The sequence below is a fragment of the Sarcophilus harrisii genome, chromosome 4, assembly GCF_902635505.1.
Source record: "Sarcophilus harrisii chromosome 4, mSarHar1.11, whole genome shotgun sequence".
NCBI lineage: Eukaryota > Metazoa > Chordata > Mammalia > Dasyuromorphia > Dasyuridae > Sarcophilus > Sarcophilus harrisii.
This window is the reverse complement of record NC_045429.1, coordinates 130606283-130894640: the sequence shown is the minus strand read 5'-3', so window position 1 is coordinate 130894640 and position 288358 is coordinate 130606283. Positions and strand designations below refer to the sequence as shown.

The 288358-nt window shown below is 34.7% G+C and overlaps 3 protein-coding genes across 3 annotated transcripts in view; 1 reads left to right on the top strand and 2 right to left on the bottom strand.

The window, feature by feature from the left end:
- The window catches only part of SLC22A2 (solute carrier family 22 member 2), a 39424-nt gene extending 36533 nt beyond the window's left edge, over positions 1 to 2891 (bottom strand). The window contains exons 1-2 of the mRNA XM_003769593.3: positions 2274 to 2891; positions 924 to 1027 (exon numbers count right to left, since the gene is read on the bottom strand). Of these exons, the coding sequence (XP_003769641.1) occupies positions 924 to 1027; positions 2274 to 2684 (515 nt within the window). The 5' untranslated portion in view covers positions 2685 to 2891. The remainder of the gene's footprint in view (positions 1 to 923; positions 1028 to 2273) is intronic.
- An 89123-nt stretch (positions 2892 to 92014) lies between these two features.
- On the top strand, positions 92015 to 211818 carry SLC22A3 (solute carrier family 22 member 3). Its single transcript, XM_003769594.3, has 11 exons — positions 92015 to 92529; positions 150687 to 150790; positions 152101 to 152255; positions 157305 to 157473; positions 158634 to 158751; positions 194669 to 194766; positions 194897 to 195111; positions 200419 to 200527; positions 206192 to 206304; positions 209779 to 209878; positions 211423 to 211818. The coding sequence occupies exons 1-11, from the start codon at positions 92080 to 92082 to the stop codon at positions 211481 to 211483; spliced, it is 1692 nt and encodes a 563-aa protein (XP_003769642.2). The 5' UTR covers positions 92015 to 92079; the 3' UTR covers positions 211484 to 211818.
- Positions 211819 to 215843: 4025 nt separating this feature from the next.
- PLG (plasminogen) lies at positions 215844 to 277180 on the bottom strand. The gene is made up of 19 exons (XM_031937529.1): positions 277057 to 277180; positions 266918 to 267053; positions 255736 to 255842; positions 253661 to 253775; positions 251976 to 252115; positions 251135 to 251255; positions 247855 to 247973; positions 241466 to 241628; positions 238675 to 238808; positions 236570 to 236729; positions 233885 to 234069; positions 230780 to 230928; positions 229479 to 229572; positions 228123 to 228246; positions 225727 to 225801; positions 224399 to 224539; positions 223165 to 223271; positions 217231 to 217376; positions 215844 to 216263 (listed from the first exon to the last, which is right to left on the bottom strand). Exons 1-19 carry the CDS (start codon positions 277103 to 277105, stop codon positions 216102 to 216104), a joined length of 2427 nt encoding a protein of 808 aa, XP_031793389.1. The 5' UTR covers positions 277106 to 277180; the 3' UTR covers positions 215844 to 216101.
- Between the last annotated feature and the right edge of the window lie 11178 nt (positions 277181 to 288358).

Genomic DNA, 288358 nt, shown 5'->3' with positions numbered 1-288358 from the left:
AAACACAACTCTCTTTGCTCCCTAAGGAAAATATCTAGATAGATCTCTAAAGCAACTAAGGGAAGATAACATGATAACTTTGCTTATACTAATTTACATTGATCTAGCACTTAAAAATTTATAAAATATTTATCTCACAATAACCTGGTAGGAAAAGTAGTACAGATGTTATAAATTCCACTTTATGGTTGCATAAAGATTTTAAGACTTTAATTGACCTCCCCAATGTTGAAACAGCCTTGTAGAAGAAGAAATAGGATTTGCCCTAAGTATTCCAAGTCAATGATCAAAGCTCTCCCCCTTAAACTTTGCCATGAAAGGAATGTATTAAACTCAGGAAAATGTGAAATGTTTTTACTTGGCCATGGTTTTGTAGTTAGACTATTAGATATTAGGAAACATGAAATTCAAGGAGTACAGATAAAGATAAAAATAAAATGCTTGGTATAGTGGATTTTTTTATGATCTTTTACTCTCTTGTCTTTATTTCCTCCTTCATAACCTAGTGAAGCTCTTGAAAATGCCAGAGAATCACACACACAATCACACACACACACACACACACACACACACACACACACACACACTAAAACCAAGAGAATTGTTAGTAAATAGAGAGTCACCCTTATTCAACATATATTGGGTTCAAGTCCTGTCTCTAATTCAGACACTGGCTGTGTGACCTTGGGCAAATCACTTAAACTCAGTGGTACAGATCATTCAATTGTATTTTTAGTCTTGTAATGTAAGATGATGAGTGTTAGAAGTGGCACTGATCTCATTGGTAGATGATTCTTTCTTTCCAAAGAATTCTCTATACCAGTGAAATCATAGATATAATTTCTCTAAAAGAATATAAATATCAATTTTTTGAGGTTGTATTTCATAATGTATATTTAAATCCTATGGTATTGAAGACATACCTGTCTGCTATGTAACCGATGCCCATAGAGCCAATAAAAAATCCAACATTCACAATCGATTGAAACAGGTCCAGTTTCCATGCATCAGCACATACTAGGTTAAACTTCAGAGACACATCATAAGTTAGAAGATAATGAAAAAGAAATTCCACCTCTAATATGAAAAAGACAGAGCATTTCATACAGAGTTGAGCTTATGGCAAATATATACTCAATATTTGTGAAATTGAATTTATATGGCTCAAAGGCAATAAACTAAAACTTTCTTCATACTTTTCTTCTTCTTTTTCTTTCTTGTTATTTTTTATTAAAGTTTTTTTATTTTCAAAACATATGCATGGATAATTTTTCAACATCAATCCTTGCAAAACTTGTGTTCCAATTCCCCCCTTCCTCCACCCCCTTCCTTAGTTGGCAAGTAGTCCAATATATGTTAAACACATACAATTCTTCTATATGTATTTCAACAATTATAAAGATAGAGCACTGGTCCTGGAGTCAGGAGGATCTTAATTCAAATTTGACCTCAAGACACTTAACCCACACTGACTGTGTAACTGTGGACAAGTCACTTAACCCCAATTTCTTTGCCAAAAGAAGAAGAAAATGAAGCAGATTTAAGGGGATTTGAAAATTAACTTTGAATATTTGAAGGGCTGGCATGCAAAAAAAAAAAAAAAGAATTAGACATATTCTGTTGGATCCCCTTGGGTAAAAGTAGAAACAATTGGTAGAAATTTCAAAGATATCAAAAAAAAATTCCTAACAATTAAAGCTGTCCCAAAGTGTTGAATTCTTAAAACAAATATATTTAGATGCATCAAAATTAGTTGTTAACCATTGGCCCTGAGATCAAATTTACCCTCAGACCAGCTATGTGATCTTGGGCAAGTTACTTAACTATCTTTCTCTCTCAAAAAAAAAAAAAAAAAACAAAAACAAAAAACAATGACCTGTTAGCTGTCATCTTAAGAAAACAAATCACCAGTTATTTGGTCCCATTTCTAGCGTTTCATTTAGATTTTAACTCTGTGACAGTTACTTTCAACTGGATACTTTGTTCCAGGGAGATGTGTATTCAGTGACTTGGAAATGCCCCAAACAAGCTAATTGGGCTGAATGTATTTGTGGAAATATCATTCACAACTACTTTGTTGCTACTTAATACAAGCACACCAAACAATTATTCCTCTGTATAACACAGGTGAATAATCTAAGCACATTCATATTTCCCAGATGCATTAGTTGAATTTCAATGATCTGAGTGTCCAGGAATTGAATATATTTATATCCAACAGACAGTTCATATGTTTTGTTTAGCAAGTTCTTGAGGAATTGGCCCGGACTTACCTCGGTAACAATGGAGGATCCTGGAGTGTCATATACCCAGCCATACTGACAGGTGGTAAGAGGGATGTGGCTCTTGTTGCTGGTAAAATTGGCTAATGGATCTGTGCAGCTGAGGGCTGTTTGGTTCCAGTCCACATCAAATCTCCGGCATTGGCTGATAAAAGTGTCTCCTGTTATGCCCAGGCCCGGCACTGTGTAATTCAGCTCCTCTTCCAAACTCCAGCCACATCGCTTGCTTAACTCTGAAACTCCGGGATTCAAGCAGCGGTGATCCGGAGTGAAGCCCAGGAAAACAATCCCCACATAGATAGAGGTGAAGGTAACAGAAAGCAGGGACAAAATAAAAAAGGTTTGTTTCTGGAATAAGTTAAATTCCCCAATATGCTCTAGAATGTCATCTACAGTGGGCATTATTCCTGGAGGCAGTGCTATTGCCTTTGTTCTTCTCAGCACTGCTTGAGAATTTTGCTGACAGACTGTTTAGAGTGCTGCAAAACTTTTGACCAAAAGTCAAAGGGTGACAGTTAATTTACTTTACAAATTGACCAGCCTTTCATCTAGACCTTTACTTTGTGAGAGCACTTCCAACCAGGCACTTTGTCCCAGGGAGATGTATGTTCAGTGAATCTTGAGAAGCCAATGGAACTGAATGTATTTGTTGTAATATTTGTAGCTTGCTTGTTGCTACTTAATACAAGCACACCAAACAATTAATCCTCTGTATAACACAGGTGAGTAATCTGAGCACCTTTGTAGAACCCAGATCTATTCCTTGTATCTCAGTGAAACTGAGTGCCCAGGAATCAAATATATTTATATCTAATATACACTTCATCTGTTCTTCTGTATGAGAAGATAAACTATATTTCTTTGACCTTACTATAGGGCAAAAGGTTAATATGTGATTCAGGGACAAATCTTTAACTCAATCCCAAAACCCTTTCTTAAGATCTCTCTGTGTTCTGATTGTACTGGATGCCTCTCATGTGGAACCATGATGCTAATTCACATTGTATTGGCAGGTAAGAATCTCCAATTTTGATTTTTGAGGTTTATTATTTTGCTAATGAAAAGTGGATGTTTGGGACCATAGGCTGGTATTCTTCTCTTATCCCCATAAAACACACTTACCTCTGACCTAAATATTTTTATAAAGACCTTACTGTCTCTGTGTTGGTTTAATACATTCATTCTGTTCCTACACGTCCTGTATGTTTTTGTCCATGTTAGCAATGAATGTTTAGGGATAGTGGCAAATGCATCTAAATTCAAGAGAAGTATGTCAGTCTTAGAAAAGAAAACAAGTAATCTGTCTGTCTATGCGGGTCGACAACAGAATCCTTAATGTTATTTTCAAGTTGCCAAAGAGAGTAGGTCGCCTATTGTTTCATCTGCATAATAAGTGCCAGAAATTTAATCCAGTTTTTTTTTGTACATTCCTCCCAAATGCCCCACTTCTACTTTCTCTTCTAAGGTAATAAAAGGTAGGATTGTCAAAATTAATAATGTATTTGCTGGGTCCTATAGCCAATAAACATTTATTATAAGTTTACTGTGTTTCAGACACTGTGCTAAGAGCCTAAGGATGGGATATAAATACAAGCATAAATTCTACCCTCAAGATACTTACATTCTAATATAGGAAGATAGTATATATAAAAAAAAAAACTAAAAAGGGGTGTGGAGAGAGAAGATACCTGTAGTGCAGGGGATGGTGGAATTTGGAGAAGCACAGGTAGGAGCAGAACGAAGCCTGGGACCATCCCCAAACTAGAAGCACCAGAAATAACTTCCAATATGAGAAAACAAGTTGATTTGGTGGCGGGATGTTCCAGTGTGAGAAGGCCCTAGAAGGTGAGGGAAGAATCAGTGTAGAAAGGCATCTGAGTTACGTTGGCAAAGTCTTAAGGGTCAAAACAGACTCTATAGATGGGATCATTCTTCCAGATGGTTCTTAGCCAACAAATATGTTGTCAACACTAACCCTATTTGGGTATCCCCAGGTGAGAAGATATGAACTGATGTTTCACAGGCCCAAAAAGTTTGGGGCCTTTCTATTTTTTTCTTTCTATTAATTGAGGACCTACTTTCAAAACTTCCTGGGATGAGTTGAATATGGTTTGATATATAGGTTCTATTCATGAAGGGGTTGGTCTAACCAAAAATAACATATAGCCTGTAAGACAATGAAATGCCCAGCTTTTGAATCACCTATGCTGTTGCAATATGGAGCTTTTGGTATAAAACACTGTGGTTTGTTTGCTACAGTGACCTAATTACTTACTAAAATCTCCCCAGAAGTGTTTTCCCTTATATCAGTTAAGCAGTGCCAATTCTTGAGTTTACATAGCTCTCTAAGTTCAGAGGTCTGTTTCATATTTTAAAATCAGCTTTTTAACCCACACAATAAAATTAAATGCAAAACAAAAACTGTAAAATAGCAAAATGGATTCTTTCAACCATAAACCAGTTTGCTTTACTTTGACTTATGGCAAAGGTCCAAAACATTATTAAAGGAAAGCTTTGTGAGCATTTACAAAGGGAAACTCATTATTGTCATTCTCTTTAGTGAAATTATTGATTGTTTCTATGATTTGTTCTTTAACCCACTCATTCTTTGACATTAGGTTATTTAATCTTATTAATTTTTACTTTGTGTTTCTGTGGTACCTTACTAAGTATAATTTTTTATTATACTTAATTTTATTATACTTAATTTTTATTGCATTGTGATCTGAAAAGGACAAGTTTAATATTTCTGCTTTTGTGCTTATAACTGTAAAATTTTTGTACTAATAAATGGTGAATCTTTGTAATGTACCATGAACTGTTGAGAAAAATATATTCCTTTTATATGCATATATTTGTTTTCTTTGACTTTGCAAATTTGTTACAGAGAATTTGGTTTCCCTGTCTCTCTTTACAATAGAATGGGGGAGAAAAAGATTTCTGTTCACTTTAAAAAATAATTGAAATAAAATTGAAATAAAAAGGTTGGGCTTCAAGGAGTGCTACAGATGCAGAATGTTGCGTACACTTTCAAATGAGGTCATTGTTTTCTTAAGGTATAGTTTTCTTGCCTGCTTTATTTTATTACGAGTCATCTCACAAAGTGGGAGTAGTCTGTAAATATTTGTAATGTAAAAGCAAAACACACCAATAAAACATTAAAAAAGAAAGTAAAAGGTATGTTTCTTTTCTATTTTACTATGTTGTAGAAATGCTTGTTTCATTTCTTAAGTTTAGAATAAAATAAATAAAAAAAGGGGAACTGTGATCACTAAGAGCAAGCAATACTTTGTCAAAAACAACTTTGGTCAAGTTAACTTCATTTCCTTTTTTAGAAAAGTTCCTTTTTCTTTTTAAGAGTATTTTATTTTTCCAATTACACATAAAAGCAATTTTCAGCATTCATTTTTTGAAAGATTTTGAGTTCCAAATTTTTCTCTTTCTCTCCCTCCCTCCCAATCTCAACAAGCAATCTGATATAGATTATACATATGCAATAATGTGAAACATGATTTGACATTAATCATGTTTTGAAAGAAGAAACAGAATAAAAAGAAAAAAACTACAAAATCAAAACAAATTCTAAAAGTGAAAATTGTATGCTTCGACCTGTATTTAGACTCCATCAGTTCTTTTCTGGATGTGGATAGCAATTTCCATCATGAGTCTTTTGGAACTGTCTTGCTGAGAAGAGCTAAGTTAATCATCATTGATCATAAAAATGTTACCGTTAACTGTGTACATGCTTTCTTGGTTCTACTTACTTCATTCAGCATCAGTTCATAGAAGTCTCCAGGTTTTTCTGAAATATGTCTGCTCATCATTTCTTACAGCACAATAATATTCTGTTACAGTCATATACCACAACTTGTTAACCATTCCTTGGCACCACAAAAAGCAGGATTTAGATTTTCTATTTTGTTGTTGTTGTTGTTGATGATGATTAAATAATTTATCCAAGGTCATACCATTAGTAAGTGTCAATTGTCTATGACCATATTTGAATTCAGGTACTCCTGACTCCAGGGTCAGTGCTCTATCCACTGTGCAACCTGGCCTAATAGCCTTAAAGGGTTTCTTAACAATTAGATCAGTAAAACATGAGCACAACAAAAGTAGATTTTAGGAAGGTGTTTGAAAATGTTTCTTTGTAATTGGAAAAATATGGGTTAGATGAAAGAAGAATCACCTATAGTTTGAATTAGTTCAATGAGCAAACCCAAAGAATAATAATTTTCTAAAAGAATGCTTCTAATAGAGTATCTTTGGGATCTATATAAATATCTAACAAAGAGTCTATTTGTTCTCTTGGTTGTTTGGCATTTTTTCACTGTTTTTATGAGATGACGTGTATGAAGGCATATATGACAAGCTTATTCAATTGGTTGATGGCACAAAGCTGGGAGGGAAAGCTGGATCATAATCAGAATTTTCTACAATTTGATTGACTAGAATTGAAGGTGAAACTTTTTAAAAAAATTTTAATAGCCTTTTATTTACAGGTTATATGTATAGCTAATTTTACAGCATTGACAATTGCCAAACCTCTTGTTCCAATTTTTCCCCTCCTTCCCTCCACCCCCTTCCCCAGATGGTAGGATGACCAGTAGATGTTAAATATATTAAAATATAAATTAGATACACAATAAGTATACATGACCAAACCATTATTTTGCTGTACAAAATGAATTGGACTCTGAAATATTGTACAATTAGCTTGTGAAGGAAATCAAAAATGCAGGTGGGCAAAAATATAGGGATTGGGAATTCAATGTAATGGTTCTTAGTCATCTCCCAGAGTTCTTTCTCTGGGCGTAGCTGGTTCAGTTCATTACTGCTCCATTGGAACTCATTTGATTCGTCTCATTGCTGAGGATGGCCAGGTCCATCAGAATTGGTCATCATATAGTATTGTTGTTGAAGTATATAATGATCTACCGGCGAAGGTGAAACTTAATAAGCATAAATGTAAAGTCCTACAATTAGGCTTAAAAATTTATTGCACAAGTCCAGGATGAAGAAGGTATGACTAGACAGCAATTCATAGAAAATTATTTAGGAAATTTAGCGCAATAGAACCATATCAGGGGACAATATGCAAGGCATCCCAAAGAGCCAATATTTTCATAGAAGATCAATTTAATCTTCATTCATAGAGTCATAAAATGCAGAGCTAGGGAGATGACCATTTCTTTTTACTCTTCCCACTTTCAGACACAGAAATATTGTCTTTAGTTCTGAATGGCACCAGAATTTCAGTCAGACTGCAGAGCAGAATGCTATAACATGTTTTGGGGCAAAGCTGAATTTAAACTGATAGGAGCAAAGCAAGCAGAACCACTAATCCCCCTTCCCTCTCCCCACATGTATAAAAATGATTTGAGTGTATATATACCTACCTACATATATATGTGTGTATATATATTATATATATATATATATATATATATATATATATATATAAAATGCCAAAAAACAAAGAAAAACTAAAGACTATAATTGTAATGACCAACTTTGGTTCCAGAGAAGAGATGAGAAAATACTCCATTCATTGGAGAGGTAGGAGAGTGTGGCCATGGAATGTTCCATATGATGTCAGATACAGACGGTAAGCTGACTTATTTTGGTCAATTTTTTCTTTTCTTTTCTCTTTCTTATTTTTTTTAACAAGAAAAGATTGTCTGATATGCGAAGAATGTGATATAGAAACAAAAGTTACCAATTAGCTTCATCTTTTTAATAAGCCATAATTTTTAGATAAATGCCTGGTGATTGATTTTTAAATTCATGCAAGTGTTGCTATTTATAATATATACTAAATTGATGATATATCATAGTTATAACATGATAATGTTATAAATATTACATTTTCTTAATGCTTTCTACGGCAGCTAGGTAGTTTAGTGAATAGAATGCCAATTTGTAGTCAAGAAAACTCATCTTCCTAAATTCAAAGCCTTATTAGTTTATTATTATTATTAATATTATTAACACTTATTAGCTGGGTAATCCTGGGCAAGTCATTTAACCCTGTTTGCCTCAGTTTCCTCATCTGTCAAATCAGTTAGAGAAGGAAATGGAAAATCACTCCAGTATGTTTGCCAAGAAAACCCCAAATGAAGTCATAGTTGGACATAATTGAAAAATTCCTGAATCACACACAAAAATCCTTCCTTTAACATGACTATCATTTTGTAATTACTATGCTAAATAAAACAAACACATCATCCATAACCATATCTATGTTATACTACCTTCCTTTCAAGAGGAAGAAGATATACTTTCTTGTCAATCACCCGACATCAACCGATCAGTTCATTGATTTAGTTTTCTTTTTAAAAATTTATTTAATATTTAATTTTCCCAGTTACATGTAAAAACAATTTTCAATATTCATTTAAAAGATTTTTAAGTTCCAAAATTTCTCTCTTCCTACCTCTCCTTCCCCTGCATTGAGAAGGCTAGAAATTAGACATATGTAGTCATAGAAAACATTTTTCCATATTAGTCATGTTGTGAAAAAAACACTTCAAGAAAAATAAAGTTTACTTTGATTTTCATTCAGACTCCATCAGTTTTTTTTTCTGGAAGTAAACAGAAATTTTCATCATGAATCTTTTGGGATTGTCTTTGATCATAGCATTGCTGAGAATAGCTAAACCATTTATAGTTGATTAGCAATATTTATGTTACTGTATAAAATGGTCTCTTGGTTCTGCTTACTTTATTTTGCATCAGGTCATGCAAGTCTTTTCAGATTTTCCTCAGAGCATTCTGCTCTGATTTCTTATAGCACAATAATATTCCATTATAAGTAGATACCATACCTCATTCAGCCATTCCCCAAATGGTGGGCACCCCTTCAATGTCCAATTCTTTGATGCTACAAAAAGACCTGCTATAAATATTGTTTCTTACATATAGATTCTTTTCATTTTATTTTTTATTTTTAATCTTTTGGGGATTCCATTAATGGTTTTCTTTTTTTTTTCTCATGTTCTAAGGTATTTATTTTTTATTAAAGATTTTGATATTCAAAAAAGTGTGTAAATAATTTTCAACATTCACCCCTGTGAAATCTTGTGTTCCAAACTTATTTTTCCTCTCTTCCCCCCACCCCTCCACTAGACAGCATGTAATCCAATACATGTTAAACATGTGCAATTCTTCTATACATATTTCCACAATTATTATGCCATACAAGAAAAATCAGATCAACAAGGGAAAAAATGAGAAAGAAAACAAAATGCAAGCAAACAAAAACAAAAGTGAAAATACTATGTTTTGATCCATACTCAGGCCCCACAGTCCTTTCTCTGGGTGCAGAAGGCTCTCTTCATCACAAGACCATTGGAATTAGTCTGAATCACTTTGCAGTTGAAAAAAGTCCTGTCTGTTAGAATTGATCATCATATAATCTTGCTATTGCTGTATATAATGATCTCCTGTTTCTATACACTTCACTTAACCATCAGTTCATGTAAGTCTCTCCAGGCTTCTCTGAAATCATCCTGCTGATCATTTATTATAAAACAATAATATTCCATAACATTACTTTTTCATTCTCCAACTGCTAGGCATCCACTCAGTTTCCAGTTTCTTATCACTACAAAAGGAGCTGTTACAAACATTTTTTGCACACATAGGTCCTTTCCCCCTTTTTTATGATCTCTTTGGGATACAGGTCCAGTAAGCATACTGCTGGATTAAAGGGTATGCACAGTTCAAAAGCCCTTTGAGCATAATTCCAAATCACTCTCCATTGATCTATTTTTTTCAATGTTATTTTCTACTAGATGATTTAGATCTCTAATTGAATTGCTCTCTTTACTCTGTTCTCTATAATTTTACAGCAGAGAACCATAAGTTTAAAATTCCAGAGCTTAGGAAGAGGCCATCTAATCTTACCCCTTTATTATACAGTTAAATTCAAGTCCCAGATTTTAAGTGACTTGTTCAGGGTCCCATGATAGTCAACATCAAAGGCTCTTACTCCAGACCCAACACCCATAGCTTTACAGATAAAGTCAGAAAGTTTCCCAGAAAACATTAATTTCAATTCCTTCATATTATAGGCAAGAAAACTATGGTGTAGGGAGATGAAGACTTGGGCAAGGGCATAAAGCTGGTAAGCATCTGAAACCAGTTCTTTCTGACTCCACTTCCTTCTAGCACTCTATCCACTATGTCATTACTAAGAATCAAACAATCCTTACCCTCAAGGAGGTTACTTCCTAATTATTGAAAAATATAGATCAGTTTTGTTATGAGGCTTTTAACCTCTACCATCCATGCTCTCTGTTCCCATGCTTGGGCTATGAAGTAATTGCTGGAAAAATTCTAAAAACCTTGCTTACTGAATCTATTGCAGATTCATGCTACTTAACCTCAAAATGCCCTTAATGCTGATAAAAATATTGTGCTTCTTTTTTGATGGTATTCTACCCCATCCCCTACTGCAGCTGTTACATGCTTTCCCCATTCCCTTCAACCTCCCAGCCCTCCTCCACTCCTACCCTCCTCATTCTTAAGATATGATCTTGCTTCTCATTTTAACACAAAGATTAAGCCCATCCAACTCAAGGTCCCATAGTTTCTCTTCCTTTCATCTCATTTTTTTCTGAATTTTTCATCTACTCTCCACTCCTTTTTCTGATGAAAAAGTGTCTCTCTTCCTTACTGAGGATCAGTATGTTCTTTATTCCTTCCTCTAATATATTTTTCTGATATTTCTCCCACACATCTTAATTTCTCTTCTTTGATTACTTCTCTATTTACAAAGGCCATTAAAATTATACTATTTTTATCATAAATTTTTTTCTACTCTGTTAGCTGCTAGAATGACTATCATCTCCTCTTCTCTTTATCATCAATTTTTTTGGAAAAATTCATATATATTCACAGCCTCTACATTATTCTATAATGTCACTATGTTGAAAGAAAAAAAACATTGAACTTGGATTTGAGTCCTGGCTCAGTGATTTTCTACTTGTATGGGATCTTGGATAATGTAAAACTTCTTTGAATACTTTTGTCCTCTATAAAATGGAAATAATTCTAACTGTCCTACTGACTTCACAGGGTTGTAAAGTCAACAATTCCACAAGCATTTGCTAAGTACTTACTGTAACTCAAGCAATGTGCTAAGTGCTGGGAATATAAAGAGAGGTAAAAATAATTTCTTCTGTCAAGGACCTCACCTTTTAATGGGGAAAGATAACATATAAATAACTATGTGCAAATAAGATAGTTACTTTTGTTCAGTCATCTTATTCTATGTTACCTCCTTTTATCAAGGCTCAACAACCTTAATTCATTCAAACTATTTTTTACATAGCATAAGTTCAAGGCCTTTACCATCTTGCTTGATCTAGATTTTCCTTAATCTTTTCTAAAATGTGGGGCCCCTCATTATCTTCAATATAATTTTTCTAATGTTTACTATGTGTCAAGTACTTTGCTAAGCACATAAAAAATTATTATCTTACTTAAACTTGAATACTGTCCTTCACTTGGTCTGACCTGAACAGGGGACTTAATAGTATCAGTTGTCTTGCTCTACTAATCTCAGACATAGATTGTTGTCTAAGAGAGAAATTTCAAAGTTCTGGATTTAGAAGTAGAGTTCTGAGAGGTAGTGAGGTCTGTGATGTGATCATGTACATGTGCATTTAAAGTAAGACAGAGAAAGATGAAGAAAGCTGAGGAGTTGATAAATGATGTTAAATACTAAAACCACAGAGAATGGTGGCAAAAAATAGGGTAGAGAGGAAGACTATGAACCAAATGTTAAATTTATTTTAAACAGTATGGTTCAATGGAAAGAGTGATTGAATTTAGGAGATAGCTGGGTTCAAATCTTCCCTCTGATACTAAGTAGTTGCGTGACTATGAATAAGTCATTTAACCTATCTTAGATTCCTCATTTATAAAACAGAGATAAAAATATCAAACTTACCCAGTCGAGTTATTGTGAAAAGATTCTTTTCTGTTGATGATGAACTTAAAGAATGAGCCATCCTTGGAAGACCTACCCGCTTGTTTTAAAGGCCCACTCTGTTGGCTTTTCACTGCTTTAAGGTTAATCTGTATGTACAATTTGTAGCAGAATGCCTATGAAAACATATTGAAACCACCAATATGGAATGAGGGGGGAAAATGAGGAGACAAACTCAACTAATTTCTTCAAGGTTGGTTACGAGCACGTTGTCCTCTAGAGCTATCCTGATCTAGTTACCCACTAGAACTATCCTGATTTAAGTTATATCAGACCTGAGTCCTCCAATGTCCATTTGACTAATAGCCAATACTAATGGGAATTACTGAAGAGAAAATATTTTTCATTTTGCTGTCCAGATTCAAACCTGCACCATTATATAATTAAGATCATTAATTCTTTTGCTGAGTGAAATTCCCAGTTTCATTTTTTTTTGCAAGAAAAAAAATCTTATGTTGAGTGGTTTATTTCTTATTTAGAGATGAATAAAAAGGATGCCCAGACGCAGAGAGACATTCTGATACACAGGGCAGCATCACAGGGGAACTGACCAATGAGATTGTTTTAGCAGTGTCATATTCTGGGATTTCTGTGCTAAATTCCATGAGATGGTGGGATGTTTCAAATCTTGAAGACAGTCATAGGATAGGCAATGGTTCTTTGATTTAACTGGTATAGGGAATTCCTGCATAAGGAAAGTTATTTTTGTAACATAGTCTTAGTTGTTTAGAACAGTGGTTCTCAAACTTTTGTTCTCTGTATCTTTATACTATTCATAATTATTGAGGATCTGTCCAAAGAGTTTTTGGTTTATGTGGGTTACCTTTATAGATATTTACCATATTGGAAATAAAAATTGATTTTGAATTTGCAGATCCTCTGAAAGGGTCTCTAGACCACACTTTGAGAACCACTGGTTTAGAGCACAAAAAGTGGTCCTTGCTCAGGGTCAAATAGTCAGTATATATCTTTCAGAGTTGGGACCTGAAGTCAAGCTTCCTGGTTATCCACAATACCATGCTGCTCTTTTTGAATAATCCAGTTGAAATCACTACCATGGAGGTAACCAAATAATTGCCAAGAAGAAGGGATGTCATTTCCCACCATTTCCCTTACATCAAACTGGATCCCATGCTATTTGTACTGCCCTCACCATATCTATTTCTCTGCTTTTCCTCATGCTCATTCATTTGCCTGGAATGATTCCACTCTTCCCCTCCACACACACCAAAACCCCATGGAAGTTCAGTGTAATTCACAATTATCTTCAAGACTCAGCTTGAATACTGTTTCTTCCAAGAAGTTTTTCCTAATTTCTCCCAGCAGAAATGATTTTTCTATTTTCTGAATTACAATAGCATCTTATGGATTTCTTATTGTATATGCACTTTTTATTTCAAGTATTCACATGTCTCCTTTCTCCTGTTGGTTGCCTGCTTGGTAAGTAGTTTAATGTAAATTGTATTATTCCTGAGGTAATTTAATGTAAATTGTAGCTAATCCAGAGGTTAAAGTGACTATTGGGGAAATATTGGAATGAGATTATAGGGATCCTTTCAGGGGATACAGTATCACTGCCTTGTCTTTATATACAAGTGATCATAGAGTTTGATGAAGGAAAAATGAAATATAGAGTGAATATGTATGGAGACATTGCCCTGTTCACCCTCAGAGAAAAGCTGTAGTGTAAACAGAAAATAGTTGGAAAGGAAAAAATACTTAGTCTTAGAAATTGGATCTATATTAATCTACACATATTTCCAGAGAAATGATAGAGACATCCTTTTCCCCTTCCTCCTTCCCACATTATATGTGTCAGAGGGGACCTTTCTCTTCTTTCCTTGACCTTTAGTGTGCCAAGTCAGAATCTGGTAGGAAGGATGGAACCACTGATGCGAAGAGGGGAGGAGATTTCTTGGGCTAACTACTTGAGGAGTTAGGGACTTTCCACTCTTAGAAATTTTTCCTGGGACCTCTGTACCAGGGTTTTTCCTTTCTCTGGCAAAGAAAAAACCCCAAATGGAGACACAAAGAGTTGGATATAACCAAACAAATGCAATAACAATAACAGAGATACCTTGAGGTTAAACAAGAGTTACACAGCTCTCATATATATGTATATATGTATACATATATACATATATACACACATATATACATATATGATAGAATTTGAATCCATGTCTTCTAGACCCTGAGTCTAGCTTTCTAGCCACTTCATAGAAGATATATGTAGACACACACACATATAATAATGTAAAACATATAAAGATACGTACATTTTGTCAAGCAGAAATGGTGTTGAAATGCATTGGAGACCAATCACAGTAAATGATAAGTCATAAATCATAATAAATTAAAGATAAATCATCAGATTGCTTTTGTATTTTAAATATTCTTGTTGGTAGTATGCTTGTTAAGTAGTTTAATGTAAACTCTAATTACATTATATTTCTCCAGTAGTTTAATGTAATCTATAGCTAATCCAGAATTTAAAATCACAATTGGGGAAATAGCTCCTATAATATTGGGGCAAGATATCTCTAGAGAGCCTTTAAGGCGGTACAGTATCACTGCTTTGTCATTATATGTGTTATATACAAGATTATCTTGGTCAATATTTCAAGATCTCATGCCAGTATTGATGTACTCTATCCCATTGTAGACCACCAGATTTTATTTGGATATATGGTGATAGACTTCATTTTCTTGCCATATATACAGGTAAGAAATAGTTAGAAGTAAGGTGAACTAGGAGGAAAGCAAAATTAGCCCTGAAGGAAACAAGATATCTTATTTAGATATTAACCTCAGTAAATTTTGAGGTTAGTTAAGAGACATGCTTACAAACACAAAAGCATTACTAGTTTGCTAATCTGATCCAGGTGGTTATTCATCCAAATAATCTGGTAATTCATTCTAATTAATATAGGAAGTATTTATCAACCATTTATTTGGGTTCATTCATAATATAAAATAAATATTTACACAAGGATGTGATCAGCTGCAATTCTGATTAAAAGTGTGAAGGCCTGAACTCAAAGGGATGAAGATAAGGTAGCTGCTCAATTTTCTTTTTTCCCCTATTCTTTTCTTTAAAAAAATTCCTTTGTCTCTGGAGGAAAGGGTTCAGCGAAAATGAATGATTTCCCATTTTAAGCCAATAATTACATTATGGAGGCAAGTCAGACATTTAAGACAAATGCTTAACAGTGTAAGTTAGTTTCTTGGATTTTGCCTCTTCCCGTTTCATGAAGAACTCACATTAATGCCCCCTTAATAATTCTTTCTGCAGCTATGAGGGTTTTTTCTCTAAATAAGGGATTTATGCTTGTTGTTGTTGTTGTTGTTGTTGTTGTTGTTGTTTAGCAGTCTGGTGAAACCTCAGAATGTTTAAAATGCATAATATAAAAATACATGAGATTACAAAGGACACAATTATAGTGAAATTACAATTATCAAAATATATTTTTTCAAAGTTCATGGATCCCATGTTAAGAATTCCTATTTTAGGTGATAAAATGATGAGTGATAAATGTGTCTTTAGTTTCAAATATTCTATATGTAAACAGCCAAGCATAGTGACTGTATACAAATTATAAATTGCCACATTCAATAGTTCCTTGCTGTTATTTCTTATACACTTTCATACTATTGACTATTATCTGATATCCTAGGTAGTTGAAAAGAAGTTTCCATCAGTGATATTTTCTATATCTCTTGAAAGATTTTGTAAGTGTAGAGCATATATCTGATACCTAAAATCAACCGCCAGTGGAAAATCCATTAGTAGATTAAACAAATGTCTTTTTCCTCATCTTACTCCAAAGTGAGGAGTCAATTTCATTTAAAATATAATTAAAAAAATAAAAGAATAAAAAGATACCTATAATCACTCTAAACCTGATCTTAATGCTTTCTCTAATACTATCTTTAATACAGATCCTAATCCTGATTCGATTAAAAAATACCATATTACTAGACCTATTCTTATCCTAAATCTTTCCATAACCCAATAGTCCTATCACTGTCTCTCAAGCTGAGGAATGGTGGCAAAGCAAGTAGCAATTGTTTTGTTTCTTAACTGATGGAAAAGGATCCAATTCCTTCATTTTGGTTTCACCTGGGATAAGTGATTCCCAAGACTTGGGACAGATTTTTCAGGCACTCTCTGCGGTGGGTTATCCCAGTTCTCTAAATTGTGGATTTGCCCCAAACAACTCCAACCTTGAGATTCAGGAGCTTATAGGCAAGAGAAGAGAAGCCATATCAAGTAGGAGATAAGTAGGCACAGAAAATACCATTATGAGCTGGAAAAGAGATTGGCAGATCAGAGAATTTTGCTAAGAATTGAGATGAATAAATGTGACCAACTTACTCAGTGCTGAACAAGAACAAGCCTGGAGGAAGAGAATAAATCCTCTTCTCTTCCTTTTTTTTTTTTTTTTTCTTCCATTTTCTCATACCAGGGAAAGTGAACCTCCCTGGAACCACTTGTTAATTTCTTCAAGTATCCTCCCCTTTGTCCTATTCTGCATTTTTGGAAAAAGTTTTTCTTGGAATTTGTAAGTGCTGGCCTTTCTTTTAATATTTATATTAATTTCTTCTTTGTTTTTTATGTGAATTTAAGGACCAAAAAACCCGAATATTTCCATATATAACATAGAACAGAATTTTTCTACATATATAGTAAACAGGAGATGGATCTTGCAAAATCACTTTTATATGTATCTCACTTTTTATTTAAAATATATAATAAATTGAACTGTAATTCTAAAATTGTCTTACTTGTTGGCATTCCTTTTAGTCTTCTTTCTGTTCTTTTCTGTGCATTTAAAAAAGGCTTCAATGACTCTCATTAATTTTCTTTTGTTCTCTTCCTTTTGGAGGGCAATTTTATCCTTAGTCCTCTTCCTCTTTTCATCTCATTTTTTCCAACAGGGAAAAGTAATAGAAAGGAATGCCTCATAGCAACCATGAATAGATAAGTAAAACAAATCACCACATTGTCTGGATCTGAAAATATCTGTCTCTGACCTTTCTCTCATGCTTCATCACCTGAATCACCTTCATCACCTTCATCATCTCAAATAATTGCATGGATTAAAGTTCCTTCCTTTCTTTTTTTTTTATTTAATATTTTCCCCAGTTACATTCACTTGTTTTTAAGATTTTTGAGTTCTGGATACTCTCCCTTATCGCCACCCACAATTAAGAAACCACATGCGAAGTTATGTAAAACATTTCTATAAAAGTCAAGTTGTAAAAGAAAACAGATCTCTCACCCTAATGAAAATAAAAACCCTCAAGAAAAATTAAGTCAAAAATAAAGAGAGAGATATATAGAGAGAAATAGAGAAAATTCCTTCCAAAGATATTTTTTTCTTTAATTAACATCTAATTACATAGACAAAAGCCTATGGAACAAATTTGTAAAATTTGACTCCAGTTTGTATAAATTTTGCACTTGTAAATATAAGAATAAAATAACTTGTCTTTATGCTGCCATTTAGAGAGCAAATACTTTCTAACAGTGGGCGAGGGGTAGGTGGGTTGAAGCACCATTCCAGCCCTAGGAAAGATTACTCTCTCAGTGACTCAGTGTGAACCTTCATGTTGCAAACATGCAAACAAACAAAGGGGTCAATCTCAGATGCGCATGAAAAATAATATTAATAAATGCAGCAAATGTATTCTTGAAAAAATATAATTAAGTAGAAATAAGTAGAGGTCAGACAGGGATTGTTCATTGTTTGTAGCTATTTTGGAGATTTCTTTTGTTTGTTTTTTCTTTTCAGAATTCTTTCAACCAGGGTGAACACACATAATAAGGAAACATAATCAAACATCATTTAGCCCTTTCTTATTATTTAAATGTAATCACCTTTCAAAGGTGTTTGTGTTTCAAAGATTTTCATCAAAATATTTCTTTTCAAGGAGTCATTTTCTTCTTTAAGATTCTGTATCTCTTTATTTTCTATTTAGTTGATTTTCTTTTGATAATCTTGTTTTTCTTGGATTGTTCTTATTTTTTAAAAAAAGTTTTCTTTTCAATCTCTTTCATTTGATTTTAAAAGGTTTTTTGAATTTTTCTATGATTTCATTTTGGGCAGGTGACTATTTGACATTACTCTTTAGGAGTAGGAGAGGTGTTTTATTTTGTTTTGTTTTTGCTTCGGTATCTTCCTCTGAAGATGAACCCTGCTTTTCCCTATTCCCATAGTAACTTTTCTTTCTCCTTTGTTTGTTCATTTTGTTGCAAATTTCTAGTGTAGTCACTTCTAGTCTAGGGATATGGAAGATGGTGCTTCTGGCCTTAGATCCTTTTTTCAGTTCTCCCTAAATCAATAATTTTACTCTCCTGTAAGTTCCTGCAGCCCACAGCATCCCTACCCCACTGCTTTTGCATTCAGTGGGCATATGTTGGTTTCTTCTTACTTCGACTATGTCTCAGCAGTTCAGCTGGACCTGGTGTCCCTTATTTGCAGAGGTTCCCTCAATCTTGAAGGCTCTGTCACCCAACTCTTCATACTATCTGGGAGGTTAGAGGACACTTTCCAAACCAGCTAACCCCAGCACTTGCAGCCTGCTGGTACAGTGGAACTATTCCAGATGTGTTTACACTTTACACTGAGTAAAATTTCTTCTAGATATCTTTCTTTAGATTTTCTCCAGTTGTCCTAGGAGGACACTTATTCTTCCTCAACGTGGCTCTTCATTTGACTCAAGGCTCAATTTTGTCTTTTTTTGTGTGGAAGAAATCTGGAGAGCTTGGAATTTTTTTTTTTTTTTTTTTTTAACCTTCTCTGGGATTGTTCCAGAGTCCTCTTCTCTCTCTTACTCTTAGAGAAGATAAGCGGTCCTGATTGGTTTTACTCCCTCTGCAGTCTGGATACTGCTGCTGTTTTTTAGCCAAATGGTTAAAACCTCTCCTCTCTGCTAGAATTTCTGGCTTCTGGATCTTTCTCTTGGTGATTTGATGCTAGTTTTTCCCCTTCCTATACCTAGCATTTCCATAACACTTTAAGCTTTGCAAATATTATAACATTTTATCTTCACAACTATCCTGGAAAGTAGGTACCATTATTATCACTATTTTATAGAGAAGAAAACTGAGAAAGTTGGATATTAAGTAGTCTACCCACACACATAGTTGTATGAATAGAAACTAAGTGGGAACTAGTTCTTCCTGATTTCAGGCCCAATGTTCTACTCACTACACCACCAAACTGCCTTCTTCTTCTACTACAGACTCTCCTGATTGGAGTCCTAACATACTCCAATCCAATGCCACAGATTATCCTGGTATTTGACTTCTTATAAGGTTTCTTGTCTCACTACATCTTCCCTTCCTTCCTAAACAGATTGGTTGGGTACAACATTTCTAAGTAATGGCTCAAATCTTTGATGACCCCCAAGCTATGTGGATTGCCTAAGTTACTGATCCTTACTCGTGTTATGATTCCAGTGAAGACTGCCAGCCACTGTAGTTATACTCTATTTTGTTATGGGTGTGGTATAGGGGTTTAGAATTCCTAGAAAGCCCCAAACCAGTGAACACTATCTGTCCATGTCTCCTGTGCAGTGAACTATGGGTATTAGTTCTATTCTTTGCACCTAAGAGAAGCCAGAGTTGGAATCCCATTGGCTTCAAATCCTAGTTTCTTATTCCCAGGGTTGGAATTCTATTACCTTCAGGTCCCACTTTCTTATTCTTCTGCTCTGTCTCAATTTAAAATGACTACAGGCCTCTAAAATTCTTCATGAATAGTTCTGGATTGACTGGAAGAGATTATTTTAAGCCTTTTTTTTGGTCATTCTTTACTCCTGATGAATTTTTAGAACTTTGTTGCAGTCTTAATGTTTTCATTTAAGCTGTTCTCTATGTTCTTCAGTTTTTGCAGCCAGTTTTTTTCTTCACTTTCAATGCTATTTTTTACAAGGTGGCCTGAGGAGGTCAGTTCATGTAACATTCCAATGTGTTTATGAGAAGCCTTCAGCGCTGCTCTGTTTGTATTTATGCATACATACCCACATGTGTTAGAACCCAAAGGAGCAACAGAACAACTGGTTTTAATTAATTGTAATTAAATAAATCAATTAAACGTTGTATAGATTTCAGAGATATGTGCATGAAGGGGAAGAATCCATATTTTAGCTCATTTTACAGATGAGAAAACTGAGACAGTGAGAGGTTAAGTGAGTTGCTCAGGAACACACATTTTGTAAGTATCCGAGGCCAAATTTGAAGATGAGTCTTTCTGACTGCAGGCCTGGAACTTTATTCATTGTGCCATCCAGCTGCCCATTTTTCCCAAATTTTATTATTTTTTTATTTTTATTTTTAAAAATTTTAATAGCCTTTTATTTACAGGTTATATGCATGGGCAACTTTACAGCATTGATGATTGCCAAACCTCTTGTTCCAATTTTTCCCCTCCTTCCCCCCACCCCCTCCCCCAGATGGCAGGATGACCAATAGATGTTAAATATATTAAAATGTAAATTAGATGCACAATAAGTATACATGACCAAACCATTATTTTACAAAAAGAATCAGACTCTGAAATATTGTACAATTAGCCTGTGAAGGAAATAAAAAATGCAGGTGGGCAAAAATATAGGGATTGGGAATTCAATGTAATGGTTTTTAGTCATCTCCCAGAGTTCTTTCGCTGGGTGTCCAGCTGCCCATTTTAGCTGTGTCATTTTACCTCCCACAATATTGCTTTAGAGAGAATTTTTCATATGACTATATGGAGCTTTGATTTCTTCTAAAAATTGCTTCTTTATATACTTTGACCATTTATCAATTAGTTAATGACATATTCTTGCAAATTTGACTCAGTTTTCTATATATTTGAGCTATAAGGACTTTATCTAAGAAATCAGCTATAAAAATTTCCCCCATAATTTTCTGTTTTTCTTCTAATCCTGGCTACATTGGCTTTATTTGTACAAAATTTTGTACATTTTTTTATTTAATATAATCAAAACAATCCATTTAATAGCCCACAGGGCTAATGATAGGATTCTAATTATTATCCTCAGCCCAAAACACACAGAAATCCTTAATCATCAAGAGATTCTAATTGTTGCCCCAAGCCCACAGAAATCATTTCTCATAGGCCTCACTAGAACAACAAGCAGTTCAGCCAAGCAAGACAAGGATTTTTATCTAGTAAATGGTGCTGACTACATTACAAGATATGCAAATCTCAGTAAATGCATTTACTTGATTTGGAGGAGACCAGAGTCCTAAATTCTTTCAGATGATACCACAAATCACTTGAACAGATCTTTCCACTATCTTTTGATAATTCACAAATTCTTCTCTTATCCATAAATCTTATGGATAATATTTGTGTTCTCAATTATTTATGAGATTTTCCTTTATGTCTAGGTCATATATCCATTTTGATATGATCTTGGTAAATAATGTAAGATATTGGTCTGACCTAGTTTCTGCTAGATTGCTTTCCAGTTTTCCCAGCAATTTTTACTGTATAACAAGTTTTTTGTCCCTAAAACTTGGATCTTTGCGTTTATTAAACAGGGAGTGACTTTTTATTTACTACTGTATATTGCATTGTAATGTGTTGAGTTCCCCTACTCACCAAGGGGAACTATAACTGGGTTCCTTACCATCCTCCAGGTCCTTGGACATCTCTGAAGCAGCTCCTTCCAGCTGCTCTCTTCCCCACAGAGCACGGGGATGTTACTAAGTGCTGCAAGCATTTATTAAGCACCCTACATCTTCTCTAACATCTCACAGTTACATTCCTTCATATATACCATCTCATTACATCATCTCATACTCAGCTTTCTTTGTCTTTACCCCGTCCCGGTACAGGCTACTCAATAACAAAATCATTAATCTTGGGGTAAACAACCTTTCACTACTGCCTTCCTGTTTTTCTCCTCTGCACACCTTGTTCCCCCTCTTCGGGTAATTTCCTGCTATACAGCTCCTTTTGCCACGTATATCTAAAATCATATAACAGTAGTGTATGGGGTATTCAAGAACTACTACCTCTAGTGGGAGGGCCCTTTTCAGGGCTGCTTATCCATCTTTGGTGTCCATTTCTAACCCAACTCTCATCTGTGGCTCCAAAAAACTGTAACACGCATAGCTGCCACACCCTGGTAAAATTGACTGGGCAGACTTTTGTTGTTCCAAATGAATTTTAAAATTACCTTTTCCTAGTTCAATAAATTTTTTTGGTAGTTTAATTGGAATAGCACTGAATAAGTAGATGGATTTAGGTAGAATTGTCATTTTTTATTATATTGTACTCATTTTAAATCTCATTGATGATGAGACTAGCCTCAACATTAAATTTAAGTGTTGCTTTTAGAAAAAGAGATGTGAGAGACAGTAAGATAAGGGGGAAAGAATACTAGACTTAGGGTAAGAAAACCTTATTTCAAATCCTGAAAAGATCACTCAACTGTGTGATTAGTAGCAAATCACTCAACCTCATTTCCTCCCCAACAAAATAAAGGTAATCACACCTATACCTACAAAGGTAGTACACATAATGTATCTTACAGAGAAAATATGAAAGAAGAACTTCAATTTCTATAGAAATGTGAATCATATTACTGTATTGAGGTGGCTTGAAGATTGATTTCACATCTACATATTTCTTTCATTCACATTTCTTGATCCTTCAGAATGTAGTTGTGACTTACCAAAAGTGCATTTTTTTTTCCCTCAGGAGATTTCTGGTGTGTCTGCTTTTGGTATTGAGCAAAACTACAAGAATAAAGACTTGAGGAGAGAGAAAATATGAAAAATATAGGGTTAGCTGAATCTTGTGAAGTGTCTAAAATATTTGGGTTTGGATAGCAGGAAAATGACCCACATTTATTCAATTTTCCTTGAGTCTTTTTGCCCAACTGTTTCCCAAAGGAAGAATTTTGAAAACAAAGCATGTATTTCCAAACCAATTCACTCTGTCAGCATATTCTAGAGTTCATTCACCATGTTAGAAGCAGCTGAGCTTTCCAGTGTCTTCTCTGCTGTTTTATCCCTTTCTAAGCACAGTGTCTAGCATATAATAGGTACTTAATAAATAATAGTTGACTGACTGACTCCTTGATGAGTTCATATCAAATTGTCTGGAAATGTGTGATTTTACAATTCCGAAATAATAAATCTACCATAAAGTGAGCAAAGAAAAGTAAGTGATACAGTTATGGGAGTTAGAAAATTGGAGGATATAGAAGAAATAATTCATAGTAATTATATTAAATTATATATTATGATAATATTCAATAATATTAATTAAAGGACTCAGCCTTCTACCCCTCAAACTAGAAATCAATAGTGTGATAATCAATATATGATCAAATTGATCTGGACCTTATAGATAAGTCAAAATTAGCACTTGGGTAGAAACTAGATGTAATAAATAATTCTATAGTACATTGTATGAAATTTTTATCTTAAGACTGACATGATCTTCAGTAATAACCTCAGTTTCCTGTACAGAATAAAACAAAAAAGGGTGGTAAGAGCTAATTGTTATCTGTCTTAAAGAGCCATCACTGAACCCCTATATTTTCCCCAAAATGGGGGTGAATTGTATTTACTGACCCTAATTGTGACAGTAGATATTAAATAGATGGTTCATTGACCTATAGGATTCAGTCTGGACCTGCTATCTCACCTCAATGATATGGTAAGGAATAGAATCAATTGTAATTAAAAGATCTTGTCACCTGGGTGGAAAGAGATTTGGGGAATAAGGGTGAAATTGCATCTTCTGCAAATATTTTCTCTCACCTGCTGATGGCCGAACTTTGATTATCCAAAAGAAGTCTACCTATAGTGGAGAGCAACCCATTTCATCCCTATGTCTCAACAAAAGTGTTTTGGCTCCAGAAAGAATGGAGAGGACCCATATTCCATCACTTTATACCAACAACCTCTAACTTTTCATCTGCAAGACATACTTTACCCTTTTTTCAGAATGTTACTTTATTCACAGAGCCAAATAAAAGTTTACAACATTGAATAAGGCTATGAGATTTCATTCTAAAAATAAGCATGTCCTTAGTGTAGGGCACCAAAGAAACTCTCCCACACATTTTCCTCCAGTGCTGTCTTTGATCAAGTAAGATTATTACCTAAGGATAATATAATTTTAAATAGACTAGTGAGAGTTATCAGAATAGGTTCTAATAAATTTGAATGTTGCAACATTAGAAGAGGTAGTTCTACCAGACTTCATAATTCTAGGCCATAAAAGGCATACTACCACTGTCATTAAGGCATTATATCCTTTGAAAATAGATATTCTTCTCTTCTATTTGCCAGAACAATTAGAAAAAAATAAAATTAAAACCAATCTTTATATCTCATGATTTTATGGGCCTTCTTCATATTTTGAGTTTTCCTTCTCTGAATGGTCTACTTTATCCATTGTTCTTCCTGAAAATGCAGTATCCAGAACTAAACACAATATCTCAGATGAAGTCTGACTGGGAGAGAGTACAATGGGATCACAATCTCTCCTGAAAATTATTCCTCTCTTAATATAGTTGTCACATTACCGTGCTAACTCATATTGAACTTGAAGGCAATTAAACTCCCAAATTCTTTTTCAAATAGCAGCATTTTACTCCCATCTTTGCCGTCTTGTACTTATAAAATTTTGATTTTTTTTGAAAAAATACAAATGTAGGACTTTCAGTTTATTCTGATTAACTTTTGCTTACTGATGGGAAATAGCAAAATTAAATCAATATCAAAGAGTTGGAATTAGTAAAAATTCATATTCCCTTTTTTTCTCTTCTTTACTGAATTCCCACCTATCCTTTAAAACTCAAATCAAATATAATCCTTTTAAGGAAGACTGTTCTGTTTTCTCCTCTCCCCCAGTAAGTAATGACACCCATATAATGATGTGTCCCTCTATAATGGGAGAAATCACTCTAAAATCCTTACAAGAAAACCCTAAATGGGATCACAAAGAGTCAGATATGAATGAAATAACTGAACAACAACAATGTATTTATCATGTTATATTATCTTCTAGTTAGATATCTGTGAATGGAGAGGCAGCCTTGAAGTGTTGTAATTGCCAGAGGCCCCAGTTGGAACCAGATAGGCTTGCATCCATATTCAGCCTTATATATTACCTCTGTAAACATAGACAAATCCCTCAACTTCTTGGAGCTTCAGGTAGGTTTCTAAAGCCCTAATTTATGCACAATTTGCAATTTACATCAGTAGAGATAATTTCCATATTACACAATAGTCTTCAATGTTGCAGTAAGATGAATATTTATGAGGGTCCCCCATCCCAAGCATTTTGGCCCAGTACTTTTCCTTAAAAGGGACTGAAACCATCTTTGAGACTTAATTGGTTCAGGCACTAAAGGCTCAGAATGTTGACATAGCTTCTTGATCAGCACAGTACCAAAAAGTTATGAGGAGATCCAGCTGGGCCCTGACACTTTTGGCTAGAAACCAAAGTCCTAATCAACCCCAGGATAGGAAAGTTATGTTCAAGTGAATCAAGACTTATCTCTGCTCTGACTATTATCCTATTAGATGAATCAGTAGACTATTTTTTATTAACTGCTAAATATTTCACAAGTATCCCATTCCTTTCCAATATTGAAGTACCAGCCTGGCTGGCCCATATAAGCCATGTCTGGCCTATCACAAACATATAGACATGATTGTATTTGTGTAATGTCCATATGCTCATAGAGCTAGAATCTCATAGAATGTTGACTACAACCTATTTCACAAATAAAGACCTTGTTCAAGGTCACACAGTTCAAGCATTAAGCACTCTGATGGTAGAGACCATCATGTCTTATCTAAACCTTCTATCTCTCTAATCCTTTAGGACCTGTGCTCTTTGAATCCAGGAAATATGAATCTTTTTTCTTCTTAATAATGTTCTCTTTTGGGACAGCTAGGTGGTACAGTGGATAGAGCACCAGGCCAAAAGTCAGAAGGACCTGAGTACAAAATCTGGCCTCAGACACTTACTTAACACTTTCTGGCTGTGTGATCTTGGGCAAGTCACTTAACCCCAATTGCCTCAGCAAAATAATAATAATAATAATAATGTTCTCTCCTCACTTTCCCTTATTTTATACTTCTTTGGGTACATGTTATATCTTTTCATGCTAGAATGTAAACTTCTTGAGGGTAAAGATTTTATCTATATATCCTTGACATTTAACCTAGTGCCTTAAGATTATCAAGAACCATTTGCTGACATTTGTGGCTGATGCTGATTGACAATTCTGTTGTTTTGGGTTGCAATTCTAGGACAGAGAGGAATGCTTGTGATTGGTCACAAGAGAACTAGAGCCCTGTTCACATTTCCAGGGCCAACAGAGCCCTTGTATTTATGGTTCCAGTAGGTCAGGGACCCTAGAGTGCAGGGGCAGGAAAACAATGAGTACATCTTTTCCTAGAATAAAACCACCTTGAAAGCACTAAAAACTTGCAGACTTCCAGAATTAGCTCTATAAACAGAAATATGGAAAAAGCCTAAAGTTTAACAGAGTGCCTCTCTACCCTAAGGTGATCAGGGGCCAACTTTAACATAAAGTTCAAAGTTAAGAAATAAATTGGAAAAATGAGCAAACAACAAAAAAGAACTTGACCATAAAAAGTTATTACAGTGGCATGGAAGACCAAGACATTAAACTGAGAAGAAAATAACAATATGAAAACAGCTACAATCAAACTTTAAAGAAAAATGCTAATTGGACTGAAGGCCATCAGGAAATCCTAGAAGAGTTAAAGAAAGAAATAAGAGTGGAAAAGGAAAAAATTGGGAAAAGAAATGAGAGTGGTGCAAATAAAAAAAAAAGGAAAGAAAATTAACAGTTTGGTAAATAAAAGAGGCACAAAAACTCTTTAAGACAATAATACCTTTAAAAGCAGAATTGGCAAAAGAAGTATAAATTTTTTACTTTCCTTTCCTTTCCTGTTCTTTTTCTTTTTCTTTTTTGAGTCAATCAAGGTTAAGGAACTTGCTGACAATCACAAAGCTAGTAAATGTTTGAGGCCAGATTTGAATTTAGGCTCTCATAATTCCAGAAACAATGCTCTATCCATTGTACCACTTAGCTGCCTAAGGTGAAATTTCACTGAAAAAAAAAAAAGAATTTTTCAAAAAGCAGAAAATAGGCCAAATGAAAAGAGAGATACAAAAGTTCACTGAAAAAAAATTCCTTAAAAATTAAAATTGGGCAAGTGAAAGCTAATGACCCCATGAGACATCAAGAAACAATAAAATAAATCAAAACAATGAAAAATTAGAAGAACATATGAAAATATGTCATTGGGAAAACAACTAACTTGGAAAACAGATCAAGGAGAGGTAATTTAAAAATTAGTCGACTACTGGAAAGTCATGAAAAAAAAGAGTCTAGTCATTATATTTTGAAAAACTACCCTAATATTTTAGCTCCAAAATACAGATTAAAAACTAAAATAATCCACCAATCAACTCCTGAAAGAAATCTTCAAATGAAAACCCCCAGGAATTTTATAACCAAATTCAAGAAATCCTAAGTCAAGGAGAAAATATTGCATGCACTGAGAAAAAAAATCAAGTCAGGATTACTCAAGATTTAACAGCTTCCACATTGAAAGAACAGAAGAGAGCATAAAATATAATATTCTGGAGGGCAAAAGAGCTAGGATTACAACCAAGATTAATTTTCAGGGAAAAAAGCAGACGTTTAGTAAAATAGAGCATTTTCAATTATTCCTGATGAAAAGAATGGAGCTTAATAAAAAATCTGACATTCAAACAGAAACATAAAAAGGTTTAATATGAAAGAGTAATCATAGGGGACTCAATGGAGTTAGCCTGTTTATAAATTTTCTCAGATTCAGGTTTAAGGAAGTGCCTTTATACTGAATCAGGAAATGGGGGTGGAGTGGGTGGACAATGCTTGAACTTCACTCTCATTAGAATTGGTTCAAAAAGGGAAGAATATATATGTATATTCAGTTGTGTATAGAAAGATAGGAAGGGAAGAGGGAAAGAGATATGGTGGGGACAATTATAAGAGACAGAGTGAATTGAGGGAGGGAGTTTTCAAAAATAAGACTTTTTTTTGATAAGCATGTTCATACCCACACTTGGGAAAGTGATTCTATCTGCTTGGCACATACACTTAAGAATGAAGTACAAGGTTTCTTGAGGACAGGCATTATTTTTTTTTCTTTTTGGCCTCAAGGTCAGAGCACCACAGTATATGTTTGCACATAGTAGGTGTTTAATAATTGCTTGTTAAATTGAACCGACTGAAATTCCATGTCACTCCCTGGAGTTATATGCAGAATTGCTGTTTGTTGTTCGGTTTTATGTGACTCTTTATGACCCCATTTGGAGTTTTCTTGACAAAGATACTGGAGTGTTTTATTATTTCTTCCTCCAGCTCATTTTACAAATAAGAAAACTGAAGCAAACAGGGTTCAGTAATTTGCCCAGGGTCACACGGCTAGAAGGAATCTGAAGCCAGATTTGAACTGAGGAAGATGAATTTTCCTGACTCCATGCATTGCACTACCTGGTTTCCTAGAAGGTTTTAGTATCCCATTTCTAAACCTGTTAGGTTAGGGCAAATGTCACAAAACAAAAGAAGGGAGGGAAGGTAAGAATCTCCTGCATAGATAGAGGAATGTAGTTTGTATTTGAGTATTTGTATTTGCCCCTTCCTCCACTCCCAATCGTGCCCATTGTTCTGTTAAAGACGGATCTTCTGGTTGTTTATGCATTTTTTTACTATGAAAAGGAAAAAGTGATGGGGAGAATGATGTGAGGGGAAACATTTGTTTTTCTTTTAGAAAACTGTCTGTTACCTCCCTTTGACCATCAATCAAAGCCCAGATATACTGGATGTTCTGACCCCAGATTCCAGGGTGCAAGAATATTCTGTGGACTCTATGTTTCTTTTCAGGCCCCTTACATCTTGCTCCCTAATCCCCAAACACCTTAAAAGTCCCTCCAAAAATTCATGCAAACTTCCAAAGTTCTTGAACTGCTATCAGGGCATAGCTTGTCCTGTAAAAGAATGTGGATGCTCACTTCTTGCCATTGTAAATATTTTTGAAGATGTGTGTGCACTTCAAGGGGTGATGAGGTTTCACTTTGGTTTCCTAATAAACAAATAAATGGCTAGTTTGTCATCTGCAAGTTTTCAGTCAGGAATCAACAAGAACGTTCATTTTGTGGGGAAGTAACTCAAGGGAGATTTCACCAAAAGGTCAACATTTCCTAGAATTTGTAATCTGTTTGGGAAAAAAAATAGATTGAAATGTAGGATCTTCCCATTTTAAAGCTAGGCAGAATTATAGAGATCATCTAGTCCAATTCTCTCTTTTTGCATATGAGGGAACTGAGTCACAAAAGAGTTAAATGATTTGCTCAACATCATGACTTTGGTTAAATCATTTACTCAACCAAATTCTTCATTTCCTCATCTGCAGAATAAAGCGTCGGGTGAGATAATAGTAACATTTACACAGCACCTACTATGTGTCAGGGACCATGCTAAGGGCTTTAGAAAGCTTTAGAAATGATCATCACAAAACCCTGGGAGGTAGGTGTTATTATTCCCATTTTATAGATGAGGAAATTGAGGCAAACAGAGCTTAAAAGCTAGTAAAGGTCTGAGGTTCAAATTAAATTCAGATATTTCTTCTTCCAGTTTATCATTCTATCCAGTAAATTAGAAGGTCATTGGCTCTACATCTATGATCATATTTACCATGATACTGATAGAAATGTGATCTCATCAATGAGAATATCTTTTTAGGAATTCAGATCTCTGAATAGAACTCTGACTTTTTATCTTGTTCAACTTTTATCTATTTCATTCCATAATCCCCCATAGGACAGCCAATCAATATATGAGGGGAGAAGGTTCTCTTATCATTGAATAGACACTCAGTGGAATATTTAGGATAATTATAGATTATCCTATTTGGTATTACCACATGTTCTATTCACATCATTTGCTAATAATAGAACTTTCCAGGAAGATCTCCGTTGCTCTTTGAATTATTTAAATTTTAAAAAGATTTTGGTATTCCATGATTACCTTACCTGAAGAATACTGGTATTACAAAGAAAAGCTTTTGTTTGAAGTAGAAGTTTGGAGTCAATGTATAAACTGCTTTCCTATTTTTTTCCACTTCACTTTGCATCAGTTTATACAAGTTTTTCTTGATTTTTCTGAAATCATCTCTTTCATCATTTCTTACAGCACAATACTTCTCCATTACATTCATTTATCATCACTTAGTCTGGTATCATTAGAAGCACTATATAATTTCATAGAAGCAATCTTCCTGTCCAGTTTTGGGATTATCTCATTGTTCATTTGAAATGTTTGCCCAAAGTATATTTACTAATGGACTGATGCTGTGCGTTGTCCATTCAACTGCTTATCACAGTATGAAAAACAAGCATTTTTCTTCCACTTTGTTTTTGCCAGGGCAGATCATTGGACTGAATGCTTTTGAAAAACAAAGAGAAGAGAAGGGTTTGTTTGTAGCTTTCAGGCCAGCTTGGTGTTGTAACCATTGTGAATAAGGCAGATTTTTTTTTTTTTTTTTTTTTTTTTTTTTTTTTTGCTGAGCTTGCTAGTGAAAGAGTGTGTGTCTGTGTGTGTGTGTATGTATGTGTGTGCTTGAGAGGCTCCCATCCAGAAGGAAAACAATCTGAGAAGACAAGATTCCTGAGTTTTGAGTTGGAAAGAACCTTAGAGATTATTTAATATAACTTCTTCATTTTTCAGAAGAGGAAACTGAGGTCCAGGGAGGTGAAGCAATAGGATCACATACCTTCTTAGTACAGAGTCAGAAATAGAACCAGGATGTTCTTTCATGGAGGATGAAGCAGCTGTTCTTTGTCATTCCTGAGTCACTACAAAATCTTGCTCATTGTTCAACTCTGCCTCCATAATACCACTAAATCATAGTTAGTGAAGGTTTTGTCTCCAAACTTGGATGGATTGGAGCTTCTTTTAAATAGTCATTTGGCAAGAATTTAAGATTTGGAGATACCCATCCAGTTGCAATTTTCCACATTTTGCCTTTTGCTGGTCTCCTTGGAAACTAGGTTGCTGTGAAGTTTCAAGGACCCTCCTTGAGAGGGTCTGTAAGGAATCACAGGTTTTTTTGCCCCAGCCTAACCTCCCTCTTGATACTCAAGAAGGCTCAGGACTACCTTTTGACTCAGAAGTCTTATTTAGAAAACAAATCCCTGGTCCAGGCTCTTTAGCAATGTTTGCTTGGTCTCTTGGGCTCCAGGGACAGAGATTGGGTGACTTGTTCATAGCCAAACAGTAAGTAATACCCTTTGCTAGTTTTATTTCATTCGATAACTAGGTTTAATATATGCAAAGCTGAAGTGCCCTTCTCAAAAACATCCAATTTCATTTGGGCATTTTTTTTTGTTTGTGCACTTAAGCAGAATACTCAAAGGAAGGCCCAGGAAATAAAACAATTGACAAATATTGTTTTTGTTTTTTAATTCTGACACTCACTTACCAGGCTATCCATCCCCTGCTTCTCATTCATTCCATCTAAAAGCAAGTGCAACAAAAAGCAGAGGGTGAACCAAACTAACCTCCAAAATGCTTTTTCCAGAATGTTTATGCCACTGAGAGTGAATACAGCTCTTTCTCCCTCTTTGTAAAGGGCTCAATCCTTTGTGGGCGGCTTAAGATCATCTGGCAGACCCCAGAGGCCTTTCTCAGACTCAGACACAGTTGCTTGGCTCTTGAAACCAGTTTCAGATGCTTCCAGTGAGAGGAGACCACCCAAGCCAACAGGCAGCCAGGGACATTCAATCCCCACTCCAATTTATGTCAGTGTGCCAGTGACGAAATCCATGACTCTCCTTGAGACTTCTCTACATGCTTGTCTGGCTGAGGAGCCCTGCTTCTGCCAGGAATGCCAGGGGCAGCAGCAGGTGTCTCTTCCTTTTTCCCTTTGTGGAAACAGTCTTTAGTTCCAAGACACAGCTCAGCAATGTCACAAACGTCATCACAGGGCTCACCACCCCCATCCACTTGCGCCATTGTAAACCAAACCAGAATCCCAAACCTCAGTCCAGTTGCTATTGGCAGCCTTGATCTCGAAATGCCTGGCATCCTGGTTACAACTAGCTAATAAATAGTGACGGCCAGCCCTGCTCTGTACAGAGTCCAGAATTAGGCCAGACATATATGTGTGAGCGCACACCTGTCATATATGCATACCTACAGACTATACACACACATTTACACACTCACATATAAACATGCAAATATATTTATCCAAAACTGATTTCATCAGTTTTTTTTCAAGCTTGCCAAAAGTGTGAAAGAAGTCTTTCTACCATTGCAAATGTGTAATTTATGGTCTTTGAGTCGCAAATTTGCCCAGGATCAAAATTAGTATATATGTGAGGCATATTTTGAATCCAGGTTTTCCCAACTCAACTCTGGCATTCTACTCACTATGCTTCCTTATTCTATATTATGCTATATATTTATATTTACACACATATGCAGCAATATTGACTGCATATGTAAAATATATATGTAGCATGTTTGCAAATATACATGCATGTATATACATACAAATATACATATAGAAAAAGAAATATACATGCATGTATATACATGCAAATATACATATAGAAAAAGAAAGAAAAAGAATACATATACATGTATATAGAAAAAGAAAGAAAAAGGGAAGGAAAGAAAGAAAAAAGAAAGAAGGTAGGAAGAAGAAATGAGGGAAGGAAAGAAAAAAGAAAGATATCAAAAAAAGAAGGAAGGAAGAAACAAAAAAGAAAAAAGGAAAAAAGAATAAAGGAAACAAAAGAATCAAAGAGAAAAGAATGAAGAAACAAAGAAAGGAAAAAGAAAGGAACAAAGGAAAAACAAGGAAGGAAGGAATAAAAAAGAAAAAGAAAGGAATGAAGGAAAGTGTAAGCAAGGAAGAAACAAATGAATCCATAACTAGATTGTAAATTCTTTGAGGACAGGAACTGTCCCTAGATTTTGTGGAATGAGTAATGGATTTGAAATCAGAAGAAATGGGTTTTATTCTTGGCTCACTCACTATGTAACTTTGGGTGATTCTTTGAATTATAATCTTTAGTTTCCTCACTTTTAAAATGTGGATAATATCTTTCTTTCCTATATCATAAGGACTTGGAGAAAAGTCAAATGAGATAATGTACATTGTGTTTTGAAAACTGTAAATCACTGATCAAACACAAGATATTATTTATTAGTTTATTATGTCTATAGTTGTTGCTGTTCAGTTGTCTTCAGTAAAGGCTGACTCTTTGTGACCCCCTTTGGGATTTTCCTTGCAGAAAAATTGGAGTGTTATTCTATTTCCATCTCCAGCTTATTTTACAGATGAGGAAATTAAAACAAATAGGGTTAAGGTACTTGTCCAGCATCATATAGTTAATAAGTGTCTGGGGATGGATTTGAACTCAGGACAATGAGTCTTTCAGACTCACTTTATTCACTGTGCCACCTAGCTGCCCCAATACCTATAGTAGACTATGACATTTGTTATTATTTTTTAGATCCTGCTACCATTTATATGGCTATTTATTTTCTTCTAGACACATGATATTCATTCAGAATAAAACACTACCAGACACAGAACAGTGACTGAGTCAAGGATTTGTGGTCTTGATTAGCAAGACATTCTATTAAAAAGCACATTCATAAAATTTTACAGTTGAACAGAGTGTTAGGAACCATAGTGTTAGGACCAACTGTCTTACTTCATAACTAAGCAAACTAAGGCTCAAAAATTCTAAAAAAAATTGCCCAAGATTTCAAGGCTAGTTAGGAAAAAAGCACAACTAGAACTCAAATCACTTGACTGCTATGCCATATTTCCTTACCAATCAATTGTGATTTTTCTATGCTGGTATGCTAGGTAGTAGCAATAAGCTTGAAGCTAGGAGATTGGTGTTCTAATTCTGGCTCAGCTAATGGTTTTTTGTGTTGCTAAGTGAAAATTTATTTATCAGAATTCTCGCTGGTGTTTTAGCAGCTTGCTTTATTATTCACTTTAACTCTACCTTATAGAACCAATAGGCTCTATTCCCTTGACATTACTTTAGAGTGTGTGGACTTTATATTCTAAATTTGCATGTCCATTAAAATTTTCAGTTTTGTGATTGTATATATATAAAATTGATATCGGGTTGCTTCCTGTCTTAGGAAGAAAGAAGGTAAAGGAGGGTAGAAGTAAAAAAAATTAGAACTCAAAATTGTACGAAAATGAATGTTGAAAACTATTTCTGAAAATTTCTGAAAATTGAAACAAGGTCTTATAAAATTGAATGCTGAAAACTATCTTTATAATTGTGGAAATATATGTAGAAGAATTGTATGTGTTTAACATATATTGGATTACTTGTCATCTAGGGGTGAGCATGGGGGGAATGGAAGGAAAAAAGTGTTTAGAACACAAGGTTTTGCAAGGGTGAATGTTGAAAACTATCTGTGCATATGTTTTGAAAATAAAAAGCTTAAAAAAAGAAAACTATCTTTGCATGTAATTAGAAAAATAAAATGTTATTGAGGGGAAAATAAAGATTTCCACTTTTATCATTCTCTTGATGGACTAATAGATTTGTTTTTTGACATTGGGTAAATCATTCAACCTAAGTAATAAAATGGGGATACTACCCTAGATGATATCTAGAATCTTTTTTCCCCCTGAGGCAATTGGGGTTAAGTGACTTGCCCAGGGTCACACAGCTAGGAAGTGTTAAGTGTCTAAGACAAGATTTGAACTCAGGTCCTCCTGACTTCAAGGCTGGTACTCTATCCACTGTGCCACCTAGCTGACTCTCTAGACTCTTTTTTAGCTCAAAAAGTATTAGTCTAATATTTCAAATGCTAAAAAAGGTTTACTAAAAAAGGCTGAGGATGTTTAATAAAAATAATAGAACCCCCAGTTTGGGAAAATATAAGTGGCTTCATAAAATATTAACATTATATTAAACTTGAACTGTATATAAACTTTTGGAGAGAGAAAACAAGAAATATAATTGAAATTATAATAGAATCCATGCTATAATGTTTTAAAATGCTAATATCAGCCTAATATACCTTATTTTTCCTTGACCCTACCCAACTAATACAATGGTTACCTCATAGCAGAGCTTTATCCAGGGCACTGCAAGGAGAGCTTTGCCCTTGAGAGGCAAAATTTAAAGATTAATGTTAGTACCCTACTAGAATAATCACATAAACAATTAGCTTAGTTTACATCTATTAGGAATAATTCAAGAGCTTTATCTTCCTGCTTTCAACTAAAATTGTACTGTGTTCCTACAAGACTGATTTCCAACATTTTTAGCTTTTCCTCACAATTGAATTCATCTTAAAACACCGATTTGAGAACTTTCTTCTTGTTACTTTCTCACAGTTTCATTTTCCTAAGTTTTTCTCAGTTATCCCTGATCCCAAAATTCTAGTTATGGCTCGATTCTTACAGCCCATTTCTGCCTCAGAGTAACCTGCTCCATTATTCCAATGGAGGAAAAGTTCTATCAGTTTTGTAAAAGTTTTTTTTTCATATACAAAGTAATTGGGAAAACATATTGCTGCCTTGTCTATAACCCAGGGAGTACCCTTAAGGGGCCAACATAAACATAGTGAGAGGAATGAAAACTCAGAATGGAAACATGCCATTTCAGGGCATCATCAAAGTAGGACTGGTACCCAGGGGATATCTGCAGGAAGTAAGGCCTTGATGGGAACATGCTCTGTTCACCCTCAAAACACTCAAGAGAGCTACATAAATATTAGCGCTTTCCTTGGAATGACAGGGACTTGAACCAAGTTCTGGCTGGATAGGATTCTTTTTTTTATTTTCCCTGGAGGGACCAGCTTTTTGAAATGGTTAGGTTGATGAAAGGGACCTGTTCAGCCACCCAGAAGCTTTTTGGTGACTACCACCAAATTAAAATGGCCTTGACTTTGTCATGTGGGAGATGATACTCCACTTTAGTCCCAAATGGAGAGGTAGAATGGGTCTATGGAAAGTATCCTTAATTTGGGATTGGAGAGTCTGAAGATGAATCTCGGTTCTGCTGCTTAAAACCTACGTGATCCTGGGCAAATAACAACTTCTCCAAGCTTTTGTTTCTTCACATGAAGAATGAAAGAGGCTGGGACACTTCTAAAATCTTTCAGTTCTAAGTCTGTGATACTAGAATATAATAATTATACCTATGATTCATGTAATTTTTTTTTAAGGTTTACAAAGCACTTTGTAAACATTTGATTCTCACAACAAACTTGTGACGTAAGTGCTATTATTATCTCCATTTTATAGATAAGAAACTGTATTGCTGCCCAAAATCACACAAGTACTAACCATGTCAATCAGAATCAGGCTCAGGTCTTCTTATCTTCAAGTCCAGCTGAGTCACCAAGCTGCTTCATATAAAAGATCAAATGTCTGCTGACTTGCACATTGAGCATCAAATGCCATCTCTAGAGCAGAAGTTCCTCTAGCTGACTATAGTCTTTGAGATTAAAGTATTATTGGGAAATGGGCTATTGATTGGAATATTGTTGCTCCAACTTTCCATGGAGCAAGTATTCATTTATTTATTCATTCAAGAAGGATCTTTAAATTTCCATACGTGCTAGTTACTATGTTACTTGCTAAGGACACTCAAAAACTCAAAAGGATCTATAATCATCAACTTGGAAGTTCCTTCTGATAATACTGTTTGCAACCAATACATGGCTGTTCATCCTGTGTACTTGTCCGTGTCCTCTCATATATTTACCACAATAAGTACATCCAACCAACTAGAGGCTTTCTTTCATTTCTCCTAATATCACAAGAATACCAGTGGAGTATTCTAACTGGTCACCTGATGTCCCAAACTCTTGTCTTCCCTGTTCCTCCCTATCTTTTCTTCCTATCAAACAGTTCCTTAATGTTATTTTCTACTTCTCTTTGGAGTTCCTCTCTGATTATATATTACAGTCTTTTTAATTCTACAATGTGCCTATCTATTGCCTTTTGTGGGATATTAATTTTTAATTCCTTAGACACTGTTGATTTCATATCTTACTGACATTCAGAAACACCAGTAGAATATTGATAAGAAAAATATGGACCTTTGCTTCCACAGAAAATTTGGGGTTGTTAAGGGAGCTCTACAGTTTCTATAAGATAATCCAGCCTGTTCTCTCTTTCCTATTCGAAATCAGTGTTGAACTAGTTTTCTGTCTGAGGGGTCTATTCATATATACATAATTAAAATAGGCTTTTGGAAGAATAATACAAATGTGTATATGCATTCACATATACATGCACATACATATACATACACAAGCTTTTGAAAGGATAGCATATATATGCATATACACATACACACATACATATATATGCTATTCTTCTAAAAGGATGTTTTAATCTGTGCAATAAATATTCTTCATCCTTTTGGTCTTTCCTGTTTGGATGGCAAAGTCAAACTTTTTTGAGTGATTACAGCTCTTTTTAGAAGGCTCTCTCGGAAGTAATGCAATCAGTACAATGCTATTCACAAACAAGAGCATTGGAAGAATGCTACCATCTATAAAGAATCCTTCTTCAACTTGGACTGACAGCAGTAAGCATCTTTGGTGAGCATTCATCTCTCTATTTTATGCCCCAGCTGATGTTTATGATCAGAGGGTCACAGAACAGGGCTATTATTTTTAAGCCTTGATCTTACAAGCATATATTTATATGTAAATGAAAATCTTTACCCTCAAGAAGCTTTTATTCTCCTTGTAGAGGTGAAGAGTAAGATAAGTAAATAGAAAATATGTACAAAGTAAATACAAAATAGTATGGGTGTGGAAGGACAAAAAACACTAACAAACAGGAGGATGACATTAAATTTTCGATAAGAAATAGTATTTGGTGAATCCAATAAGGAAAAGTAGAGATCTGATGAGGAGATACAGATGGAATGTTTTCCAGACATTCATTATTAAGCTTTTACTGAGTTAGTCTTTCTCAGTGCTATGAGGGGTAGGAAAGAAGTGGAAGATATAATCTATGCTTTCAAAGAATATATAACCTAGTTGGTCAGTAGGAAATTCATTTATGAAACAGCTAGCAAAGGGAATCGCAAAGTGATTATAAATACGGACTCTAGGTACAATCTGTGGCCATGGAAAAGAAATAAAATGATTGGCTCACTGAACAGGCTTTCTTACTTCTTACTCCAAATCACTTTCCACTGTATTACAATTAGTTTCCCTCTAGATCTGTGGTACGGCTCAACTGAGCTATTAAATATCAAACAGGAAACTAGCAATGTTTACCTAAAATAATCTCCTTTTTTTGAAAGAGGTTAAGCTATGAACTCCACCTTGTGGTAGGAGCTGAGCCGGTGATAAATCTATTGGGAATAATACAACATGGAAGGGTATGGCTTTTTACTGAATAGTCAAGTAGCTTAGTCATTCAAAATTCAGATTATGGGTTTAGTGGCAGTCAGACATTTTCATTTTCTTATTTCTCGCAAGATGAGCAAGAATCCCAAAAGTTGACTGGAAAGGCTAGAGCCAAGAGTTGAAGACCATGGTTAGACAATATCCATAGATCAGATGAATCCAATTCCACCTTTCAAACCCAAGAGGCAGAGTCTCAAGGGAAGCTAGATCATGTCTGTTCTTGGTATTCTTTAGCACAAGCACACTATGTAGAGATCATTTGGTGGCCATGGAACAGGTGTCTGATTTTTCCCTGGGGAAGCTAGTTGACTTCTGCAAGATAACAATTTAAAAAAATATGCCCTTTCAAGAAAGACTCCTTAACTCTAGGACATGTTTCTAATGATATCTAAGTGTGGTAGGGTCTAATTTATCTGTTATTGTCCCTTCTTTTGTCCATCCCCAGCTTGTATTTTCAATCTATCAATCAATGAATAAACATTTGTTAAGTGCCTAGTATTTACCAGACATTATTTGAGAAGAATTATTATGGTAGCCCTGATGGAAGGGAGTTTCTATACAATCTTTGAGAATCTGTAAAATCATGGCACTTTTTGTATACTTTACAAAATGTCCATGTTTTTATAACCACCTAAGCACTTTTGGAGAGGAATTTTGGGGTCATGGATTTAGAGGTGGAATGCCAAAGCCATCTAGCTCAAATCCCTGATTTTACAGATGAGGGAACTGAAGCCCAGAGGGAAGGTCGCTTGTATAATACAAGTGGCAAAGCTAAGATTTGAAACAAGATTCTCTGAATCTATGCCTAGCACTCCTTTTACTCTAACAGTGGGAATAATGTGACAAAATGCCTTGCTTCCTAGTGCTTGGTGGGGTAACTTCTGTTTTGCACATCCCCTCTTGGTTAGTAAGAAAGACTACTGAAAGAAGAGATCACATTTGAAATATTATAAGAACATTTAAATCATTTTTCTGCATCTCTGTGAACATATCAATCACCATGGTGCTTAATATATTAAAGAACTTTCAAAACAAACATTTTCTTTTAGATAAATGAAAAGTCAAAGGTTGGGAACCTTTGGGGTACTAGATGCATTTATTTTTTAAGATGTTGAGGGTTGACTGTCCTTACTGAGAATGATGGTACATTCAGGGTATGTATGTGTGTGTTTATTTAATAGGAGACAAAAGGGTATTAAACACATGAAATATTAATGAAAGTCAAGAACAGGTAGGGGAAAAACCCTCTTCTTAATAAAGAAGAAAAAGAAAAAAAAATTGCTTTTATGTCATCAGATATGTAGGTAATTAGATGAAGCACACACATATAAATAAATCAAGGAAAAATTCTTTTAAAAGAAATTTCTTTTAAGAAATCTAAGCATTTAATCTTAGAAAGCTAGAATTCAGTTTCTTTTAATGATATCTAAGAGATGGAAGGGGCCTTGAAATGTCTAATCAATTCCTTGGCTTCTGATAAATGTTCCCCATTGAACTATAAACTTTGCAAAGACTAATTTTGGCCCAGATTTCCTCAGAATAGGGAAGTTTTCATGGAATTTCCCTCACTGCTGCGATAAGGAATTCTTTAGTATTTTACAGTCTTAGAAAGTTGTCTTTGACACCAAGAGAGTCAATGACTTCATCATAGTCATATAACTAATATATATTGGAAACAGAATTTGAACACAGGTCTTTGTGACTTCAAGATCAGCCCACTAATCACTATGCAGTATTGTCCTTCCAATAGAAGTCATGGTAACCAAAAATGACCCCACAGAAAGTACTTTCTTAATATCTGGAATCAGAAAAACGCAGAGGACACATAATAACTTATAAAAAATATTTTAAATAGAACAGCCATTGAGTCTCCTTCAACAAAGTCAGGACAAACAATATTAGAAATGTGGAAGTAAGGAAACTTTGGTTAACCAGAATAAAGCTTTTAACCAGCTACAAATATTTATGTGAAATGTGTATATTTATTTTCCCCTTTAAAAAGAAACTAAGATTTGGAAGGAAATCTGATTTCTAATAGTACCACAGGCTAGGAACAGAAAATTGAAATCTTAAAATTATCCTTTCTTTAGACCATTGTGAGAATTCAGGTTAGTGAAATTAAAAGCTTGTGGAATGAACTATTACTAATAGCCAGAGCATATAAGGATTATTATATCCAATTAGGTCTGGATTTGGAAAATCAGAAAGTGCACACAATGAGCATTTATAAATTTACATATGTGTGTATGTGTTTGTGTATGCATAAAATTTATATTTCTGAGAGCTTTAAAAAAATCAAACTTTTCTTCAGTATTTGGTACTGTTGACCACCTCCATTATTTGGGATACCTTCTTTTCCCCACAATTTCATAACACTGTTCTGTTGTAGTTCTTCACATATCTGATTAATCCTTCTCATTCTTTTCTTGTAGGATCACCAACTATATTCTGCCCTTTTTTATAGTCATTCCCAAACAATAATCCATCACTCGACTACCAAGACATGTCCTAGTTTCTTAGACTCTTTCACTTAGTGATTTTAGCAACTTTCATTGGTTCAGTAATTAACTCTATTTGACTGACTCCAAATCTACAAAGCAGATGGTAGCACTTGACTGCTGGATCTGAAGAGCTCTAATATAGAAAAGGATTTAGATTGTTCTGTCCTACAATTTATTATGGGATATACTGAGATAGGAAAAATAATATGATATTTAATACAAATGTATTATACAATATACAATAGGAAAGACCAGGAGAGAATCAGAAATTACAGGCAGAAGAGGTAAAATTGGCAAATTTAGCTTTAATGTCAGAAAAAATTCCTAACCATGAGTAATCCAAGAGTAGATTATGCTATTTAGGGAGATAGAAGATTCCCTCTCATTGGAGATCTTCACAAGCTATTACGGGACTACTTGTTGGGTGTATTGTAACTGGGAATTATTTTTTTGTGTATGGGTCTGATCATTTGGAACCTTAAGGTCTCTTCCAATTTTAAAACTGTACTCTCTCTGAGTCTACAATTGGATCACTGTAGAGAACGCTGTGGAAAACTCCCACTGCCCATGCAAAGCAATAATTGTTCTGCAACTGTTTTGTTTTAGAAGAGTTGCCTGGGGTACTAAGAGATTAAGTTACCTCTCCACATCATAAAGTCAGTACGAGCCAGAGGCAGAATGAACATTGTTCTTCCTGACTTCCAGGCCAGCTCTTTATCCACCGTATTATGTCACCTCTTAAAATCCTGCAATTCCTGCCTTACTATAAAATAATTTTTAATGTCTACAAGAAAAGAAAAGATATTTCTACTAAGGAAAGAGTTAGGTCCTTCCTTCATATGTCCCATTCTGCTTGGCATAGTGCAAGGCACGTACTGAGCCCTGAATGAGTCTGTTACTATGGTGGGGGAAGAAAATTATGGCATTTAAGGTCAATGACTGTGGGAATATATCAGAAAGGGCAGATCTGACTCGAACTTTTCAATACGAATCCTTGATGTGGGCACATGTTTAATGGAGAATAATATAAAGATTATTTGAATAATATGTTGAAATTTTCAGTGGAAATCTAAAACAAACTTTCTAATATAACAATATGCCATATTTACTTTCTAACTGGGAGCTAGTTCAGGCCAACAAGGAAGTGTTGGTGATACTGGGGCAGGATGTTCTAGAGTGTTCAGTTATTCTTGCTCTGTGGGGAGGCTGAGGGAGAAGAGAGAAAGAAAAAGAGAGAGACAGAGAGACAGAGACAGAGAATCAGAGAGACAAGGATGGAGACAGAGAGTCAGTAAGAAGATAGAGACAGAGAGAGAAGGGGGGGGGACAGAGAGTGGAGGGGAGAGAGAGAAGTAGAGAAAGACAGCGATGAAGAGACAGAGAGACAGAGAAAGAAATAGAGTACAGAGAATGGAGGAGAGAGACAGAAAAATAGACAGAGACAGAAAGGGGGCAACAGAGAGTGGGGGAAAAGAACAAAAAGAGAGAAAGGGGGCACAGAGAGTGGTAGAGAGAGAGAGAGAGAGAGAGAGAGAGGGAGATGGAGAGAGAGAGAGGGAGATGGAGAGAGAGAGAGAGGGAGAGGGAGAGAGAGAGAGAATGTATGTTTTGTGTATGTTAGAAGGAGGTGTAGATTAAGAGGAAGAACAGGAATATCATACAACCTTCTTCTCTCCCAACCCCCTAACTATGCCTAATGAAGCAGGCCAAACCTGTGTCTTTTTGTTTCACCTTTCATCTGAAGGGCAAACATCAGATTACAGAATTTCAGAGATTTTGAAGGAACTTCAACATCAAGTGTGGTCCAGGAATCCCTGCTTCTGCAAGGTCAAATGATTTCATGATAAAACTAATCTTTAATTTCTAATATGGCAAATACAAGTAGCTATATTCTTGTTGGTTTGCATCTGACTTTTTGTGATCCCATTTGAGGTTTTCTTGCAAAATACTGTAATGACTTGTGATTTTCTTCTCCAGCTCATTTTATAGATGAAGCAACTGAAGGCTTGAGTGACATGCTTAGGGTCAAATCCTGAAGCTGGATTTGAACTCAGGAAGATGAGTATTCCTGATTCCTGGCCAATCCACTGTGCTATCCAGATACAACTTATCTGAAATCTCTTTGGAATCTTCAGTAATTTTTAAGTGTGTGAAGGAGTCCTGAGACCCAAAAATTTGAGAAGTGCTGCTTTAGACCAGTCTGTATCTGGACATAAAACCCTTCTATAACATTCTTGACAAGAGATCATGCAGATTTTGCTTGGAGACCTCTAATGATATTGTTTGTGAATTACTATGGACAGAATATAGAGTTTGTGAAGGTTAGTGATATGAAGTAAGACAGAAAAGCAGATGGAAACCAAATTGTGGAGCATCTTTAGTGCTAAATTATGGAGTTGTATTTATTCCACAGACAAAGAAGAGCTACTGAAGGTTATTGCTTTTGTTTGTTGGTTTGTTTTTTTAAGTAGAAATATGATCTGGTTGGACCTGTGCTTCAGGTAGATTATTTTGACATCTGTGTAGAATATGGAGAGGTTAAAATCAGGGAGACCAATTAGAAGGTTGTTAGAATAGTTCATCACCATCCTCAACAAGTATTTGTTAAACATGTACTATTTGCCACGAATTGTGCTAAGCACTGGAATCATAAAAAAGCAAAATTATATTCTCTGTCCTAGAAAATCTTAGTCTGAGTGAAGAGACAACACAGAAATAGATATTATATATATGTACACACACACATATACATATATATGGCTGGGTGGTAGAAGAGATGATATAAAGGCAGAAGTACCAAAACTCAATGAGAATATATTAGGGAGCAAATATAATAAAGATGACAATATTACCTAAACTAATCTATTTATTTAGCGCTATACCAATCAGAGTCCCAAAAAACTATTTTAATGACCTAGAAAAAATAACAACAAAGTTCATATGGAAAACAAAAGGTCAAGAATTTCAAGGGAATTAATGAAAAAAAATCAAATGAAGGTGGCTTAGCAGTACCAGATCTAAAATTATATTATAGAGCAGCAGTTACCAAAACTATTTGGTATTGGCTAAGGAATAGATTAGTTGATCACTGGAATAGATTAGGTTCAAGGGATAAAACAGTCAACAAATATAGCAACCTAGTCTTTGACAAACCCAAAGATCCCAGCTTTTGGGATAAGAACTTACTGTTTGATAAAAATTGCTGGGAAAATTGGAAACTAATATGGCAGAAACTAGGCATTGATCCATACTTAACGCCGTACACCAAGATAAGGTCAAAATGGGTTCAGGACCTAGGCATAAAGAATGAAATTATTAATAAATTAGAGGAATATAGGATAGTTTACCTCTCAGACCTGTGGAAAGGGAAGGTCTTTATGACCAAAGCAGAACTAGAGATCATTACTGATCACAAAATAGAAAATTTCGATTATACCAAACTGAAAAGTTTTGTACAAACAAAACTAATGCAGACAAGATTAGAAGGAAACAATAAACTGGGAAAATATTTTTACAGTCAAAGGTTCTGATAAAGGCCTCATTTCCAAAATATATAGAGAATTAACTCTAATTTATAAAAATCAAGCCATTCTCCAATTGAAAAATGGTCAAAGGATATGAACAGACAATTCTCAGATGAAGAAATTGAAACTATTTCTAGTCATATGAAAAGATGCTCCAAGTCATTATTAATCAGAGAAATGCAAATTAAGACAACTCTAAGATACCACTACACACCTGTCAGATTGGCTAAGATGACAGGAAAATAATGATGATTGTTGGAGGGATGTGGGAAAACTGGGACATTGATGCATTGTTGGTGGAGTTGTGAACAATCCAACCATTTTGAGAGTAGTTTGGAACTATGCTCAAAAGTTATCAAACTGTGCATACCCTTTGATCCAGCAGTGTTACTACTGGGATTATATCCCAAAGAGATTATAAAGAAGGGAAAGGGACCTGTATGTGCACGAATGTTTGTGGCAGCCCTTTTGTAGTGGTAAAACTGGAAACTGAATGGATGTCCATCAGTTGGAGAATGGTTGAATAAATTGTGGTATATGAAAATTATGGAATATTACTGTTCTGTAAGAAATGACCAACAGGATAATTTCAGAAAGGCCTGAGAGACTTACATGAACTGATGCTGAGTGAAATGAGCAGGACCAGGAGATCATTATATACTTCAACAACAATACTATATGATGACCAGTTCTGATGGATCAGGCCATCCTCAGCAACGAGATCAACCAAATCATTTCTAATGGAGCAGTAATGAACTGAACTAGCTATGCCCAGAAAAAGAACTCTGGGAGATGACTAAAACCATTACATTGAATTCCTAATCCCTATATTTATGCACACCTGCATTTTTGATTTCCTTCACAAGCTAATTGTACAATATTTCAGAGTCTGATTCTTTTCTACAGCAAAATAACGTTTTGGTCAGGTATACTTATTGTGTATCTAATTTATATTTTAATATATTTAACATCTACTGGTCATCCTGCCATCTAGGGAGGGGTGGGGGTAAGAGGTGAAAAATTGGAACAAGAGGTTTGGCAATTGTTAATGCTGAAAAGTTACCCATGTATATATCCTGTAAATAAAAGGCTATTAAATAAAAAAAAAAAGAGAGAATATATTAGGGGGTGAGGATGACCAAGTTGTGAGACTGGATGACTTAATAGTGGTGCTTTGAATGGTAATAGAGAAGTTCAAAAAAGGGGAGGATTTGGAAGAAGTGTGAGATATTCTAAGGGATATCCAATTCAACCTGTGAAATAGTGTATTGGCAATGATAATCTAGAGCTCAGGAGAGAGTTTAGGGCTAGATAAAGAGATCTGAGAATCATTTGCACTGTTATGAAAATTAAACTGATGGAATCTGATACTGTAGAGCAGAGATGTCAAACATAGGGCACCTACATGGTGCCACAGGGTATAGAGTGCCAGTTGTGGAGTCAAGAAAATTAAGCTTCCTGAGTTCAGGAACAGTCTGAGCTCAGACATTGATCAGCTGTGTGAACCTGGGCAAACAATTTAATCCTGTTTTCCCTATGTTCCTCATCTGTAATATGAATTATAGAAGGAATTTGGCAAACTACTCTAATAGCTTTATCAAGAAAACGCTAAAGAGACTCATGAAAAGTCAGACAGAACAGAAATAATTAAACAAGAAATGTCAAACAGGTGGCCATTTTGGCTCAACACACCAAGAGCTCAGAACAAGATTACATTATAATTGAGAAATATTTGACAAAATAAATAAACAAAATAGATGATTTATAATAAATAAAATAAGAAAATTCACAATAAATGCATGTAAAATATAATGGATATATAATACATAATTAAATATAAAAATATATAACAATAAACAAACAATGAATAAATGAGTAAATAAATAAATACAATAAGAGATAGATAATGTTAATATGAATCTTCAAGTATACTTGCATATGACTTTGTGTCTCCTGTTTTATTTGAATTCAACAACAGTGATGTAGAGGAAGGAGACAATAGGGCCCAGGACAAAGCCTTGTTAGACATCCATCATCCAAGAGGAAGATTCCAGAAAGGAGACATAGAAAGAGAGATTAGTCAGGTAGGAGGAGAGCCAGAAAATGGCAGTCATGAAAGCCCAGAGAAGAGAGAACATCCAAGAGAAGAGGGTGATCAACATTGTCAAAGACTTGCAAAGAGTTCAAGAAAAATAAGGGTTGAGAAAAGACCATTACATTTGGCAATTTGGAAATCATTGGTAACTGAGGAGGGCAGTTTCAGTAGAATCATGAGTCAGAAGCTAAAGTGAGGGGGTTTTAGATAAGAACAAGAGGAGAGGAAGTTCAGGCAATGATCATCAACATTGTGGATCACTTTCTCAAGGAATTTAGCCAAGAAAGGGACAGATGCCAGGTTAGGAAAGAGATCATGTGGATGTGAGCTGGCGGGAATGGTCATAGGACTGGTGAGAATGGGATAAATTTGAGAGAAGTTATAAAACTATAGTATTGTCAACTAATTAGGTATGAAAGAGTGAGGGAAAGGGAAAACTCCAAGGTGACTGAGGTCCTGAGCTAGAGAAACTAAAAGGAGGGGACGGCAGAGCCAAGATAGTAGAATAAAGGCAGGAAACTATAAGGATGATTTTATCCAAAGGTAATCACTCACTCTCACTCTCTATATCCATTGTGCTGCCAAAGTCAGTTGCTTTTACCTTTATAACATTTCTAGTATATGTCTCCTTCTCTCCTCTGATATTGTTACCACTTCGGTGGATGTACTCAGTTACTCATGCCATCCAATCGCAATAGCCTCTGGTTGATCTTTTTGCCACAAATCTCCTCACTCAAGGACATCCTCTACTCAGTTGTCAAAGTGATCTTCCTTAAACACAATTATGACCACATCAGCCTTCTACTTAATAAACTGCATTGGCTTTTTCTCACCTCCAGGATCAACTCTATTGCTAGAAAACTCCCTTACTTTTCCAGTTTTCTTACATCGTGTATCACCACTTCTTTGATCCAGTCACTTACTATTCCTTGCCTCAAATAATATCATCTTTTATTGGGAGAATTTTCATTGGCTGTCCCCCAAACATGGAATAGTTTCTCCCCTTAGCTCTACCTCCTGGTTTATATGATTTTCTTCCAATCCCAGCTAAAATACTCCTTCTCTAGGAAACCTTTCTCAATCCCCTTTAATTCTAGTGCTTTCCCTTTGTTGATTATTTCTCATTTATCCTATATATATCTTGTTTGTACATAATTGTTTACATATTGTCATTCCCATTAGATGATGAGTTTTTAAGACCAGGGACCATGAATTTTCTTTCTTTGTATTTCTAGCCATTAGTATAGTAACTGGCACATAGTAGGTACTTAATAAAATGCTTATTGACTTACTGAAATATCAGTCACATTGATATTGTGTTTGTATATGGTCCTGCTCTTTCTGAATGCAGATGAGATGACTAAATTCCCAGCCTTTCTGGCTTCCTAAGTGATATATGAGACCCCAAAATGCATTGTTTGATTGCAATATGATTGCAAATACCAATACCATTTATTATCAGCTTCATCTTTAACATAATAGTCCTGTATGACATATCCACTTGGAGAAAGGCATAACTCGGATACCATGTCTCTCTGAGCCCCTTTAACCCTCTGAGCAAGGAGAGACTCTCAAAAATTTACCAGGGCTAAGACATAAAACTGCTTTACTCTCTTGGAAAGGCTAAGGATCTGGATAGTGATGCATCATTTGTCCAGATTATTGGAGGCAACTGAGTCCCATGATCAAGCCATGTTTTCAATGAAAGCAGAAGCACTTCCTCATTAATATGTCCACCCACTCATTAACTATTCACCAATCAGGGTTGATTCTCACCTGTTAGGACTACCCCTTTTTCCAAAGGTACTTAAGCATTCAATAATCTCCATGATTTTGTCTTTGATTATAAAAAGAAATCATTGACCATCAATTTATTGATTATTTGCTAGCCTAATTAATAAATAAAATAAATAAATTATTAATTACCCAGAAACTCTGTCTCTTCTGCTCTTTATTCATCCCCATTCTAATCCTGAAGACTAGAGTAAACTGGTAATGGTAAGGAATAATAGGGTGATGGGATCCTGCTGAATGATAGGGAAGAAAAACAACTATCTTTTGTATCTGAAGCACAATCCAATTCTCCTGACCCTTATTATAGCTTTCAAAGAAAGCATTCCAGGCTGAGGAGCAATATCAACAGTGTCCAAACATTTAAAATAAAATAAGCACTCCTTGGGAGAAAATGGGAAGCTTATGGCAACTTGTGACTTTAAAAAAGAAATTTCTTTTAAAAAAATCATTGATTTTTTTTTAATGGAACAAAAACTTCCCAATAAATACTAGAACAAAGCATATTTCCTGAAGTCAAAATACATTCCCTGAAAGTAATTGTGCATCTAAAAACATTATTCTGATTAAGGTCCATAGTCTTCACCAGAATACCAAAGTGTTCAGGACATAAATGCCAAGAATCCTACCCCTTGAGAGTCTGGTCTGAGTCCCAATCCTGAGGAATAGCCCAAGATGGCATTGATATGGAACATCATGATGATGAACTATATATCTTGGAGAATTATATAAGTGCTTTCACAAATAGATGAGTATGGTTGGTCATTAGTACATTATTTCCTTGTACCTTAGGCTATTGTTTTAGCTTTGCATGGTTTATTTAAAAATGAGGTCTGCTGAACATATACAAATAAACTGAAAGAGGGATGTTTCTTCTACTTTAAGAGTGAAATCAAACAGATAATAATTCATCTTTAAAACTTCAGTAATAGCATTTATGTACAAAAATGTTTTCTATAAATTTTCTAGCTGCTTATCAAAGAAGAAATATGAAATAATTTCTGAACTGACCCTAGAAATTGGTAGCAATAAAACTACATTTCTTCTTAAACACTATATAATTTGGATAAAACATGTTCCACATCTAACTGCTTCTTTTATTATTATTATTAGTAGTAACTTCTTTACACAAATTTTAAAATTTAAATACTATTTTTTCCTATTACATGTAAAGTCAATTTTTAATATTCATTTTTAAACAAAAATGACTTTTTAACTTTCAAATTTTCTTCCTCCTTCCTCTCCTTCATCCCTAAGACAGTAAGCAATTTTATGTAGGTTGTATATGTGCACAAAATATGTAAAACATATTTCCATACCAGTCATATTGTTATGCAACTTAAAAAATGTTTTTGATATCTTTTGCCTAACCTTACACCACCCTTTCTAGATTTAATCCTCTTTTATCACAAAGAAAAACAATTAAACAAAAATACTTAATATAATGACTAAAAGTACTTATATAGTAATTTATGCAACATATTGTTCTAGTCCTTCCCTATTTCTTTGCCATGAGGAGGTACATTTCATCATCTATTCTCAAGGACCATCATTAGTTTTTCAATTACTCTGAATTTGGCTTTTTTTTTTTTAAACAGGTCTTTTCATTTACATTGTTAGTAGCTGTATATTTTTCTTTTCCTACTTATTTCATTCCTTATCAGTTCATACAAATCCGCCCACATTTCTCTGAAATCTTTAGTTGTTATCTCATTGCAAAATGATATTTTGTCCTATTAATGTTTTAAGGTTTTTTTCAAGTCCAAATCAATGGGCACCCAATTTATTCCTGGATCTTTTGCACCAAAAAAGTACTCTGTCATGTTTATTTTAGTACATGTGGCAACCTTGCTTCTATTCTTCTGTTGTACTTCCTTGGAACATGTACTTAGTATTGGAATTTCTAACTCAAAGGGTTAGAATAGTTTAGTGACTTCATAAATAATGAATTGATATACAGAATGGTTGGAACAATTCACACACCTACCAACAAGATGTTAGTGTATCTATATACCCAAAGCCCCTCCAATATGACTATATCCATGTAGCAATCTTTACTAATTTGCAAGATGTGAGTTTAAAAAAACTCAACACCTCAGCCTTATTTTCATTTGCATTTCTTTTACTATTCATTATCTGGAGCATGTTTTAAAATGGTCATTTATAGTCTGCAATTCTTTTGAAAAGTGTGCATATATTCTACTTTAGTTTTTTCACTGATTTTCTGGGGTTTTCTAAATACATGTAACAATATTTGAAAATATGGATAACTTTGTCTCATTTTTGTTACTGTTTGAACTTTTAATTTTATTTTTGTTACTCTGGCTGACATTTCTAGAACTTCATAAAATAACAGTGGGGAGGGGAAAGTTTTGCTTTGTCCTTATTTGTAATACATTTAGTTTTATTCCACTGTTAATAAAACTAGCTCTTGATTTTAGTTATATATATAAATATGGTATTGAAGGAATAGTTTTGAAAGCCTATCATGGCCATATATTTTGAATGAATTGGCTTCAATAGACTTTGCAGTTAAAGCTGATTTATGTATGAAAAATTTGACTGTCATTCCCGATAATGATAGTGACTCAATCATTTTAAACACACACACACACACACACACACACACACACACACTCACACCCTATTATTTTTTCCCCATTGTGTCTATTTCTAATGTGTCAGTATATTCTAATTGCAGTTTTTTATTTTCAAAACATATGCATGGATAATTTTTCAATATTGATCCTTGCAAAACCTTGTGTTAAAATGTTTCCCTCCCTTCCCTCTACCTTCTCCCCAAGATGGCAAGTAATCCAATATATGTTAAGCATGTTAAAATATATGTTAAATAGAATATATGTATACATATTTATACAATTATTGTGCTACACACACACAAAAAAAATCAGATCAAGAAGGGAAAAAAATGAGAAAGAAAACAAAATGCACACCACCAACAAAAAAAGAGTGAGAATGCTATGTTGTGCTCCACACTCAGTTCCCACAGTCCTCTCTCTGGATGTAGATGACTTTCTTCATCACAAGATCATTGGAACTGGCCTGATCATCTCATTGTTGAAAAATGTCACATCCATCAGAATTGATCTTTGTATAATCTTGTTGCCGTCTACTTAGCATCAAGTCTCTCCAGGCTTCTCTGAAATCATCCTGATGATCATTTCTTACAGTACAATAATATTCCATAACATTCACATACCATAACTTATTCAGCCATTCTCCAAGTGATGGGCATCCACTCAGTTTCCAGTTTCTTGCCACTACAAAAAGGGCTGCCACAAACATGTTTGCACATGACACACCCAGTTCTTATGAATTATATCACCCAACATCACTCAGATTACCTTAAACTTAAGAAAAATGAAAAAATTTCCCTACTTTCCCACCCTCAAAGCAATGTGGCAAAATTAAAATAATTTTCTCTTATCCCAGCTCTTTTTTTTCCCTTTACAAATTCTAAAAAATGACTGACCACTGATAACAGGCATCCCATTTTACTGATTGCTAACTCTGACACTGAAAATCCTTTTTGCTAAATGCTGGAGTGGGGTTTAAGAGAAGCATATTCCATCCTAATGAGAACAACTAGAATATCTCCACAAGAATATTAAATAAAATTGGCTTCAATGAATCCTCAAGTATTTAGGCATTGTTTGTAATCAAATACAATACAAACTCTCCTCTCTCTACTGCAACCAAACACACTTTTATTAGACTTGGAATTCACTGAAGCAAGAAGAAATAAAAAAAGCCTGTGGATCAGAAGTCCTTTGGAATAGAAAGATTGTAGGTTAGGACTCAGAAGACCTAGATTCAGCTATTGGCTCTGCTCCTTAGCACCTGTGAGGCCTTAAATGCATCATTCCTTCCCCTTTTGACTTTAGTTTCCTCATCTAAAATGAGAATCATGGACTAAGTCATCTCCAAAGACCATTCTAGTTCCCAGTTCTATGATACTGTGATGTTTTATTCCATTTAAACTCTGAACCACCTTAATATTCATCCCTTATGCCAGCCTGTGGGACATTCTGGACCACACACCTTCTCACTGCATTATTACTTTGTTTTTCTCAGTTTGTTTCATTTCCCTCCACATTATTATTTTAATCTGCCCTAATTCAAATTCCCTTTCCCAAATTCTAGATCCTGAATTTAAAAGTCAAGTAAAACTGAGTTCATCCCTCAGACTTGGAAACTGGCCAAGTAACTTAGCATATTTGTGCCTCATCTATAAAAGTAGGAGGCTGAACTCCATGGCCCTTAGATTTCTTTCTAGTGTTAACCTGAGGAGCAGCTAGGTGGCACAAGGCAAAGTCAGAAAGACTCATCTTCCTGAGGTCAAATTCAGCCTAAGATGTTTACTAGCTGTGTGACTTGGGCAAGTTAGTTTGCCTCAGTTTCCTCATCTGTAATATGAGCTGGAGAAGGAAATGGTAATCCATTCCAATATTTTTGCCAAGAGACCCCTAAAAGGGATCAGAGAGAGTTGGGGGAACACAACTGAAAAATGGCCAAATAACAACAATGCTAATTTGATTATCCAATAACTTGATCAGTTCCATTAATAGTTAACTCTTCCAGATTTCAGTGGTGAATTTTCCTACTAATCAGGACTATATAAAGTTAATTTTCCTGACTTATCTTGTCACCCTTTCATCCTTGCCTCCTAGTAGGCTACAATTTCTGCTCTGTGTTGCTCATAGGATTGTGGAAAGCTGCCCATTTTCTCAGATAGTTCCTGTTTCCAATTAGCAGCCTACTTTAAAAAGGTTATTAACTAAGCTGAGAGAGTGAAAAGGAAAAGGTTAACTGAACAGCCCAGCATGTTCCATCAAATGAGTCATGAATCGTGCCTTACCAGACATTAGAATAGCAGCAGAATTCTTGAGAAGTCAATCCAAAGGGACTAACCCTATTTCCCTAGAGGAATGTGGAGGCTCATCTAACAGAAACCTTTGCTGCTTTCATCCTTGAATGTGGCCTGGTTGATCCATCAGATCTTGTTTCCTATTGGAATTAAATAAGTGATGGGGAGGGTGGAGGGAGGAAAAAGGGGAGAATTCCATTCCAGGGCACTGGTGTCTGAAGAGGGAGGGAAAAGAAGGAGGCAATGACAGTGGGGAGGAGGGAAATACTGGCCTTGAAAGGGTAGGAGGCAACCTACTTCAGCAAGTGGAAATAAAATCAGGCTAATGCTCACAGATTTGTGAAATATCCTTTTTGATTTAGCATCATCCTCCCTACCATTGCCAAAGTGATACATATGATTTTTAACATTAAAATTAATTTTGCAATTAATTTTTTGTTACTTTTTAAAGAGATATTTTATTTTTAAAGGGTTTTCCAATATTCCTTGAGAGAACAGAGAGGGAGAAGTGGAAGAAGAGCTGGCTATAAAACCAGACTTAAAAATTGTCAAACATTAAGATGTTAGTGTTTAGTCTACAGGAAGAAATATTGGTAACTTGATGTCCAACAGCTCTCACTACTATTTGAAGATATTTGGATTTGAATTCATTTGAGTATTTTTGATTAAATGTCAATTTACCTTATATTTACAATTATTTTACCTTATACTTACTCTAGATTCATCAATGGTCTTATTCATTTTTTGGTAACTTCATTAAAGGTCTCTTATAACAAGAAAAAAAAAGCTATGTAAAACTAATAATACTGTAACCTCATCTGAAAGTGTTTTATATATCTGTATCAGCTCCCCACCATATAAGAAATGAATAGAAATCTATTTTCTCTTTCTCCCAATATTACCCTATTGAAAAAAAAAACAAATTTCTTGAATCAAATAGGCATAATAAAATAAAATAAATTCCCTCAATGGCTGCATATGAAATGTATGTCTTATCCTGTACCCTAAATCCATCAGCTCTCTAGACTAGATTACATAATTTACCATTGGACTTCTATATTCATGAATAGTTATTGTCCTGATCATAGTTCCTGCAACTTTCAAAACTGTTTATTTTGGTATTGTCATTGTATAAATTAGTTGTCTGCTTCTGCTCATTTCATTCTTTATAAGTTTTATAATTTTTCATTATTACTTATTTTTTTATCTTATTGATGCTATGAGATAAATTGTTTTTCTGGTTTTCCTGTCTTCATTTTGCATCAGTTCAAATAAGTTTTTCCATGTCTTTTGAAAATAATCAATTTCCTTATTTCATATAGCACAATAATACATCATCACATCCATATACCACCATTTATTCACTCATTTCTCAATGGACTTACAAAAGTGGTTTTAGAGCATACTTGGTAAAAAATGTTGATAAATCATTTAAAACCTTCCAAACTGAAAGAGCTTGATAGCTCATGCAATATATGGACACTTTTTCTTCTCCACACTCAAGATACTCAGAGAACAAAATGAATTGAATAAATCCTTTATGGAAGAATCATATGAAAACCTGGATAAAACTTCATCAAATGAGAAGACATGGCAAGTTGGGAATCCATATCAATGGAGAGAGTACCCAGATTAATGAGATCACGATTTCATCACAGAATAAAAGACATAGCTTTTGTACTGGGATAGCTAACCTAATCTAACCATTTGGCCTCAAAGAATAAACACTTGGGACTCTTAAAATAGTAAGAGAAGAAAATGTAAATTGCAAACTGAATATACTCCTTTCAATTTGCTTTCACTGGCCCAAAATTAGGATTTTCTGGTTTAAGTTTCTGGCTCTGTCACCAGTTTCCTAAGAGGATGAGTATGGCTTTATTCATCCTACTTCAAGATTAGGTAACCACATTTGCCAAAGAGTGAGAACTAGACTGAAATCATAAAAGCATCATAAATTTTGATGCATTTTTGTAAAATGCTAAGGAACACTTGTGTGAAAGGGACTTTGCAAGTAGAGGAACATTCTGACACTCTTGTGGATCCATTTGGGGAAAGTTAGGCAAAAGGCCAATATTTTTTAAACCACTAACCAATTGAAATTATTTTCTAATTTGGAAGAAAATTGGTATTTTTCTCCTGCTATAACCCACAGTTCTTTTAGAAACAGGTTAAAACATGGGACCTTTCCAACAAAGGAGAAAGGGCAAGAAATATCTCAAGAAGTAATATTTTGAATCTTTTAATCCAATATCATAGAATAAAACAGATCCATCATAAAGAAATCCCTGAAGAGGTCTGGCACATCTTCCTTGGGTTACATCTTTGATTAGGTACTTCTCATAATCTCTTAAAAAAAGAAAAGATGTTCAGAAATAAATATTTTCCATTCCTAATTAGGAGTTCATGGCAGAGGGCCCAAACTTTTCTTACAAATGTTCTTTCCATTCCCTTTCCTTTTCTTTTCCCCTTCTCATCTTTTTCTTCCATGCCTCTTTTCCTTCCAATGGAAGAAAAAAAATTAAGTTGCTCTCTTCTTTCATTAGATGAAGAAAAAAATCTGGATTTTTACTGTATTTTATGGGAAAGAAAAACAAATTTGATTTGAGAGTTGATTCCATCCCTTTGTGTACCATAATGTTTCATCAACTATTTTGTGTTTTCTTTACCAAAATTATTACTGGCTGAATTTAGATAATTTCTCACATATAAATAAATGTTAGCACACAGTCTTATGATATCTTTGGGGCACTGATTATCTACATTCAGCATTTGATGAACGCAAGATGATTTTGCAATGTTTGGTTTAGATACAAATTGTAAGAAATAGTGGCATTTTTTTCCATTTCCAGTTTTGCAATGGCAGAACAAGTAGTCAACTTAAAAAAGAATTAGCTTTAAAAAGTGGTTCCAGAAAGACTTGAAGACAGTGAGAAATAGGAAAGGTAAAAGAAGAGACTTATGGAATCTGCTATCAGACTTGATGTATTGATATAATAAATAAATGCTGTTCACTGAATAACTTTTAAGAACTTTTCTTGATATTCCCTTTATACGATTTTCTGCCCCTCTTTTCCTGCTACTGCTTTAGCCTTTTCTCCCTAACATTCCTCATGTTTGGAAATCTTTTGTTAGAGCTATCCAAGGTATGACCTCTTTTCTGAATTCTTCTCCTAGTTGTCTAACCACTCCTCCTCTGTCTCCTTCATCCAGTTCACCTCTGTAACCATAGGTGTCCCCAAAGACTCTGTGCTGGAACATCTCTTCTCCAACTCAATACTAATTCACTTGATAAGATCAGGAACTCCCATGGTTTTAATTATCATCTACTCAGATGGTTTTCAGATGACTCTCAGTTCTACTTATTCATCCCTAAACTCTCTCCTGAACTTCAGTCTTGTATGTCTAGTTATCTATTAGATGTCTCCAACTGGATGCACCATAGACATATTAAATTCATCATTTCCAAATGGAACTTCTATCTTTCTCCCAAATCATTCATTCATTCATTCATTCATTCCTTTCCTGGCTCAATTCCTGACTCTCTAGAATTTCTCTACCATGCCATGGAACTTGGAAGTTTATTCTACCCTTGGACTTCTCACACTGTTAAGTATTCTTTGCCCCAAGACCCTCTCCTCCGATTGGCTGGTTCCTTGTAAAACCTCCATTTTTAGTAAAATGTTCACTCCAGTAACATATGCATCATGACTCTGTATACTCTCTACCATTCTTATATAAGGGTACTTTATCTCCCTCCCTCCTTCTACTTTTGATCTCCTTTTTAAGTGTTGTCTTCTCCCTTATAACATAAATTCCTTAAGGAAGAGATTGTTTGGCTGTTTCTGTTTGTATTCCCAGGATTTCACATAGTGTCTTGCATACTTGTTGACTTCACTTGGAGTTTCCTTCAGTCTAGAAAAAAAGAGGAAATAGATGAGGAATTTGAGAAACACAAGATAAGCCTGGCATGCTATAGTAGTGATGAGGGACTTCGATTTTCTAGACATTTCCTGGAGACTTTCTCTCTGGGAAAAACAGAAGAGCTCATAACTTTCAAACTGAGATAATATTGGTAGAGCACTTAACAAAGTACCTAGCACTTAGTAGACTTCTGAAAGTTTATTTCCTTCCTAATTTGCCTTAGTGATAATTCATTTTTGAAAAGGTATCAGAAACAAGAAGATTCTATCATGTCTCTTATTCTCCCCAACTGGCTGCTAGAATAGAAATGATGAGAAAACTTAAAGGAAATAACTACTCCATTTGTGACTAGGAAGAGGAAATTCAGCTATTGTTTGACATGCCCTTGGCAAATATTGATTGTGGGAAAGTGAATTTCAAAGAAGTCAGGGAAAGGAATAGGCAGGATTTCATATATTAACATTCCATAGCAAAAGTCAAGCCAAGAGGGTTAAGAGATGATAAAGATTTGAAAATACTAAAGGAAACAACTTCATTGAAACAGAAAAATGGGAGTTTTTGGATGTACACTGGGAATTTAGCCAACTTTGATATTTAATGGTAGGTATTAGACGATAACTATAAGAAAACTATGAGTGTGACAGAGTCTGGTAAAATTCTACTCAAACTTAGAATTAGCTGAGACTAATGAGAGAAGCTAAGGATAACAATGAAAGTTAGTTGTTTTAGTTACATTTTCAAGGGAAGGATCAATTAAAGGATGAAACTTATATTTGAGGTGGATGAGAGAATGATAACTGAAAACAGGGAAAAGACATGTTCAAATGGAGCTTCTGTTTTCTCTGCTAGGAGAATAACTCATAATTATACTCCAGTATAAATACAAATATAAGCATAAATATATAAATGGCAGAACAAAAATATCTGGCAGGGAACTGATGATTAAGATCAGCCAGGAGACAGGAAGAGAAACCTTTTTGTTTTTGTCAAAGTCAAATCTTACTTCATCCTCAGGCACAAGAAATAATTGGCTGATCTAATTGTCTATACCAATGTCAACAATACTTGAAAGACAGTAGAAAACTGAAAAGGTTCCACAAGATGGGAAAAGGCAGGTGTTATCTTAGCTTATAAAAAAGGGAAAGGAATAGAATTTTCCAACTAAAGGCCAGTAAGGTTTACCTTGATTTTTTGGAAAATTCTAGAACAGATAATTAAAGAAATGGATAATGAACATCTAGAAAGGAATATTATAGTCATTACAAAGAGCTCAGTATGGTTTCCTTAAGATAAGGTCAGACTACACTATTATTTTCTTTTTCATTAAGAATTACTAACTTGATAGATGAAAGAAAAGCTATAGATATAGATCACTTAGATTTTTAGCAAAGCATTTGATAAAGTATCTTATATAATTCTTATGGAGAAGTTAGACAAATGTGAATTAGATGAATGGCATCAAACTCAAATTGAACTGGATCCTAATTGATTTAGAAAACCACAAATTAGCTCTACCTATGTCATAGTATATTTTATCAATTTTATTAAATGTTTCCCAATTAGATTTTAATCTGATTCATAGCATTTGCTAGGTAGCAAATTTGACACCGCTCATCTAGAAAATAATACAATTAGATGGATTTAGAACGGGGTGGATTCCAGGCTCAAATAATAGCCATTAATGGTTATTGTTGTTCATCCTTCATTTTCTTTTTAAAAAAATTTTTATTATAACTTTTTTATTGACAGAACATATGCCTGGGTAATTTTTTATAACATTATCCCTTGCACTCACTTCTGTTCTGACTTTTTCCTTCCCTCCCTCCACCCTCTCCCCTAGATGGCAAGCAGTCTTATACATGTTAAATATGTTACAACATATCCTAGTTACAATATATGTGTGCAGAATCAAACAGTTCTCTTGTTGCACAGGGAGAATTGTCATCCTTCATTTTCAAAGAGAACCAATGAGATCGTGGTTGATATCTTGACTTGAGCATGAATTGTATTTAAGTGAGGCTGAAGAGTACAAAATCATTAGTCTGACTTCTTCCAGAATCATCGGGGTACAGAGGCAAGAACAAAAATCAGGATCACTGGTGATGGCCTGAGTTGCAGTGGATGATCCTGACATCTTTGATGACTTACCAAACTGTAATCACTCTAAAGCACCTGATTCAGCTGTCTTCATGGCCACTGGAACAAAATGTTCCCAAGTGTTCATTCTGCCAAGTGAAGTCTTCATCTGGAGTAGACATCCCCATAATTTACCTATAGGTTTGAGATCGGTCAATTCCAGTATGTACAGAGGTTTCCCATTTAGTCTCCTGGGGATCTGTGCTTGACCTTGCACTATTTAACATTTTTATCAGTGACTTGAATAAAAACTGGTAGAAATAGCAACAAAACATGGAACATCGCTACCTGTAAAGAATTAAAGATGAACATTCACACAGAGAGCAATGGAGAAATATATAGTGGCTGTTATCAATCTGTAAGACTGTAAGACTTCAACTGATGTGAAATTGAAAAATAGGAATAAATGTCATTATTAAGGAATTAGATGAAAAGGAGGAAAAATGAGCTATTCATTCAAGGGATGACAGGATGTCTATTACTTCCCTATGGCCATCATGCCTTGAAAAAGACATTGATAAGCTGAGATCATCCAAAGAAAGACTTCAGGGACAATAAAAAGCTTTGAATTTGTGTCATATAAATAGTAATTGAAAGAAATTGGGATGTTTAGTTTGGAGAGGAGAAGATTCAAGGAGGGCATTATAGTTATTTTCAAGGATTTGAAGACATAAAAATCATTTATTAATTTTCAGCTATGTGTCAACTAAAAAAATAGTTCCCAGAATATAAAGTCAAAGCAAAAACAGTTCCTGCTCTCAAGGAACTTAATTGTTCTAATGTGAGTGATAACATACACACACACACACACAAGTATATTTGAGAAACATACAAGATAGGTCACAAAGTAACCTTAGAGGAAAGGACACTAACAGTTTCAGGGATCAAGAAAGACTTCTTGGAGATGGTGGTGATTCTTGAAGGATCTTGATCTTGAATCTTGATGAAAATAAAAAATTCTTTAAGGCAGAGGTGAGAAGGGAGAACATTTCACGGATTTCACGGATGTAAGAGAGCCAAGAGAAATGCATGGCGATGGAAGAACAGCAAGTAGACCAGTATGCCATACCATATGGTTTGTGGAAGGGAGTAATGTGTAAAAAAATTGAAAAGAGAGGAAGGGGAGCAGGTCATGAAAAGTTTTAACTTCCAAAGAAAATAATTTATATTTGAACTCAAAGGATTTAAGAAGCCAATGGAATTTATTGAGTAGGGATTGAATGGTCAGACATCAAATTTAGGGAAATCACTTTGGCAGCTATGTGAAGGATGGATTAGATGGAGAAAGACTTGAGAATTGGAGATCAATTATAAAATTATTGTAGTAGTCTAGGCAAGAGCTGACAAGGGCTTGAATTGGAGTAGAAGTTGCAGAAAAAAAAATTTACCGTCAATAAAAACACAATCTTTCTTACAATTAGATGGGCTGCCTCAAGGAATTGTGACTTTCCCCAATTTGGAGGTCTTCAAAGAAAGATTAGATGATCCCTTAGTAATATAATATAGTGGGGATCTTTTCAGGGATAGATTAGATTAGATGGCTGCTGGGGTCCTCTATACTTCTCAAAACCTGTGATTCTATAAACAGGGAAATAGAATCAAAGAGAAAAACAACAAAATTTGAGACAACGTACTTCTATAAGTTCTTTAACTTATTTTATTTGTGCATATATGACTTAAAGAGTATGTTAATATTGTGACTAGTTATTATGACAAATGAATTGGTTCCATTTATTTAGTGATATCCTATATGAAAGACTAGATCGGAGGGATAGAACACTGCCACAACTCTCCTGAGTGCACATTGAGCCTAATTAAAATATTAAATATTTCATAAATTATTTTATTTAATATTTCATTAATATTTAACAAATATTTAATGAAATAAAAATAGAACAAAGCATAGATAACATTACATTTTGGAAATTAATGTGCATATCAAGAAACCTTATAACTGATTAGTGACCTCTTCCCCACTCCCTTTTCTATTTAAGCTTGTGACACCATTGGCCTAGATTACCCTACCTCTTGCAAGTAAACAGCAGTGGCCTTGGGAATCTCTTGAAGAAGGACTTTCTCATGGAGTGTCTAATAATTCTTTTTCCTGCCCAGGTTGGCAATACCACAAGAACAACCTTTCTCAGGGTATTTTAGAACTTGCAGTCCCAGGGAGAAATGAGAAATGCAGAGTTATGTAAAGTTGGAAAAGAGATCAACAAAGAATGCTTCACTAAATTTTGAGGAGTTGGGGATTCAGAAGGGAGAGAGAAAACCTCATAAAGTATAAATTTATGTTTAGAAAATCATCCCATGAGGAGTCTTATGGTCAGAACAAATAATAAAGTAATGGCTTTAAAGGGAGATGAGACTGTTGATTATGGACAGGAGAAGTATAGAAACATATAGGAACATTTCTTTGCTTACTACTTACACAATTATTGAGGATGCAAACTCCATTCTAATCCTTTCTAGAATCTGCTTTTGTCCTCCCTCCTTTAAGACATCAAACTTTCTTGATACGGGGAGGTTTGAAGTCATTTTTGTGAATCCTCCAACTATAGTGTATCTTACAATCTCTGAATATTTTTTTATCTGATTCTTGCTCATATATTTACAAAAATCTTCCACAGACTATCTATCTAATATACTAAGGATCTTTTGTTTGTTTATTTTTCATATTTCAAGCTTACCAATACACCACTCTGGTAGTAATCTGTTGTCTTTCATTTTTTCTACATACGTGAACAATTATGTATTCTTTTCCCATCATTCATTTTCTAGAAAATGTCTTTTATATACAAATCATAGTTGCTTTTGTTTTTATAACCCCAGCATTTACTGTAGTTGCTGCTTGTCCAGCTTTGTATGCCCTCCAAGAGTTTATATCCTACTGAAATATATTTCAAAACTTCAGTGGCACAATAATGCTGTGATAAGGTATCAGAGAAGAAGTTGTGGGTGCAAGAATTATTTATGCATTTTTTTTTTTTTTTTTTACCAATTAGGCTGTTAGATGCATGAGAACTGGGACTATATCTTAATCTAATCTCTATTTACCCCTCAGTATGTAGCATAGGACTTTGTTTATAATAGAAATATAACAAATGTTTGTTGAAAATAAATGAATGAATAGAATTAGCATATCACATCTTAAATTGACTGAAGAGATACGAGAAATAGTAAAGGAATAAGAGTAAAAATTCTAATTTCACATTTCTTTCTTTTTATTTGGGCATATTAAATTGATTTTTAGTTTAAGTCAATGCAACAAATACTGATTAGCTGTCCTCTCTGTATAATGCATTGTTGTATGAACAGATAATACAAAGACAAAATGAAGCAGTCAGTCATTTCATTGGGATTGGATTTTACAGGTTAAAGTAAATCTAGGATAATTTGTGAAGGGTAAGAGCTTTAGCAATTTGGGGGAGGAGGTAGTATCAGGAGAGGATTCATATTAATGAGAGTATATAAACTGAATCTTGAAGAAAGATAAGGATTCTGAGGTAGAGAGGAAGAGGAAGTGCATTCCCAGAATTGGGGGAAGGGCAATAATTCACATGGAGGGAGGCAAAAGTTGGAAGGTCAAATTTGAGATCAGATAATAAGTCAGTTTTCCTGAAATGTAGAATTATTTATCTATTTACTTTTAGGTTATACATGAACATTCATTTTTTAAAATAGCTTTTTATTTACAAGTTATATGTATAGGTAATTTTACAGCATTGACAATTGCCAAATCTTTTGTTCCAATTTTTCCCCTCCTTCCCCTACCCCCTCCCCTAGATGGCAGGATGACCAGTAGATGTTAAATATATTAAAGTATAAATTAGAATAAGTATACATGATACTTAAGTATAACAAGTATACATGACCAAACCGTTATTTTGCTGTACAAAAAGAATCGGACTCTGAAATGTTGTACAATTAGCCTGTGAAGGAAATCCAAAATGCCGGCAGGCAAAAATATAGGGATTGGGAATTCAATGTAATGGTTCTTAGTCATCTCCCAGAGTTCTTTCACTGGGTATAGCTGGTTCAGTTCATTACTGCTCTATTGGAACTGATTTGGTTCATCTCCTTGCTGAAGATGGCCACGTCCATCAGAATTGATCATCATATAGTATTGTTGTTGAAGTATATAATGCACATTCATTTTTTATATATTTCTATGAGTCATGTTGGGAGAGAAAAATCAGAGCAAAAGAAAAAAAAATCACAATAGAAAAAAAAAGAAGAGAAAAAATGTTGAGACTAGTATGTTTTGATTCACATTCAGTTTCCATAGTTCTCTCTCTGGATGTGGATGGCATTTTCCATCCAAAGTTTATTGGGATGGCGTTGGATCACTGAATTGCTAAGAGGAACTAATTCTATGATAGTTGATCATCACACAATCTTGTTGTTGCTATGTATAATGTTTTTCTGGTTCTGCTCACTTTACTTAGTATCAGTTCATGTAAGTCTTTATAGACTTTTCTAAAATCAATCTGCTCATCATTTTCTATAGAACAAAAATATTCCATTACTTCCATATATCATAATTTATATTCAGCACCCCCCCCAATTGACAGGTATCCATTAGTTTTCCAGTTCTTTGCTACAATACAAAGAGCTGCTACAAATATTTTTGCATATATAGGTCCTTTCCCCTCTTTTATGATTTCTCTGGGATACAGACCCAATAGTGGTACTTCTGGATCAAAATGTATGCATAGTTTTATAGCCCTTTGAGTATATGGAATCTAGAGCTCTTTAGAAAAATTTTATTAAAGCTTTTTATTTTCAAAACATATGAATGGATGATCTTTCAACATTGACTCTTGCATAGTCTTGTATTCCAAAATTTCCCCTCCTTCCCTCTACTACCTTCCCTAGATAGTAAGCAATCCAATATATATTATACATGTTAAATATACATATTAAATCCAACATATGTAAACATCTATACAATTCTCTTGATGTATAAGACAAATCAGATAAAAAAGGAAAGAAAATTAGTAAGAAAACAAAATGAAATTGAACAAAAAGAGTGAGAATGCTATGTTGTATTCCATACTCAGTTCCCACAGACCTCTTTCTGGGAGTAGATGGCTCTCTTCATCACAAAATCATTGGAACTGGCCTCAAACATCTCATTGTTGGAAAGAGTCATGTCCATCAGAAGTGATTGTTGTATAATCTTGCTGTTACCATATACAATGATCTCCTGGTTATACTCACTTCACTCAGCATCAGTTCATGTAAGTCTCTCCAGGCCATTCTAAAATAATCCTGCTAATTATTTCTTATAGAACAACAATATTCCATAACATTCATATACCACAATTTATTCAGCCATTCTCCAATGATGAGCATCCATTCAGTTTCCAGTTTCTGGCCACTACAAAGAGGGCTGCCACAAACATTTTGCACATGTGAGTCCCTTTTCCTCTTTTGTAATCTCTTTGAGATATAGGTCAAGAGAAACATTGTGGGATCAAAGGGTATGCACAATTTGATAACTTTTTGAGCATAGTTCCAAATTCCTCTTCAGAAAGGCTAGATCCGTTCACAGTTCCACCAACAATGTATTAGTGTTTCAGTTTTCCCACATCCTCTCCAACATTCATCATTATCTTTTCCTGTCATCTTAGCTAATTTGAGAGGTATGTAGTGGTACTTCAGCATTGTCTCAATTTGCATTTCTCCGATTAATAGTGATTTAGAACATTTTTTCATACGATTAGAAATGGCTTTACTTTCTTCAATTGAAAATTATCTGTTCATGTCCTTTGACCATTTTTCATTTGGAGAAAGGCTTGAATTCTTTTAAATTTGAATCAATTCTCTATATATTTTAGAAATGAGGCCTTTATCAGAACTCTTAAATGTAAAAATGTTTTCCCAATTTATTGCTTCCCTTCTAATCTTGTTTGCATTAGTTTTGTTTGTGCAAAAAAATTTTAATTTGATATAATTAAAATTATCTATTTGGTATTCATTTATGAATTCCAGTTCTTTTGTCACAAATTTCTTCCTTCTCCATAGAGGAGAGGTAAACTATCATATGCTCTTCTAATTTGCTTATAATATCACTCTTTATGTCTAAATCATGAACCCATTTTGACATTATCTTGATATATGGTGTTATGTGTAGGTCAATGCCTATTTTCTGCCATATTAGTTTCCAATTTTTTCCAACAGTTTTTGTCAAATAGAACATAGAGTTCTTGAAGAAGATTTAATTTTGAAAATTTCATTGGAACCAGTCTAATGTTGTTAAACCCCAAGGTATGGAGTTTTTTTATTTTATCATAGAGTAAATAAAAAAGTATAGAAGGCTCTTGAACAGGAGAGTAGATTTAGTAAGACTGTAAATAACTGAATATGAGTAATGAAATGTAGAAAACAACCAAGAATGATTTTAAGGCCATGAATTTGAGAGACTAAAGGAAAAGAGACCCAACAATATTTTGGCAGTGGAGCTATACATTGGTCCCTTCTGGAAAATTATTCAGGATTATGGGATTAACATTGTTTCTTTTTATCAGGAGGTCCCAGTACTAAACTTAAGTTTTCTTAAGAAAATCAAAGAAAGAAAGATTCCATATATGCCAAACATTCATAGCAGCACTTTCTATGGTAGCAAAGAATTGAAAACAAGATGGGTGTCCATCAATTGAGGAATAATTAAGGAAATGATACTTTTCAAAATTATACTGTTCAAATGTAATGGATGGTTATTGTGCCACAAGAAATGACGGATATAAAGTTTTCGAGAAACATGGGAATTCTCATATGAACAGAGTGAAGTAAGTACAATTTGTACAATAACTACAACAACATAAACAAAAAGAAAATTAAAAGTAAGCTGACCACTGAGTAATTGTAATGACCAAACTTGGTTCAAAAAGATGTGGAATCACCTTCCTTCTTTCAGTAGAGAAGTAGGAGAATTCAGGTACAGAATATAACATATACTATCAGAAATGGACATTTTATTGATTGATTTTACACAGCTGGTTTTGGGAAAATAGATTTAAAGATAATGGTGATAGAAAAAGAAAAGGCATAGGAGTGTGTGTGTGGGTCTATAGATACAAAATGTGCAAATACAATTATAATCATCTATCAGTTAGTTATGCTTGTTTTTCTTTGTTTTATGGAATCATTGATTTGGGGATAAAGGGATATATCTGGAAATGATTTTAATGTAAAAACAAAGCATAAATAAAACTTTTTTTTAATAAGAAAAAAATTGGTAATGGGATCAAGAATACTTGGCCGTTTTTCTGTGTTAAAGGGCTCTAGTTTGTACTTTTGTCTTCCAGCCCACAATTCATAAAGCTGTCTCTGGCAGTGCCATCATTTATCAGTGCCAAGCTTGGGCTAGGATCATAAATCTATGAAGACTAGTTATAAAGTCTGGGTTTCAAGATGGAAGAAAGCAGATCATAAATCATTTGGACTATTCTTCATCCAGCTGGTAGATGTACTGAAGACGCATAGCTGCTACCAATATTACATGCACAGGTACCACTCCTGACACTAATATCTCTAATGAATGATACACTGCCAGCTTTCATTTCTGGATGAGTTTTAGCAAGGCAATCAAAGGAAAAGTAACTTAGGCTCTTTTATTGGGGTGGTGGTGGTGGAAGTAGAGAGATGAACTTTTGAAAGAGAAAAGGAATAGTCAAACAATTTTTATCCTTTTTTTTTTTTGTATGGATTGTAAATTAAGGGTATGGGAAAGCAATTTCAAATCTTTTTGACTCTCAATGACACAGTTCATGTCCTACTTTATTTGTCACTTGGCAAGTTGGCACTCAAAACTGCAAGTCACTGCATGTTAATCTGCCCTGAAATAAGTGCTTTCTTTTTAAAATAGGAATATTTTCCATTTATTTGATGTTTGTTGGCTCCAGAATGATGGCGATGAGCCATCTGCTAGAGTCAGCCGGGCCATTTGTGATGCTCTTTTATAAGAAAGAACTCTTGAGCATCTAATGAAAAGAGGTATGAATGAGACCCATACTGCTATTCTGAGAGTATGAAGGGGTCAAGGACCCTGAGAGAGTTTCTCTTCATTTATTCCATTATAATTTTGATTCTTCAATTCTTGCAATCATACATCATTAGGAAAATACTGATCATGAAAGGATGGGCTTTTATGACAGTGATAAGCTTGGGGATAATTGAAAGTATTATACTCACCCAAATTCAACTTGCTCCTCTATTCTGAACATAGCTCAGTTCATTTCAACAAGCTTTTATTGGTTACCTACTATGCACAGGGCACTATCCTATGTATTAAGATACAAAACAAACACAAACCAGAGCTCCTTCTCTCAAGGAACTAAACTTCTATTGGAAAAATAAAACATATAAATAGTTGTCTAAGTATAAGTTAATTTAAGGAGGGCAGGAGACAGACAACCTTCTGTCCAAAGCAGTAACAATTATGGAGATCAGGAAAGGATTCCTGTAATTTGGCACTTTAGCTCAGATATGGAGGAAACTAAAGAAGTTAAGAAGGAACATGGGGACATCCTTTGCAAAGGCAAAGAGGTGGGGAATTGAGTGACAAGTTTAAGGAACGTTGTATAGTCTAGTTTAAATGGAATATAAAGTACATGAAGTGGGAAAATGTGCATTATGTGTGGAGAAGTGATTTAGAAATATATTATTATTATTATTTTAAAAAGCTTTTTATTTTCGAAACATATGAATGGATAATTTGACAACATTGACCCTTGCATAGCCTCGTGTTTCAGATTTTCTCCTCCTTCTCCCCATCCCCTTCCCTAGAGAATAAGCAATCCAATATATGTTAAACATGTTAAAATATATGTTAAATCCAATATGTTGTCATATTTAATATGTTATAATATTTAATATTAATATAACATTTATACAATTCTCTTATTGTACAAGAAAAATCAGTTCAAAAAAAAGAAAGTACATGAGTAAGAAAACAAAATGCAAGCGAACAACAATAAAAAGAGTGAGAATGTTATGTTGGGATTCACACTCAGTTCCCACAGTCCTCTCTCTGGGTGTAGATGTCTCTATTCATCACAAGACCATTGGAACTGGCCTCAAATCATGTCATTTTTGGAAAGAGAAACATTCATCAGAATTGATCATCATATAATATTGATGTTGCCATGTACAATGATCTCCTGGTTCTGCTCATTTCCCTTAGCATCAGTTCATGTAACTCTCTCCGGCCTCTCTAAACTCATTCTCCTGATCATTTCTTGTAGAACAATAATATTCCATAACATTCATATACCATAACTCATTCAGCCATTCTCCCACTGATGAGCATCCACTTAGGCAAACATTATGAAATGCCAAACTAAGATATTTTTATCTTAGTAGTTAGTACAGAGCCATTGAAGTTTCTTGAACAGGGGATTTATCCTTAAACAGAATTGACCTTTAAGAAGTTAATTTTTGATAGCTATGTTGTATTATAGAAGTGAGACTGGAAGCCATTACTACAGTTAAAAGGTTTTAGCTATTATTCTTGTAAGAAGTGATTCATGATTGGAGCATTAAGTTAGCTAGTGACTATGTGAGTAAAAAGAAGGGAATGTATCTCTTATTGTGCAAGTCAAATGGATGAGAATTAGCAACTGATTGGCTGGAGAGAAGTAAGATGTAAAGGAGAAGGAAGAGTGGAAGATGACATAGGTTTCAAACCCGAGTGACTAGAATAATAGACATTCCTTCAAAAGAAAAGACAAATTTGGAAGGGGAGAATTCAAAGAGAAAGATAGTTAATTCTATTTTGAACATATATTCCAGATGCATGTAGGACTGGATCTTGGGGAAGACATTAGGATTAGAGATAAATACCTGGAAATAATCTACATGAAAAGGATAATTGAATCCCTGGGAACTGATCAGAAAAGATCTAAGAAAATAGGTATAGGAAAAGAAGAGAAGGGGTGGAGAGAATGGGAAATGGTTGATGAAGCAGAAAAGATATCCAGGAAGCAGGTCAGATAATAATAAAAGCGGGAGAGAAGATGATCAAAACAATGACAATAACCCTAGGGAAAGCAAAGGATAGAGAGAAAAGGAGGAAGTGGGGTCACATACTGCTGAAAAATCAAGAAGAGGAAGGAAGAAAAAGTTATCAGATTGAGGTCATTGGAAATCTTGAAGAGCAAATTCAAGATATTGAATAATCACCATATTGAAGTAAGGGACTGAGACTTGAGAGGGAAGAAAGAAGCTGAGGTTATTTGTGACTTTTCTCTAGGAGTTTGACTGTAAAAAGAAGAAATGCAGAATAATAGCTTGAGAAGATGGGAGAGTGAAGTAAAGAGTGTTTTTTTGCTTTTTTTTTTTTTTTTTTTTTTTTTTTTTTTTTTAAAGAAAGGAAGAGCCTGGGCTTCTGGGAAGGAGCCACTAAATTTTACAAGAAGTTATTACATATTCTTTGACTAGATTAGTGAGAAACTAAAGGAGACAAGTGTGGATGGGAATGAGGGCATAAGTGAAGGGATGAGCCTTGGTAAAGCAAAAGGCCAGGGTTTTTTTTCCCCAGAAATTTTTGCTTTTCTTTATCTTTCAGGTTCCTAAAGAGGAGTAATGATATCACTAGGTGTGATTTTGTGGCTTACTTGTAAGTTGGATATGGGGAAGAGGGGTACAAAGTGTTCAGCCTTATTCTCTCTTCCTTAAATCACCAAGACTAGTTAAGAAAACAAAGCTCAAGGTTGCTGATGATAGCTCGGAATGTTGTGGAAAACCTTGCCCTTTCTAAATTAAGGTCTTTCCCAGGTCTCAGTTGTCTAAGAGCTAAGCCAGGCTTGAGTCAAAATATGGTTCAATTTACCCTCACTAAGATACCATTCTGGAATGGGAAGACCTTCAGAGTTTCTGACCAGAACAGAAAATTATTGCTATTTACCCTCATTCTTTTCCATCAAAATCTGAAGTCAGAGTGATTTGCATATTAATGTAGAATTAAATAGATCCATTTAAAACACAGTAGGGTTTTTTTAATTTAAAAAAATTAAATATTTTCAGATCTATATTTCAAGAAATAAAAAATGGAAGCCATTTAAGACAAAAAGTAAATTGTCCTAGCTTCTTGAGAAAATAAATAAATAAATAACAGAAGATGAAAGAAGAGAAAGAAGGAAGAGGAGAAGGAAGAAATAAAAGAACTTTCCAATTTCTGTTCACATTGGCAATCTGGTCTTTAGAAGACAGTGACTATTACTTTCAGATAATCTGGCAAAGACAAGTAGTACAAAATGTTCTGCTAAGAACCTGGTTTACTCCTTCCACATATACAGCTTCAATGGGAGGAGTAAGCTTAAATTTAGATTACCATAATTGTAGTGAAGCTCACCCACCATAAATCAAGAAAAAAAGATAGGAAGATTAAGATTTTGAACAACCACTTGAAGGAACATGAGAGAATCCATTTTAGATAGAATAAATTATTTTCTGGTAAAAGGGAAAACCAAATAGAGATTAGACAACATAAATTTTAGTAGACCCAGTCAATTTATGTACTTATATGTGTTGTAATCCTGTACCCACTATGAGTAAGGAATATGGATTTTGCCTCTCTAGAATACTGATACCCAGCACCAATAGAGCTTATCTATATTTATTTTTTAAAGTTATTCTTAAAAAACCCAGACTGATTGCTTTACTGTAACAGGAATTCAGACAATTTGGCTAAGATCCTTATAGAATTTGAGGAAGGAGTCTTTACTACTCGAGGCTAAATATCACCAATTCTTTCATATGAGCTAACTTCCAGAGCTCCTCCCCCTAGCCCAAATGGTTATCTATAGTATTCTTCTCTGGATTCACTCTATACTATATTTCAAAATGTGATTTTCCCAAACTGAGTGAAATATTCCAAATGTGGTCCACCAAGGGCAGTGTATGTATCTAACTACAGGACTATAATTTTCCATGACCTCATACTATATTTCTATTAATATAGTCCAACATTGCATTAGCTATTTTAGCAACTGCATCTCACTGTTGGCTTATGCCATTTGCAGTTAGCTAAATCCCCAGGTGTTTTTCATGCAAACTATTTGACCAGATCTTTTTCATCCTGCACTCACACAAACAAATCAAAATCAAACTTTTGAATGTAAATGCCAAACTTCACATATATTAATATTAAATTTCACCTTGTTTATGTGGACCAGATTTCTAATTATTTGAACTTATTCTAAATCTTGATTGTCTTATTTATTTACTATAATAACCATCTTTTCCAACTTTGAATCATTTTCAAATTTGATAATCTGACATTTGCTTCCATTACAAATTTGATGATCCTTTTTAATGGGCTCCTTCATGAGTTTATAAAGACATTGAGTAAGATCAGATACAGGACCAAATACATATTCTAATGGTTATAATAGAGACAATTCCACAGTGACATTAAACTACTAATCAACAATTTCAACTAGCTTTGAATTCACCCAATTTTATTATTATTTTTCCATTTAGACATTTTATCTATAAATGGCAAAAACATTATAATTCATACTGTGCACTCAAAAGCAATAATAATGTAATTTCTTAGGCTGTTTGGTCACGTCATTATGCAGTACTTAAGATGAACACAAGAAAAAAGATCATCAGAAAGATAATTGTAGCTTATGATCTGGCATCTGTTACAAAGGAGTAACAAAAGGGAAATTCTATGAAGAAACTACATCCCTCTCTACCAATATAACACACATGCACACAAACGTTGTTGTTTTGTGTGTGTGTGTGCGTGCGTGTGTGTGCGTAGATAGACAAATAGATACTTGATAATGTAAAAGCAAATGTAATTAGCAAAAAAAATGTAAAACAAATATGCAATCAGCTCTGAACCCATATGGACTCAATTTTGAATGATGAAATTTTCAGTCATAATTTACCTGTCTAATTTACCAGTTGAAAAGTTGAGAACTTCTAAAGTTAATTTATGTCTAGTATTCAGCTGCTAGCCATGATAAAAGGCTTTATTTAACTAGGACAGAAATAAATAGTAAAGTTAATGGAGAACAATGTCTGCACATATTTCTCCAATGAGCAAAATTTTCTCATAGATACAAGAGATACTTCATTTTTTTTGAAGCAACATGATTTAATGAAAAGGACAATTGAATTTGCATCAGTGGATTTAGGTCCAAATCTATTTGTATTATCTTACCAAGTTATTTTGTGTCTCTGGGCCTCAGTTTCTTTATGTGGAAAATGAGTGGGTAAGATTTATTTATTTTTAGGATCCCTTACATTTCTCTATCCTAAGAAAATCTTACTATTGTAGCTATCAAGTTATTTTGCATCATTTCATAAAAGTTACTAACAAGAGTAGCTAATACTGTAGATCTTGTTTCCAGAAAACACAGAGAACACGGATAATTTTTCAGTAACTTACAGATGGCATATAGTGTTTACTGTATTATGGACAAACAATTGTTCCCTATGCTAAAACTAAAGGCTAGTAACTTTTCTACATGAATAGGAAAAGGAGAAGATGGAATGCTTCTTTATTCTCTAAGTTATCAGGAAGGACGATGTCCCTCCCCTTTTTTTAAATCAAAGTAATATGCCAAACAAAGAGGAAAAAAATCTGAAGAGGAAAATAAAAATGTCAGGAAATTAGGGAGCATGAGAATGTGATACAGAGAAGAAGGATCACTGAATAATTCAAGTAAGTAGAAGATAATGTGTTTCTACAGAAAAAAGAGAGACTTGAGGCTGATGAGGAAGGAGAAAGCAGTTTCTTATCTTCTAGTTATGTGTATTCCCAGGTGCTATCAGGTGATAAATTACTAGAGAAAAAAATGCATGTTGACTTTTGATGAGTTCTTGCTGAGAAATACTGAGGCACCTTTATAGTATTTATTGGTCTAATAAAGTTTTTTCCAGGGCTTGTATGCAAAATATCACAGAAATTCTCCCAAAGCTTATCAAACTTAATAACCACTTTTACTGAATGGGGGAGGGCAGCATAAATGAGTTAAGAGAAAAAGCAATATTATCATTAAAGTACATTGCAGACCACTGGGATAGGAAGAAAAACCAGATAAGAAAACTGGGAAATGGATCACAAATCTGTCTTGGAGATTTAATAAAGCAGTGATGGGAATGCCAATTATCTGGAAATTTACTGAAATTATTTCTTTGATAAAGGCAAAACAACTGATAACTTCTTGACCCCCTTTAATAATATCACCCTTCAAATGACTGGAACAAATGAAGGGAATTTCCATTTTAGACCCAATTCTCATCTGTAAAGAGGAACTGGTTGCTGAAGCAGAAGGAATGAAAGACTTAGGGAAGATGTGAACATTCAATCTTCAATTCAATTTGGCAAAAAAAGGAAAAGGATAAAGAAGAAATAAAACAGCTGCTCAAAGTGAATGGAACAATGACAGCAGATGATGGAGAAAAGGCAAAGTTGCTCATTTCTTATGTTATTTGTTTTCAACACCAAGAAGAATGATGTTTGGTTTGAAAAGAGCAGAACAAAACTGACAAAGAATGAGTCAAAATCCAAAATAAAAAGGGAAAGAGTAAAAGAGAATTTGACTGCTCTGGATAAGTTTAGGTCACTAAATCAAAGTGGATTCATCTTTAGGTACTTAGGGAACTGGCAGAAATCATTGCTGAATCACAGTTAATGATAACTGAAAGATTATGGAGAATGATCCTTCAAGTATGAAGAAAAGTGAATATTTTACCTTTTTATTAAAAAATAAGGTAGGTGAGGGAGCAACATTTATTCTTTTTTATTGAAGTTTTTTTAAAATTTTCAAAACATATGCAAGGATAATTTTTCAACATTGACCCTTGAAAAACCTTGTGTTCCAATTATCCCCCATCTCCCTACCCCCTCCCCTAAATGGCAAGTAATCTATGTTAAACATGGCAAAACATGTGTTAAATCCAATGTAGGCATACATATTTGTATAATTATATTGTTGCATAAGAAAAATCAGATCAAAAAAGAGAAAAAATGAGAAAGAAAATAAAATTTAAGCAAACCACAACAAAAAGTGAAAATGCTATGTTGTGATTCACCCTCAGTTCCCATAGTCCTCTCTGTGGGTGTAGATGGCTCTCATCAATCACAACATCATCGAAACTGGTCTGAAACATCTCATTGTAGAAAAGAGCCATGTCCATCAGAATTGATCATCATATAATCTTGAACATTTATTCTTGACAAAATTATAGGAAATGTTATTTAAAGAATTGTTCAAAGTAACCAGTGATCACAAAGAGCTAACATGACTTTATTAAGGACAAATCATGTCAAGCTAAAAATTTCATTTTTTTGATGGTATTGGGAATCTTGTGATACTCCCATTGCACTATAATCTGTTCAGATCACATCTAAAGTTTCCTGTTGAGTTTTACAAATCATATTTTTTGGGGGGAATGACATTAATAAGTTGCAGATTGTTAAAAGAAGGGCAGTCAAGGTGATAAAGGGTCTAGGGATCATGCTATATATGAAAACTATTGAAAGAATAAGATGTTTAGCTGGAAAGACAGAAAATTTAAGGGAGATGTAATTAATGGCTGTCTTCAAGGACAGGAAAGATTCCCATATGAAAGAATATTTGGGTTTGTTCTACTTATTCCCAGGGAATGTTCAAAATAAATCATTTTATGATATTGATGCAATAACAATAAATTGTTCTTCTGTTTCTACTCACTTAATTCTGCATTAGTTAATGTATGTCTTTTGATGTCTCTAGGAGCAATGGACAGAAGCAGCAGAGAGGTAGATATAGGCTCCAGGTAAGAAAGTACTGGATTTGGCACTGAAGTGTCTTTCAATGTATAATTTTGTGATTTTAGTGGAGATTATGCTAACAGCTACAGGCATCAGTTCTGTTAGCAAAATTTGTACACAGTTTTGTGCCTTAAGAGAGAGCCATCTACATAGCCTTTGATGATTTACAATGAAAATATACAATTTTAAACAATTTTGTTTATTAATATGTTGAGGCAGAATGTTCTCCATGAACATAATTTTGCCAGTGTTGTATGCCAATGAACATGTGCCTTTTTCTTTCTGTCAATGGGCACACAATACCTGGAAAAACATGAAGACATAAACCAGTCGCTCAATTGTCATGTTGCCCTTGTAAACCTGTTGTGCTGGCAATTTTTCTAGGCTGCTCAGAAGTACATTGGGAAAAGTCAGAAGGGCAAAAATTAGCAATTATATCAAACATTTGTGTCAGTTCTGATAACATAAGACCCTGACTTTTTTCTTTGAATAGAGGGTAAAAACTTCTTGAATCCAAAGTTGGTACCAGTGATCTACTAAACAAGGAATTAATTTCTGGCTAAATCACAACTCAATTTTTCACAGTTGATCAGGGCAACAAGCATTTATTAAGCTAGCTAGCAATGGGTTAGAATTTACAAGCCAGAAAAGGCTTCTCTGTTAATCAGGAAATGTGAATATCTCTAGTTAATCCCTTAATTATTTATGGGTAAAATGATTAAGTTCTGCTTTTTATTGGCTATCTACCATCCTGTGTATTCATTATTATGTTGGGCATTGTGGGGGACATGAGAGAAGTTTAAGCCACAATCTCTATTTTCAATTCGTCAATCATCAAAAATTTCTTTAGCAACTACTATATACCAACTAGTGTTCTAAGCAATGGGGACACAAAGACAAGAGTAGGCTAGACTATAAACAGGTGAAAAAAGGATAATGAGCTGTTATTACTCTACAAGAAAGTACTAGGTAGTAAGTACAATGTAAGATTTGAAGATTACAGGAGTTTCAAGAAGAAACTGTCCAGTGATGATGAAGATCATCTGAGAGGGCTTTCATGAAGATGGGAAAGTTAGATACTTGCCCAGAATGACAAAAGTAATAAATTTAAGAGTTAGGACTTGAATTAAGTATTAGAACCAAGTCTTCTGAACCGAAGGTCCTCATTCTTTCCACTAACTCATGCTTCCTCTCTGTGACTTTCTTTGTAGGAGATCAATCAAAAGACTTGCCTGAGCAATTTAATGGGTTATTTGATAAAGCCTATTTTTGATATTTTCATCATACTTTTGATCTGCGGATAAATTTGAGGATGAATTGATTGGCCTATATTATTGTAGGTTAGAGCCATCCATTTGTGCTGAGCTTGCATTAAGGTTAGTTGCAGAGTCAAACCTTTTTGTCCTTTATCTCTTTTCTAAATAAGAGAAAAAAATGGAAAAATTAAAAATCAGATTTTTTTCCTTATAAAACACCTGTACATTGACAGAGCCCTACTTCCTTTCCACCACAATGACTGACTATACCCTATTTTAGTCATAGAGATGGCAGTTTCCCAGTCCATGGGGGAGCAATAGTCAAGGAATTATAGAAGACCAAGAGATCCAGATTAGATTCCTGAATCAAGGTGAGAGTTCCATGGGATTTTAGCAATCTCTAAAACTCCAGGTTGGAAAGTCTGATAGTCCCACCTTCTAGAAAAAAAAGAAGGTAATCCTGTGAAGTTATAGCCCTCAGGATTGCCTCTTTAGCAACTCCAAATTTGAGAGTTCCATGACCTAGCCTTCTAGGAGACAAAGAGTTGGAGAGTCCCTGGCTAGTTAACTTCTTATAGGAGAAGTGTTTATTAGATAGATAGATAGATAGATAGATATACATATAGATATGACATTAGAAAAACTAGAAGTTTGTAAATAGACTAAGTCTCCCTTGATATGAAGGAACCTAGCCTTTGACTAGAAATTCTTCAGATGATATAGGTGTTATTTGGGGGGTTTTTTGGAAGAGAATCAGCCACATCATGGAGTGATTTTGATTTGCACACAAATTGGATTTAATTTGGATTTAATTCTGCCCATTTCCCTAGGGGAAGGCTTCTCATGCTTGGGGTAGACATATTCCTAATTCACTGATGATGGGGTTTGAGGCCCATGTAGGTACAATGGAAATGAAATAGTCTCTGTAGAAACTTGTCATGTCAAGACATTAGGACACAATTTGTTTTCCAGAGATAAGGTCCAGCAAGCAAGCTGTTCTGAGCTCGTTATGAGTCTAGATTTTTTTGGGGTATGAAAGTGGGACTCACTGGAAAGATGGGAGTTGTCTGTCTAGTAATACCAATTGCATTTCCTTGCCAGGGAAGTCAAAACCCTCAAAATATGTGCTGGAAACATATCTAAACTAAATGGGGCACTCATTAGAATATCATGGGATTGCCTATTCAATAATCTCGAGTCTATTTCTCCTCTGTGGGGAATCCAATCCACATGAAGTACAAAAGAATCTGGAGCCTTTACAGGGATTTGGGAAGGATGGTAGGACTCAATGGGAAAGGAAGTATCAGAAAATTTGTATTGTGTTCAGTTTTTGGCATCATTTTAAGCAAGACATTGTTAGCTCACCAGCATCCATTGTGGAAACAATAAAAGTAATAAAGAGCTTTGAATCTATGCTGGTTTAGAATCAGTAGAAGAAACTGAGAATCTTTATTGTGGAGAAGAAAAGACTCAGGGTAATATGATAGCCTTGCTCAAATGTATAAAGAGCTGTCATGTGGAAAAGAAATTGTTGTTCAGTCATGTTTGACTCTTTATGACCTCTTTTGGAGTTTTCTTGATAAATATTGGAAGGGTTTGCCATTTCCTTCTCCAGTCATTTTATAGATGAGTAAATGGAGGCAAACAGGGTTAAGATAAATCTTCCTGACTTCAAACCCATCACTACACCACCTAATTGCTCAGAAAAGAAATTAGATTTTTTTCTACTTGCCTCCAGAAGGAACAATGGATTGAAGTTTGTAAAGAAGCAAATTTAAGCTTAATGTCAGAAAATCTTCCTAATATTTAGAGTGTACAAGGGTACAATGGGTTATCTTCAGAGGTGGGGGGGGGGTTTCTAGCAGAAGCTAGATGACCTCTTGGTATATAGGTTATAGTGAAGAATCCTTCCAGATAGGGTTTAGGTCTATGGAGGTCACTTAAAATTCTCAGTCCTGTAATTCTACAGAGATCTAGATGTGAACTAGATTCAGGAGATTTATGGTCATTTGTGGCAGAAGTTGTGTTTTTGAGGGTGGCAGGCAGTGTGATATTTGTACTATTTTTCACACGCTATTTTAATACGTTAGCAATATTAAGACAGTTTATTATTCCAGTGTGATGGGTTTAAAAATATTTGTTTTAGCAACTAACACTTCATTAGTCAAAGAAAAGAAATTATGTTGACAGCTTAAAACATTTTTTTGTTACAGAAAACTGCTTTTATTCAAACATAACTTGCTAAATCTATTATTAAAAAAACAGAGGTTAGAGTTTAGACTTCTGGAATGAATTATATATATTTGCAAGTACATTGCCATTTTAACCAAAAATTTTAGACATTTTGATTACTTTTGTATCTCTTAGTTCTTTTTACTTGACTTCATGGAAAACCTTTCAAAATGTAATTGCTTTAATAAGGCTTTTTACTTTTTATCAATTTATCTGAATTATATTTTTTTCTGAATTCTTGACTAAATAAATACATAGGAAAAAAGTATGCTGGTGGTGACAATTTTAAGGAATTTATTTTTAAGATCTTTGAAATAGGAAAGATATTTCAAAAGAATGAAAATGTTCAGAGATAAGTTAAAAGGTTAGAATCCAGTAAACTAGAATTAGCTTTTATGAACTATATAGGGTATCACAAAAGTTTTTGTGCAGTTTTAAGTGTATACACATAGAGAGAGATACATATTTGTGTGTGTATGCATTCATATGTATATATTTATATATACCATATAATACAATCTCTCTCTTTTTTCTCACTCTTTCTTTTTCCATTTCTCTCTCTGTCTCTGTCTGTATGTCTGTCTGTCTTTCTACTAATAAAAGTATTTCTTCATCATTCCCAAAGTGGCAGAATTCTTCAACACTAACTGGAAGTAGGCGGAAATCACACATGCACCATGGTCTCTGTAGATACATGTATGTGTGTTGTTCACTCATTTTAGTCATGTCTGACTCTTTGTGACTCCACTAGGATTTTTCTTGGTAAAGATAATGGAGTTCTTTGTCATTTTCTTCTCCAGCTCATTTTATTGACGAGGAAACTGAGGCAAATAGGGTTAAGTAACCTGCTTAGTGTCACACAACTAGGATGTGTCTGAGGCCGGATTTGCACTCAGGAAAATATCTCCCTGACCCCAGGTCCAGTACTCTGACAGTTAATACCTGTAGATACACCTAACATTCCAGAATTAGAGACCTGAATGATGGTCCAGGCCAGCACTTTCATTTTACATATCAAAATAGAAGCTAGGAGAAGTTAAGTGATCTGCTTAGAATCACATAGCTAAGAAGTAATTAGTAGAATTGGAACTCAGGTCTTTCTCCCTCAAATTCAGCATTCTATCTAGTTAACCCCTGACTGTCTATTATTAGAAATGTTGGAAAGAATTCTGGAATCAAAACCTGAACTTAAGATGTGATATGAAAGAAATCCAGGGAATATCTTCTGCTAACATAACTTTGATGATGGTGTCAAGTTGATAAATTAAGTCACTGAAATGTGTCATAAAAGGAAACTGGAGAAGAACACCCAGTGATACTCAAACCCAGTGCTTTGTAGCCAACCTACACTTTATTAATAAGTACTTGTTGATTGACTGAAAAGAATGATAAGGACTTGGCTCAGTGCTTTAGCACAGAGAGAGAAGATGATATGTGGGATCCTTTCCAATTCTGAAATTCTTCAAAGATGATATAGAAGATAAATAAAAGGTTCACTTTTTCATTTCCCATTTGACACTTATTGACTCATTTATAATGTTCAAGCTGGAAGGAATCATGAAAGAGTGAAGAAAGTTGAGCATTTTATACATCTTCTCTCTTAATGGCAAATTTAAGATCAAAGTTTGTTGATTGGGATTTTCCTAGAACACATTAGTATGAAAATTTAAAAATGATTTATTAATTTCTATTTATATTTTTATTGCCTCTGTTAATGTCCATTTCTTAGCCACAAACTACTTCAAAAGTGGTTTTTAAAAATATCTTTTGGTCACCTATGACAGACTTAGCTCTTTTCAGCAATATAGTGATCCAAGATAATTCCAACAGACTTGGGATAGGAAATGTCATTTGTATTCAAAGAGAAAACTATGGAGACTGAATATTGATACGTTTTCCCCTTTCTTTGGTTTGATTTTGTTTTCTTTTTTTTGTGTGTGATTTTTCCTTTTTGTTCTGATTTTTCTCCAACATGACTAATATGGAAATATGTTAAAAATCACTGTACTATATAACCTATGTAAGATTGTTTGCTGTCTTGGGAAGAGTTGAAGGTAAGAGAGCGATCTTACAAAATCTTACAAAAATGAATGTTGAAATCCATCTTTACATGTATTTGGAAAAATAAAGTACTATTAAAATAAAAGAAGGGATCTGGAGCACCCTCTCTGTGGAGGAAAAAAGATGAAGCAATTGCTGGAAAAAAGAAAAAGAAAAAAAGATATCCCTATATTGTAGTCAGGTTTCTCAAGATGATTCCTAAAACTTATTTCAAAAATAAAATTTTCAATCATTTTAAGAAACTCTGTATATTAAGAATTGTTCTAGTTTATGCCTGTTATTTCAACATTTTATCTCATTTATCGCAAATAAGGTATCTGTACTCTCATACAGTTTGATTTATTATCAATGAGATACAATTTCTTAAAATAGAAATATTTCAAGAGATTTTCATCTTTTGGAGAAAATAAAACTAGATAAATTTAACTCTTTTTCTATAATGTACTTAAGAGGTCTCTTAACTCCTTTCTATGTCTAAATCATTAGCCCTATGATCTGTCAAGAAATAACTTGACTAAAATAATATGTATATAACAGTACAACTAAAAAGTTGACCTGCTTGTCTCTAATGAACTACATGTATTACCTTGGCATTTGATTATTTTGGGAATGGTAAAGAAGTCCTCACATTGACTAGGGAACAGAAAGAAATAATGATTCTATGGATCCCCTTTTTTTTAAAACTTCTTGACTGCAGATCATGTCAGAACTATTTAAATCTATTTCTAGAGCAGTAGGAAGAAAAAGATTGGTTTTCTTCCTCTTACTTTGGAAGAAATGGTGAATTGTAAATCTCATTGGTTGAGAAAGAAATTGATGAGCAAAACTTGACAGATCTATATTGACCTTTCAGGAGGTCTTACTGAACTGATAAGCAGACCTATGGAGTGGGCTGATGAACAGATGACAAAACATTTATATGGTCCAATGAGACAGTAGAAAGGTAGGCTACAGGGCAACAAACAGGGTCATTTATTGGCTAAATGCTCACAGTTATCTATCTCTCCATGTTGAGTAATAGAGAGATGACTAAGAGTAGAGGGGCAATGAAATAGCTGGGGAATATTTCATATCATTGAATCACTTCCATCATGCTGAGCTTGGTTCCCTATTCAGCAGAAAGAAAGGGTGGAAGTCATGGAGGTCATATTCCTATAATGAAGCAAGTGAACTTATGATTTTGTAATTTGTAGCTTGGGGTATTTAAAAGGAAATAACTTATTTAATTATTCTTTAATGTTTTTGTATTAGTTGATTAACTAAATGTATATTGATAAACATATATTGGCATATTGATAAGTATAATGTTAATAATTACTAACAGTCACTATCCCTATGAAATTGATAACTGATTAATACTGATTGGGATAAAATAAGTCTAATTATAGTCTTTTCACTTATAGTCTTTTGTGTGGAGAAAATGAATAGCTGTCTTATACTTGTTAAATATTATTTAAAAAAGTATTTTTCTACTTTTTCCCCTAGGTGGAGAAACACTAGGTATGAGATAAAGTCAAAACTTTCAGTAAATTTTTTCCAGAGTGAGTAATGAACAAAAGAATTCCTTTCTAGGTTATGCTCCCACTAGTCTGAACCTGTTAAAGTTGTGGATTATTTCTAATAGCTTTTTAATAGAATCTCTGGGATTCTCTAAGTATACCATCATATCATCTGAAAAGATGATATGATACCATCATATCATCTGAAAAGAGTGATAATTTGGTTTCCTCATTACCTACTCTAATTCCGTTAATCTCTTCCTCAACTCTTATTTCCAAAGTTAGCATTTCTGATACCATATTGAATAGTAATGGTGATAGTGGGCAACTTGTTTTACTCCTGATCTTATTGGGAATAGTTCCAATTTATCCCCATTACATATGATGCTTACTGATGGTTTTAAATAGATGCTATTAATTAATTTAAGGAAAAGTCCATTTGTATACTCTCAAGTGTTTTTAATAGGAATGGATGTTGGATTTTATCAAATGCTTTTTCTGCATTTATTGACATGATCTTATGGTTTTTGTTAATTTGGTTATTGATATAGTCAATTATGCTAATAATTTTCCTAATATTGAACTAGCCCTGCATTCCTGGTATAAATCCTAGTTGGTTATGGTGTATTATCCTGGGGATGATTTTCTGCAATCTTTTTGCTAATATTTTATTTAAGATGTTAGCATCAATATTCATTAGGGAGATTGGTCTATAATTTTCTTTCTCTGTTTTCAACCTATCTGGTTTAGGTATCAGTACCTTGTCTGTGTCATAAAAGGTGTTTGGTAGGAGTCCTTCATTCCCTATTTTTTCAAATAGTTTATATAACATTGGAGTTAATTGTTCTTTAAATGCTTGGTAGAATTCACATATAAATCCATCTGGTCCTGGGGATTTTTTCTTATGGAATTGATTAATAGCTTGTTCTATTTCTTTTTCTAAAATGGGATTATTTAAGCAATTTACTTTCTCCTCTGTTAATCTGGGAAGCCTATATTTTTGAAGGTAGTCATCCATTTCACTTAGGTTATCAAATTTATTGGGATAAAGTTAAGCAAAGTAACTCCTAAATATTATTATTTCCTCTTCATGGTGGAAAGTTCTCCCTTTTCATTTTTAAGATTAACAATTTGATTTTCCTCTTTCCTTTTTCTAATCTATTTATTTTAATGGTTTTTTCATAAAACTAACTCTTAGTTTTATTTATTAATTCAATAGATTTTTTTACTTTCAATTTTATCAATTTCTCCTTTTAATTTTAGAATTTCAAGTTTAGTATTTGATTGAGGGTTTTTAATTTGTTGTTTTTTCTAGCTTTTTTAGTTGTAAAGTAAAGTTGTTACTTTATTTTATTCAAGTAAGCCTCTAAAGATATAAAATTTCCCCTTATTACCACTTTGGCTGCATCCTACAAATTTTGGTATGTTGTCTCATTGTTGTCATTCCTTTGGGTGAAATTATTAATTGTGTCTATGATTTGCTGTTTCACCCATTCATTCTTTAGGATGAGATTATTTAGTTTCCAATTACTTTTTGGTCTATTTATCCCTAGCTTTTTGTTGAATGTAGTTTTTATAGCATTGTGATCTGAAAAAAATGCGTTTACTATTTCTGCCTTCCTGCATTTAATTTTGAGGTCTTTATGTCCTAATATATGATCAATTTTTGTATAAGTTCCATGAACTGCTGAGAAGAAAGTGGATTCCTTTCTGTCTCTATTCAGTTTTCTCTAAAGATCTATCATACCTAACTTTTCTAATATTCTATTTACCTCTTTAATTTCTTTCTTATTTGTTTTGTGGTTTGATTTATCTAATTCTGAGAGAGTTCAAGGTTGAGATCTCTCACTATTATAGTTTTGCTGTCTATTTCTTCTTGCAACTCTTTTAACTTCTCCTTTAGGAAGTTAGATGCTATACCACTTGGTGCATATTTAATATTGATATTGCTTAATTGTCTATGCTACCCTTTAGCAAGATATAGTTTCCTTCCTTATCTTTTTTAATTAGATCAATTTTTGCTTTTGCTTGATTTGAGATCAGGATGGCTACCCCTGCTTTTTTGACTTCACCTGAAGCATAATAGATTCTCCTCCAGCCTTTTACCTTTACTCTGTATATCTCTCCCTGCTTTAAATGTGTTTCCTGTAAACAACATATTGTTGGGGTCTGGCTTTTTATCCAGTCTCCTATCCACCTCCATTTTATGGGAGAATTCATCCCATTCACATTTATGGTTACAATGATTAATTCTGTATTTCCTGCCATTCCATTATCACCAGATTATGCTTTTCTTTTTCTTTCCCCCTTATCCCCCTCCCCAGTATTAAACTTATGGGGACCACTTGCCTTATGCAGATCTCCTTCTTTAGAATCCCTCCCACCCCCTTTGAGTCCCTTCCCCTTTCTTATACCTTTCCCTTATCACTCTTTTCCTTTTTCCCTTTCCTCTCCCACTTTTTTAATGAGATGAGAGAAGTTTCTCTGTAAACTAAATATTTTCTCTTTGAGCCAAATCTGATGAGAGTAAGATTCACAAAATGTTCCTCCCCTCCCTAAATTCCCTCAGATATTATAGGTTTCCTTTGCCTCTTCGTGGGATGTAGTTTCCCTCTTTTTATCTCCCCTTTTTCCTTTTTCTGATACTATCCCCTTTTCCACTTCTACTTCCCCTTTTTTATATTATATCAGTAAAATTAAATTATACATGTACTCTTCATGTATGTCCACAACAGAAATATAGTTCTCAAGAGCTCTTTTTTACTTTTTTTTGCTTCTCTTGATTCCTCTAGTTGGAGGCCAATTTTTTTGTTTAGCTCTGTTTTTTCCTTAGAAACAAATGGAACCCACCTGTCTCATTAAATGTCCATCTTCTTCCTGGAAGAATATGCTCAGCTAAGCTGGGTGGTTTAGTCTTGGCTGCATTCCAAGTTCTTTTGTCTTTTGGAATATCTGATTCCAGGCCCTTCAATCCTTTAATGTGGAAGCAGCTAGATCCTGAGTGATCCTTATTGTGGCAGCTCTGTATGTGAATTGTTTTTTTCTGGCTGCTTGTAATATTTTTATCCTTAGTCTAATAGTTCTGAAATTTAGATACAATATTCCTTGGAGTTCTTATTTTAGAGTCTCTTTCAGAAGGTGTTCAATGAATTCTTTCAGTGCCTATTTTACTTTCTGATTCTATTACATCTGGGCAGTTCTCTTTGATGATTTCCTGTAAAATAGTGTTTAGGCTCCTTTTTTCATCATAATTTTCAGGATATCCAATAATCCTCAGATTATCTCTCCTAGATCTATTTTCCAGGTCTGTTGTTTTTCCAAGTAGATATTTAACATTTTTTTCTATTTTTTGGTTTTGCTTGACTGATTCTTGATGTCTCAACAAATCATTAATTTCTATTTGTTCAGTTCTGATTTTTAATGAGTTATTTTCTTTGTTAGCTTTTTTTCTTCTTTTTGTATATGTCCAATTGAGTTTTTAAATAATTGTTTTGCTCTATGGAATTTTTTTTTTCATTTCACTAATTTTTTTTTACTGAGATATTTTCTTTTTCCAATTCACAAATACTACTTTCCTGGGACTTCTTTACCTTTTCCAATTCACATTTCAGGAAGTTGTTTTCTTTTTCCACTTTATCAAGTTTTTCTTTTAGTGATTTATATGCCTTTTTCTTTCTCTTGCAGTGCTTCTCTTTCCTTTCCCCATTTTTCTTCTAGCTCTCTTTTAAGATCTTTTATAATTTTTTCTAGGAGAGCCTTGTGTGATGGGGACCAGGTTACATTCCCCTTTGGGGATTTCTCTTTCTGTATAGAAGCTATCAATGATTAGAGTTTGCTTGGCTTTTTTACTCATTTTTGAAAAAGCCCTTAAGAGTCTACCTTCAGGGCAAGGAGGTTACCAATTTCCTCTATAGAACAGAATTAGATATATGGACAGTAGCTGTCCTGCAAATGGGCTGCAAAGAGTGGCCAAGCTGTGGAAGTGCCCTGGGAAGAGCTCCACAGAGGAAGTATCTCTGAACTGGGAAGCACAGCTGAGCTGCAGAAGTTCTACTGCCCCAGGCAGACACTCTCCCTCTTGCCCCCACCCCTGCTGTGCAGAATTGTGGCTGCTCCAGGCAAAAGCCCCACACTGTAGAGTGTGGCTGCATAGCTGTGCTGTGGTCCATGTTGAGTAACTTTCCATGATGGGTGGGTGTAGCCAGGTTCTGTTAAATTCTGGCATTTTTTGGAGTACACTCTACCTTTGGCGTTTGTGTAACTTTTCTGCTGATCTACTGCTTTGCAACCAAAGAAGAGCAGGCAGCCTTTGGTAGAGTTCTCCTTGCAAATTCTCCACCTGCAGAGACCACCCCAGTCTGGTCTGTTCAGTGTGCTAGCCTCCATGTTCTTCCTCCCTGCCTGCGCTGGCCTGTTCCCACCAATCAGGACAAACCTTTTCTGCTGATCTTCCAGATTATCTTTGGCTGGTAATTTGTTATATCTCAATATTCTGTAGATTTTACCAGTCAAGCACTATTTCCGAAGCTGAATTTGACAATTAGTAGTGAGTGTAGAAGGGGAGCTTAGAGTGATGCATGTGTCTTCTCCACTATATTGGCTCCACTTCCTGTAACTTTTCTTGAAATAATCTTTACTCCCATTTGAAATATAAATTAATTAGCAGAAAGGGCAAGGTTAGTGTTTTACCATAAAGTTCTGCATCATCTAGGTTTGTCTTGTTGTCCCAAAGGGGTTTACTTACTACACCAAAAGCAGTGCTTTCCTCTTTAAGGCAGTCTTGTCCCATGAAGGCAGACCTGAGGACAGTCTTTTAATAGGGTTCCCAAAAATTATATATCACTTTGCAGTTCCAAAACCTGCCAAACTTGATCCTCTCAACAACCCTGCGAGATAAGTAATCCAAATATAATTGTCTCCATTTTATAAAGGAGGAAATAGTCTCGGAGAGATTAAGTGATTTTTCCCAGGGTCACATAACTAGTAAAATGCAATTTCATGACTGGGACTCAGATCTGAGGAGATAATAACTTCAATATCATGTTTAAGAAAATGTATTTTACTTATTAAGGAGGAGGCATTGTAATTGAGCCCAAATAACACTAAAAATCATTTTGTTGTTCTTATTACAGTTAGATAAAAATAACTTTCCCAATGACTAATAAGAAATAAAAAGCCTGATAAGAGTATTTAAGACATTCTGGTCTTTAAAAAAGAAAATAAACAAAAACTATGTTCTAAATCTAGAGAAAATTTTATGTTACCTCAATCACTTGTCTATGCCCCCTTTCAGCATTTTTATGATAGACTTTTATTTAAATCTTTCTTGTTTAAAATAGAACTTTTCCTTATGTTCCATCATCTTAAAACTGTTAAATGCACATTGCAATTATTCATGCTGGCAATTTCCTAATAAAAAATGCAACCTTAACCTGAGATCCAGTGTGATAACTAGAAATTTTTACATCGAGGGAAAGCAGCACAAAATGTTCCTGGAACAAATCAAACACTTCCCAGGTAGCCAGCAGAAACAATGAGGGATGAGGGGAGGGGTTGTTCTCCTTGGGTGGGGAAGAGCTCACCTGAGTTGTGATCAGAAAAGAAAGAGAGCCCATTGTTTATACTATGTTAAAGTGCTGCCAGGTCCCTCTAAATATTGGCTCCTTGGATCTTAACCTTTATCACCCTGATGTAGTTTCAATTCTGTGAAAATCCATTTCTAAACAGAAGATAAAATGAAAATGTTATGGTTGGCTTTGGAATTCTCTATGTATGAACAGCTCAGAGTTCTATTCAATAATCGACAGAATTTATTAATCATCTGCCAAGTGCAAAGCTTGTTTAAGTCACCAAGAATATACTCAGTCACTGGACATTCTCGCTGAATTGCTGTATATGCTGCTCCCAGTACATAACATTCTATCTCTCAACTCATTGTCTTTGTACAGACTCTTGTCTTGTGCCTGGAATGATCTTCTACTTTCCTTTATCTGAACCTTAAAGGTTCAGCTGAAAAACATTTGTTTTTATTTTCTTTAACATGTTTTATTCCCTCAGTCAAGTGTAAACTCTTTGACAGAAGGCAGGGAAGTAGTGAATAGACTCATCTTTGAAATCAAGAAGACCTGGATTCAAATTCTGTCTTTCACAATATAATCCTGAGCAAATTAACTTTTCATTACTCTGGGCACCTCTCTAAGCCTATAAATTGAAAAGAAGGTCCCAATCTACATTAAAATTAAACCAGGAGTTCCCTATACTAATGAAATCACAGATATAGTACCCATTCCTATTACCAGCATTTAGCATATAGCTCTGAGTCACAGTTAATGCTTAATAAATGCTTACTGATTAAGAAACATGTTCGAGTTAACTTTCTGGAGGTCTCGGGACCAGCCATGGTCTCAGCAGAATAATCACCACGAGAATAGTCAGGAATAAAGTCCAAAGTCTTTATTGTCCCCTTCACAGTCTGTGTCTATCATAGTCTGACTCAATCTCTTTCTCCCTCCCTTCCCCCCCCCCCCCTCCCCCCCGGGTCTGCCAGTATCACTCATAGTGCAGGAGGCAGGAGAGCCACCACTGAGGATAGTCAGTCTGTGGCTGACTTTGTCCTCAGTTTAAATATCCTATTACAATTACATCAGTTGTAGAACTATTCTATCACCATGCTAAGTACTAAATATATGTAAACTAGATAACCATTGTCATTGAGTTAACATCTTGTTTCAAGTATACTTCTCCAAAGTTCCACCCTCTACACTTTATATTCTCATGTCATATGTGTCTTAAATATACATATGAACATAATACAAAATAAGGAGCCATGGGTAAAGAAATAGATATAGATAATGTGTTCTAAGAAAATTTAAAAGTGAGGAAATATTTTCAATTGAGAGAGAATCAGAGAAGACTTCCAGGGGAAGGTAGCTCTTGTTTCTGAGACATGAAGAAAAAGGATTCTTTGAAATGAAATGTAGGAGTCAGTTGATAGAACATGAAACAGGAATAACTAAGAAACAGTATTGAATGAGACCCCAAGAGTATAACTTTTTCACTGAGTCCCACAATTTAATTTTTTACTGCTACTTAATCTCTGTTGGATATGAACTTTGTCTGTCAGATGCAACAGCCTAACTATACGTGATTTCTCTTGTGCCATTGTCATAGTCTTAGATATCTATGATGAAAAAAGGCTAGAAAACAAAGTATCAGCTTGATGAATGCTCCTGGTTTAGGAGATAGGGAGAATTATAGTTAATTCTTAATGAGAGACAAATTGTACTGACAAGTAGTGCACTGTTTAGACAAGTTCTGTAAACTTAATGTATAGTCATAAATATGTCAACAGAAAGTTGAACAATCACTTTAGGGTCACATAATTAGGTTTGTATTGATTAGGTTTGCATGCACATGTACAAACATGTTTTCTATGGGCTTCTTTTTACTTATAAGTTGTTAAATCAAGGCAAGTCAACAAGTATTCATTAATTGCTAATTACATTCCAGATAAGCACCAGAAATAAAAAGAAAGGCAAAAATAGTCCCTCCCTTCAAAGAGCTCACAATCTAATGAGGCAAGACAATACCCAAATAACTATGTATAAACAAGTTCCATAAAAGATAAATTGGAGATAATCTAAGATGGATAGCATTAAGATTCTGGAAGCTTGAAGAAAGCCAGGGAAGCCAGAAAGTAGAGGTGAGGTAAGAGAGAAGTCTATGCATAGGGAACTGCCCATGAAAATGCAGTCTGGAGCTGATCTGTCTTGTGGGAGGATAGCAATGAGGGTAGAGCTACTGGATCCTTGTATTGAGGGGAGGGAGGGCCAGGTTATAAAGGTAGCTTGTGTGCAGAGGATAAAGTGCCAGGCCTGGAGTCAAGAAGACTCATCTTTCCAAGTTCAAATCTGGCCTTAGATACTTAATAGTTGTGTGGGTAAGTCATTTAACCCTGTTTATCTCAGTTTCCTCATCTATAAAATGAGCTGGAGAAGGAAATGGCAAACCATTCCAATGTCTTTGCCAAGAAAACCTCAAAAGGGGTCATAAAAAGACAGATATGACTGAATCAGCTAATCGACAGATTATGAATGACATTAAAAATCCCAAACAGATTTTATATTTGATCCTAAAGGTAACCAAGGACACTGAAGTTTGTTGAATAAGAGTGTGACATGGTCAGATCTGTGCTTTAGGAAGATCACTTACATAAACTCCTCTACTAGATATTCAAGGCTTTCCACTACCTAGTGCTAACTCATCTGCCCAGATTTCTGGCATTATTCCTCTGAAGGACTCTGAGCTCTTGCTAAACAGGTTAATCCCTATTCTATATCTAAACAAATCGTCTCCAAAGAATAGCATGACTTCCATCTTCCTATTTGATGGTTAAATTCCTTCCCATACTTTGAAACAAAATTTTAAAGTCACTTCCTCCATGAAGTCTTCCCTTATCTTAATTTGGCAATGATATTCCTTCCCTTTGTCACAAAGCACTTAGTTTTGCACTTTTCCAATAGCTTATCACCTGATCTGACTCACAAGAACTGGTGATTTTTTCTAACTTTTTAGATTGTTAGCTCCACGAGGCCAGGGAAACCGGCTTTCTTTAAACTTTCTCTTTTCCAAGCTGTATTCCTAATGTTTTACTAGGCTCGGGCATGCGCGGGCACATACACTCCCATATCTATGGGTGTAGTTGTAGGTACAGATAGAGATATACAAGGTGTTTCAAAAGTCTTAGTGCAATTTTAAAATTTAATAGTTTTCCAGGGAACACTTGTGGTTGCATATATGTACACGCATATAAGTGGACAGAGATCATAGACTTGTGTCTCATCTGTATCTAGATTTGATGAAGAGAAACAGAAAAAAGTAAGAAGAAATGGTTAGGAAAAGGTAATCTATCACTGGTTTAGATTTAAGGATTGGACTTCCGCTGTTGAGACTTCCAGAAGTTAAAGAAAAAGTCAGTTTAGTTAATGACTCTGAAAGAAAGTGGGGACCCAGATTGTTCCTGAAATCGGAGCCTATCGCAAAGGGCCGCACGGGCACTAGCCCAGGAAGCCACTGGCCAGAGAGGGCCGCTCCCCGGTACCCGCCTCCACCTCCCCTGACATTCCGTGTCCAGGGCAGCAGCTGTGCCTTTAAGCTGGCCGCCACCTGACGCTGCCTCCGCCCGATTTCTGTGCCTACCCCTGAAGGTAAGTAAGCGTGTGGGCTGCTAGGGTGGGAAAGGGAGAGAGACTTTGGTTCTTGGCACCATGCCAGAGTTGTGAGGTAGGAAGGGGGGGGGGCGGTGAGGGGAGTGGGAAAGAAGAGGCTTGGGTGCGTGGGGGATCGTTAGTAGAAAACTGCTTCAGGGCAGCAGAGTTGAACCCAAAGGGTGGGGGAGGGGACACGGGGAATTATACCAAAGTTGGAGGAGAAGCGGCGGCGGCAGAGTGCACAGTAGCCACGCGGCTCCCGGGGAAGCGAGGAGAGGAAAGAAGAAGAGGCTTTGGAGCAAAAGGAGGAGGAGGAGGAGAAAGAGGAGGAGGAAGAGAGGGAGGAGGAATAGGAGGAAGAGAAAGAGAAGAAGGAGGGCGAAGTGGAGGCTGGATTCTTTTGCACGATGCCCTCCTTCGACGAAGTGCTGCAGAAGGCTGGCGAGTTTGGGCGCTTCCAGCGGCGAGTGTTCCTGCTGATGTGCCTGACGGGCATCACTTTTGCCTTCCTCTTCGTCAGCGTGGTCTTCCTGGGCGTCAGTCCCGATCACTACTGGTGCCGGGGTCCCAGCGCCGCGGCACTGGCGGAGCGCTGCGGCTGGAGCCCCGAGGAGGAATGGAACCGCACTGCGCCCGCCCAGGACGCTCGGGAGTCCGGAGCCCGCTCCGACGGGCGCTGCGAGCGCTACGAGCTGGAAGCGGCCAACGGGAGCAGCGCTGCGGGAGCCGCGGACGCCGCGGCGGAGGCGCTGAGCTGCAGCGACCCGCTCGCCTCCTTCCCCAACCGCACGGCGCCCGTGGTCCCCTGCCAGGGCAACTGGAAGTACAGCCAGGCGCACACTACCATTGTCAGCGAGGTAAGGGGCTCTGGACGCTGTCCTGGCGTCAGGGCGAAGCATCGCGGTCAGGGACCTTCCGTACCCTTTATGGTCGCTCCCCTAAGAGAACAAGTGCACCCGAGTGCGCAGAGCTGAAATGCATTGACTTGGGTCGGGAGAACCTGTTACTCTAGATGAGCCCCAGACGGGTGCAAGCTCTGTGGCCTTGGGCAAACTCGTTAGCCTCTCTCTCTGAGCCCGAATTGCCTCCTCTGTATAATGGGAATTATCATAGCACCTGCTGTGGAATCAAATGAAATTATGTCTAAAGCTTTTGCAAGCTTCCCCTCAATAGATCAGTGCTAGCTATTATTATTAAGAGAAATGAGTCCAGACTCCCTTTCCTCCTGGATTTCTATAGGGCGATTGAAAGGAGAGTCTTCCGAATATTGAGGGCAAAAGAGCAAAGATTACTGAGGGATATGTGAGGTAACTGAACTTTGAAGGTGCTCCAAAACTGTCAGAAGTGAAGGTGATGAAACTGAAGTACATGTGAAACTACTCATTTTCCTCTCTGTGGTTTTCCCATTTGGATGTCAGTGGGAAAGATGACTTGATCCCTAAGATGCATGGAGATGAATCTTGAGTCTGAAGTGTTAAGACCAAAGATCTGATGAAGTCTTGCCATGCTTAGTTAATTTAGATGCTTCAGTAGGTATACTGCTATTAACCCATAAATTTGGAAGGAGCCGACCCCATTACAACCACACTTATTCTGTACAAGTTTATTTGTGGTTGTGATGGTATTTATGTGATTGTACACTTCAGTGGGTCTCATCCAAGAGTTTCATCTGTCACCATACTTCCATGCCTTGGCAGTTTTTATTAGTGTTCCCATGAGTTCTTTGCAGAGGATCAATCCTCAATCTTCTCAGACTTTTAATTGGGTTGAGTACCAGTGTTAATCCATCTATTATATCATAGTGACTTTAGTTACTTGTCCTTACCTCCTTTTCCATCACACATTTTAGGAAATGTACTTGCTAGAAAGCTTTCACCCCACCTACTTTACTTCCTTTGCTTTTTACAACAATCCAATCCTGCAAAGTACATAGGATAGGCATTAGAGCATTTCATGTATGAGAAAAATGAGGGTTAAAGAAATGAATAATTTGTCCTAATTCACACAGCTAAGTAATGACAGTGGGAACTTGAGCCCAGGTCCAGCTTGGGTTACGATATGCTGTATAACTTTCTGTTTATAATATATTGTAAATTATTATACATAGTACATATATGCATGTATGTGTGTATCTAATTCAGATGGATACTATATAAATGGTATATTGTCTACTTTTTATGTATGTGTTTGTGTGCTTGACTTCTTGAATAGTGGAAGAGAACTTAGAATATTAGTTAATCCTGGGCTGAGAAATTTATCTTACTAGTATGTGATAGTTCAGAGTTCATAAAACACTTTCCCCGAAACCTTGAAAGATAAATAATTCAAAAGGAAACAGACCAAAAGAAATGGAGTCATTTGTTCAAATGCACACACCTGGTAAAGCCAGGAGGCTTCTCCATAGGTTGCTGTTCTCCTAGCCCATGTTCTTTTCACTACAGGATATTGTCTGCTATTGACTTTCTACAATGTTTCTAGCTGACAGGGACATCCTGTTTTAGGAAAGTAATAACCCTGTTTTGTGGATGATTTTCCGGAGGATTTGATAGTTTACATTGCCTATAGTAATCCATGGCAGAGCTAGGACTACCCTTTCCTGTGCCTTTAGTAACATGGTAGTTCTCATCCTTGGGACAATTAGTGATAAGGAGGTCATTTACAAAAAAAGGATATACTGCTGTTAAAAATCTATAACCTTTGAAATATTCCCTGACAAAAAGACACCAGATAGCATATGCAGTATTTGTTGGCACCTATAATGAAATATATGAAGTATTTGTCAGGAGAAGACAAAATAAGGAAGGGCAAATAGATGATCATAAAGTACTGACTAAGCACCAAACTAATTATGATAATATACTACCAGGAGTACATCAACAGAACTATATATTATTTCTTTCCTTGATGTCCTTTCTCTGTAATAATAACTGATGTTTATATGATGCTTTAAAGTTTGCTAATCACTTTACCCACTAGCTATATATTTGTTCAACTTTTGACTCAGCTAATTCATGTAACAATGATAGATCGAGAAAACAGTTGTAATTCAAGTGATTTTCACATTTTCATTTAAAAAACTTAGTGTCCATATATATTCCATGTGAGAAGTATATTATTATTAAGTAAGAAAATTATTATTATTGTTTATACATTATTGCTTATAGTATTTTGAACTATTAAAGATTTTAGGCAGTATACTGACATCATTATTTTCTACACCTTTTTTTAATGTTTTTTTTCTATGAGGACACCTGCGATTAATGAAGGTAAATGCAGAGATTCTTTTATTATGATTTTTACATTTACCTTTGAAGTGAGGCCCTTTTGTGTGTTCAGGTGACCATTGAGAAACTCAGGTTTTACATTTTACTTTCATTCAAACTGAATGGACTATGCTTGATTAGCTTCCCCTTAAATTTGAGTTTACTAAGAGACCTAGGTTCTTAGTTCTTCAGGAAAGCAGCAATGGATTTTCAAGGAATAGTGAAGATTAGGAAGTCTATGAAGTCCTCTGTGAAATTTGTCTTCCAAACTATTGATTTAAGGTTCTGATTCCTGTTCAAATGAAAAGACTCTAGGAGTCTGTGATCTGAGAGTGAAAGGATTGTGGGGAAAGATGAGGCTGAGGGCATCAGGTGCCTGAAGAGGGGGAGGAGCATTGAAAAGAGAAAAACAAAAAGTAAAGGTCAGAGAGTCTATGCCTAAGACAAAGTTCACCTGTTTTTTAGTTTCCTATAGGGTCAGCCTTAGCCTTTTTTTCAATGGTAAGATTCCCTCCTACTCCCAAAACCAAACACCTGCAACTCTTCAGAAATAGAGGCTCTGATTGTCTCTGCTTAGCTGATTATCCCCCAAGAGACAAAATTGAGTTGATTAGTTGTCATACCCCTAGGAGAAAGGATCTTTCCATGGCTATGGAACCAGAAGAATGAGAATGCATCATCCCAGCTCCCTCACTCCTCCTTCCCACCACTGTGACAAGTGAACACTCTCTAGCCTGGACTGTGTTTTTTACATACTGGATATCCTTATTTGCAGGTGTGATGTGGAACAGGAAAAGGAGCAAAAGGGAGGACAGAAAACCTGTTTGTTTGGAGCAATCCTTTTTATGTACTGACATTCAAAGCACAGAGAAGGCTTTTCCCAGCTGCTCCACAGCTCATGAATACATTTGTGATGTCAGATTAGGGATCCTCCAGGGGCAGCTGGACATATACTCAGTCCTCTTAGGAGATCAGTGAGAGGCAAGAAGGAAAGTTTGTCTTTCAGAAATTCAGATTACATTACATAACATTATCCAAACCAGAATAGAAAAATAAAAATATTTAAAAATTAATTCTAACATCTCTCCTTCTATTTCTTCCTCTCTTCTCTCTCCCTCTCCCCTCCCCCCACCATATACAATCCTCTTCCTATCTACATATTTATTTTGAAGGGATAAGACCACTTCTACAAAATTTCTGGTGACATCTTTTAAAAAGAAATATTATTAAGCGTTTGTTCATAAGCCCTAAGGATAAATTTCTAACATTTATTGCTTAATGATATTGTTACTTGGAGTTGACTATAATAGAATCTAAACATAGATTTTTTAAAAAAAGTATTTCTTTTTTGTGTGGCTGACACGTGTCAGAGGTGCAAGCTGGAGGCTAGAAAGTCAAGCAGATAATATAATAAAAATCTGCATACAAATAACACAGGTGATTTGAAATCATTGTTACCCATGCCAGTAAAAGAAGAACTAACTCTAAACCTTTTATTTTTTGTATACTCTATTTCATATTTTCTTAGGATACTTTGTATCTCCCATTAAACTACTACCAAAAAAAGATACTTTTTAAAAAAATGACATGTACTTCCTGGTTAGTATATAGTAGGTGCATAATAAATATTTGAGGAATTGAGTTAGCCTAACCTAATTAATTTTTAGAATCCTGTTTTGAAAAATAAAAAGCAGAAAGGGAAAAGCAATGGGAATGGGGATTATTTTTGGAAACTTCTCTGACGTTAAATGTCAGTCCTTTTATTAATCATAGAACAACTTGGGGCCCGATTAGGCAACATAGGGTAGTGGAAAGAACATAGGATAGGACTCAGGAGACCGGGGTTCTAGCCTTCCTTCCGCCACTAACCAACTCTGTGAGCTTGTGAAAGTAACTTACTCTTTCTGAGTATCAGTTTCCCCATCTGAAAAACAAAGAAGAAGGACTAGATGGTCTCTGAAGTCCCTTTTAACTTCACAAAGTCTATGATTGTGAGTTTCATTTCCATACAATGATGATATTTTAAGTGATAGGACTAATTTTTTCAGCCTAGTTAACATTTAAAGTAAATATTCTAAAACTTTTCAAAGGATTAAGAATTTTTGTTGCCTTCTAAAAGTTGGATTTTACTTTTGACAGACTACTGAAGTAGGGATCTGTTCAAGAAACGTGTATTTATTTAGCACCTCTAAGGTACGAGATACTATGTTAAGTACTTTATAAAATAATCATCTCATTTGATGCTCACAACCTTGGGTGTGTGTATATGTTATTATAATCCCCATGTCACAGTTGAGGAAACTCAGTCATACAGTGGATGTGACAAGTAAGTGTCTGAGCTTGCATTTGAACTCAAATCTTTCTAACTTCATTCAGGCCCAGCTTTTAATCTATTGTGCCATCTGGTTGTCTCTATTAATGACAATTGAATAGGTGTTCGACAAATGAAAGAATCTCTTCATGTGTATTTTTTTAAAAAAATAAATGTGAATTTTATAAGTTTGGAATGGAATATCTGGTAGACTTACCTTATTAAATGGGGTGATTTTTTTGGCGGGGGGAGGAACAGCAAACTTGAGTTGCAGAGATATTTTGGTTTTCAATAAACATCCTGGTTACTTCAAACCTTGCTTCATAATTTAATATCCACTTTAGTCTCTGTCTCCTAATAAACAAGACAAAAAGATATCAAGCGGGTCTGGCTGAAGAATGGTACAATGAGAAAATGCTTGTGCAGGCTGTTGATGGTTAAAGAGCTTCCTTTATAATATTCATTATCACTATTCTAAGTCAACCAATTGGAGAGTTTTGCATCAACAGCAAAGAAGACAATTTAGAGCCATGAGTTTGGAGTCAGAAAGTCCTCAGTTCAAAGCTGGCCTCAGACATTTAGGCAAATCACTTAATCTCTTTGTCTTAGTTTCTTCATTTGTAAAATGGAGATAATGGTACTTTTGGGGATGGAGAAAGGAGTAAAGATAAAATAAAATATTTGTAAAGTTTTTTTGTATATGTATATGTATATTAAAGCGTAATATAAATTCTAACCATTATTTCATTTTATACACAGCCTAAAGGATGGGGGTAGGGGTTGAGGGTATAAATATCTTTCCTTCTAGCCTAGCTTCTTAAACTGTGGCTTGTGACTCCATATGAGATCTCATAACGGAATGTGGAGGTCATGAAATTATAATTTATTATCAGTAAATGTTTAAATTTTTTTTATTATAGCTTTTTATTTATAAGATGTATGCATAGGTAATTTTACAGCATTGACAACTGCCAAACCTTTTATTCCATTTTTTTCCCTCCTTCCCTCCATCCCTTCCCTCTGATGGCAGGTTGACCAATACATGTTAAGTATGTTAAAGCATATTAAATGTTTAATTTTTATACCTATTTTATATATCTGTATGCCTGGGCATATTTCTCAGGCAAAAAGGGGATCACGAGCAGAAAAATGTTTAAGAAGCCCTGGTCTAAGTACACTATTTTGATTGTCTATCATCAAGCTTCAAAACCTTTTTGATTTGGGTGTTCAGGCCAAGTTTCAAATGGAAGGATTTTTAAAAATTATGTGTAAGCTACAAAGGTCTGAATACTAGGCTTTGCCAAAGGAATATTGACAGAATCTTATCTTTAGCAAATAGTTTTCTTATTTAAATGTTTCATTAAATTCCTTATCTGATCCTTCCTCCTATCAAAGTCTTCTTCCAGTACCTCCTCATTTCCGGTTTGAAGAAGTGACCCCTCCGGTTTCTTGAAGGCTTAAGTTATGTCAGTGGGACCCCCAGTTCAGGTAGGAAGGGCTTCAGGTATGGTCGGTCTCAGTAGCAAACTGAATTTTTCTCTAGGATCAACTGAAATTATGCCTGAAGAGGCTCATCACTAAAAATATTGGTCCTTGGGTGATGAACTTTTTGGTTATTCATAAACTACAACTAAGGTATGGAGAGGTTAGAATCTATATCTATCAGAGGAAAAACCGTACCCTTGAAACTAGCTTATTAAATATAAAAGTAAAATTTTTGTATGATAAAAATGGAGATCAAAAAGTTCATTTCACATATGGAATTCTCTGAAGATTGAAGTGTTAGTGACTCAAATATTGTTCTTCAATGCTTGTTAATGAATACATATAATTTTGCTGCCATCACTACTATCCATATACTTTCTATGTTAACTATCTCCACAACAGAATATGTGTAAAAATGTAGTTTCCTAGATCTGAGTGTTATGGAGAAGGGCTTCTTTTTTATTTATTTATTTTTGCTGAGGCAATTGGGGTTAAGTGACTTGCCCAAGGTCACACAGCTAGGCAGTCTTAAATGTCTGAGGCCGGGTTTGAACTCAGATCTTCTTGACTTCAGGACTGGTATTCTATCCACTGTACAATCTAGCTGCCACTAGAGTAGGGCTTTTTAAAGTTTTTCCACTCATAATCCCTTTTTACCTAAGACATTTTATGTGACATTTAGGTGTACAAATCAAACATTTACTGATAATAAATCACAATTGTGTAACCCCTACATTCGGTTATGAGATCCCATCTGGGGTCACAACCCATGGTTTAAGAAGCTTTGTAATAGAATATTCTCTAGCAACCACTGAAGAACAACCTTTTAGTCACCAACTTACTTCAAGCAATCTTAAAACAAAGAATTCCATATGTTAAATGAGTTTTTTCATTTCTATTTTTATCATTCAAAAATTACTTTCATATTTAAGAAGCTGATTTGAAGGGCACTGTTTTTCTTCTGACATGTATGGATGCTTGCCTGTGTATACCTTAGCTGTGTTTCATGAATTGTGGAAGCCAATGACCATCATCCAATGACCAGTTTTTTAGTAATGAGTCTCTTCAGGCTTAGTGTTAGCTAGTTCTAGAGAAAAATTCACAATTCATATTTGCTGCTGAGTCCATACTCTCATAAAGGGAAACATCAGATAAGAAATTTACTGAAAACATTTGAATAAGAAAACTATTTGCTAAAGATAACAAGATTTTGTCAATATTCCATTGGCAAAGCCTAATATTCAGACCATTATAGCTTCAATATATTTTAAAAAATCTTTCTGTTTGAAACTTGACCCAATACCCAAGTCAAAAACATTTCAAAGATTGATAATAGAACCAATCAAAATGGTGTTCTATGGGGAAAGACGTTTATAGCCTCAACAATTACCTCTATCCTTTGATTCAGGCTATATATAAAAATGGAATAATAGCTAGCATTTATATAGCACTTTAAGATTTGCACCAACAAAACACTTTACAAATATTTTATTTTATCTTTACCTTTGCCCCTTCTGGAAGTACTGTTATCTCTATTTTACAAATGAAAAAGTTTCCCATGCTTTTGGTAAGAGAGGAAATTATTCTGAGACAGTTCACATGTGTAGAGTTGTATCCCAGCTGCAATACTTCTTAGAGTTGCTTTTCCTGGCAGACAAAAAGGAGTACATATAGGCTTTAGACTAAACAGCCTTGCTATGAAGTTGCTCTTTGCTGCTTGACCTGTTGTTATTATCTGCTGTGGGTTTTTTTTTTTTTTTGCCACGTTCCTACTACCTTGTGTTGAGTTATTTCTTTTGCTGGGGTTTCTTTGTGCTCAAAGAGACAGTTTTATAATACTGTTCAACAACTTCTCTAGGATTAATCAACACATATGTAGAACTTTTATTAGTCTGAACTTCAGCTTCACACAATCAGTAATGGTCAATAACTATTTATTAAGCATCTACTAATTGTTTAGTACTGAGAATACAAATATATAAAAAGATAATTCTTGCCCTCAAGAAGCTTACAATCTAATGAGCAAAGATAATATAGAAAAGATAGCTGAAAAGGGATGGAGTGAGGGACATGGTTGAAAAACCATAGTAGTCCAAGATGAGTGCAACTGGATAGGAAATGAGGAAATATCTTAGAAAACAATTCAGTCCTGTTTCTCTCTTTAAATGGAAACATTTAAGGCTTCACCTCCACATGAGAAGGGTAGAGAGTGATTACAATAAATATATACAAAAGTTCCTTTAGTTCAACCTCTACTTTTTGTTTTCCAGCCCTGCATGCTGGGGTCTCTTTTGATATTTAGGTTGTTGTGAGAGGAGTCCTCTCACTTCCTTTTATATCTCTACCAGCTAGCACTAGAACCATACAAATTTCCTTGAAGTTTTCTTAAGCCATAATAAAGCATTTGGAAACACTGGAAGGAGGAAGGAGACCTGGTAACTTTTATCTTCATTCCTACTCCTTGATCCAATTCCTTGTGTCCCTTAATACTATTGTTATTATTGGCGATGAATCGGATCTGAATGATGGACAGGTTAAAAGGGTTAAAGTAGGTTAAAGAGAATGAACAGTTAAAAGTTGAAGGAAATAGGGAAAAGAGTGCCATTTTATTCCAGTCGTGCATTGGTGCTATTTTCATTGCTTCTCATTAGCTCCCTATACCTTTAGTACCAGATTCCACTGTAAAACCAGTAGCTTTCTTTTATTTACATTTGATATACAAGATACCTGAGCTTTGGGTCAGGAAGACCTGAGTTTAAATTCTCCTGAAACACTTGGGCAAGTCACTCAGCCTGTTTTATAATCTATTGTGTGGTTGTGAGGGTCAAATGAAATAAATTATAAACAACATTTTGAAGACCTTAAAGCTCTATATATGTTCACTATTATTATATAGAATGATGATTATAGTTTGGTTCTTTAAAAAAAATTAATGTTGATTTTATTCATCTGTTGTGTTTTGACATTATTTTGATTTGTGACTACCTCCCTTCCCCTTTCCTCCAAAAATAAGTCTTCCCTGGTAAAACAGGATGTTGGTGTTAGGGCAGCTAGGTAGCCCAGTGGATAGAGTGTCAGACCTGAAGTCAGAGAGAGTTGAATTCAAATCTAACCTCAGATACTTACTAGTTGTGTGACACCTGAGCAAGTCACTTAATTCTGTTTGCCTCAGTTTCCTCATCTGTTAAAAATGAGCAAGAGAAGAAATGACAAACCACTTTAGTATCTTTGCCAAGAAAACCCCAAATGGGTCACAAAGAGTAGACATGACTAAAAAGATTGGATAGCAACAAAAATGTTGGAGTTGGAGGTGGGGGTAGGAAAGAATAATTCAAACAAACAAACAAACAAACACTAGTTGGGTCTGACAGCTTATGCTGTATTCCTCTGGATCTTTCCCAACATATCTCTGAAAAGAGATGGGGGTGGGAAGCCTCATCTTCTCCAGGGTCACTCTTGAGCATTATAATTACAGAGCATTTTGGTTTTGTTGTTAGTCTTATATATTTACAACATTCAGTCATTGTATATATTGTTTTCCTGCTTTTGCCTACAAAAATCATTCTTGCTCTCTCAATTTCCCTTAGTTTCACAAAGATTTTATTCTTTGTGGCTAAGCAAATATGCTTGTCATCAATTGTATGTTTTATTATTAAAACAACAAAAAAACTTGTATGTCATGAAGAAGGAAAAGAAGCAACACAGTTCCATTACATTAATATATTGCAGTTTGTGAATTTTCTTTCCCTGAAACACTTTTTACCAGTTCGGGGAGGTTTTTTTTTTTTTTCATTATTGCCTTATAAAGGAAGAGTTAATTTTTTTAAAATCCTATATGGGGAAGATATTTTTGAAATACTATCTTCCTGGTAATATCCAAAATGAGAAGACTGGTTAATTTCCCCCCCACAGGGAAGAGTGGAAATGGAAGGAGTATGTGTATCAGCAGAGATTTAATCTAGCTTTGAGGATCCCTAAGTCTTAGAGGGTCTATTGGGAGTAAATAGAGGGAACTGGGTAGAGAGCATTGGCTCTCCATCAAAGTCAAGCACACAGTATAACATTTGGTGTTTATGATCCTTTGGTTTTTGCCAATTTTAGCAGTAGGGTGGTATCAGGTTTCTGGGACAATAGTTTATATCCTTGTAATTAATAATAATTTATTTAATGGAACTTAGTATTCACTTCAGCCTCCCTAAAAAGATGATTAAAAATGTCCTTTATGAGAGCCACACTCACATAAACCAGAATGTATCCCTTTTAGAGTGAGTAATCCAGGCTTCTCGCCAAATGTGCACTCTTTTGCCGTCTTCCTCCCCCACCTCCATTTGATAGTATCCCACGTCCTGATGGCCAATTTTTGTTGTTGCTTATGTCCATCATACGCACAGGAGATCTCTGATTTCATAGAGTTATTGCCAACTGGAAAGGTTAAGCGACAGCACAAGATGAAAGAAAACATGTGTGGTCTGAGCTGGTAATGTCTTCAGGGGATTTTGATGCCATAAATTGTTGCCCTGAAAAAATAAATAGAGTAAGGACCAAAACTTCCTATTCTAAAGCTTGAGTGTAGATTTGTGGACATTAGAAGATTTCAAGGGAAACAGTTCATAAACTTCATTTTTAAATTTTCATAATTAATGTTGGACAAGCTGTTGAAAGATGAATCCCTTTGATGCTACTTTTCATCAGATAAATAAGAGATGCAGAAATCTAGAGAGAGATGAGAGAAATATTAGTAACCATCTAGTATAATTGATATATGAAAGGACAATCTTGAGAAGAGATCATCCAACCTCTCCCTGAAGACCGTGGGAAAGGGAGGAAAAATAGAGAAGTCCATCTCTTGAGGCAGCCCAATTCACCTTTGGATATTGCTGATTAAGACATTTCTTCCAATTGTAATTAAATTACTTTCTTTACTATTTCCTCCCATCATTCCTGGTTTTGCTTTCGCTGAGGGCAACCAGAAACAAGTGCAATCCCTTTCCCACAGATTGGCCATTCCTAAACTTGAAGATCAGGCAAATCTTTCCTATTTCCCAGTAAATGTCTTCAGGTTCTTCTTCTTCATATTAAATGGACTCAAAGGCCTTCACTATCTTGGCTACTCCTCTTCTGAACATTCTCTAGCTTCCCAATGTCTGTCTAAATTGTGATACCCGTGATTGAACAAAAATAATGAGATGGAAATTTCAATAGATGGTGATAAAAAATATTAAGTAATCAGAAATTAGGGGGAAACAACCAAATCAAAAGAATAAGATATTTTAAATCATATTATTGAGTTATGGTTTTTTAGTTTTAAATATTATTCAATGGTTTTAAAAAATTTTAAATTCGGTGGTTCAACGAATTTTTAAAAAATGAGTGACATTCTAACATTTTTTAAAATTGTAGGACTTTTGTGTAGCAAAGTTATAATTCTAAGTCTTCCTTCCTCTGCTATCTAATGCCCTTTGAACTTTTCTCTATCAGAAATGCCTATAATACCCAATCTGTCTAGTGTTACTTGATAATAAAGATTCATTTTAATATTTGTCTAAGCTAAAAAATTAACAACCCAGAAGGCTGCTCTGTTACAGAAAGGAAAATAATATATTCTGAAGTTGTGACATTTAAATTACCTAACTATCAAACACAACAAAATTTATCACACTGTTGCAAAGAAGAACAGTCAATTAATTTGTCCTAGGATTTTAGAACTGTCAGAAGTCATCTATCCAGAGCTTCTTAAACTTTTTCTACTTGTAAATCCTTTGTTTCCCAAATAATTTTTATGTAACCCCGGGTATATCAGTATATAAAATAAGTATGCAAAACATGATTTCACAATCTCCTGCATTTAGTTTACAACCCATAATTTAAGAAACTTTGATCTAATCCAGTCCCTATCTTTTGCGGATGAAAAAACCTTTTTCAACAAATTCAATTTAATAAACATTTATTAATCACCTATAGAAGACAAGGTCCTGTGCTAAAGATTAGGAAGGAAATGTGATAGTCCATGTTTTCTAGGAGTTCATAATGTAAGTGTGTTGACTTCCTTAAGGTTACATCACTCGTTAGAGGCAAGGCTTCCACCAAATCATTTTTTTATCGCTGTAGTTAGTACTTTTCCCACTTATGACACATTGCTTTCTTATTCCCTGGACTTTTCATCTCATTCTTTTTATTTCTATTCTTCTTCCTCCACCTGATTTCAGAACTTCATATGTCACCTGCATTATTTCAATAGCTTCTTAACTCATTTTCCTGGTTCCCTTTCATTCTATTCTTTTGCTTATGCAATCTCTCTTATATACTACCACTATTAGATTAATCTTCCAAAAATATTGATGAAAACAAAACAAGTACTAAAAAATCTTCAAAGACTCTTTGTTGCCTGCAGAATAAAATACCAATTCTTTATTTGCTATCCAAAGTCCTCCATTATCCATCCCCAAACTGTTTCCCTGCCATGTTTTTTTTTTTTTTTTTGTTTTTTTTTTGTTTTTTTTTGTTTTTGCCATTCTCCTATGCTCTAATCAAACTGGATAACTTCTTATTCCGACACAACTTATTTTTGCCTCCCTTGATGCCTTCGCCCAAACCATGCCCTCCAACTGAGATGTCTTTCCTTCTTGCCTCCTATCCCCCACCCTCCTTACAAAGGCATAATTTACCTAATAAAATTCTATCCATCTTTCCAAGACCAGCTTGATGCTACATCTAACATAAAGCCTTCTTGGATAACTCTAATCAATGTAAATTCACACCTTGATCTCCTTGGGCCCCCTCGGGACTGTACATTTATCACATAATGCCTCATAATGTTAATTAGTTGGACATATAGACTTAAGATCAATGCTAGATTTGGAGTCAGGAACCTATAGGTGCAAGTGACTACATCTATCTGAGAAGCAGTTTCCTCATCTATAGAATGGCTGCAGTACTATTTGTTCTTGTCTCCTAATATTGTTGATTAGGATGGTTTTTTAAATCATTTAGTACTATCTAATTATAAGCTATTTTCTCTGATGGATTTAAATTCTTTGAGGACAATAACTGTACCTTATAAATCTTTTTATCCTCCGTGTTCTTTAGCATCATTGCTTCTTTTATAGTAATTACACAGCAAATATTTGTTGAACTGATGAAATATGAATATATGAATGAATAAATGAATTTGATTTGTTTAAGTTTGGGTAGTTTATTTCTTAACCAGAGAGCATGAGTGAGATTTTCAGCAGAATACACAGTTGAAATTGGTCTTGGTTGTATTAAAGGAAGGTTTCCAGCCAAAGAGACTCTTTGGTGTGTAAGGAAGATAGCCAAGATAGTCTACTGAAGCATGTCAGACCCCCACTTTTGTATGTACTACTTCTCTAGCCAGTTAGAATCAGAGCCAACTTGCCTTTTTGCCAGCTGTCAACTAGCTAAGGACTGTATGTAACTAAGTACAGATTCAGTCTGCAGATTGTTCAGAGAAACAAACATAACCTCTGGATCAAGGTCATCCTCTTTATGTCCACCTCTACCCCCTCAAACTATGAATTTTGGAAGGATCTGAAGATTTTTCTTAAAGTTTTCTTATCCTTGCTTTCCCATATACTCTACATACTTTTGCATAGCTGTGGGCTACAAAAGATAATACTCAATGTAATGACCAAAGGGTACATAGCAGAGCAAGTCAATGTCAACAAACTAATAAAACAGTTTTTTCCATGTATTCATGTGCTTAAGTGATTCATTTGAGAATATACTATATATAGAATTGAAACGGACTAGAGAAGATGGTTCTTCGTGAAATACTCTTTGTTTCGCTTAGACAGCTTTTTCTCTAAAGATGAAAAAAGGATCATATTTAGTACTGCTACACATTTGTTTTTTTATTTAATAATTATAATTATAACTTTTTATTGACAGAACCCATGCCAGGGTAATTTTTATCATTATCCCTTGCACTCACTTCTGTTCTGATTTTTCCTCTGCCTCCTTCCACCCCCCTCCCCCAGATGGCAAGCAATCCTATATATGTTAAATATGTCGCAGTATATCCTAGATACAATATATGTGTGCAGAACCAAACAGTTCTCTTGTTGCACAGGAAGAATTGGATTCAGAAGATAAAAATAACCCGGGAAGAAAAACAAAAATGCAAACAGTTTACATTAATTTCCCAGTAGCTGGGTGTAGCTGCTTCTGTCCATCATTGATCAACTGAAACTGAGTCAGATTTTCTCTTTGTTGAAGATATCCATTTCCATCAGAATACATCCTCATACAGTATCATTGTTGAAGTATATAATGATCTCTTGGTTCTGCTCATTTCACTTAGCATCAGTTCATGTAAGTCTCTCCAAGCCTCTCTGTAGTCATCCTGATGGTCATTTCTTACAGAACATTCATATACCACAATTTACCCAACCATTCTCCAATTGATGGGCATCCATTCATTTTCCAGTTTCTAACTGCTACTCATTTAAAAATTTTTTTCTTAAAATTTTCTGAATGAAAATTTAATTGCTAGACACAATCATAACTTAGCTAATTATTGATACTCATAAATTTGAATTTGTAATGTAGTTATATAGTTAAAATTGTTAGGCAAGAAGGAAATGGGGCTAAATGATCATTTTTAACATCTGGATTTTTTGGCTGGAAGAAAAGCTCTTATTGTCAGAACCAAGTAAATGCCAATTATGTGAACTGAAATGGAAGCCAGACTTGTGATTTTGATGAATTACAAGATAAATACAAATATCACAAAATCCATCACAGGATTGAAACTCAACCTTTCATAATATGTATTTAAAAAGCAAGAGTTTTGAACTAAGATACTTTGTTATATAAAAACATTTCATGGCAAGAATTATAATTGGTTTTTATAAAATGAGTCCAGCAATGATTAGTGATGCTAGTTTAATTTAATGAAATAAAAATTCAGTATTTGCGTGTCTTTTTGCCATCAGGAGAAAGATATCAAAATATATTAATGTGATTTTTAGAGACAATTACAACTACAATATCCTTTTTTAGTTATTTCAAATAACTAGTTGTCAATGTATTCATGGAAAACAGCATAATTTATGATATTATTGTGCTCAATTGAATTTTTTGAGACTTTCCTCTTAGCTTAGAAGCCATTTCTTGAGATTTTTTATAAAACATACATGTCAAGATTAAATGTATATGTAAGTATAGGTTGTCATTTCTCCAAAAACTTTAAAAGCCCTTCCTTTTCCACTTTACTAACCTCTCTTCTTAAATTATCAACCCTCAAAGGATTCCTATATTCTAAAACCTTCTAAATTGCCATCCTCAAGTGGCATATTTGACTGCCCCACTTTTTCCGAAAATGTCACTCACGTAGATCATCCCACAGGATCCCAGAATCAGAGCACTTCAACCAATGATTAGAAGTGCAGTTGAAGAGATTGTAGCTGCCAAAGAAGTCTGGTTTGGTGTTTTTTTTTTTCTTTCTTTCAGCAATGGCTTTGTGGGTGAGATATAGGGTAATAGAAAGCTTGCACAAAGAATCCCCATATGAGAACAGTCAAGAATTTGTAAAGGTGACTCCCACGAGTCCTGAGCATGTTATCCAGGGTGCACATTTCCAAGTTCTTTATTTCAAATCTTTTTAACTGTTAGTTAACCCCTCCCTTGGACTACTCCAGTCAATTGCTACAATTTGTATGAATTATGTCTTCACAATATCTCTCACATCAGATCCCAGGACTTCCATTTTTAAGGAGGATGCTTAATTTTACTCCTCTTTAGGATGTCCTCCTGACTTCCTGGATTTTTTCGAGAATGCTACAGGACTGTCTTCACCTTGAAAGCTCATTCTATTCCTGAATTTCTCCCATTGGAAGGAAGGATACTTTCACCTTTGTAGCCTCTTCTTCTGATTGGTTGGTTCCTCCCATGGCCTTCAATTAAGGCAGGATGCCCAGGCCAGCCATAATTTCACTTCTCTCTTCGATGCCCACCTGACTTTCTGGATTTTCTTTATACCAGGTATCTTCAGCTCTCTCCTTTCACCTCTTTGGTATCCTTTTATGTGTTTTCTTCCTTCCCCCATTAATAAACTCCTTGAAGGCCAGGACTGTCTCTTCTTTTTGCATCTGTATTTGTATTTCTAGCGCTTGTATTCCTAGTGTTTAGCATAGTGCCTGGTGCATAGTGCTTAATAAAAGCCACTCACACCATAGCCATGATAAATGAGATCTCTCTTACTTCTCACACCTGGAATATTAGAATGCTTTCCTAACTAGGCTCCCTATATTCACTTTCTGCCCTTTACAATCCATGTTTAATTTAGCGACCAAATTTGCATTTTTAAAGTATAGTTCTGAGCAGGACACTCTCCAGCACAAGATGCTTCTGTGAATATAGGATTGCCTCATAAGATAAAGGATAAACTACTTTTAATAATTAAAGTCTTTCATGCCATCAGTGTATCTGTCTAGGCTGTTTACACATTATTTTCCTTTTTACACTCTACATGACCAACAAACTTGAGATTTCTTATTTATGACCTTTCCATTTTTTCCCTCCACACCTTTACATGTATTTTCCCTTCCTTGAACTGCTTTCCTTTCTCATTTCTACTTCCTGGAATCTCTAGCTTTCTTTAGATCTCAGTTCAAGTGCTACCTCTTTTAGGAGACCTCACCCAATTTCCTTGGTTGTTATTCCCCCCCAAAAAATTAACCTGAAATCACTTTGCATCATATGTGTATGTCTATGTCTGTGTATACATACATGTATAATTAGATAGAAAGGAAAAAAGAAACAAGATTGATAGATAAATGGATGGATGGATGGCATAGTGGATAGGGTGCTAAGACTAAAGTCAGAAGGATCTGAGTTCAAATACAGCCTCATATACTTAATATGACCCGGGGGAAGTCACTTAACCCTGTTTCACTCAGTTTCCTCATTTGTAAAATAAGCTGGAGAAGCAAATAGCAAACCATTTTAGTATCTTTGCAAAGAAAACCCCAAATGGGCTCATGGAGAACTGAACATGACTGAAATGACTCAACAGCAATAACACTATATAGAGATATATGACATAGATGTAATTTCCCCCTTATCTTTGAACGTGCTATATCCTCTCCAGTAGACTGTAAGCTCCTTGAGGGCACATTTTTTTCCCTCCATTGGTATTACTATCACCTAACAGTGCCTGAAACATAGAAGGTGTTTAATAAATGCTTGTTGATTTCTTCTTTCCTGCTTCCTTCCCCAATACATTCAAGTATCTTCTTCCTCCCTCGTTTTTTCCCTAAGGTTTGTCATTTTGCTTTGAGAAAGCGGTGAGATTGAAATCAGTCACAACATGAAAAATGACTCCTCTATCCCATCCTTTCATCTATCCCTTCCTATTTTGTCTCCTGTAGAAACATATTGATATTTCCCTCTGATTCTAGTACCTTTATTTTTTCCACTGGTACCAAGCTGCCTACCTTTGCTAACTCAACTGCTTGCATGTAGTCAACACTAAATGGACATTTGCTGAATTCTGTAGTGGAATGTCAGTAATATATTTTAATTCTAATTTCTAGGATTTGGGTGACATTATGGCCTAGGAGTTAAAGTGTGAGCCTTGAAGTAAGGAAAACTTGAATTCAAGCCACCAACCCTCCTCCCCCAATCTATAATAATTAAGTGTGATCTTGAGCATGCCATATATCTTCAGTGTTCTAGGTTATTTTGCATAACTTTTTCATATCTGCTTTGGAATGCCAATTAAATAAAAGATTTTGATAAAAAAATTATGACTCATAGGTTTCACTTCAAGAGTTTATTCCAAATTTCAGTTCTACATGAAGTAATTATTCTCATGTGAAGACTCCTTTGTCCTCCATTTCTTCTTTCTAAAAAAGTTACTTGGTTCAAATCCAAAATTCGGTAACTATCAAACAGAATAGGTCAAAGGATAGAACCTTGGGGTATGTTATTAGACAAATTTTGATTTCAAGTCAAAACATCACCCATCTTGATGTCTTTGGGTCTTTTCCAAAACAAAGGGTGAACAATAAAAAGAAATCAGTAGTCTTTGGTATGATCATTCAGTTTCTTATGAATTTTTAACTGATTAGCCAGTTTACAGGTTTTCAGTTTCATACCTAAGAAAATTCTAATAGATTTAGTCAAAAATCTTGCTGAAATTTATATCTAAGCATTTAAAAAAATAATTGATATATTATATACTTCACTATCCAACAGAATATAAGTTTCTCAGGGCTCCTAAGTGTAATCCATTCAGTAGTTTTCTTTATAACAAATTCTGTGCCTAATTCATTATTGATATTCCTTAATCATCCAAGATATGTCCTGATATGTACAGCAGCAAAACATCTATGGCAGTACATCCAATGTCATATCATAATCTAGGCCAGTGGTTCCCAATACATTTTGTTTCAATAACTGTATTCAATAACAATAATCTGTTTCAATAACAACAAAAAGATATTGAGAACTGCAAAGAGCATTTATATATTACTAATAATATTCTTTTACATTTGTCAAATGCTTACAAAAAACAAAATGACAACTTTTATCCCTCCAAACTCTCCAAATTAGAACTTTATATTATTTAATTATAAACTACAATATTTTACTTTATAGCTAAACAACTAAATGTAAAATTATGGAACTAATTACAGAATAACCATGAATATTTTACCTGGGACATTCTGGGTGAAGTAAAATAAATAATTCAGCAAGACCTGATATGCTTACTATTATCTACAATTACTTATAGCTTAAGGTTCCATTAAGGACTTTTTAAGCCTCAAATCCTTAAACTGTTGTTGTGAACACCCAAGAGATTCAGGAATCACTAAATAGGAACCATTGATTTTAACAACAATCTTCATCCATCTAAGTTTCTTTATTTGAATAGTGGTCAAACTCCTTGGAGTTATAATATTTCATTAAGGAGGCTGCAGTGTTCTAGGCCTGTCACCTGAAAACAGAAACATTTAGATTATCTTACCATGTATAAAATAAACTGTCTTCTATTTAGAGAGGGTTGGTTATCCTCCTTGATAGTGGCAAATACTTTTATTGAAATGACACCATCTATCTTCATGCATTGTTAAATATCAATCAAAGAATTAATCAATGGTTATCATGATTTTTTTCTATCAAGGAATAATGCTAATTATATATGCACATATATATGTTTATATATACATATCACTTTAAGGCTTGAAAGTGATTTACAAATATTATTTCATTTAATCCTCACAATATTTCTGGGAGTTAGATGTTATTATCTCTCATTTTACAAATTAGAAAATTGAGGCAAGGGTTAAATGATTTGCCCAGAGTCACACACATAGTGTCGGATCTTTCCAATAGTCCAGCATTTTATCAGTAGTGCTATCTAATTGTCTTTGAATAGTCTTGTGAGGACATAAAAGTTATTTTTAAATACTTGAAGGATTGTCACAGAAAAAAATAAACATGTTCTTTACAGACCTATATAGACATTATAAACATGGTAGACCTAGAGTACAACTAAGAATGATGAATAGAAGGTGTGCCAGTTTAAGCTAAATATAAGGATAAATTTCCAAAAAATTAGAATTAAATACAAGTGAAATGGGGCAGCGTTTGGAGGGGTTTGGCTTTCTCTCATGAGACATCTTCAGGCAAAGGTTATTTCACAGTCAGTTAATAAACTTTTATTAGCTATGTCCCAGGCATCATGCTAAATGCTGGTGACACAAAAAAGGCAAAAGACAGTGCCTGCCTTTAAGGAGTTCATAGTCTAATGAAGGAAACAGTAAGCAAATGAATATGTACAAACAAGCTATGTTAAGGAGAAATAGGAAATAATTAAGCAAGAGAAAGCGCTAGAATTTTTTAATGAAAGCTAGAATTTTCTTGGGAATTGAAATCAAGTTTTTATGTCCTTAATTGCAGGAATCCATACTTTAAAAACTTGAGTCACATAAATATGATGCCTCAGTACTTCTCATTTGTTTCAATTCCTCAAAGATCACTGATGGCAGTTGACTAATCACATCTTCATATTTTCTTAATATACTTAGATGTAATTTTAAAAAATATTTATTTTTGATTTATGGAATAAAACAATAACATAAAACAATGTAATTTAGAAAAATAAGAAATTATAGTTGACATGTAACATTTTGTCATGCAGACAAGAAATGTTACAGTGATGAGGCTTGCATGATGGTTGAAATTTGATTAAATGGAGAAGGTGGAAGGCATCTCAAGTATTAGTAATGTCTAAATAGAAGTGAGCATACTGTATGTAATGGGACAGTGAAAAGAATGTGTTGGCTGGAGCATGGGGGCTATTATGTTGAGGCTTGGAATACATAAGGTTATATAAGTAAATGGGGTCCTATTCAATTCAACATTATTTTTTTAAAATGCACTTATTATGTAGAAATCATTGTACCAGATACTAGGAAAGATAGAAGATTAGTTCCTGCCCTTTTTAAACTTATTGTCTAATAGAGAATAAGGCACATAGAATATCCCAGGTAAAATATTCATGGCTTTTCTGTAATTAGTTTCAGAATTTTATATTTAGTTGTTTAATTATAATTACATAATAGAGGCTATTGCCTCATGGATTGCAGCCTTAATATGAGTTAATAATTAGTCAAGTATGGAGTAAACAAGATTGTAATTGCTACATCAGATTGAGAAATTTGAAACTTTATCTCCTAATCAATAAAGAATAATTTTAGTTTCTAGGGTAACTGATGTAAGTCATGTTCTAGTAAGATTAGTTTAATAGTAGCATGGAAAGAATGGAATAACATGGAGAAAGGCTAGAGGCAGGAGGATCATCTAAGAGATCAATTAGTTATTTGTTTTTTAGTTAGGAAACGAACCTTTCCTTGGACTATTGAGTGCTTTTTCATTGGAATAGAAGCTTAAGGATACAATTTAGTGAAGAATTTTTCAGATTAAGCAAACCACTATCTTGTGATTGAATAAGTTCAATTTAGAAGAATAATCTTGAATGGAAAAACTATTTCAAGTATTAAGTAAGTGTGACACTATAAAAATCTCTACTAATTTTCCAAAAGGAATAAAATCATAGAACCCAAATAATATATAGCACAACCAGTTAAATTTTAAGGGACATTCTGCTACCAGAAGATATTCAAATCTCCAAATCTAATCCTGATTCATGGTAAATGAAGCATTTAATTTTTAGCTACTTAAAAACTAAAGCACAGACAAGAAATTCATGAAGATTAAGTGAGAGCAGCTGCAGTGGAATTAATTTTATTCAATTTGACTTGCTATGTATGTATTGAAAGAAGTATTCTAAAGACTCTTTGTTGTTCTCAGACTGGACTCAGTGACAGATGGCCAGAAAGGCTTTTCTTTTGCTCTCTACTCTATCTTTGACTGTTTCAGTCTTTTTCTAACTCTGTTTTGTACGTGTTTCTTCTCTTTCTCTCTCTCTCTCTCTCTCTCTCTCTCTCTCTCTCTCTCTCTCTCTCAGTCCTTTCATTCTTTAGTCACTCTAACTATATAATTGATCATACATATAAAGTATTCTATATGTTTGCTAAGGTCATTAAAAATAATTATCACTCAATCCATTGTTTTACAAATGAGAAAATGAAATCCTGGAGAAATGACTAGCTCCATGTGATTTGCTCTAGTAATCAGTGAAGTTGGGACCCAAGATCAGATTTCCTAATTCTTAATCAAGTGTCCTTTCCATTATAACATTCAACCTTTCTTATTTTCACAATAATAATTATTATTATGTTTTTATGAATGAATGAAACAGGCATTTATTTATTAAGTGCTCTTATGTCAGACATTGTGAATACAAAGATAAATGTAATATATGTAACTCATGTCCACATGGTTGGTCTAAATGTATAAATATGTGGCTTGTGGTGATTGCATAGCTGGCTCCAGAATTTTGACCACTCTTTTCCAACGGGAGACTGCAATTTCCACCTTGAGTGGATCTCTAAGAGGGCATCAGGATAGATTCACATTTGTCTACCCAAATAATATAATATAGTGGTCACTTAATAAATGATTTTTCCTTTTTTCCCTCTCATCTGTTCTCTCTGGTCTAGCAGTATAAGGGTTTCAGAAAAAAAACAACTGTATCTGGTCACTCTTGAGAGTGGGGTAATCTTTAGCTTATACTCACTAATTTAGCCTCTTCCCACCAAGCACTGGTTAAATAAAAGATCATCACAAAGAGCAAATAGTGAATAAATTCATTTCTACAAACTTCAGAGAAGTTATATGGATTAGAATGTGTAAGAAAATACATAAAAGTGAAAGAGCTCTTTAACTGAAAAGGTACTGCTCTCACTCAAGAGAAAGAGTCCAAAGTCTCTAGTAAGGCAAGCTGAAAATCAGGGACATATTAAGGAGATTGCTTCTCCTGTGTACCTGCAGCTTCCAAAGTGTCTCTCCAGAGACACTTTATGTGTGTTTCTCCAGAATAGTCTCTAGACCCATACTTGCCTCTAAAAACACTAACTCCAACCCTCCTATTGATGTACAGTGTTGCCTCAGAATTCATTACATCAGTTAAGATGGAATGAACACACAAACACAGCACACACACACACACACATACACACACACACAAAACTGCCTAGGGTTGTTTGAAAATCAATTAAATGTAAATCATTAAAAAGTACTTGGTCTCAAGGAACTTACTTTCCATTGAGAGACACAATGTGTGGCTTAGATATTGAAAAAACATAGTATTAACAAATGAAATAAATACATGTGAATATGAAAAAAATAGTTAAATATATAAGGTTTTTAGGGAAACCTGACCATAGCAACTGGAAATACCAGAGAAAGCTTCATGTAGAAGGCAGGACTTTAGCTGAATCTGGAAGGAAGTGAGGGATTCTTTGAGATACAGGTAAGGATGGAATATATCATGGACATCTGATGCAAAGGCACAGAAGATATATGAGAAACAGAGAAAAGGATAATTTGAAATGTAGAATCTGTGGAAAGGATCAAAGTGTAACAAAACGGAAAAGGTGGGATGGGACCAAGTTATGAGTGACTATAAATTTCAAACAGAGAAGATTCTACTTAATCTTATAGGCAACAGGATGCTGCTAGAATTCACTGAGTAGGAGAGTTACATCTGTGTTTAAAGATATTCCCTTCAGAATTTGAGTAAAGAATGGATTGTAGTGTAAGAGACTTGAGACAGGGACAGCTAAGGGACTGTTGTAGTGTTTGAAGAGAGAGGTATGATTCCACAAACTAAGCTCATAGATATATAAATGTTTTAGAAGAAACAATGAATAGAAAAAAACCCCTCTTTTTTGCTTTTTCAACTGTGACTCTTACAAGAATTTTCCTTTTTAAAAATAGCTTTTTATTTTTAAAATACATGCAAAGAAAATTTTCAATATTTACCCTTCTTACAAGAATTTTTAAACTTTGTTATAAGTACTATCATCTCTCTCTTGGGTATTCTTTAAAAACAGAGACCTGTGGACTAGGATATCATTTCCTACTTATATGTTCAAATATAAGTCTAATCAAACTATTATGGGGAGAGTTCTTGGCAGCACCTCAGAACCCAGGCAATCATACTACTCTAGATTATTTCTCCTACCTCTCTTCATTATTTAAAAGGCAGACAGAAGAGAAGAGTTCTCTTGGAAGTCTCCATTCTCCTGAAATAATAAAGTTAAGATGCAGCTCCTTTGAACCAGTACCTTTGCTCCTGCTCTAAAAGAAAGCCCATGAACTTCTACAAGAGCCAATGGAGACTGAGCACTATATACTGTAAAGGGGGAGGTCCATAGTGTTTCCGACTGTGCACAGGCTTCCTCTCTGTATAGAATTGTAGAGTATTCAACAATCCCCTAGAAAATTTGAGGGTAGTTGGGCAATAGCGGTGGAATGGCCAATTCAATGATGGCTATCAGACTACCAATTTAATGATATTCCAACTGCTGATTGATTTTGCCGTTAGCTTAAACTAGTTCTGTTGAGTGTTGCAGTTCAGTCAGGAGTATCGTTTGAACTGTGCCAGCTGGAAGACTGTTTTGAGTTTGTCATGTGCCTTTTTTATTTAAATCCTACCCCCACTCCCAACTTCAAAGCTCAGTCAGCCACGCTTTGGGTAACCACGTGGATTCCACCTAAACATGTGTGAGATCCTTCTGGACCCTGGCTATTTCCCTGTTGTTAGCTATGAGGAATTTAAGTTACTTCCAAGATTTTGGATCATGTGAATTTGTATCCCTCATACTCTGTAGCTGGTATAGTAAATAGAGTGCTGGGCCTGAAACCAGGAAAATCTGAGCTCAAATCTAGCCTCAGACACTAGCTGTGTGACCCTGGGTAAGTTATTTAACTCTATTTGCCTCAATTTCCTCATCAGTAAAATGAGCTGTTATAATGAGAACTCCTTCCACAGAGCAACAAAGTATAAGGAATATAATATAGTTCTCAAATGATGACTGCTCATTGGTGTATAGTTGAGCTAGTTGTTAAAATTATGTATTTGAGATATGGTTCCCTCTGAAAGAAAATTTTAGCACAGGCTCAAAGGAACCTCTGATGTAGACAGGATTTACTGTGACAATGTTTTTATGATCACTGTCCTTTTTCTGGTAGGGCCCTCTGTTCCTCTGTCTGCTTCTCTCTGGGACTAGCTTATTGCTAATGGAGCAAGGAAAGATGAACTCAAAGGCAAGTCTGGACAAGAAGGATCTGCCATCCTGAACCCTCTAAGTTTTGAGCTTGAAATATCTGTGACACTTCCACTTCATTGCTAGATGGTACAGTGGATAGAGTGTAGGAAGAAGATTCATCTTCCCGAATGCAAATCCAGTTTCAGACACTTACAAACTGTGATCCTAGGGAAATCAGTCCATTCTGATTGCTTCAGTTTCTTCATATGGCAAATGAGCTGGAGAAGGAAATGCCAAACCCCTCCAGTATATCTGCCAAGAAAACTTCAAATGTCAGGGAAAAGGGAATTTTCCCAAAGTAGAGCAGGCTCCCCATCAATAGGGGTTGTAAGTAAAGTCTGATACACCGGTGCTGATGATGGTGGTAAAAGATTCCTTGGTCAGGTCTATACTCAATTCAACAAGCATTTATTTAGATGATAGATTCAGAGCTGGAAGGAACAGTGACAGAACAGAACACACTAGAAGTGGGGAATAGAGGATGAACAATTTACTAAAGACTACAAAAAGCTGGGCACTTCCCTAGCTCTCCCTGTGGAACAAGGTAGAATGTAAAACCACCACTATTAATGCAAGACTTTCCATAGCCTTTTCCCTTTTGATGAATAGGACTGTTGATAGTTAGCATTATCTGCCTCACATCAAATAACTAAATAGATGTTGTGACATGCTTTTTAAAAAGTTATGATCATATATTCAGAGGAGTTATCTTTTTAATAATTTCAGTTGAAAAATTTTCTGGTGTAGCTAAAGGAATTGATTTTTAAAAATGGGCAACTAATTTAAAGCCTCAAACTTGTTCTTTCATTCTAGATCAGCAGAGGATTGGCCAGCAAAGAAAGTATCATTTTGCCAAAGAATTTAGAGCTGAAAGGAATTTTATAGATCACTTAATCCAATTAGTATAATAGAGGAAATAAAGACTTGGAAATTTTAAGTGACCTCCAAAAGAAATAAAACTATTATGTGGCAGACTCAAGACAAGATGCTAGTTCTCAAGCAAGATATAATGAAGAGTTATTAATTTAGAAAGATGGGTTCAGATCTTCCTTCAGATGCTAGTTTGTCCCTGAGCAAATCACTTTTATTTCTCATCTGTAAAATAGGGATGATAATCACGTCAGAAAGTTCTAAATATAAATGACAGAAAATATTGAAATGCTTTGCAAATATTAGGATGCTATTTAAATATGAGTTGTTCAGCAGCATTTTTTACACCATCATATTTTTTTCATTCCTTGTTTAATTCTTTTTCTTTTGGTCACAGTTAGAGATGTAGAAGAAATATCCAGCACTCAATCTAAAAGATTTCAGTTATAGACTTGGAGGTGGGAAGAATATTAGTTACTATCCATTCTAATCTTTTCATTTGACTGATGAGAAAATTGGTAGCATAGATGTTAAGTGACTTGCTTATGGTCACAAAAATAGTTAGGAGCTGAGATGCCAACCCACTTTGATTCCCAATCCAATAAATCCTTTCAATATACTATACATGGAATTAACAATCAGGTTAGGGGCAACAAAAATATTCATGAAATAGTCAGGTAATAATGTTACGTTTACCATTGAATATACTAAACTGTGAGAGATAGTAGAAAATACAATCAGTGCTGCTATAATGCTTAATTTGAAATGTGAATTTGTTCTAGTGTGATTGATACATTAGGCAACAATTTGAGCATGATACAAATTTTCAATTTGTTTGTGATGATTTTATCCATAAAAAACAGTACACAGAGAACTGCTGGGCTTCACAAAAACTCACAACTTGCAACCCTTCTGTCACAAGCAAACCAGATCTTTTTTCAAGATAAAATACATTATTTATTACTTAACTTCAGGAACAGCAGGAACCTTGGAGGGAAGGTTGATCCACATGCACACATTCTATCCCACCTTCAACCATGGCCAAGTATGTGACTTACTCCACTTCTTTAGAGTTATGTCTCTCTTCTCTCTAAACTCTAGAAGTCTAGACCAGACCCTTGGTGAACCTAGCACAGGCGGAGCAGCTCCTAGGTCCAGAAACAGCTATTATTTATTATAGTATTTATGTATTTCTTAACCATTTAACATATATAAAACTGTACTTAGTTTTTCTTGTTTCTATCTTTTTTACATTACTGATGAAATTTTTGAGTGTTATGTCCCAAACCCCATTTTCCTTATATGCCCCATAGTTTTTGTGTGATTTTTTTATAATGCAGTAATATTGAGAAACACATATGACCCTTAATAATAGAACTGATAGTTATCATCCTTCATGTTCAAAGAGGACTAAAATGAGATGCTGGGGTCAACGTATAGTATATCCGGTTATGGCTGATCAAGACTAGCTTAGAAGTCTACAACAGGTCAGGCACAAATACTTCATAGGAACATTTCATGTTCATCTGAGCATTTAGAATGAACATTTAGAGATGTCTCTAAATTCATGCATTTCATGTTTCTTTTGAGCTTCTGCAATTCTGCTTTGCTCCTAGAGCATAGTGCCTTTTTTGATGCAAGCAGAACATTTTGGGCAGTCTTGGGCCAGTGTCTCCCATGGCTCACAATCAATTCTAAAGTTCTTCATAGAGACCTTCATAGAGAGTGTTCTTTTATCACTTCATCTGACTTCTGAGTGAACTCTTGCAATGTGAGTTCTCTGAAAAATAATCTTTTAAGCAAATATACATTTGGCATTTGGACAGTGTGGCCATCTCAGCAGAGCTGGACTCTCTTCAGTAGAGTTTGAATGCTTGTCAGTTCAGCTTGATAGAGAAACTCAGTATATGGTACCTTGTCCTGCAGGTGAATCTTCTGAATCTTCCTAAGACAATTCAAATGGAAGCAATTCAGTTTTCTGGCATGGTGCTAGTAGACTGTCGATATTTCATAGACATACAACAATGAGGTCAGTGCAATATCTCTGTAGATCTTTGGTAGACAGCTTGTTACTCTTCTTTCCCACACTTCCCTTGGGAGATTCCCAACATAACTAGATCTGGCAAATGCATGCATCAACCTCATCATCTAGGTGTACGTCCCTAGAAAGTAAACTGCCAATGTAAGTGAACTTATCCACAACATTTAAAATCTCTCCATTTGCTGTAATCAATGATTTCACATATGGATGGTGCGCGCTGGCTGCTGGAGAACCTCTGTTTTCTTGTGTTAATTGTCAGGTCAAAATTAGCACAAGCACCAGAGAATTAATGCATAATCTGTTGCATCTCATCCTTAGAGGTTTTGTTGAGCACACAATCATCTGTGAACAAAAAGCCGTGTACCAACTCTCCCTTCACTTTAGTCTTGGCTTGTAGTCTTTTCAAGTTAAATAATTTATCATCGACTTGGAAGCTGACATTAATGCCATTGAATGTTAAAGGCATCCCACAACATCGCAGACAACATCATGCTAAAAAAGCATGGGAGCAAGCCCATAGTTCTGCTTCACTTCACTGAAGATTGGGGGAGTGTAGGACTATCATCCGTTATCCAGAAACTGGACACTAAAACTGACTAAATAGTGAATTTGGGGTAAGGATCCAAGTTTGAATACCAGCTCTGCCATTTACTGCTTCTGTGACTGTGAGAAAGTGCTTGGTTAGGATCAGCCTAGAAGAGGCTTCAAGGATTATTCAAGAGACAGTCCAATCTCTTAACACTCTTAATGCCTATGATTATAGTATTCCTTTTAATAATTAGGTAATCAGCTCTTTCTTGATAATGGAATTTTGTTTTTCAATACCGAAGCATGAAGGAATAAATTGGCAAATAGTAATACATGTTAGCCATATGTACTACATACACACATATATATATTCATTATGCTTAAAGCATTTATTAGCAATTCATTCATTTATGACTGATTAAAAGCTTACTATATGCTAGATATTGATGGAAATACAAAAATAAAACATTGTCCTAGACTTAAAAAAAATTTCAATGATCATGATTGGATTTGGGATTTAAGATAAGCATTTTGCATAGGGCCTCAAATATAAAAAAGTTTTCAAGAGATATTTATTCATATGATTTGAGTTCAGTTATTTTAATGGTAGTGGCTCATAAATAATAATAATATATTGCATTCATGTAGTGATTTACATTTTGCAAATCACTTTTATATCCATTATTTCATTTGAGCCTCACAACCATCCCATGACCTGGGTACTAAAGCCCCATTTTCCAGATGATTTCTATGAGACATTGAAGATGATTTACTGAAAAAAAAATGGAAGGTTGAAAGAATTATTCCATATCCATAATTTCAACATGCTTACTATAAATGTTTATATAGTACTAGGGAAAGCCATTTTTGTAGGGTAAGTGCTGTTGGTTGCCAACATTTGGTTTAAACATGATATATTATTAATAATAAATGCATATAGCTATCTTACTTCAGTCAGTCCCTGGCATTGCTTATTATTTTTTGCTTCCTATGAACTTTTTAGAGTATCATCCATATAATAGATGCTTAATACATGTTTGCTGGAGGTATGAAGGAATGATTTAACAGCCAGGAACAAAGTGTTTTGCTTTAAAAGGAATAAATGGTAAATGTCAGTAAGAGGATAAAGGAATGACATCTGAATCTTAGAGGAAATTTATCTATGTTAAAACTGACCAAACCTAAAGTAGACCTACACCCCTTGTTCTCTACTTCTTGGGAGAAATAGAAAGTTTTCTCAGTGGGCACAAGTAACATTACTTCATATCTTTGAAAACAGTTGAAATTAAGAAAACTTGTCTGGTGACTTTGATAGTACAAATATACTTATAAAAATATTGTGCTTTGCTGTGGTACAGTCTTGAGTCTGAGTCAAAGACAAGATGAAGAAAGAGCAGTAATGTCTTCTTTCTTAGAACCATTATCTATTGTCTCTCTCTGCCCGTCTTTCTCTCTCTACTTTTCTCTTCCTCCCTTCCTTCCCTCTAACCCAATTCCTTCCCTCTGTCTTCATATCTCTTAGAGCAATGAAACATTTTATAGGCAAAGAAAAGTTAGTTCTTTTTCACTTAGGGGTGTGTGTGTGTGTGTGTGTGTGTGTGTGTGTGTGTGTAAGATAGTAAGAAAGATAGTAAGATAGTAAGAAAAGAAAGCCAAACTAAGCAGATCTTTCTTGCATAAAAATATCAACTTGTCTTGAATTGAAAGTCTCTGAAAATACAACAGTAAATGCAATAGTGTTTTTAATTGCAAAAATATAATTGTAGCAGATTACTTTATTAAAGAAGCCATTTAGCAATTTTGGTTGAGTAGATATAATTTTTGATGCTTACTTACTTGCCTTAGGATAGGAGGAGAAGGGCTCCAAATTGAATGAAATTTTCTTCATTGAGTCAAAAAGTTTCAGGGGCAAAGGATTATTTTAAAGTTGATCATCTTTAGTCCTGAATATTTAATGAATTGAAACATTTTTTAAGGATGATAACTTTCAACTTTTTGAAATGAGGATCCCTTTTTTTCTAGCACAGTGCCTTCCACCTAAGTCCCTAAATGTTTATTGAATTGAATTCAATGTTTGTTGAATAAGTAACTATGAAAGCAATATGCTTAAAGAGTTCAGAATGAGAGAACATGGAATCCAAACCCCAGACTTTTCAGATTAAATCTTTGCTTTCATCCAGAGCCAAATAAATTTATTAAAAAAAGCCAATTTCTACAGATTTGCAAAATTAGTATCTAAGTGGATTACACATAATCATCCAGCTGTTTAGATGCTTATTCAGGGCTTCCTTGAAGCTTAACATCTTATAGGTCTGCCAAAAAAAAGTCTCCCAAGACTAAGAATTTTGCTAATATATCTGGCACTTCTAGATTCTGATGATTGGAAATGTTATGAAAATGTCTTTGTTATTTTACTGTTGATTTATATCATCCTCTTCATCCTATAAAACAGGAGGTAAAGAGACAAGTGAAATGACAAGAGAACATAGGCAAATGTTCTACCTAAAAGCATATTGCTTGCCAAGAAAGTTTTTAAATTTCATGTGGGTTTATTTTGGCATTTTTATTAGTATCAAATCGTTCCTAAAACATTTAAAGAGACTATTGGCATATTTAAGGCTATGGTTTTTTAAATTTTAAAAGGAACTATGTCTTCTTTTTTGTCATACAATAATATTTTTTAATTGTGTATTTATTTTTCTTTAAACCTAATAAATTAATGATAAGGACTAGACTCCCTATCTAGGGGAGGTCCCAGGTGAGGAGACTTGGCTTTACAAGCACAAAAATGTGGATTCAGTTCCCACAGAGCCCTGAGTAGGTCTAAGACTGAAAGTTCTAGGAAAGGTCCTGACATGAATTATAGAGGGTGTTTTTCCTCATCTTCATATATGGAAAGGTAAAGATAACAATGAGATAATAGGTTTAGTCCTTCTCTGCTCAAAACCTATCATAGCTAATTTTATATGTTTAGATTGTATTCAATAACTCTTTGGATTTTAGTGTTGGAAGCTACTATAATCTAACCCAACTCTAATTTTATACATGAAAAATTAGAAATCCAAAAAAAGTAATTTGCCTGAGATGACATAGTGACAAAGTGAAGAATAGAATCTAGATTCAGTTCAATTCAATAAACATTTGTGTGTTTGAGACTGTATACTAAGGATCCAAAGACAAAAATCAAAACATCTCTTCCCTTCAGAGAGTATAGATTCTTTTGGGAATCTAAAGCATAAGCGGGCATAAGTGAGTACAAAGCAATTGCAAAGATAGAGAGCTGATAATGAAGGACATTAAAAAATACTTCATATGGATGTTGGAATGGGAACTATGCTTTGAAGGAAACAGGGATTATAGTGAGGCAGAGATTATAGGAAGGGGCACATTCCCAGCATGTTTCCTGGGAGACATTTATTTTAAGAGGCTAATTTGATTGGAAACTGGAAAGGTAATTAGGAACCAGATTTGGTGAAGTTCTTTAAATACCAAAATTTTGGCATAGAGGCAATAGATAATCATTGATTTTTTTCTTTAGATGGGATTGGGAGTAGGTAGCACATTGTTACCTGTGTTAAAGATAGATTGGAGAGGTAAAAGAGACATTGGACATTCAAATCTGAAATTTGTTTTATAAAGGATGATTTTTAGAAATTTAAAAGAAATGGGAGTAAGGTATAGGTTAAAATTTAAATTCTTCAAGCAACTTTATGTGAATTCTTATCCTGGGGAAATAGCTTTTTAAAAGGCTGTATTAGTAGCATTTCATAAGAGTGACCCTCTGTGACCTAATGTCATATTGTTTTTAGAAAATATAGTTTTTGGCAAACTTGAAGGGTGTATGTATTACTCCATGTCCTTACTAAATTATGAAAGTGTTTAGCAGCTGTTGTTTCCAAGGAGTTGAATAAGTAAACTTTTTTTCCCCTTTTGCTCAGATCTAAGATTTCATATTTGTAGAGAACTCCCAGTAAGAAACTCTCCTTATCTATGTATATCAAGATATTTTCAGCAATTTGTATTCTTAATAAATTGTCAAAAGCACTGAGAAGTTAAGTGATTTCCCCTGCATCAGGATCTTGTGTGTCAGAGACTGAACTCAAACCCATATCTTCCTGAAGCTACTACTCTATCTGCTATTCCATGCTGCATTTCCAAATACTATTTTTGATTCTAAACAACACATCAAGAATCTCATTCTCCTCCCTTTAAATATGCTAGAAGGAGTCTGACAGAAACATTTGGTGGCTACTTTTGCTCTTAGTCATAGGCTTTTGTCTGGTTTTTCATTCATTTTTGGATAGTCATAGATACTTTATGTAATTTCTCATTTAATTTCTTTTTTATTCCTTGATAAGATATAAATTTCAGGTGTTTGCTGGAATTGCTAAGTTTTGGGTGATCTATCTGTACTCAGCTAGCCATCTTTGATAGAAGTACTACTGCTTGAATTCTTTCTTCAAAGTCATTTTATTGATTATTAATATATTGCAATGTAGTGAGTAAAAGATGTTTAATATTTTTACTTTTCTGCAGTTGTTTGAGATTTTTGTGTGCTAGCACGTTGTTGAATTTTTATAAAGGTACTATGTGTACCAGAGAGATATGCATATTCCTTTATATTCCCATTAAATAATCATCAGAGAGCTATCATATGCAACTTTTCTTGTAATCTATTCATTGCACTTTTTCTTATCTTTTTATTAATTTTATCTCATTTTCGAAAAGTTTCAGGTCCCTGACTTTTATGGTTTGATATCCATTTCTCCTAATTCTATTAACTTTTCCCTTGAGCATATCATTTAGCATATTAAATACTAATATTATTAAAATTTTCTGTTACCTGAAATTATTCAGTAATCTATAATATAATGTAATTCCCTTAAAATATATTTTAGATATAACCTTTAAATACTGTCTTGCCTGAGATCATGTTAAGAAGTTAAGCTCCTTGTGAGTAAGGATTATTTCATTTATTTTATTTATATCACCAGCAGTTAGCATAGTAATCAACACATGGGAGGATAATAAATATTTTTAAACAGGAAAATAAGTTTATTTCATACAATTGACAACCTACAATAAACTTATGAAAAAGACATCAAAAATATCTACACATTTTAGTCACATATTTGTTCTAGAAACTGGTAGCCACCTTCCCTTTTTGGATAAAATAGGAAGTGTTAACATTTAATAAATATTTGTTGGTTGGTTGATATTCCTGATTTTTTTTAGTTATTTGAATAATCAATCAGTGAGCATTTACTAAGTACCTCCTAAGTGTCAGGAATGGTAATAAGTCTTAGGAATATAATGAAAAATACAAAACAGATTTTTCCCTAAAGGACCGTACATTCTAAAGGGGGAGAAATACACATAAAGCAGTATAATAAATTCAATTTTAACTCTGTATGAGTCTTTATGTTTTAAATGAGTTTCGTATGTGAAAGTTCATCCCATTTACATTCATGATTATGACAGTTATTCATTTTCCTCCATCATATCCACTTACATTTTCTCCATTATTTGTTACCCATTTTCTTTTTTTTCCCTTGGAAAATTACTTCTTTGAGTAATTGTATGAAAATGGGATCTGATCAATGGCTTGAGTTGCTTTCCACCCAGGCCTGTTCATCCTGTCCATTTCTTCTTGTTGTTCTCTCATCAATCCACCAAAGAAGCTCCATCTACCCTGAGATGATGTTATCATTTTTTTTAGGATTATATAGATTATAGTGCAATGATTGGTCTGCTCCCTATATTGCCTTGCTTTCATTTCTTAAGAATATGTGGATAGATTACTTATTCATCTGAAAATTACCTGAGAGAGTTTAATATATTGCATATGCAATATAATAAAACATTATATGGCCACCAAAAAAATTCTCATGCCATATTAAGATATATTAGTAAAACCATAGCATCTAGAATGCTAGGATGAGATTGTCCCATTTTATTTTTACTGTGGTCAAACCACATAACAAATTTTGTGGTCACTTCTCAGTATCATATCTTAGAAAGGACATCAATAAACTGAATATCATTCAGAGGATGATGAAGAATTAATAAATGAAATGAAAAAAAAATTATTAAATGCTTACTGTATACCAAGCAAGAAGTATTGGGAATACAAATGCAAAAAGCAAGATACCTCCTGATATGAAAATTACATTCTAGGAGAGTTATGAGTAGGAAGGGGTGTTTTGACTGAGAAAATCACAGGGATGGTGAATGAGTCATATACAGTTGATTGATATGACTTTTCCAAAAATGATATTGTTTATTTGATTACTGTTTTCAAAGTTCAAGGTAGGAGGAAGAGAGTGAGAATGCTGAGTTGTGAGAAATAAATATGGTTGAGGAAGAGCAGAACTGATTGCCTTAGTAGGACCATACATGGAAAGTCTTACTAATCAGAAGCCTTGGTACACAAGGCAAGTGCTGGAATCCCATTTTGTAAGTGGAGACTGGAGCAGGATCATGATATAAAAGAAGGATTGAAAGGAATTGTAAATGTTTTTCCTGAAAAAGAAAATACTTCTGTGATGATGGGGGATTTAATCTGAAGAACTATCATATAATAGGGATTAGATTTGTTCTACTTGGCCCTATATGGGCTATATGGGATCAATAGGTGGAAATTACAGGTAAACACATTTCAGCTAATTGTTTGGAAATTTTTATGGACAATCAAAAATATGTCAAAGTGAAATGGCCACCTCAGGAGGTAATAGTTTCTACTTCCCTAGAAGTCTTTTATCAAAGGATGGACAACCATTTCTTGGCTAAGATGAAAAAGGATTCTTTCTCAGGTAGAAATTGGATGAGACATATTCTAAAAATCTCTTCCAACTCTTAGATTCTGATTCTGCCATCTACATACATATTGAGGACATCCTTGATTAAAATATGAGTGGTAAGTAGGATTTTCCATGGAAAGCCACATCTTTAAATTCATGACTCTCCAGATTTAATCAACTGTGCACAGTGATATTCTTACCCTGGATAGTCATCCTGCCCTAATCTTCTCATACTGGAAGTGTTCCCTGCCCCATCAGCCCCTTCCTCTAATAGGTTGATTTCTCCCAGACCCTCCACTTTCAGGAAAGTACTCAGGCTAGCAATATCTTCATTCCTCTTTGAGAGACACTCTTGACTCTACCATGCTCATACCTACATGGAGGCAGGAGATGTGGGGGACAATCTAATTCATTTAACTAATCTTAAAGACTCTTCCAACAAGGTGTCTCTTGAATGCTAAGATTAAATGAGATTCTTCCATAGGTACAACCATGTACAGCTATGTAATTCTAAAACAGCAGAATCTAAACAGAATTCAAATTCCATATTGGAATTCTATATCCATATATTATCCTAGTTGTAGAGTTCCAACATTGATTGGGACCTAGGGCTTAATCAACTAACGGAAACTACTCTTCTTTTCCCCAACCCCCAAGAATCTGCTAGCCAAAAAGAAAAATGGGAAGGAATATATAGGGAGGCTTCTTTCTTGCTTCTTATCCAAATGATCATATTGTTGGCCTTCAAAAAAGAAACATTCAGTCCACTGGGTTTATATTTCTATTCACTCTACCATATTGTCATATGGGTATGCCAAGAATCATGAAAGTACCATGTTAGTTTTTATTCTCTTATTAGAAGTTCCCTTATAATTTTACATAATTTTTTATAATTTGATTGCCTTATTATTTCCTTAGTAGCAGTTCCTTTATGGTCTTTTTGGTTTGCTTGTTTTTTTGGAATTTCTATAGTTAAATGGTTTTTGATTTTCTTTTTTCCAAAAGTTTTTTTGGGGGGTGGGGGTTTATGGTTTTGATTGAAGACCTTCCAGTTCTAGCCTCTATCCTAGAACAATTTTCATTTCATTTTGGAACTTATTAGATATGGATTAATTTCCTCATTATTTTCTCTTTGATTTAGAATTTAAATGGCAAGATAGTATGGAAATGATAGAGATTATCATGCTTTTCTGCATAAAATATGTTAATGATGGGTAGTTATCTTCAGATGGTTTCTAGAATACCAAGTAAAAGTGAGAAAACTCTTTTCTGTCCAGTAAAAGTCAGATAACCTGCTCCACATCATGGGTTTCAATACCTTTCCCCTTCCCATAAACAAAAGAAACTTTTCTTGCTCTGTGTCCCAGTGTTCTTTACCTGTGCACATAAGCCATTATCTGATAAAGCTCTTAAAAAGCTTGAAACAGACTGACCTGGAATAATTTTCCTTTTTTCCACCACTTCCATATGTTTGGCAAACACCTTTCCAGGACCTCACAGTATTTGGTCATGCATTATTTCAGTGGGGATTATTGTTATGTAAAGAGCATGGGATTAATTCCAACTAGTTAAAAATTCTCTGCACTATTTTGCCATCATAAAATCCCTGGGCTAACATAAATATTTGCTTTCTACAGTGTGCTACAGAAGGAACACTATTTTTGCTATCAGAAAGCCTGAGTTCAAATCTCAACTCCAAATTTCCTCATTTATAAGATAAGAATATTCTACTAGATGGCATCTAAGGTCCTTCCTACCTCCAAATCTACAATCTAGGGATCTCTCTAGGGCAAGGGAAGCTAAGCTAGCATCCCTGAATTATTTTTTAAAAATATTTTGATGATTATATTTCAGTATAATTGATTTCCTTCATAATCCTGTATATTTTATCTTATGCATTTAAAAAACATCATTCTGAGGAAAGGTCCTTAGACATCATTAGTTTACAAAAAGAGTCTGTAGCCTTCTCTGCCCCCCAAAAAAAAGTTTACCCCATATTTAGATAGATGTTGAATAACAATAGCAATTCTGCTTATTTGAAAACCTACAGAGTTCTCAATCCAATAAGTAAAAAAATGGACTCTAGATTGAACCTGACCATGCATTATCATGGAACTAATACAGCTGTCATAAAATTCTCTGAGTGAAAGTTAACAGAGAGTTTGTAGAGTAATGATAAGTAAATTTTATTTAAATTATTCACTGGAAATGGTTAACAATTTCTTTCTTTTAAAAGCACATTCCAAAAAGTTCTTTGACCTTTTCATTTCCAAAACTAATTATTTTAGAATTTTTATTTGTTTTATGTCTATGGTTTTATTGATATAGAGAACCCAGGTGAAAAAAGGAAAAAAAAACTCCTTCCTCCCAAAATAAATAGGAAAACACTTGTAAACTATGAGCTTCAAGAGTTACCTGGGAGCATCGACAGGTTAGGAGGCAGCTAGGTGGTTCAGTGGATAGACATTTTGCTTAGAGTCAGAAAGACCTGAGTTCAAACATTATCTCAGATACCAGGTATATGATTCTGGGCAAATCACTTAATCCTGTTTGCCTCAGTTTCCTCATTTATAAAATGAGTTGGAGAAGAAAATGGCAAACCATTCCAGTATCTTTGCTAAGAAAATGCCAAATGGGGTCTTAAGGAGTCTCAATCAACTGGAAAATAATTGATCTTGATCATTTAAGTATGTGGCAAAGTAATCCATATAATAATGTTAGGCTAAAGATCCTCAAGTCTTTATTCAGATTCCGTGGAAACTGATGTGTACTTTGAGCTTATTCAGTCAGGAAGAAACCCAATTGGCTATTATCAGGTATAACCAAGAACCAGATTATCCTATTTGTAAAGAGTGATGGTAAGAATGAAACTCTTTATCAACCTTCATTGTCTATTCCTCAAACCTCTGGACATCTTTAAACAATCTTTGAAATATTGATAGCATATTTTTTTAAATAATAGCTTTTTATTATAAAAATATATGCAAGGATAGTTTTCAACATTCATCCCTACAAAATTTTGTGTTCCATTTTTTTTTCTCCTTCCCTTCCCCTACACCCTCCTTTCCCCCTACTCCCTCCCTTAGATAGCAAATTATATTGATTAGCAGATCTTTAGGCAAGTCTGGGACTTGAACTACCAGGTGCATTCCATCTGGTTCCTCCTTGATCCCTTGCTCTGAGCTACCAAATTCTTCCTGATACTTACCCCTCGTCCCCTGAGAAACCCTCAAGGTTTCATTTCCCCTATAAATGTACCTACAAGCAAGATCTTTGCTAAATTCTTTTCAGGACTAAGCCCATTGAGGTACTCTCTCTCTTCCTCATAGTCTTTCCTTTAATGGTGTCTTTCTCCTTACTATAGCTAATGCTGGATAGTCTGCTAAACTCTTTTGGATCTAACCTGCTAGTAAAGAACAAATTCAAGCGTATTCCTTTAATGGATTCTTCCAAGCTCCTCTCCCTTGGTAACCCCATTGCTCTCCCAAATCTATTTCATATTTACTTCTCCTAGGGCCTATTTTACTTCATTTTGTCTCTGACCTCTTTTCCTAAATAAACCTACGTTTTGGCAAAGAGAATGGCTATTGTGAATTTGTCACATGTTTATTTTGAACTAGTAATTACTACCCTGACCTCATCAAAAATTAGATTTTGCTTCAGCAAATTCTAATGAATCCAAAAGTACCAGTTTGCTGCTTTATCTTTAAAATCTTATTAGCAATCATTTATTTCTTCAGTGTTCATTTTTAGTTTGGAAGTGTATTACAGATGGCTTGGTAGAGGTATCATTGCTTGCTGCCCATGTCACATAGCTAAACACTATTTCCAGGATATTGGCAAGAAAAAGAAATGTGTTAAAAGATAGCACTAGAACAATGTGACCCATTCATAAGATTTTTGTACAAATCAGGTGTTTATCAGTTGTTTCAGACTCTTTGTGACCTCATTTGGTGTCTTCTTGGCAGAGATACTTGAATGGTTTGCTATTTTCTTCTCTAGGTCATTTTACAGATGAGGAAATTGAGGCAAATATATGGTTAAATGATTTGCCCAGGTCCATACAGCTAGTTTGCACAGTCAGATTTGAACTCAGGAACAGGAGTTTTCCCAATTACAGGCCCAGTGCTCTATTCATTGAGCCATACAGCAATCCTTTAAATAAATTTTAATGAGCTAAATGAACAATTTGTTTCAAATACTCTATGACGATCCCAAACTGAAGAATTTGTATTTTATCTTGGAGGCACAGGGAACTGCTAAAGATGCTTGAGTAAGGGATTCTTCTTCCTTTCAAATACTGAAGAAACTCTGAGAGACAAGCCTAAGTAAGGGAGTGATATCAGATTTTTATTTTAGGAAGATTATTTTGGCATGTGCATAGATGATAGAATTGGAAAGGAAAGCAACTGGAAGCTGGATCCCAATTTGTTCTAAGCTAAGTGAAAGGAGATAAAAGCCTAAGAAAGGATAGTGGTCAGGTGAGTGATCAGAAGGGGATGATTCAAGATATATTAAAGAGGTAATATCCAATGATTCATTCTAGGAGATATAGGAATGGAAGAGTAAAAAATGATTAAAAGATATGAACCTGGGGTGACTGGCAGAACGATGATGTACTCAACAGAAATAAGGAGGTTTGGAGGATGGGAGCAGGTAGATAACTAGTTGCGTTTTGGAGAGGCAGCAAGGTATAGTGAATCAACATTTGTGCAAAGCCCTGGGAGTATTATACGTACAATCAAAAAGAAAGCCAGTCTCTGCCTTGAAAGAGCTTATTTAATGACAATTCTTCTTGTTGTTTTAAAATAATATTTTATTTTTCCCCAACTTCATTTAAAATATAACATTTTTTTTAAGTTTTGAGTTCCAAATTCTACCCCTTCCTCTCTCCTCTTCCCCTCCCTGAGATGATAATAATCTGATTTAGGTTTCACCTGTGCAATCATGTAAAAGATTTCCATGTTAGTCATTTTGCTCAAAAAGATTTGAACAAAATACACATACACACACACACAAAATAGAAAGTGAAAAATTGTATGCATCTGTATTCAGACAAATGTTGTATATGTTGTTATTAATAATATGAATTATTTCCTCCAGAGAAAAATAATCTTTTGAATAGTAATAATAACCTATACAGAGTTCTGCCAGAAACTAAGCTAGGTGCTTTCAATGATCATTTCATATGATCTTCAAAACACCTAAGAGGTAGGTACTATTACTGGACTCTTTTTACAGAGGAGGAAATTTAGGCAAACTGAAGTTAAGTGATTTACCCAGTATCACACTAGAGTTCTAAACGTTTGAGGTTGGATTTGAACTCATGTCTTTCTGACTGTAAATCCAGTGCTTTTTTTTTTTTAACTTTGAAAAAATGTGTCATTTTATTTGTAAGTAAAAAGTACTTAAAACATATAATACAATATCATAAAAGCTACTTTTCATTATTCTGTGCACTTTGTTAATTTTAGTGCAGGAAGCTGAAAAAGAAAAGGGGGATGAAGGTAATGAGAATAGTAATAGAGAGTTTAAAGTGTAGCTTGTAAAAGAATGATATATCACTTGCCTCAATGCCCTCCTTAAATGGAAGTTCTGAGAAGTATCATCCAATCAAAGGGAGAGGCTTATGGGACAGAAGGAACTTGGGATAGTAAGCAAACATCTAAAATGAAAAAGTTTCTGGGCTATATTGGAGAAAGCTGGAATGTGGCTTTGAGAAGAAAGGGAGGTGGAAAGTTGATCTGGAAGCCAGGGAGGCTGGATTTAAGTCCCATCTCTTATACATACTGTCTACTTGATTCTGATCAAGCCCCTTACTCTCTCCATGCTCTTGGCATTTGTATATTTAATATATTTAAAATAATAAATTGCAGAACATGTGCTGACCTGCATTAATAAGGTAATATCCTCAGTGGGTGTTCAATATACCAATGAAACAGCAGTTTACTAGTGTTAATCCCCCCCCCCCGCAAGATTATTTACCAGTGTTAATTACAGCTATATATATTTGTGTCTCTCCCTCTATAGGACTATAAGCTTCAGGAGGGGAAAGACTCAGTTTTATCTAAACATGGTATTGTAAATTTAAATCCTTAGTTTGACACTTATTACCATGACTTTAAAAGTCACTGAATCTCTCTATCTCCTGTCTCCATTTCAGACTACCCCAATGCTTCCTCTTCATTTCTCCTTTATAGCCTCCCAACCTTCCTTCAAAGCTCAAATATCAAATATCACTAGGTAACTAGTTCAATCTAGATAACTTTCAAGATCTCTTTTAACTCTAAATCTATTAGACTATAATTGAAGGTATAAACTAGTCAGGAGCTTGCTATTTAATTACTTGTTATTTCCCTAACTCATTCATCCATGTCCCATCTCTTTCTCTTTGGTATCCTTTAATTCAAGTAATTTCAGTTACCACCACAATGTCTAGCATTCCTAATCATCTCATTTAAAATTATATCTCTTGTCCCTTGAATCTTTCATTTTCTAACTCATATCATAGTTGCTTATAAATGTATCTCATTCAGTAGGATTTATTAAGCCCTTCCTGTCTGCCAGGTCTTCCGCTAGGTATTGGAGATCTACAGAATACAAGAACCATAACACAACTTCATACTTGATACTTTCAGGGAGATACTAGTCTCTTGGGGGGACAATAACAGGTGCACAGAAAATTCAACATAAGACAGATAAAAATTAATTTTTAGCAGGAGAGCATTCTTCATCCGAACAGAATCAAACTAAGTTTCCTGTAGGAAGTGACATACTTGAGGTTTGGAGAAAGGTTGGGGGTGGGGGGGCTACTAGGGAGAAGAGGGCGACAACAGACAGAATATCATGTAAAAGGAAATAGAAAATATGCCTATTTTGTCTAAAATGTAGAATTTATGAAGGAGAGTAATATGACTTATCTTCATGTTATATTACAAATTCCTTGAGGGTGGGGGATATTTTATTCCTACCTTCCTTTCTTCATTCTTTCTTTCTTTTTGTTTGTTAATATATCCAAGACCTAGCATAGTACCCTTGCATAGGTAGAACCTGAATATATGTTGAGTTTTCACTTAGGAATACTCTGAAACAAAAAGGGGAGGAGTATACAAGCTAGTAAAGAAAAAATAATAATAATTCACATTTCTATAGTATTTTAAGTGTTACAAAGTACTTTCTTCACAACTCCCCGTATAAGGTAAACAGTGTGATAAAATGAAGGCTCAGAGCTGAATTGAAGTGCTTTTCCCATGGTAATATAGTTAGTGTCAGAGCTGAAATTTTAGCTCGGGTTTCCTTGACTTCTCCATGAGAACAATTACTTTCTCTTAACTATGTCATCTTCAGGATGATTATCACTGACAGGTTTTTTTTTTAAGTCCATAATTTGTGTGCACGTATGTTTTCTGGAGATGTCTTTTGTATAAATGCACTTAGCATCTTAATCCTATAAGTGTTCATTATTATCAAACTATTGAAACTTCTAAACAAGAACTTAGATATGGTAAAGAGTGTTTCAAGTTGAAAGATTTCCTGACCATGTTGACATTATAGGCCATCATCAGCTTTTAGATTCTAACTTGAATCTTCAAACATAACTGTATGACTCAATATAACAAAAGATTTGCTTTTTAAAGTATTTAACAAATCCAACATGTTAGTTCCAAAGCTATTCTGTCAATCACTTGAATATTCTTTTGCTCTCTTCTGTGAATTTTAAAATGTTTTATTAATGATTTTTCTTTTTCTTTTTTTAGCATCATTGATCACCTCCACTCCCTTTATAACATTTATCTTCTGCTCACTATCACCCCAAAAAGTTTTCTTTTGTAACAAATAAGCATAATCAGACAAAATGAATCTACATGTTAAACATGTCTGAAAAATATGTCTCATTCTACATATCACTTCACTGTCAAGAGACAGAAAATATACTTCATCATTAACTCTATGGAATCATGATTCCAATCAACTCCATTGATTATATTGCTTTAACCTTTCAAAATTTTGTTTCTTTATGTTCTTTTAATCATTATTCTGGTTCTATTCATTTTATTCTACATTAATTAAGATTCCCCCAGACTTCTTTGAATCCACTCTTTCCTCATTTCTTATGATGCAATAATATTTTATTATATTAATCTATCATAATCTGTCCAAACACTTTACAGATGTAAGACAATTCCTTACTTTTTAGTGTTTGGCAAAATCCAAAGAGCTGCTATAAATATAGTTGAATATATGTTTTTCCCCTTTTTCTTTGATCTCTCTTGGCCATATGTCTAATAATGGTATCCCTGGGTTAAAATTTATTGACTTTTAGAGAAGAGTTATAGGTTGATTTCCATAATGAATGGACCAATTCATAGCTTTATCAACAGTAAATTTGTGTTCTTGTCTTTTTTAGATTGTTACCATTGTTAAGAGTATGAGATGGAGGTTCATAGTTTTAATTTTAATTTTTATTATTAGACATTTTAAATATTTTATAGGGTTGTTAATAATTTGTATTTCTTCTTTTAAAAACTATTTGCTTATATCTTTTGACCCTATATCTTTTAGAGAATTTATGTATTTTAATAAATTTCCTAAATATCTTGGATGTCAGACTTTTATCAGAGAAACTTGATGCAAAGAACATTGTTGTTTTATTTAACTCTTTCCTTTCTAATTTTAACTGAAAAGCAGAGCAAAGATTATTTAAGATAAAAACAACCATAAGGGTTCATAAAAATTTGGAGAGATGCAGCCAAAGTAGTACTTAGGGGAAATTTTACATCTGTAAATACTTCCAGCAATAAAAGTAAGAAAAAATATCATTGACTTGGGCATGAAAATAATTTTAAAAAAAGAATTAGAAGACCTACCAATTAAAAATCCTCAATTAAACATCAAAATAAGAAATACTAAAAATGAAAGGAAAGATTAAAAAATTGAAAGCAAAATTTTAAAAGTTTTTTGAATTAATAGATAAGATTATAAACTTTTTAAAGAATAAAATAGACACACTTTAATACAATTTTTCTTTAAAAAAAAAAGAAATAAAATGATCAGACTGAAAAATGAAAACGATGAATCATGGGGAAGATGATAGGTTAGGGCAGTAAATTTCAAGCTGTCCAGATTTCCCCCACAAACAGAACAAATTTGTGCCTCAGGGCAAATATAAACTGGTGTAAAAACAAGAAAACTTGGAGCAGAACAGGGGTCTCACTGGCACAATCCAAAAAGACTGGGAAAAAGATCACAGACCAGGATTAGCTGGTGTGAAGTGTGAACACTTCCCAGCTTGCTCTGCACAAACACCAAGTAGGGACTCATGTAGCAAGCCGTGTTTGGCTGGAAAAGGCTCCACAGAAACTTTCACCTCCCAAAGTGCAAAAAGAAGGGGGTATGAGTCTGGGAAGACAGAGGGAACCTTGGCTGATTAGGAACACCAGGCCCAATTGTGCTGCAGAGATGCCAGCACAGACAGAGGAGCCAGCACACTCATAAGTGCAGAGGGAGTGGGGCAGGGACACTACTGGCTGAGGGTACTTGCTGGATGGGGGGAGCTTTTGGTTTGGGGTTCCAGATCTTAGAGGAGAGCTAAGGTAAAGCTAGAGGCATCTTTCCCCCACCCCACAATTAGAAGTGCTTACCCTAATACTTCTCATTTAAAAAAAAAAATGAAGCAGCAAAGAAGAACCCAACCAAAGAAACTTATTATGGGCATAGGGAAGACTGAGGTTCATCTTCAGAGGACACTAAAGTAAAGAAAGTTTTTCTACTCCCTTCCCAGAGAGAGTTTATAAAAGAACTGAAAAAAGAATTTAAATATCAAATTGAGGGACTTTTAGGAAAAACTAAAAGAACAAAATAAAAACCATTTAAGAAAAACATGAAGATTATTTAAAAAGGTAGCCAACTAGAAAAGGAGATACAGAGTCTTAAAGATGAAAATAATTCTTTCAAAATTAGAATTGGATCAGGGGAAACCGGTAAAACTTACAAGAGACCAAGAAATAATAAAAAGAATATAAAGAACGAAAAAAATAGAACAGAATGTGAAACATTTTATAAGAAAAACAACAGATCTGGAGAAGAGCTCAAGAAGAGAAAATATAAGAATAATTGGATAGCCTAAAAGCTGTGATCAAAAAAAGAACCATGATATAATAATGCAAGAAATAATCCAAGAAAATTATCCTGGAGTGATAGAACATGTGGGGAAAGTAGAAATGGAAAACATCTACCCATCATCACCTTAAAGAGATTCTTTGTGGAAAACACATAGGAATATTATTGCCAAATTTTGAGACCCCCCCCCCCCAGTTCAAAGAGAAAATTTTATAAGAAAAAAACAATTCAAATATGCTAGGGCTACAATTAGAATTGTACAGGACTTACTCAGCAGCTACAATAAAATACCACATGTTCTGGAAGCATATATACCAACAATCAAAAAAATATACCAAGGTAAAGTTCGTACAGGTACAAGACTTAGTTATAAAGAGGAATATCATAAACAAATCAGAGGAGCAAGGCAAAAATTACCTGTCAGATATATGGATAGGAGAAGAGTTCTTAATCAAGATAGAGAGAAGCTTACAGGAGGTAAAATGGACAGTTTTGATTAAAAAAAATGTTTTTACACAATTAAAATCAATCCTGCTGAAATTATAACAGAATGTAAATGATTAAAAAAACTTTGCAACAAGTTTTCCTTATAAAAATCTCATTTCTAAGATATATAGGGAACTGATTCAAATTTAGAAATTGATAAATGATCAAGGTATATGAGCAAACAATTTTCAGAGAAAGAAACCTAAGCTGTCAAAAGTCATTTTAAGAAATGCATTAAATCACTAATAATTAGAAGAATGAAAAATTAAAGAACATTGAAATTCCATCTCATATTTATCAAATTGGCAAAGTTGATCCCAGAAAAGATAAATGCTGGAAAACCCATGGAGAAAAAGGCACATTAATGCATTGCTGATAGGCCTGTGAACTGGTCTAGCCAATGTGGAAAGAAAGCAATTTGGAATAATGACCACAAAGTGATTAAATTGTACTCCATGATACAACTATTACATCTATATCTAAAAGAGATCAATGAAAGAAGAAAAGGATCTGTAAATACAAAAATCTGTAAATAAATATAATGGAATTTTATTGTATTATAAGAAACAATTAAGGATTTTCATTTTAAAATAAAATTTAATTTAAAAATAATTTTAATTTTATTGATTTTTATGCAAAAACTTATTTATACAATTAAAGTTACCTGATCTCATGATCTTTCTTAGTTCTGCTGCTCCAATTTATTTATTATAATGATCTTTTATATTCATTTGGAACTTATGGTAGAAATGCCCATCTAAAACTCATTTATGTCAAATTAATATCCAGTTTTCCCCACAAGATTTTGTTGAATAGTAAATCTTTATCTTAGTAGTTAGGGTACTTGGGCTCATTAAACACCACACTACTGTGCTACCTAATCTATACCATTGATCAATTTTTCTATTTTAAACCAGCATTAAATAGTTTTGATGATTAATGCTTTAAGTAGTATAATCTGAGATCTGGTAATTCTAAACCTTCTTTCCTACTTAAAAAGTATATCCTTTTAAATTTCTTAACTTTTATTTCTCCACATGGATTTTGTCATTATTTTTCTGAGTTTCATAAAGTAATAATTTTGTAGTTTAATGGGCATGTCACTGAATCTGTAAATTAATTTAGCAAACACTTTATATTAGCACACTCCAAAAATGACCAATTAATTCTCTCTTGTTTAAGTTTGTATTTATTTCTAGAAAGAATATTTTATAGTTCATGTTTGTGCATTGGTAAATGGATTCCCAAACCTTTTTATAGAATTTTCTAGTTATTTTGAAAGAATTTTATTTTTCTAACTTTTCCTAAGGAGTTTTGCTGGTAATATACATTAAAGTATGTAGCTTTGTGAGTTTGTTGTATACCTTCCTACTTTTGCTGAATATATTATTTCAATTAATTTTAGTTGACTCTCCAGAATTATATAATCTACAAATAGAGATATTTGTTTCTTCTCTGTCTATGGTAATGCCCTTCATTACTTTTTCTTGTCTTATTACTATTTCTAGCTTTTCTAGCACTAGTTTAGTGCTAGCACAGAGTGAGATCAAATATTAGTGATGACAACGGACATCCTTGTTTTATCCCTGATCTTCTTGAAAAGGCATGTTGTCATTTGTCCATTTCAGATAATACTGACTCTTGGTTTTAGATATGGATTATTTACTACATTAAGAGTCTATTTATTCTAATGCTTTTTAACATTATTAAGAAATGAATTTTATATTTTGTCTAAATTGTTTCTGTGATTTTTCATTTAGAATTTATTATCTTTTTAATTTTTTCTTGTGTTTCATAAATATAGGATAAATGCCGAATGATTGGAATCCATCTGCTTATAATCTTTTCATATTTTGCTTATGTTCATATGTTGCTTATAATCTTTCTAGTTTTCTTTATCTTCTTACTTTAGCCAGTTGTTTCTTACAGTTCTAGTGGGTAAGGATTGAGTGAGGTCATGAGAAAGCATAGGAGGATAACTGAATTCATTGGTTATAATGATTTGAGATTATATTGTGTAAAATCTATGGGATCTGACTGGGCCAAAATTAATGTTTTAGTTTTGCTATATATATTATTCTAAATTGCTATTTACTTGCCCACAAGTAAAACTCAATACCATTTAGTGGATTTTTTCAAAGGTTTAATTTTATTTCTCCAAAGTTTCTAAGCACTTATTTTCAAAACTATTAATTACCATTCTTTAAGTACAACTCAGAACAGTTAGGTTTAAGCCTATATGTTCTACTGTAGTCTTCCCAGGCATATGACCAGTCTTTGCCACACTATTCACAAAGTCATAATTTATATCCTTTTCAAGTCCTCTATTTTCTACTTGTCCAGGAAACAAAAAGAAAAGAGAAAAGAAAGGAAAAGAGCCATTTGGAGTGCTTAGCATATAGTAGAACCAAAGTTAGCATAAACCAAGAAAGTTCTTGGTTTAAAAAACTATTTTCCAAAAATCATCAAATGTGAATGTGACATGGGTATTCATCCAAGTGGTTTCAATTTTAAATATTTAGCAATATTGAAGCTGCAACTAATCACTATAGTATCCTTTAGCTACTTTTTCTGATTGTATGTAATGAATCTAGTCCCTCTTGGGGAATGAATGCAGTTTTGTGGGGGAGTTGCATCTTTTATTCATTTAGTGTGTACACAGAAACCTTTAATCTTCCTCCAGCTTTAATCTGTTTTAATCCCATTTACAAAATAGGAAAAACAATAATAACCCATTTGGGGAATATTAAATAATATAATTGCCTTAATTAAATCAGTATTGAACTTAAATGAGATCTTGCTGGAGAGATACAAGGAAAGATGAGTTAATGTTTTAGCAACCCTTTCTTGTAAATAGCAGTCTTTGATGACTTATTTAAATCAGTGGTTTTCCAAACTTTCTGAGCTTGTGAACACTTCATTGTTTTTCAGGCTTTCAACTCTTAATCCTTGATATGGTTTCATTGCATGTTAAATAGACCTGAATAGAACATATCTTCTCTTTCAAAATGTCTCTAGAGAGCTATTGGAGCTGTCTATGAAAACAGTGTGAAAAACAGTTTTTAAAAGTATGATATCTCATTTACCCCCAATGTTGCTTTATTAGTAAAGTACTCAAAAGAATAAAGGGTTTGAAACAAAGGACTGTCTATACTGAGATTTATGTTGAAAAGAATTGTTTTTTGATAAAATGTTGACAGAGAAAGATCTATTTTATCCATTCAAGAAGAGCATCATTTTGTCATCTTTCTGAGTTTGAGGTATTGGAAGTATCAAAACTTTTTTTTTTTACTTTGGGACTTAATTCTATAAGTTTTACTGCTTGTTCATCTGCAATTTTCACAGAAATCCTTTGTCTTTAGGAGACAAAGATGTATTTGTAGTTAATGTAGTTCACAAGAAATCACAAATAGGTAGTCAATTGCAACATGAATTTTGTTCTGAGACAGTATTTAGAAATATTGAATATTTCCTAAAATTTGGGGGAATTGGTGCCCAGAAGGAAAGACAGAAAAACTTGGGAACCCCAAAGGTCCTGAATCCTTTGCACAAATCCTATTTCAACATCCCCTTGACCTACATAAGAAAATTCAAGAAGCTAGCCAATCTAGTGGTGCTTACTAGATGGATTAAATGTCTTCAGTTGTCACAGCCAGAAGAAAGAATGCCAAACAAAGCCACCTATTCTTACTGCCCCCTATAAGCAAATATATGAAATACATATTATTATGATGATTTTCTAGGTTTATTTTTAATATAACAAAAAGAAATGATAGCATTTTACATAATGTTAATATTACTTGATTTAGCTGAGTGCTAATCTCTGTCTTTCCTATACATTGCAAGATAAGTTTACACACTGCCTCACAGCATTATGTATTATCTTCCTTAATTTAAGTCCTTGTGCTTACAACAGTTCTTCCCTGATCTGATTGATGTACATGCTATGTACAGTACAGTAGGTACTCTACTGAGTACCATGTCTCTTTTCAATGATTCTGCAGCCTTGATGTTGGCAGGTACCATTTTTAAAATGTCATATTTGAATTCTCATATATCTAGGGACTACCATTGTGCTCTGTAGACTAACAAATGTTTATTGAATCTAGCCAATCAGAAACACTTAGTAAAGACCTGCTAAGTGCTAAGAATTGTGCTAAGTAGTGAAGATACTCAAATAAAAATGAAATGGTGCATGTACTCATTTTATAGGGTGAGAAAACATTTATACATATATAAAATATATATGTATGTACATAAATGTATAGATATACATATAAAAAGAAATATAAATAAACTACCTGGCCATTTTAGAAAGAATGCACAATCAGCTAGATCAAGAAAGACATTATGTAAGAGTTTGCACTTGAGCTGAGTTTTAAAAGGATCTTGGGATTCTAAAAGACAAGACAGAGCAGGAAGTACATGACAGGAATTGAAGATTGCCAATGTAAGACCATGCAGACAAGAAATAAAGTGTCTGTGTGGGGAACAGCAAGATCACTTGTTTGGCTGGATCAAAAAAGGAGGAAATAACATATAATAAGGGTGGAAAAAAAGTAGTTTGAAGCTACTTTGTGAAAGGATTTAAATGCCAAACAGAGGAATTTGTATTCAGTTGAAGGTGAAATGGAATCACTATAATTTTATTTAGTCATTGAATGATAAGGTCAAACCTGGTCTTTAGGAATTGAATTTAGTAAATTGAATTGATATTTTGTTGGTAATTTGAATACGAAAAAGAATCCAGAGACCTGTACATGTTTATAGCATTCCAAGGGCATTTTTCTAAATTATTTTAAATGCTCACGATGAGATATAGCTCTTTTTATAGAGATATAATTGCAGGTTTTCATTTCTAAGACTTAATGTGAAATCACCAGATTGACCTCTTCTCCTCCTGTCTTTAAATTACATCTTTCTCATGGTTTTACTCATCATGAATGTCCTATGGTTTTATAAATAACAAGCAATTAGTGAAATGCTTAAATTAGTTGTTGCTCTTATTTTTTCCTATCATTACATACATTCAGATGAAATATGAAGCATTATGTTCACCGCCTTTACAAATTTATATTGATGACCTAAAAATGCAGTTCTTGAAAATTATTGTAAGTCATGAGGTCAAATACCATCAAATGAGAATGTCACCTAATTACTATCAAATTGTGTACTATTTTAAAATAAGAGGTCTTTCTAACTCCAGATGTTTCTGCATGAAGTGTTCCTAAACCTAAATATATTACACTTCTATTTCTCTGCTTTAGCTCTTGTTGTCTATTCACCTTTAATGTCCCTTTTTCCTGCTACCCTAAATCTTACACATCCTTTTTTAAAATAATAGCTTTTTATTTTAAAAAATATGTAGAGATAGGTTTTAGTATTTACCCTAGCAAAATCTGGTGTTCCAAATTTTTCTCCTTTCCTTTTCCCAACTGTCTCCCTTAGACAGCAAATAATTCAATATATGCTAATATATTCAGTTCTTCTATACATATTTCCATATTTATTATGCTGCACAAGAAAAATCAGATCAAAAAGGAGAAAAATGAGAAAGAAAAAAAAGCAAGCAAACAACAGCAAAAAAAAGATGAAAATACTATGCTGTAGTCCACATTCAGTCCCCACAATCCCCTCTTTGGGTGCAGATGACTCTCTCCATAACAAATCTATGGGAATTGACCTGAATCACCTTATTGTTGAAAAGAGCCACATGCATCAGAGCTGATCATCACATAATCTTGCTGTTGCTATGAACAGTGATCTCCTGGTTTCTGTTCACTTCACTTAGCATCAGTTGATTAAGTCTCTCCAGGACTCTCTGAAATCATCCTGCTGATCATTTCTTATAGAACAATAATATTTCTTAACTTTCATATACCATCACTTATTCAGCCATTCCCCAGTTTATGGACATCCACTCAGTTTCCAGTTCCTTGTCACTACGAAAAGGTTGCTACAAACATTTTTGCATGTTAAAATAGCTTAAGTTTTACCAACTGACATAGTGAATTATTTCTTTAATTTTTCTAAGCTATATTAATCTCTTTCTTCTCTAAACTTGTAGGGCACTTAAATAAACATTTGACAGTAACTCTATTTAATTAAGGGGAAATCAGACCTTTGATTTCATTGGCACAGAGAAGAAATTCCCTTTACCAGTGGAGATTGACCACCTACTTTGCTATGAGGATTAAGTGACTTGCCCAGCTTACACTGTCAGTACCACTTAGAAGCAGGACTCTGAATTCATAACTTCCAACCTTCCAGGGCACCATTCCAAATTCTATGCCAGTTATAATTAGGATGTATAATTGCTGTGTGTTAAACATTCTTAGAGGACTAGCACCTCTGATGTGAGGGCTTGTGGAACTCTTTTCAGGGCTGCTTATCTACTTTTGGTGTCTCCCTGTTATTTAACTCTTGCCTGTAGCTCCAAAAAACTGCAGTGGCCATATCTTGTTAATAACCTTCTTAGTGGACAGGCTAAACAAGGTTGAAGGCAACTGATGGGCTTCAAACCAATCAGTTGTTAGGGGAGTGTCTACCCCAAGCATGCAGAGACTTCCCCTGCCAAACATGGATGAAAATAACGTGTTCCAGTGACCACGAAGGTGGCTAAAGCAGGTGCTGTGAAGTGCTTAGAGCCTGGTTAGCCATCAAGAGTGCAAAGATCATCCACTGTATCCCAACCCATCAAAAATTTTCCTGACTTTTATCTTGCCACTGGATTTACATTGACTCTCAGTGGTTCTCAAAGTATGGTCTAGAGAATCCTGGGGATCTCTGAAACCCTTTTAGAGGGTCTACAAATTCAAAAATAGTTTTTATTTCCAATATGGTAAATGTCTATAAATATAACCCAGATAAACAAAAACACTTTGGAGAAATCCTCAATAATTTTTAATAGGATAAAGATTCTGGAAACAAAAGTTTGAGAACCACTGTTCAAGACAAAGTGAGATTGGGTGACTTTGTACAGTTCTGCCTCACTTAAATCCAATTCACCCTCCAATCAAGATATCACTTGTGATGTCATTGGTTCTCTTTGAAAACAAAGAACAGACAATATATAATTAGTAGTTAATTAAATATTCAAGCATAGTTTAAACTATAGTATAACTTAGTACTTAAATTTTTGTTTGTCAGTTTTCTCTCCTGTGCTAAACCAAAAAGAGAGCTCCTTTCTTTCTTTTTATCTCCCCTCCCCAATATATACCTAGTACAGAGCTGGACCCATACTAGCTTCTTAAAATTTACTAGTTGATTGAATTTTAATTTGGTATCCCTGTATGGTAATACATAAATAGCTTAGAGGTAATTTGTTTGCAACAGACTTGATAACAGACTTGTGATTTCATTGTTGTAGGGAGTGTGGGAAGTTCCCAAAGAGAAGCAGTAACTACTGTACAACATAAAGTTTGAGTGTTGATTATGTTGAAGGTTGAGTGAGTTACCCTTGCTCATGTGACTAGGATGGGTCTGGATTTGAACTGAGGTAGGTCATCCTGAAACTAAGAGGGGACCTATCTTTACTATACTGCTTCTTATATGTGAATATAGGTTTACTCATGTTTATGGATATACATATTCCATGTACTTTTAATAGATATAAAGTATAAAATATACTATATTTATGTTACACATACATGTATATTATACTTTATATATTACATAGTATATGTGTATATATACATATGGAAGAAAAACAGCATGGCATAGTGAGAAGAGAGCTTATATATTATATATACTAGCAGCATATAAATTTTTACATACTAGAAACCCAGCCGAGAAGATTCTGTTTGTGCAATTTGTAGTTACTGGCTGCAGAGCCTGTTGTCATATCTTACAAATTCTAATATATTTTCTTATTGCTACTAAAGCAGTGGAATCCCTGCATTAATATATATATAAAACTTTTTTGACTGCTTTGAAATGTTCTAAAACCTTTTCATAGTTTCAAAGATACTAATATCTTGCCATGAAACTAACCATTTGGGAATGATTCTATTTTAAAGTCACTCTTAGAAAATGAATACATGATTAACAAGAATAGAAATTGTCTGCTTTTATTTCAGAATGTTACTTAACTCCTGAAGTAATTTAAATATATTAGAGACATATATACTAGCATACTAGTTCTATATAAAGAAGTATATATATTCTGGAAAAAGATTTGGAACACAAAGTTTTCCAAAGGTGAATATTGAAAACTATTTTGCATGCACTTGGAAAAATAAAATGCTATTTTAAAAAAGTATATGTAGTACAACTGTAGTTTATATACAGTGTTGAGAATTCAGTCATTGTCTCTTTGCTCAAACCCTAAATAACCAAAAAGTCTCTTAAGAAGTTTGCTCAGAAACTGGAAATTGGGTAGATGCCATCAACTGGGGAATGGCTGAATAAGTTATGATATATGAAGACAATGAAATATTATTGTGATATAAGAAATGATGAATAGTCTGATTTCAGAAAAGCCTGGAAAGACTAAATGAACTAATACTGAATGAAGTGAGCAGAACAAGGAAAATGTACACAGCAGCAACAAGATTATGTAATGGTCAATTATGATGGACTTGGATCTTCTCAACAATGCATTGATTCAAGGCAATTCCAATAGATTTGGGATGGAAAAAGTTAATCGCATCCAGAGAGAAAACTATGGAGACTGAATGTGGAATGAAGCATAGTATTTTTACCTTTTTTTGTATTTTTTCTTTCTTGTGTTTTTTTCTTCTCCTTTTGGTCTGATTTTCCTTGCACAATATGATGAATATGGAAATATGTTTAGAAGGACTGCATATATTTAACCTCTATCAGGTTGCTTCCTTTCTTGGGAAGGAGAATGGTAAGGGAGGGAGAAAAGGAGAAAAATTTAGAACACAAAGTTTTACAAAAATGAATATTGAAAACTATCTATGGAAAAATAAAATACTATTGAAAAAAATTTTTTTTAATTTACCAAAATAAGAAGTTTGTTAAATATGGCTAAAGCAGAGTTCTGTGGAAGTCTTTGCTCTAATGATTATACTGAGTTCATTGCCTGCCAATTGAGAGATAGTTGTTCAAGAAATTATTTCTAGGATCAGAGCCAAAGCTCTGGTAGAGTAATCAGGTATTTGTCTGAAAGCCTCAAATCTAGAGGACTGACAGCCCTTGTAGTCCTTTAGCAACAGTACAAACAACCAAGCTTATCACCAAGTTAGTAAGAGTCAGTAATTAAAATAGAGTATTCTTGACTCTCTTCTCCCCACCTGACCTCTGGTATACACAGGGTAGCCTTCCCAGAGTTGACCTTGAGCCTGGATGTCCCAAGATCTATTGTGCACTACCCACCCTGTTCCCCAGCCAGCCGAAGAAGTGCTTTGTGCTACTTGTCTTGGGCAAAAATTACTGGCCTATGTTTCTGACATATTTCCTTATTTAAACCCATCCAGGAAAGGGAGTGAATGGGGAAGTAGACTATTGCCTCCATCACTGTTTTGGAACCATGATTAACTTCTATTAATGATTGTCTAGATATTCTAAACTTAAAATGTATAAAATAATTTGCTTTGTGTTTTTATGATCACGATCAGAAAGTTTATAGGAATCTTTGTTTCTTTTGAAAACTTTTCAGGAGGAAATAGAGTGCTGGCAGGAATGTCTGGGTTTAAGTCTCACCTCTAACATATGATTGACATCTGCTGGATATGACACTGGGCAAGCAGCTTAAACTCTTAGGCAACTCCCAGACCATTAGCTGCAGAGAAAGTACTAATGTATTGCAGTAAAAAGCAGGGCCAGTATTCAAACCTAAGGCTTCAGATTCCCAAGCCAATACTTTCACCACTCCCAAACCTTGTTTTTTAATGGTCTGTGACCTGAATTGAGGAAAAGTGCTGGTAGTTTAAGATATATTTCTTCCTTCCTTAATATATTTCTTCCTTCTCTTCATCTTTTGTAAGGAAAAAGAAAAAGAGAGTTCAGAAAAATTAGCCATCCAGCAATGGTACCCAGGAGTATACACAACATTTATTAACCATAATCCCCTATCTCTACAAAAAAGGCACTGAAATATATTTTCATATAAGTTCCAAGGTTGATCATTGTTATTAAATATGACACATGTTCTTTTTCTTGTTTTTGCCATTTAAATACAGTCTTTTTATCTACTGTTTTCCTATTGTAATGCCATAGTTCCTATTGCATGAGTTTATAAAGTCTGCCCATACCTTATGAATAATCATAATTCTTTTTTCTTATTGGACAACAGTATCCCACCATATTCATAAACAACAGGATAATTTCCATTGTGGTCTGTGTTTAATTCCCATTGACTTACCATTGAAAATGAAATATTCCAATTTGATTGTCAGCTACTTTGTTTACAATTCTTTGTTACTATAAATGTTTTGGTGTGTACTGGATCTTTGTTATAGGTGGAGTCAGGAAGAACAGAGTTCAAATCCAACTTTAAATACTTACTAATTGAATGACACTGGGCAAGTCATTTACTTTCTGTCTGTTTCAGTTTCCTTGACTATAAAATGGGGATAATAATAGTACCTGTCTGCTAGGGTTGTTTTGAAAATTGAATGAGATAATATTTGTAAAATTCTTGGCATGATAGTTGGCACATTGTTTCCTTTCTTGCTATCTTTGGCATCTTTTGAGTATATGCCTACTAGTAAGATCTTTGGGGGAAATTGTTTAGGTTGGTTTTTTTTAGTTAATTTTTTGAACATAATTCCAAATTTCTTTCAAGAAAGTATAGAACAATTCATATTTCCAAAAATTCATTAGTGTCCATCCTTCTACAATCATCAACTATTCCCACATTTTACTATTTTTGCCATTTTGCTTGGTATGAGATGAAATATCAAGATAATCCTGATTTGCATTTTTCTTAGCAATTTACAGTAATTATTCAAATTAATAACATGCAATTCTTTTGAAAACTGATTGTTCATATCTGTTGACCGTTTTTCCACTGGAAAATGGCTTTTAGTGCTTTATATTCATTTTAATTCCTAGGATTAGATATCAAACACTTATGAGGGATGTTTGACATGAAGATTTCTTCCCAATTGACTATTTTCTTTTTTATCTTATATGTATTACTTATATTATCACAAAAGCTTCTTTATTGCACATAATTGAAATCATCTCATTTGTTTTCTGTAATTTCTTTCACCTCTTGTTTGCTTAGGAATTCTTTCTTTATCCAGAACTGTGGAAGATACTTCATCTGATATTTTACCATATATTAATGTAGTTGCCATGCCAACATGTCATCTCTTAGCCTGAATTGGAGCAGGATCATTCTATTTTTCTAAGTCTCTAGTCTCTGATTTGTTCTCAATTCTCTTTCTTTCCCTCCCCCTCATCCCTTATCTGTCTGGATGTCTGGCTGTTTCTGTCTCATCATATCATCCAGTTTAATTAAAAATGATTTTTAAATGATTAGCATTATTATTACTGTATATTTTTGTAATGTTTTTATTCATTCAGAGATTTCTTGTCACTTATTTTATTTTTATTTCTTAATTTTTAAAAAAATAAAATCTTTTTATTTTTCAAAATGCAACCTTGTGTTCCAAATTTTTCTCTCTCCCTCCCGCCCTCCCCTAGATAGCAAGTAATCTAATATAGGTTAAACATGTGCAATTCTTTTAAACATATTTCCACATTTGTCATGCTGCACAAGAAAAATAGCATCAAAAGGGTGAAAAAAATCACGAGAGAAAAAAAACAAGCAAGTAAACAATAACAAAGGTGAAAATATTATACTATAAACTGTATTCAGTATTCAGTATTTTCTCTCTTGGTGCAGATGGCTCTTTCCATCACAACTCTATTGAAATTGCCTTGAATCACCTCATTGTTATAAAGAGCCAGTAGATCATCATATAATTTTTTTCCAAATATAACTTTGAAAAGTTATATTCAATGTAGATCATCATAATCTTTTTGTTGCCGTGTACGATATTCTCTTGGTTCTACTTCACTTAGCATCAATTCATGTTTTTCCAGGGTTTTCTGAAATCAGTCTACTTATCATTTTTTAATAGAACAATAATATTCCATTACCTTCATCTACCATTAATTCAGCCATTTCCCAACTGATGTCCACTCAGTTTTCAGTTATTTGCCACTTCAAAAAGGACTCCCACAAATGTTTTTGCACATCTGGGTTTTTTCCCCCTTTTCAGTGATCTTTTTGGGATACTAACCTGGGAGAGCTTGTCTCTTATTTTAGCTGATATCCTCAGAATAACCCTGTAAATTAGGTAAAATAGGTATTAGTTTCACTTTACAGATGAGGTACTAAGCCACAGAATGATGAAATATCTTGCTTATAATCAGTTTTTTGAGGGTTAACTACTTCATCATGTCTCATTATAATTTTTTTTTTATCATAGTTTAACCTGGTGTGTTTAAACTCTTGGATGCTAGACTTGAGCCAAGCTGTTCTAAGTCTGGGTTTCTTGGCTGGAGCTTTTACTCTATGCTATGCAGCAGACAGGTAAGTATGAAAGTGAGAATTTATTTTAAGTTAATACATCTAACTATAAAAATGAACATGTTAAGAGCTTAAAAGAAAAATAAAATATTTTCTACATTTGGAACCTTCCCAAATTCTAAAGTTCTAAGTTTGTGATTAATTCTAACTTTTTGTTTATTTGATGGGATTTTATTTTTCAAATTATAACTTTCATCTCCTTGATGGAAAACTTTATTGTTTATTTTTATTATTATGTCTTTATTGTTACTCATTAGTAAATGTGAATAAAAGTTCTTTCATCTCAGATAAAGAGCCAAGCAATATGTCACATTAAAAAATTCCCATCTGCTTAGTAATTGATCTGCCTCCATAGGAACTGAATTCACTTTACCTGAATCAATGTGAAATCATAACACAAATTTATTGAATAGTCAAGATAGGGTAAGTTATAGGTTGTATTTTAATTAATTCAGTCATATGGATCTAGCCTTAGTTTTTGCTAGTTTGTAGCTAGGAAAAATATTATATGTCATAGTTTGATAGATGTAGAAAAAGCTGCCAGGGCAAGAATTCACTTTTTTGACAAAAAGCGTTGGGAAAACTGGAAAGTATCTGATAGAAACTGGGTATATTTCCCTTTTCATCATTTCATATAAGTTTTTCCACATTTTTCTAAAATCAGTCAATTCATAATTTCTTGCCTCAGAGTAGTATTCCATCACAATCATATTCAGTCATAACTTATTCAGTCATTCCTCATTTAACAAATGAGAAATTTGTCATCCTGATCATCTTGGGGAACAGACTTAATAGTGATCTTGTTGGGTCAAAGAATATGCACAGTTTTATAACTTTTTAGGTATAATTCCAGATTGCTCTCCAAAATGGTTTCATCAGTTCATAATTCCACTAACAGTGTATCAATGTCCCAGTTTTTCCATATTCCCTCCAACATTTTTCATTTTCCCCCTTCTATCATTTTAGCTAACATTAGATATCCCCAGAGCTCTGTCCTAGATCCTCTTCTCTTTTCTGGCTATTCCATTCCATTTGCTGATAGCATCAGCTCTCACAGATTGTTATCATCTCTATGGATCAGAATTATAAAGATTGCAGAGGTAAAAAAGGAGAAGGACTAGCTTAGGCAATGATTCCCTCCCCTCCAACTTGCCCTTAAATCATAGCTTGAGCACATTGTATACATTTAATATAGGTAATTTTGAAATTATAAAGGAAATCAATTCATTGTATGATATCAGTTTAGTATATATTTATGGTATGTGTTATTTGTATTGTTTTGAAGTAATTTTTTTTCTCTCTTTCTCAAAAAGGTATGGAAGAATAATTATATATTTAATCTCCTGCTTTGGTGTGGGAGTAAGTGGTATCGTTGTGGCATTTGCTCCAAACTTTCCTGTGTTTGTGATCTTTCGCTTCTTGCAAGGTGTTTTTGGAAAGGGAACATGGATGACATCATATGTTATTGGTAAGAATTTCAATTTAGTTCAATAAACATAATTGAGCCTCTGGAATGGGAAAGCACTGAGAATAAAAAAATAAAAATAAAGTAGTCTCTACTTTCAGGGAGCTTAATTCTAATGTAGTTCTAACTCATTTCATTTTAATTACCCTCTCTTTCCAGTTTAAATAGTTGTTTTTAAGTAAACCTCAGATGTTCTTGATATCAATCTCAGAATCTTTAACAATAGAGCAAAGGCATTTTATTTTCATTTATTTCTGCAACAGAGTTCTCTAAAAGCTGTCATCTCTACAACCTGGATGAAATGTCCCTTTTTCTTCAAAGTCAAAGAATATAATACAAATAATTCAGATTCACAGAATTTGATAATTGAAAGAGATCCCAGTGACAGGTCCTTATTCAAAAGAAATAGCATATGTAAAAAATGGTGGTGGGGAAGAAGATGATTGCATTGTAGATTTAGAAAATAAATTTCATGACATAAACTCTGAGAGTTCCAGGTAGGATTTCCATAACAAGACTATATTTCTCCCTCAGTTCCTAATCCTCTATTGAGGATTAGGGAGTTATTCTGATACTATTATTTTAAAATCCCATTCTGATGTCTTTCCTTTAGTATCAGTTTCTAATGATTACTGCTCCATTAATATTTGTAGTTCCAGTTATTGTCTCCTTAATAGAGGTTTGACCGTTGGGCTTTTTCTTTATATCAATTAACCTTAATTAGATTTTACACAGGATATTTACTGATTAGATGCAGCAAGTCCCAAAGTATGGAAACAACCCAAAACCAGAGGATACTTTTTCCTCCATACTTTTTCTCCTTCTGGTCATTGGAGAAAATGGGCTTAAACTTAAAATGGTAAGGAGAAACATTCTTCCCACCACTGAGTTCATTTCTGAGTGTAGCCAGTGGAAGAGTATCTTCCTTGCTTTAAAGACATAGTTTCCTTAGTGTCAGGTTAAGCAAGTTGCATTTCAGGACTGTGGTTCCATCTCAACTAGCAAACTGCTAGCTCTTCCAAACTTCTGAAGCTTAACATGTTATTCTGCCTTCAATCATTTTTTGTTGAGTAACAATAAAGTATAGATTCAGCTGAACTCCCAGGAGCCAAATTGATGGGAAAAGTGGGAAATCACTGTACTTCTACTATATTCATCTCCAAACAACCATAAAATAGCACCCCTAATCAAATCCTGTAATAGCAGAATGAGAAAAAAGATGAGGGGAAACAATACAAGAAACTTGGAAGGCCGATTACAAAGGTCTGTCTCACTTGGGTAAAAGGAGAGCACAATCCAAGACAGGAAATACTCCAATAATCCAACAGCAAACATGGCCTCATCAAACCAATGGGAAATTTTGAGTTCCAGTGAGGTGGAGCAAGCAAATTTTAGCACCAGGACTGCCCACATGCTTCAGCATAGCCAAGGGAATGAACAGAAACCACATCTGAATATCCTCATGTATTTCAGCATAGTCCCAGGCAAACAAATAGAGCCAACCCTACAAGTGCCAAAGCAAATGGGCAGACATGAGCACCAGGACCCCATAGTCAGACAAACAGGCAGCCAGCAGCACTGGCCCCATCACTTGTTTAAGTGTAGCCCTGTGCAAACAGTCAGCCACAAGCCTCAGAACATCTACGGATTTTAGTGTAGCTCAGGGTAAGAAACAAAAGCTAATACAAAAACATCCCACCACTCTCAATACATGGTAGACACTAGCACTGGGACTTCAGCTTAGTACCAGGTAAGCTGCCAGACCTCTATAGTTGCCAGCAGCAGCAGCCATCCCCCACCTAACCCCCTTATCAGACATGAGGGTCTGCTGTGGACCCCAAAGCAACATCAGTGCAGCATCAGGGCCTGCAACTCTGGGCACAAAAAATCTTGAGACAATACCCTTTCCACCCAAAGAGCAGAGCTCAGATTGAAAAGAAATGAAAAAAGATAAGCAAAAAGTAACAATAAAAAAGAATCTGACTATAGAAAGTTATTATGGTGACAAGGAAATTCAAGACCCAAACTCAGAAGAGGACATAATTATCAATACACCAATGGAAAAATCCAAAAGAAAAACACAAAGTAATCTCAAGCCCAGAAAGAACTCATGGAAGAGCTCAAGAAGGAGCTTAAAAATTATATGAGAGATAGAGGAAAAATTGGGGAAAAATAAGAGTGATGCAAGAGAATTATGAAAAAGGAGTCAAAAGTTTGAAAAAGAAAACAATTACTTAAAAAGTAGAATTGGCCAAATGGAAAAGGAGGCACAAAAGCTAACTGAGGAAAACACTTTTTTAAAAATTAGAATTGGACAAGTGGAAGATAAGTTCTATGAGACACCAAGAAGAAAACAAATTCAAAAAAATGGAAAATTAGAAGAAAATGTAAAATACCTTATTGGAAAAACAACTGACCTGGGAAATAGATCCAGGAAAGACAATGTCAGAATCACTGAACGTGTTTGAAAGCCAAAGTCAAAAGGAGGACTTGAATAACATCTTTGAAGAAATTATCAAGGAAAACTGCCCTGGTATCCTGAAGTCAGAAGGCAAAATAGGCATTGAAAGAATCCACTGGTCACCTCAGGAAAGACAACCTAAAATAAAAAATTCCAAGGAACATTATAGCCAAATTTCAAAATGATTTGGTCAAGGAAAAAATACTGCAAGTGGCCAGAAAGAAACAATTTACATATCAAGGAGCCACAATCAGGATTACACGAGATTTAGTAGTTTCCATATGAAAGGACTAGAGGTCAGGGAACATGATGTTCCCTGGTGCTCTATGGTATAATGGGAAGACATTCGCAAATAAAGGCAAAGAAGCTAGGACTACACCTAAGAATCACTTATCCAGCAAAATAAAACATAATAGTTCAAGTGAAAAAAAAAATAGTCTTTCAATGAAATAGAAGGATTTCAAGCTTTCATAACAAAACTGAAATTAAACTAAAAATTTGATTTGTTATATCAAGACCTCAAGAGGAAGAAAACATGAGAGATTCAATAAAGCTAAACACTAAAAATTAAGCAAAAAGAATTAAGGGATAAGAAAGAGGAATGCACTATATGCAAAAGGAATGGAGAAGTAAATTGGAATAAATTATTTCACATGAAGAGGCACAAAAGATGTATTACGGTAGAGATGAAGATAGAAGAGTGGATGATGAGCATCACTTGAACCATACTTTCATTATTATTGATTCAAAGAGAAAATAAAATATAGAATCACTTGAATATAGAAATCTATCTTGCATGAGAAGCAAGTAGGAGGGAAAGAGAGGAAGTAAATGAGGGGAACTGGTAGAAGGGAGGGCCGATCAGAGGAAGTGATAAACAGAATCAAAACACTGATAAGGTGAGAAGGGATGAAAGGAGAAATACAAACAGGAGAAGAATAGGATAGCAGGAAATAGTCATCATAACTGATATTGAAGTCTCTTTTTATGTTATGTTGTATAGGTAGAAATATTCTTCTTTTGGTCTGTTTGCATTCAAGTTAAAAATTAATAAAAATTAAATGTAAAAAAGAATTGATACATCAAGAACAGAAGCAGTAACAAGGCAATGTTTTAACTATCACATATCAGCCCCAGTAGGGAGAGTAAACGTCCTTCCCCTTGCTTAGAGATTTTAGTTAGTACTTTTTATAAGGACATTCATTTCATTCAAAGCATTTAAAAGGCTTCTGTTCATCAAATGAACAGAAACAGTCATAGAATGTTTGCATATATGCTGAAGTGAAAGTCAGATCCATGACATGTCATCATGGATTTCTATTTGCAGATTCCATGTGGACTTGTGGAAGACAAGGCTCCCTGTGCATGTTCTAAGAGCTAGGTTTTTGCTGGCCAAATTCCTTTTGGAATTTTGGAATTCCAGGAATTAGGGGTATGGCAGAGAATGGAGCATTCGGGTGGAACGGAGGCAGAAACAGAAGCAATATTGTCTTCGCATTATAACATAGAGTACCAGAATGCAAAGAATAAGTCATTCACATTAGAACCTTATCTCCTTTGGAGGCGGGAATAGACTGGTAGATCATAGAAATGTTGCATATATAATTTACTTGGATTTTTACAAAGCCTCCCCTACTCTTGTCTTGTCTTAGAAAAAAAAAAAAAAAAGACCTGTGAGGGAGAAAATAGCAATTTGCTATATTGTGAACTGGCTGTACGAGGGGAGTTTTACTGAAGTGTGAATTGGACTACACATGGTCTTTGAAGTCCTTTGTACTTCTGAGACATTGGGTTTCTTGACATGGTAAGGGACATGACTCCCAAAGACATTGTGAATTTATCACTCCAGCTAATGTAAAAACAACAACAACAACAGCAAAAAAACAAAACAAAACAAAACAACAAATACTAGAGAAAGCTGTTTAGACTTTGTAAGCAAAAAACAATTGAGAGGGAAATGATTCTGTACAGCATGAGTCCCAGCTAAGGCAGACCATCCTCACAGCATTTATAAATGAAACTGGATGGAGAACAAAAATAAATGTGAAATAGAATAGTTTTTGGTGTTGTTACTATAAATTCTTAATGTTTAGTGACTGAAATATTTCTATTTGGCTCCTGCCATTTCAGTAGCTAGTGAACATAGAATGGCATTTATGAAGTTTAAATTCAGAAGAGTAAGTAGACCTGAGTAAATATATAGAAGAATTTTTAAAAAAGCATCCAATAATCAGTTTTCAATATTATCTCAAAGACATAAAGATTCCAAGAAAACAAAAAGACAATTTATGACATTATTAGTTTTAAAAGTGACTGAGATAACAACTATTAACAAATATATATATTTTCTCATCTTTATAAAATAAAGCATTCATTAAGGGCCATTTTGATTATCTACCTTTTAGGATTGTAAAGTGTAAAGTATACATAGATGTGGGTTGTTATTTATCAATAAACCACTGTGATCAGCAACAACCATGTACAACAATAACAAGCATATACAACTAGTGTTTAATGGATGTTATTGGTCTAATGTATTTCTGTTGATTAGTCCTGTTCATTCTTAATCTTTTATGTTTTTCTCCTTTCAGTGACAGAAATGGTTGGTTCAAAACAAAGAAGGATTGTGGGAATTGTGATTCAAATGTTCTTCACCCTTGGAATCATAATTATCCCTGGGATTGCCTACCTTATCCCCAAGTGGCAAGGGATCCAGCTAGCTATCACACTGCCCAACTTTCTGTTCCTTCTCTATTACTGGTAATATAGTAATGGTCATTGCTATATTTATGTGTTCATTATGGTGGTACAATACTTTGGAGTCAGAATTCTAATTAAACTAAAAGTAATGAAGATTTTCTAAATTCTCCAAAAATCCTAGGTTTGAAATTTTGAAAACTAATCAAGATAATTTTGTTATATGTTGGCATTTTAAAAAGTATGCAATGATGAATGAAGGCATGTGTCACATTTAGTTGTTATGTAAAATATTACAAAATTTTTTAAAAGAACCATTTATTTTTAAAATTTCATTTATTTTTATTTTTTAATTTTAAAATTTAAAAGAACCATTAAAATAAAAATATATTATTTTTTCATAATTTTATGAATCTTATTGGTGTGGATAAATTTCTTCTAACTATAAGCCACTTAGATGTAATTTATCATCTGAGATAGAATCAAATAAAAGTTAACAAATTAACAATTAGAAATTCATATAGTGTAGAATAAATTATTAATAATTTATCTAATAATTAGTTAAAGATTCACGCTGATCCACTTCTTCAAGCTTTCCCCCTTGAAGAGACAAGACTATAGAGAGAAAAACTGCTTTATTTCCTTGAATAGCTTCAATTTATAGAATTTATCAAATGCTTTATCATTTAGTATGTCACCAAAAAGTAATCAAATAAGTATGATTTTCCAAATAGAAGCTGATAGGAAAAAATTGTCATTGTAACTTTCCTTAACCTACTTACAACCTGACTCTTCAGAATCTTCACTCTGCATTTAGGTTTTTAATCAGTTAGTTTTTTAGCCAAAAGTGTGTAATCCACTTGAGATGATATAGATGCACTTAATCAATCCACAAATATTTCTTAATCATTTAGTATACTCTAGGTATTGTGCTAAATATTAGGGATACAAAGAAAAAATTAAGAATTATCCTTGAACACATTCCAGTCCTAATGAGGGAGTGTGTGTGTACATATACACATGTATATATACACACACATACACATCTATATGTGGGTATACACACATATACATATATCCAAGTACACATATCTGCGTATATGTGTTTATATACAAACACATACACATATGGCTAAAAAACTGATTAAAAACCTAAATGCAGAGTGAAGAAGCATAAATATCAAAATTCTGAAAAGTCTATTTCTATTTCACAACTTTACTAGGGTGGTTCCTGAGTCTCCCAGATGGCTAATTACTCGAAAGAAAGGAGAAAAGGCCTTGAAAATTCTTCAGAGTATTGCCAAGTACAATGGGAAATATCTCTCACCAAATTATTCAGAGGTAATTCTATATTATTTTCTATAGTATATCTTGTTAAAATCAATAGATTTGTTTTCATGACACTTATATGTTTGACAATAATTTTAGGTAGTAAAATAATTGTTTATTTTGATTTGGTCTGGGAAAAAAATAAAGAAAAATTTAAGGGGAAAGGGCTAAAAAGGAGTTAAAGGGGGTTAAAACAGAAGTTAAAAAAATTCTGTTAAATCATATTAGCTTTTTGTTGGTAGTCAGCTGATAATAGTTCCATGCTTTGTTACAATTATTTTCTTACTTTACTATAAGAGCACATACCATTACATAATAGATATTGATTGTACAATTTGTACTTCTTGTTTTGTCCTTCGTTCTAACTTATTGTTGACATAGTAATTAGAGTAAAGATTTTTCTTTCAACTTAATGAAAAACAACATTATTCTGAAATATTTTTGGAACAATAAAGTAAAGTTTCAATCTTTAGATTTTTTTGTGTTTATCCATATACTCCAGAGGCATTTAAGTGTCTTGTGTTTGTACAATTCTGCTTTAATGTCTGTAGTGGGAGTTTTGAAAACAGTGGAAGAAATAGTCTTTTTAGAAAGTGTGTAATCCACTTGAAATGATATAGATACACTTAATCAATCCACAAATATTTCTTAATCATTTAGTATGCTCTAGGTATTGTGCTAAATATTAGGGATACAAAGAAAAAATTAAGAATTATCCTTGAATACATTCCAATCCTAATGAGGGAGTGTGTATGTGTGTGTACATATACATATGTATATGTACACACACATACACATTTATATGTGTATATACACACATATACATATATCCAAGTACACATATCTGCGTATATGTGTTTATATACAAACACACACACATATGTGTGTATACCCACAGGGTGTTCCAAAAGTCTTAGTGCAATAAATCGATGTACACCTTTGTAGATGTCAGTGCATACATCCCAAATAGAGGAGAAAGTATTAACAGCAGTAGGAACAAGGAAAAGTCCCTTGAAGGTGATTGAAGTTGATCTGAGTCCTAAAGAAAGCTGAGTTTAAAAGGGAAAGGATTCCAAGCATGTAAGACAGCTGGTACAAAAGGAAGGAAAACACAAAGTATCCTATGTGAAGAACAACAAGTAAGCCTGTATGATTAAGTCACAGAATATGTAAAGGGTAGCAAGGGTAATAATAGGTTAAATGTTAAGAGACTGGAAAGATAGAAAGGGATAGAATGTAAAGAATTTCAAGTGCCAAATATCTTTGATCTTATCAGTAATAGGGGAACCCTTGGAAAAAAAAACTCAGAATAAATGCCAGGCTACCAGGCAACATATAAAGAATTGTATGATAATAAAATATAGATTCTTAAGATCTTGGAGAATATGAACTCAGGGAAAACAAAGGAAATGAAAGATCATTGGATGGCGGTATTAGTTAAATAAGTTTTCTTGGAATGCCTGAAATTTAACCTGAATGCTAGGATCAAATAGTATTGTTTATTTATTAAGATATATCTATGAGGAAATGTCTTTTTCGGTCAGGTTTCTTTTTTTCCTATCTGGATCAGACTACTTTAGATATACACCTTATAGCTACCTTTTAAATTGCAGTTACATTGGAACTAGTCAATCATATATGAACTTAGAATTCTGCTGATTGAGAAATTGTGATTATTTGTCAAAATGGGAATTTTGGGGTATCTTAGCCTTTGTCAATAATAAAAGGCATCCATTGATTCTTAAATATGTTTCCTTAGAGGGGCAAATTTAAGACCTTCTCTTTATATAATCATCAAACTAAATAACTTCTCATCCCATTCCTTTATTTTTGTCACTATCATAATTACTGCTCACTGAGGCAGTGTGAGACAATAGAATATCATAAAACATGTTTTTGAGATTTGTTTGTGACATTTGCATGATCTTGGACAAACTAGGTAATCTGTTTAAGTTTGTTTCCTAAACTATAAAATGGGAATACCTCTACAGCCTTAAAAGTTCTATAAGAGCTACCATTATTATTATAATTATTTCTGAATCATTTGTGTAGCAATCCACATTCACTGTTCAAACTACCATCATGGATTCTTGGGTCTGCCTTTCTGTAATCATTTAATGCCTTAAAACACTGTCTAATTTCTTCAAGATAAAGATGTGTTGAGCCTAAACCAAAGTTAGTTAGTAGTGCTGTCCATGGATCAAACAGAAGCTTTTAAAAAATAAGCTTTAGATGACTCATGGAATGAAATGTCTTTGGCAAAATATAGTGTTGTAGTAGCCTATCCATTTTTTCTTATGGTAGATACTGCTTACAAATTCACCTTAGACCAGATCCACTTCCTCTTGATCATAATGCCTTTACTAAAAAGGAAAAGAGCCATTTTTGTGTCTTTTTTGAACCATTGCCTGGTCCTATCCACAAATACCCACTGGTCTACTTATATTTTATTAAATATTATAAAAGTGAATATATATGCCCGATAACATATGTGTGTGTATGTATATATATATATACATATATATATATATATATATATATATATATGATGATTTCATTTAAAAGTCAGATTTGAAAGTAAAACTGAACTTTCCTTAAATGGATAAGTTGCAGCCTTTGTTATTGGTGGTATGTGTATGTGTGTGAGAGAGAGTGGGGAGAGAATATTTGTGATGTAGGCCATGTACTTTTTGTCTTAAGAAAGTGTCCCCTTTTTTAAACAATAAGGAAATTGGTAAAGTAAAAATGACTAGAACCTCAGGAAGAATGGCCTCAGTAACATGGATTCTAATTAAATAAGAAAGGAAAACAGAGTGCAAAGTATAAAGTGAATCTTGAATTTGGTAAATGCCTAGATTCTCCAAAGAAAATAGGGCAAGAGGGGTGGTAGATGCTCTAGAATTAAATTCTGATTAAATTAAATTGAAATAAAAAATAAGTCTAATGGGAAAGAAAGAGGAGGAGAGCTAAAGCTAGTGTTGTTTGCAATTATGAATCACTGGAAACTTTCCCAGTAATTCAGCAATAAAACAAGGATATGCTATCACCACACTATTTGATAAAGACTTTTTCCTTTTTCAAAATTAAAGCTTGTTATTTTCAAAATTTATGTATAGATAATTTTCAACATTCATCCTTGCAAAACCTAGTGTTCCAAATTTTTCCCTCCCTTTGCTCTACCCCCTTCCCAAATGGCAAGTAATCCAATTTATGCCAAACACATGCAATTCTTCTGTATATATTTTCACAATTATCATTCAGCATGAGAAAAAACAGATCAAAAAGAAAAAAAAGAGAAATAAAATGCAAGCAAACAGCAGTAAAAAAAAAAAAAAAGTGAAAATACTATGTTGGATCCACATTTAGTCCCCACAGTCCTCTCTCTGGGTACAGATGGCTCTCTTCATCACAAGACCATTGGAACTGGCCTGAACCACCTCTTGGTTGAAGCCACGTCCATTAGACCTGATCATCATGATATAGTAATTTTTAAAAGGATTTTCTATAAAAATAAGACAAAAACAATTAAGTAAATAAGCATTAGTGAAAAGGAAGCAAAAATTTTCATTTATAGACAATATGATGATTTACTTATAGAATAGTGCAGAAAATCAGCAAAAAAACTCATCAAAGTCTTTAATAGATTGTGTATACAAGATACAAATAACCCCCCCCCCCAAAAAAAAGGTCATTGGTTATTTTGGCATAATACTAACAAAAAACAGAAGGGAGTAATAGAATGACAAATTCCATTCATAATAACGATAAAAATGCATAAAATATACAGGAATTAGCCTAAACACACACACAAGGCTTAGATAAATAAAATTATGGAACTCTATAGAAATTAAAAATAAATATTTGGGAAGGTAGTCATTCACTAATGGCTAGATTATACCAATAATAAAATGATAATTCCTAAATTGATCTACAAATTTAGTACTATCCCAATCAAAATATGAAAGGGATTACTTTTTAACAGTAAAGAAAATATCAAAATTAATTTAGAGGAATAAATGTTCAAGAATAAATAAATGCTAGCTATGTAAGAATTTAAATGAAAATAATGGGGTGGGGAAGGGAAAACAATTTAATATTTAAGTGATCCAATGGATAGAATGCCTAATGTGAATCAGGAGGATTATCTGACCTCAGATGCTAACTATGTGACCTTTGGTAAGTCATTTAATCTCTGTTTGCCTCAGTTTCCTCAACTATAAAATGAGGATTTTAATAGCCTCTCTATTCTATGGTTGTTATGAGGCTCAAATGAGATAATTATAAAGTGCCTGGCACATAGTGAGTGCTACATAAATGTTCACTATTATCATTGTTAACTATTATCATCCATTAAATTAAGATAATAGTTAAAAATAATAATAATAAAAAAAAGATCAGGAAACAAACTAGATTAATAAGAATAAGAAGCAAATGACCATGTTAGCCCAGTGATCCATAAACCCAAGAATAGAAACAATTGAGAAAGACTCTCTATTTGATAAAAAACAGATGAGAAAACTGAAAAGAGTTTGGGGTAGCACAGCTAACCATGTTACTATACCATGATTAAGCAAATAAAGTATAAATGACCACAAAATAATAATTTTTTAAAAAGGAAATTGGAAGCTCATATCTTTCACTACTATGATTAACAGGAAGAATTCAAAATTAGAGATTAGAAGAGATAAAAATAGACAGTTTTGACTATGCAGGCTATTATTTTTTAAGTTTTAAGGTATTAAAACTTAAAATAGAACTAAGACTTTTGGGATATCCTATATAAATCTTAAAATCTGCATAAACAAAATCAATGCAACTAGAATAAGAAATAAGCCAAGGTCTGTTAGGTGGCGCAGTAGATATAGCACCAGCTCTGAAGTCAGTAGGACCTGAATTAAAATCTGGCCTCAAACACTCAACACTTTCTAGCTGTGTGACCCTGGGCAAGTCACTTAACTCCAATTGCCTCAGCAAAGGAAAGAGAGGGAGGGAGGGAGGGAAGAAAGAAAGAGGGAGGAGGGAGAAGGAAAGAAGAAGAGAGGAGGAGGAGGAGAAGGAAGAAGAGGAAGAAGAGCAGGAGCCAGAGGAGCAAAGGATGAGAAGGAGCAGGAGAAGCAAGAGGAGGAGGAGGAGGAAGAGGAGTAGGAATGCCACCTCTATGGCACTCCTGAATGTTATGGGAAGAATTTGAACCCAGTGCTTCTTGGCTCAAAGCCAAGAATTCTATCCTCTATACCTCTACTTCATTTATTTAGTGAACTCTAAGTCAGCAATAAGAACTTTTGTAGGTATTTGAAAATGGAGAAGGAAAAGAAAGAAGTCATAACCACCCTAATTATTGGATATGGAATCATAGTAATAAGTAGTGAGAGAAAGGAAAGTTGATTAGGTTACTCAATTACTACTTTATGGTTTTTTTTTAACCAAAAGAAATGATATTCAATTCAGAAAAGTCAAAAGTGGTCAACAAAGAACTAAAATCCAAGATAAGTGATAGGGAGAATAAGAAGGCCACTGATATGCTTAAAGAGTTTAACCTTTATAGTAACTTAAAATTTTCTCTGTGTGATTTCTTAACTACTCTCAGTAATCTTTGAATAATCAAGAAAAATTAATAAGGTCTCATATGATCAGAAATAGGCAAATGTGTCCTCAATTTTCAAAAAGAGGAAGAAATTGAATTCTTCAAATTGCTATCTAATAAGTTTGCTATTGATTCCCTGTAAAATTCTAAAACAGTAGTGTCAAATCCAAATAAGTAACAGGGGTCACTAATCAGTTCAGAAGAGTCCCTACCTGAGTTTTAAAACATGACATTAAATGTTTATTTTATTAACTATTTCCCAATTACTTTTTAATCTGGTTCAGGCCATATTTGGGAATGTTGCACACTGCATGACTCTGTGAGCCACATGTTTGACACATCTGTTCTGGAATAGATTAAAAAGGTAGTGTATAAGCACTTGAAAAATAGCAATCGATATTAGCCAGCTTGGCTCAATTAAAAACAAGTCAAACCAGCCTAATCTGTTTTTTTTTTTCTAGACTAGTAATCATAAAGATGTCATAGAGATATATATGTCATAGATACCTGGACAATAGAAGGCATTTAACCTAATCTCCCATTATACATTTCCCCAACTCTCAAACCCCCATGTTCCCTCTAATATTTGTCATTTTTCTTTTCTGAACCATTAGCCAATCTTAGAGGTAGTACTCAGAATTATTTTAATTTGCATCTCTCCAATCAATATGGAGTTAGAGTATGTTTTTCACATGTCTATAAATAGTTTGATTAGTTCATCTGAAAACTTCATATCTTTTGATGACTTATTAATTGTACAATGGCTCTTTTTTTTTTTTTTTATAAACTTGACTCAGTTCCCTATAGGTTTGAAAAATGAAGAGAAGTTTGCTTCAAAGTTCTTTTCACAATTACTATTACTAACTGTTATTTCCTTGTTTATTCTATTATCTATATCCATTTTTCTTTGTCCCTTCTCAAAAATGTTTTATTTCTGATTACTCCCTTCCCTAATATGCCCTCTTTTCTATCATCCTCACCCATATCCCCTTCCCTTCCTACTTTCCTTTCCTCCTGTTATTTCTTTTCTGAGCCAATTTTGATGAAAGGCAGGTTCACTCACTCCCCTTCTTCTCTACTGTAGAAGCCTTTTCTTGACTCTTTAATCCTGTAATACTCTTGCCTGCCCTTCAGTCCTTTCTTTTCGACATAGATTCTAAAGTTTTAGACCTGAAAGGGATTTTAAAAATCATCTAGTCAAATCCCTTCACTTTATAGCTGAGGAAAAAGAAACCCAGAGATTTTAAGTGGCTTGGCCAAAATCAAACAGCTAGCAGGTAGTGGAGCCAAATTTCAAATTCAGGTTTTTCTAAATCTAGTGCTTTTCCATTATAATATGACAAGTTCTTTTTTTAAAAAAAATCAATTATTTTAATGAAAGCATAGAGAATGCTTATCATATTTGTATATAATGCAGTACCAGGAAGGATAGGCTATGTGTACAATATTGGCATCCAAAAGAATCATCAATCACATATCCTCTCAAGGAGACTAGTTCTAATCAAGTGAAACTTACTTTTGCCCAGAGATGGGTTTGTTTTTTTTTTCCAGCATATGGAATTCCTGTTGTGGAAATTCCAATCACTGAGGAAGATCTTGAGCTCTTCTCTGAGTTGTAGTCTCATTGGGTTACTGAAAAGTTAAGTAATTTCTTTAAGGTCACAAAGTATGTATCAAAGGGCACAAGGCAAACCAAGATTTTTTTTTAACGACAACCTTCCATATATAGGGTCAAACTTCCAAGAAGCTAAACTGTTTCTTTTAAAGTGAAATTTAGTAGAAATAAATGTTAATCCTCTAATTGTGCAGATAAAGGATATGGGAAGGCAAAATAAGACAATGTATCATAAAAAAAAGCTGAGGGTTTTGATAAACTGAAAGCTCAGTTTGAGACAACAGTATAATGTGGCAACTCAAGCAATCTAATGTTGTTTTAAATGTCATTAATAAAAGGATTGTATTCTAAAGCAGAGAGATAATAGTTCCACTGTACTCTGCCCTGGCCAAAGTCTGACTGGGAATAATATGTTCAGTTTCTGGTGCCATATTTTAGGAAGGATTGTTACACAATGTAGATGGGGCTGAGAAGAAAAGACATACCAAAAAGCACAGGAGTTAGCCTGAGGAAATACCTGGAGGTGGGTGGTAGAAAATGGAGTAATAGGTTCAACAATTTGATCAGTTTGATTGGACTTTACAATGCATGAGGTTTGAGTGAGATCATTCTGCAAAAATAGGTTGGAAGCAGGTTATGAGGCACTTTAAATGTCAAAAGAAAAGTTTATATTTGATCATAGAGGAAATAGGGAGCCATGAGTTTCACAAATTAAAAGTGATAATCAGACTTGTGCTTTGCTAATAGCCAGCATTTACATAGCTATTTAAAGTTTGCAAAACACCTTGTTTGATACTTACTACAACCCTATGAAATAAATGCTGTTATTATCCTCATTTTACAAATGAGGAAACCAAAGCCAAGAAGTTAATTGGCCTGTCTAGAATCACATGACTAGGAAATTACTGAGACAGAATGTGAATCCAGATCTTCCTGTCTTCAGTTTCAGCACACTATCTCCTTTACCTCTTCAGGAGTCCCTCATTGTATAGAGGACGGATTGGAGAAGAACACTATTGGCAACTAATCTAAAGGTCCTATCATCCAATACTAATATTGTTTAAATGAATCACTTTTGTTTTCAAGACAAAATTGAATAAAAAAGGAAAAGAGATACCTATGAAAATGAAATGAAGATAGAATTAGAGTAAGTAGTCTGTCAGAAGGACATAGATCAAAAAGACTTTACCCATGCTCATTCCCCAGAGTTTTGTGACTGAATAGCAAGTTGGCATCCTATTACAACAAGCACAGCCAGAATAGCTCCTAGGAGAATTTAACCATGAATGGATGTTGGAGGGAAAGGACATTCCAAACTTCCCAAAACTATTCACCCTTGTATGAGCAGCAGAATCAGACTTACTGGATAACTGTGCGGATTTTTAGAACTCCTTACCAACCAGTAGGACACTGAGAAATTTCTCTCTCATTCTCCACATTCTTGTAGCTCTACAGTTTACTACTTAATGTATGCTAACATATCCACTGACACAGTCAATAATATCTTTTTCTAAATTTCAACTGTAATATTTCAGAGTTTTAAATCGTGTACTATTTCATCTCAAGAAAAACACAAACCAAAACTAGCCTCTATCATAATAAAATATGCACTAATAATTCATCTAAAACAAAGGTTCTCAAATATTTTGGTCTTGGAAACTTTTGCATTTTTAAAAATTATTGAGAACCCAAAGAGCTTTTGCTTGTGTGAGTTATAGCTATTATTATTTATTGTATTTTACATTTAAATGTGTTAATACTATTGTGATAGATATCCTGAAAAGGGCCCCATACCCTATTTTGCAAATCATTGATTTAAAATATCAGAAAAATTAGTTAATGAATGGTGATTGTGATATAAAAGTAGTTGATTTACTTTGTATACAAATTAGTTCTTAGTTTTTGATGATAGGCTTCTGTATTACTAGCTCAGTACCATCTTTTTTCTAAAAATGACAAAATTCCGGACTCTTTGTAAATATATAACCTGCTGACAGCCACAAATTTCAGAAGAACCTAGGCATTAGTCTTTGAAATTGTTTCTGTTAACTACCTTTTATATATTTGTATTTATTGACTTTATATTTATATTGCACTTATTTGTGTGTGCGTTTATTTATGTCCTAATTGTCTCCCTCATCAGAATGTAATTTCCTGTTGAATAGGATTATTTCAGTCTTTGTACTTGTATTCCCAGCACCTAGCAATGCTTGGCACATATTAAGTGCCTAATAATATTTGTTGATTGAATGGAAAGAGGTATGAGCTAGATCACAAATCTTTTAGACTCCTTATGCATAGCCTTGAAATTGGCCAGGAAAAAAAAAAAAAAAAAAACTTGAGCTTAGATGTGATAATGAATAAACAATCAGAAATCATCTATAATATGGAGGAAAAAGTATTGGGACCACATTTATCACAAGTCCAATTTTAGATGTAGGGCTTAGGTGAAGAAGTCTATGAGTTTATAGCTCTAAATGTTTTAGATTTTTTCTCTTTTAGATGATAGAAATACTACAAAAGACAATGATAAACAATGAGATCATGATAAATATTAATAATAACTAGCATTTATATAATGCTTTAAGGTTTGCAAAGCACTTTATTTCATTTGATCCTCACAACCCTGAGAGGTAGATGCTTTTATTATCTTCATTTTATAGCTGAGATAACAGACAGAAAGAATTTAGGTAATTTGCCCAGGATTATATAGCTGGTGAATGTGTCAGGCAGGTCTTGAACTCAGATTTCGTATCTCCAGATTCAGCACTATATTTCCTGCACCATATAGATCCATCTATTAGATAATAGGATAGCCAAACAATCCATAGCCCCATTATATCACATGTGATAGCAACAGGTTTCAACTGGGGAGTTCCATGCCTTGAGTTTTGCCACGCCATTTTGAGTCACTTCTCTGAGTCTCAGTTTCCCTATCTATAAAATGAGAAAACTGGGCACTATGAGGTCTTAAAGTCTATCAGACTCTAGATTTATCCTGCTTTTCATCCAGTCAAGTACTAGAGAATCAGAACTGCAAAAGCCTGAGTTTAATAAAAATAAATTCAATAGAAAAGTTACCATGATACTTGGTTATTTTTTCCTTTTAGAGTTTTACCATGTTTGAACTTTTGAATCACTAATGGGAGACAATTGTAATAGTAAAAGAGAAACTGATTGAAAGAATGCCCTGAAGATTCCCCAATTGCAAAAATATCTGGCAAAGAACGATCCCAGAATATATGAGAAAATTGTAGTTTGTCCCAAATAGAACTTTTTTATGGATGAGAAAATGGGAGTGATTCAGGAAAAATTAAGCTGGAGTCAATAATTCAGCTTTCTGTGAAAGGAATCTTCCTTTTCTCCATCAGTGGTAATAAAAAAAGAGGGATCCGTCGAATAGATCATGAAACAATTGTTATTCTGTAGCCCCTATTTCATGCAGTCATTCATTTGTGGTGTGTAAACTTGACCTTATAATAAAAACATTTTTTAATGATTTGTGATGAATGCAAATCAGATATAATCAGTCACTAAAAGTGAATACCAGTTGTTGCAGGATACATGCAAAGTTAGTTCAGTTGTCTCCTTGGGATCTTTATAGAAGCTAGGATGTCATAAATATCCTGGAAACAACTTTAAAGCTCTCTTACATTTCTGCTTATTCAATGAAATGAACCAGAGCACAACATATCATGGCATTTCACTGACCTTGAAACAGTTTTCCTTGTTGTAGCAGTTTAGAATTGAGCAACATTTGTACACAATCACTTTACTATCTTAAAAAGTGACTCTTTGTTTCCTTTCTACTTAGACTTCAGAGCCCATATGCTATTCTATATGTGTCTTAAGGAGAATGAGGAAAATTGGGAAAGTTTAGAAATATCACTGTAATGTGACTAGGAGATTGCCAATTTTTGCTGCTCTATTTACAGTCATTTTTACACAGAATTCACTTTTGTATAAAAATCAAATTTTTGGGTTTACTGCATATGCTGTCTTCCTGAGATTTTTGTAAGGCACTTTGATAATATAATTTGACTGGAAACATTCCATAAACTTCAGTAACTCAACAAATTTCTATCATAGAAACATTTCTTTTAAAAATTAATGAGATAAAATGTGTTTTGAATGACTACACATAGATAATCTAAGTCAAATTGCTTGCTTTCTCAACTGGTGGGAGTAAGGAGGGGAGAATTTGGAACTCTAAATTTGAATCGAAAAATGTTAAAAATTGCTTTTACATATAACTGGGGGGGGGGGACACAAAATGTTAAATAAAAAACAAAAAAGTAATAATAATAAGAGATGGCATAGTGTCATTGACATAGAGCTTGCCTCCAAGACAGAAAAAGCTGAGTTCAGGTCTTGCTTCTAATACATACTGATTGTGTGACAGTTGCCAAGTCATTTAGCTTTTCAGTGCTGAGGCAGCTCTCTAAGACTCTAAGTTATAGAGATGGTATCAGCCTGCATTGGTTGAGAGAATTTCCCCAGCCTACCCTACCTGCTGCAGTGAAATCACAAGTCTGCCCTTATGCTTATCACTATTGAAGAAAATTCTCATCAAAGCATAGATTTTATCTGGGGAACCATCTGCCTAGCAGACTAGTCAATATGAATTTAATGTAGGTCATTTCAAGTTCATTTTACAGAATTGTCACAGGTGGATAACAAAATAATCAGATAACCTATAAAACAAGGGCCCCATGTGTATAGATCATCAAGTTCATCAACCTTGTGAATTTACTTTAAAAAAAAAAGTTCTCAAAGAAGGCTCACTTTCAGAAAAATTCCTCAAACTATGATTTCCTTTCCTTTATATCTCTACATTTCATATCCTATTAATTTTTGCCTCATTTTTCTTTCAAGTTTTTTTTTTTTGATGGGGAAGATTATTAGCAATTTTCAATTAAAGTATAGCTTTTTTGACTAACTCATCTATACTTTCATCTGTGTTACTTTGTTAAAACAAAACAAATTTCCACATTATTAGTTGGGAATACTTAAGATTAATGTGTAGTTAATTATTCTGCTTGAGAGAATATTTCAGAATGTTTTACCCTGGCATTGCTTGTATACGATTAAAAACTGAATTCTGGGTAATTTGGAAAACACTCTAATTGCAGTTTAAACCAGTCTAGCTGTTAAATATGACATTTAAATATGTATTTACAGAAATGTAGTTTAAAAAAAAGCCTTGTTGTCTATGTTAGCTCAACACAACATTGCTTTACACAATTCTATAGGCAACTAGATGGATGGTATAATAGAGAACACTGGCCTTGGAATCACAAAAACCCCTCAGGGAATTCTGTCCTTTTAACCATTTGGTAGTCTTCTATTGAACTGATTTTACTCATATCTTTCATTATTTCCTCAGAATTAGTGAGGAAACTTAAGGTCCAGAATTCTAATAATGAAATGATTCCCAGTTCCAAAGATTAAATTGAAGGAATTTTGATGTTTATTTTTGACAATTTGAAGTATTTGGCAAGGACTTTGATGGCATATATTTTCACCAAGTATATCTTTTACTACTAATGTTCTGTGATACTTGATCAGGACATGTAGATAACCCCAGGACTCAAAGGTCCAGTGGAACTCAAGCTGCATCAGCATTTAGCAGCTTTAGGAAAAGCTTGAAATACAAACCTATCAACAGACCAGCTTGAGTTCAGAGAAATGAGCCTTATCAAGAAAAAGCCTGTTGCCAGGTGATATTCTGTGTAAACTTAGTGACAGAAACTCTTATGATAAAATGAGTCCAAGTACACTTTAGAAAGGTTTTTTTTTAAACTTAAATTTAAAATTTAAAATTTTCTTGGCTTGTATACTGTTACCCAAAGCAACAGGCAAGGTAATTCAAGCTAACCGTGTGTGAGTTTTATCAGTTGTATAGGCACCAATAATGAATCACTGATCACCAGACATATTGAAATGTTTTAGTCTACTGGATCTAATAAGTATAAAATGAAGATAAAATGAGACACAGAGGAAAGACAATATACAACTATTTGGAGTATATGGAAGAAGTAGAAAGACAGTAAATTCTAACGTTACCGAATTCACTCCAAATTAATTTTTAATTTTTTCATCTTAAAACTGCTTATCCATTCTGTTAAAGCAAATCAATACTTACCAGTTTGTTCATTCAGGATATAGAATTGTAAAATTATATCAAGTTCCTGATGAAGAATATTGTGAAGGAAATTAGGGCATAATAAGTAATGTTTGGGGGCAATTTGCTATGTGTATAGGGAATAATCATAGGAATAGATTCAATAAGACTCAATATAGTCTTGAAACAAGAAAACCCTAATGCTACAGTGTGATTGGCAATTCCTAACAGAGAATACCACTTGAGGTTTCTTCCTTTACTATCACAACTGAACAATAGTTTTTTTCTGCCTTATCAAGAAACAGTTGTGTTGCTTATAGAACAGTGTCTGAATCTACCTTCTGATAGAAGGACACCCATTAACAGAGAGCGGTAGAAGAATCCTCAGGGATGGTGACCAAGCCATCTCCTGAATACATAAAGGAAATGTAAAAGTCATTAAATTATTTGAAGTCATCAGTAGAGATCAGTATCAGTAGGCAGTAGAGAAGCAACTTTTGGAATTATTGGTTGGGACCCGCAATGAGAACAAAATCCCCATATCTAAAAAATGTAATTCTGAATTTTAACTAGGTCTTTGGGAGATGATTGCTTATTTGAGTTTCTCAATGTGGGGCTTCCCCTCCCTCTCCAATAATAAAATTTTATTTTATACTGTTGGGAGCTGTGTGCTTATGATGAGGTTCGGCGCAGGGAAGGGAGTTTTGGGAACCCTCTTCTGGTTGGCACAGATCGTAAATGAATTTATGAACCCAAAAAGTTTAACTGGCAAAAGAAGTTTTATTATTAAAGATCTAGCTGAGAAATCCTCTAGCAGAGAAGGTTTCTAGCAGAAAAATCCCAACAGACAATTAGGGAAATAGGTAAGAGAGCTAAAGAGGGAGTAACTCTGAAAGAAAATGTCTCTTTTTCTTGAGGGAAGCTTATTTTATGGACAGTTCTTGGTGAGGGCTGGGAGCAGTTTGAGCTGGAATCAGAATAGAGAATCTTGGAATTGAAAGAGTGTCTCTGGGCTAACTCCAACTCAATAGAGTTGGATAGAAATCTCAATCTCTAGCTCAGGCTAAGTAGGAGTGGTCCTAGACTCAACTAGTCCCATCCCAGATTACAGAATGAAACCACTTTATCTTGATTCCCTGGGGTGGGTCTCTCAGAGGAGAGCTTCTCTGAGGGAGTTCTGAGGGAACTCGGATTCCAGTCCTGGTTATGTTGCTTACAACCTATGTGATGTTGGAAAAATCACTTAATGTTCAAAGAATTCCATTCTTCATCTCTAAAGGAAAGGTGTTAGCTTTTAGGGTTCTTTCTAGCTTGAGATCTAAATAGAATAAATATTTAGACCAGTGAGAAAGACGGAGATAGAAAGATAGACAAGAGAGAGGGTGAAAGAGAGAAATCAGGGGGTGGTATAGAGATAGAGAAAAAGAGAAGAAGAGAGAAGGAGGAGGGAGGAGAGATAGAGACAAGTCCAAAAGAGAGAGAGAGTTTTGGAGCTCCCCTCATCATTTGGAACAATGTACCATATATATACATACACAAGTTTCCTTGGTAGCAGGGTACAATAAAGTACACCTGGATCTCATAAGGCACTTCTGACAAGATGTATATACAATGTCATGAAGTATATCTATATTTATATCCTATCCCCCAGTTGATCTATAAATTCTATGAGAGGAGAGAATAAGCATTTTATAATACCTACCACGCAACAGGCACTTAACTAAACACTTTTTACAAATACTATTTCATTTGATCCTCCCACCAATCTTGGGAGATAGGTGCTATTGTTATTTTCATTTTCTAGTTGAGGAAGTTGAAGCAGAGGTTAAATGATCTTCTTAAGAGTCACACAGCTAGTGTCTGAGACTGGATTTGAATTCATGTTCTCTTAATTCCAGTCTCAGAAAATCCTCTGCCACAAGCTGCCTTCACTTAGGGTAGGGGAGGAATGTAATTTTAAACTCTCTACATTCCCCATCAACTAGAGCAGTGATCTGAGCCCAATAGCTTTTTTCATGCCTATTGATTAGTGATTCATGATCCAAAAATATCAGAGGGCACACTTGAGGTCCCCTTGTTTACATTTTTCCTAGTGTCCCACACTATTATATCTACCCTGATTAGTAGTTATAATCTGAAAATATTCTCAAAGCAGGACAGTAGAATCTTAGTTGAGAAATGAACCCACAATCTCATCACATCTTAAATAGACATGAAAACATGTCATGAAAATGTCATGAAAACAGGACATGTCCTGTTGTAATTCCAAATCTTTTGGTCCCGTGACCCAAAGTTTCTACCCACAGAAATGGATGTATCATAGTGAAGCATTAAAATCTTAGAAATTGGATTCAGAGAACTCAGATTCCAGTCCTGGTTATGTTGCTTACAACCTGTGTGATGTTGGAAAAACCACAATGTTCAAAGAATTCCATTCTTCATCTCTAAAGGAAAGGTGTTAGCTTTTAGGGTTCTTTCTAGCCCGAGATCTAATAGAATAAATATTTAGACCAGTGAGAAAGACGGGATAGAAAGATAGACAAGAGAGAGGGTGAAAGAGAGAAATCAGGGGGTGGTATAGAGATAGAGAAAAAGAGAAGAAGAGAAAAGGAGGAGGGAGGAGAGACAGAGACAGAAACAAAAACAGTTTCAGAGAGAGAGATTTATAGAGATGCACAGAGACAGAAAGACAGAGAGAGACAGAGAAAGAGAATGCTAGACAGAGAGAGTGTACAGAGAGACAGAGACAGACAGAGGCAGAGAGAGACAGAGACAAACAGAGACAGAGAAGGAATTTTTCAAGTGGTTACTATGTGCCAGGCACTGTACTAAGTACTAGGGATATAAATATATGCTAATAAGTCAGTCCCTACCCTCAAGGAACTTAAATTCAGATGGAGAAAGACATAAAGGAGAGCATGAAAGGGCGGGTAGTGAGTGTGAGGAGGCTAATATTTACTTAGCTACCTGGCATGGAAATGTCCAGGAAAGCGACCAGGATCCCAAGGAGATAAAGTGAAACCTCACCTAGGAAAGCCATAGCAAAGCCACCACCCTCCTCTGCATTAAGATTACAGTCTCATTCAACTAAAAATAAGTCGACTCCTTGAGAATTTTTATTCTTTCATTTCTGTGAGAAATTACTCACCTATTAATCTAAAATGCTACAGAATAGACTTCCTTTTGCCTTCCACATCTTAATTAAGTCTCCAATTGATTTCTATAGGCTATGAGGTCTGGAAGAGCTTCTTTGGCTTTCAGATACTGAAGAGGAATTAGAGAATCTTTAAGGTTTCTTTGAGTCCCAGAATTCATTATGCTATAGCTGCACCTTTCTTTGAAAATTCAATAGAAGGCTAGAAGAAAATAATTGTTGAGGTCAGACTTTTTGTATGTGAGTATAGCTTTGGTTTTTTATTTATATTTTAATTTAAGTTACTCTTTGTTCTTCTGCTCTTTAAGTAGCAATTGATTTGTGATACATTAAGATTGTAAGTTTCTTAGGGCAGGGGGTATCTTTTGCTTCTTTTTTTATTCCCAACACATAGCACAATGTCAGGCTTATTTAGATACTGTTGTTATTGTTTGTTGATGTGTTGTTTTAATCATTTCTGTCTCTTCATGACCCATTTGGGTTTTTCTTGGCAAAAATACTGGAACGGTTTGCCATTTCATTCTCCAGCTCATTTTACAGATAAGGAAACTGAGGCAAACAGGGTCAAGTGACTTCACACAGTTAGTAAGTGTCTAAAACCAGATTTGAACTCAAGTTTTCCTGACTCCATACCTGACTCTCTAGCTACTAAACCAACTAGCTGCCCCAAAGTAGACATTTAATCAATATTTATTAAATGAATGAATAATGGAATGCTGCCCTCCAGATTAGTTTCTTTACATGAGTCTTAATGCATCTGATTAAATATCCTAAGTACCAGAGCATATATATTTTGTTTTTACATTCAGTGCTTTGAAACATTCTTATTTCAAATAATTAAGGCTTGTTAATACTCTCAACTTATTATTATAACGTCTTTATCACTACATTTAACTTATTAATGAGGGATAAAACATTATACTTAATTTTTGTTCTTTGTCCCCATAAAAGTTATTAGGCTACTTATTAGAGTCATTAGTCTTGGGTTTTAAAGTTTAAGAATTGTATGTTCCCTTCCCCCTACCTGTCACCTTGCTTGAACTTGGTAAATTCTTAATTTTGTTTTTGAGAAATGTTCACACGCATGACCTATGCTTCCCACAGCTGCAACTGGTTAACCTTAGCTAATATCTAGGCTGCACTTTGGATCCCCCCATGGGACCCTTTGAATAAACGCACTTTTTGCTGTTCTAGGCAATATGCCCAGCAGAGTGTGGGATGAGGAAGGGAATCTTTCCACCCAGGCTCAAAACTAATGGCACTAAATATCTTCCCTCCATCATGTTTTAACAAAAGGACTGGCTGAAGGCCCAAAATTGTCCAGAAAACTTGTGTTACAAAAGGCAAAACACCAAACCATTTAAATAGGTAGTAAGTTCTCATATTGATGTTAATGTGAGCATTTCTATTCCACTAAATCCACTTTTAATATTCTCTTGGAGAAAAATGAGGTGAACTTTTTTAAGAAACTAAAAAAAAAAATCACTTAGCAGATTCTTGTTCCAATATCCTTTGCACTAGTTGTTTGCTGTCCCTGCAAATTCTGAAATATTCTGAATCTGTCATTTATATAGGGGACCAAGGTAAAACCACTACCTCCATTCAATAAGCAGGCCAAAGTTTTATGATGCCAGGACACTTTTAAGAGTATAGAGTTTTTTGGAAATTACTTCTATCATGCATAGGGGTATCACTGGAAATTAGGCCCAGGAAAAATAATCCAATTTTACCCATGATTGTCTCTTAATTATCTCTGTGTCTCTTAATTTGTCTCTTAAAAATTGTCTCTTGATTACCAATTAATGTCTTTTTCTTTTTCCCTCTTTGAGGTCACTGCTAATGCTTGAAAGACCTCTTGATAATATGACTTTGAAAAAAACTAATAGCATCTAAAAGAAAAAAAATCTCCCTTTTAGCTCCCAAATAGTGACTCATATATGATAAATGATAAATTATCTACTGTCCAAAATAAGTCTCCAACAAGGTCCATGTGTTATTCTTCTTGTGTGGAATAGTATCCACCACAAAAACAATCAGAGACTCTCAGAGTAAGAAAAAGCAAAAAGGGGTTTATTACAATCTCTCAAAAAAGGCATCTCTCATTTGACAAGATGTTTGTCAGTAAAAGGAACACAAAGTAAAAACTGCAAAACACAAGATTAAATAGCCTGAAACAGAAGTCTCCCCCCTCTCCCTCCAGCCTGATCTTTTCTCCCAGTGTTTGGGGAACTCTGGGCTTATATTCTTACTGGGGAAACCTAATCCAGAAACAAAAGAATAAATCGCCTTTAAAAGAGGTACTTAAATGCTAATTAAGAGGTGGTGGGAAACAGGAGGGGACACACATCTGCAACCATTTTAGCTACAGCTCTACTTATTTTAAAGTCTCAAGTCACAATTAAGGTATAGTTTAAAGCTATATTCCCATAAGAGTGTCTTCACTCAGTTACTTCCACAAGAATTAAGGAAGAATTTCTTTGTATCTCAATTTATTCCTAAAATACATATCTCTCTAATAATGATTTCTTGAACAAATGAATGAATGAGTGATAATATTAGTCTATCAAATTAGATCCATTTTAATTCATCACTATCTTTATTATCGTCCCTAGATTTTTGCAGTTATGGGAAAAATCAACCCTTTGAATACCCGTGTTTCCCCAACTATCAATAAATAATTGTCATGTTTATGAAAAGTGTCACATTTTTATATGGAACCTACCTACTAATATAAAAGATTAAGGTTCTAGATATTTCTCACTTTAAAAAACCCAAACATAAATTATAGGACTAGAGAATGACAATTCTTAGTATTGAAAAATTGAAAAAATACTTTTTAAAAAGTAACTCTCCTCATACAATGATATATTTGTTTGCAGATTTTTCATCTAGTATTCTGTACTCCTTTAAGTACTCTATAATTACTCTTTTTTTTTTATTTATTTAATAGCCTTTTATTTACAGGATATATACATGGGTAACTTTACAGCATTAACAATTGCCAAACCTCTTGTTCCAATTTTTACCTCTTCACCCCCACCCTCCCTAGATGGCAGGATGACCAGTAGATGTTAAATATATTAAAATATAAATTAGATACACAATAAGTATACATGACCAAAACGTTATTTTGCTGTACAAAAAGAATCAGACTCTGAAATATTGTACAATTAGCTTGTGAAGGAAATCAAAAATGCAGGTGTGCATAAATATAGGGATTAGGAATTCAATGTAATGGTTTTTAGTCATCTCCCAGAGTTCTTTTTCTGGGCATAGCTAGTTCAGTTCATTACTGCTCCATTAGAAATGATTTGGTTGATCTCGTTGCTGAGGATGGCCTGGTCCATCAGAACTGGTCATCATATAGTATTGTTGTTGAAGTATATAATGATCTCCTGGTCCTGCTCATTTCACTCAGCATCAGTTCGTGTAAATCTCTCCAGGCCTTTCTGAAATTATCCTGTTGGTCATTTCTTACAGAACAGTAATATTCCATAATATTCATATACCACAATTTATTCAGCCATTCTCCAACTGATGGACATCCATTCAGTTTCCAGTTTTAGCCACTACAAAAGGGCTGCCACAAACATTCGTGCACATACAGGTCCCTTTCCTTCTTTATAATCTCTTTGGGATATAATCCCAGTAGTAACACTGCTGGATCAAAGGGTATGCACAGTTTGATAACTTTTTGAGCATAGTTCCAAACTACTCTCCAAAATGGTTGGATTCGTTCACAACTCCACCAACAATGCATAAATGTCCCAGTTTTCCCACATCCCCTCCAACAATCATCATTATTTTTTCCTGTCATCTTAGCCAATCTGACAGGTGTGTAGTGGTATCTTAGAGTTGTCTTAATTTGCATTTCTCTGATTAATAATGACTTGGAGCATCTTTTCATATGACTAGAAATAGTTTCAATTTCTTCATCTGAGAATTGTCTGTTCATATCCTTTGACCATTTTTCAATTGGAGAATGGCTTGATTTTTTATAAATTAGAGTTAATTCTCTATATATTTTGGAAATGAGGCCTTTATCAGAACCTTTGACTGTAAAAATATTTTCCCAGTTTATTGTTTCCCTTCTAATCTTGTCTGCATTAGTTTTGTTTGTACAAAAACTTTTCAGTTTGGTATAATCGAAATTTTCTATTTTGTGATCAGTAATGATCTCTAGTTCTGCTTTGGTCATAAAGACCTTCCCCTTCCACAGGTCTGAGAGATTTAGTAATTCTAACCGTAAATGTGAATGGGATGAACTCCCCCATAAAGAGGAGGCAGATAGCAGACTGGATCAAAAGTCAGAACTCTACAATATGTTGTTTACAAGAAACACATTTAAAGCAGGGAGATACATATAGAGTAAAGGTAAAAGGCTGGAGCAAAATCTATTATGCTTCAGGTAAAGTCAAAAAAGCAGGGGTAGCCATCCTTATCTCAGATCAAGCAAAAGTAAAAATTGATCTAATTAAAAGAGATAAGGAAGGAAACTACATCCTGCTAAAGGGTAGCATAAACAACGAAGCAATATCAATATTAAACATATATGCACCAAGTGGTATGGCATCCAACTTCCTAAAGGAGAAGTTAAGAGAGTTGCAAGAAGAAATAGACAACAAAACTGTAATAGTAGGAGATCTCAACCTTGCACTCTCAGAATTAGACAAATCAAACCACAAAACATATAATTACTCTTTATGTGCTTATAACCTAATTGGTTTTATGTTCATCTGTTTACATGTCTAATCATTTTTATTAGATTGTAAGCCCTCTTAGGGCAGGGACCATTTCTTATTTAAATTTTGTGTTTTCTTTATTGTGTAATACCAGAGAAACTGAGGCAAGACAGAGATTGGTTTTTAATCTTTTAATGTGGAGTGTTTTAGGCTAGCTGACCAAATGGAACTCATGTTCAAAAATCATTTGGCCATGAGGAACTGAGGCAGGGAACTTAAATAGGATTTTAGCTAAACAGGATACACAACCTGAGTATACCATCTGATAGGGCAAAAGAAGTCAGATAAGGGGGGGCAAGGACACTGAGTGGGCAGACAAGTCATAATTCCAGGAAAGGATTCTAATTTAATCCTTATAGGATAAGGGTCAAGATAAGAAGGTCTAAGGCAGGAGACAGCAAGGTAAGGGGCAATACTCAAAAGAAGGGGGAATTATTCCAGCAAGGACTGAGATAAAACACCTGGCAGGTCACAACAATTGCTTGATGTACAGCATATTGTGAATAGGGTTTACTGAATGAATCAATGACTCAATAAGTGAATCGATCAATTACTGACAGGTGTAATGCCAGAGAAAATGAGATGAGATAGAGATTAGAAATTTTTTAATATTTTATTTGGATTTCTGAGAGAGAGAGAGATTGTGCTGGGGGCATGTTGCCCCCAGAGCTGATGTCTCTAAGTATCCAGCAGAGAATGTGAGTTCTCAATGACATATATCCCCATAGCTCCAAGTTTAGGGTTTTAAGACAAAGTGGAGTCCAAACTCTGGTGAGTGGGAATATCCAGGCAGGGACCATCAATCCATCTGATTGGAGGGTGGGACCATAAATTCTTACTAACTAGGAGGTAAGGAGGTATCCAGCTAGAGACAGGAAGTCTGGACTTAGAGACACCAATTAGGTATCTGAGATAGGATATCTGGAGTTTTATCTTTTGAAATACCAGATCTCCATAGTCCTAATTATCTCAGTTCTAATGAGCAGAAAAGGGGATTGCAATGAGGGGAAACTGAGGCAAAACAATTGGGGAAACTGAGACAGAACAATTTAGGGAAACTGAGGCAGAATAATTTAGGAAAACTAAGTCAGACAATAAAAGAGAACTGTGGCACAACATGGGGAGACTGAGTCAGTTGTAAAATGAAGGTTTGGACTACATGAAATCTAAGGCCCCATCCAAAGCTATGTTATTATGTGCATTAGTTGTCATTTGGAAGGAAGTCTCTATAAGAGCCCAATCCCAACTGCCATTTCTGCAGCTTGTCTAACTCTAATTGCTCCCTCCTGCTTCTTCAATGGGCTGCATTGGGTCATACCTCTGCTGGCTTTTCCTTGTTATGAAACACCCCACTCTGGATCCACCTGTCATCAGTTGGGGCTTTGAGGGAGAACCTTGAACATTTTAGTCACCTGTCCCTATTGACCACTCTTCCATTATGCTTTGCCTGAATTCATTCACCAGTGGTTAGCACATATTTCATTTTCTTCCATTTAAGTGATTCTGAACACCTGATTGCTGATGTACAAACCCTTTTTGCCATTTCTAGCTGCCATTCCCTTATTCCTAACCCCCTCAATCCTACAATCCCCTCCCCCCCCCAAAAAAAAATCCTTCTCCAGACCTGCTCTCTTTTCCCATAGTTCTCTCTGGAGTGCCTGATCCTTTTTCCTTTCCATTCATCTTTTGCCACTCACTAAAACCTGACTTCCTCCCAATAATACTGCATCTAGTAACTGACTGCACTTTCCACCCACATCCTGACTAATTGCAATGGGAGAAATGCAATAACTCCCTGTTCCACATTGTTAGTCCCCAATTGTCCTGCCATCACCACCAAGCAGTCTCTCCTCCTCTGAGCTTCATGATGTCCAAAATTATCACCCAATCTAGATCCTGTTTGCCATTATCTTTTGTGCCATCTGTCCCACCCAAGATACATTATCCCTCCTTGCTTAATGAGTTTAGTGCCTGGCTCTATCGTTCTACCATACTTTCTGTCCTCATTCTAGAAGATACATATATATTAATGTTCCCTCAACTAGCCTAATTTCCCACTGCCTCAGGCAATTCAGTTCCCAATGACCTGTTCTTCCATTCTACCTTATCTACACAGAGATCATTATGCCTTTGGGTACCATCACTCATTAAGTGTCAACCATTTCTCTGTTTTCCAGAATTCCTTTATCTGAGAAAAATCTTTTATCATTTCATTTTTACCTGGACCTTACAATTCCAAACCTGTTTTTTTCTTCACCCTGATTAATCCTTTTACTTCTCAGGTCTTTCCCAGGGCGCATCTCGGCTCTGCATTGGCTATAACTTTTTCTTTATCAATGCCTTGTTGAAGGAGTTGGACACATACAGAGGCTCTCTTCTTGCTACATCTTTAAAAAAAAAAAAAAAAAAAACCCTCACTGGAAACTTCCATATCCACCAACTGTTGTCCAATTTTCCACATCTTTGAGTTTCTCAATGTGGGGCTTCCCCTCCCTCTCCAATAATAAAATTTTATTTTATACTGTTGTGAGCTGTGTGCTTATGATGAGGTTCGGCGCAGGGCAGGGAGTTTTGGGAACCCTCTTCTGGTTGGCACAGATCGTAAATGAATTTACGAACCCAAAAAGTTTAACTGGCAAAAGAAGTTTTATTATTAAAGATCTAGCAGAGAAATCCTCTAGCAGAGAAGGTTTCTAGCAGAAAAGGGAGAAGTATATTTATATTATGCATTTAAAAATTATTTAGTGAACTGCTGTTTAAAATGCAAATAACCAGTGAGAAAATTTTCAAATAGCAGAAAAACACTAAGTAATAGATCATATTGCATGTAGCAATAAAACAAAAGGGAGAAACAGAGACTAGATTTAATTTCCCATTGTTCCAGTGAGTTATAATTCAGTCCCTGTTGAATTCTCTTAATAAGTGAAACTGCAAGTCAAGGAAAGATATAGGGCTGAAACCATTATGAAGTTTAGAGTCTTTACCTCAGGATTCTTTATATCAATGAAATTCTAGGCCCAATCCTTGTCCCCAAATCAAGTTATGTTTTGAGCATGATGTCCTCTAAGTTGGGTAACTGGGTAAATGGTACACAGTAGTACATTCAACAGGGAGGACTTGGAGAAAAAGATAATGAGTTCAGATTTATTGAATTTAAGATGTTGATGGGACATCCAGTTCAATATGCCTGAATAGACAGTTGAAGATGTGAGCCTGACTGTTAAGGCAAGAGAGATTAGGAAAGGACAAGTACATGGGAGAGTCATTTTCATAGAGATGATAAATGAAACCATGAAATCTTATGAGATCACCAAGTGATTTACTAAACTGGAAGACAAAGAGATCCAGAGAAGGCTCTCCATGGTTAGTGGACATGAAATAAGTGAATATCCAGGAAATAAACAGAAAGGTGGGTGGAGAACTGGGAGAGAACCAAGCAGTGTCATGAAAATCTAAAAAGAAAAAAGCATCAGAGGAGAGTGATTAATAATGTTAAAGGCTATAGAGAGGTCAAGAAGGATGAGGACTGAATAACTTTAGTAATTCATTAGTAACTTTGAACAGAGAACTTTTGTTTAATAATGAGGTGGGAAGTCAAACTATAATGAATTTTTTTTAAAAGAATGAAAGGGAAGGAAGTGGTCTTCCCAAAGAATTTAGTCACTCCAAGATGAGTCTGGAGCCTAATGTTTTCTCTGTGGCTTGGAGCTGCTGCAGAGAGAGGCAGAGAGAGAGAGAGACAGAGACAGAGAAATAGAGAGAGAGAGAGAGTGTGTGTGTGTGTGTGTGTGTGTGTGTGTGTGTGTGACAGAGACAGAGAGACAGAGAGAGAGACACACAGAGAGGCAGAGGGAGAGTGCTCTGTGTCTGTGTCTCTCTTAAATACTCCAGTAGGATTGTCACTATCTCACACAGAACATGCCCAACTACACTTGAGCCATTATATCACCATATTACACTTAAGTATATGTACTTAATTAGAGTGAATACATCAATAGCTAGAGAATTATTATCTCATAAACTATTCTGAGTCTTAAGTATACTGTTTCAGAGTTCTAGCCCACTAGAAGTTATAAGTCAATAAAAAGCAGGCAGGGATGGATATATTTTTGAAGATGAGGGAGACAGGTATGATTGTAAATAGAAAGAAAATAGCGAGTAGGGAGAGAAATATTAAAGATTAATAAAAAATAGTTTTGTAAAAATAGTTATAATATATATTTCTACCATGTTTAACATATATTTCTATCATGTTGAATATATATATTGGACTACTTGCCATCTAGGGGAGGGGGTGAGGGAAGGAGGGAAATTGGAATACAAGGTTTTGCAAGGATTAATGTCAAAGAATTATCTGTGCACATGTTTTGAAAAATAAAAAGTTTTAATAAAAAAATTTAAAAATAGTTATGATAGAACAATGTGCTAGAGAAATCAGAGGGAATGGGATTATTTGTTCATGTAGAAAAGAATTTGTCTTGACAAGGAAAGGGACCATCTCTTTATATATAGTTCAGATAAAGAAGATGATGGCAGAAGGCACCTGAACCAGCCCCCAAGTGGTGGAACTTGCCACGATTAATTCCATTCAACCAGTCCCTCTAAAGGGAGAGGAGGTAAAAAGTGTTCCTCATCCAAAATACCCTCCCTAGTGATCCTGTTGGACATCGTGATAAGGTTGTTTCATGCTAGGCAAATTGAAGTCAATCAACAGGCATTTGTTAAGTATCTAGTATGTGCCAAGTACTGTGCTAAGAGCTGGAGATAAAAAGAAAATAAAAACAAAAATAGTCCCTGTTCTCAAGAAGTTCACAGTTTAATGGGAAAGACAAAATGCTAACAACTTGTATCCAAACATGATATATAAATATACATGTAAAATACATACATACACATACATACTTTTGTATGTTAAGTTGGTGAAAATCTTATAGGAAAGGAAGAAGATTTAGAAGAACTAGAAAAGATTTTTTTGCAGAAAGGGAGATTTTAAATGAGATTTGAAAGAAGTCAAGATACCCAGATGAGGAAAGAGACATTTCCAAGCATTGGGAAGAACCAATAAAAAGACGCAAAATCAGGGAATGGAATATTGTGTTGGAAGAATAGAAGGACCAGTGTCACTGGATTGCGGAGTATATAGAAGGAAATAAGATGTAAGAAGATGGAGTTGTTTTTATCATTATTATCTCTTTTTATTGTGTTGTAGGAACAAATGTAGCTAGCAAGAAAGTGTTTAAAAACTGACTTTAATCTTTATAGAAATAACAAAACCACGTTCATAGAAAGTTCTTGCTTAGAACACTATCTAATCAATAAAAGGATACAAAATCTTTGATCTTTATGTAAGAATAGATTAGATTCAGTTTAAGAATCTTGATTGGGAAAGTTGGATTAAATTCTATATTTTAGCTGAGTTTATTCAAGAGGATGCTATTAATGTTACCAACTCTCAGTTCATTCTTTCCCTTGTAGTCATTATTCATACATGGCATATGGTAAGAAAATATCAAAGTCCCCAAAGTCTTAGTTCACTTTTAAACTACTAAAGCTTACCAAGACTTTTAGGACATTCTGTATTTGTTTATGGTAGGTAAATAAACAAACCAAGGGTGTATTCAGGCTTTTCATAAACAATTCATTGAAGGGTTAGAGCAATAAGCAAAATTTGAGTGAGGGACTATGCTGGTAGCCTAATGTTATTCCTAGCAACTATTCTCCCAGATAAATAAAAAGGTCACTTTAAAGAAACTATCAGGGAGGCATGTAGAAAAATTCTGAACAGTGTTAAATTACCCAGAGGAACAATGAATAAAATTTTCCAGTTTGGTATTACCTTGTTTTGGAGAAGAAACTCAAAATCAATCTGGCAGAATTAAAAGCAAGTAAAGTGGGTAAAAATGAGAGTAGGTGAAATGAACAAACAATCCTATGTAACTTTCTTATGGGTCTTTTTTTAATGATACTTGGGATCTTGAGATTTTATCAGCAGAGGGAAGTTTTGTGAAATATCCTCTGCCAATGCAGATCATCATCTCTTTTTTTAATGGAATCTTAGAGAGGTACCAGGAACCTAGAGAGGATGAGTGATCTGTCCAGGCTTATTCTGCCAGGATATAGGACGTGAGTGCAGGTTTTCTTGGTTCCAAAGCTAGATTTCAATTCACTGTACTATGATGCTTTTCACTTTCCAATGCTATCATCAATCATATTACCTGGTGACAAGCTTCAAAAATATAAAATGAATTTATTTTCTTCAGTTTTTTCCAGATAAAAGTTTGTCTTGAAATCTACTTACAGATGTGATAAAATGTAAAAAGAAGAATTATTCTAATATAGGACTTCTACTCCTTTAAAAAAATACTGTACAGTGGCCTTGCTAAGTCTAATTATATTTTTGCAACTTCATTTTCCTTCTTGTACTTGTGTCCTCAAAGTCTAGCACAGAGTAAGCACTTAATAAATAATTATTAATTGGTTTATTATCTTTGTTATAAAAAGCATTCTAGAGTATTCTGATGGATTTATATCCTTATCAGTTCAGGTATTCCTTACCTCCAGCAATGTCGATTGCAACCCATCCATACCTTCCCATCCAATATTGTTTTTGTCTAGGTCCTCTCAAAAGTTTTTCCTAGTTGATCCAACATGGTGAAGAACTTCCTAAAATTCTCCTGACAATTTGAGGGTGCCAGTTCAAAGAGCAAATAGGTGGTTCAGTGGATAGAGCATCTGATCTGGAGTCAGAAAGAACAGAGTTGAAATTTGGGTTCAGACATTACCTGTGTGACCCTGGCAAGTCACTTAACCTTGTTTGTCTCCAATTTCCTCATCTGTAAATTGAGCTGGAGAAAGAAATGGCAAATCACTCCAGTACCTTTGTCAAGAAAATCTCAAATTGTATCACAGTCAGATATGGCTGATAATTAACAAAAAGATGTGAAACTCTGCCTACCCATGTCATCCGTCATTCTTGCCACATGACATTTTCTCTTCCTGTTAAACAATTCTTTGATGACATACTCATTGTTCATTGGAATTTATTGGTTATATGTCATAGGTACCTCATACCTATCATTGCCCTCTCCATTGCCCTCAGTGTGACATTCATTTTTCACTTCTTTTGAAGTAGTTGTATCCTATGTCTTTCTGCCATATGCCAGATATGGGGATGGGGGAGAGATATCAGATTTCCTAAGCTTTTCAATATATACCTTTTTATGAATTCATTCAAACCTAGTTAATTTCTCCTCTTATCTTTGAGATCTATGAATGTTTTTCAAATGAAGGGATAACTTTTCAGAAGAATAGCATCATTATGGAGAATGTTTTCTAAATCAAAGACCAGCTGGATTTGTTCTTTAATAAACACAATAGTAATTTGCCATGGATCAACCAACCAAAGTCATCTTTGTATTGTGGACTCTTATCCATCTAATGCATGTTATTACATACATTCATATATATATATATAATAACATATCTATTATATTTATCTAAATAGCTCTTCATCTCTTGAGGATGAAGATTGTTTTACATATCTCAGTTGTAATGTTTGGACTAGCTTTCTGGAAGATCTTGGGATCAGTTTTGGTCTTGGTGAAGTAGGCAGGAGAGCTACCAGGAGGATGGTCGAAGATGGAATGTCTCATTTCTAGTCCTCTCAGCTCTTAAATACCCTATTACAATTACAGCATTACTGAATATGTGTGAACTAGAGAACCATTACATCATCATGCTAAGTACTAAGTATATGTAAACTAGAGAATCATCATCTCATCATTTCCACTGAGTTAATACCTTGTTGTAAGTATTCCTGTTTCAAATATACTTCTCCAGAGTTCTGGCCTTCTACATCTCCTGCTTTCTTTTGTTTTAAAATGCAGGTGGTCACACCCTCCCTGACTTCTCAGGGAGGTAAGAACACCAAACTAGATATTGTTAGCAGGTTTCCTCTTGTCTGAATGGTCTTACTTGAAACAGGTATACATAAATCCATCAGTATGGGAGGTAGTACACAAGCACATAGTAATATAACACAGGCTAGTAGTGATGTAACAAACTATGAATCAACATGAGGAATTATACATTTCTATAAGTCCTAGAAGGAGGGTATATAAATAATAATCACACATACACCTCCTTCAACAGCCAAGAGATAGTCCAAAACCATTGTTATCCATTACTTCATGTGTCAGGGAATCCAATGATTCTTGCAGATTTTGAAGTCCTGCAGCAGTCTCATTAACAATTTTTGATGTTCATGAGTCAATTGCCATGCTCATAGGGCTAACAGTCAGGCTTTTTCAGTGGCATATGTAGTCAGAAATGGAACTACCTGATGTTTCTTGAGTTGTCTCCTTTGTTTTAAGGTTTTTCTCTTTTTCTGTCTCTCTCTGATGGACAAGGCAAATACAGTTCATTGCCACCCATCTGATTCCTTTTCCGTCTGTAAAGATACAAGCAAACCCTCTCCTCTAAGCAATTAACCTATCTGGTCCCTTCCATTCACCACTTCCTGGATCTCTCCACATCACATGGTGATTATCTAAAGATAGTGGAGCTGTTCGCACTGGACACTGCCTTTGTGGTGATAAAACCTGTCTACTGGAGCCAGTGCATCTTTATCAAAACAAAAAATTAATAGTATAGAGTCAATTCATAAATGAAGAAACTTAATAGTGCAGACTAGAACCTTCTCTGCAACTTACAGTATTAGGAAGTTGCCTAGAGTGTTCAGAGGTTAAACAACTTGCTTAGGGACACACAGACAGTATATTTTAAAGATAGGTCTCGAATGAAGTGCTCCTGGTCTCAATGCTGGCTCTGTGTCCACCATGACACATTTCCTCAGGTGAAGGATGTAAAGCCATGCTCTTCATTGCTCCCCAGTTGTAATCCCTTTCTCCCTTCAAGTTGCTTCTTGGCTGATTGATCATGTTGGAGTTCTGAAATTCTAAAGATTCTCTGTTCTAAAGATTCTGGGTTTAACATTATCTGCCATCATACTCCAAGTGTTTTTTGCCTGGGGCCCTGGAGGTGGGTCCTGCTTCCCGTTTCCTTGAGTATTGACTACATTCTGATGCCCAGTGGAAGCCTCTGTTGCATTTTGGACATAGGGTCTTGTTCTCCTACCCTCTCTTCTATGTCAGCATTGAGCTTTCAGATGCCCTACTTTAATCACATTGAAAGCATTGATGAGTCTCTCTGGAAGTTCCTTGTCAAAAGGGACCCTGTCCTCCCATGTTCATCATAGCCTGGGTATAAAAGGTATTTTGCTCACTGTGGCACAGCATCTTATGAACTTCTCTAAAGGAGCATCCTTGTGTAGTCCTACTATATAATTCTTCTACAAACCTCATTAGCATTTTCTCTAGCAAGTTGTCTTATAATTTTTGTTGTTGCATTTTTACCAATAGTTCATATGACAGCTGTCTGCAGATGTCCCATGAAATCAGCAAAGGGTTCATTTGGACCTTGCACTATTTTCGTGAAGGCTTCCCCTCTATCTTGTCTTCGTGGGAGGGTGCCCCATAGCAGAAGCAATTTGCTCATATGCTGCTACAGGGTAATTAATCTGTGCTAAATTGTCTGCATAAGGACCTACACCTGCTAGTTAATCACAGGTGACTGGTATATTAACTCCAGGTTGCCTATTTTGTGGGCTTGTATTTTACAGAGTTCACTATACTCAGAAAGCATCAACAAGTTTTGTCCAGGTTCTAAATATATCTTTGCTATAGATTTCCAATAACTAGGGGTTAAAATTTCATAAGCCAAATTCTCTAATATCATCTTAACATAAAACGATGTAGACCCATAAAGAGTGCAAGCCTTTTTCAGATCGTTGATAATTTCCAGATTAAAAGGAATGTATTTTCTTCTTTCTTGACCTGAAGAGTGAAACTCTTCACTCTCTACAGTCTGCATCATTAAAGTTTTGCTCACTATTTTGCAGATAGTTAAAACTTAATAAATGTCTATTGATGTTGAACAACACTAAAAATGTTATCTATAATGACAAAACAAATTAGAATATTGAAATAATTATCTCATTCAATCCAAAAATGCTTCCCCATACTTTTCTTTATAACCCTAAATATTCATTCATTTGTGGAAAATGTTCTGACCTGAATTTTCCACATGCTTCCTCTACTTTACTTGGTCAGGATATGTCTGAAATAAGAGTCTGGATGTCTTTCATTGTTCATTGAGACCAACAGAAATACTTGTCAACAGAATTGTGCTAAAATGATGCTTATTCTCTCTATTAAATGGTGTATCTGATGATTCAGGGGAAGAGGACATTGGATTAGGATCCAGGGGACTTTAGTATTAATGCTAATTCTGCTTCTTAGCAATTGTGTAAATTTGGAAAGTCACTTAATTTCTGTGAGCCTCCATTTCCTAATCTGTAAAATGGAAAGGCTAGACTAGATACTCTCTATAATTATGATTCTAGATCTCTCTCTCTCTCTCTCTCTCTCTCTCTCTCTCTCTCTGTCTGTCTCTCGTTTCTCTGTCTCTCTTCTCCTTCTCTTCTTTCTCCTCCTCTTCCTCCTTCCTCTCCCTGTCTTTTCTCCCTCCCTTTTTCCTCTCCCACCCATGGGACTTAAAAAAAACAAACAATATCTTGTCCCTAGAAGTTGTGGGCAAAAATCATTACATCAATGTGGTATATACAGTGTAGAAAGAATTTGTAGTCAGAAGACCTGGAGTTAAATCGCTTCTTGGTCACTTACTACCTGTGACTTTGGGAAAATTTGGAAAGTTATTTAATTTCCCTCATGTTTCCTCATGTTTAAAATAAAGATATTGAATTATATGACTTCTTCTGAGACTCCTTCTAATGCTAAATCTATCATCCTATGATCTAGCCATAAAATAACTCAATTATCTATAGAACTGACCAAGCAAAAGCTAAATCCAATAAATAACCAATGAAATTTGTTTATTGATTTTCTACTATGTGCTAGGCATATTCATAATAATAATAAATCATGCATTCAAAATTACTTATTTTTTTACAAAAACCTCTGGAACTTTTATAAAAAACTGATTTACTATTTATGATTATAGTAAATTATTATTTTAAAACATGTCAATACAATGTTAGGGAAAATATAAATAATTTAGGATTTGAGGAATTCTTAATAACTACTATTTCTCATTCCAGAATAATATTTCCCTTTTATTAAAAACCAGTAAATGAGTATGGTGACTCATTTCTGTAATCCCTGCTACTAGAGGAGGTTGAGGTTGTTAGACTACCTGAGTTTAGCAGATTAGAGCTACGATAGGACTAAAATCAAAGCAGTGTCCAAACTAAGTCCAGCAGGTAGTGTAGGGGATCACAAGACTGTCTAATGAGGGACAGACCTATCCAGGTTGCTGGTGATACAAATAATAAAAAAAAAATAGTTCCTGCCTTCAAAAAATTTATACTCTAAAGGAGATAGACAACTAACAAACAAAAAAGCTGAGAGGGGTGGGGTGGGGGCATAATGGAAAACCTAAAGACAAGCAAAATAACCAGGTAGACACAGAGATGTCAGTATGAAGTAGGAAACTGCTTGTTTAATATATCAAAGATCAACTATTTAGACAATTTATAGGTAACATGGATAATTTTACCCAAACACACACACATACACACACACACACACACACACACACACACACACACACACACCAAAGGCGTATATATCTGGAAGTGTATAATAACTACTTTGTTTTGTGAAGTTGGGGCAAAGGCTGGGCCTTGCTATGTCACACTAGATGGACATGTAGCTATTGACTGACTAATTTCTCTATTGATTGGCATAGGACCTGCACTTTCAACCTGGACAGGTCTGTCCCTCATTAGGCTGTCTTGTGCCCCTTCCCCCCCCAACACACACACACTAAATGCTGAATTTAGCATGGCCACCAAGATGGTTTTAGCCCTACTACAGCACTAAACTCCTAAACTCAGATAGTTCAACAACTTCAGTCTTCTCCAATAGCAGGGATTATAGTCATGAGCTATCCTACCAATCTAATGGGTGTTTAATGAAAGGGAAGTAATTTAGCTCCTTTAATATTTCCAGTTTCCAATGGATATTATCTTGAAGATTATGGAATGAGAAACAGTAATTTTCAAGAATTCCTCAAATCTTAATTTTTCCTAACATTTTATTGAATGTTCTAAAATAATAATTTATCATCATAATAAATATAAATTATAATATAATATAAATATAAACTGTAAATATAAATTATAAAAGTTTCAAAGGTTCTTTGTAAAAAATATATGATTCTTAATGCATAATTTATTATTATTATGAAAATATTTTGTGTTGAGGTTTAAAATAAATGTCAATTTTAAAATAAATGTCAGTCATGACTGATTTCTTTTATCTTTCATAAAATGTTTCCAACATTCTTCCTTTATTCATTATTATGTATATCTAAAAAGACTATTTAAATAATACTGTCAAGATAATGAATGGGAGCTTGAGAAGAATAGTGATACAATCAAGAGAAATAGAGAATTTAGAGGGGAATGTACTAAAGGAAAATGAGTTGGGTTTTTTAACATGTATGGTTCAGGTACCAATTGAATAGCAAAATGAAGACAAATGTCCAACAGATGTTGGTAATGTAGAACTGAGAGATTAATGCTGAATTTATAAATTTGGGAGTCTAAAATTATAGAGGTGATATATATGCCCTTGGGAGCTGATGATATTTATGATGGAGAAATGTAGAGCGAAAAAAGAAAAGGGACTGGGCATAACCTTGGAGCAATGACCATGCTTGATGAACAGAAAGAGGAGAAGGAGTAATCAAAGGAGGCTAAGTAGATATTGATGAGGTTTAGATTTGGGTTACCCAAATGAAATTAGGGTTTCTGATGGTCAGGGAGTTGAATGAGATCTACTGGTAGGTTCAGGGTTCAGGGAGTCAAATGGAGCTTCCCTACAACTCCTCAGAATTCGGCACAAGGGTAGGGAGTTTTGGGGAACTCTCTTATGGCAGTACAAGAGTCTCCTGTAAAGGAATTTATAGACCCAAAAATCTAGATTTATAAAAGAGGTTTATTGTGGGGATTGGAAGTAAGGTTGAAGTCTAGTTAAGGAAACAGGTGAGAGTAAAGAGAATATGGCACTGGAAACAGTATTCCAGTGGGCAGAAACTCTTGGTATGCCAAGTGTAGGGCTGGCATGTTTGGAACCTCTGCAAAGAGAGGATTTTAGTTGGGCTCTTTTTATAATGAGAGACTTAGCTAAAGGGGGCCCGTGAGTGGAGTCCCAAGTTGGCTCAGATCTGATGGAGGCTGGGGCAAGCCGGGATCTCCTATTGGAATTCAAAGGGGTGCTTTTGACCAGGATTTGTGAATCAAAGATCCTAGCTTCCTGAATTGATAATGCATCAGCTAGGAGGGGCTGGGAGTCTAAAAGGAATAAATCAATCTGAAAGGATTAGTTTCTTAAAGGGACTGCAATCTGCTTCAATATGACCCTAAAAGAAAGAAAACATTGCATTGATAAATCATTTAAAAAATAAACAGGAGTGAGCAAAAGGAAGTTCAGAATAGGACACAAACAGCCCAGTATTAGTTGTTGTTAGAAATATCATGTTAAATTTAAAATATAAACAAGCAAATTAAATGCAGTGGAGAAGAATAAGTTGTCCTCTTTTGTTTTTCTTTTCACATAGAAATATTCACATTTATTAATTTGTCAACTTCATAGTAAAAAGGGAAAATTTTAAAGCACATTGTTATAAAGTTAAGAGGAGAACCAGAAGAGAATAGTGACACAGAGACCATTAATAGGGACAGTATTCAAAATAGAAAAGAGTGAACAGTATCAGAAGTGGCAGGTAGGTCAAATAGAATGAGGAGAGGAAAAAAATAACATTGGATCTAGCAGTCAGAAGATTATTATTATTGACCCAGGAATGAACTTCATTCAAGTGCTAGGATCAGTATTCAGAATGTATGGGATTGGAATATGAGTGGCTTCTTTTTGGGATGGGGACAGTCTTTTTGTAAAAGACTACTTTCAACCCCAAAGGTAATGGGATCATAATGATGCAAAAAAATAAGGAAGAAGAAGAAAGAAAGCAGAAAAAGTACGTATGGGGGAGGGGTAAGAATTGGAAGCAAGTTTTTTTTTATTTTTGTTAGCCACCTTTTACTCATTAAAATGAGAAAGTTGGATTAGATGTTATCTCATGTCCCTTCCAGATATTTATCTTTGAGTCAATCAATTATTCTTAGTTCCTGTCTATGGATTTAAGTACTTTTTTTTTTTTCAAAAAGAAAATACAATGCTGGGGATCTACATACTTTAATTATTTTTATATTCATCTTTCTAATTTCAAAAATAATAGATTCAGTTAACTTGCAAGTAGTAAATGCCATATATCTTTCTCTGAACATTCAGTTACTATGGATAATAGTGGCAGAATTTCATTCTTAACAGAGCAGTAACTTTTTGGTTTGGTCCATGTGTCATACATGGAAGACTAAATATGAAGTTAATAACTTTACTCCCAATCTATAAAATAAAATAATATATGATAGTTGGCTAAAGACCCTGGAGAAGTCTTATAGAGTCAGTGACTCAGCTGCCTTGAATTTAGCTAATGACAAGTCTCTAGCTTCTAAAATCGAGGCGTTTATTGCTATATACTACTTTCGAAATCTACTTTTTCCCTTTAGATCACTGTTACAGATGAGGAGGTTAGTAATCCATCCTTTTTAGATCTGGTGAGGACTCCCCAAATGAGGAAATGCACACTTATTCTAATGTTTGCTTGGTAAGTTCCAATTGCATTGAATTTTCAAAGCCTTAAGTGTGTTAATTTTACAAAGACCCCTTGCCTTCACCTCTTGATTGAAGTTTATCACTTATTTGTTATGCTCTGGTTTTTCTTGCTATTATTCCAGGTTCACAAGTGCAGTGGTTTACCAAGGACTTGTCATGCGCCTGGGAATCATAGGTGGAAATCTTTACATAGATTTTTTTATCTCAGGAGTTGTGGAATTGCCAGGAGCTCTCCTGATTTTACTAACAATTGAGCGTATTGGACGACGCCTTCCCTTTGCAGTGAGCAATATTGTAGCTGGTATTGCATGTCTTGTTACAGCATTCTTACCAGAAGGTAACTATTTTTACAGAATTTATCAATGAATAGAATTCTTAGGAGTCTATGACAGAACAAGAAAATATTGATGATGTGACAGCCCCTTTAGATTATAGAATCATAAATTTATACCTGGAAGGTACGATAGCAATCATATAATCTAACCCTCTCATTTTATAGATGAGATGACTCAGAGGGAGCTAGTATAATAAGTACTCAAACATTGATTTAAACTTAAAATATGATAAGAATGTGCTTATTGATACAAGAAATAGCTATTGTGTATTAATTATCATTTTCTTTTTGCAACTGAATCCTTCTGTTAATTATATTTAGCAGAGCTTGCTTTGAAATATATATATATATATATTTTTTTTTATTTTTTTTTTTTTTTGCGAGGCACTTGGGGTTAAGTGATTTACTCAGGATCACACAACTAGGAAATGTTAAGTGTCCGAGAGAGATTTAAACTCAGGTCCTCCTGTCTTCAGGGCTGGTGCTCTATCCACTGAGCCACCTAGCTGCCCCTTGCTTTGAAATTCTTTTGCGCACTGACATTAAAACTCTAGCCTACTAGGAGTTAGAAGAAAAAGTATCTTAAACCAAAAGAGATGTCTGCTCTAGGGAAAGATGCAAAAAGAGAGAGAGAGAGAGAGAGAGAGAGAGAGAGAGCTATTAATCATTTCCTTATTATAGGGAAAATGTGAACCCAATGAAATTACAAAGTGGGTTCAGTCTTGTCTTAGGTTCCTGGCCTTTGTCAAAGAAATACAAGTGTAACGAAAGAGCAGAAGAAGGACAAGCAGGTGTCCAAGGTGCAATGGGGGAATATAAAGCATGGGTAGCAATTAGAGCAGGCCACGTGATAATCATCACCAATCCATGAGAACTCCAGAAGCAGGAGGCAGAATAGCAGCAGGGCAAACATCAGGAAGCTGGATGATATAACAATGTTTTAGTATTGAGTAGCCTTTTGACAGATTCAGCTTCAATAGTTTCCTCAGAAGAAAACTCATTAGCCAATTTTCATTCCAATAAATCAAATATTTGTGATAAAAAAGGTTATAAACATCTATAAAAAAATTTCTGCCTGTATTCTAGTTCCAAATAGGATAGTTTGGGGGGTTTGGGTGGTTGTTGTTGTTTTGCATTAATCTATATTCCTGAGACTTGATTGAAATTTCAAAAAATAAAGAATTGTTTTTATTTGTAATATTTTATCATTTGAATACCCAGTTTAAGGTAACTCTAAAACCAGCACTAATTTTCATATTATACTAATTTACTTCTATTTTAAAAAATATCAGAAACAAAATAAAATGTATACATTAGGCATTTTCATTAACTTTTGTAAGATTATGCTGGTTTCTGGTTTATATATTTAATTTGGAGGGAAGGGAATTCCAGACCTGTGATTTTATCAGTGTTAAGAAGTTCCCAAGGAGGAAACCTCTTCTGCTAATACTGTGTACTTCTGTGATGTACACTCTACCTGACTTTCTTTTACATTCAATAGCAGATGTCACTTTCAAATGAATTACAAAACTGGGGTCATTTTCATTTCTACATTCATGTTAATAATGATAAGAATATAGCTTGTATTTTTATTGTGTTTTACATATGTTTTTTTCTTTTGATCCATTAATTTCTAATAATTAAGATACCTGGACAAATTTCAATTTCTACTTGGACATCTCACTTCTCTATATTTTTCAAAACAGTTTAATGTGAACAAAACAATCTTTTTCAACCCAAGCACTAAATTCTTCAGGACTGATTTGGTGACTGCCATGGCTACTCAAAGTTTCCCATTTTCACTCTGAGGGCTTTGAAGATCTCATCTGATTTTTAACATTCCATATTTTAAGATCTCTTCCATCTCTCCAACATTCTACAATTCCATAACTATGTAATTCTATACAAAATCTGGAGGCAGCTGTGAAAGTAAAAATTAAACTCTGACAAAAGGAAGAGAAGTATCCAATTAAATTCTTCATGGGGAAGGAAAGGAGAAATGCCTCTAAGTTAGAAAATCTTTGAAGAGAGGGACTAATCTCATTTTTCATTTTTGTATTCCTAATACTAATGTAGGGAGAATCTATGTAATTCATGCTCAACAAATGGTCACTGACTTTTGGGATTGTATTTGTGCTTATTTCTGTGTGCTCACATGCAAGTCTATACATTTAAAAGTTGCACAGAATCATTTTAAGGAACATCACTAGCCATCTAGGACATCTCATCCATATAAAGGGAATTCCCACTATAATATACTTATCAAATAGACTTTGAACTTTGACTTAAAGGACTCTAATAAGGGGGAACCTACTACTTCCTCACATTTACCAGTTACTTCTAAAGAAATTACTTCACAGAAGAAGATATTATTAAAATGGCTAAGATCATATGATCAGAATTGAAAGATTTTCTCTCCCACTTTTTTTCTTCCCTCACCCCGCCTCTGTTTTAAAAATGAGGAAGATAAGAACCAGAAGGGAAGTAACTTACCCAAAATTGCACAGATATTGAGTGCAGAGGTAGGATCTGAATTTGGGTCTTACGAATCTGGATATTGTTGTACCACAAGCAACAGATACAGCTTTAATCTTGTATTTATACTACCATTGTACATTTCAACTGGACTCCCCTTGCAAATTAAATTTATTTAGAGAAATAAAGAAGGAATTTAAGTTTCAAACCTGGGTAGTAAAGGTATTTCCCTTCAGCAGTAGTCTTCACTCTTGGATGGCATAAAGCTGGCAGAGATTGTGAAATTTGGGCATGATGCAGAGAGCTTTGGCAACAATATTCAGCCTTCATTATCTTGCACCTGGCTCTGGGCACCACCTGCTCATTGAAGGAATGGATTGGACTAGATTCTTCATCCTTCTACTTGGCTTTAATGCAACACTAAAGCATGAATAAGACACATGTTTACAACTATTTGGTGCTGGAACAGATGGCAGTCTAGCAAGCGTCAATTCTGTTCTCATGTTCCTCTCTGCTTTAACTGTTTATGCAAGAGTTTATCTGGGGGAAACAGACATAGATAAATAGTCAGTGATTTTATACTGAAAATATATGCTGTTACTCAAAACCATTTACTTGAATTAAAGTTATGGGCTCTTCTCATTTCTTCCCATCTAGATTGTTACTTTTAGTGATTTATAGGACTTTCCCTCCTCATTTGTTGAATATTTACTAAAAGAATGAATTTGAATTCATTGAAATAGATTCTCTCCTAATATTTATTCATTCATCCAGTAAGCAACAGACAAAAGCAAAATGGCCCTTCTTAAGTAGCTTTTGTTTTATTTGAAAGACACAACATGTACATAGATATATAAACTAAAAACCTATATAAAATAAATACAAAATTATTTCAGAGAGAGGAGAATGCCCATTTCTTTGGGAGTAAAATGCATTGCCCTAAATGACTAAAATTTTTTCAGACTTCAAAAGTTAATGTCCCAATGAATGAAGGTATTGAAATTTTCTTTTCAAAACAGATATATTTTTTGTTCTGCCATTTTTATTTTTTTTGGTGAAAACTGTATGCCTCAGAACATATTACTGCACATTCTATCCTTTGTCATTTTTACAAACCATATTTATAAAGGGCTTTAAAATTAGAAAAGTATTTTCCTACCAGTGTTCCATCACTTCTGCATGCAAGTATTATTTTCCATTTTTGTATAATTGATGAATGCATACATTGCATAATTATGTGTATAGGATGTATAATTGATAATACACAGTATTCATCTGAGCCATTTTAGATTTATGGCTCAGAAAACTTTAGAAAGACACAGAGCTGGTTAAGTGAGGAATCTTCTGAAGCCAATTCCAATTGGCTTTCCATTATACTGCACTGACTACCAATAATAGCTGTACCTTCCTTCCCTCCTCCCCCCCCTCTCCCCCAGGACTTAGCAAAATTTATATTGCTGAATAAATGGGGAAGAGAGTAACAATAGCAGTACTCATTAATAAATCATCAGTTTATAAAAAGTCATTTGTCTAGACTGTTCTGTAAATATGGGATTATAGAGAAGTAGCTAAAATGTTGAGAAAACTTTTGGTAATTATTAGCTTTTGGAGGGCAGGTGATTAAGTCTTATTCATCTAGCCTAATATATCTAATAGCACTCAACACAATGCCCTGAACATGAGTTATTTAAGAAATATTTCTTGAATAAATGACACTTTGGGAGTAGAGAAAAGGAGTATGATTTTTTTGTTTTGCCAAAAACATCCTAAAGAATTTATTTCACTGATTTAGCTTCCTACAGAGGGCAGCTAGTTGGACAGCGAAAGGAATGCCAGGCCTAGAATCAGAACACTCATCTTCATCTAGCCTCAGATAACCTTTTGACCCTGGGGGAGACATTTAACCCAATTTTTCTCCATTTCTTTATCTGTAAAATGAGCAAGAGAAGGAAATAGCAAGATATTCCAATATCTTTGCCAAGAAAACCTCAAATGAGGTCATGAAGAGCAAGGCCTGACTGAAAAATATCTGAAACTACAACCTTTACATTTTCCCTGTCTGGAATTCAGTGGGTTAACTAGTTGTTTTGTTTTGTTTTTTTAATTGTTCTGGAATATGTGAGGCAGTTTTTGTTAGTTATTCAAAATATGGATAGAGTACCCCTCCAAAGGATAGGGACATTTCTTTAGTGGTCTGAAAAGTTGCGTGTGTGCGTGTGTGCATGTGCGTGTGTGTGTGTGTGTGTGTGTGTGTGTGTGTGTGTGTGTGTGTGTGTAGGGAGACAGAGAGACCTCTCTGGGCTTAAACTCCAAGGGTACTTTCAACTCTAGTTTTGTGAGACTAATCCATCTAAGTGGTATTGAAATGAAATGAAGGGGAAAGCAGAGAAGAAAAAAAGTAAAAGAATAGCAAATGTAAAGTTGGAATAACAACAGCCAGAATATTATTTTGAGGATTCTATTTGAAGAACAACATGAATACCTTTAACAGCCAAGACAGAACTTTGCCTGCTTTATTCTGCTGTTTATTTCAGTTCTACTCTGCAATGTCATCTGCAGTAGGAGGGAAGAATGTTATGGGGGTATTTATCCCATTAAATTTATATGTGTGTGTGTGTGTGTGTGTGTGTGTGTGTGTATATATACACACACACACATATATGATCCCATGCATATATATACATGTATACATAATATGTATTATACACACATACACAGTATATGTTGGCTATTGTTTGATCAAAAATTACAAGGTCGTGGGAAGGACCAAGCAAATGCATTTTATGGTTAGCTAGTAATTACATTAAATCCCTAACTTTTGTCTTGTATTTCCAGGGATACCATGGTTGAGAACTTCAGTAGCTACTATAGGAAGACTGGGGATTACCATGGCCTTTGAAATTGTTTATTTGGTGAATTCAGAATTGTATCCAACAACATTAAGGTAATTATACTGTGTAACTCCCAGTTTGTCGTTTCTAATTTTATGTTTGAGATCTTTCAAAATGGAATTTAACCTTTTGAAAAAGGCTAGTTAGCAGTAATCTGTTAACCCATGCCTAGCTTCAGGGTAATAGTCTAGAAACACATAATCTAGAATTTGCATCAACAAAGTTTATGTGACCCATAGCCTCTGTTTCATCAGTTTCATACATGATGTCTTTGAAATGAATGATGGAAATACTTTCTGCCTTAGGGTACTGGCATATAACTTAGTCTATTAAAGGGTTTCATTCAGCTAAAGTTAAAGTTTTTCTGGCATGTTTAGAGAATAGTCTGTTTATCATTGCAAATATTTATTCATTTCAATTTGTACTAATTTTGTCATCATGTAAATTGAATTAAATACCTGTTTGATTCCTGACTGGTGAGACTTAAGAACATCATTTGTTACCTCACTTTCTATTTGCTGCAAGTGATGAAAAACAGACTGTTTTTGTGCTGTTTTTTATGGGAAGATAATTATAGATGAGAAGGATGAAATTTTTTATAATTTTTCTCACTGATATATTAGCTTTCCAGTAATGGACATCAACAGCTCTGACCAGGAGGAAACAGGGCTAAAACATGGCTATTCAGATAGATAACCTACATGCCAAATGATTTGGTACAGTCTGCAGTAAATACCTATTGCTTAAATAATTTGGCTAAGAGATATCATCAAAGAACTTCAGATTGTGAATCAAATGATCCGGCTTTCTATCCCCAGCTCTTCCACTTACTGGACTTGAGTTCTTGAGAAAGAAGTTTCAACTAAATGGTAAATGGTATTTTTGGCAAGTAACACTGCACATTCACTTAAAATAGTCTAATAAAAGACTAATTTTAGTAATGTAAGTGTAAACATTTTAGAGATTACAAAAGGGTTCTACAGATGTATGTTATTATTAAAGTCACATCTCACTAATTCAGAAGTCACTTATCTAAGATCCTTAATGAGTTGTAATATAGTCAAGAACTTGAGGAGAAAAAAAAAATTTCTCTCAGCAACCAAAATAGTTATCCCATAGCCCATATTCTTTATACATAGAAAAACCTCTCAAGTCCTCACTCAAAGGTAATTTATCCTTATTTTATTTTTATTTAGTTATAGGCACTCTCAATCTGGGAAAGACTGGTACACTCCTTCACATTACATTTCTGCTCCTGACAATGTAGTATGGAGACATTAACAATGTCCCCAGCCTTGACAACTCAGAGAGGCAGATGTCTATTTTTTAAATGACTTCTAAAGGAAGGAGACATAGTATATAAAAAGCACTGAAATTTGAGGTTTGGGGACATTTAGCATAAATGTAAATATCTTCATATAGCTCCATAGCTTTAGAAAAATAGCAATGCTGTAGTAGAAATAACACATAATAGCTGAAGTTTATACAGTCACTTTAAATTTAAGTACTTTGTATATGTTATCTCATTTGATCTTTACAACAACTCTGTTAAATAGGAGCTATTATTATCCCCACTTGGCAGATGAAGAAACTGAGGTTAGAAAAGATCAAGTGGCTTGCTCAAGATCACATATCCAAGTAAACAGCCAAGGTACAATTTGAATTCGTGACTCCCTGACTCTAAGCCCATTGCTCTGCCCATTAAGCCACCTTACTCCATCTTAAAAGAGTCATGGGTTTTTAGCTCCTAATGCTAGTTGAGGTACAGGAGAAAAAATGTTCTCTCTAGAATCAGAGGGCAGTTTGTGTGACCTTTATAGATCTTCCCAAGGCTTCTTCAATTTCTTCAGCTATACAATGAAAAAAAAACCCTCAAGAAAAATAAAGTTTAAAAAAGTATGCATTAATCTGTATTCAGATACAATCAGTTATTTCTCCAGATATGGAGAGTATTTTTTATATTATTTTATTTTCCCAAATACATACAAAGATAGTTTTCAACATTCACCTCTGCAAAATCTTGCATTCCAGATTTTTCTCCCTCTTTCCCCTCTTCCCTTTCCTCAAGACAGCAAGCAATCCAATATAAGTTAAACATGTGCAAATAATGAAGAAATATTTATAAAAGCAGTTAGCCCAGTATCTGGCACTTAGTAGGCACTATATACTTATTCCTTTTCTTCCTGTGATCATGAGAATGTAATTTAGGTTATCTGAGCCTGTTTCCTCATCTGTAAAATGTAGCTTATAATTTCTGTAGTATCTAAGAAATTTTGTGAGGCCCAAATGAGATAAAAAATTTAAAGTACTTTATAAATCAAAATATCCTTTATATATAAAAATGCTTGTCATTATCACCACCATCATCAGAAGACAAAAGGGAATATTGCACAGTCAATGGAGAACAGGTTTTAGAATCAGAATGATCTCAAGTCCCACTTCTCACAAAAATGATTATATGACCATGGACAAGTAATTTAACATCTTAATGCTTGCAATGAATCCTCAAAGACCAAAAGTTGAAAGACAATGGCTGCCCTGAATTGAAGAGTTCCTCACTAGCAATTAATTATGAAATCATGTGTCCAGTTCTTTTAAAAATCAGAGATCATCTCCGTATTAACAGAATTTAAAAAAAAATTAGACTTAAAAGGAATCTTAAATTTTGCTCTTTTATCTTTTGTCTATCACAGTGGGATCCAAAGTATGTAGACATAGGGCAGATGATAAGACCTGGAGGATAGCCAAGGCAGATGCTAAGGTCGCATGGTCCTTCATAAGATCAGAAGGAACAGAGTTGATGACTCCTATCATCCAAGATGTGTAAGCCGCCCACTCAGATTTTGGGTAATAGAGCTGAAGAAGAGAATCAGGGTACAAGTGAAGGAATATGCCCCCTACTGGTGATAATGGGGCTCCCACTTCTGGGAAATTTTGCCCTTAAACCTGAGTGTGTCAATCAGCTGCTAAAATGAAATTTAAAATATATTCAATTTTTTTACACACATAAAAATTCTGAGACTGTTACACTTATACTCAGGCACAATAATAATGATAATTCATTTCTGTAAAACTTTAAGGTCAACAAAATACAATTCTGTGAGGTAGGTAGTAAAAGTTAAGTTCTGTTATCCCTACATCACATATAAAGAAACAGAAAACAGTGAGCTGATCACATTGATTTTAGAGATGTAATTCAGGCCCAGTCTAATATACCATATAGTAGAATATACCATATGGTATAATATCTATCTTTTATACAGAAATAGGAATTAGACCTATGCTGTCTTTTTAATCCTAACCAGTTGTCTTGCAAATATGTGCTGTTGGTCATAAGCTGGACAAAGTAACATTTATGGTCCAGTGAAAGTCTGTCCCTGCTACTGTAAAATTCTCAGTGCTCATGCCTTGCTTGCAATAAGCTAATAATAGTATCATGATAAAAGCACAGTCTCTCACATTGAACAGGGTAGTGAACAACAGGAACAGGAAAGAAAGTGTTCTATTTGTAGCAGTGCTATAGTTTTTGCTACAATCACACGGATGTATTCAATTACTTGCTGAATTTAAGAGTTGCTGAAGCCCTCCTGCTTCCATTTAATCCAACTTGTATCAAAAGTAAAATCCTTAGTACAATGTATCTAATGAGTGGTCATCAAACCTGTGTTTGAAGATCTCCAATGAGAAGGACACCATTGCCTCCCTGATGCAGCCATCCCAGTTTCAGATAGCTCTGATTATCAGGAAGCTTTCCCTTCCATTAAACCTAAATGTGGCTCTTGAAGTGTCTGCTTTTTTCTTGGGTCTTCCTTCAACCTAATCTCTCTTCAAAATAACAATTTTTCAGATATTTGTAGACAGTTAATCAAGTTCTACAAGTTTTTTATTCAGACAATATTCTTATTTCCTTCCAACTCTTGCATTCCATGGCTTTTCATCATTCTGATTGTCCCCCTCTGGAAGTATTCCCAAGAGTTACTCTATCTGAGGCAACATTATACTATTTTATAGTAGTGCTCAGTCAAAGAACTAAGAGCAGAGAGATTGTGGCAAGGTGTCTGCCTATGTGGGATTGTATTAGAACAGAAGGAAAGGGTTTGGAATCTAAGAATCCACTTCTGAACTCTTATAGCCACTCAGCTCCTCAGTTAAGGACTGAGGGTGATGAAAAATGATTCACCAGCATGGGAGGATGCTAAAGTCTAGCACTCAAGGGTTTGGCCATAAAAGGGGAAGGAGTCAGAAAATAAGAAACAAGTAAATTAAAGGGAAAAAATGAAATTTCCAAAGATCTAAGAAAGAAGAAAATTCAGTTAAAAACCAAGAAAGCAAGAAGACAAATCAACAGAGATAGCATTAATAACAAAAGAGAAGATAGACACCAAACATCTCTGAATAAATATTGCAAGGCAAAAAAAAAAAAAAAAGTCAACACCTGTTAAGAAAGAAGGTCCTATGAATTCCCAAGAGATTATGTAACCATAACAGTACTGAATCGTGTAAGAAAGAAATAAGAAATGTGAAAGATTGTGTACCTGTATAATAGAAATAATTGGCAAAACAGAAAATTTTTATTCATGGTGCTACATCTCTCCAAAGAAATAAAAGAAAGAACAATTAGTTGAGAATGCAAATACATGAAAGTGAAGAACAACCTGAAAGAAGAAAAGTTTAAAAGGGGGGAATAATATGAAAAGATCTCTGTATAAGCAAAACAAATTGATTTGGACAGAATGTATAAAGAGAATTTAAGGATTATAAATCCTTAAGAAGAACGCAAGTCAGCACTAGAATCTAGAAACCAGAAACTAGAAAACTGCCCAGAACATCTGAATACAAAAACCCCTGCCAACTAAAATAATCCACAGATTATCTACACCAGAAAAATACTGTGCTGCAAACTGTAGAACATATAGTTAGCATATTTAGAAGAACATATGTAGAACATATTTAACAATTCTAATGACAAACCATAAGTAATCTAGAAAAGTCTACCAAGTATAAATAAAAAGAAATATGAATAACATAAGACTGCTTTGCTCCCAGCAGAAATAGCAAAAAGAAATGGAATGTGTTCTGAAAATCAAAGAAGATCAAGATTTTACTCAAAGTGCTATGCCCTGCAAACCTGAACATCACTGAAAAAAGATAGTTATTGAATAAAAGAGAGGCATTTGAAGCATGACAAAACTTTGCTGCAGAAAACTGAATACAATTATCTAGCTGTGGTCTTATGAGGGCAAAATATGGTGTGATGATTACCTCCTTGCTTCTACAAGTTATACCTGTGATTGTAGCCCAAGATTTCATGTACTTTTTTTGTTGTCATGTCACATTATTAACTAATATTAAGCTAGCAGTACAGAACTTTTTTTTTGATAAAATGCTATTTGACCATATTGTCTCCATATTGTACTTATACCCAAAATATAAAAATAAAGTTTTGCACTTACATTTATTGTTACCAAATGTCATCTTTAAGATTTTAAAAATTTATTGCCTTAGCACTGCTTTTAAATTTCACATTTATCCATAAGGTCACCATCATCTCATTTGTTAACCAGATTGATTTATTGGTGTTTTAAAATTGTAACTTATTAGTTTAATCAACAAATTATAATTTCTTGATAAGACTAAAATATTGGACCATATTTGTAAAGATGGAACAATAATTTTCCTGGATCATTAAAGAAAAAAAATATATTTTTCCTTTTCAGAAACTTTGGTGTTTCATTGTGCTCAGGTTTGTGTGATTTTGGTGGTATTGTAGCTCCATTCCTGCTGTTCCGGCTATCAGCCATCTGGCTAGAACTACCTCTTATCATTTTTGGTAAGAATTTAATATGTATCTTTTAAATATGTTTTTTCACTGGAGAGTTAACTTGACATAATGGATGGAATATTGAATTTGGGCTCAAGCAAATTCCGTTCAAATTTTGCCTTTAACATTTTTTACTTGTGTGACCAAGATCAAGTATTTTAACCTTTTTGCATTTCAGTTTCTATGGGAATAAAAATAATTGTACTTTTTATCTTATGGAGGATTGAATCAGACAAAATATAAAATGCTTTACAAGTCTCAAGGTGCCATTCAAATGTCAGCTATTATTATTACTAGAACTCTAGACTGACTTTTAAGATTGTTACTGGTGGGATCTGTTTAATCTTTTGCCTTTGCTTACTCTATTTTTGAGGAGAAAGCTATAATACTGTAAAATGTTGACCCATAAATACAGATCTCCTACAAGATTCTGTTTAATTTGTTAATTACTTATTTTTAAAAGATTTCTGAAGCAAAACCAAAGTGCAATTCCTATAAAATGCTAGTGTTGGAGGACAAAACTGATACCTCTTTAAAAAAAAATTTTCCCAATTAGATGTTAAAACAGTTTTTGGCATTTTTAAAGGTTTGATTTCCAAAATCTATCCCTCTTCTCTGATGCTCTCCCTTCCTCCCTGAGATGATAAACAATCCAATATATTTTATATGTGTGCAATTATGTACAACATGATTTTGAGAAGACTCAAATAAAAAAAAGAATCAAAGAAAGAAAAAAGTAAAAAAATCTATATGTTTTAAAAACCAAACTACATGAAGTAGAAAATCTTGTTTCATGTGCAAAATCCTCTGTTCTTTGTATATGAAAATTTTCATGTTTTCTGGTACTTATTAAGTTCATAATAAATCTTTTAGAAAAATGAAAATCAGGCAGTTGATGCCTCTACTTGTCATACCCAATCATTGATCTAATGTTTGATTTAAGAGAAATATATGAAAATAAATAGTAAAGGCTGAAACTGCTCTCTCAATTATCAAAAATTATCTCCTAGTCACCAAGTGTTATGGTTATTTTTTTTTCAATCCTTAACAAAATCTGTAGCATTTGACAATGTTGATTATCCCTACTTTTTCAAACTTTTGTCCTTTGACTTCCTGGACTCTACTATTCCAATTCTTTGTGATAACTTCTCTTTCTCTTTAACCCATTGTCTCCCTCTAGTCTTTAAATGTAAGAATATCCCCAAAGTTCTATTGTCAGTACCTTTTTTCTCACTATCTTCCTTCCTTTGGTAATTTATCCATTCTCATAACTTCAACTTTTGCTTCTATGCAGATATTTCCCAAGTCTTTATCTTCAGCTCTGCCCTCTCTCCCAAATTACAATCTAGTCAATCTTATAAGATACATTTATTTCATTATTAGATTTGTGTCTGCTCAAGAAGATATAATCTGATTTTGAGTACTGTCAACCAGACCAGAACTGGCCTCTAATTTATGGGTGGTCAGAGCTGAACAAAGCAGGTTAGAAACAGAAGAGTTAGGAATCAAACAGAAGTTTAATTTCAAAACAAGAAAAATACTGGAAGGAGAAATTCTCCTGAGGAGAGTTTATGGGTCATGGCACAGGTAGGGTTTTTTAGCATGAAAACCACAAAAAGTTGGGACCCAACACTGTCATTCTTAGGTCTTGAGTAAACAATTCCCATAGCAGACCTATACATGCAGGCATTTTGGGTACAACACAGGCATTCTTGGGTCCTATAGAAAGAGTTTCCAAGTTACTGGAATTGTTAGACCTTATGATTGTCTCACGTCTTAAGAGTCTTTGAGTCTTGTGATTTTTTTGGTGGGGTACAGAACCAGAATTAGTGTGATAGGAACAGGAATGTGGCACCTAACTCAGTTCACTTAGCAGTTACAAGCATGGGAATTGTTCAGAATGTCATGAGATTTGATTGATCACTTTCTGCTGTAGCATGTTAGCTATAACTGGCTCTCAAGCCAGAATCCCCTGGGAAATAGTGAAATCATGAATCCCAATTATGGGATTTTTCTTTGATCATCCAGGAGGTAAGCACAAAGGATTGTTGTTATGCCAAGATTATCATACACTTTGTTTTCTGGATCTTAGCTCTGATAAAGAGGACATCTCTTAATAGCTTACAGTAAATAGAGTTAGCCAAAAGGAAATTGAGTACTTAATCATCCTCATAAATGTAGCTTGTTTTTGGTTTCACCTAATCTCAGAAACCTACTGTTGAAGAATATGATAGAAGTCTGAGAGCCATTAAGTATCCAGAGATTCATCCAGGCCAAACTCCAATCTAATAGAAATACCGTTTTACAAAAATAATCTCAGGTGTTCAACTGATCATTAGAACTCAATTCAAAGATTCCTCCTAACCATTTTATTTATTTATTTTTACCAAAAGTCCATATTAATTCCTGAACTAAAGGGGAAAGCAGGATACCACTGATAACAGACTAGAACAAATGAGGCAACTTTTTATTGTGGAAACACTCTTAGACTTGGTATCAGAAGATCTAGTTTTTAATCCAGAGAGATGCTGTTATTTATTAGTTGTGTGATCTCAGTCAAATTAATTTCTCTGAACCTCAGTTTTCTAATTTATGTAGTTCAGAATCAAAGATCTAATAGATTTGCAGATTCAGTCTTGGGTCTTATCGCACAAATCACATTTGTGGCCCTATGTATTTTTCCCCTAGAATTATTAGATGTTACTTCAGTCTGTTTCCACCAATAAAGAGAAGAGCCCTGAGCATCAGTAAAAGCCCCAAAGCTAACAAAATGCCAGATATAGGACAAGCTCTAATCCAATGGAAACCATAAAGAGCAGTCACCCAAATTCTTCCTTCTCAGGTGTGCTTCTTTGTCTAAACACTAGCTCCCTCACTTCATGTTCCTTTTTGTTTTTCCTGTGGCATTTAAATGTCATCTCTAGAAATATAGCTCAAGTATATGGCCTGGCATGAATCAATCATCTTTATGTGGTATTGTCAAGGTAACTTATGTAAAATATTCCACCCTGTTAAAGAGACATCAGTTCTAGAATAATTTATTCATCCAGTGGGAAATTTCACACACACACACCTCTCTCTCTATTTCTCTTTCTCTCTCTCTCTCTCTCTCTCTCTCTCTCTCTCTCTCTCTCTCTCTCTATATATATGCCAAAATAAATCCCTAATCAATGAGAACAGCAAAAGACTATGGAATGTGCTTAAAAGTATCTGGAATGTATAGATGGGAATAATAACAATAACTTTTAGGAATCAAATGAGAAAATGTAATGTACTTTGAATTTTATGTCCTTGTGACAATCTTTTATTTATTATTAGTCTCCTAAATTATATGGAAAACAGGCTAATGGAAAAATTTTGTTTGTTTCAATTATTTGCAAATTTTGCTAATCCTTTCTTGAAACCCACTTTTTCTGAGAACTGAAAATTAAGTCAAACGTGTCCAATCCTGGTACTATAATGTTTTGCATTACTATTCCCTAGGTATTCTTGCATCAGTCTGTGGAGGTCTTGTCATGCTCTTGCCTGAAACAAAGGGTATTGCCTTACCTGAGACAGTGGAGGATGTGGAAAAGCTTGCCAGGTATTGTATCATCATGATTGACATATAAAGTATCTTTTGTGCATATAAACATTCTTAGTATTCATGGAACTTAAATGACTGAAGCTCCTGGAGTTTGCATATGAGCAATGACAAACACCAAGATCCAGGCAAAATCATCTGTTGATGATACATCTTTTACTTAGTAAGTAAAAGAAGCATATTGAGAAACATAATCAATACCACTATTTCCTAGAGGCACATCATCATTTTGCTTCATGCCATTTGACTTTAAATTGTTGAGTTATATTTTATCTCAATATTAAAATAGTCATTTAAAAATAGAAAAATTTAAAAATCAGACTCCACCTCCTTAGTTTGTCAGCATATGTGAAATAGATTATTTCTTTTTCTTGATAAGAGCTCCATAATGTCATTCTATTTGCATGACATTATTTTGGAAAATCGAATAAATAAATAATACATAGGGCTCCCACAAGAAGCCAAGTCTAGGAAGTATTCAGCGCAAAATCATAACTTCACAGGAAATAAAATAATGCATATAAAGTACTTCATAAACCTTAAAGCACCATGCAAATATGAGATGCTATAATTTTTATTGTGAGTCAGTTAGAAAGGAGCAATGAGTAGTGGCAAAGATCTGAATGACAATATCTCAGAATGTCAAGGACACTTTTAGAAGTCCTGACTCCAAATTGTTCCTGGACCAGAATTACAGCTTCAGGAAATGGCCATCAAGCCTCTCCTTGAAAACTCAAGTTGAAGGGGCAGCTAAATGGCTCAGTAGATAGAGTGCCAGTCCTAGAATTAGGAGAATCTGAGTTCAAATTTATCCTCAGAAGCTTAGCACTTCCTAGCTATGTAACCCTGTGCAAGTCATTTAACTCCAATTGCCTTGAAAAAAAAATAACAAATAAAAAAAAAATCTCAAATTTTAGAGGTCCTGCTACTTTCCCAGAGCAGCTCATGACATTTTATGACATCTCTTATTGTTAGGAAGTTTGGTTTTTTCCCCTTTACTGTAAGGGTAATACTCTTTTTTTTTTTTTGTAATTATACCCATAGCTGCTAGTTTTGTCCCTATAGCAATGCAGAATAGTTCAAAATCTTTTTCCCATATTAAGGCACATATCATGCTCCTAAGCCTTCACTTCTCCATGCTAAATAGTTCCAGGTTCTTCAACCAGCCCTTATATGACATGATATAGTTCCTTCAAAATCCTGGTCATCTTTGCCTTCAATGAACATTAGCTTATCACCCTTCCTAATTACTCCAAAACCAAATTGCTTATTCTTCAAATTATTAAAATCATCTTTTCACCTGCCTATTTTTTCATATTACCAGTACTGCTGTCTCACATAATGACTTTTTTGAAGCAACAAACAGTTCCATTTTCAAACCATCTTTCTCAATAAAAATTAAAGACAATACATGATACTATCAATGAGCATGTGGCCATAACCCAAAATAATTCCATATTAACTAATATATTTGTGAAATTTATTTTATTTTCCTCTAATTCATTGACTATGTAAAATTTCTTTTTTCTTGTGTATTTTGCTAGCCCACATTTCTATAAAAGAGGCAAGAAGAAGAAAAGTCAAGTAACAAGCATTCACACTTGAGTCCTTGCCAAAGACTTAAGAAGATTTTTAGTGTGAGGTTCTACTATAGGAACCTGGTTCCCATCAGATATTCCTTTGAAATCAGTAAAACACAACTTGCAAGGATGTATGTTTCATTTTCAACTTCATTCTAATATCAACAAGTTCTCTGTACTATATATATTGCATTTCAAGTACAATACATGGACTTAAAATATGCAGTGTATTTTTGTATAAAATTAGGAAGAATAAGTATTTCTTTCTGGGAGATTGGAACACGTGGCTGTGTCAAAAAAAAAAAAAAAAAGAGCCCATTTCTTGAGCAGCTTTCATGGAGCCAAGAAATTTTTTTGGACTGGAGTTGTTTACTTCTGATGCAAAAAAGGAAAAAGATTCTATGATGAATGACAAAACATGCCCTCCCCATCCTGATGAGGATTCCTCCAGCAAGTCAGGAAACGCAAACAAACAGAATTTAGGAATGATGTTGCTGACCTGAGCATCAGTAATCCAATTCAAGTCAACAAGAAAAAATATGGGAGGGACTTCAAAATGTGACTGAACAATAAAAGTGCCACATTGAAGACCAAGACTTAGGAATCCTGATGTTGGAATCCTAAATATATCAGGCAACACTGTGCTGAACCTTTACCATCTCTTCTAATCTTGAACATGGGGTTATGCATTTACCAATTTGGTTTTCCCTTTCTCTCCTGTCAGTTTCTACAAATCTTAGTTTGGTTTAGGTATTGTGCTAATTACAAAGAATCATTTGCTACACAGTTCATATTTTGACTAGATTATTTATTACTCAAGATTAACCCTGTGATTATCCAAAAAAATATATTTTTTTTCCTAAAATGGACACCTAGAGCCAGATCTTTAGTCCAATGAAAAAGAACTGTTGGCCTTCACTACTGATAAGTTCACAGTTCTCTGCATTTTCAAAGGCTGAAGTGGTTTGTATTTTATTTGGTAGGTTTGTTTCTTGGTGATAGATGTATTTAATAAGGCATAGGGATTTCTTATTTACTTCTTCCAATTCTTGTTTATCCAAGGACTGAGCCAATGCTTAATACAAAATGAAGAGTATGTATAGCCATTCTTAAACTAATTAACATCCAGTTTGGTAAGTGCTCTTAGAGATCACAAAATATCCTTAAGTGACATCAGTGTTTTTTGGTTTTCTACTCTGTATGTTATATTTTTGGATTGAGTATGTACCTTATATAATATTCTTAAATATTATTTTTCTGGGGACATATGGTAGACGGATACTAAAAGCATGAGATCTAGACAATGTTAAAGAGAATTTCTATTACAATATATAGATAGATAGATAAATATAGTTGTATATATGTACACAACATGTGTGCTAATCACAACCTGAACTTTTAATCCTTATATCACAACTGATTTGAATGTTAAATGTTCATTTTATAAAGTGTCAGACAAGTTCCTTTGGATTTTAGTGATATTGTATGACTTCACTAATTCATATTTGTTTTGATGTTCCCTTTTTTCCCTTAAGTGCACTAGCTTTAAGAGACTTTTCCACTCTTTAATTTCACCTTTGTATCTTTAAGCTACATTACTTCCAATAACAATAAAAATGATAAATTGGCAAGAAAAAATATTGATGGTTATCTCCTCTCTTCTTTCCTTTAGGAAAAATTCTCAAAGGCATATTAGTCTGATCAGTTTTCCGCAGATCAAAACACTTTTGCTTTTCATGTTGTGGTCAGTAATAAATACATCCTGGTTTAGAGATTAGGAAAATAAGAAAAAAAGCCCCTTTTAAAAAAAAAAACAAAAAACATTTAGGTCCTAGCTTCTGGATTCCTTTTATTTCCTAAGGTGTTTTAATAATAAGTTTAATTCACAATTCTACCTTTTGTCTCATTTTGGAATATTTATAGTTCCTAGGATTTTCCCACCAGAGCATCTTCAGTCATTGATTAATTTACTGTTCTCCCTAAGAAAATAATTGGTATAATGGAAGGATCACTACAACCTGAAAACACGGATCCAAAGCCCAGCTCTGCCTTTTGTTTTGTTTGAACCTGGGAAAAGTACATTTTAACTTTGGTTTCATCCTCTCAAAAATGTTAAGATACATAAAGTAATTTACAAACCTTAAAGCATAAAGAAACATAAGCTATCAACCCTTATTTGGTTTGGATTCTTGTTCAGAAGGGTAAGCAGGCTTGATTATAGATAAATTTCAAAGGGGTAGATGCTCGACATGTTGCTTGGTAATGAGTTTTAAATTTAATAGTTGTAAAACAGCAATGCATCTGGTCAATGAACTATGACTTTGGACAAGTTGCTTAACCTCTCAAAGCATCAGCATCACACATAGGAAATCCATTGATAAGACTCAATAATTTCTTAAATTCTCTCTCAGTGGTAGCAATCTGCAACTCCAAGGCTTTTCACAAAATGAATCACAACTACAGAATCATATAATTGTGCAGCTAAAAGGGGTCTTCAAAACCATATAATTCAATGCTTTAATTTTGTAACAAAAAAAATGAGGTAGGTTGAATGACTTTCCCATAAATCACCAAGGAGAGATGTATTTAATGTACTGTTAACCTTGTCTACATCTACTGATATTGTATAGATACTAGACCTTCCCATAAATCAGTCAAAGAGGGATGCAAACAAGGTGCTGTTGTCTTGCTCAACATTTATTGATATTGTATCAATACTAGTGGGACACATGAGCAGTCCTTTGGTTAACCCTACATAACGAGCCCATCACCATTTCCCCCCATATATCTTTACTGAGATCCTTTATGTCACTTTTGGTAATGTATTTACACCTACTCTGGGGTTCTTCATTAGAAATTTAAATGACCTGACACTTTAATCACTCAAAGTCTTTGATATTCTATGATTCCATAATATTCCATGATATTTATGGAATACATATAACATAACTAGAACACTACTACCAATTGAAAGAATAAACTTTCAAATATTTCTGTCACTATTCTGTCTGATACAGAGATGTACATTCATGCTTGCTTTTTTGTTGTTGAATCATTTTAGTCATGTTTGATTTTTCGTGACCCCATTTGGGGTTTTCTTGGCAAAGATACTAGAGTGGTTTACCATTTCTTTTTCTAGCTCATTTGACAGATTAAGAAACTGAGGAAAAAAGGGTCTTATAACTAGTAAGTATCTAAGGCCATATTTAGGTGCAGGAAGGCTCATCTTCCTAACTCCACCCTGCTGCCCTTCATGCTTGCTAACCACTTGAAAAAAAAAAAAAGGAAGTATTACATTTTAGTAAGATAATTTATAAGTAGAAGAAAATTAAAAAACAATTTTGGTTGAAGTAGTGGGGTGGGGTAGTAGAGGCAAGAAGTCCTGTTTCTTTGGGGTAGGGAGAAATGTGATAAATGTTTTTAAAAAAACACACAAATTACCTGAGACATTAATAAAAAAAAAAAAAACTGAAAATTCAGCCTTAGAGTTTGTTTCACCTCATTATCACAATAGCATAAATTTTTTAGGCAAGCAATCTTGCTTAAAAATAAAGGTAGACCTATGCATATGTTGTCGTTCCTAATGATTTTGGCAGGATTCCTAGATTCTACTCTGCTCAAGGATAACATTCGGACACTTAGCTCAATATTGAATTACATTCCTCTTGCCCAGTATAGACAGTAACACTAAGTTCAATGTTCCCTGTACTTGGCTAAAGAAAAGTAGTTACTGATAGAGATCATTTCTAAGAATAGGCTTGCTTGTCATAACTCCACATGCATGCTGCTGCTTTTTAAAAATCTCTTCAGTGGCAAAAGTAATGACATCAAAGATGTGCGTCAAGCAGACCTTCATTGACAAGTTGTCCAGTTGTTTTCAGTCATATCTAACTCTTGGTGACCCCATTTGGGGTTTTCTTGGCAAAGGTACTAGAATAGTTTGCCATTTTCTTCTCCAGTTCATTTGACAGACGAAGAAATTATGGCAAATAGAGTTAAGTGACTTACCTAGCTAGTCTCACACAGCTAACAAGTGTCTGAGGCCGTATTTGAACTTGGATCTTCCTTACTCTTAGCTTGGTACTCCATCTACTATGCTACTTAGCTGTCCCATGTTGGCCAGAGTAGTGGAGTAGGTGACCCATTGGTACATCACATCCCTTTTGTAGTAATTTTTATTATAGTCTGCTTCCTCATTCTTCATTATACAATTCCTGAGAAGTAGATCTTCCAACTTAAGTTAGTTAATTTTAACACCATGTGACTGGTGTAATCAAATAACCTTGAACTAGAGAAAAGTGACTTTTTTTACAGATGAACAAGGAAGTGTAAACATTTAAAATCAGCTTTTATTCTTATATTTTTTCATTCAAAGATAAAAAAGGTCCAAGCCAAAGAAAGTAGAGAATTTATTTTTTTAATAAATGTCACAGCTGAGTCTCTATTAATATGGCATCAAGCAGTTAATAAGATGGAAAGCTGGTGTACACACAAAAATAAATCATCAACAATGTCAAGATGGTATCATTCACAGCTAATAACATCCAGTCTTAGTTCAATTACTGTGAATTATTTCTGAATTATATCTTCTACCTGTGTTCTGATCACCATAAAGTCACTGCTTCACAATTTCTTCTCTCCAATTAATTATTTCTCATTACTTCTTCAATCCAAGAAACATACTTTGATACTCGAACATAAACACCAGGTTTATTGGGCCGAGCACAGCCAAGACCCCAAGAAGTGACTCCTTGTAAAACATATTTGTCATTCTCAGAACAAATCAGAGGTCCTCCACTATCACCCTGTATGAAGAAAAATGCAGCAATCAGTGATCAAATGTGATGACTGAATAATAGGAACAGCATCATCTTTTAATAGAATGACTCTTCCCTGAAAAATGACTGTCTATAATTTTGTTTTTAGAATCTATCCTTCTTGTATGTTTTTATAACACTATTATTTTATTGTATAATATTACTATTATAACAATAATATTTTATCAGACAATGAGAGAGGGCTGTATTCCTTGCACAATATTTGGGGCTGAATCCTTTGCTTATAAACCTCATGAAATCAGTTTGGATGTTTCACTTAAAGAAACTGTAGAAACTATCACAAAAATTCATCACTTCCTTCTCTGTTCTTCACTTTTATTAAACAAGGTCAAGCCTGGACAAAAACATGACATTGATTAAGTCTGTCTTCATCATACATCCTATTTCTTTCTTCCTAAGATACCCCTCAGCCCCACCAAGGGGCTCCTGCTTGCTACCGGTTTAGACAAGATGTATCTCTGCTCAGTATGCCCTTTCTAAAATTTCCTTGAATTTCATTCTTTCCAGATCTAAGGTTCCACTAACTAATCTGATCATCTCTGCCAGTGGAAAAGATCTAAAGAATCTATGCCCAGGGAACCTCTCTGCCATGCCTTTGTGGAGACAATGACCTTTGTCACTGGGTTTGATACATTAATGGCTGCAAGTAAAATAGATGTGGGAAATTTATTTGGGGTAAAACTTTTGAGCCCTCCTTATACCACATCATGCTGGTGGCTTCCTGCTTTGCCTTTACCTGTGGCTATTCCTTGTTTATATGTTTATAAAGTGTGTCTGTATGGTATAAAATTCTCTTCATGGTCTTGGCTAAACAACATTATGGTGAGAGGCTGGTGTTAATCACTGAACTGTGCAACATAGGAACCAGAGTAAGTTGTCACAGCATTCAAACCCAAGTGTAGCCTCAGATTGGCATCCATGAACATTTTCTTACCTGGCAGCTATCCACACCTCCAATTAAATGACCAGCACAAAGTTCAGTAGATTTTACTTTTCCATTTAAATATTCATACCGATTACACACACGGTTTTCAATCACAGGGAGACTGGCTTGTTTGAGCACACCTTTTGTAGTAGTGTCTTGGGTGAAAAAAGCAAAAAAATGGTTAAAAAAAGCATCAAATGGGTTCTCATGAAAATCTCAGGACTAACAAGTCAGAAAAAAATGTTAAGCATTGTAATGTTTGTCTTAATCAAAATGGACAAATAAATCAATAACAACGATAGCATTTATGCAGTACTATGTGTCAGACCCTGTACTGGATATTGCACTAAGAGACATGATGTTTCCAGTGCAATGACTTTCACCTCAATCACAAGGAAGCTAGAGAGAAAGTTAATTTTTAAATTTTTTATAATTATCTTATTTGATAATTTTATAATTATTATCTTATTTGATCCTCACAACAATCTAGGAGGCAGGTGTTATTACTATCTCCATTTTATAGATGAGAAAATTGAGACAAAGGTTAAGTAACTTACCCAACATATTGAAAATATATACATTAGTTTCATTAAAAAAAAAAAACACTTTATTACACTTTATTTCATTTTGAGAACAGAGAGTAAACAAACTATGCAAAATTATGGGCCCCCTAAAAATCTCAGATTCAGGAAGGGCCTTAGACACTATGGAGTCCCACCTATACCACAACAAAAATCCTCTCTATCACAGGTTGGTGGTGCAGTAGATAAAAATTCAGCCTTAGGCATTAGCTGTGTGACCCTAGGCAAGTCATTTAACCCAGTCTATCTCAGTTTCCTCATCTCCAAATGAACTGGAGAAGGAAATACCAAACCATTCTAACATCTTTGACACAAAACCCCAAAAAAGGGATCATGAAGAATTGGACAGAACTAAAATGATTGAACAAATTCCATATATAATGGTTGTCTAGCTTGTGCTTGAAAATTTCAAGTGAGGAAGAACCTTCTCCTGAGATAGCCCATCCCACTTTCGGAGAGTTCCAGTTATTAGGGAGTTTTTTGCCCCTGATATCTAGTCTAAATTTACCTTTTTGGCAACTTTCGATCTTCTAGCCCTTCTAGCCCTGGGATCAAAGAACTTTTAAGCATAAGAGTTACTTAACCTCTGTCTCAATTTTCTCATCTATAAAATGGAAATAGTAATAACACCTATCTCCTAGGATCGTTGTGAGGATCAAATGAGATAATAATTATCAAATTATCCCTTATCCCTTAAAAGCAGCTATTAGTCCCCCCCTACCCCCCCCACCCCCAGTCTCTTATCCAGACAAAGCATCTTCTGTTCCTTCAATTAACTTAGTATGGCAAGAAAGGTAAGATTCACAATTATTCCAGCTACTTAAAAGTGATTGCTTTTGTTGATAAGAGCACTTTTTGATTGACTCAATCAATTAAAATAGATGGGAACAAAACTTTTCTACCTCCTCTTATTCATCAAATTTCTTGCCTGAAGCTCCTAGTCATTCTTTAAGGAATTTATTTAAAAGGAGAATCAGATACAGTTTTCAGGATCTGGATTTTAAAAAAAACCAAAAGGCTGGAAACAACTAGTCCCACTTCTGACTCATGTTGATTGTATAACTCTGAATAAATTATTCAAACTCTCAGTGGCCCTAGGTGATTCTTTAAGATTATAAATTACAGAGGAGTTGCTAATCTCTGTTGGAAAATGGGAATTTCTGAACTGGAAGTTCCATATGCCAATGAAATTTCAAATCTGATTAAAAACAAAAACAAAAACAACTTGCTCATTTAGCAGGAGAGGGTAGGTAACAAAGTAAATAGAACACTGAACTTGGAACTAGATGACAGATGTGAATTCATGTCTAGTCTTAAATATTTACTAATTGAACATCCAAGGGCAAGTCACTTTACCTGTGTCTGCATCCTGATCTATAAAATCATGGTATTAAAACTCAACCCTTGAGTAGGGTAGTTTGTAAAATTTCCAGTACTCTATATGTCGTGGCTATTATTAGTAGTAGGGTCCAATAATGTATTTTCCATATACCAATGAGTAATCAAGCAATTAGCTTTCAAGGGCTTCGTTATGGGTGAAATTGTTTGTGTGAAGATACTGTCATCTTGTGGCCAAAAGAGAAACAAAGAAGAGGTGGGGTGTTTGTTCTGCGCAGAAGTAAATTTGGAGGAGGAAGGGAGGAAATACAGTGCAACAATATTCAATTAACATTAAGCAACAACAATAATTAAATTAGTAAATTATGAAGAGCATAATCTGGGAGCAAGAGAATATTTTGAAAAATAAAAGAAGCATGGAAATTAATAATTTTTCATGCTTAAATGCTACTTTTAAGGTTCACAAAGTACTTTCTTCATAATAATCTTTTGAAGCCATTATTATCCTCATTTTACCATTAAGGAAATTGAGTTACTTATTTGAAACCTGTTACTTTTTTTTTTTAACTGAAAGAGATGAGTTCAAATCCTGAGTCTAACATTTATTAACTGTGTGAGGATAAACTACTTAATCCTTCTGATACTCAATACTCAATTCAACTGAAAATCAAAAATATAATTATTTTATATAATAATATAAAATTATTATTTTATAGAAAGTGGATAAATAGGTTACTCTATTGTGACATTTAGATAAGGGCAGAACTTCCAATAGGGAGGAGACAGAGCCACAAGTACAGAAGGGAGTGGAAGGGCTTCCCTAGTTGTTGGGAAGGGAAGCAATTTCAGAATGGATTTTGAGATTGTTATATATCCATCAGGCATCATTCTTCATTTCACTTTTCCTGAAAGGGAATGGATTTGGAAGTTCTATGGTAATTTTTTAATAAAGGGAAGGGAAGAAAAGAGGTTGATAACCACAGAGTTATATTTTTGGTAGAAACAAATTCTTACATATGAGTTCCAACTAGTCCAATCCTCTTGTTTAGTTAACAAGGAAAATCCCAGAGAAGTGACCTCAGAATACCCAAAGTCACACAGGTAGGTGGAGTCAGAACTAAGACTAAGCAAAGAAACCAGTTCTAACTTTTAGTCAGATGCTAATTCTACAACATCTAGCATTGTCAGGAAAAGGAAGGCTTCATCAGCCTTTCAGGAATGATCACAAAGGGTGGATGCATGGTATCAAAAGCTGTCTTATTAGTCAGGAGGTTCAAATCTTGTATCTACCAGTAACTAGCTATGTTATCTTAAGCAAGTCCCTTCAATGCTTTCATTCCACTCTCATCAACTGGAATCTTAGTAGATAGCCTCCATTAGTTGGTGACTCTCACAATGATTGAAATTGCATCAATTATCATACCACATATGGAGATAAACTTGTCTAGATTCAAAAGACAGTATGTCACAATGCCTCTTCAGTTTAGTAAGATCTGCCAGGTAGCCAAAAAGCAGTAATGTGTCAGGTACCTTGTTAAGACCGGAGGATAAAAAGAAAAGTAAAAGACAGTCCCTGTACTCAGAAAGTTCATGTCAAATTTGATGATAAACTCATCAAAAATCCTTGCTCAAGTCTTCACCTTCTGTTAAATATAGAATAAGGCTTTGGGTCTTTAGGAACAAGATGTGGAAGCACAGGTTAGTTGATCTGAAGGAATGCACACCCTCTAGGACTGAGAGTGAGGAAGACCCAAGATCAAATCCCACTTCGGCTACTTATTAGCTGTATTTATCTAGTTTCCTCATTAGTAAAACAAGAATGATAGTAGCATCTAATCTGCCTGAGTTTTGCAAACATAAAATGAGAAATTTGTAATTTTGTTTTGCCAACCCTGAAGAGCTATATAAATGTTAGTTATTATTATTATTAAAGTTACTAATCTAGGGCATTTCTATTAGGTAGTATATTCTCTGTGAGGGAAGAGTTTTTAACTGAGCCTGAATGACGTGGTGAGAATATATGCCAGTTAGTACTGAGGGTGTTAGTGAATTTCTGCATGATAGTAAGATTTAATTCTACATTTCTAAGGTCACTTCCAGCATTAAGATTCTAGGACTCAACATCTTTACCCCAACAAATATCCCCTCTTCCTGACCTCTTTATTACTATCAATTACTATCACTTTTCCCATGCTTCTATTTTCTACCATGATCCTCTCAATCACCCAGGTTACAACCCAGGTTGTAATCTCAACTCCTCATTCTCTCTCATCACATACATACAATGCATTGTCAAGTCCAGTTGGTTTTATCTTTGTAACATTACTCATGTGACACTGTTCCTCCTCTGTTACTACAATCTTTATACAGGTTCTTATCTCAAGCCTGGATTGTTAAAACAACCAGCTAGTTGGTTTTGAGGGGAGTCATAAAGAGTCAGACACAACTGAAAAACTTATTGAACAACAATAAATGGTTTCTACATCTCAGTTATCTTTTGCCTAATCCATTCTCCACCCAGTTATCAAATTGATTTTTCTAAAGTTCAGATCTGATCATTTATATTACCACTACTACTACCATCACTTCATTCAATAAATTCTCCCTCCAGGATCAAATATAAAGTCCCCTGTTTAGCTTTTAACCTAGTTTCCTTCTTCCTCACTAGTTTTCTCTTATCTTACTCCCCTCTAATACTCCTGAATCCAGTAACACCGGCCTCCTTGTTGTAATTCACACAAAACACCCCATCTCCTGACTCCAGACATTTTCTCTGTCATTCATTTTTGAAACTTTCTCCTTTCTTATTATATCCTCCTGGCTTCCTTCAAGTTATAACCAAAATCCTGTCTTTTCAAAATTGTCCTTAATTTTAGTTAGCCTCCACTGTGTTGATTATTTTCAATTTATCCTATTTTTTTTTAAAATACATAGTTGTTTGCATGTTGGCTAACTCAGACTGTGAACTTCTTGAGAGTAGGAACTGTATTTTGTCTTTCTTTGTAGATTCCTCACACTTGGCACAGTGCCTAGTACCTAATGGCTATTAAATAAACTTATTGACTGGCTTCTTAGGAATTCATAAGCTAGAAAAAGGAAAAGAGATTCTTAATTTTTGAGTTTATGTCAAAAGCCTATTTAACTAAGGAAACATAAAAACAGCTGAGGGGTCGACACAATATAATAGAAAAGACAATTTGAAGTCAGGGAATCTTTCCTTTCCCAACTTTCTTTCATATGTTCTTCCCCCATTAGACAATAAACTCTCAGAGGACAGGAGCTGTCTTTCTTTTTCTTATGAATATCTTCAAAGCTTAGCACTAGAGCACAGTGCCAGGCACACAGTAGGCATTTAATAAATATTTATTGACTCACTCCAGCTATAATCATAGAAACTATGTTGTGCCAGTTAAGCAAACCCTTATTTGAACTCATGACACAAGTTCAAATACTAGCTCTACTATTTCTTATCTTTGTAACTTTGGACAAGCCATTTCAAATCTCAGAGCCTCAGTTTCTTTATCTATAAACTGAAAGGCTTGTACCAGTTGGCCTTAGAACCCCTTCCAGTTCTAAACATAAAATGATATCCTTTGGAAGCTTCCACTATGAGAGTTTATCTCATAGGAAACACTACTTTGTCATAAGGGAAATTATCTGCCATTTGAACCATACAATTCTTATTTTTTGAAAGCAATAACTGTCTTTTGTGCCTTCCTTAAGATGCCGAGTGCTTAGCACAGTACCTGGTACATAGAAAAGGCTTAATAAGTGCTTAGCACAATACCTGGTATATAGAAAAGGCTTAATAAATTCTCATTTATTTTGAAACAGACTAGCTTTGGGTCTCTGAAAACTGCATATTCTAAAGAGAAAAATAGGGGTGAAGGAATGATATTGGTCATACAGATTTATATTCAGAAATAGGACCATTTTCTCAATTAGAAAACACCAAAATATAGATCATTTCACCAAAAAATAGATAAAGATCAACTGTGTCTTCGTGCCATAGAATTTCTCTTACCTTGAGTTTCACCCCAACCAGTGACATGGCAGAGTGTTCTATCGGGCACCATAAAATCTTGTGAAGGTAAGCATGCTGGGATTACTTTATCATTGATAACAGCAGGTCTAAAACAGTGTAAGACAAAACCAGTGTTCTTTTGGTTGTTTTATTTCAGTGTTATTATTTTCCAGCCTTCCTACTGGGTATGCTATCTCTCCAAGTATAGCCTTTGTGAACCTTAAATCAATATAACCCAAAGTTATTTATTGAAATAACTTTTACTCCTAAATAATGGTATCCAGGATCTTTTTTTTTTTAAATCAAACTGGTTGACTTTTAACAGATGAGTATTCCTTTTTTTTTTTTTTAATTTAATAGTCTTTTATTTACAGGTTATATGTATGGGTAACTTTACAGCATTAACAATTGCCAAACCTCTTGTTCCAATTTTTCACCTCTTAACCCCCACTCCCTTTCCCAGATGGCAGGATGACCAGTAGATGTTAAATATATTAAAATATAAATTAGATACATAATAAGTATACATGACCAAACTGTTATTTTGCTGTATAAAAAGAATCAGATGATGAGTATTCCTTTTAAAGAAAATGTTCAGGTCAACCATCTTTTCACTTCTCACCTGGCCATAGTCCTTTGAATTTCTCCATCTTCCCTCCTTCCTTTTCTCTCCTCCTTTTCCAGCTTCTTAGTGTGTGTGTCTTTCCCCATTAGACTGTAAGCCCATAGAGGGCAAGGGTTGTATTTCTTTTTTTATTTCTATCTCCAGTTCTTAGCACTAGAGCACAATGCCTCACCTTTAAAAATGTTTTATTGAATGATTCCAGCTATAATAACAGAAACCTTGCTTTTGATTTAGACAGTCTTTCTTTGTCCATAGTTTCCTTGTCTGTTAAATGGTCACAGTAATACTTTATAGGATTATTGTAAGGCTTTATTGTATTCAATATTGAAATATTGAACACATGCACACACATTTTATGTTTAGTTAGTTAAAAGTTCTTAAGTCCAGGCAGTCTACAAAACAATAAATCAAATACTGAGTTGGCAATGATTTCTGAGACATAAATGTTCACACTGAAAATTTAACAGCTTTCTTTTACTAATCCCAGCTGGCTGCCCCAGAGTACCTACTATGATGGATTTCCTGCTCATCTTGTGGCTGCTGCTTTAGGTATATAACACCTAGGACTAAACAGATCTATTATATTGCCATGGGTGAATCAATTAATACCTGCTCAGTTTCAGCAAAGCAATGTCTGCCCCAAAGGACCCCTTGAACAGCTGAGCAACTTCTATTTCTTGCGAATATGATTCTGGAGAAATTTCCCTGTGTAGTCCCAGGAAAACTCTATATGAAGAAGGCCTGCTGGAGCTGTAATAAGAAGTACAATTAAAGGTAGGTCATGTTGTTACTGAAATACCATCCTGGGGGCAGAAATGATTCTCTTAAAATAAACCCTTTGGATTCTGTCTTCATTCAAAAGCTGAGTTCACCCCTTCATTACCCTTATAGGTAGTAATGTCCTGTTACACTACCAGGATTACATCATATTCCTCAACTTAAGAGACCCTTCCATGGCTCCCCAATACTCCCTGAATAAAACATAAAATCCTTATATTAAAAGGCAAGGCCCTCTTCAAGGTACTATTCCTTCAAACAGTCTATTTTCCAAACCATTCCATCTTTTCATTTCTCCTCCTCCTTTTCCTTCTTCTCCTTCTCTTTCTACTTTTTCTTCTCCTTCTCCTTCTTCTTCTCTCTTTCTGTCTCTGTTCAATGAAGTCCCTCCCCACTTTGAAAAAATCTTGCCCTCTGGCACCATCATCAAACAATAAAGCATTTCCCTTCAAATTCCAAGTTCTAAGCATCTCCTCCTTGAAGCTTCACCTAACCACATCTCTGTCCTCCACTCTGCTCCCAAATCAAAAGTATATATACCCATATGATAGGATGCAGGCTATTTACAGTAGGGACCATTTTATTCGTTTGTATTTTTAGTACATTGTTGGGCACACAGAAGGCATTTAAAATAAATGTTTGTTGCTTGAATCTCAAATGTCTCAGCATGTTTTTCTGTCATCTCTCTTTTGCACTTATTTGATTTTTTTTTATCTTAGTTTTTTTTTAAATTTATTGTTGCCATCCCATAGCATCCATCCCCCCTCCATCAAATTATAAAATTCCTTGAGATTAGGGAAATTTCCTGTCTGCTTTTCTGCTTTGCATTTACTAGGAGCTTAATGAACATCTAATAATTGATTGGTTAGATGCATCACAAGATAGTAGTAAAGGAAGTTGGGAAAGGGAGAAATGAAACCATAAAGGGATGACAGGAATAAGTATTGATTATCTTGGGAAAATTGGGAACGTGCATGCCATTTGTTGTGCCTGGCTCTTCCTAACCCCATGAATTATAGCACTGTCAAGCCTGTGAATGGTTAAGTGCTTTTGATCTTGCTGCTCCCTTAGATTCACAGCGTGCATGAACTTGCCCTCCACATTGAAGGTAATGGTTCTCAGGACTACTTAGAAGTTATTACTACTAGCAGCCAACTTACCGTTCCAAGCAGTGAGCAGCTGTCAGCACCCATTGTGGAGCTATGAGTGTGCCTCCACAAAAGTGGCCACCAAACCTAGAGGAGAGAGGCAAGTTTTAGTTGAAGAATTGATTATTCCTTTCCTACTAAGATATCAGTAAAACCATACTGTCCATCCTAGATAAAAAAGAATCCTAGAAATTCAAAGCTAGAAGGATCTAGAGCAGTGGTTCTCAAAGTCTGGTTCAGAGCATCCTCAGAATCTCTGAAATCCTTTCAGAGAGTCTACAAATTCATAATTGATTTTTATTTTTAATGTGATCAATATCTATAACTATAACCCACATAAACAAAATCTCTTTGGACAGATCCTCAATAGTTTTTAATAGGATAAAGATATTGAGAACAAAAGTTTGAGAACCACTGTCTAGAGCATAGGCTGTAATCACTGTGCTAGCACTTGATAAGTACTTAATATATACTTGTTGAGCTACTGACTGATTCTTAAAAATTGGCACATGGTAAGTGCTTAATAAATGCTTGTTGACCAATTGATTGATTCTTAAAAATTATGGCATCCTATCCCCTTTTTTAAGATATGATATAAAGAGTCTTAGATTCAGAATGATCTAAGGACTCATTTAGAGACTAGAACCCAGGCCTCCAAGATTGGATCCATTCTTTGAATTCTAACACTCACTATCAATGGGCCACATGCTTCACATAAGTTTTCTGGCATTGGAAATTTTCTGGGTGGATTTCTAATAATCATCTCTACCAGGGGTGTGTTGGAGCCAGCTTCCACAGGCTCAGGAAAGCCAAATATTCTATTTTCAGTATGAGTTTTTATTACACCTCAGAAATCAACAAATCCTATAAATCTTGTCTTGATTTATTGTTTTGTTGATTGTCTAGACTTAAAGCAATGAAAAAAATGTTAATAATGCAGTGAATTTTCAGAGAGCTTTAACATTTATCAGCATTCTTTTGATTTATGCTCTGACTGGATCAGCTAAGCCCCGACCCTGCCCCCTGCATTTGTCAGTTGGCTGGAAGATGTTATGTCCTTGGCCATTCACCAAGAGATTGCTTGAGTCCATGGTGCTGAATTCATTAGCTTTCTGCTCTAATGGAGATAACAAGCCACAGACTTATCAAAGACTTTATTTCTGAGATCTTTTGCTAAGAGTGAAAGCTATCAAAGAGATGGAATGTAAGTAGGTCATTTCATAAGTAGCAAAAGATTCCCCAATGGACAATTTTATAGGAAGTTCTGCTGATTTCAACTGAGAAGTCCTATCTCTTGGAGATATTCCCTAAAACACTGACTGTCTGGGGGCAGGAGATGCTGTAAAAATGAAATATTTAATATGTCCAAAGATCTGAAAGGAAGCATGGCATAAAGGCCTCAGAGTTAGTAAAATTGGGGTTCGAGTCTTAACTTCCAAAACATCCTGACTATGTAACCCTGGACAAGCTCCAGCAATTCTCTAATTCTACAGATTAGAAAAAGTATTTATTTGGATTGGGAGAGGAAGTTTCATCATCTAGGATATTTTTCTATTTCAATAAAATATAGGTAGGGAATAAAGTACTGGGCCTAAAGTCAGGAAGACCAGAGTACTTTTTAAAAAGGAAGACTAAATTTGGAGATGGGGTAAGAGGGAGGCATATTCAGAAATAATTGTGCTCTTGAAACAGAGCCCATTAGAAAGAGTTTTTTGAATGTTTACTTATCTTTAAACATGAATAGATTTTTGGATTCTGGACTCCCTGACAGCATAAAATATATTCGAGGTCTGTCCACTAGGGGAAGCTTTCACTTCAAATGAGATTGGCTAATAAGACTCGTTTATACCTTTATATGGATTTTCTCTCTCTTCCTCCCCCCCTTCTCTCTGTCTCTCTTTGTGTCTTTGTCTCTGTTTCTCTCTTTCTGTCTCTCTGTCCTTCTCTGTCTCTTGCTGTCTCTGTCTCTCTCTTTCTATTTCTCTGTCCTTCTGTCTCTTGCTGTCTCTGTCTTTCTGTTTCTCTCTCTCTCTCTCTCTCTCTCTCTCTTACTCTCTCTCATTTCTCTCTCTCTCTGTGTCTCCGTCTGTCTTTTTGTCTGTCTCTGTCTCTCTGTGTGTCTCTGTCTCTGTTTCTCTCTCTTTTTTTTCTCTCTCTCACTGTCTCTGTCTTTCTGTCTGTCTCTGTCTCTCTCTGTGTCTCTGTCTCTGATTCTCTCTCTCTTTCTCTCTTTCTCTGTCTATCTCTCTCAAAGATAAGAGGAATGTTTTGGTTAGTTTGTTTTCTGTCTCACCTTCCTATCAATAATTAAATTACTGACTTCTGAAATATCAGTACATAGTTAAATGTATTTGAATAAAAGACTTGTTTGAAAGTAATATATGGAATGTAACAGTAAAGCATTTTACCTTGTTCTAAGACTGATCTGCCAGGGCCAAGAATGGGGTTTAGCAAAACATCCACCCACAATTCTTCCTGGGCATTTCACTGGTTCTACTCTGGGTTTTCCGCAGCCAAATGAAGTTGGTGAGACTTGAGGAAGGAAAGAGAAGGCTTTTGAAAGGGCTTAAGTTGTCAGTCATTCAATTCAAGAATGATTAATAAGTAAGGGTCAAAACAGACAAATTATGTAGGCACAAACATCTTTGGAAAAGACCTATTGGAAACCTTCCAGAATGGTAGTAGGCAACACAGCGCCCTGGATTTCCAAAGGAATTGACTTCTAGCCAGCTGCCTGAACTGGCTGTGGCTTGCCTAACTTCCAATTTCTTATTTTGTATCAGATCCAATAATGATAGATAAATCTGATAAAAATCTATAGTAAGTTTTTCTATCCCAGAACTGAAGAAAAGTCACCCAGAAATCCACAGCCAATAGAAAAAAGGATTTGCCAGCAAAGCCACTGCCAAAATGGGGTGACCTCCCAGAAGAACTTCCCAGAAGACTGGTGAAATTCTGTGTGGGGATGTAGCAAAAGAAGAGAGCTCCCCTGAGAAAACCCAAGAGAAAAGTTCAGAGCCATAAAACTCAAAGATAGAAGGAGGGAGCGTAACCCCAAAAGATAGAGGTCATGTCATGATCCAGGAGACCCAGGATAAGTCCAGCAGGCTGATCACATTAACTTAGCATGCAATGGCCCTTGCATGGCTCTGGCACAAAGACTTTATTCAGGAGAGGGAGAGAAGTGTAAATAAAAAAAATACAATTGAATAGAAGGAAGATGGGAGACTGGACTATAATTGGAAAAACTTGTGCAGTGCTTTAAATAACCCCAAAGTTCTACAAATTAATCAAAAGCTCATCTCTTAAACTGAAATAATTCCAGTGATGCCATATGGTTTGTTGTCATTAAATACTTTGAATTCCAAAGAATGAAAGCCATAAAGGGAAAAGTATATGGTCAATATGAATATACTACATAAATATTGCAGACCATTCTGCAGTATCTAAATGGCAATCCATTCCAATGAAGAATTGCACAGAAATATAAGAAAGACTATTATTGGGATTTCATTATTATTGAGAATAGAAGTGAGCTCTTCATGTTGTGAGAGTTCATATGTTCTATTAGCCTCCATATAATGTTAAGATGCCAAAAGGAGCGCCTCTGGCAGGTTAGGTAGACTCTGTTCTGGAGAATAAAAGGGCATTTTGTTTCAAGATTCAGCAACCTTACTCAGAAATGTGAAAATATGACTAGTAAATTATTTTTACATCTTTCAAGGGTTTTAAGAAATAAGAGAAAAAGGAGAAAAGTGAATTACCACACTGGGGGATATCACAGTAGTCAAAGAGTTTTTTAGGATTTGTTGTATAGCACCAAGGACCATTGAGGTCACCATCAGGATTTCGGCAGTACTAGAAGGAAAAAGGAGAGAGAGACTTGTAATACTCTTGTGCTGTTAGTAAGGGTCTCTAGGAATTGAAACTGTCCACTTCTTAGGAATGATCAGTTACTAGGTACTGAGAAGACCACAAGCTTGTAAGAAAGAGAAATGGAACAGAGCCCTAGTGATTTGGCACTGTCTCAGGGTTCTCTTCTGAAATTTTTCTCCAGATGAGGACTGTTTCCCTATGGATTCTGAAGTCACAAGATCTAGAATTGGATAGGACATTCAAGATATTTTAACACTGCCTTCTAATTTCCCAACATTAGGAAATTGAGTCCCAAAGAGGCAAAGATTTATGCTACTAAAAGTCCCCTCCTTTTCCCTTACAGTCATCCTCCCAGAAAAACTATCCTGCAAGATCAGAATATGTAAAAATCACACTGGTGATTAGGCAGAATACTTGAGGAGTTCACCTCCCAACCTCCATCTAAACAGGCTAAAACGAATCTCATTATAATGGTTCATATAGTTCTAGAGCTAAGTTTGAATCCTATCTGCCATCAATGTGACATGTAACATAGCTATAGTTAAATAAAACAAATTCCCATATTGGTCACATTCAAAGAAATGTAGATTGCATCTTGTACATTGAGTTCATCACCTGTCAGGAGGTAAGTATTGTTTTTCATTTCATCATGAGTCCTCTAGAATTGTCATTTCCTCATGTTTAAAATGAGAAGGTTGTACTAAATACTTTTGAAAGTTCCTTCCAGTTGTAGGCTTATGATTTTAAAAATATGTAGAACTCTTCAAGGTAGATGTCATAAAACAAACAAACAAAAAACTAATCTTCTGTTATGCAGAGAATAAAATTCTTGGTTATATTTTGTATCCCATGTATTTGAATTGCCTCTATTTGCTTCCTTCTCCTTTTCCATCTCCCAGATAGCAAACCCAGCCTTACCCTATCAACCCTCCAATTACCAAAATTGAATTGTAGATTAAAGCATATATGTTAGAAGGATTTTCCATTGTGGGGTGGAAATGCGAGAGAAAGAAAATTAATATTCCTTAATTTTTAAAAGAATTTTTTAAAAAGGAAAGAAATAAAAAGTTAAAATAATAAAAATATTAATAAAATAAAATAAATTATAATTAATAAATAAGTTAAATAAATAAAGTAGTAAAATAAATATTTTAAATAAAAGTTAAACAAATGAATTGCTGCTACTTACATTTCCTTCTAGGTCTGCCTTTGGATATGTCTCTGGAGTAAAACTAGTATGTGAGTGAGGTTCCTGAGCAGCCCAGGCCTGGCATGGGGTGCCAGTGACAGTGGTTGACCTTTTGCCCCGGTAATCTTTACCACTTCCAAACATACAGTCTGTATAAGAAAGGAGTAGAGTGTGTTGTAATATATTTTCCAGTATTATTGAAAAGCACCCCCACAGGGGGAAGGGTGGTTTGTATCATATGACAGTTTATCGTAATCTGAAGCCTTTGGGTTTATATGAAAGAAAACTCTTTTTTAGACTTTGACTATCAATTTCAAATCAATGTCATGCTCTCCCTTCTCTGGATCAGGCCAGGAAAAAATTCAGTCCTCAAGTAATAAGGGCAAGTGATTGGACAAGGTAAGAAGTCCTGCATAAAGAAGTCTTTTTAATTACTTCCACTAATGGAAATATCTTTTGAGGTTCCCCTCTTGGCCAATTGGAAAGCAGAATCCTTAATGGGGTGGTTAAAGAGGGATTGAATGACTTAGGAAAATGATTCTCTGGGGTTATACTGAAAGTTTTGACTATTCTGTTTGATGAAGCAAACCGTTAACTGAACTTTCTTTAACTCTTATAATTATGTTATATCTAGTTGTGGAATTTTTTCCCCATTGTTTTTAGAATATCATAATTTTTAGACAGAAGATGATGGGGGAAAGAAATTTTCAGTCATGAGGATGTCTCTCCTTATCCACCTTTGGTTCTCTAAGTAAAAATGCTTATTAGAATCATCTACTTTGGTTAGAAAAATCAAAAAGAATAAAAATTGTTTCTATCAGGAGTGTGCTTAAAAGGAAGAGTATAGACAATTAGGATCTAAGTCTACTGATTTCTATTCCTGTCCTTTTTTTGTCAAGGTAGTGATGAAATGAAGGAAATATCAGGTTCAGATTTAGAAGACATGATAATTCACACTTATATTACTTTGATGATGTTTTCCCTTCATTCTTGAGAGGATCTTGTTGTCAGGATGCAATGCCATGACTTGAAAACAAATTGGACTTAAAGGAGGGAGGGCTGTACAAAATCTGTAGTCCCACTTTCTCCTCTGGAATCATTTGGGTCCAGTGGCAAAATAAAGATCAGGACAACTGAAAATGAATGGTAGGATGACCTACCTAGCTAGCTTTATGACTGTGGGCAAGTCACTCACTTACTTTCTCTGAGACTCGGTTTTCCCCTATGCTGAAGAGGAATAACAATAATTCCATTACCCAACTGAGGTAGATTTCGAGAGATAGAGAAGGATAGAAGTGCCCTGTATGCCATGGACCATAGAATCACGGAGTTGGACACGACTGAATGGCTGAATGACAACAAGGGAAGGTCGTTGTGCTCTCACAAGCAATGGGTGGGTATGTGTGTGTATTGTAACACTATGATAGCTTTGGTAATGAACACCCAGAGAGGAAAGTCCTTTTACAAATGCAGCTCAACAGAAGTTCTGCAACTTTTAGCCTTAGAGAGTTACCTTTATGGAGATCTTTAAGCAAAGGCTGGTTTACTACTTGGGTAGTATTATAATGGGATTCCTTCATGTATGAGTTGGATTCCATGGCCCGCCTCTGAGGTCCTTTCCAACTCTTAAATTCTGTGATTCTGTGGGTAGCTGCGACAAACCCTTTCTCCAGGACTAATTATAATCGAATTAACTTTGAATTGAATTGAATTCTTTGTTTCTCTGGGTTCAGTTACAAGAACTTAACAAATCCTGAATTTTTACAAAATTTGTGCAGCTCAATGTTTTGTTTATTGTGCTCGTTCCAAGGTCATGTGCTTTCATATTAAGATTGCTAATAAGGGTTCTTCCAAGGTACATTGATATTTTAACTCAGCAATATTCAATCAAACTACTGTTTAGGGTGGTTGTGAATGGTTCTTAAGATTCTAATTACTTTCCCCAACTTCTATTATTTCCTTCCCAATTACCACTGGGTACCAATTTAAGTAAGACTCAGAAAGGATGCCTTCTATATATGAATACAGAGAATACAACAATAGCAATAATTCACATTTATATTGCTTCGTTGTTGTTTCTCCTTCATTCTTGAGAGGATCATGTTATTAGGCTGGGATGCCATGGCTTGAAAATAAATTGGACTTAAGGGAGGGAGTGTTGTGCAAAATCACCAGTCTCAATTTCTCCTCTGGAGTCATTTGGAGCCAGTGGCTAGATAAAGATCAGGACCACTGGAAATAGCCCAGGATACAAAACAGGGCAACTCAGAAGTTAAGAGACTTTTTGAGGGTCATTAGATTACCAAATGGCTGAGAGAAAAATTGAACTCAGTTTGTGGTTTCAGTTTCAGCACTTTTTTCAATATATCCCACTACCTCTCACAAAAGCATAGGATCATGCAATTTGAGAGGTGAAAACAACTTCGATCATAAATTTAGAACTGGAAGAAACTAGGAGAGACCCTCTGAAAGGGGCAGTTAGATGGCACATATTGGCGATTTATTATCATTATTATTACTGAATCTACTCCAGGTGCCAAAACTAAGATCCTAAAAGGGGATATAATTTGCCCATGGTCAATTGATGATAAATGACAGCTGCAAATAAGTATATATATGTGTGTGTACATAAAAACATGTATACATAGAAGAATTGAGTTTTGGTTCTTGTTCAGAGATTAAATAGGTGTCATTTCTAATTTCCTTCTGATATTATCTGTTCTTTGAATTAACCCTATTTCAACCTGTTTAGAGCCACAGCTATTCCCTCGGCACATTGTGTACAACCAATCATACCTATTAATGTATGGCTTTTTGATTTGGGACTGGGGAAGAAAATAGATATATAATGAAGGTAAAACCTAGAATAGTATTTTCTGACTCACCATCCCTAAAATTATTAACCATTTTCCTTTCTCATGTTCAATGCCAAAGTTCCACCCTATTTTCTACCTCTGATGTGTACACACACACACACACACACACACATATATATATTGCTAACTTTAATAAGTTTCCCCATTCTTGACCTCTCTACCTATAAAGATTTGTCTCTCTTTTTCCTTCCCCATGTCAAAACATACAGGCCTCTAAAGAAGCAATTACCTGATTCTGTGGGGGAAGTTACATCTACACCAGGAAGTTTTGTAGTTATGGAGTCTGGGAGATTTCCTTCTGTTTCTGAACATTTCTCCAGATTACAGAATTCCCATCTGACTCTGGGATCCATGGTATAACACCAAGGACTTTTATCTCCATCTGGATTTCTGCAGTAATTGTGTATCAAATCACTATAAGAACAAAAAACAGTTTTTATTAATAATAACAAAAGAATATTTAGTCACATAGGAACATTTATTCAGTTAGAATTTTCCTAGAGAGGTACCTATTTATAAATTGTGAAATCTTTATATCAAAGATACAAGACAGCACTATAGCTCAGCAAGAAGTATTTGAGGGCCAAGACTATTTCCTTTTGTCTTTGTAAGTCTAAACTTTAGTATAAATGCATGGTAGTAATAGGTATTAATTAAATGCGTTTAAATTTGATTTAGTCATAGTAGTTGAAGAAAACATTTCTGAGTTTTCAAGACTCCAAAGCCAGCCTTCTCTCAAGGGGCCCAGTCATCTCTATGCAAGAGGCATATTTTTAAGTTGTATATACGTAAGACAGAGAGTGCTTATAGATTTATTTGCAAAAACCATAAATCTATGGATCTTCATGGTATTCCTTAATGAGATAATTTTAATAAAACATGATATGACTCATGCCCTGTAGGTCAAGTCCTACCAGCTTTATCTGGGTGTTAAGGTGTCCCTGGGTTCCTGAGGGCTTTACAGGAAGACCATGAGTTTTGTCACGTCTTAATCACCTGGAAAAGTTTCAGGGCCAGATTTGGTAACGCCCTGTTTGTCTGACATCCTCGATAAGTTCAGAGAGGCTCATTACCAGGTAGGCCACAAAAAGGTGAGCCAGCTAGGTCATATCTTGAGGTGAACATTAGACCTAGAGTCAGGAATTCCTAAATCTTGCCTCAGATACTTAGCTGTGTGATCTTGGGCAACACATCTTGCAAACTCTGTCAACTAAGTTTCCTCATATATAAAACAGGGATAATAATTTACACCTACCTCCCAGAGGCTGTGCTAAGGACCAAATGAACTAATACATAAAATAATTGCAAACCTTAAGGCTTTGTAAATGCAATTTTGTTATTATTATTGCCGTAGTGGTCCCATCAGCTCCCAATGACCAATCTACCAAGTGCACAAAAGGCATTGTTATCTATGTGAGTGGAGTCCCCAGGATGACAAAATCACAAATCTCTGAAATAGGAATTGACTCATGAGTTCTGACTCATGGTCTGCCACTTATTAAGAAAAGTTGTGCTATGGAGTAATCTCCTGCAGTTGCAGCAGATACTGCATGTCAACAAAAACTAACCTTTAGTAACAATCCATGCTTTCATATTTTTTCTACTACTGTTTGTGGCTTCCAGAATGTTTATCTGGTGAGTGAATAAGTGAGCGTGTGTGTGTATATGTGTGTGTGGTATGTATCGTGGGGAGGGAGGGACAAGGGATCTGATAGCCGTGACAAATTGTTGCACTGGAACAGCCGTTGACCGACAGGAGCTAACCTCCTACACACTAGAGAATAAGCTATTAGATCTTGCAAGAGCAAGAAACCTTTCAAAGGCCTCCTCTCCAAAGCAGAGAACATCAGTTCTTTTTCTTCTCTCTATTTGCCCAGCTTTGACCCACTGCCTCATCTTGCCTTCCTCTTTCTATGCCTTCCTTTTAACCTGCCTGTCTGCCTTGGCTCTCCCAGTTCTGGTTCATGGCCTGATTTTTCACAAAATAGTACTGTGAATAATACAAATTCACCATCTCATAATGGCAGGATCATAATGGGTCCTGGAGGCCATCCAACCCAACCTATACCTGAAGAAGAATCACCTTTAGAATGTCCAAATCAAGTGACTATCCATTCTCTACTTATAGCAAAAAGAATCCACTACCTCCTAAGGCATACATACTATTACACTTTGGGGATAAATTTTTCCTTATATCAGACTGAAATATGCCCCTTAGCAATCTTTACCCAATACCTCTAGTTCTGTCCTTTTTGTCTTTTAAAGCTGGTTTGTGTAAGAGCCCTTCAAATACTTGGACTCAGCTATCATAATGCCCCCAATACCTCTTCTTCTTTATGCTAAATATTCCTAATTCCTTCTTTTAGTTCTCATATGACACACTATGTCACCATGGCAACCACCCTTCTCTGAAGTATTCTATTTTCAATGCATTTACTAACACACGTAAAATATATTTATATACCCACATTCACAGGTCTTGAAACTTAGGTTCATTAGTGGTTTTGACAATTCTCATTGTATTTTTGAGGCACTTTTTTGGAGGCAACCAAGTTAATGATGTGAAGATTGCATTTCTTATTAGATGATACAATCAACAATGGGGTTATTCTAAAGTCTTTAACTGACATTAAATTGGAATCTTCCCAAAGATCTATGTTGTGCCCCTCTGAGTTTTCCATTAAATTTCACTTTCATTCCACTTCAGAACTGGTTATATCAAGCTTTTCAAAGCTCTCCTCTCTCCTATTCTCAGAATCAGGAACATTTTAGAATTCATTAAGGACAAAATTCATTAGTGGAGAGCCTGCTAAAGCACAGTTCTGAAGGACATCTGAATGTCCTGTTTCCCTTATGAGATTTTCTAATAGATACACTGGGTCAAATTCTTAGCCGATGAATGATGTGGACATACGCATTGGGGAAATTATCTGGAGTCTTCTCATGTCGGTGTGGAATCATAGAAGACCAGGGCTGGCACTTCTTTCCTGAGATTGTGGTGGATGATGTCCCACGGTAACTTTGTCCATTGCCTGTGTAGCATTCTTGGATCACAGGGCTTTGCACAGTGGGTACTGAAGTAGAAATAAAAGAAATTAAACAAAAACACTGGTTATTTCATAGACATCAAATGCATCAGAAGAGCTGGTGATTCAAATTATGACAGGAATAACCAGTGGGCTGATTGGGATCTTCTTCCTAATGAATTTAATAAGCTCTTGCTAATTTCCAATGTTGCCCCCTTGAGATTGTGCCCTCTTCCTTCTAACTTTTACCTTTGGCCTAACTCTCATTCATTTAAGTTCATCCTACAATTTAACAAGCATTTAATAAGCATAAACTATGTGTAGAACAATGTGTGAGGCACTAGGACAAGAAGCAAAGTTTCAGTATTCTCATCCCCATCCAATTCAACCCTTACCTTCCCTGGGCCTATTCTTCCCTTTACTAGCTCATTCTACCTTTGATTAGCCTCTTCCACAATGACCTTTAGGGGAAAAAATAAAACACCCTATTCTTGAATAAACAAACTCCTCTATATCCTTCCACTCTAACTAAAAGCATTCCTTTTGTCTCTTCAAAGTAACTGAAACTTGATTTCTGTCAGTGGATGCTACATTCTTAGCAATGCTTTTAAAAAAAAAAAAAAGGCCATTTTTCCTCCCATTCTCCTTGATCCCAAGGGCAGGGAAGAGATATAAATATACTCCTTTCTCTCAACTGCCTTTCATTTATTTATTTCATTGTCATTACTCAACAACCTCTCCCAGATCTCTTACTCTCTCTCCCCACCATCCACATTTCTTTTATCTACCAAACTCTTGAATACTGAACTCCCTTCTTCAGTGACCCTGGCACCTGGCTTGTAGTTCCCCTGCTATCACCTCCAAGCTCTGAGATAATCATGTGAAACACCTCTCTTCTAGCTTAAACTTAAACTGACTTAAATTCTTCAACCACCTCAATCCCAGTGATCTATAATTCTATTCTACAACTGCTAGGCTAACCTTTGGGGCTCACTATCACTACTTCTACCATGATGGTCTAGTTGAGATTAGGTAACCTAAATTTGTAGAGCTCCAAGACAGCATAGTTTTGTGACTTTCTCCAATTCTATTCAACAACATGAGAAGAAGGGCAATGGTAATGCATGTGGGAACAACCTAAGGTTGGAATTCAGCAGGGGATGTCAGTAATAGGCCAAGTGGGCAAAGGACTCCAGAACAAAGGGTAGGAGAGTTGAGCTGATTTGGAAGGGTGAGGATTAAGAAGGGAAGAGAGTGTATCTAATGCAGTAATGATGGGCTGAGAAAGAACTGAGGGGCAGGAGGTTTGAAGAGCACAGTGAAAAGAAAGAACAGGGTTAATCAGAAGGAAAGAAGGAATGATAAAATTATGATCAGATCATTGAATTTCAGAGTTCAAGATCATGTGGGTGATAACAAAAAGAAGGATATGATCATCTCTGTGTGTACACAAAATGGGGTGGAGGAATAGGTCATAAAAATGAGTAAATTGAAGAACTGGGAAGTTAGAGTATTTGAGGGATTACTGATATGTATGTTAGAGCAGGAGTGAGGAAGGAGAGACAGCATTCAATTTTTTCACTATAAGCCTGTGAAATAGATGGTATAAATATTATTGTTCTCATTTATCAGAGTAGGAGACTGATCCTCAAGAGATTTAAGTGAATTGTCTATGAAGATACAACTTGTAAGAATCAGAGATAAGATTTAAACCCAGGTCTCCTGACTCTAAGTACCATGTTCTTTCCACTACTGTTTACACATCCTTACCATACTGAATGAATAAATAGGATGTTCTGTGCAAGTGATAGGGTTTCCATACACACATACCCAACACACACATATAGCTCTGAAAATACAATTATTGGCCAAATAATCCATTCCCTGATAATTAGATCTTTGTAAAGCAAAAGTATGAGAGTACTGGAAGTAGGAGAGTTCCATGATTCCTTTTGGGTCCATCACTCATGTCATTCATAGAAACCTCCCTTACCCACTGTTTCTGTCTGTGGAGGGGAGGCGCTGCAGGAAGGTATGTCGCAGAATTCCCACCGCTCTTCACTGGTGGTGTAGCACCAGGGTGCCAACTCCCCATCAGGATTACGGCAATAGTTTTCATCCAAACCCCTGGAAAGAATTTATTGAAAGTTAATTGAATTGGAATCAATAGAATTGAGAAAATGCAATTACAGTGAAAAGATTGACTTATACATGACACAAAGGGTAAATGTCGCAATGACACAAGGAACTCAGTCATCATTTATTAGATGTTTCCTGGGTGCTCAACACTGGGAATCTTTAAGTGAAAATAATATAGGCTCTGACCTCTGCTAATTCTCTGATGGAAGAAGGAATATGTATGCACCAAGGGTTTAGAGCACTAACAGATGAATCATAAAAGGCTTTTTCTGGTGGTAGCCTTGAGCTAACTGAGCTCTGAAGGGAGGTAGAGATTCCTAGAGGCTGAATGAAATGAAAGAGAAGAATATCTGGCATAAGGAATAACTTATGCAAAAGCTCAGAGATAGGAGAGAGACTATACTATATAGGCAACAGCAAGTAGAGGATAGAATGTGAATTTGTAATCCGTTTTGAAAAGTAAGTTAAATGCCTAACAGAGGAGTTTGTATTTTACTCAATGAGCCAATAGGGAGCTACTGAAGTTTCTTGAGCAGAAGAGTAAAACTTCAGATACACAGTGTCGAACAAATGCCAGAGGTAACGCTTTAGTGGAATGGACTCACATATAATTACAGCTTTCTCTTTTGGGTGTGAGAATGAAAAGTGCATTTGGACTTCATGAGAATTATTGAACACATTTCTTTCTTTCTTTCTTTCTTTCTTTCTTTCTTTCTTTCTTTCTTTCTTTCTTTCTTTCTTTCTTTCTTTCTTTCTTTCTTTCTTTCTTTCTTTCTTTCTTTCTTTCTTTCTCTATTATTCTTTCCTTCCTTCTTTTCTTTCCCTTTTTGTGAGAGTTCTGCATAAAGTAATACAAATTTTGATTGCTGAAAACTTGCAAGATATCCTGGGCTATCCCAGGCTAGATTTTTTTTCTTGAAGATCATGTTTTAAATTTAAATCCCTCTGGTTCTCCTAGATTGACCAACAAAGGATCCCAGGCCAAGCCCCACTCGGTCATTGTCTGTCTGGACCCTGATTGACTCGGAGTGAATGCTAATAATAGTTGTTTCTCTTAAGGATCTTCCCCTTCCAGATTAAATGTTTTTGACTAGGTAAAAAAAGGCCATTCTTTGCCTCATTTCCTTCTTACCTAGACTTAATCCATGAATGGGCAGTTGCCCCTAATCAAATCGAGACTTGTTAAAGACCTTGGTTTAAAGGCCAAGCTCTCTCACTGTATACAGGGCCATCTTTAATCATTCTGATCTATATTTAGCCACTGAACCCAAGTGGCTCTGAAGGAGAAAGGGAAGCTGGAGAAAATGAGACTTTGCACAGCCTTTCCCTCACTTAAATCCAATTGTGTATCATGATATCCCCTCACTGATGTCACCATTTTTGAGAAGGACAAACAAGAAGAATTACCTACTACTACTATTATCACCATCAGTACCACAGCTACTACCTATTACCACTACTATTATCTACTACCACCTGCTATTCCTACTACCATTACTCCTACTACTAATACTGTCACTACCACATATTATTTTTACTACTTGCTACTACCATCTATGATTACTACTACTTACTATTACCAGTACTATCACTATTACCTTCTATTACTATTACTATCTACTCCTATTACCTACTACTCTTTCTACAAGTATTACAATTATGACTAACACTACTGTTATTCCTCCTCCTCTTCCTCTTACTACTACTAGTATTACTACTAACAATTATAACTGACTTTTTTTGTTTAAATCTGTAATTGAATTGCTATAGGGAATTCTCTATGAGAAAATTTCCTTTACCAAAGTTGATAAGCAAATGTTCTGCAACTTATAGTCTTACAGAGTGGCCTAAGACATTAAGAAGTTAATTGACTTGACCATAGTAACACAGCCAAAATATGTCAGAATCAAGAACTGAATCCAGGTCCTCCTTGACTTTCCAATTGGCCAAGCTGCTACTTGATATGAGTCCAGTGTTAAGTCCCAGAAGTTGTTTGTTTTAGAAAAAACAGTTCAAGAATATGATTTGTGAACTGAGTTTTCCCTTGTGCCTCAAAGATCTATAAATTTAGGAAAGTCAAAGCATTATAATGCGGAATTTGGAGCTAGAAGACCTGTATTCAAATTTGGTCATTGACTTCAATTTGTGATCCTGAGTGAAATCACCTGGCTTCAATTTATCTGTAAAATAGGGGAATTGGACTAGGTGGCCTTTCTAATCTAAGTCAATAACTCTAACGAGTCTTTTAGGGATTAATTTTAGAAGGATCTGGTGGAGGAGGAGTATGGAGGTAGAGAGAGAAAGGAAGGTCTGGTCTTCTACACAAGTTACTATAGCCTTCCACTTTCCTTACACAAGTCTCAGCCATTTGCAATTCTTCTCTGATGCCTAAAGTCTTCAATCCTGAATACTGAGGGCTAGATTTGGGGACCAAACCAACTTTACCCCATGCTATCTATGTGATCTTAGTCAAATCCTTCAACTTTCGATATATATATATGTTTGCATGTATATATAAATATATATGTGTATATACGTTTGCATGTATATATAAATATATATGTATGTATACACACATATACATACACACACATACACACACACGGAAGTATATTCTACTCATTGGCCATCAACTGGGGACTTACTTGCAGGGAAAGTTGTCTGGGGTTCGGTTATGCTTATGAGGTGTCTGGCTGTTCCAGTGTTGACAAGTAAGCCCAGACTTAGTGACGGCAATGGTGCCTCTGTAATTTTCGCCTCGTCCCTTTAAGCACTGAAGCATTGGACCAGAAGGTGGTGGAGGTGTAGCTTAAAGAGAGAAAAAAAATACGTTGTGCTTTTTGAAAGCATAGAAAAACATTAAAGAAGAAAAAACTGGCCTAAGTTCCCCTTCTGGCTCTGTTTCCTATGAGACTTGGCATTTAGATGTTGTTTTTACATTTTCCACAAGACTTGATGAGGCTTGTATTTCCCTCACCTGTTTTTGTTCTGAGATAGTTGAAGAGGAGACATTTCTGGATGCTCTCTACCTCCTTGTGTGTCTGGGAACACTGAGGCAAAAAGCAGGACCACACAGCTAATAAGTGTCTGAAACTGGATTTGAACTCAGGTCATTTTGACTCAAGGCCCAGAGATCTATCTCTGCATAAAGCAAATCAAAACTTCAGCCTTCCTTGTCATAGATACAATTCTTTTACTATTGCAAGATAATATGAGAATGGCAGAAGACATAGAGAGCTGGCCTTGGAAATATGGTGGCCAGTTGCATAATCTCTCTGGGGTTTCCTAATCTGTAAAATGAAATTAGGCTGAATGACTTCTGTAGTATCATCTAGCTCTAAATTTATGATCCTATGTATATTTGTCTCAGAATAAAATTCCCAAGCAATAAAATGATTAATAAAGAATTATTAGATGCCTAGTATATACCAAGCACTGTGCTAAGTACTCAGAATGCAACAAGAGGCAAAATGCAGTCCTTGTCCTAAAGAAGCTTACATGTAGCATAAATACCTAGCACATAACAGATATTTAAGTGCTTGTTAACTGATTGATTTGTGGATCCCAGTAATTCATAAAAAAATCAATGCACATAGTATGGGTGGTTAATAAAAAATGTTGTTACAACCTTAACACAAGTAGAGAATTGATAAATACAGTCCCATAGCCAGAAATTCTTTAAAAGAGAAGGGCTTTTATGGCTTTCTGGCTACCCAAAATCTCTCAGATAGGATATGTACAAAAAAAAATGAAAGAAAAAGTCCCGAACATGTAATGGATTTATATGATAGTGTACTAAAGTTAATGACCCCAAATGAGCTGAGATTTGAATCAATCAAAAATCAATCAACACACACTGTTTAAGATTGCTATTGTTGTTCAGTTGTCTGATTCTTCATGACCTTGCAAACCCACTTGAGGTTTTCTTGGTAAAGATACTGGAATGGTCTTCTATTTCCTTCTCAGCTCATTTTACAGATAAGGTAACTGAGGCAAACAGGGTTAAGTGACTTACCCAATTAGTGTCTGAGACTAGATTTGGCACTACACAATTAATAATTCTCTAGAACTAGATTTGAACTAGGTAAGATGAGTCTTGCTGACTTTAGGCTTGGCATTCCAGCCACTGTACCACCTAGCCACCTTATAATAAGCACCTACTGTATGCCAAATACTGGGTTTAATTGCTGGGTACTTTCTCTCATTATATAAGAGAGAAATGAAACCATCCTGTCCCAAGTATTTATATTGTATTGAGAGAAACAACATGTACACATATAAAGAAATGCAAAATGTATACATAATACATAATAAAATCAAGGTTAGAGGGAAGGCATCCACAGCTGGGAAATAAGAGAAAACTTCATGAAAAAGATGCCAATTAAGCTAAGCATTGAAGGTAGCTTTTAGGTATCCTAAGAGACAGAGAAGAAGAAGGAATACTCCCCAGACATTGAGGACACTTTGTTCAAAGACATGGAGAAAAGAGACAGTATATTGTGTGAAGTAGAGCCAGTTTGGCTGGATGGGAGAGTGCATTAAAGGGGAAATTTAAATTAAAAGAAAAATTCTAAAGTGAACAAACAGGGTTGGGTTTCTTGTCTTGTTTTGTTTTGTATTTTCAAACCAAAAAAAGCAGAACAAGAAAGGTATATACCCACTACTTTGGAGTTGTTAATGAAATGTTGACACCAGAAAGAAAGCCAAATGAGGTACCTCCTATATTGCTTTCATCTTCTCTATCAAGGAGAATGGCTTTCAAACTAGAAAAAGGTAGAGCAAATATGGTTAAGGGAGAAAGAAATAGATGGGAAGATAAAAAGAATACACCTAATCCAAAAGAATTACATCAGAGAGTACAGGAATTAACTGGTAGATGTGATCATGAATCTGGAATCCCTTTGGAGAAGAGATGTGGCAGATGACTCAGGAAGAGGATATATCACTCCCATGTTCAAAACAGGGGAGGTAGGTTCTGGAAACTAGACCTATGAACTTGATGTCAATCCCTTGCAAAATTCTAGAATCAATCATTAAACACTTTGTATGTACTTTGAAAAGAAGGACATAGTCACTAGGATATTACTAGCCTGGTATATCAGACAAAAGGGTGGTGCAGTGGATAAAGCTCTATCTGGCTTGGAACCAGAAAGACTCATCTTCATGAGTTCAAATCTAGCCTCAGACACTAACTTGCCATGTGATCCTCTGAGTAAGTCACTTAATGCTCAGTTTCCTAATTTGTAAAATGAGCTTGAGAAGAAAATGTAAAACAGTTCCAATATCTTTGCCAAGAAAACCTCAAATGGTTTGTTGAATAACTGAATACAACTGAAAAATGACCCAACAACAAAATATGAAGAAAAGGCAATAATGTCCTTTTGCTATTCATCGAGCATGACATTCCATTGTCTCCATGCTTTTATATTGACTATCCTACAATCCAAAAATGTTCCTTGATCTCTATCTTTTGGTTTTCTCTCTTTTTTTTTTTTTTTTTCAAATTTAGCTCAATTTCGTCCTATTTTTCAAAAAGTTTTCCCTGGTTCTCTTAAGTGCTAATGTCTCCCTTTACTCCTCCCCCCTCCCCTTAGTTATTTAGATGTTATCATAACTTTTCATGATTCCATCAGGTTAGGGATTTTTTTTTTTGGTTCTTAATTTGTATTCCCTGGGCTTTACATAATGCTTGGCACACAGCAAGTACCTATTACATATTTGTTGACTAACTGGAATTGCAATGACCAAGCTTGACCCGGAGAAAAGCTAGAAGAGATGTACCTCTCTTGTTTCTCAGTACATTTAGTAGTCTGGTTTTGGAGTTTTGTAAGCACTATCTGAAATTTTTGCTGTATTGGTTGGTTTTGCCTTTATTTCAAAGGAGTGGGATCAGAATTATGTTTGGAAATGAAGGTGACAAAAACAAAAGATATCCGGGCAGGTAGGTGGCACAGTGGATAGAGCACCAGCCCTGAAGTCAGAAGGACCTGAGTTCAAATCAGACCTCAGACACTTGACACTTCCTAACTGTGGGACTCTGGGCAACTCATTTAATCCCAATTGCCTCAGTAAAACAAAAAAAAGAAAGAAAGAAAGAAAGAAAGAAAAAAGAAAAAGAAAGAAAGAAAAGGGAAAAAAAAGAATTTCTTAGGTCCAGGTTGGAGCAAATAATGTGTTAAAGGCAATTAATAATGTAAAAAGGGTTAACTACAAGTTTAGCATAATATTCAACAAGATGATTTAGCCATCCAAAAAGTTAACTTCTTAGACTACAATTAAAGAAGTAGAATGTCTGGAACAAAGAACATAATTATCCCACAGCATCGTTATGATTAGGCAGCTAAGTAGTGCAATGGATGGAATTCTGGGTTTAGAATCAAGAAGATTCTTCTTTTTTGAGTTCAAATCCAGGCTCAGAAACTTACTAATTGGGTGACCCTAGAACTCATCTCAGTTTCCTTCTCGATAAAATGAGCTGAAGAAGAAAATGACCTTATCATGATTGAAAACTACTAAACAATATTAGCAATGATTTTTATTTTACCCTCACCTACATTTCTTTTGAAAGCTTATGTCTCAGCTTTGTATTTTATTCCTAAACATCAATGAAACTGGTTCTCCTGTTAGTAGGTCAAGATTAATTCCATCATCTCTAAAAGCTGATAGAAAAGGGACAAGATTATAATGAAATTAACAAAGGGATACATGGCTAAAAAAGACTGGGACTATGTTACAATAGTGTTTTTTATTACCCAGAAATCAGTCTTATTCCAAACTCCCAAATATAACATTTGCTTTTCAAAATTCTGTAGCAGTAGTAAATGTGGCCTATCAGCTTCATCCTCCTAGTGAAGATCTTAACCTAGTGTAAGGGTAGTCAGTCCATCTCAGGACTCTGGAAATGGGCTTTCTTGTGGTTTTCTCAGCTTTCAGAACAGAACAGCCTCCTTTCAGTTTGGAAGATCATGACAGCAGCTATATCCATTGCCAATTTCCTACCCTGCAGCCTGAAGACTATTTCCAGTATACAAAAGCCCTCATTTTTCAGAGTTCCATCACAGCTGCCTTAACACAGACAAGAGAAGACTTAAGGGAAACAGGCTACTTATCTTTGAGTAGCTGAAAAGCTGTTACTGAGAAGAGAAATTCGATTTATTCTGTGTAGTTTGGGACAGAACTAGGTCCAGTAAATCAAAAATACAAAGAGATGGATTTCAGTGAAATATAAGGAAGTGCTGTTTAATGATTAATAATTGAAATGGGTATCAGGTTGAAATATATAGCTATAGAATGGGCATGTTTGTGTGTACATATGTATATATATGTGTGTGTGTATGTTATTAAATGTCTGTGATTAACTGCTTGGGAGAGTTGGGGGGAATGAAAAGGGGAAAAAAGAATAAAATAAAAAAAAACACAGCAGAAAACAAAAGAATAACCTACAAGGAAGCAAAGATGGATATTCATGAATATATTTTTCTACTATCATATATCCTTTCTTGAAGTGGAAATTTATTGTTATATATTTTGAATCCTCCCTGACATTTTGCTGGGCATATGACAATGTTCTATTCTGTTTCATTTCATTTTGCTTTATTTTCTTTTTCTGCTTTTCTTTTTTCTATTCTGTTTATTTTTAAAAAAACAAACATAAAGACAAAAACAAAAATAATTTTAAAAAATAGAATGGGCTCATTTGTGAAGTAGTAAATTCTCTTTGCTATAAGTATTCAAGCAAATGTCAGATTATACATGTCAGAGAATTCTGATATTGAAGAAGATCTGAGTTTGAATATGACCTCATTCATATGCAAGTCACTTAATGCTTTTTGCCTCAGTTTCCTCAGTGTAAAATGAGCTGGAGAAGGAAATGGCAAATCATTCTAGTATCTTTGCCAGGAAAACTTCAAATGGGATAAAAGCTGGACACAACTAAAATGACTGAACAACAAAAATCTAAAGATGAGCTCTGTTTTAGGTTTCATATATCAAAATAATTGCAAATACTTTTATGATAACAAAAAAATAGGAGACAAAGTGACTACACATAAGTTGGGTTTTGGCTGAACCAAGTGTGGTAAGGGAATGTAATGGAATATTATTGGCATGTAAGAATATGAACATGAAGAATTAAGAGAAACATGAAGACAGCAGATGCAAAGTAAATTCATCAGAACCTGAAAAACAATGACTAGAATAATGCTAAAAAATACTCATAGACAAACCCCATCAGGGTATAATCATAATCACTGATCTTAGCCAACAACAAGAGATTAGGATGCTTGAAACTTTGAAAATTTGTGGATTATGGGTATGGAATACAGGCATGGTCATTGTATTTGTTGGGTTTATTTAGCTATTTTTCTTTATTACAAGAGAAGATTTGTGGAAGAGCAAGGAATATATTCAGAAATGGCTGATATAAAAATCAAAGGGCATCAATAAAATCAATTTAGATAGAATTCTTTAAAAATAACATTTTAAAAATGAGAGAAAGTAAATAACTGGATCAAAAATGAGACTTATTTTTGCTCCTAAGTAGAGAAGAGCAAACTGCTGGACTCAATATCCCAGATACAGAGCCATGAACCATATTTTCTCTTCCATAGTAGTAAGTGGGTCTGATTAGGAAGAGAAATATGAGCTGATGTTCTTATTTAGGCCAATAGATGGTACAGTGTTTAGAGTGCTGAGCCTAGAAGCAAAACCTTTTCAAATCCAGCCTTAGATACGTATTAGTTGTATGATCCTGGGCAAGTCACTTAAGCCTGTTTGCCTCGGTTTTCTTAACTGTCAAATGAACTGGAGTAGAAAACTACTCCAAAATCTTTGCCAAGAAAACCCCAAATGAAGACACAAAGAGTCAGACATGACTAAAAAAATAAATGACTGAACAAAGAGCAATACTAACTTTCAGGCACTAGTATCACCTTTCAACCAGATACTGTCACTGCCAGATATTTTCACCTTTATCCAATTTAAAACTTTATCCAGAGGCTTTGAATAGCACAATGCTATAACAGGTAATGCTTACAGCAGCGGGGGATGTTGCAGAAATCCCAGCGCTTATTTGGATTTGTGGTAAAACACCATGGTCGAGGCTCTCCATCTGGATTACGGCAATAATTCTTCTTCAGATTCTTGTTGGGAAATCTGAAAGAGAAAAGAACTCATCACATTTAATTCACAACATCTCTTCATAGAATTCTCTTCATTGACACAGTAACCATCTTGGTTCAGACCCTCACCACCTCATGCCTAGACTACTGAAAGTAGTCTGATTGCTTCTGATTGTCTTCCTCCATCCAATCTTTCCCCAATCCAATCCATCCTCCACTCAGTTATCAAAATGATATTCCTAAAATTCAGGTTTAATGATGGTATCCTTCTACTCAATACACTCCTATAGCTTCTTCTTACCTCCAGGATCAAATATAAAGTTCCTTGGCTTTTAAAGCCCTTCAAACCAACTTTCTTACTGCTTTTCCCATCTTCTTACATTTACTCTCCTCTAGGTGCTAAGTGGTACATGATGTATACTACCTAGTTGTTGTAGTAGGTAGTATCCAGGATTTGGAATCAGGAACGGCTGAGTTCAGATATAGCCTGGGCAAATCACTTAACCTCTATTTGACAAGTTTCTTCATCTATAAAATGGGAATAATAATAGCACCTACTTCTCATACCCATGTCAGGTGTCAATGTCATGTCAGGATCAAATAATAGAATAATTGTAAAAAGCTTAAAACAATATCTGGAGCACAGTAGGTGCTATATAAATGCTACTACCTATTATTATTGTTGTTGTTGTTACATGTTTTAACACTAACCTTCTTGCTATTCTTCACATACAACAAGGCATCTCCAAACTTTTTGCCTTTTCACTGGCTGTCTTCCAAACTTGAAATGTTCTCCCTTCTTACTTCTGCCTCTTGGCTTCCTTGAGGACTCAGCTCAAATGCCATCTTCTTCGAAAGGGTCTTTCCTAATCTCCTCCACTCACCAATGCTTTCTCTCTGAACTTACTACTGTATTCATTGTGTATATATGTATATATTTATTGACATGTCAGCTTCCCCATTAGAATTGTGAGCTCCTGAAGGTAGGGACCATTTTTTGCCTTTCACTATATCCTAAGTACTTAGCACAGTACCTGATGTATATTAAATACTTAATAGGTTGTTGTCAATGATGTTGAAGATAGAATAAAAGATTCTGAGTAAGTAAGCTTTCTTTATCAATGCAGGTTAGTGCAATTTTAGAGCATTCCCTGGAGCACTCAGGATTAACTGACAGAATTCCTCTTGGCTGTACAACCAGAATATGTCATACTCTGGACTTGAAACCAAGTTGTCCAGACCCTCAGGCCAACTTACCATGCAATTCTAGGTCTATATAATATATAAAATCCACAGTAATATGCATAAGGAATAGTGAAAAAGTATTGGGGAGGGGAAGGTGGCAGGAAAACCTTAATGCTTAAGTTGAGCAATGAAGGAAAATAGGAATTCTAAAAGTTGGAAGGACTATCTAAGCAAAGACACAAGGATGGAAATCCAAGATGTCATGTATATACCAGGGGTATAAAAGAAAGGAAGACTACTAAAACATAGAGACAGATTGCTAAGGGCTGCAGATTAATTTAGAAAACCACATATTAAATAAACACTTTTGAGGGGGAAAAAAAGAAAGTCATATTGATGTTATCTATTTCCACTGTGTTTTTATTTATTTTATTTTATATTTCCCAATTACATTTGAATCTGGTTTGGGTTAAATGTGGGACTGTTGTAGACTAAATGTTTAATACCTTCATTACTTTCTTTTCTTTCCTTGCTTTTTTCCCTTCCCTTCCCTCTCTCCCCATAGTTTATCATATCCTCATTTGTGGGTGCTCTGCCCAAAGTAATATAAATTTTGGCTGCTGAAACCTCACAAGATATCTTGGGGTTTACAGGCTAAGACCAAGCCTTAAATCTAAATTACTCTGGCTCTCATTGTTTGGAGTATTGTAAATGTAAATGTAAATAGTAAATGTAAATAGCAATTGTATCTGTTTGGACCAGAAATGCTGAGGGTATTCTCCCAGGCTGATTTTTTTTTTTTTTTGGACTAAGTAAAAGAGATCATTCTTTGTCTTATTTTTTTTTTTTTTTGGCCTAACTTTAATCACAGATTGGCCATTGCATCAGTTAAAGACTTTAGCTTAACAAGACTCATATCTTCCATTGCATCCAGCACCATCTCGAGTCCTAACGATCTATATTTGGCCACTGGACCCAGATGTTTCTGGAGGGGAGTGAGGCAGGTGACTTTACATAGCCCTTCCTCATTTAAATTCAATTCACTTGCATGTCCTGGCATCACCTCCCCGATATCATGGTTCTCTTTGAGAAAGGACAAACAAGAATCTTTATTATACAGGAAACAGCACATATATAGCACATAATGCACACTTTTTGAATTTGGCTCACTATTCACTGAACAAATATAATGAGTTGGTACACTAGAGAAGAGAGTGAGAATTCTCAGGCTTTTAATAAACGATTCTTTTATCCTACTAACTGTTCACAGGGTAGGAAAAATAGGACCCCAGGGAATGCAGAAGCAAAAGCAAGCACAGATGGTCCCTTATGTTGAACACAACATAACACAAGAGATTCCTTTGGATTGCTCAGCATCTGGATAGGAGCTGGATAGTTGCAGGTGGTTGCACCACTGCTTCTGGCAGCGTATCAAAAGATTGTCCAGAGCTATGGCTTATGGAAAGATCTTTGTTTAACTTGCCCCTTCAATTTTCTGCCATTTTATAAGAGGCTATCTATTGCTTTTCTCATAAAAATGTTATTTGGATGTAACTGAATTGTAGACAGGTGAAAAAGATAAAGAAAACAAGTCCCATTCTAAATTTTAGAAATTTTTTTTAAAGAAAGCTATTAAAATGGTCCAGTTAAAAAAAATTATCCAGCTAATGGAAAAGGGACTAGTGGATCTTGGGTCTAATTCACCTATACTTGATGATGAGAACAAAGCATGTGGTAAGTGTCAATGGAATGAATGCAAGGATAAGAATAGTTTACTCTGATGGAGATAGTACCATTTTAATTCTCAGCTGTTTTGTTCTGGCTTCTTCCTTTATATTACCATCACGATAATGGCAGAGAGAGAAATGAGTTTTCTGAGATCTGAAGCTCCTCAGCAATGGCTTCTTATCTTAGATCTTCTAGTCACTTTTTGGATGAATGAAAATTAATAATAGGAAATATCTATGTAAGTTAATTTCGATATCTTTGTTTTCTCCTGGTATGACTTACTTGGAAGGAAGGTACTCGTGAGAATGTGGTTCTTGGGAGTCCCAAGCCTGACACTGGATTCCAGATTCTGTTGTTGAAATGATACCTTGGTAGTTTTCACCACTGCAGTGCATGCATTCATCTGGTGAGATGGTTAGATGGAAACCAGAGAGAGATTATAAAGAATGAAGGTAACAAAGACAAAAGGAGGATAGTAGGTGGGAGAAGGAAATGGGGAGGAAGAAATACAGCTGAGAAATTAGAGTTAGAGGATTAGAAATAGCTGGGTGCTGCTTTTTTATACCAACTTTTTAGACGTTTCATCAAAGAGGGATTAATAAATGATCAAAGATTTCCTAATACAATTCTAATCTCTCCAATTTTCTGACTATAGATATTTCAAAGTTAGAACTAAGGGCATAGAGTATTTTAGTTTCTAGGTCCTCTCAAAGTCAAACTCAAATCAAGAAATTTCTTAATGAATACAAGAGTAGAGGGGTAAATATTTAACAACTGGTTCTTCTGAAAAAGAAAGGTATAAGCAACATACTTTTAAATTTAATCTGAATTATTAACACTTTAAGTCTAAAAAAGCAATAAAACAATAACTCAAATACTGAATTGTAACCTTGTAAATTAACAGGATGTAAATTCTAGCACTGACAATTTAACAATGGGCTCTCTGAAGCTACTTCCAATATCTTTTTGAGATCCATCAGTCTGTGTTCCTTGTTTTATCAAAGAAAGAAGGAAAGAGTGGAAGGAAGGAAGGAAGGAAGGAAGGAAGGAAGGAAGGAAGGAAGGAAGGAAGGAAGGAAGGAAGGAAAGAAGGAACGAAGGAAAGAAGGACAGACAGGTCAACCTTCACATTCAGGAACATTGCAATATTCATATCTGGTATTTGGATCTGTGGTGTAGCACCAAGGTCCCTTAACATCATTGTCAGGATTTCTGCAGTAGTTTTTCTCCAGTCCTTCATCTGGATATTTGCTTGGTGAATAACTGTGGAAAGGGGAAAAATGTTTTAATTGAAAACCAATAGTTAATTGGGAGAGAGCCATAGCATAGGTATGACCTGGGTTCAAGTCCCAAGGCTACTATATGTAGATTGTATGGTAGCTAATTAAGTCATCTAACCAAACTGTCCCTGACAATATTCCAAGACTACCAATCGAGAAAATGCTGACTTATTTTGTTAGAACTATTTTAGGTGGGTCATTGGATAGAGTTGCTGGATCTGGACTCAGGAAGACCTGAATTTAAATTTGACCTACTACATATGTGGCCCTGGGCAACTTGCATAGTACCTGTTGGCCTCAATTTCTTCAACAATAAAATGGGGATAATAATATTATCTGCTTCTCAGAATTGTTGTAAGGATAAATGAGGTAATATTTATAAATCTCTTAGCACAATGAGTAGGCATATAGTAGGTGATATATAAATGCTAAGATTATTATCATCAGTATCATTACTATTATTATACCAATATAATCGCATGTCCAGTTCCAGGACCCCATCCCTATATTAAAATAATGAATAGATTTCTTTAAAACCATATAAAGAGACAAATCTCAGCAGACATTTTACATTTTGGATTTCAAATACATAGAAAATAAAATAATCTACATTTGTAGAATAATAATAACTTATTTATATTGTGCTTTAAATTTCTCAGGCTATTTTCATCTTAAACCCTCCTAAGTCAGGAAGTATAAGTCTCATCTCCATGTTGTAGCAGAAGTAATAGCAGCACTAATAGCAGTAGCAGTAGTAGCTGTAGTAATAGCAGTAGCAGTAATAACTGTAGTAGTTATTAGTAGTAGCAGCAGCAGCAGTAACAGTAGCAGCAGTAGCAGTAGCAGCAGTAGTAGCAGCAGTAATACCTGTAATAGTTTGTAGTAGTAGTAGTAGTAGTAGTAGTAGTAGTAGCAGCAGTAGCAATAGTAGCAGTAGAAATAGTAATAGCAGCAGTAGTAGTAGTAGTAGTAGTAGTAGTAGTAGTAGCAGTAGCAGTAATAATAGTAGCTATAGTAGTTAGTAGTAGTTAATAGTAATAGCAGTAGCAGAAGCAGGAGTAGCAGTAGCAGCAGTACCAGTAGTAGCAGCAATAACAATAATAGTAGTAGGAGGAGGAGCAGTAGTAGCAATAATAGTAGGAGTAGAAGTAGCTGTAGTAGTAGCAGCAGCAGCAGTAGTAGTAGTAGTAGATATTAGCATGTATTTGCCATTTCCTTCTCCAATGGATTAGATAAACAGGGGTTAAGTGAATTGCTACTTTTGGAACGGCTAGTAAGCATCTGAGGTCAGATTTGAATTTAAGTATTTCTGACTCCAAACCCAATTAATCCCTATTAAATGAGTCACGAGCTGACTTTGCCAGCTCCCACTTTGGTACTGTATTCTAAATATTTGTTTCATTCAATAATCATCAATTATAATGAGCTCCGAGTTACTAGTTTCTATTAATATATTTGATTTGTTTGAGGGCATAACTGAATCATCCTGAATATAGCATGTGAACAGTGATAGGGGGGAAAAACTTACTTGGGTACATGAGGCCTAGTATCACTCCATTTCTGGCAGGTAATACCACTTTTAGTTGTAGACAAAGTTCCTCTATAGTTTTTTCCGTTTCTAGTCTTGCATTCTGAAAGATACTCTGAAAAATTCCCATTAATCTATTACATAACAGGCAAATCTGAGCTTCCTGCTTAATTATACACTACTAACATCTATCAAACAGCAGAAAGAAATGACATTTTAGATAGCTGCTGCATTACTGCTACTGCCAGACCCCCTGGAAAAAGAATTTCTTCCATCTCCAGTGGTAATCAGCTGAATCACTCAATCATATAACTGTAGTATGTTATACTACATGTATTTGTGTATTTGTCAGTGATTTCTTTCCATGAGGAAATCCTGGACAAATGTGTTGAAGTGTTTCAGTGTTCTACAACAAAAAAAAAAAAATATTGGAAAGACCATATTCTCACTTTTGGTACGTGTATCTAAGGAAGTCTCTGTGTATTTTTGGTCTTTTTGATCACCTTCCAGGCAACTACCTTCTGAACTCTAATCCCAGGACCTATCTTACATTATTCATTTTGTCTTAAATAATATGTCAAAATGTTGGAATTTGGGAGGGTGAATTCTTCACACTGTCTCTATTCCATGCATAATGAAACCTATGGGATCATAGATCCAAAGCTAAAAGGGACTTAAGCAAAATTGAAGTCCAGAGAAGTGAAATAGTCTGACCTCTGTCTATTCTCAGTGAGCAAATATTGTGCCATTGTGCCATTCAGATGGTACAAATTTTAGTGTGAAGTTGTATTTGCCCTTAAAAAAGGAGGATCAAATTTTTCATGGGCAAGGGTACCTTCAATCAGAGACAGAGAAGAAAAGTTGAACTTTTTTCCAATATGGAAAAAAAAAAGTTGTATCCATACAGTGTTGCCCTTGTTTTTCTCTTCTTCTGGAAAAATACTGCAAAAACCTCTGTTTTTTCATATTGGGAAAAAAGAGTAGGGTTGAAGTAGGGACCTCTGTAGTATATTATATGAAGCTTCATGGAACCCCAAAATAGGAAATCACCTATTGTAACAAGATATAATTTAAGTAAAACCAAATAGGGTATACTTCATCTACTTTAATACCAACAAAAAGCACCTATTTTGTCACTATGGAGTTTTCTAATCCCAGGCATCCTTCCTTTTCTAGGACATTGCTCATTGTGATTAGCTTTATCCCAAGAGTTATTCTAAAGCTTAGCATTCATTAACACCTTAACAAAAACAAAAACAAAACCTAACATTTCCTATGTATAGCCAAACTCTGGTGGGACCAACTGTGTATCTTCTAACTGAAACAATGTTAAGTATTTTTTCCTCCTATAGGAATCTGTTTTTCTGAGATAATGTCACTTCATATAATAATGATATATTAAAGGTTTCTGAGGAACACATGCAAACTGTGGAAAATGAAAATGTGAAAATTCAGAATTTAATACACCAATAACAGGGAATTTAATTAAAAGTCTGAGGAAAATGGTATATGTTGCCAGAAAAAAAAATATAAGAACGATTTTACTATAATACTTTCAGTAAGGACTAAAATCCCCCTAATCTAAAATAGATTAGTAAAATAGATGGATGGATGGATGGATGGATGGATTGACAGACATATACATATATATAGATACATCAATACATGTAATAGGTAGATTCATACATATATATATATAGATATATATACACACAGATATGTGTATATGCATAGAAAATACATGCATAGAAAAACAAAGACAAGAATACTGATAGAAATAGCTATAGATATATACACACTAGCAGAGGGCATTTGTATCCAATGATATTTTAATAACCCTTCAGTCATATTCTGAAATTGGAAACCAAAGAAGTACAGTCAGTTCCCCTCAGTGCAAATGTTAGAGATCCTTTTATCTAGCACAGAAAGAACTTACCATTCTGGTCACTCTATTACCAAAACAAAGTAACCCCTCACTATTTGATCTATCCTCATCTCTTTAGGAAAGAAAAAACATTAAAAAGTTGTATATGGCTGCCTCTTAAGAAGGAAGATGAACAAGAAGACATGCATACCTTTCTTTTCAAATAAAACCACATCTCTCCACCTCACAATCAAGGAAGTCTTGCTGTTTTCAGCCAAGATCATACACTTCTGTTCTTTGTTGTAATATTCAAAGGACCTGCAAAAATGAACAGATGAGAGATTTCTCCCCCTTAATTAATATAAATATTTATTCACAAGTCTGAAACATGTGACTATATGTATATTCACACACATACATGTAGGAAATGCATGTGTGTGCACTAAAACATATACACCTATACTATTATAGTTACATGTTCTATATAATTATATATGTGCATATATCTATATACACATATACATGTTTGTACATATGTGCATATATTTGCACACATATAGATTATATTGTGGATAGCAGGAGATAAATTTTAAAAATAGGCTATGGAGAACCTTGACTAACAAGCAAAATCATATAAAGATACATAAAATTTGAAAATCTTTATAATTTTCAATAAATCGTGGGAACTCTTGAGTCTTTTGTCCTATATACATTTTAGGTAAAAAGTAAACATGGCCTAGAATACTACAGTTCATTTTTACTTTTAAAATCCAAACACCTTGTATAGTGTCTTAAAAAGCTGGACTCGTATTAAATGTTTGTTTACTTGAATCAAAATCAGAATGTTAGGAAATAAAGAAATATTTATTCATAAGCTTTCTCCTCCTTAATATTCTATATCTTTTGGTTGCAAATTATTTGCTTATAATACCCATTGATCTAAAATCACTGCAGATTAATATTTATGGGTTAAACATCATAATGAAAAGACAGATGGCTAATTACTCCCTCTGAATTATTCATCTCTCTTATTATTCTCTGTCTCTCTCACCTCACCTTTCCAATCTATCCAAGGTATCATTGCCAGATCAGTCTTCCATGGTACATGTCATTAAAAATTAGTTCCATAATAAAAATCAAAAACCCTTTGCTGGGCAGTAAAAACTCTCCATATCATTTTTTCTAACTTTTTCTCCAGGTATTCACACATACATGTGTCTAGATATAGATATATATCTATATGTAGATATATATCTATATCTATACATGTGTGTGTGTGTGTGTGTGTACATATCTTCTGCTTCAATCAAATGAATCTATTCCTTAATCCCCTCAATTCCTTGTTCCAACCCCTAAAACTTTGATCATGCTCTTTCCCCTGCCTGGATTGACTTTTCACCTATCCACTTATCTCCCTTTAAAATCTACCTCTTTCAGAGGTTCCCCTCAACTACCCTATCTCTCTGTGATCTCTTACTCCCCTGAACTTCTATAGTACTATCTATACAAAATAAAGAATCAATATCTATACAATAAGAGCAAACTAGACACCTTTCTAATATTATAAGGAGCAAAGCAAGGATGTCCATGAAATCTATTATTGTTGTTTCAGATTTTTCAGTTGTAAAGAACTCTTTGTGACCCCGTTTGGATTTTCTTGGTAGAGAGACTAGAGTGGTTTGCCATTTCCTTCTCCAATTCCTTTTACAGATGAGGAAACTGAGGCAAAAAGGATTAAGTGGCTTGCCCAGGATCACACAGCTAGAGATTTTTTAAAAATCAGGCACTTGCCTGAGGCTGGACTTGAACTTGAGAAGAGTAATCTTCCTGATTCTCAGCCCATTACAGAACCACCACTCTACCTTGTTGCCAGACGGAATGATACACCAAAGGAAATTCTAAAAACTTGCCATTCCATCATCTGGCTCTCTGTTGTCCTCATTTCTCTGTTTTCTACTAGATATGAGGAAGAAAGACTACTAAACATATATGAGAAAGCAGACAAATCTCAAGGAACTTGAAATACTTCATGATTCTATAAACATACTGGTGTAAAGTGCTTTCACTAATGCCATTAACAATGTCCCCCCTTTAAAGAAATCCACTAAAATAGCAGCCAGGTTTCTAGGATAGACAGCTAAGTGACCCAATGACCAGAGAGTTGGACCTGGGGTTAGAAAGACTCAGTATGTGGATTTCCCTAAATTTTGCTAAAGCACCATGAAGATGTAGTGTCACCGTGGGAAAGGTGTTGCATTTGGAGTCAGAGGGCCAAGTTCAAATGATACTTAACCTCTCTAGATCTCAGTTTCCCCATACACTAAATAAGTGTTAAACTAGATAGTTTCTAGAATCTTTTGTAGCTCTGAATCTGTGATCTATGATCCCATTTGACTCATTGTATCAATTATGGGAATTTTGACAGGTAAGTCAGCAGAGATGGTGCACTAATAATTTTATACTACCCTGAATATATCAGGTCTTGGGCTATGTTACAAGGCCTAGAAGAATATAATTGCAAGGTATTTTATTCCAGATAAGCTTAATCACATCTATCGAAAGCTCTTATGGGAAAGAAACTTAAAGCAGTTAGTCTAGCTCACTCAGATCTGCTACCCTAGGCTTCTCTCTTGAATCTGACTTTTAACCCTGATAGCTTAAACCCCCAACTTCCATCCCATTGTTTGACTCTGGTACATAGCCTTTCTTGTTCAGTTGAAAGTACTTATCAGCCAGCCCACGTAGCTGGCAGGTTTCCACTCTCCCTTATTGGCCCTGTTTGGTCCCATCTCTTTCTACCCCACTGCCTCCATTTGTGTCCTCCTGAGGTTTTTGGCTCACTTGGGATTACCATCCCAAGATGGATCTGGGTTTTAGCATCTAATTACCAAGACTGTGTTTCACTCATAGAACAGTCTTCCTCCTGGAAGACATCCTGAATTGGAAAGAAGTTCCAAACAGAGGCATCTCATAAATTGTGTCATTGTTTGTCAGAGATCCTGAAGGATGACTCATGATCTAAACTGGTGCTCTGTAGCTAATGCCAGGACACACCAGCACGTCCCAGAAACTTCACTGGTGTGTCATAGATGGTAGAACTTCCCAATAATTTTAGCTTGAGCCCTATACCATCTGATGTTCTATACACCTGTCTTTCTTCTCTCCCTCTTTCCTCTTCATTATTTAATAAAACAAACTTATTTCAGAGGTCTACAACCCTCTTTCACATACAAGTGGTTGAACCCATTTGGGGTTTCCTTGGCAAAGATACTAGAGTGATTTGCCATTTTACAGATAAGGAAACTGAGGCAAATAGGGTTAAATGGCTTGACCAGAATAACACAGCTAGTAATATCTGAGGCCTTAACTTTCCTGTTACTTGCCAGAAATGGCCAGTAGAAAAGGGAAAGTTTACCTGTGTCTTCTAAAGATGTAATATAACAAATTTAGAAGTAGCAAATGAAAAAACTAAAAAAACGCCAATCTATATAGCCTCATGAAGTTGTTAAATTATGACAATAAGACAATTAATCTATAATAATCTTTAATCTTTTAAAAATCTCTTTAATTCATTATAATTAATAGAAATCAGAATGTACAACTGTTTTACCATACTCCCTAGAATGTGATCATAAGATCACAGATTTAAAGCTAGAATTATAATAATACTAAAGACTAACATTTATATAGTGCTTACTATGTGTCATGTACTGTGCTATGTACTTTACAATTGTCTTCTCATTTTAAAAAACATTCATGTAATAATATATTAAGGACTTTGTTACCTCATTTAATCCTCACAGAAACCCTAGAAGGTAGGAGCTCCCTATAAAACAGGGAGTACCCCTATTTTAGAAAAAAACTGAGACAAATTAAAATTAAGTAATTTACCCAGAGTTACATAGTTAGTATGTGTCTGAGGCTGGATTTGTGACTCATCTTCCCAAATTCAAATCTGCCCTTAGACACTTAATATCTGTGTGATCCTGAGCAAGTTATTTAACTCTGTTTCCTCATTTGGAAAATAATTTAGAGAAGGAAATGGGAAACTATTCCTATATCTTTGCCCCCCTAAAAAAATCCCTAAATGTGTCAGACACAAAAGAAAAATGACTGAACAACAATCCTGTATCTCTATCCACTGTGTCACCATCTGGCTATAGTACACCAAGATCATCACAAACCTGGCAGTAGAGCTGATACAAGAATATCTCATATTTGTACTTTGTTTTACAAAGTGTTGTCTGTCTGCATCACAACTATATTGAGTATCTAGAGAGTCCAAATATAAATATCCCTATTTTACAGATGAAGAGACTGAGGTTGATAAAGGAAATTACTTTTCCAGAAAGATGTAGCTAGTGAGTATTAGAGTAAGGACATAAAGTCAAACCTTCTGACTGTAAGCTTGGAAATCCTTCTACTTTCCCATGACACCTCTCTGTATATACAATAAAAATGACTCAGAGATGGGGGAGTAATTTTCAATGACTCAAATGGTACCATGTGTTGACTGAAATAGATTCTCTGCCAAAGATTATTGAGCATTTGATCTATATCAATAAGCATTTTAAAGTGTCCATTATGTGCCAGACTTTACAGGATCACAATCACAGAATTTGAGACCTGAGAGTTGGTATCTTGGCAGCCATCTAGTTCAATCTCTATGAAAGGAATTATGTCTGACATACAAGAAATCCAGTCTCTGTTTAAATTCCTCCAAGGAGAGATTCTACCCTTCAAAGCATTCTGTTCCACTTTTAGACAGGTCTTTGAAATTTCTACCCACTGTTTCTATTCTGCCCTTGAGGTCGGATAGAATACATCTGATCCCTCCTCCACATAAAAGTCTTTCAAATACATGAAGAGAGCAGTCATGGCCACTTTTCCAAGAAAATTATGTCTACGTCTTTGAGCCAAGCCTCAGACGGCACAAGCTTAAGGCCCCTTTAGGTTATCCTCCTTAAATTGTAAACCCCAGACTGAACTCAATTGTCCATACAGAGGCTGAATAAAGCACAATTCAATAGGACTGTCATGTTCCTATTCCTGAAATTGAAACCTTTCTTAACAGAGCCCAACATTGTGCTCACTTTTCTAGTTAACCTCACAAATCCACAGACTCAAATTGAATTTAAAATCAACTACCCCCTCCCCAGATCACTTTCAGAATAATTTTTATGGAAGCATGATTTATCTTCCTCCATCTTATACTTTTCAAAATTATGCTTTATACCCAAATAAAATTTGATATTTATTCCTGTGTGTCTGATTAAGTTCAGGTAAATGTGCTTGAGTCTGCCAAGAGTTTTTTGAATCTTGAGTCTATCATCTAGTGTACTAGCTAGCCCTCCCAATTTTCTCAAGTGTAAATTTGAAAATTGTGCCATCTGTGCCTTTATTCAAATCATTGATAAAAAATATTACACAATGCAGGGCTAGGCACAGTATTCTCCTGGACGCCTCCTGCTACATTGATACTGGACCATTACAAATATTCTGAGTTCAGTCATCCAGTTCATTATGAATTGTTATAGATGATAAGGCACTTATCTTCAAGGAGACTGTATTCTTTTTGGAAGAGAGGAATAATGTACCCAAATAAGTAAATATAAAGTTGTTGCTTAGTCATTTTTCAGTGATTTTGTGATCCCATCCAAAAATATGGCAGTGGTTTGCCATTGTCTTCTTCAGCTCATTTTACAGATGAAGAAACTGAGGAAAACAGGGTTAAGTGACCATCTCACAGCTAATTAGTTTCTGAAACTGGATTTGAACTCATGTATACGAAAATCCCAGGGCTTTATCCACTGTAGCTGCCAAAAAACATAAAGTAGTTACATATAAAATAAATTCATGCACATATTTAACCTGTGTCACATTGCTTGCTGTCTTAGGGAGGGGAGAGGTTAAAAGAGGGTCAGTGAAAAATTTGGAGCACAAGTTATCTTTACATGTATTTGGAAAAATAAAATACTATTGAAAAAAATTTTTAAAGTAAATTCAAAGTAACTAGATAAAGGAAGCATTAACAAAAGGGGAGTATCTAGAAAAACATCATGTTGGAGGTAGCACTTAAACTGTACCTTAAAAGGAGCTAGAGATCCTAGAGGTAAGTAGCGAGAACTTTACAATCAATAGCATAGAGATAGGAAAGGGAATGTATGCAAACAGTTTGCTATTTGCTGAAAGGTAGAGCATGAGAGAAGAATAAGGACATACTGATAGATTGAAGTAAGGCTCTGAAGAACTTTAAGAACTAGAAGTAACTGGAAGTCACTGAAGCCTCTTGGGAGAGTGAATCATATTATTAGATACTTCTGAATTAGGAATATTGGTAGCTTTATAGGAGAAATGCACTGGGAATGGGAGAAAACAGCAGCAGGGAGTTATTGCTATCATCCAAGCAATAGATGATGAGGCCCTGAGACAAACTGGTAGATATATGAGAGGCATGTAGGCAGTGTACTGAATAGAATGCCAGGCCTGAAGTCAGGAAGACTCCTCTTCAGGAGTTCAAATCTGACCCCAGACACTTATTAGCTGTATGACCCTAAGCAAGCCATTTAACCCTGTTTGCTTAGAAATGAGAAACTACTCCAATATCTTTGCCAAGAAAACCTCAAATGAAATCATGAAGAATCAGACAAAAACTGAAAACAATTGAATAAGGAATATAAACGTAAAGAAGAGGGCAAATGCAATTATAGAGTTTATAGAAGTAGAACTGACAAGAGTTGGCAACCAGTTGGACAATGGGGAACTAGGGAAAGTGAAGAATATAGGAGAATTTGGAAGCTAGAAATTAAAATCTGAATGACCAGATAATGATGGTACTATCAGTGGAAATAAAGAAATTATTGAGAGAGTTGGGTTTGAGGGAGGAAACTATTTCTGTTTTAGACTTGTTGAGCTTGGACTATCTATGGGAAATACAGCTGGATTTGTTTGGCAGGCAGGTGATGATGCAACCCTGAAGACAGATGAGGGCTGGATAAGTAGATTTGGGAATCACACCTGCAATGAAATAATAACTGAACCCATGACAGAAACAGAAAGAAAAAGATGATCAACAAAAAAGACTAAAAAGGGACAGCCAGCCAGATAGAAGGGAACCAAGAGAAAATAATATCAGAAAAGCAAAGGGAGAAGAGTGTCCAAGAGTGGTCAACAGTTTCACAAGCTATAGGGAGGTCAAATATGAGAACTAAGAAGAGATCATTAGATTTAGTAGTTGAAATATTGAACATTGGTAAACTTGATAAGAGCAGATAAATTTTGTTTGGTAGGTAAAAGATTAGTAAACTTGAAGAGAGCAATGGTCAAATGATAGGACAGGAACCAATCATGAGAAATAGAGAAGTGGGAGATGTGGAAGGAATTAGTAGACAATGCTTTTTAGGATTTAAGTGTGAAAAGAAAAAGAGATGTGGAAGACACATTGCAGGAATGGCAGAGTCAAGAAGAACTATTTTAAGTATGGGAGAGATCTGGGTATAGTTTGGACAGCAGGGATAAGGAGAATGGGAAGATGAGAGAAAAAAAGGGAGAAAGTAATTGAAAGTAAAAGCTACTAGAGATAATTAAAGGAATAGGATCAAGAGCAGAAGTAAGCAGTTGTCCATGGCAAGAAAAAAGCCCACCATATGATTGGCATATGATTGTGATAAAGTCCTTTTGTCCTATAAGAAATTATGAGAGAGTTGATTTCAGAAAAACATGGCAAGACTTACATGAACTGATGCAAAGTGAAAAAAGAAGCAGGAGAACATTATACATAGCATCAGTAACATTGTAATAATTATCATCTGTGTAAGACCTGGCCACACTAATCAATACAGTGATGCAAGACAATTTCAAAAGATGCATATTGAAAAAATGCTGTCCACATGCAGAAAGAGAACTGAACTCCATGTGCAAATTAAAGTATAATTTTCTCACTCTCTTTCTTTGTTTTTTTTTTATTTTGGGCTAATATGGAAATAAGTTTTGCATAATTTCACATGTATAAAATATATTGCTTGCCTGCTTGTGGAAGCAAAGAGGGTGGAAGGAAAAGAATTTGAAACTTTAAAAAAATGTTAAAAATAAATTAGCAAATAAGCAAATGAAGGAAATGAGAAAAATTAGAATAACTTTGTAGTGAACATAGTTTTCACCAGAAAGCTAACTACTAATGAGATATAAAAGCTAGCCTCATGTAGAATTACATTAATCCCCAGGGCATTAAAGATTGCTATATGATACTAATGTTCCATTCAACCTCCCATAATTTTGTTGAGGAGTAAAAATGGCACCATGGTTATTAGAAATTTTTTTTTCAAATAGCAATAATACTTTGGTAATGTCTACAACATGCATATCCTCTATCTTCAATATATACATTGCAACATTATAGCTTAAGAAAGTCCATTCAGCTGCACTGTATCCAAACTATACTTCTATATATTTGATGTGCACATCTATTAAATCTTGCTGGTGAACATATAATTAAAATGCTCTGTGACATTTATATAGAGCTTTAAGATTTACCGAACATAGGTACATATTATTCTCTCATTTGAACCTCACAGTAATCTTCCTTTTTATGGAGGTAAAATGACTTGCCTAAGCTCACACTGCTAGATTATCTGAATTTGAAAATAATTCTTCCTGACTCAAAGTTCAGGAATCTATATACTATGTTTTGATCAGCCTATTGAGTAAAATGCCAGAGTAAAAAAGACCTGAGCTTAAATTTTACCTCAGAGTCACTTAATTTCCCATTAATTTTACTTATGAAAAAATGTCATAGATACTGAGTGGAAGATTTTGGCATGATGTCATATTCTCTGACTCCTAAGTCCAGTGTTGAAGGATTCTTGGAATTATTAATACTTTTTACATTCCACTTGTTTCAAAAGGAAAGTTTTGGAAAGAAGATTCACTTAGGTATTGAACTTAGGGTGACTATCATAATATGAAATCCGAGATACAGCCTAACTAGTTAATAAAGCACATATAATTACCATCCTTGCCCAGAGATCACTCTTGGAAAGAGGAAACTGAGGGCAGTAAAACTAGATGAAGGAAACAATTTTTTATTTGAAATATAGCCAGTTCTTTCTGATTTATCATTGACCTCATTACTTGGACTAAATCTGGCACTAAGTTAAGAATATCATTTTTCAATCTGAATTTGAACTGAAAAGCACATAGAGAAGTTATATTAGAAGCAAAGCATGAATATTTTCTAGAAGGACTTCTGTCAAAATTTGGCAGGAAGATGACCTTTGAGGGAAGAATGTTAGAATGGAAGAATCTTTAGAGAAAATTTTAATTCAGTTTCCCATTTTATAGAAAGAGAAAATGGAGGCCATGGTAAGGGGGAAGGGACATGCCCAAGATCCCATAATGAGTCACTGGATGAGCCTGAACCAGCACCTGAGTTCTCCTTACTCTTACACAACTTTTCACAAATCCCAGAAACCTCACGTAGATTATCTAAGGTCCTTTGCCAAATCTACATTTCTTGGGAAATGAGCTAAACTAGATCTGGAATAAATTTTAGAATATAGATGATGCTATTTTTCCCTAGCTGGCCTTGAGAATATAAACTCTTTAAAGGGAAGGACTGTTTAAATTTTGCTTTTGTATCCCTAATGCATGACACAATATCTGGTATACAACTGGCACTCAATAAATGCTTGTTAGTAATGATGGTGACCTGTGACTTTGATTTCTGTAGCATTATTCAGAAATTAGAGCACATCTGTAGACATAGAAACTAGCCAAAACTAGCTGAGGGAAGTAGGAGACAGCACTCATTTCTCTACTTGGACTTTTTCTCTCCTGTTTCCCTTCTCCTTTTTCTTTCTCCCTCTCCATACCACAACAGCAGCCAGAGTCATTGTGTGCATTTTCTCCTTCTCTTTTTTGGGCTCACAGACTGGATAGCCAACAGCAGATTGAAGCTCTGGCTCAGTATCATTGTTGAGCCATCACTAGCTCCCTCTGACATCACAAGTTTTAGAACAGCTAAGCCTGACTTCTGGACATTTACCTGTGGATAAAACAATTCAATTGAATCCTTCTTGCAAGTTCATAACTCAGACATCACTAGCTCCCTCTGACATCACAAGTTTTAGAACAGCTAAGCCTGACTTCTGGACATTTACCTGTGGATAAAACAATTCAATTGAATCCTTCTTGCAAGTTCATAACTCAGTCGTTAAAAGTTAACTCTCTGCATAGAAGCTATTTTGGTAAATTTACTTATTTGTGTTCCATTTGCCTATTTATGGTAAGCTAGAATTTGCCTGGAACATGTGTTCAGGGTAGATAGAGAGGTGAGGCAGACAGACAGACAGAGAGAAGGAGAAGGAAAGAGAAATTAAAGAAGATTCGATAAAAGAGAAAGAAGGAGGCACAAAGGAAAAGGGAATGAAAGGAGAGAGATCCATATTTTTCCAAATGAATTGATAGATCATGTCTACTAAAATATTGATGGATGACATTTTTAGAGTTGCTTTTATAAAATCAACTTTCTGTCCAATTCTGCATTTTTGGTCATTATATCTTTAGCCTTAGCTCTGGTTTATGAAATAGGCCAATACAAATATTGTAGAGATATTCTCATAGAATTAATTCATTTATTAGGTCAAGCATTTATCAAGTAACTTAGTGTCTAGGTGCTATTAGGATTTTGGGGGGAGTAGTTCTGGGGCTAAGACTTCATCAATGTGGAGGGAAACTTCTAATAAAATAATTCACTCTAGGGATGTAGACTCAATTTGTCCATAATTTTTAGTATCAGAATGCTTCATGGCCTTCTAAAAAGATAAGTCACATACATCTAGGATGTACCAGAAGCAGGGCTTGAACAGATTTTCCAAACTCTAAGACTTGCTACATTGCTTTCCAAGTCTGGATCTCAGCAGTTTATAATCTACTAATACCAAAATACACAGTAGAATGTGATAAGTTCCAAAGTGAGATACAAAGTACTATTGAAATTTAAAAGAAAAATTAGTAAAAAAAAAAAAAAAAAAAAAATCAGCTTAGAAAAGTAGGCAGAAGGCAAACTCTGAAAACCTTGAGGACTCCCACTAAGAAGTTTGGACTTTATTCTATATAAGTAAGCAATGGGGAGTTATTAAAGCTAATATGGGCATATGTCCATTTTAGCTCTTAGTAATGTTCCAGAGTAGGCGTAAGTTAAGCATACTTTTAGATACATAGGGAGGATTAAAAGGCTAATGCTATTTGCTCCAGATATGACACCACCATATTCTTTTTTCTAGTTAAATCTACCTTTGGCTGATAAACAAATCTTGAATAAATTTTGCTTTGCTCCCCAAAATAGTTTCTCAACCAGCAGAATGCATGCACGGTTGGAACCCAAGTGAACTTACCTGCAGACAAATTCAGTTTCCTCTTCACATTTTGCTTTACATTCTTCTATGCTATTTGCTTCAAATTGCTTTTTGGTGGAACTAGAAAGCGAAGCTCCTTCTGTTTTCACATAGTTCTCTAACAGATCTCCTTGTCCTAAAGGAGGAAGAAAAGAGTAAAATGTGCAAAGAAATGGCAAATACCATTCAGTTCAAATCATTAATACTTTGCAATTTACAGTAAGGAAAAGAAATAGGGGGTTAAAACATGAAAGTCCTAAAAAAAAAAAAAAAAAAAGCCTCTTTGTTAAGGTATTTGGTTGTTATTCCTTAAGCAATGGAAAGTCATTGAAGCTATATAAAAGTTCGTCATAGAACTGCTGCTTAATGTGAATCCAGAAAAAAAAAAAAATCTTAGCGTGAAGAAATTTTTTGCCTCAATTGTTATTCCTTAAGCAATGGAAAGTCATTGAAGCTATATAAAAGTTCGTCATAGAACTGCTGCTTAATGTGAATCCAGAAAAAAAAAAATCTTAGCGTGAAGAAATTTTTTGCCTCAAGTAAACAGTTTTTCTAATAGATTGTAACAATTTGGTAAAGCAACATGCTACTCTTTGAATGAAGAGAAGGAATTAAATCTTCATTAGAGTCTTAGTCAGAGGCTCCATTATGGTTTGGAAATGGGCTAAGACTCTTGAGGGCCGTCAGAAATACACAAGCTATGGTATGGAAGTTCCTACCAATTCAGGAAAGCTTCAAACATCTAATTCATTAGACTATGAATTCCTTGAGGACTATCTTTTGCCTTTTTTGGCATCCCTTAAGAACAGTGCCTGGACATAATAGATACTTAATAAATGTTTATTGACTGATTGAATATATGGGCCCACTAATTCATCCAAAGACCAGACTATGTGTGTTTGGAAAGGTTTGTCACCAGAAGACAACTAGATGACAATTGTTTCCAACCAGAGTAACTCACAAAATTTTCTAACAACAACAAAAAAAGCATATGTATATGTATGTATATGTGGCAAGGGATGCCTTGTTTATTTTAGTGGAAGGACTGCTCCACCAAGGAAATTTTGGGCATTAGAATTATTAAAGAAGAAAAATTGAAAGGGAGGTGAAATTTTATTAATATCTCTTGCTACCTTTCTACTTAAGCAACTAATAGTAATAGGGATAATGATAATAATCAAATTTTAAACTAGCATTTATAAAGTTCTTTACAGACTTAATCTCAATTGATTCTCATAAAAACTATGTTAAATAAGGCATTGTTGTTCAATCATTTCTGACTCTTCATGTCCCCATTTGGTGTTTTCTTGACAAAAGACTTGGGAGTGGTTTGCTGCTTTCTCCAGATTGTTTTACAGATGAGGAAACTGAAGCAAACAATTAAGGGTCTTGCTCAGAGTCATACAAGTTTAAGGTCAAATTTGAACTCAGGAAGACAAGCCTTTCTAATTCTAAGCCCAGGGTTCTATCTACTGCATCATCTAGCTACCTATCAGGCCTACCTTATTGTATATCTGTTCTGTCTGTTCTAGATATACATAAACTATTAGACTGTCTCAATGAGGTATTCCTCCAACTGCATGTCAAAATCTAGACAACAGTTATTTTTCATTCACTTAATCTTTTCTGTGCAGATTTATAGACCAAACTCCTTTGAGTAATTACCTGTGTCTTCCAAGAGATGCTATAGGATCTTGTGATTTGACACAATCAACACAATCAGAATAATGCAGAACAATGCTGTCAAACTAAGAAAGGAAATCTTCTGGCCACATGCTGACTTTAAAAAAAGACAGATTTTGTTGTTGTTGTTGTTAAATTCTGACACCTCTGCTCTAAAAGGTCTCACCAAACACAAAAATCCCTCCTGAACCAGGACTCTGTAATGCTAATTTCCATGACCATGGAGATTGCTTTTGGTGATGGTATGGCTCCCTGTTTTATGTCTCACCTGATTTTATTATAATATCATTAAATAGTTATTTTTATTGCTAAGTCATCAAAGTCATCCTTAGTGATATTGACACAATTGAACTTTAGGAGCCAATCCAGCAACTGTTTGGAGCTCCCTCCGGATACTTTTGAAGACTCGGTGGTTGAATTTTTGAGGGTGATGAACCTCATGACTTCTGGCCATATGCCAGCCTAATACTGAATGGACTGGTCCATCAGAATGAAGCAAAAAACTTTAAGTGGTCCCTTTTTCTTCCTTTATTTTCAGATAGTAGCAGGAGGCTAGCTGCATCAGTTCAAAAGAAAGACAGTTTCTGACAGATTTACTCATCCTTTACCATCTAGGTGACATCAAAGGAGACTCACAATGAGGAATGAGGGATAGGCTGGCCCTTTCCCACCTGAGCATCCTGAGACATCTGGGCCTCTAGTTTGCTTTTCTCCTCTATGTTTCCTTTTCTGAATATAAATCTCAAGTGAACATATCCATGATTGGAGGCAACCTTGTAAGTTTGAGCAGTCTTGTTATTGTTCATCCCTTGTTCTCAAAGAGACTCAATGATATCATAGGTGATGTCTTGATTTGGGAGTGAATTGGATTTAAATAAGGCAGAGGTACACAATTGTCAGTCTCATTCTGAGTTATCAAAATACAGTGGGAGGACAAAAGTCAAAATGACTGGCTATGGCCCAGGATTCAGTGAATGATCTTGGTATCATGGATGTCTGACCAAGCTCTGTGCATTCCACAGAGCCTGCTCCAACTACCTTTAGGGCTATCAGAGCAAATTGTTTTCATCCACCCAGAAAATCTTCACATGCTCAGGTAGTTATTCTCCTAACTCACCAGTGGGTTTGATAACCTGTCAGTTATTTTCAACCTGGTTTAGTCCATCTCCTTAGATGTTTTCCTGGAGGATAGCTGCTCCAAATGCTACAGCATCTTGGAGCCCACTGGGCTCACTGAGTGAAGCTGATTAACAATAGGAGTTTCTTAATAAGAGAAGATGATCACCAAAATGAGGAAGAGATCAGTATGCTGAAAACTGTTTGTTTTTTGTCCTTCAATCTCAAAGAGAATCAAAATGGCATTACTATATTAGAGTCGAGTTATAATGTATCTGATTGTGGCTCATCAGGCCAATATGAGCTCAGGATGCTCCTGCCACAAATAGTCCCCATGAACATTTGGGGTGTCTTCTTTAACTTGGTATCTCACATTTCTTCTGAGCTAATTCAATACTGCTTTGCTCAAAGTACAGATTGATTCTCCTGCAAATATAGATTTGGAGAAATATAGTATTGTTGTTTGTCCTTTGTTTTTGAAGAGGGCCAGTGAGAGCCTAGGTGAAATTTAAAATACCCTATCAGAATCAGGACCTGCAGACTATTGCATGTTTTGATAATATCTTATATTGGACTCCCAGCATTGTAACAGTAGATATAAGTTAGACTCCTATTTTAAATCATTTTATCAATGCTCACTGTCTTTCATGTTTAGCATTTTTTTTATGTGTATAAGAATAAAATACGTGTCCCATAACTAATTTACAGTTTACACTGAGTACATGATCCTTTAGGCAGACCTAACCTTTAAATAATTGTCCCCCTTGGCTCTCTTCAACAATGAGATGATTCAGCCCAGTTCCAATGTCTTGTGATAAAGAGAACCATCTGTACCCAGAGAGAGAACTAACTGTGGGAACTGAATGTGGATCACAACACAGTATTTTCACTTTTCTGTGTATTTTGTTTCCTTTCTTTTTTTTTTCCTTTTTGATCTGATTTTTCTTGTGCAGCATGATATTTGTGGAAATATATATAGAAAAATTGTATATGTTTAATATATATTGGTTTACTTGCCATTTAGGGGAGGAATCAGGGAGAAGAGAGGGAAAAATTTGGAACACAAGGTTTTGCAAGGGTGAATGTTGAAAATTATTTATACATATATTTTGAAAATAAAAAGCTTTCATTTAAAAAAATTTGTTCCCAAAGCACTAGAGTAGAGGATTCAGTGAGTTGAAAAGTGGGAGAAAAAAAACACCAAGATACCTCCACCATAAGAGCAAAAATTCTTATTTTTTTCACTTAATATTTTATTTTTCCAATTATATATAAAAGATAGTTTTCAACAATCATATTTTTAAGATTTTGAGTTCCAAATTTTTTTTCAAGAGCAGAGGTTTTAAATTGTGGTCTATGCAATGTATAAATATGTATACATATATTGTATTTAACATATACTTTAACATATTTAACATGTATGGGACTACCTGCCATCTAGAGGAAGGAGTGGAAGGAAGGAAGGGGAAAGTTGGAACAGAAGTTTTTGCAAAGATCAGTGTTAAAAAATTACCCATGCATATCTTTCGTCAATAAAAAGCTAAAATAAAAAAAATTAAAAAGAACAAAAAATAGTAACAGTAGTCTAATTTTTATTAAAATCCTATATTATTAGTTCATAGGAAATATATACATTTACAAATAAAATATATGTGAGTATACATATATGTGAATATATATGCATGCATTTAAAAAATTGTGGTTTATAAACTTAGAAAAGTTTGTCAACTGTATTTCAATATAATTGATTTCCTTTGTAGTCCTAGAAATGTAGTCCTTTGTGCATTTGAAAACATTATTCCAAGAAAGGGTCCATAGGCTTCACCAAATTGCCAAAAAGAACCATGACACAAAAAAAATTTAGGAATTTCTATACATTTTAGTTTAGTTTCCCAAGACTGAAACCAGTGCAGCAACTACTACTATGACACTTGACAAAGAGTATCTCTATTTATTTAGATCTGTGCCTGTTTTTTCTAGAGTCAACAACTATCATTAAATACTTTGGGTATGGCCTGGGAAGGAGGAGTATTGATAAATATTATATCAATGGTGTTTTGGGCAATTAATAACAATTTACAGAATCTCAGAGTTGGAGAACATCTAAGAGATCATAAGTAAAAGAAATTACATTGTCCAATAGAAGCAGAAGCAGTGGTTTTGCAATCAGAAGATCAGAGTTTGACTTCTTCCTCTGATGCATACTACTTATGTGAGCTTGGGTCAGTCATGTAACTTGGCCTAAATTTCCTTATATGTAAAATGAAGGATTAGCACAAGATAAAATCTGAGGTCCCTTTCAGAATTAGATCGATAATTCTGTGATCAAGAATTACCTCTTAAAAATGCACCTCCAAAAAAATCCAAAACAAAACAAAACAAAACAACAACATAAAAAACCCTTTTGCTTGAAAGACAACCACTATAGCCTGTGTGTGACATTTCCTTGCACTTTGGGATAACTAACTAGTAGTAGCTTCCACTCATCATCAAGGTTGCCTTCCAAGGTTAAATTAAAGAGAAAGTTTATCCTCTCACACTACCTTCTCTTCTGTAAACCAGATACTCCCAAGTCCTTCAGTAGATTTCATCTGGGGATTTTCCCCCTCACTGGAAATTTTTCAAGCAAAAAGTTTAAGGCTCATTTGAGTATATTGTAAATGAGATTCTTACTCAGGATATTTGTTTCTTGTTCAGTCTCATCCAACTCTTCATGACCCCAGTAGGGTTTTCTTGGCAAAGAAATTGGATAGTTTGACATTTCCTTCTCCATTTCACCTTGAAGGTGAAGAAACTGAGGAAAACAGATTTAAGTGACTTGTTCAGGGTCAAACAGCCAGTAAGTACATGAGATTGGGTTTGAACTAAGCTTTTCCTGACTTCAGAACTGATTTCCTATAACTGCCCTGAATCTGAGGGTGTACTAGAAAACTTCTAGGTTTCTCTCAACTTTGAGATAAGTCTGAGAATGTTTTAATCATATTTGCCCTCTTTTGAATACTCTTTATTTGATCCTGTAAGACTCACTTTGTGGTACAAGAATAATATTGTGTTCCCAGGGTCATTTTGATGCTGCTTGTGTGTTCTCAAAAGTTTATAATCCCTCAAAGCTCTAAGGTAAGAAGACAAAAGAGCTTTTCTCTTCAATATGAAATTTGAAATGCATATTACTGTGTCCCTTGGGCTGCTAGAGATCCTTAGTTGAAAATTCAATAATTAACGATCAACAATTATTTATTAACCCACCAAAGATGTGCCTAATGTTATATTAAGCACTGGAAATAGAAAATCAAAAGTGAAAGTTCCTGCTCTCAGTGAGAGATTGCCATCTTCTAGAGACATTTAGATCTGCAGGTTTCACAAAGCTATCAGTCACTAGAGGATGACAATCTAACATATGTGTCCCAGAACATGATTTTTGAGGAGTTAGTACCCCAACATGACTCCAAAACATTCATTGTGTTTCAAAAAACATCTATTAAAGCCCTACTGTGTGCTAGGCACTTTGCTAAGCCAAGAAAAAAAGTTCATCCCAGACTTTTAATACCTTACCTATCTAAAGAGACCAATCCTATCAACTCTTAATACAGGTTAAATAATATTCATGCTTAATAGATAATTTTTAAAAAATTGTAAGATTTAAATGCTATTATTTAACAACTTTTCTAAGATGTATTACTCATCCATTTCTTTATTTTATTGTCTACATTTTAAACTTATTCCATCATTCTATCTTTTCTTCCAGAAGGATCTGCCTACCTGCAGGGAAGCATGAAATTGACCGTTGCCTCTCAACTAAATTTAGAAAATGAGAATCTCCTATTTTAAACACTACTGACACCTTTTCTTTCTCTTTCAAAAGCAGATGAATATATTTTGGTGGTGGATGTTGGGGAGGAAAATTTCCCCGTTGTTTACTGAGGTTTGGAGAGAAAAAGGAAAGCTGACTTAGTAGATTGATGTTAAGCATAGACTGAAACAAAGCAGATATGGACCTTGAGAACCCACTAACTACCTTCCTGTTCCCATCCCATCCTTATCAGCATGACAGAGCTCACCTAATTTTAATCTTCTTTGGTTACCTTTACTCCTTTTTTCACCTATTTTCAATTATCAAATTATTTTGATATTATCCAATTTTTTCATTTCCTTCCAGTTTCCCCCCAATCCAAACTTCTTTTTGAGTTGACTTATAGATCTGTTTTACTCTGGAGTTTCTAGTCTGAAGCTGAGCCACACTAATCTTAATTGTTACACGAATATAAAACTTACTTGCAACTAATTTATGTGTAACTAATGTAACATATAGTTACATGTAACTACAAAGTTACAGGACTAAAATCTTTCACTAGGTCTTAATATCCAATTTCAAATCATGATATTATGGTAGACAAAGTGAGAAAGGAGTAACATGTGTCCTTCTAGAAGTTAGGATCTTAGAATCTGTAGTATCTTAGAATTAAAAGTGACTTTAGAGATTATCTCATCCAACTAACTTCTATCTGAACATTTCCTCCACTCAAATAAGTACCCAGCCTCTACCTGAAGACCTCACCTAATGTTTCATTCTTCTTAGTTTGAGTCAAAACCTAATAATGAATAATTGAATGAATAACTGACCATATAGGAATCTTGAAATAAAATCTTATAAGATTTTGAAAAAATTTTAATCACATAAACTCTAATTTGACATTTAGAAATTTCACAACCTGATCCCTTCCTACCTGTCCAGGCTTCTTTATATAGTAATCTCCTCCATGTACTCATGGTCCTGCAATAATAGTTTATTTGCTGGTTTTCTCATTCATGCTCCATCCTTGATTTTTTTACACTGACTGTCTCATATGCCTAGAATACTCTTGCTCCTAACTTTTGAGGCTTAGAATCCTGGCTACCCTTATAAAACTCAATTTAATTACCACTTCCTTCAGAGGCCTTTCCCCAACTTGAAAAGTGAATACCTTCTCATTTATTCTTTCATTTGCTCGGTAGCTATCTTCTAAGTAAAAATGTGTGTCTCTCTACAATTAGAATGTAAGCTCCTTGAGGTCAGTGATTGTCTTTGACTTTTTTTTGTCTCTCCATCATTTAGCATAGCACCTGGTACATAGTAAGCAGCTTAATTTGATTGATTTAATTACAGAAAACTTAAAGAAAATCATATGCTTCAAAGCCTAGAGTCTACATTGTGTTTTAAGCTAAGATCTCAAGTCCCAGAGAATTTATTTGCAATTGTGTAGATCAGAACACTTTGTGAAGTAAAAAGGATTTATTTGTCACCACTGAGTCTGTATTAAAAATATCCAATCTAATATACCCTGAGAAGACATTGAAAAAGAGCACGAAAGAATCAGTTTCAGAGTTCATATTCCAGATAAATAGGAATCAACTTTAGAATGTTTTTTCCTTATGAATTTTGGTGTTGATTTTGACCCTTCCCAAATGACAGTACTTGTTCAACTTGTCTGTTTTCTCACTTTCTCAAAGCTGTCATACTCTAGAAGGAACTTGAATCCATGGGAAAATATAAGAATATATTTTAGCAGCAAAAATATTTTCATAGAGTAAACCTAAGGTGAGACTAGATTGTTACTGAGACAAGTACATTTAAAAAAATAAATCAGAGGTTTTTTTTTTAAACTCTAGAAGGAACTTGAATCCATGGGAAAATATAAGAATATATTTTAGCAGCAAAAATATTTTCATAGAGTAAACCTAAGGTGAGACTATATTGTTACTGAGACAAGTACATTTAAAAAAATAAATCAGAGGTTTTTTTTTTTTATTTTTGTAAAATTGTAAAATATGTCTGCATCAGCTAAAGGCAGGTGTAAAAAGTTCTATCCAATCCATTTGGAAGGCCTATTTCAGTGCTGTAGAAAAATGATACTAAAGTGCAAAATAAAAAATTAAAGTATTAAAAAAATTTTAAAAGAAAGTTTAAAATGAAGATAAATTTTGGTATTTAAAAAGATGTGTGCTTTTGAAGACTTTTTTCTCTTAGATTATCTATGGCAATCTATCCACATATACATATGTATATATGCAGACACATATACAACACACATAATACAGTATTATAATAATATACATTATATATGCATTGTTATATGTGTGTGCATACACACTTTTTAACCTGTGCTCAGATTGCTGAGCACAGCCAAAAAAAAAATATTTGCTTATTCCTTATCTGACCTCTCTTTGCTTTTCTTTCTTCTGGGAAGTTAGCAATATAAACAAGTGCTTGATTACAGACAGTTTTTTTAAAAATTCATTTTGTTAAGGTTTTTATCTTCTCATTTATGTCGATTCTAAAGTATCTATCCAAACATTTTCAAATAATAAAGTGATGTAAGAAATTAGTTAACTTTTATAAAACTCTGAAAAAGGTAGCCCAGACAAATCCCTGTCTTTATGCCTGCCTCTTTCTGAATTATTTCTAATTTATCTTTTAGGAATGCTCATAGTATGATAAACAAGAAAACAAAGATTGTTCTAACAATTCACTAAAATAAAACAAGAAACTCAGATCATGTTGAATAGTAAAATGGTAAGTCTAGTTAAGGAACCACTCAGACTTGTTGTTACAGAAGGGCATTTAACCATTGCTCCACTTCTTATATCTTTATAACTGGACATCTAATTACAAACACACACACACACACACACACACACACACACACACACCATAATTATATCTCTTTGATATATCCTATAATTATTTCTAGGATCCTATTTTTCTTTTAGATGGGCCTAATTTGTAAAAATAGATTATAATGCTAAAAGTAGTATTGTATCATTTTAAATTTGTCCTAAAGAGAAACCATTTGTAAAAAATGTTCTAATTTAAATAAATTAATAATCATAATAATGGAATCTATTTATTGGTCAATTTGATAAACTTTTTTTGGAATGCCAAATTACTGGCTTTATTATTTTGTTTAGCCTTCCTTTTTAAAATATATTGGATATTAGAAAGTGGTTTATTTTCCTCTCTATCCTAATCATCTCTAGTATTTTGACAATATTCATGGGGAAATTACTATTATCACCTGATAAATTCTTCAGTTTTCTACCACCTTTTGGCCTGACAATTCAGTGGGCCAAATACTAAAAGAACCAATTTACACATGAAGTCACTTCAAGAATCATGTTTATATTAAGTCAAGCTAGAAGAGTAGTCAAAGGTATTGTTGAGTCTTAATTGTTCAAGTATTTGCAACATACTTACTCATTCCTAGGGGAAAAAAAAAATTGAAATTGTAGAAAAAAAATAAAAAAAACTTAGATGCTCTTAAAATTATACATTCCATTAAAATAAATATTTTTCAAAATCTTACCTGATTTTAGAAATAAAAGAAAGAGAAAGACTACTTTCCCATATTCCATTTTGGGGTTGGCTGGCAGGGTCCAGAGGGCTATGTGTCCCAATGCTCCAAGCTTTATTGACTCATACAAGAGAAAAGGAACGTAAACAAACAAAGCAGTCAAATTAAGTTAATTATTCTCTCAGAGACCTCTCTTCCTCAGAGACCTTCTCTCAGAGATTATCTTCCATGGAAGATCTTACAAAATGTTTGATGCCAGTATTTATTTTAGATACTAGGAAGTGATGAAAATAGTACTCCTCCCCATGTCCCATTCTCATTGCCTTTTCCAAATGCCTGTCCCCATCTCTTTACCTCCCCATATAGTCCATATGTTTGTTTTCTTCCTTTATTTCCTTTCTGATTCATTAAAAAACATGAGAAACACTCTGGCTCTGAAATATTTCAGCCTTCTGTTACTAAACTCAAGCTTGACACATTTTCATTAAATCTTCCAAGTTCTACCAAACAGTAAGAATTATTCTTCAACTCAAAATTGTTATTTTGTTGTTTGATTCTTTAAACAACTTTATTCCTGGTGGGCTATAAAAATCATTCAATCAACAAACATTTAGTGGATACCCACTAATATGCAAAATACTGTTTGGGCCTAGACTTCAACTCTATGATCCATGATTTCATTCAGATAGTATGCCTACTACCAATTCAAATCACAATCCTTCTTTTATAGACAACCTTAATGAGCTATTGTGATTTTAAAACCATACCTGTTGGTCAACATTTTAATGACAAAAACAACATGTATATAAGTTACTATACTTAAAATATTGCATAATAAATACAGGATCAATTTTTAAAAGGGAAAGAGATAATAGTAGGTAGAAAAAAAGGTTTCATGTACAAAAGGATACTTGAGTAGAGTTTTGAAGTGTTCAAGGGCTTCTAAAGAGAGGTGGATTAGATAAGAAGGAATCAATTCCCAGCATGGCAGCAACATCCACCCCACATAAGCTATTAAAAAATAACAAAACATCTTTGAGTCTCTGTTAGTCCAGAAAACTAGGACTGAAACCATTGGCCCTGCTTCCAGGGAGGAATTGAATTTCCTTAGACTCAACACATGAGAAATGCAGAATTCAAATGAATCAATCCTTGATGAGTATCCTTTTTATGCTATAGTTAAGCAAAGCTCTTACTTATTGCTAGATGATCTACAGAGATTTCATTTTATTTTAACCCAAAACGTTGGCCACTGGCCAATTTGAGTTAGGTTGGGTTCAGAATAGACATAGCAATAAAAAATGGATTATTTAATGTGAGAAACATCAAGGACAGTTTGGCTAGACCACAGAGTAGTTTGAAAGATAGATCAAGGTCACTTTGTGAAAGCTTTCAAAAACTAGACAGGAGATTTTTTATTTATGTTTTTTATTTTCTCACTTGAGAAAATAGGAGGCCACTGGATTTTAATGAATAAGGTACCTGGTCAAACCTGCAATTTAGGAAAAATAGCTTTAGAAGTTATGGGGAAGATGGATTGTAGTAAGAAGAAACTTGAGGCAAGGACACTAATTTGGAAGCTATTGAATTAGTCCTTGTCTGAAATGGATCATGTAAGTGGAAAGATGGGGAAGATAGATGCGAGGAATGTTGTGGAGATTAAAATACGCATACACAAAATTTGGTAACTGAGTGGATATGTAGAGTGAATGAGCCACAAATTGAGAATAACACCAAAACTGTAAATATACAAATTGAAGAACGTGGTATCCTCAACAGGAATAAGCATAGTCAGAATAGAGGTGAGTTTAAGAGAGAAAGATAATGAATTCCATTTTGATATACTGAATTTGAGATACCTCTTGAATATCCAACTTGGAATATCCAGTAGGGCAATGGAGATGCACAGAGAGAGCTCAGAAGAAAGACCAAGGTTGAAGATATAGATTTAGGAATCAAATGAATAGAGATGAAGATTAAACCCATGAAAACTAATGAGCTCTCTCAAAGACATGGTTGTAGGGGTGGGGAACATCTGACCAAGGAGTCACATAAGACCCTCAAAATCATTTGGTCTGGCCCTATCAAGGCAACAACCACCTCCTACTGCTTGAGTTCTTTAAACTGATAATTTTGTATGGTCAACAAGTGATGATATAAATATCCAAATGTTATAAATAAATATCCAATTTCTGCCTTTGGCAGAAAAAATAAAGTGCCTCATCCCTGATTTAGAGAGAAGATGGGAAAATCCAGGACAGAACCTTGGGAAACAATTGTTTTTAGAGGGCACAATATATAGATGACAATTCAGCAAAGAGATCAATAAGTTTCTAAGAAAGAGTGAGAATAATACTAATGCAATGATTATAATCTGGCCCACTATGGCACAGTATTTAGAATACTGGGCTTGGAATCAGGAAGACTCATCTTCCTGAGTTTAAATCTGTTCTCAGACACTAGCTATATGACTTTGAGCATCTCACTTCACTGTGTTTGCCTCAGTTTCTTTATCTGTAAAATGAGCTGGAGAAGGTAATAGCAAATCAATATCTTTACCAAGAAAATCCCAAATGGGGTCATGAAAAATTGGACATGACTGAAATGACTGAATTACTATTTCAGAGCCAACTATTACAGAGCCATTTCTTCAAAAAAGGAAATTAAAGTTCAGAAGTAGCTTGCTAATGTGTTAGAGGTGGTCTAGAATCCAGGTTGTATATACTGGACAGGACCCGAGACTTGGTCTTCAAGCCCTGCTCCAAATATATTTTATCTCTGTTACCATGGGCAAGTCATTTAAATTCTCAGAATCTCAGTTTCCTCAGTTACAAGAATTGTATCAAATTACACTTCTAAATCAAGGAATGTTGGAGCTAGCTAATACCAACTCACAAAAGCCAGTGTTCAATTTATTGGAGTTTTTTTTTGTTGTTGTTGTCTAGAGTTAAGAAATTGTTAGATAAAATGTTAATAATGAAAACCAAAATTAAAAGTATATCACTTATGTTGTTGTTTAGTCGTTTCCATTGTGTCCAACTCTTAGTGATCTAATTTAGGGTTTTCTTGGCAAAGACACTGCAGTGATTTATTATTTCCTTCTCTAACTCATTTTACAGATAAGGAAACTGAGGCAAACAGAATTAAGTGGCTTGCTCAGTGACACATAGCTATTAAGTTTCTGAGATCAGATTGAACACACTTCACTGCACCACTAGATACCACTTAAAGGTGATTTTTTTTTAAAACAGAAAGCTGTTAAACATTTTTTAGTACATCCATACCTATACATCACTTTCTACATTTTAGAACTTTAACTAGTATTATTGTCTTTATAACCAAAAATAATAATAACATTCTGAGTCTCTAAGCTACTTTGCTACTTGCTCTTAGCAATTAATTCTGAATTTGATAGAAAGGAAACCATTCAGAAAGTAGGGATGAAAGAAGATATCATTCCTCCATACCACTGTCAGACCAATATTATGGCTTTATTTACAGGTCGTCTACAAAGACTAGAATGCTGAATATTTTTTCTATTATTTATTTGTTTAAATGGTATTTTATTTTTCCATGTACATGCAAAGATAGTTTTCAATATTCACCTTTTGCAAAATTTTGCATTCCAAATTAATGCCTAATATTATGAATCAGTTTTTTAAAGTATTTATTAAGTGCCTACTATATGCTTTATACTGTAGTGGGTAAGAGTCTGGGAGAGGGACATGCAAAAGAAATGTAAATTATGACTCTTTTCCTTAAATCAAAGGTTCCTTCCCATTCTAAATACTATGTTTCTCTGACAGAAGAATGGGAAAGGAGAGGAATAGAGAAAACAAATGTAAGACAAGCTTAACTTGTCTTCAAAACTTTGTTTAACATAGGTCCAATAAACCTTATTTTGATATAGCTAAGAGGAAATTGCTCTGTGCTCAATTTATATGCATGGGAAAAGACCCGAGCATGAGTTCAAGAAGACAGAATCCCAGGGAGAATAGAATCCCATTCTCTTCCCCATCCTTACCATGTTATTTTGGACCAGCATTTTTCCTACACACTATAACAGGTCAAAAAAAATTAGATAATGTCACCATGTATGACCAGTGGATGTATATGTTATGCTCTTCCATCCAGTGTCCTCCATTTCTTGGCATTATCACATTTTATACCTTCCTTGAATAGAAAAAATCAAAATTTTAATCTCTGTCTTTGGGAAGACCATCTGCCAATAGTGACTACTCCCATAGTTCTAATTAGTTTGTAAAATCATAGATTCTTACACTTGAAAAAGACCTTAAAATTATTTAGTCCTACTTCTTTTTAAAGTTAAGATAATTAAAGGAAAAAATGAAAATGTAATACAAAACTTTACTTTTTTGGCTTGCTATGACTAAACAGTTGTTCTCTTCTTTCTTTGGCTTTATGTTTTAAATAGTTTATTAGGACACAACTCTAAACCCTAAATTTAGAGAGTCATTCCCATTCTTTGAAGAAAATTTGTATCTAGAAAGAAGGAAGGAAGGAAGAAAGGAAGGAAAGAAGGAAGGAGAGAAGGAAAGAGAGAAAGATTGGAATTCCTTTTTGAAATGTTGCTGTTTCATTTCTTTTTGTTAGTTTTTGTTCAACATCCTCTGAGGCCCTGTGATGGGATGTTTATCAGGCTTTACCTCAGAGTAAGAAGATAGCAGGATTGCTAAGTTGGTATAATGGTTAAAGTTTAATCAGCTAGAGAACACTTTCTAAGTAAAAGTTAACTGATTAATTCAATCTTTAAAAATAATGCTTTTAAATTGAGTTCTCTTGAGGAAAGTACGTTTTCTAAGATCCATTGGATTTCACTGAATTGATCTCTTTTCATCAGATTCACAAAATTTTGAAGATTTATAATTATATTAGAAAGGGGAAAGGATAGTTTTTTTAAATAATCAACAAATATTTATTGAGTATATACTATATGGAAGTCACTATACTACATGCTAAAGATAGAAAAAAACATAGCATAGCCGGGGGGAAATTATCTAACATTTTAAGGATTCATTTTTTTTTTCTCTATATAATAGGATAGATATAGCTCCAACCCCCAAGCAATTTATTGAATGAGAAATCAAGATGTATAGAAAATTCTGATGACTTTTATTTTGGTGAAATCAAATAATATACTGTATGTAAAGTTTTTCCTGACTTTAAATTTTTCTGTTATTGTTCAGTCATTTCAGTCATATCAATTCTTCAGGACCCCATTTGAGATTTTCTTGGCAAAGATATTAAAGTGATTTTCTATTTTGTTCTCCAGATCATTTGACAGATGAAGAAACTGAGACAACTGGGGTTAAGTGAGTTGTCCCACATAGCTAATAAGAATCTCAGTATCTTTGAACTGAGGTCTTCCTGACTCCTGGCTCAGCTCTCTATTCACTGCACCAAAGCACTATATAAATGTCAATTTTCATTTTCGTTGTTTTTAAAGATTCATCATCCCTGTAATAGTTATAGTAATAATATCTATAATAGTGAAAGACTTAGTGTGGTTCAGTATATATGTGTATACCTAAATATGTGTGTGTGTGTGTATAGTGTATGTGCGTGTGTATATATATATATATATATATATATATATATATATATGAAATAATGTGATTTGGGTGGCAGAGGTACAAGTAATTTAGGAGGAAGAGGTAGCACATATACTGACTTCAGAGTACTTAGGTTGCTGTGGAAGATTTTTCAGATTAATTTGGATTTAATTAAGATTGAAAGGAAGAAAAAAAAATACAAAAGGAAACGAGCATGAGAACATTAAATAAGGATTGTCTTACTTTTCTTTTGGGGTGCAATTAATGTAAAAGGTATCACAAATTAGAAGGGAGTTACTAAAAAAAAAGTTTGGAACAGCTGATAAATCAAAGGAATCCTAAAATTCCTGATGGTCATTTGAAGGTATTACCATATTACTTAGGCAGAATGAGAAAAATGTGTCCCTTAAATGTTTAGGAATAGTATCCTTAGATCAACTATCCCAAAAGTCTGAGTTTAAAATGACAGGAAAAACTCATCTCCCTATGATAGTCTGTAACTGATTGAATTTAGAGAATCATAATATTTTCTGAAAATGATGTATAAGAAAGGAAACAAAGGGCTGGCTACTGATTTGGACTTTACTCAAGATTTAACCAATGTCTTTATTTGACCCTTCTTGTATAGTCTGATCTTCTTTCTTTCAGGTACATTCATATCACCAAAAGAGAAAAGCAATACTATATGATAAATCCAGTGTTACCTGACCTACTTTACAAAGTTCTGTTCTCATTGAACAAGAACCCTGAAAGCTAAAACAATTTCCGAGAAGCTTTTCCATTTTCCCAGGTTTCCCTTGTCTTACCATGCATTAGCATATATAGTGAGAACTTAAATATTTACTTTACGTTTACTTTACGTTCAACTTTACCTTGAATTAAAGATTGATCTGAAGTTTCATTTGGTGCTATAGGATAATAATTAATTTTATCAAAATCTCAAAGACAGTCAAAGATGTCAGCAACAGACATCTAAAAACAATTACAAAAAATAAAAATAAAATAAAACAAAAAAAATTCACAAGAGGACACAAACAGGACAGAAAAGCACAATGGATAGAGTTTTGGGTCTAAGAATCAGGAAGATCTGAATTCACATCTAGTTTCAGACACTTAATAGTGGTGCAACTTTGGGCAACTTATTTAATTTCTGTATGCCTCGCTAGTTTTGTAGTGTCAAGGAATGGGAAATTGAGTGAATGCCCTTCAATTGGGGAATGATTGAATAAATTATGATATATGAGGGTAATGAAATATTCTTGCTATATAAGAAATGATGATTATTTCAGAAAAGCCTGGAAATACTTACATGAACTGATGCTGAATGAAGTGAGCAGAACCAAGAGAATATTGTACACAGCAACAGCAAGACTATGTGATGATCAACTATGACAAATTTCTCAGCAATGTGGTGATCCATGACAATTCTAATAGACTGAGGATGAAAAATGCCATCTGATTGCAGAAAGAGAATAATGGAAACTGAACATGGATTGAAACATAGTATTTTCACCTTTTGTTTATTTGCTTTTCTATCTTATGTTTTTTTTCCCCTTTTGGTCTAATTTTTCTGAGATTGCTTGCTTTCTGGGGAGTGGGGAGGGAAGAGAGGGAAAGAGAAACATTTCGGAACACAAAATCTTACCAAAATGAATGCTGAAAACTTTCTGTAAAATATATTTGGAAAAATAAAATACTACTGAGAAAAAATTTTAATTTCTGTGTGTCTTATTTTTTCAACTATAAAATGGAGATAATAAAAACACTTATAGGGTTTTTGGGAGGATCAAATGAGACAATATTTGTAAAGTACTTAACACAATACCTGGCACACATAGGGCTAAATAAATGTTTATTCCCCCATCTCTCTTTCTAGTCTGTTAATTTTGACACACATATATACATATACATTTTAATGCAAACTTTTTGTAAGCAAAAGTTTATGATTTCACATGCAATCTTCTTTCTGTTCTTAATACTGGAAAGCTAAAATATTCACATTTATTCATAACTGAGGATAAGGGTAGAGACTATTTGGTATAGGGAATTCCTTTATGAGAAAACTCATTCTACCAACTTTTTCTACAACCAATATTCTTTATTTTATTTTTTTAAAGCTTTTTATTTCAAAACATATGCATGGATAATTTTCAACAATGACCTGTGCAAAACCTCATGTTCCAATTTTCTCCCCATTCCTCCATCCCCCTCTCCTAAATGGCAAGTAATCCAATATATGTTAAACATGGTAAAAATATACATTAAATCCAATATATGCATATATATTTATATAATTATCTTGCTGTACAAGAAAAATCAGATCAAAAATACAACTGATATTCTTAGAGAACTTCTGGGAACATTGTGAAGTTAAGTTAGTTGTCCAGTGTCACACAGCCAACTGCTTCTGATAAGAAGCAGTTCTTGAAGTCTTTAAGATCTGCTTTCTATCCATTCTACATTTATGATAAAATAAAAAATCCAAAAAACAAACTGAAGTTGATATTTTAACTATTCAATGGAAAAAAACTATGTGCTGAAAAGCAGACAAATACAAAACAGAATCAAGAAAGTCAGCATGTTCTTTGGAATACTGAAAAGATTAGCATAGAACTGGGACTGAATGACTTCAGTGGACTGAAACTAGATTGATCTGCACTTTTATACTTTCCCTTAAGAAGGGAGCAGTAATTGCCTATAATGGACAGCTAAGTGGCACCGTGGAGAGTGCCAGGAATGGAGACAGGAAAACCTGGATTCAAATTTGGTATGAGCCATTTGCTAGCTTTGTGACTCTGGTCAGATCACTTAACCCTGTTTGCCCCAGTTTCCTAATTTGTAAAAGGAGTTGGAGAAGGAAATAGCAAACCATTCCAATATCTTGCCAAGAAAACTCCAAATGGAATCACAGATTCAGATACGACTGATTGAACAACAATGGCCTATAATCTTTATCCACCGTATACAGATCAATTTCCATGGACACAATTCTGTACTACCAACACTGGAAGCCAAGTGCAATAATTTGTCCAGACAGTTAAACAGTGATAATTCAACCGACCATCTAACATCAGAATCTAACTGAACGAAAGATTTACAGAGCAAGGGTTATGTTCTGCTTGGTGGCCTTGAGACTTGGACTTGCCCAGACACCAGGAACATACACTCTTCTTGAGCAATCTCCTCAGCACTCCCTATGGAAATTTAAAACCACTGAACGCTTGATGATTAACTAAGTAAGTCCTGAAAGTCAGGAGATCAGCATAAAATCTATATCTGCTGTATCCCAGTTCTTCTGGGTAGTTGTGAAGGAGAGATGATGGCAGGATATAGGAAAGGAAGGGCCATTTGCCAAATAGAACAGACAGAAGACATGGCACAAGACCACCATGAGGTATAATTGTGGAATGTTAGACAGACCAGCCTGACATGCAATAGTCAAAGGAGAAACTGTTTTTCCTTCCAAAAAAATCTTGGGGACAATCTCAAAAAGGAAAAGTCATTGTTACAAAGCAAAGAGATTTTGGAGCTTTTAAAACAAGCTCCGGCTACTAACTCAAGACAGGGCCCATGGATGGGTTCTACCAATGCTGTGTTATGACAAATAATGTGAACCGGCATGGGAAATCCTGCTGGACTTGGAATTAAGAAGACCTTAGGTGAAATTCTAACCTAGATACATCCTAGCAGGGTGACTGGGCAAGTCATTTCACTTCTCTGTTTCTTCAATATCTTCTTTTGTTCAATTCAAGAATGTAAACTCTTAGCAAGTAGGGATTGTTTCATTCTTTGCACTTGTATCCCCAGCACTTAGCACAACATATAATAAGTGCTGAAAAATATGTGTTGATTGAATTTGACAAATATTTATTAAGTACCTACTATGTACAAGTCTCTGAAGCTCTCCCTACCTTCAAAGAGTTCACATTCTACCTGTAGGGTACAACATGTACAATGATAAGTAAAAGTATAATATAGTTACGAAGCATATATGTATATAAAAGGGAAAGTATACATGAGAAGAAAAGCTCTAATATCTACATGGGTTGGGAAAGTTTCCTGTCAGAACCTGATACAGACCTTGAAAGGAGCCAGAATTTCTCAGAAGCAATGATGAACATCCCCAAGCACTGGGGATGGACTATGGCAAAAAAAAAAAAAAGGGGGGGGTATTATATCTAGGAAACAGCTAGTAAGCTAGTTTAACTAGACTAGAAAACACATAAACACATAAATATGAAATAGTCAAAGACAGGAGTCATATAATTGAAGACTTTAGATGTCAGATTGAGGATTTTTTAATTTCCTCCTACCAATTATGAAGATAAGCTCCTTATAGACTGACTATAAGCCCTCTGGGAACAGGATCTACATCATAGAAATTTTTTCCTCTATTAATCACCCCATGACCTAGTTACAGGATTAGGCAATACTAAGTGATCAATAAATATTTGTTGAATTGAATGTCATTTTTTTCAGTCTTATCCATATGTTATTCACTAAATATCATGTTTAAATATAAAGGTAAGAAAAATCTAATAAGAGAATTGTCCATTTATAATGTTTTATTCTCATTTGAATTTATTTTCACATCTTTTTTCTGCACAGAATGAATAGTGTGAATTCCTTTCTCTTCCCAAGGCCTGTAAACAATGAAAAAGGAAAGAGGAAAGGAAAGAGAAGAGAGAAAAAGATGGAAAGGGGAGAAAAGGGAAAGGAAAGGTGAGGAAAGAAAAGGAGGTGAGGAGAGTGGAGAGAAGGAGAAAGAAAGAAAGAAGAAGGGAGGGGTGAGAGATAAAGAAGTATGAGAGAGAGGGAGAGGGAAAAAGTTGAAGAGAGAGTAGAGTGAGAGAGGGAGAGGAAGAGAGAGAAAGGGAAAGAGAGAGAGGGAAGAAGAGGACAAGGGGGAAAAAAGTAAAGACCCAACGCTGCTTATTTAATGGGAAAAAATTGCCTGAACCCAGAGCCAGGCAAAGAGAATTGGATTTAAAGTCAAAAAGAACTAGGTTAAGATCCTCTCTCTCTCATTTGTTAACTATATATAATGATGGAAAAATTATTGAATTTCTCAGGGTCTCGGTTTCCACATCTGTAAAATAAGAAATTTTTATTCCAAGGTCCCTTCTAACTCGACCTTATTATGTATATATGATGGAAAGTAGATATAAAGGGGAAAAGCTCTAACATCTATGTAGGTTAGGAAGCTAAAGGCTTCTCTCAGAATCCGATCTGGGTCTGGAAGCCAGAGTTCCCCAGAAGCAATGAGAATCTGTGTAGTGACATTTGTGTCTTCAGGAAAATAGTCTCTCTCAAGCTCAAAACAAAAAAAAAAAGAATTGAGAGGAACCCAGATCCCAGGGCTTTACCCTTAGGGTAAAGAAAACCCTAAATTTAATTGCAACCTTTTACATTGGAGATCATACCAAGGAGGTCCAAAAGGGGGCAGCAAAGTTACCCCTACTTCTGAAACTATGTCATTAGTGTCCATAGCACTCAGGGCAGTCCTTTCCATAATTGTTCAGACCTGCCACAGTTTATCTTGTCTGGCTTCTGTAAGCAGGTCGGTTAGCTTTCCCCAAAATCCAAAACAAAGAAGCAAACAAAGTAAAGAAAATAACCAGCAAAACAATTAGGAAGGGCTGGGTGGGGACTGACCATTTGGGCAAGTTGCCAGCTGCTATTTAAAATTCATGCTTTTGACAGAGAGGCGGAAGCTCCTCTGGAAAAAATGGGTAATTCAG

Coding starts and splice junctions, on each gene's coding strand:
- SLC22A3 (XM_003769594.3), top strand. CDS start 92,080: ATGCCCTCCTTCGACGAAGTGCTGCAGAAGGCTGGCGAGTTTGGGCGC. Junction 92,530..150,686: donor ACACTACCATTGTCAGCGAG/GTAAGGGGCTCT, acceptor TTTTTATCATAG/TTTAACCTGGTGTGTTTAAA. Junction 152,256..157,304: donor GATGACATCATATGTTATTG/GTAAGAATTTCA, acceptor TTCTCCTTTCAG/TGACAGAAATGGTTGGTTCA.
- PLG (XM_031937529.1), bottom strand. CDS start 277,105: ATGGAATATGGGAAAGTAGTCTTTCTCTTTCTTTTATTTCTAAAATCA. Junction 252,116..253,660: donor ACTAGGCCTCATGTACCCAA/GTAAGTTTTTCC, acceptor CCCTTTCCACAG/TTATTCACCAAGCAAATATC. Junction 223,272..224,398: donor GCTTTGCTGAAACTGAGCAG/GTATTAATTGAT, acceptor ACACTGTTTTAG/ACCTGCTGTTATCAATGATA.